Raw genomic sequence first — 288,358 nt, 5'->3', positions numbered from 1 at the left:
TGAAACTCCAGTACTTTGGCCACCTCATGCGAAGAGTTGACTCATTGGAAAAGACTCTGATGCTGGGAGGGATTGGGGGCAGGAGGAGAAGGGGACGACAGAGGATGAGATGGCTGGATGGTATCACTGACTCAATGGATGTGAGTCTGAGTGAACTCCGGGAGTTGGTGATGGACAGGGAGGCCTGGCGTGCTGCAATTCATGGGGTTGCAAAGAGTCAGACATGACTGAGCAACTGAACTGAACTAAGCCCTTTCTCCATCTGTACCCCAGATCTAATATCCTCATTCTTTTGCTAGAAAGGTAAGCCAAATAACTAGATCAATCCCCATCTCATGTCATTTCTATGAAGATCAGATAGTTTCTTTAGTAAATTCCATCTTTGATAACTCCCTATCTATCCAACACAAATGTCTGGGCACATTGACCACACATGCTGGCTTCCTCCCCATTTCCATTGCACCTGGCAGATCAGCTCCTTCTTGAGGAGGCAGGTGAATTTTGTTGGTGAGCAGGAGTTGCTCCTTCAGCAGGAACTCACCAGCAGCATGAACCCCACCTGCTGCCCAGATGTCCCTCGCACCCTGCTGGGCCACTCTGCCAAAGGGCTATGGCCTCCTAGCAAAAGTATAATTCCTGGAGACATCTGAAATCAATCCCAAGCCTTTTCCCAGAGTCTTCTCTCATGTAGGAGGAAAGACCCTGCTGGGGACGGTGCAAAAGTGGGCTAAACTCCAAGAACCAGACAACTGCCTGTGCCAGCATCCCCCCAGAGGGGAACAGCCTTCACTGGCCCTGGGTCTACTTCCTGTCATGCAGGAGGCACTGGAACAAGAGTTTCAGAGCCACATTTTGTTCTTATTCCCAACAAATGCTGATCCAGTATGCAGAGGTTAAGCCCATAGTAGCTGTGACCACTAAAACTGCAAATTTCATAAACTCATTCTCAGAAAAAAAAAAAAAAAATCAAGTGGGCCAGGACAGTATAAACTGCTGATTCGGAATGTATTTGAATCAGGTGTATTTTCTGGAAGGAAAACTGATTGTAGAGGGTGGATTTGGGCTGTGCAGAGGGTGTATATAGAAAGTATATATAGAAGGTGTGTGTGGAGGGTGTTACCGGCTATAGTTTAGGATGAAGGAGAATCTACTAAAGCAAATTTCAGGTCAGGGTTTGGTGTGAGAAAGGACACAGAATAAATGTTTTCAGTGATTCTACCGAAACTAACACAATCATTTAAGGTCTTCATAAACATGAAACAACTCATATGAAAACTTTTCCAAATTAATTACAAGGAGCCTTTAAAAGGCAGTGGGAAGATTTTTACTGGAGCACAATGAGAAATGCTTTTAGGGCATCTGATTTTCCTCACACCTATTAAAATTTTAAATGCACTGGGCTCCCAGCAGGTTACCTTCATTCCAAAATGCTTCAGATGCTATAAATCCTCAATTAGCTCTTAGGGAGGGGTTGTGCTGTGGCTCTTAAAAACTAGTCTCCCTTAATTTGAAGGGGTAAATGTAGAAAGAAAATGTAATGAGAACAGGAAAGAGGTGAGAGAGACTCCTTTATGAAGTTTCTGGCAGAAAATCTAGTTTAAACATACGTTGTTCAGCTCAGGAAAAGAATGGAACCTGTGAGAGAAGAGAAGAGAGCCCCTGATCCACATCCCCACACCCCATCCCTCACCTCCATTTGTCCCTTGTGAGCCCTGCCCCTTGCCAGGAGAACAAAGCAGAGGGGATCCGGATGTAGCTGCTGAGGTAGGTTACAATACTTCCTGTCTTTGTCTTGCTTCATATATAAGACAGAGACTCACTATCCTTGAAGAAGCAAACTGTCTTGTGAACTGCTTAAGGATAGGTCGGAAATTTAGAAGGTCTCTGAAAACTGAGCCAGGAACAGCTAAAGTGTGCCAACAATCACAGGAGCTCTGCAGGAGACCGCAGGCTTCAGAGGAAAAGGCAGCCTGAGTGCTCCCTGATAGCAGCCATGTGAGCCCTAAGCAGAAAACTCAGCCAAGCCATGCCCTGATTCCTGACTCATGGGTTCTGTGAGATAATAAGTTGGTTTTTGGTTTTCAAAACCACTTTATTGTAATCACTTCACATACATACAATTCATCTATAAGGGTGTATAGTTCATCCATAAAGGTGTATTGTAATATATTCACAGCGATAAGCAGTCATCAACACTAGCTAGTTCTAGCACATTTTGATCCCTCTCGAAAGAACTATCATTGGGACTTCCCTGGTGGCTCAGATGGTAAAGCATCTGCCTGCAGGGCAGGAGATTCAGGTTTGATCCCTGAGTTGGGAAGATTCCCTGAAGAAGGGAATGGCAACCCACTCCAGTATCCTTGCCTGGGAGAATTCCATGGACAGAGGAACCTAGAGAGCTACAGTCCATGGGGTTGCGCAGAGTCAGACACAACTGAGCGACTAAGACTCTCTCTCTCTCTCTCACATTAACTGTCACTCCATACACCCTGCCCAACTCCTGCTCAGCTCTATGTAACCACAAATCTAGTTTCTATCTCTATGAATATGTTGATTCTGGACAGTTTCATATAAATGGAATCATATAATATGAGGTCTTCAGTGACTGGATACATTCAGTAATATATTGTATACAGGATTCATCTATGTAATTAACATGTATTATTACTGTATTCATTTTTATATGGTTGAATAGTATTACATTGTATAGACATATCATATTTTATTTACTCATTCATTAGTTGGTGGACATTTGGGTTGTCTCTACTTTATGGTTATTATGAAGAATATGCTGTAAATAGTTGTGTACATGTTTTTGTGTGGATATATATTTTGATCCTTTTAGGCACATATTTCAGTTCAGTTCAGTCACTCAGTCGTGTCTGACTCTGCATATTTACGGGTGGAATTTATGAATCACATGGTCATTCTAGATTTACCATTTGAGGAGCTGCCAGGATGTTTTCCAGCTGCCCCATTTTACATTCCAAACAGTAGGGATGAATTTTCCAGTTTCTCCACGTTCTAGTCAGCAATTGTTGTATCTGTTAAAGCCATTCTAGTGCATAGGGGGTTTCCCAGGTGGTGCTAGTGGTAAAGAACCTGCCTGCCACTGCTGGAGACATAAGAGACTCAGGTTCGATTCCTGGGTAGGGAAGATCTCCTGGAGAAGGGCATGGCAACCCACTCCAGTATTCTTGCTTGGAGAGTCCCATGGACAGAGGAACCTGGCAGGTTACAGTCCATAGGGTCACAAAGAATTGGACACTGAAGTGACTTAGCATGCACAAGTGTATGTGAGCTATATTTTGGTTTGTGTTTCTCTGATGAGTAATGATGTCTTTTTATGTACGCATGGGCCATTTGTATGTTTCCTTTAGAGACGTATCTGCTTAAATCTTTTGTCTATTTTTAATTAGATTGTCTTTTTATTATTGAGTTGTAAGAGTTTTTTATATGTTCCAGAAACAAGCCTCTTGCCACATATATGATTTTTAAATCACTTCTCTCATTCTGAGGGTTGTCTTTCTCACCTTTTTGATGTAACTTTTGCAGCACAAAGTTTTTAAATTTGATGGAGTCTAATCCATATCCTTTTCTTTCCTTTTGTTATTTGTGTTTTAGGTGTCATTATGTAAGAAACTATTGCCTATGCCAAAATCATGAAGATTTACTCCTTTATTTTCTTTCAAGAGTTTTCTAGATTTAGCTCTTACATTTAGGTGGATGGGCTTCCCTGATAGCTCAGTTGGTAAAGAATCTGCCTGCAATGCAGGAGATCCCAGTTCAATTCCTAGATCCCGGTTCAATTCCTAGGTCAGGAAGATCCCCTGGAGAAGGGAAAGGCTACCCACAAATATTCTGGCCTAGAGAACTCTATGGACTATATAGTCCATGGAGTCTCAAAGAGTTGCATATGAATTTCACTTTCACTTTTAGGTTGATAATTCATTTTGTATTTACTTTTGTGTATAATGTGAGATATGGGGTCAACTTCCTTTTCTAGCATATGGATATCCAGTTGTCCCAACACCACTTGTTGAAAAGGCTATTCTTTCCCCCACTGAAATGTTGTCTTAGCACGCTTGTCAAAAATCAGTTGACCATAAATGTCAAGATTTATTTCTTAAGTCTCAATTCTATTCCATTGACCTATATGACTCATTTTATACTTATATTCCCTGGAGAAGGAAATGGCAACCCACTCCAGTACTCTTGCCTGGAAAATCCCATGGACAGAGCAGCATGGTAGGCTACAGTCCATGGGGTCACAAAGAGTCAGACACAACTGAGCAACTTCACCTTCTATACTTACATTACTGCAGCTTTGTATTAAGTTTTGAAGTTGAGATGTATGAGTCCTCCAACTTTATTCTTTATTTTCAAGATTCTTTTGGCTACTGTGGGTCTCTTGCATTTCAATATGAATTACAGAATCAGCATGTCAGTTTCTGCTAAAACACCAAATGGGATTTTAATTCACATTGAATGTGTAAATTATTTGGAGGGGTACTACAATCTTAATAGTATTAGCTCATAAACCATGAAAACAGTGTCTTTACATTTATTTAGCTCTACTTTAATTAATTTCAACAATGTTTTATACTTTTCCATGTAAAAGTTTTGCATTTTGCTAAATTTATTCCCAGGTATCTTCTTTTTGATACTGTTGAAAAATGAATTATTTCCTTTAAATCTGTTTTCAAAATGTTCATGACCAGTGTATAGAAATACAATTGCCTTTGCATATTGATCTTATCTTTGAAGGAAAACTTTCAACTTTTCATCATTAAGATGATGTTATCTATGAGTTTTTCATAAATGTCCTTTATGTGGTTGAAGTTCCTTTCTACTTTTGTTTGTTGGGTGGTTTTATTATGAAAGGGTTTTGGAATTTTGTCATGTGATTTTTCTGCCTTTATTAATATGATCATTTTTTGCTTGTATTTCATCAAATTTTGCATTCAGTTCAGTTCAGTCACTCAGTCATATCCGACTCTTTGCAACTCCATGGCCTGCAGCACGCCAGGCTCTCCTGTCCATCACCAACTCTGGGAGCTTGCTCAAACTCATGTCCATCAAGTCAGTGATGCCATCCAACTATCTCATCCCCTGTCGTCCCCTTCTCCTCCTGCCTTCAATCTTTCCCAGCATCAGGATCTTTTCAAATGAGTCCGTTCTTCACATCAGGTGGCCAAAGTATTGGAGTTTCAGCTTCAACATCAGTCCTTCCAATGAATATCCAGGACTGATTTCCTTTAGGATGGACTGGTTGGATCTCCTTGCAGTCCAAGGGACTCTCAAGTGTCTTCTCCAACACCACAGTTCAAAAGCATCAGTTCTTTGGTGCTCAATTTTCTTTGTAGTCCAACTCTCATATCCATACATGACTAATGGAAAAACCATAGCTTTTACTATACAGACCTCAGTTGGCAAAGTAATGTCTCTGCTTTTTAATATGCTGTCTAGGTTGGTCATAACTTTTCTTCCAAGGAGCAGGTGTCTTTTAATTTCATGGCTGCAGTCACCATCTGCACTGATTTTGGAGCCCAGGAAAATGAAGTCTGTCACTGTTTCTACTGTTTCCCCATCTATTTGCCATGAAGTGATGGGACTGGATGCCATGACCTTAGTTTTTCTAATGTTGAGTTTTAAGCCAGGTTTTTCACTCTCCTCTTTCATTTTCATCAAGAGGCTCTTCAGTTGTTCTTTGCTTTCTGCCATAAGGGTGGTGTCATCTGCATATCTGAGGTTTTTTATATTTCTCCCAGCAATCTTGATTCCAGCTTGTGCTTCATCCAGCCTGGCATTTCACATGATGTACTCTGCATATAAGTTAAATAATCAGGATGACATATATGTGTACTACATCTTCTTTATCCATTCATCACTGATGGACACTTAGGTTGCTTCTATATTATGGCTATTGTAAATAAAGCTGCATGAATGTAGGGGTGCAAATATCTTTTTGAATTAGTGTTTTCATGTTCCTCAGATAAATTCCAAGAAGTAGAAATGCTGGCTCATATGATAATTCTATTTTTTCCTCCATACTGTTTTCCATAGTGGCTGCACCTATTTACATTCCTACCAGCAGCACAAAAGGGTTCACTTTTGTGCACATTACACTTGTTAATTGTTGTCTTTTTGATAATAGTCATTCTGACAGGTGTGAGATGACATCTCTTTGTGGTTTTGATTTGTATTTCCATCATGATTAGTAATGTTATCTTTTCATCTTTCTATTGGCTATATTTATGTTTTCATTAGAAAAATGTCTGTTCAGTTCCTCTGCCCATTTTTAAATGGAATTTTTTGGTTTTTTAATATTGAGTTATGTGAGTTCTTTATATATTTTTGATATTAACATCTTATTGTATATGTCATTTGCCAAGATCTTCTCTCATTCAAGTAGGTTGTCTTCAGGGCTCTCTCTTTGCCTCCACCCAGAAACACCACAGTCTAACTCCTGAGCCTGAAGCACCTCTACTCAGAGCAAATGAGCCCTAACTTATGACCAAGAAAAACTATTCAGTATGTGTTCAATTTGAGAGATTAAATGCAGATGTGACTTTAACAGTTAAATTTAAAGAATGTTTAATAGCTAGGATTTGTTTTTCTTTTAATCATCCTGCTTAAGGTTATTGGTAAGTTATAACTGCCCATGCCACAGGATCACAAAGAGTCAGACATGACTGAGCAACTGAACTGAACTGAATTGAACTGCCCATGATTAGATTTACTAAATTTCTGTGTCTTATTTTAGGAAAACAGGTTCCATCTATATAAGTTAAATTCACTTCAACTTCTTTCAATTGTCCAACCATTAGGAAAGATTCATGCAGACGCATTTTCAGGAACCATCATATGCCAGTTGGGAGGTGCATGTGTTGTAGCCACTCATACTAGGGAAAAGTCATTAACCTACATCTGGAGAAGTGGTGTGAGTCTAGACCTTCAGGTGAAGCAGACATCACATAGGATGGAAACAAAGCGAACTTGAGGCCGGACAAGGCACAGAATCACATTAGTTGCTTCTGCCCTTCTTTGGAGGTCCATGGGCAGAAAGCCACCCTCAAGTGAGGCTGGGTGGGGCTTTGCATAGGAAGTTCATTACAGGAGTGTCAGTACCATGATGATTCAGAGCATGTTAGCCATCAGACAGTAGATGAGTGTAACTTAAACGATCATACCACCATATCACAGAGAACAGCCATTGAAAACCCTGTTTTTGATACTTTATGGCTTAAGGAAAACTGTCACCTGTTTTAACAAGTAGCATAGAGACTTTATGTCACACAACACTAATTTGTAGTGTACAACATATGGTAGCTCCCTAGAGATTTCATATACATGTGTTGTGTGTACATACAAATACACAGTACATAGTATCTTCCAGTACATAGCACACATACAACATGCACACATCATATATATGTGGTGTGTGTGTATGTATGTGTGTGCATATATATATATTTAGTGGTCCTACTGTGTGCCCTGTCATTCACAGTACTAAGTGCTTGAGGAACATTATCTCATTTATTCCTTGTGTTCACGCTTGTGGACTCCTAAGGAAACTCCTGGAGGAAATCCTCCAACCAAAGGATGCTGACATGAGAAGCATGGTGAGAGCGTGGAAGGGCCTACAGGCATGCAAGGATAGTGTGATGGATCTGAGTCATGTGGACAGTGAAGGTGGTGATGTGGCTGAGTGTGGGCAGGCAGGCATTGTGGACGATTTAAAACAGAGACATACGATATTTTAAAACTGAATGATGACCTAGAACTAAAAGTTCCAAATTCTTCTTTGGGGGGTGGGCATAAGGGTGAAGCGAAGAGGGATATGAAGTAAGGAGAAACTTATTTATTGTTTTTACAGTTATTAATAAGATTTAGTTATGAATGTTGAAAATGCTTACTGTTAATATAATCCCAATGTGAGTCAAATAAAACTGAATATGCTATTATTGCCTACTTTTGTACACATATTATTTCAGATCGAGGCATTCAGTGAGCTTCAAATACTTACTACTGTAGAGTTTTCCCTGGAAAATAATGACATCAGAAAGGCTGGCAACCTGCAGGACACCATCCTTAAAATTCTCCAAACAACAGAAAAATTGGAAAAGAATGTCAGCCCTAAATACATGGCTGGCTGAAGGGGAACACCTTTCTAAATCAGAGAGTTATATAACCAGAATCCTACCATAACAGTAAGTCTCCTTCAATGGTTCAAGGGTCAGACATCTCTTCTTAACTGGTCCTGCAAGCGATGGGTCATGAATCTTCTCCTGCTTTTAATGCCTGGGGGTATCCCTTTAGACTTCCCCAATGGCTCAGTGGTAAAGAATTCATCTGCAATGCAGGAGACGCAGGAGATATGGGTTCAATCCCTGGATCTGGAAGATCCCCTGGAGGAGGGCATGGCTACCCACTCCAGTATTCTTGCCTGAAGAATCCCATGGACAGAGGAGCCTGGCAGGCTACAGTTTGTGGGGTCACAAGGAGTTGTACATGACTGAAGCGACTGAGCACACACACACCCTTTTGGAGGAGGCTGCAGGCAGTAATAGACCCTTTTCACTTTTTTCTTCTTTATGTACCAGCAAAACCAAAATGGAAGGAGGAGGGCAGGAGGGAATGGGGACATCTTGGCAGAGGTGTGAGCACAGGGTCAGGGAGGACTTCTCATTCATCTAATTATTCATGAGATGACACATCCAGGAGCAAGGAGTCAGGAGAGAAGATGAGATGAAGGATGACTGATTTGAAACATCAAATGGAAACAGGCTTTGAGCCTGGAGGAAAAAGGGGGATGTAAAGTCAAAGGTGGGTGCAGCATTCCTTGAGGAAGGGATCCAGAGAAAGGGGACAAGGATGTGCCAATGCAGGTAGTGCAGAGGCAGTGCAGTGTCTCCCCCTCCTGAGAGGGGCACAGGTGGGACATCTGGTGTGAGGAGAGGTGATGCTCAAACAGCATGAGTGAGGACCGAGACAGGGGATGGAACATACAGCCATCAACTCTGAAAGACGGGCTGCAGTGAGAGGCTGTAAAGTTGTGATAATATCCATCTGTAGAATGAAGGCTTGGGGAGTGAGAAGGCAGGTGCCTGGCAGGATTCAAAGTGGGACACTGGCAGGACAGCTGCAGCAGATGGACAAGAAGGCAAAGAATTGGAGATAGAAAAGAGGTAAAATAATGTACAAGAAGAGCTGGGTTGTGAGGGAAGACAGTAAAACCATGGACAGGGAGTCAAAGGACTCAAAAACTCCAGAAAGTCAGAGCACCATTCACAGATGGAGAAAGGAGAGGGCTGTGGTTATGCTCAGAAAGCTGGAAGTGGAAGCCTTCAATCACAAGATGACTATATGGCATGGGTGCAAAGCGAGGTATGTAAAGGTTGTTGGAACACCGGCACGGTAGTGATCCAAGTTGCTGGCAGGAGTGTCCCTGACTGGTGGGAGAATTTTGTTTATCATGGAGTTTATTGTCTAAATGTTACTAAATCACACTGGGACCTGCTGGGCTGCACACAGAAAGGCCAATCTATTAACACCAGGGTGTGGTAAAACAGGACACGACTGAGCAACTTCACTTTCACTTTTCACTTTCATGCACTGGAGAAGGAAATGGCAACCCACTCCAGTGTTCTTGCCTGGAGAATCCCAGGGACGGAGGAGCCTGGTGGGCTGCCATCTATGGGGTTGCACAGAGTTGGACACAACTGAAGCGACTTAGCAGCAACAGCAGCAGCAGTGGTAAAGCAAAGTGCAATACTTATTGCAGGACACCAAGCAAGGAGTCCAGGTAGCTATTGCTTAAAAGACCCAGACTCCTTGAAGGCTTTCACGAGAAGGTTTTTAAGTATAGGGTTAGGGAGGAGAGCTGTGGGGTGTGTGGTCATTTTGTGAACATTCTTTTGATCAGTTTGTGGTGAGGTAATTAGGAATCAACATTATCAACCTTCTGGTTCCAACCAGTCTGGGGTATATGAGATTGTGGGAAACATATGGTTAACTTTTCTCCTCTGGTTGGGGTTTCAGTATCTGCAAAACAGTTCAAAGAATATGTCTCAGAATAATATCTTAGCCTTTGAGGATGAACTAAAGGTCTTTAACTTTTTTTAATGGCTAAGCTATTATTTTATTTTACTTGACTGTTTTCCTTTCTTTCTTCATTTTCTCACCTCTCTGATTAAATTTACTCCTTGGAACTAGGGGAAGGCCTAGGAGGCTAATGTTTTTCTACAGACAAGAGGCTGGCAGAATATTTGGTGGGTGGGTCTGTTCTAGGTAGGTCCCATAGAGTCCTTCTCAGCTACATAAAGAGCTACACAAAAACAAGATGAAGACCATCAATCTGGTTGTTTTGTTGTTGTTATTGTTGTTAATAACTTATCCCCATAGCTTTATAAAATATTATCAAGAATAAGATTTAAAAGAAATCCCACATCCTATGTTCAGATTTTTTGGTGTCATCACAGAGCTTCTAGATCAGTCCCTACCTGAACCCCACCCATACTGTTTCAGGCATGTGATTTGGGTCCTCTGTTATTTGCAGCTGAAAGCATTCCAACAGATGCAGTTTGTGTAAGAGTTATTTCTTTGTTTCTAATTATTTTTCCCTTCCCTTGTACTAACTCAGCTAGATTAATTCTTCTGGCAGAAATTAACATTGAATTTCTCCTCAAAAAAATGCATGCAGATCAGCTGCATTTTAAACTAGTGAAGCAACAGCAGTTTACTTATGAAGATGATATGCTAAGGTAATGCTAAATATCAACATAAGAACATAAACTTAAAAACATTTCCACAAAATTCAGATGTATAGGAGGCCAGAACATGAGTATTAAAACAATAATTATGAAAATGAAACTTTCTCTATTATCCATACCAAATCTACAGGTCACTTAAACATGTGGAAGGTCGGCCTTGCAGGGGAAAAAATGCAAACACGTGGATATTCACTGTCAGTGTTTGGTGATATAAGAGAAACTGCCAAAGGATGAATCCAGACAAATCTAGATACACTAGCAAAATCTGCAACAGAGATCTTACAGAAGTCCAGAGGTTCAACATCATTTGTCATTTTCTTCCCTACCTGTATTTCTCACTGTCCTAACCTGTGAAGGCAGCCAGGCTCTTTCCTGGGGGCAGTTTATGTAAGCCCAAAGCAGAGGTTTCCAGCAAGACTCTTCCTTCACTGGCCTTTGTTTTCCTAAGGCCTGGGTTTATGAAAAAGACTATTATAAGAGCCTCTGTGGTCAACCAGGTAGATATGATAGAGAGCTGGGAGTAGAAATAAGGGAGCCAGAGGAGGAGGGAGGCCAAAGAGGGACAGCCTCCAGGCACTCTCAGCTGAGCTAAAGTTCCTATTTCCTGCTTGACATATGGGCACAGAGAGCTCCCGAGTTGTCCAGCCCATGCCCAACCTAGTGAGGGTTGGGTGCTGGCAGCTGCCATGATGGAGTTCACCTTAGCAGCCCCTCCCATCACACAAACCTCCCAGGGCAGGTGCCATCTGGGAGCAAGGGAAATTCCAAGACTGCCTGGGGTTCAATTCTCTACCAGCCGGAAGCATAAAGACTCTGAGTCAGATTTCAAGGAAAATGAAGACGTAACTGTGTTTTGTTGACCTGAGATAGAGATCTGAACTCAGAATCCCTGCTTATCAACACATTCAACACATGCATAAGGTTTTGTGATGAGTTAGCCTTTTCTTCAGAAAACCAAGTCTGGAACAAAAGGGTTTATGAGAAACATCATTCATATGAACCAAAAAAGCTAAAAATAGAACTACCATATGATCCAGCAATTCCACTCAGGGGTATATATCTGAAAAAAAAAAGAAAAGAAAGACACCAATTCAAAAAGATACAAACACCCCAATGCTCATAGTTGCACTACTTACAGTAGCCAAGATGTGGAAGCAAACTAGGTGTCCATCAACTGATGAATAGATAAAGAAGATGTGATGTGTGTGCATGTGTGTGCATGCATGTGAACACGTGCGTACACGTGAACACGTGAACACGTGTGTGCATGCTTAGTCATGTCTGACACTTTGTGACCCCACAGACTGTAGCCTGCCAGGCTCCTATATATGTAGACATACACACACATTAGAATATTACTTAGTTGTAAAGAATGAAATTTTGCCATTTGCAGCAATATGGATGGACTTAGAGGACCTTAAACTAAATGAAATAATTCAAACAGAAAGACATACTGTATGATATCACCTACATGTGGAATCTAAAAAATACAACTAGTGAATAAAACAAAAAAGAAGCATACTTAAAGAATAGAGAACAAACTAGTAGTTACCAGTGGGGAGGGCGGAGCAGCAGTATAAAGGTAGGGAATTAAAAGGTACAAACTGTTAGGTATAAAACACGATACAAGGATATATTGTACAGTACAGGGAATACAGCTGATATTTTATAATAACTATAAATGGAGTATAATTCAAAATTGTGAAATCACTATACTATACACTTGTAACTTATACAGCAACTATGCTTCAATTTAAAAAATAAAATTTAAAAGAAAGTTTTAAAATTAAAAAAAAAATTTTTTTAAATGTCCTGTTCTAAAGCTAACTAAAAAATCAATAGGCTGATGATGGAATAAAGCTGAAGACATTGGTAAGAATTCATTTTTGTTTTCATATAGATAAGGACAGATAGATACCAAAATAAATGTCGATCAGTGTGCCAGTGTGCATTAAAGGTTAGCCTGCGCTAATCTCTAAGCAAAAAAGATTAGAGTCACTAACTAGCCTCAAGGGTCGGAGCACTAATATTCCAGGAGCAACAAGCAGATCCAGGTCACAGATCGTAGTGTCTAAATACCAATTCCAACAAATAGAACCACAACTCCCTGGAGAAATGGCTGATTCTAGGACAGGGGCAAAGAAAATACCAGTTGAGCTCAGAACATTTTGTTGTTCCAGAAATTAAGTACTCAAGAAAAGAACAAAAGGATAACATTTAGGACATTTCAACTGAGTACAGGAGCCAACCTGGAAAAATTCCCAGTGGCCAAGCTGGAACAAGTTGAGCAACAAAATAAATAAGGGGAATATTAGATTGTAACTCAGAGAATAAAATAAATATCTATGAGTACATGCTGATATAAACAAATGATTGAAAAATAAATAAATGGAGAAGTGGGACAAAACTGCCTTCACAGATTCCAAACAGTAAGTGTAGAAGGACTGAGGAAAAGAGAAAATCCCCATGAAAACACCTAGGTAATCATTGCTGCAGGCAAGGCCCACAGATGATGCTAAAATTAGTGGATATTGGCATCACTTCACAGTACCTACTGCAAAACATTTATTAATTACTGTGGTGGTTTTACCATAGTCCACAGATTCTTTGATCCACCTCCAGGAGAAGGATCTTACTTCCCCTCCCCTTGAGTGTGAGCTGGTCTCCAACTTACTGAAAGAGAGAAGCAGAGCCTTCAGAGACCCCACCTCAACCAATGCTTGTGCCTGTGTGCTTACTCACCCAATCATGTCTGACACTTTGCTATCTTTTGGACTGTAGCCTGCCAGACTCTTCTGTCCATGGGATTTTTGCAGGCAAGAATACTGAAGTGGGTTGCCATTTTCCTCCTCCAGGGCATCTTCCCAACCCAGGGATTGAACCCGCGTTTCCTGCATTGCAGGCAGATTCTTTATCTGATGAGTCATCAGCTAGCACCAGGGAGGTGCTTCGGGCATGTTCCTCCTGATATAAGTGTATGAATAAACACTCACCTCTGTGATATTCTTCCCAGAATAATCAAGAGAAAGCATCAGACTCACACTAAGGGACATTCTGACAAATACCTGAGCCATGCTCTTCAAAACCATCAAAGTCATGAAAACAAAGAAACATGGTACCTGTCCCTGGCCCCAGGAGGATTTGTACATCCAATCACAACATGGAATCCTGGATTGAATTCCAGGGCAGAAACAGGACATTAGTGGGGACATGGATGACATCTGAATGGTTTGGACTTCAGTAAACAGCATAATGAAAGTGCAAATGTTAGTCACTTAATCATGTCCAACTCTCTGTGACCCCATGGACTAGAGCCCCCAGGCTCCTCTGTCCATGGGATGTCCCAGGCAAGGATACTGGAGTGGGTAGCCATTCCCTTCTCCAGGGGAACCTTCGCTACTCAGGGGTCGAACTCAGGTCTCCAAGATTGCAAGCAGATTCTTTACTATCTGAACCACCAGGGAAGCCCAAACAGTGTATTCCCAATGCTAAATTCTTAGTTTTGACAAATGTACCATGGTTACATAAGACTTTGGCATCAGAGAAATGGTGAAGATGAGAGTTCTCTGTACTATTTTTTGACTCTTTGTAAATATAAATTATCTCAAATTAAAAAAATAAATTGTTTTAAAACAAGAAGTTGGGCCATCAAATGGAGGATGAGAGACTATTGAGGCAATAACAAGCAAAAAGCCTGATCCATCTGATATATTTTAAAAATGTTGGTCCCCTTCTTTTCCCATCCGAAGTCCTTCCTCTTGCAGAAGAAACAGAATAGGCCTCCTAAGTCAGCTCAAAGTGGTAACCATTAGCTTCATTTTCCTTAAGAAGGCCTATAACTATCACCAGAGAGCTGTTTGAATAGGATAAGCTTTTAGAGACAGAATTTCAGGCAACAGAGACCAGCCAGGGAGCCCCTTTCATTCACCAAAGTGAAAGGCTAGTACCTCGTGTAGCTACTTACAATGTGTCCTCCATCATTTTACTCAGCAATTGCATTTCCATTTAGGATTTTATCCTAAGGAAACAGTCAGGTATATGTGCAAATCTTTAGCTAGGAAGATATCCACTGTTGTGTTGCTTATAATAATTTTAAAAAGTGGAAATAAACATTTGAGAACAAAGAATTATTTAAATAAGCTATGATATATTTGCAAAAGAAATACTATGTAGTCATTTAAGAGTACAATGCAATATTATTCAGTCTTTAAAAGGAAGGAAATTTTGCACGTGCTACAACATGGATAAACCTGAGGACATTATGTTAAGTGAAAAAAATAGTCACAAAAGGACAAATACTATATGATTCCACCTATAGGACATCCCTAGAGGAGTCAAATTCATAGAGACAGAAAGCAGGATTCAGGTTGCCAGGGGCTGGGGTGGTAATGGGGGAGGAAACACAGGGAAGCAGTGTTTAACAGGGATGGAGTTTCAGTTTGCGAAGATGAAAAACTCGAGATGGATGGTGGTGATGGCTACACAACACTGTGAATGTACTTAAAGTCACAAAAGTGAAAGTCACTCAGTAGTGTCCAACTCTTCGGACCCCATGGACTATACAGTCCATGGAATTCTCCAGGCCAGAATACTGGAGTTGATAGCCTTTCCCTTCTCCAGGGGATCTTCCCAATCCAGGGATTGAACCCAGGTCTCCTACATTATGGGTGGATTCTTTACCAGCTGAGCCACAGGGAAGCCCAAGAATACTGGAGTGGTAGCCTATCCCTTCTCCAGAGTATCTTTCAGACCCAGGAATCAAACTGGGGTCTTTGCATTGCAGGCAGATTCTTTACCAATTGAGATATCTATCAGGAAAGTCCTAAAGTCACAGAAAGGTATTTTTTTTAATGACTAAAATGAACAAATAGGATCTAATTAAATTTAAATGATTTTGCACACAGTGAGGAAACTAAAAACAAGGTGAAAAGACAACCCTCAGCATGGGAGTAAATAATAGAAAATGAAACAACTGACAAAGTATTAATCTCCAAAATATACAAGCAGCTCATTCAGCTCAATACAGAAAAACAAACACTGGAATCAAAAAGTGGGCAGAGTACCTAAACAGATATTTCTCCAAAGAATACATACAGATGGCTAATAAACACATGAAAAATGCTCAACATTACTCATTATTAGAGAAATGCAAATCAAAACTACAATGAGGTGTCACCTCCCACCAGTTAGAATGGCCATCATCAAAAAATCTACAAACTATAAATGCTGGAGACGGTGTGGAGAAAAGGGAATTCTCTTGCACTGTTGGTGGGAATGCAAATTGATACAGCCACTACGGAGAACAGAATGGAGATTCCTTAAAAAAAACTAGGATCAAAACTACCATATGACCCAGCAATCCCACTACTGGTCATACACCCTGAGAAAACCATAACTGAAAAAGATACATGTACCCCCAAAGTTCATTGCAGCACTATTTACAATAGCCAGGATGTGGAAGCAATCTAAATTCTAAATGTCCACTGGCAGATGAATGGATAAAGAAGCTATGGTACATATATACAATGAAATATTGCTCATCCATAAAAAGGAATGCATTTGAGTCAGTTCTAAGGAGGTGGATGAACCTAGAGCCTATTATACAGAGTGAAGTAAGTCAGAAAAAGAAAGACAAATATCATATATTTACACATATATGTGGAATCTAGAAGGACAGTACTGATCAACCTATCTGCAGGGCAGCAATGGAGATGCAGACAGAGAGAACAGACTTGAGGACACAGTGCAGGAAGGAGAGAGTGGGACGAATTGAGTGACCAGCGTTGAAACATATACATTACCATATGTAAAACTAGATAGCCAGTGGAAATATGCTGTGTGGTGCAGGGAGCTCAAATCTGGTGCTCTGTGACAACTTGGAGGGTTAGGAGGTGGGAAGGAAGTTAAGAGGGAGGGGACATATGTACACCTAAGGCTGATGCATGTTGATATATGGCAGAAACCAACATAATATTGTAAAGCAATTATCCTCCAATTAAAAATTAATTTTAAAAAATAAATTAGTTTTAAAAATAAGCTATAAAAATGAGTAAAATATTGAATTTTATGTATATTTCATGACAATTTTTTTAAAGTACTGAAGAATAAGGAATCACATGGAAACATGTAGCCAAATATTATTCAATGGAGAAACAGTTTGCAAAAGAGTACTCAGTATACACCGTTTTTGCAAAAAAAATACACACATACATGCACACATAGGCACACACACAGAGCACTGAAAAAGTGTTTGGAGAGAAAATGCCACAGTGTCCACAGTTCTGGATAGAACGAAAGTGACTGTGATTTATTCATCTATCTTTTACCTTTTCTGAGGCTGAAGCATGAGCACTACAGAAACAGTCATGTCCCTGAGAGTAACTTGGGAGGTTCCATAAGCTATTTTGAACCCCAGAATAGACTTTCATGGGAGTGGATCTTGAGAGTGGGCAATGAAGCAGAGAGAACCCTCAAAGAAGCGCTGTCTCCAGGGAACCCCAGCAGGACTTGGGCAATGGACCAGCTGTCCTACTCCACGCTCGGTCAAATTTGTTACACCCTAGGGCCCGTCATGTGGAGTTTGGATGTGAGCAGTTGGTGAGATTTACTCATTTTTATTAGAAGTACATGTCAAACATTCATTTTTGCCATTTTGTGACTATACCATTATTTACTCCTGTTGAGGGACATCAAGCTGGTTTCTGACTCTTACATTTAAAAATTGCTGTGGGACTTCCCTGGCAGTCCAATGGTTAAGATTTCACCTTCCAATGCTTGGGAGTGTGGGTTTGATCCCTGGTCAGGCAGCTAAGATCCCACATGCCTCATGGTCAGAAAAACGAAAATATAAAATAGAAGCAACACTGAACCAAATTCAATAAAGACTTTCAGAAGCTGGTCCACATCAAAAAATCTTTAATAAATAAATAAAAATTGCTGCTATGAATATCCTTGTACCTGTCTCTTGCTTAATCACAAGACACATCCCTAAGATATTAGCTGTGTTGTAGGGCTTGCAGATGCTACAGTTTGTTTATAACAAAAAATTCCCTGAATTATCACAGATTGAGAAGAAGGCCCGGTACATTCCAAGCTCCTAAACTCTCCTGCTGTCTGAATTTTCCCTCTTACCTCTTTTCCATATGTTCTCAGGAGTGGATAGATGTTGTTACGGGTTCAGTGACTCACAATGACCCCATTAGGCTCAGAGACTTGGGGTTTTTTAATCAAAGCTAAAACTGTATTGCTTTCCTAATAAAATGGGCATCTGAGACATCGGTCAGCAGAGGTGAGTGAAGGGGCAGGTGTTACGGAGTGAGTGGTTTCTTTCCACCCTGAAATCATGCTAGGTATGCGGCCACCAACCCCATACTGGGGACCTGGCCATAAGGTGAAGGTCAGCCAAGAGGGAGGGTGGGGATGTTGCCATAAGGTAGGTGTGTGTGTGTGTGTGCTTGTGTTTACAGTAGGGGACAGCCAAGGTATTATCTGCTGCATTTCTTCTGGATCAAAATTTTTCCTTCTATTTGACTGAATAAATTTTTCTATCTACCACTTTGATATTTTCCAGTTCCCCTTTGTGATGGGAGTTCCCCTTTGTAATGGGAGAGGGGTGTTGGTTGATTTCTCACTTTTTTTTAATACATGCTGCTAAGTTGCTAAGTCACTTCAGTCGTGTTCGACTCTGTGCAACCCCATAGACGGCAGCCCACCAGGCTCCCCCGTCCCTGGGATTCTCCAGGCAAGAACACTGGAGTGGGTTGCCATTTCCTTCTCCAATGCATGAAAGTGAAAAGTGAAAGTGAAGTTGCTCAGTCCTGTCCGACTCTTTGAGACCCCATGGACGGCAGCCTATCAGGTTCCTCCGTCCATGGGATTTTCCAGGCAAGAGTTCTGGAGTGGGGTGCCATTGCCTTCTCCGTTTTTTAATGCATGTAAGTCTCAATTCATTCCAAGTAATTATTAGGAAGGTTTTAATGCTCTGGAGGTAATTGCTTCAGAGCCAGCCTGATCTCCACCTCTGTGTATCATCCCTGAGGTGGAGAGTCTGGGCAGGGAGGGGTCACCTCTTCCAGAAAAGTTCTGAGGCACAAGCACCCAAAAGTGTTCAAAGGGAAAAGAGAATTAAACAAAAAAAATGAGCATCCCTATAAATAAAGCTTGTCAGAGAAGCACCCTTGAGTTTACAGAAAGGAAAACAACTTTTTTAAAAAAAAAGAAAAGAAAAGATGCCTTCATGTTAATGTTCTGTGGGCGTGCACATACAGTAGGGAAACGTTCTGGAACTGATCAGAGACCTCTGAGTTTCTGCACAGCCAGGAGACTCCATTTCTGGGCTCGTGGCTCATTCACCACCAAGACAGAGCATCACTTCCCTGAGAGGGTCCCCCCCGCCACCCCCACCGCCACTCGCATCGTCCGGCATCTGGAATCTGACCTTGGAGACAGCACAGTTTATTTTAAGACCAAGCCACTCAACAATGCCCACACACTCCTTACTGATAGACAAAGTTCAAAGGTGGCTTAGATGGTTCCCAGAATAGAAGCGTCTCTGCTGCTTCCGGCAGCACTCCCTGTGTGACCGACAAGGGCGGTCTCAGCCCGGCTGTGGGCGCCTGGCTGTGGGCTCCCGGCTGCCGTCACCTGCCTGCGGCTCCTTGTCCCATCGACTGGTGTTTTTCATCCTTTGCCCAGGCAACCAGGGTCTCCAAAACCTGCACCGACAGCAGAAGAACTGGAGTCTTAGGACAGCCTATTTGTAGCTGCTGCTGCTGCTAAGTCGCTTCAGTCGTGTCCGACTCTGTGACCCAAAGACATAAAAATTCTTATGATTTTTAAAAATGTATATAGAAATTCCCCAAGAGCAATCAAGTTTGAACGTTCATATTCCAAAAACCCCTGGCCAACATACCAGCAGTGTCAAGCTTACAAGTGTGCACAGGCTCTAATGATTACTGTTGAAAGGTTCAGTTTGTCCCCTCCCAGCCAGCCAAAAGTTACTAAACCCTGTAACACTTCAAAACTTAAAACACCAGCCTAAAAAGCTGCTACTTCTTTTAGGACTTATCTAATCTGTTTTCATAATATTTCAAAGAGAAGATCCAGGCTTGATTTCACAGACATGCAGACTTGAGTGGAAAATGACTTGTCCAAATTAGTACCTGCTCCTTAAGCCGGTTTGCTGTGTAAAGCTATTTCTTTGGCTGGCCTGCCCATTCTGAAGACGCCCCTTGCAGTCAGTCACCAGCTGGAAGCCGAGAATCTGCACCTTGTCATCCAGCATCCACTGTGTGTCATCAGCACCCTGTGGCACCTTTTCCATGCTCCGCCCACCACCCTGTAGGCCCCCCAGTCTCACTTCCTGCACCACTGACCTACACCACTTTCCCTACAGAGTGAAGTTTATCCCCACCCTCAACCCAGGTCAGAGATCTGTTGAAACTTTGAAGACAGCTCGGTCAGACAAAGGCACTTGTTCATACAAGCATTCTGCATGCCTGTGCTAGAATTGCCAGTGACATCTTCCCAGCCAATCACAGCAACTGCTGCTTCTCCCTCCTTGTCAGTCAGTTACCTTTACTCGGGTTCTTCCAGAGGCTCCTGCTCCTGATAAAGTCCTCGGGCACCCTGCATGCTCCTGACCCTTCCCCCAAAGCTGGGCTGGCTCCCAATTGGAATCACCTGGGACTTGTTTGGAGCTTGTTTATCCTATTGCATTAATTGTCTTTCATAATAACACATTTATGAAATTTTCTTATACAAACACATCACAGACAGAGACTAACAAAACAAAAACTTTTAAAATTTCTTACTGAAATGCACTCACTGTCATTATCAGTTTAAAAGGATCAAAAGTTTCTTGAATGTAAAGCTTTGCGAAAATGTATGCTCCTCTATTATTTGCCTGCAGGAATGTATACATCAGTGAGATAAGTCCAGTTTAAGACTTAGAGAATTCAATGATGGAGCTCTTTGATCACTTTTATTTTTATTCCCATTGTTTTTAAGAATAAAGAGAAATATGGAGGATGGTTAAAAAAAAAAAAGAGAGAGAGAGAGCCAAAGCAAAAAGGAAATCATGGTTCACTAAACGTCAAAACCCTGAATTTGAACTCTTCAGAGAGCCATCAATCACAGAGAAGTGTTTTTTCATGAGATAAACACCACAGGGAAAAGAAATGAGTCATACTGGTTAAGGGTGGCAACATGACATGAAATAGCTGTAGATATTGAAAAATTAATTCCTCTTAAATGAAGGGTTATCTTCTTAGCTAGTCCTCAGCTGATTAGGAACATCAAAGCAGAAACCAGAAAAATTCTGTGGGTTTTCCATTGTTAGACTTGCCTACTGTTCTCAGTGGCGTTCTCTGGGCTTTTGGTAAACACAGAGTGGCTTTTGACCTGCTTTTATGTTACAAATAGAAATGTATATTTAGGAGACGGTGCAAAGGAAAACCCCAATGTGACGATTTTCTCTCACAGACACTCTTGGATAGTCACTGCCACACTCTGTCACCCATGCGTGTATGGGTGTGTTTGTGCATGAGTGTGTCCCTGAGCAGATGCATATGTGTCTAACTCAGCTTAACAGCGGTTGCCCCTGGCTCTTGTCTCTGTAGTTTCACAAAGTGCATTGCTTCCACAGTGGCACTAGTGGGGTTTTTTTGGTTTTTTTTTTTTGGCCACACTACACCACTCCAGTACTCCTGCCTGGAAAATCCCATGGATGGAGGAGCCTGGAAGGCTGCAGTCCATGGGGTCGCTCAGGGTCGGACACAACTGAGCGACTTCCCTTTCACTTTTCACTTTCATGCATTGGAGAAGGAAATGGCAACCCACTCCAGTGTTCTTGCCTGGAGAATCCCAGGGATGGGGGAGCCTGGTGGGCTGCCATCTATGGGGTCACACAGAGTCAGACAGGACTGAAGCGACTTAACACATGGCTTGTAGAACCTTAGTTCCCGGACCAGGGACTGAACCCAGGCCACAGCAGTGAAACCATTGAATCCTAACTACTGGACCACCAGGGAATTCCCTGTCTGATGTTTAATTTTAACTATCAACTTGGCTAGGCCATGGCATATCGATGTTTGGCCCAACATCTGCTGTAAAGGTAGTTTTAGATGTAATTAACATTTAGATCAGTAGACTTTGAGAAAAGCGGATAAGTCTCCATAAGGTGGGAGAAGGAGTTGGACACGACTGAGTGACTTCACTTTCACTTTTCACTTTCATGCATTGGAGAAGGAAATGGCAACCCACTCCAATGTTCTTGCCTGGAGAATCCCAGGGATGGGGGAGCCTGATGGGCTGCTGTCTATGGGGTCACACAGAGTCAGACACGACTGAAGCGACTTAGCAGTAGCAGCAACATTTAGATCAGTAGACTTTGAGAAAAGCGGATAAGTCTCCATAAGGTGGGTAGGCCTCATCCAATCCGTCAAAAACCTGAAGAGAAAAAACCTTGAAATCCCCAAGAAAAAGGGGATTCTGACCCTACATGGACTTTGGACTCAAGCTGAAATATCAGCTCTTCTCTGGGTTTTCAGCCTGCTAACTTGCACCATAGAGTGGGACTTGAAAGCCTCCACAAATCACATTAGTCAATTCTTAAAAATAAGTCCCTTATCTATTTGTCTGTCTCTCTTGGTTCTGTTTCTCAGGAGAACCCAGACTAAAACTCCAGATAATGAGCTCATGGTACCTTTCTTGTGGATGGAATCCAAGCAGTGCCACCATCAGTGATGTTCTTGTGAACATCATGGTGTATCTTCTCAACCCCAGACCCGTACACTGAGACACAGTCCTTGCTCTCCAGGTGCCCCCAGTCAGAAAAGGAACTATCAGAGATACTGGGAAGCTGAGAGGAGGCAGACAAAACCCATTGTTCAGTGAGGTGGTCAGAGAATGTTTCTGGTGGGAGAAAAAAAGCTTGGAAAGAGATCTCTAGAGAAATGAAATGCCGTCTGGTTCTTTTGGAAAAATGGGTGTCAGAATGATGGTGGAAAGGGCTGCTGGTCTTGGTGCTTGGGAACAAGGGCTGAATTCTGCCTCAGCTGATCTGCACTGGTAAGAGCTTATTATTTCTGCATTGCAGTGGTTCCTCGCATCAGAAGCCCCTGCAGGACTTTAAAATGCATAGTGAGTTTCTCGGTGGGTCTGAAAAAGGCATAATAATTGCATTTCTCAGGTGATGTTGATGCTAATGGCCCTTGGGCTACACTTTGAGAATTCATCTTATTGAGATAAGTAAGGATCCCTCACTTCTAGATTGAGGGTTGGGTGAACCATTGCATATGCTGATCTATAGGATCATTTAACCATCAACTTTGCCCAGATCAAAAGAAAATCACTCAAGGAAAGATGAGGTACTTTTTTAAAACTTCTTATTTTATATTGAAGTGTAGCCAATTAGGTGGCTCACTTGGTAAAGATTCTGCCTGCAATGCAGGGGACGCAGGCTCGGTCGCTGAGTCAAAAAGATCCCCTGGAGAAGGAAATGGCAACCCACTCCAGTATTCTTGCCTGGAAAATCCCATGGACAGAAGAGCCTGGCAGGCTCCTCTCCATGGGGTCACAAGAGTCAGACACAATTTAGTGACTAAACCACTATTGCAAATTGACAGTGTTGTGACAGTTTCAGTAAAGGGACTCAGCCACACATACACATGTATCCATTTTCCCTCAGTGAGGTGCTTTAGTGCCAGCCTTTCACTGGAGGAGCAGGAGGTCACAGGTGAGCCCCTCCTCCCCCAACTTCTTCACAACCTCACCCACCCAGCTTCCTGGGTTACTCAGGAAAGGAATCTGGGTTGGAAAGTGGACTCAAACTCAATTTCTGCCCTTCTCTCAGGATGATTTTCAATTTTTTCAATCCAGCAGTCCCTGGAAAATTCTGTCCCTATAGGTGTGGCCAGCAGGATGCTGAGGAATGAAGGATGAATGGTTCTCATCTCAGTCATGACCACTTTTCTGTTACCTTATAACTGGATCTGGCTTTTTCTGGAAGCTGGTGCAGTGGGGAGATGGCATGTTGAGAGACCTGCTCTGTTCAGTCTGTCTCAGTGTCAACATAAGGGTCCCTCTGCCTCTGGCTGCCTTGATCGGCCCTCTGTTAAGACCTCATGTTCTCCCAGACCAGAGTGGTCGTGGGCTATCCATCAACCAGCTTGCCTTCCCTCCAGCTTGTGAGTGAAATCCCGCAATTAAAACCCATTTCCCTGTTCCCACAGAAGAATGCAAGATGCCTTTGCTTCTCAGAGCAGAGCCTTGTCCATTGACTACTTAGTGACAATTATTTAAAATTAAAATGGATACATGTATATGATGGATTGGGCTTTCCCAGTGGCTCAGCGGTAAAGAATCTGCCTGCAATGCAGGAGATGCAGGAGATGAGGGTTCAATCACTGGGTCGGAAGATCCCCTGGAGGAGGGCAGGGAAATCCACTCCAGTATTCTTGCTTGGAAAATCCCATGGACAGAGAAGCCCGGAGGGTTATGGTCCATAGAGTTGCAAAGAGTCAGACACGATTGAAGCAACTAAGCACTCACAAACATACAATGGATTATTACTCAGCCATTTAAAAGAATGAAATAATGCCATTTGCAGTAACATGGACGGACCTAGAGATTGTCATACTGAGTGAAGTAAGTCAGGCAGAGGAGAAATATTGTGTGACATCCCTTTTATGCAAAAACTAAAAACAAATGATATAAATGAACTTATTTACAAAACAGAATTAGATTCACAGGCTTAGAGAACAAACTTACGATTGCCAGAGGGAAGGACAGGGGGAAGGGATAGTTAGGAGTTTGGGATGGACATGTACACACTGCTCTATTTAAAATGGATAACCAGCAAGGACCTACTGTACAGAATAAGAAACTTTGTTCAGTGTTAAGTGGCAGCCTGGAGGGGAGGGGAGTTTGGGGGAGAATGGATATATGTATATGGTTGGCTGAGTCCCTTTGCTGTCCACCTGAAACACACAACATTGTTAATTGGCTATACTCCAATCTAAAATAAAACATTTTAAAAATAAATAAAATGAACCTGAAAATCTGCTTCCCGAGACCATCAAATCCAAATTTGGGGGGCCAGAGCCTCCTCACCTGCATTTAAGAGAAACTCTGGTCCCTTAGGCAAGCTGAAGTTTACGAGATTGCCTTGTCTTTAGGGACCGGATAGGCTTCAGAGCAGGGAGGCGTCCTCTCTGCCTTGCCCACCACTCTGTACTAGGCTGTCTTCACCCTTCAGCCAACACATTCACTGCTACTCCAAGAGTGGGTTTCTTAGACCATTGCAGAGAAGGTGGGGAGTGGGGAGGCAGAAAAGCTCCCAGGCAATCTCAACCAGAGACCAAGTAGAGGGGCCACTAAGAAAAGCCAGCCCCCCAGGCAGTTGGGACAGTGGCGTGTTCGCCGATGTGATGCTCTCACGGGGGTCAGAAGTGTGGTCCTGCAGGGCACTGATAATCTTCTCCGCTGTGATGTGCCTGCCTCATCCTCCAGACTGAATTTGAAAACTCCCGGAGGGAACAGAGTTCTCTACAGATTTCTCACCTGTGTGCATGCATGAGCCCTCCGTGAACACCGACAGACCCCTGGGTAGTGGTGGTGGTTTAGTCCTAGGTCATGTCCGACTCCTACGACCCCATGGACTGGGGCTCGCCAGGTTCCTCTGTCCATGGAATTCTCCAGGCAAGAATACTGGAGCAGGTTGCCATTTCCTTCTCCAGGGGATCTTCCTGACCCAGGAATCTAACCCAAGTCTCCTGCATTACAGGCAGATTCTTTACAGACTGAGCTACAAGGGAGACTCTGGGGAGGCCTGCCAAACAAGGATTGCCACCCTGTATGTGAGAACGCTTAACCGCCCCTGGGGATTCCAGGTGGGCTGGATCCCAGGACTCTGAGCTGGTTTGGGAGCAGGAGCGGAGGCTCTGTAGCACATTTTGATTCAGAACCTTTTTGGGCCTGTCCAGTGGCTCTCCTGGGAGGCAGCCTAAACTCATCGGGTCCCACAAGTATCTCCCTCCACAGGTGCCTGGCACATCCCAGCCCAATCCTCAGTGGAAAGCTCACTAAAGTGACTTCAAGGCTGCCCAAGTTCTGCAGCCAAGGAAATGCCAAGCCTGGGACTCCCAAAACTGGTCACAGAGGTGGGAGAGGAGGTATTGGGGCTGCTTTAGGATTGGCATCAGGCAGGTCAGCTCCAGCTCTCCCCTACTCGACTCTTCCAAGGGACCCCCACAAATTCACAGCACTGTGCCCCCAGGGCAGCATGCAGCCAACGGGCAGGAGGCTTTCTTGCAGAGCACAGAGCTGCCCCATCAGTGATGTGGGCTTCTGGACCACCCCCATGATGGCCCTGGCAGCACCATCACAGGAGCACCTGTATATTGGGGGATGTTCTAGAATCAGGATGCCACTTTGAAACTCCAGAAACTCTGTGTCAGTGGTTCTCAGCTGAATGTGATTTCCCCCCCACCCCACACCCCAGGAAACATTTGGCTGTGCCTGGAAGATATTTTTGGTTGTCACATCTGGGAGGAAGACGTGCTATTGGCATCTAATGGGTAGAGGCCCGACTTCCTACAGTGCACAGAACAGTCTCCACAGGAAAGAATTTTCTGGCCCAAAATGCCAAAGGTGGTTATGTGGCAGCCTGGATAGGAGGGGAGTTTGGGAGAGAATGGATACATGTTTATGTATGGCTGAGTCTCTATGCTGTCCACCTGAAACTATCAGAGCATTGTTAACTGGCTACACCCCAATACATAATTTTAAAAATAGGTTTTAAAAATTAATACAGAAAGCAAGAAATCCTGCTCTATATGCTTTTTTAGAACCTTAATTTGTTTTTCAGTGATTTAGTTAAATAGGTCTCCTACTTATAGCCTTATGTCTCCAAGTGGTGTGTGTGTTCCCCACGCTCACCCACCTCCTCATCCCACCCTACCTTGGCTGATGGATGGAGCCCTAGACCTGCATTGATCCCACCTGGCTCCAGGTGGTTTGTGATTGTGTCCTAGTTTGAGTCTTTCCCAAAGCGACAAAGTTTCATTACATTAGTTCATTTGGAGACAGCTGCAGGAAGCACTTACTCAGGGAGAGGGGAGGAGGATTGATGAAGTGTGTGCCACAGTTCTGTGGGCACCTGGGGCTCAGTCCTGCTGGGAACACTCCAGAGATGTGCAATTGCCCCATGGAGCAAGAAAGACAGAAGTCCTCAGTCCAGGCTCCTCTTTGGTGAGGGGTGACCTTGGGCATTGGTTCCCCAGCCTTTCCTGACATTGGAGTCTGGGCCTGCTTGGAGGTGGTCTATGAGAGGGGCATGCAGCCTCTGGAGTAGGCAAGGGCCAAGGACAAGGCTCTCACTTTTGCTAATCCCCCTGACCTCCCCCAGCAAACATGAACATCACACTGTAACCATCTCCATTTCTCCATAAACTCCTGAACAGCAGTGATCGTGTCTTCCAGCTTTGTGTTCCCAGAACTGGAGGCCTGGTACCCTCAAGAGATAACTGATACAAGAAGGAAGGAACTGAATACCGACAACACCCAAGTGGCTGATGAAGGGATCGGTTACTTCGTTTCCACTGACCCTGTCTGGTTTGTCAACATAATAAGAAATACACTGTGGGAGCCAGCTTTCCAACCAACCTTGGTAAAATTGTCGTATTTGAAAATTCACTCTGTGCTCAGTATTGATCCATAGACACAAAGAGAAAATGGGTATAACTTGATCCCTGCCAAAGGAGATCAGCATCTAACTGAGAAGACTCACACCCACAACTACTGGACTGAATAGCAGCAGCTCTGGTGAATGTGTTCTGTAGGTGCACCTGCCTGAACTTGACCAGAGATAAGCTGCACATAACTAACTAGGGGAGAAAATCAAAGTCATAGGGATTTATAAGATTTTGAACCATCATCCCACCATCTCCAAGTTTTTCCTCCAAAATTTTGTTGTGAAATGTTTCAAATAAACTGAAAAACCAAAAGAATATTGCAGTAAAAGGCAATATGCATGCCATCTAGATCTTACGATGCCCATTTGACCCTACTTGCTTTATCACATATCCATCCATCTCGCCACCTGTCTACCCTCCAGCCAGCCACCCATCCCTACCTTCTACCTTTCATGACCAAGTTAACAGGTTGTAACTTCATGTTGCGTTTATTCAGGGAAGACAGAGTCTAGACAGAACAAGCAACACAAATACGCAAAAAGAGTTAAGACTGAAGAAAGCAAACCATTCATAAGAAGGCTTCCCTGTAGCCAGATGGTAAGAGATTTAAAGTTATAGATTGTTTATAACTGTGGCCAAGCCACAATTCTCATTTCAACATCCTGGGAGTTGGTAACACCAGTGAGTACATCTTAGGTAATTTAGTCATAGCAGAATGTTGTTTCAGGACTTAAGAGAAAGGGTTAGACTTATGCGGGTTGATGGGTCTCTTTGTGCAATGGTCTCCTCAGCAGAGCCTGCAGTCTGTGGTTCTGACCATTAGGAGATGGTGCCCAAGAAAATCATGCTAAAAATTATGAGTGTGGGCTTTAGTTGCTGGAAATTTACTGCTTAATATTTTGGAAATTCAACTTTCCATTTCCGTAGGTATTATTCAGCATATATCATGGAACTCAATAAGATGAATAAGATTAGGTCACAGTTACAGGCATTTCTGAGCCCTTACACTTAAGGAAGCTTATGGATAGTTAGAAATTGTTGACATAATCAAAGGTTTGAGAATGGAAAGAAATGACTGAGACACAACAAAAGAAATATTAAAAAGAAAAAGAAATAGGAAAGGACAAATAGGCCACAAGACTATTTGAAAATAGTCTTTTGAAAATAAAACTATTTTGAAAGTAATAAATGTAGACAGAGAAATAAATAAATAAAAATTGAGAGAAACTGATTAAAAACCATAAAAATGAAAGCAACAATATCAAAAATATGAAAGCAATAATATCAAAAATATGAAAGAGCAGAACACAGAAATAACATGCTAACTATAAGCACTGCATGCATATCAAGAACCAAGCACAAGGTTGAACATGTTTTGTTATTCATTATTACAGCAGCTAGGAGTTTAACAGAGTAATTTGTGTTTGTTTTGGTTGCAAGAACACAAAAGAGAGACTGAAGGATGGCTAATGATGATGATTGCTGCAGGAAGAGGTGAGAATCCAGAATCATAACCTGAAAAGTTCTCTCTCCTATCTTGAGCATGTGAGCATCTCCTTGACTTCCACCACTACTGGAATCAGAGGAAGCGAAGTCCAAGCCCGCACTTGCCCCATTGCTTCACATATGGTCAGCACAAATTTGTTCTTATCAGCCTCCCAGGAGACAAATATATTGCAACACTCAAGAAATATGCATCAGTTGATGCTTCCAGGTGCACTAAAACCCATCATGCATATATTCCACTCCCCAAAAAGTGAAGAGATATTAACTAAGGTCACATCTCCCTCCCCTGCACCTGGCCTCCTTGGAAAGAGCCTTCTCTAGGGACTGTCTCCCTCTCTTCCTACTAGATGGTTGTCAAATATTGTAACAACTTCCACAGAATAGGACAGAGTAAATGTAACCCAGGTGCAAGCTGTTAGAGTGAACTTCCAGGCTTCGGTGAAGATTATTCTTAAACCAAAATTTTTCTGTTTTACCAATGAGTTTCAAAAACTTGTGCAAATTTACGAAAACAACTTACTATGATAATCGTCATTACCTGGCACTTCATATAACTAGCTTATATAAACACTTAAATAGGACAAGCCTCATTCATTATACAAGAATATCGATCACAGTAAGTACATTACAATACTTAAAACCGAAGGAACTTTTTGGCCAACCCAATACTTAGCATGGACGATTTACTAATTTAGGGATTGCATTGAAGATGCCTCTTCAGTTGAATAGAAAAGTAGATGTGACATAGAGTTACCAAAAATAAAAATGGGACTCTCAAAACAATATAGTCCCCTCTTGCAATATGAAGAGGGCCAGACCCCTAATAGATTCAAAGGTATTTGGGGTTCTCGTCTTCTTTAAAAGACACTGACCAGTGGACATTTCACTGTTTCAATCTCTTGAACACATAGCTTGGAGAACTCTGGAATGCAGTGAGGGCTGAATCAAGGAAGAGGCTCTGGCCAGAAGAAGCCGGATGGTGGACAGGATTCCTCTCCAGCTCCCTTTCCCCTCTGCACTGGACGCACACAGTGGGCAGCTAGGCTTCCATGGGTCCCAGGGAGGGCCTGGCACCCAGCAGACTGTTTCTCTGAGAATGGGGCTATGACAGTTGCCAGAAATAGCCTACATGCATGCTAGGTCATTTTATTCATTTTATTCATGTCCAACCATAGCCTGCCAGGCTCCCCTGTCCATGGGATTGTCCTGGCAAGAAAACTGGAGTGGGTTGCCATGCCCTCCTCTAGAGGATCTTCCCAACTCAGAAATGGAACTCATATCTCTTATGTCTCCTGCACTGGCAGGCGTGTTCTTTACCACTAGCGCCACCTGGGAAGCCCAGAAACACCTCGTGTGTGTTAGTCGCTCAGTCGTGTCCAACTCTGGTGATTCCCATGAACAGGCTCCTCTGTCCATGGAGTTCTCCAGGCAAGAATACTGGAGAGGGTATCCATGCCCTTCTCCAGGGTATCTTCCCTCAATCCCAGGGATTGAACCTGGGTCTCCTGCATTGTAGGAAGATTCTTTACCATTTGAGCTACAAGGGAAGCCCTGTACACCCTGAAGGGTTCTATAACACTGTGACACCCTGTTGAGGGGGCGGCTCTTAATCAGAATAATTCCCTATGTGAATTCCTCCAAAAGCTCCTGCCACACACAGGATAAAAATGCAAATTCCTTTCCTGGTTGGTAATGACTGGCCCCTCAGAGGCAGCCTAATCATGTCTTAATCCCTGGAACCTATGAATATGTTACTGCATGTGGTTGCACGTGGAATTAAGGACCACATCTCTCAGCAGAAAAACAGATATCCTGCAAGGTGACTCGGGATGTTATTTTCTTCTGTCTAAATCCATCAGACGGGCCCCCTGTGAGTTCAGACTCAGGCCCTCCAGGGTATCTGGGCCCACTCTCCCTTGGAGTACTGAATGGAACAGGCAGTCTGCATCCAGGTGACCCCCTTGTTCTCAGAGGTCAAAAATCTCCTGAAGGCCTCCTGACATATCACAGTCTCTCCTTTCATTCTATTTCCAGGTCTCTGTTCTTGCGCTGCGAGCTCAGATCTATACAGCCCGTCACTAGGAACTGTCTCTTCAGGAAGAGACAAGTGTCCTTTGTAGTCCACCTTCTGCAAAGGAGTTAGGAAGAAAAGACTACTCAGAAATTCTCCTGATGCAGGACATGTTTGCATTTTTCAGAGACAGAGAAAGCTGCCTCAAGGAAGGAGAATAACCACATGAACAAACACACAGGTTAAATCGAACATTAGCTTTTTATTTAACAAACCCAAGCATTGAAAATGTCCTTGCTTTGAAGATCATCCTTGAAAAGTGTCCAGAATGGGAAATCCTGACCTCCTGATGTAATTTACATTCATGTTCTTCATTTCTGCTGATGGCCTTGTTCTTATCCATCATTTCAAAGTGCCTGAAAACTTAAAGAAAAAGTAAAGAAAAGTAGCTGTATTCATTGTGTCAGAAAACAGTCTTAAGCACTTCATAGTTATCATTTTTAACATTGTCAAAGCATTTCTCCCAACTACGTCTTTAACCATTCCTCCTGCACTGCAGTCACAGCCAGAGAGGCTTCAAGACGGCAAGTGTAGGAAGATCCTGATCTCACCTCCTACCGTGGTTACAAAAAACCTACAAATACATAGGAAATAATTCCCTCGGAAAGAGACCTAAAACCCAGAGCCTCCACAGCAAAGGGTAAAAGGATAGCATCTATATGGGTAAAAGAGGCAGAGATACAGGCTTGCCAAGGAAAAACCCAGATCCCAGCTACAGTGATCCACAATCGGGAGAGATCACAAAGGTATGGGTCATTTCCCCGAAGACTAAGGGATCTGAGCTTCACATCTGATACTCCAACCTCTAGATCCTGTATAGGAGAGATGAGCCCCTAAAACACCTGGCTTTGAAAACCAACAAGGAATATGCCCAGGAAAACTATAGAACTATAGGGAATGGAGAACCCACTCTTAAAAGGATCATGTGCAAAATTCACTCAATCTCAAAAATAGCTCAGAAACACCAGATTTAAAAGCATATGGGCCATAGGTGAAGGAGACCCACTTACTAATCTTGAAGCATCTGCTGGAAAGGAAGGAATAAGTTGCAAGACTTCGTAGGGGCTGAGTCACTCCTCCAAGACTGTGAGAGATAATATACCTAATATTGCTGTTGTTGATGTTGTTCAGTTGTCGGGTCATGTGTGACTCTTTGCCATCCCATGGACTGCAGCATGCCAGGCCTCCCTGTCTTTACCACCTCCTGGAGTTTGTCCAAGTTCATGCTCATTGCATCAGTGATGCCATCCAGCATTCTCATTCTCTGATGCCCTCTTCTCCTTCTGCCAACGATTTTTCCCAAGTAGCTAATACACAGAAATAAACAGAGAAGACAGAAATAAAATAAAATGAGAAGACAGAAGAATATGTTCCAATCAAAAAAACAAAACAAAGCTTCAGGAAAAGAACTAACTCAAACAGAGATAAGCAAGCTATCTGGTAAAATATTCAAAATAATGGTCATAAGAATGCTCACAGAACTTGGGAGAAGAATGGATGAACTTCAACAAAAAGATAGAAAATACAAGAAATTACCAAACAGAAGTTACAACTAAACTGAAAAACACACTAAAGGGGTGCAACAGCAGACTGGATATGGTAGAAAAATGAATCAGTGAGATGGAAGACAAAGCAATGGAACTCACCCAGTCAGAGCAGCAAGGGTTCAGGATGGGGAACACGTGTATACCTGTGGCAGATTGATGTTGATATATGGCAAAACCAATACAATATTGTAAAGTTAAAAAATAAAATAAAATAAAAAAGAACTTTAAAAAGTGAAAATATCTTAAAGGACCTTTGGAACAACATCAGGTAGATGTTGTGTTGTAAGGTTCCAGATGGAGAAGGAAATGGCAACACGGTCCATTATTCATTCTTGCCTGGAGAATCCAATGGACAAAGGAGCCTGGCAGGCTGCAGCCCATAGGGTCACACAGAGTCAGACATGCCTGAAGCAACTTAGCACAAGGTCCCAGAAGAAAAGAAAGGGAAAGGGCCAGAAAAATTATTTGGAGAAATAGTGGCTGAAAATTTCCCTAATTTGGTAAAGAAAATAGGCATCCAAGTCTAGAAAGCTCAGAAAATACCAAATAAGATGAGCATTGTAATTAAAAAAGATAAAAGTTAAAGAAAGACTTTTAAGAGTAGCAGGAGAAAAACAATTTGTTAAATATAAGGCAAACACCCAAAATCAGCAGAAATTTTTACAAACCAAAAGGGAATAGTATGCCATATTCAGTGCTGAAAAGAAGAAAAATTTGAAACCAAGAATTCTCTATTGAGCTAGGCTTTCATTCAGAATTGAAGAAGAGATCAAGAGTTTCCCAGATAAGTAAAAGTTAAAAAAAAAAAAGTTTATCAGCATTAAACTAACCCTGCAAAAAATATTGAAGGGATTTTTTTAAGCTGAAAGAAATGGCACTAATTAATAATAAGAAAACAATATTAAAGTAAAAATCTCAATGGAAAAGACAATATATAACATATATTATAGTACAGTTCAGTTCAGTTCAGTCACTCAGTTGTGTCCGACTCTTTGTGACCCCATGAATCACAGCACACCAGGCCTTCCTGTCCATCACCAACTCTGGAGTTCACTCAAACTCAAGTCCATCGAGTCGGTGATGCCATCCAGCCATCTCATCCTCTGTCGTCCTCTTCTCCTCCTGCCCCCAATCCCTCCCAGCATCAGTCTTTTCCAATGAGTCAACTCTTCGCATGAGGTGGCCAAAGTACTGGAGTTTCCGCTTTAGCATCATTCCTTCCAAAGAAATCCCAGGGCTGATCTCCTTCAGAATGGACTGGTTGGATCTCCTTGCAGTCCAAGGGACTCTCAAGAGTCTTCTCCAACACCACAGATCAAAAGCATCAATTCTTCAGTGCTCAGCTTTCTTCACAGTCCAACTCTCACATCCATACACGACCACTGGAAAAACCATAGCCTTGACTAGACGAACCTTTGTTGGCAAAGTAATGTCTTTGCTTTTCAATATGCTATCTAGGTTGGTCATAACTTTCCCTCCAAGGAGTAAGAGTCTTTGAATTTCATGGCTGCAGTTACCATCTGCAGTGATTTTGGATATACAGTAAGTCCCCTAAATACAAACCATCAAGTTGCAAACTTTCAAAGATGCAAACATGCATGCCATCAGAGTCAGGTGTGAGTGAAATTGCAATTTGCCCTCCATTTCATATTGCTGAAAATCCTTCAGCTCTATCATCTCCCAACTCCTCTCCCTCCTCCAGTCAGTAACAATTCTTGCCTGTTTACACAATGCCAACCCCTGAATGGCAGCTGCTAAGACCATTCCCATAGAAAAGAAATGCAAAAAAGCAAAATGGCTGTCTGGGGAGGCCTTACAAATAGCTGTGAAAAGAAGAGAAGTGAAAAGCAAAGGAGAAAAGGAAAGATATAAACATCTGAATACAGAGTTCCAAAGAATAGCAAGAAGAGATAAGAAAGCCTTCTTCAGTGATCAATGCAAAGAAATAGAGGAAAACAACAGAATGGGAAAGGGATCTCTTCAAGAAAATCAGAGATACCAAAGGAATATTTCATGCAAAGATGAGCTCAATAAAGGACAGAAATGGTATGGACCTAACAGAAGCAGAAGATATTAAGAAGAGATGGCAAGAATACACAGAAGAACTGTACAAAAGAGATCTTCATGACCCAGATAATCACAATGGCGTGATCACTGGCCTAGAGCCAGACATCCTGGAATGTGAAGTCAAGTGGGCCTTAGAAAGCATCACTACGAACAAAGCTAGTGGAGGTGATGGAATTCCGGTTGAGCTATTCCAAATCCTGAAAGATGATACTGTGAAAGTGCTGTACTCAATATGCCAACAAATTTAGAAAACTCAGCAGTGGCCACAGGACTGGAAAAGGTCCATTTTCATTCCAATCCCAAAGAAAGGCAATGCCAAAGAATGCTCAAACTACCGCACAATTGCACTCATCTCACATGCCAGTAAAGTAATGCTCAAAATTCTCCAAGTCAGGCTTCAGCAATATGTGAACCATGAACTTCCTGATGTTCAAGCTGGTTTTAGAAAAGGCAGAGGAACCAGAGATCAAATTGCCAACATCTGCTGGATCATGGAAAAAGCAAGAGAGTTCCAGAAAAACATCTATTTCTGCTTTATTGACTATGCCAAAGCCTTTGACTGCGTGGATCACAAAAACTGTGGAAAATTCTGAAAGAGATGGGAATACCAGACCACCTGATCTGCCTCTTGAGAAACCTGTATACAGGTCAGGAAGCAACAGTTAGAACTGGACATGGAACAACAGACTGGTTCCAAATAGGAAAAGGAGTTTGTCAAGGCTGTATATTGTCACCCTGTTTATTTAACTTATATGCAGACTACATCATGAGAAACGCTGGACTGGAAGAAACACAAGCTGGAATCAAGATTGCCGGGAGAAATATCAATAACCTCAGATATGCAGATGACACCACCCTTATGGCAGAAAGTAAAGAGGAACTAAAAAGCCTCTTGATGAAAGTGAAAGTGGAGAGTGAAAAACTTGGCTTAAAGCTCAACATTCAGAAAACGAAGATCATGGCATCCGGTTCCACCACTTCATGGGAAATAGATGGGGAAACAGTGGAAACAGTGTCAGACTTTATTTTTCTGGACTCCAAAATCATTGCAGATGGTGACTGCAGCCATGAAATTAAAAGACACTTACTCCTTGGAAGGAAAGTTATGACCAACCTAGATAGCATATTCAAAAGCAGAGACATTACTTTGCCAACAAAGGTTTGTCTAGTCAAGGCTATGGTTTTTCCTGTGGTCATGTATGGATGTGAGAGTTGGACTGTGAAGAAGGCTGAGCACCGAAGAATTGATGCTTTTGAACTGTGGTGTTGGAGAAGACTCTTGAGAGTCCCTTGGACTGCAAGGAGATCCAACCAGTCCATTCTGAAGGAGATCAGCCCTGGGATTTCTTTGGAAGGAATGATGTTAAAGCTGAAACTCTAGTACTTTGGCCACCTCCTGCGAAGAGTTGACTCATTGGAAAAAACTTTGATGCTGGGAGGGATTGGGGGCAAGAGGAGAAGGGGACGACAGAGGATGAGATGGCTGGATGGCATCACTGACTCGATGGACATGAGTCTGAGTGAACTCCAGGAGTTGGTGATGGATAGGGAGGCCTGGCGTGCTGCGACTCATGAGGTTGCAAAGAGTCGGACACGACTGAGCGACTGATCTGATCTGATCTGATCTGATACTGTACTATTGTACATTTAAAGATAATATACTTTAAGACTAAAAATGTTTTCTTTATTTTTTTGTGTTTGTTTTTTATGTATTATTTGTGTGAAAAGTATTTTAAACCCATTGTAGTAAAGTACTATATAGCCAATTGTGTTAGTTGGGTACCTAAGTTAACTTTGTTGGACTTAGGAATGAGCTTTTGGAATAGAATTCATTCATGTGTAGGGGACTTACTGTAAAATAAAGATAGTGGATCAAAAGTAGTAAATATTACTAAAATTATAATAATTAATCAAGGGATGCACAAAATAAAATGGGGTAAAATGTGTTACCAAAATTATAAACTGTGGAGCTGTGCTTAGTTGCTCAGTCATGTCCAACTCTTTGCAACCCCATGGACCATAGCCTGCCAGTTTCCTCTGTTTATGCAGATTCTCCAGGCAAGAATACTAGAGTGGGTTGCCATGCTGTCTTCCAGGGGATTTTCCCAACCCAGGGATGGAACCCAGGGCTCCTGCATTGCAAGGGAGTTCTTTGCAAAGCCACCAGGGAAGCCCAAGAATACTGGAGTGGGTTGCCATGCCCTCCTCCAGGAGATCTTCTCAACCCAGGGATGGAACCCAGGGCTCCTGCATTGCAAGGGAGTTCTTTGCAAAGCCACCGGGGAAGCCAAGAATACTGGAGTGGGTTGCCATGCCCTCCTCCAGGGGATCTTCCCAACCCAGGGATGGAACCCAGGGCTCCTGCATTGCAAGGGAGTTCTTTGCAAAGCCACCAGGGAAGCCCAAGAATACTGGAGTGGGTTGCCATGCCCTCCTCCAGGGGATCTTCCCAACCCAGGGATGGAACCCAGGGCTCCTGCATTGCAAGGGAGTTCTTTGCAAAGCCACCAGGGAAGCCCAAGAATACTGGAGTGGGTTGCCATGCCCTCCTCCAGGGGATCTTCCCAACCCAGGGATGGAACCCAGGGCTCCTGCATCTCAAGGGAGTTCTTTACCATCTGAGCCACCAGGGAAGCCCAAGAATACTGGAGTGGGTAGGCTATCCCTTCTCCAGGGGATCTTCCTGATCCAGGAATTGAACTGGGGTCTTCTGCATTTTAGGAGGATTCCTTACAAGCTGAGCTATGTGGGAAGCCCAAAATATGGTGGGGTAGAGTAAAAGGATAAAGTTTTGGAATGTTGCTACCAATTAAAACAGGCTACTATTTATATAGGATGTTATATGTGAACTTCATAGAAACCACAAAGAAAAAAGCTTATAGTAAATAAAAGAAAATGAGAAAAAAATGCAACACTAAAGAAAACCACCAATACATGAGGTAAGAGAGAAAGAGAAGAAGAAAGTTACAGAGATAAACTACATAAACAGCCACAAAACAACTAACAAATTGTCAATAAGTATGGACATACACTAATTAAATGTAAAATGCTAAATTCACCAATCAAAACATAGAGCAACTGAATGGATAACAAAACAAGACACATCTATATGCTGCCTACAAGCCACTTCAGAGAAAGTACATAAAGAATGAAAAGGATGGAAAAAGATATTCCATACAAATGGAAATGATATCTGGAGCAGCTATACTCATAGCAGACAAAATAAACTTTAAAACAGAGAGTGTAATAAAAAGACAAAGCAAAATATTGCACAATGATAAAGGGATCAATCCTGTACGAAGATACACTTTTATAATTTATAAATGTACATGCACCAACAGAGGAGCACCAAGATATATAAAGCAAATGTTAACATTTTAAAGGGAAAATTGTAAACAACAAAATAATAGCAGAAAGAATAAAATAATAAAGTAAACAAAATAATAGTAAAAGTACTAATAGTAATAAGCACCCCCACTTAAATCATTGAATGGGCTTCCCATGTGGCTCAGATGGTAAGGAATCTGCCTGTACTGCAGATGGGTTTGATTCCTCAGTCAAAAAGATCTCCTGGAGAAGGGAATGGCAACCCACTCCAGTATTCTTGCCTGGAGAATTCCATGAACAGGCTACATACAGTCCATGGGGTTGCAAAGAGTTGGACACAACTGAGTGATTAACAGTAAATCAATAGATAGATCATCCAAACAGGAAATCAATAAAGAAACATCAGACTTAGACAATATATTAGATCAATAAACTTCGCATTTATAGATAGAACATTTCATCCAAAAGCAGCAGAATACACATTCTTCTCAAATGCATGTGAAACATTCTCTAGGATATGTGACATATTGGGTCACAAGAAAAGAGCCAATAAATTCAAGATTGAAATTGTATCAAGCACCTTCTCCAACTGCAATGGTATTAATGTAGAAATCAATCACAAGTGGGAAGAAACTCAAAGCCACGTAAACATGAAGATTAAACAACATGGTACTGAAAACCAAGGAGTCATTGAAGAAATTAAAGGAAAAATCAAAACATACTAGCAACAAAAAACTCCCACATATGCCAAAAGATAAGTTCATAGCAATCTACCTCAAGAAAAATCACAAATGAAAAATCTAACCTTACTTCTAAAGAAATTTTTTTAAATGAAGCCCAAAATTAGTAAAAGGAAGAAAATAGCAAAGATCAGAGCAGAAATTAATGAAATAGAAGCTACAAGGAAATAGAAAAGATAAAACTAAGAGCCAATTGTTAGAAAAGACAAAATCAACACACCTTTAGCTGGACTCAACAGGAAAATAAAAGAGATTTAAATAAATAAAATTAAAGATGAAAGAAATTTCAACTAATACATAGAAATACAGCATTTCATAAAAGACTGCTACAATCACTTATACATCAACAATTTAGGCAATCTAGAAGAAATGGATAAATTCCTAGAAACATATAGTCTTCCAAGACTGAGTCTTGGAGGAATAGAAAATCTGAGTAGACAGATTACTAGTAAGGAAATTGCGATTGTAATCAAAATCTCCCAACAACTGAAAGCCCAGGACTAGTTGGTCTCACTCATGAATTCTACAAAATATTCATAGAAGATACTACTTACCCTTCTCAAATTCTTATAAAAATGTGAAGGGAAGGGAAACCTTCCAAACACATTTTATAAAGCCAGCATTACCCTGTACTGGGCTTCCCTTGTGACTCAGCTGGTAAAGAATCCACCCGCAATGTGGGAGACCTGGGTTCGATCCCTGGGTTAGGAAGATCCCCTGAAGAAGGGAAAGGCTACCCACTCCACTATTCTGGCCTGGAGAATTCCAGGGACTGTATAGTCCAGAGGTCACAAAGAGTTGAATATGACTGAGTGATTTCCACTTTCAGCCCTATACCAAAATCAGACAAGGACACCACACACAAAAAAATAAAATTACAGCTCAATATTCTTAATTTGGGGCAGCTCCAAAATCACTGCAGATGGTGATTGCAGCCATAAAATTAAAAGACTCTTACTTCTTGGAAGGAAAGTTATGACAAACCTAAACAGCATATTAAAAAGCAGAGATACTACTTTGTCAACAAAGGTCCGTCTAGTCAAGGCTATGGTTTTTCCAGTGGTCATGTATGAATGTGAGAGTTGGACTGTGAAGAAAGCTGAGTGCCAAACAATTGATGCTTTTGAACTGTGGTGTTGGAGAAGACTCTTGAGAGTCCCTTGGACTGCAAGGAGATACAACCAGTCCATCCTATAGGAGATCAGTCCTGGGTATTCACTGGAAGGACAGATATTGAAGCTGAAACTCCAATACTTTGGCCGCCTCATTCGAAGAGTTGACTCATTGGAAAAGACTCTGATGCTGGGAGGGATTGGGGGCAGGAGGAGAAGGGGATGACAGAGGATGAGATGGCTGGATGGCATCACCGACTCTATGTACATGAGTTTAGGTGAACTCCGGGAGTTGGTGATAGACAGGGAGGCCTGGCATGCTGCGATTCATGGGGTCGCCAAGAGTCGGACACGACTGAGTGACCAAACTGAACTGAACTGAACTGATCCTTAATAAACACAGATGCAAAAATCCTCAACAAAATGGTAGCAAGCCAAATCCAACAATATATTAAAAAGGTCATACACCATATTCAACTGGGATTTATTCCAGGATGCAAGGATGTTCAACATCAACAAATCCATCAACATGACACATTAATGATTAATACATTATTAACAAAGTGAACAAATGCTGGGTCATATGGCAGTTCTATTTCCAGTTTTTTAAGGAATCTCCACACTGTTCTCCATAGTGGTTGTACTAGTTTGCATTCCCACCAACAGTGTAAGAGGGTTCCCTTTTCTCCACATCCTCTCCAGCATTTATTGCTTGTAGACTGTTGGATCGTAGTGAATGGCATTGAAACATGTATAATATCATATAAGAAACCAATCGCCAGTCTAGGTTCGATGCAGGATATAGGAAGCTTGGGGCTGGTGCACTGGGATAACCCAGAGGGATGGTATGGGGAGGGAGGTGGGAGGGGGTTCAGGATTAGGAACACGTGTACACCCGTGGCAGATTCATGTTGATGTATGGCAAAACCAATACAATATTGTAAAGTAATTAGCCTCTAATTAAAATATATAAATTTAAATTTTAAAAAATCAATAAACAGAAATCTGTGGCATTTCTACAGACTAATTACAAATTATCAGAAAAAGAAATTTTTAAAATCCCATTTACAATAGCATGAAAAAGAATAAATTACTTGGGAATAAATTTAACCAAGAAGGTGAAAAGCCTATACAACTGAAAACTAAGACACTTTTGAAAGAAACTGAAGAAGACACAAATAAATGGAAAGACATTCCATGTTCATGGATTAGAAGTATTAATATTGTTTAAATGTCCATAATATCTACAACAATCTGAAGGTTCAATGCAATCCTTATCAAAATCCCAATGGCATATTTCACAAAACTAGAACAAATACTCTAAAAATTTTATGGAACCACAAAAGATCATAAATATCCAAGACAATTTTAAGGAAGAACAGAGTTGGAGGTATCATACATCCTGATTTCAGAATATGCTAACATATATCAAGTATATGTTAGTATATATATATATATATACTATATATAATATATAGAGTAGCTATGGTAATCTGAACAGTATGCTGTGCTCAGTTGCAGTCATGTTGACTCTTTTGTGACCTCATGGACTGTAGCCTGCCAGGCCCCTCTGTCCATGGAATTTTCCAGACAAGAATACTGGAGTGGGTTGCCATTTCCTCCTCCAGAACAGTATAATACTGGCAAAAAATATATATATATATATAGAATAGCAGAACAGATCGAGAGCCTAGAAATAAACTCACACATATATGGAAAAATTATGGCAAAGGAAAGAACATACAATGAAAAAAGTATTCTCAACACCATTCTTCAATTAATGGTGTTGAATAAACTGGACAGTCACATGCAAAAACAAAACAAAACAAAACTAGATCACTATCTTACAATGTTAGACCTGAAAACATAAAATTCCTAAAAGAAAATATAGGCAGTAACTTCACTGTCATTGGTCTTAGTGACTTTTTTGTGTGTGGTCTGATTTCAAAGGCAAGGGAAACAAAAGCAAAAATAAGCAAATTGGACTATATCAAACTACAAAGCTTCTGGTCAGTGAAGGAAATAATCATCAAACTGAAAAGGCAACCCCTCTAAGGGGAGAAGATGCTTGCAAATCATGTATCTGATAAGATACTTGCAAATAATATGTCTGATATCCAAAATATATTTATAAACCTCATACTACTCAACAACAAAAAGAAACAACCCACTTAAAAAGGAAGTGTTTGGATAGGCATTTTTCCAAAGAACACATACAGATGGCCAGCAGGCACATGAAAAGATTTTCAACATCACCAGTTATTGGAGAAATGCAAATCAAAACACAATGAGATACTACCTCATACCTGTTAAAATGACTATTATGGAAAAGACAAGAAACAACAAATGTTGAAGAGGATGTGGAGAAAAAGGGACTCGCGCACAGGTGGTGGGAATATAAATCGATACAGCCACTATGAAGAACAGAAAGGAGGTTCTTCAAAAAATTAAGACTGCAACTGCCATATTATCCAGCTATTCCACTATTGGGTGTTTATTCAAAAAACATGAAAACACTAATTTGAAAAGATATCTATGTTCAATTACATCATTATTTACAACTGCCAAGAGATGGAAACATGGAAGCAACCCAAGTACTCATCAATGGATGAACTGATAAAGAAGATGTGGCACATATAGGTGTGCCTGCTGAGTGTGCCCAGTCAGTCAGTCATGTCCAACTCTTTCTGACCCCATGGACTGGAACCTATCAGGCTCCTCTGTCTGTGGGATTTTCCAGGCAAGACTACTGGAGTGGGTTGCCTCTAGGAGCTTCCAGACCTAGGGATTGAACCCATATCTCCTGTATCTCCTGCATTGGTAGGTAGATTCTTTATCATTGAGTCACCTAGAAAGTGTGTGTGTGTGTGTGTGTGTGTGTGTGTGTGTGTGTGTGTGTGTGTGTGTGTAGTATTACTCAACCATAAAATATGAAATGAAATTTTGTCATTTCCAACAACATGGATTGACCTAGAGGGTATTATGCCAAGTGAAATAAATCAGATGGAGAAAGATATCATTCACATAAAAAAGCTATAAACAAACAAACAAAATTAAACAAAACAAACTCATAGGTACAGAGAAAAGGTTAGTGGTGATCAGAGGGGAAGGGGGTTGAGGGGAGGGTGAAACCTTGGAGGGGGTCCACCTTATGGTGATGGATGGCACCTAGACTTGTGGCTATGACAACCCTACAGTGTACACAGGTGGCATATTATAATTCTGTGTACCTGAAACTGATATAGTGGGAGAGGGGAAGAAAGGCAGGAAGGAGGGAAAGAAGGGAGACAAGAAAGAAAAAAGTCATGGTCAGTAAAGGAATGCATTTTCAAGTCATTATGTTTAATGGAAAACATCTGGGGAAAAAAGATACATATATAACTGAAGCACTTTGCTGAAACTAACACAACTACGACTATAGTTCAATTTTTTAAAAAGGGACAAACTACTGATGTGTGGAACAACATAAAATGAATCTCAAAACAGCATGTCAAATAAAAGAGGCCAAGCCGAAGTAACAAAAACAAAAGCAAAAATCATTATTATGAAGAATGGATTTCCCCAGATCACCAACCTAGGGGTTCACCCACCTCCCTCCCACGGTCCTGTTTCGGAAACTCCTGACGGGTCTGTGAACCACTGCAAGACTGATAGCTGCAGGAGGCAGTGGCCCTGGCTCCCACACACCCTGCCCACCACAGCTGGCCACATCCTGCCCTGACTCAGGCCATTCTGATCTCAGTTCCTGGAAGCCAACTGAACCTGAGTAGAGAGACAGTCTCCTTTTCTCTGCCCCAAAGGGGGCCATTGATGAGGATCTGGAGACCCCCCTGCCCCTTCCTGGGAGCCACCAGGGTCCTGTCACCAGATTCTGCACACCTGAGCCTGATCTGTGGTGGGCTTCTCCACCTGTCGCCTGGCTAAGCCCTTCCCCTTAATGTGGGACCTACAGTTCCCTGTGACGTACTTGCCTATAAGCCACCTCAGAGCCAAAGTTTTTACCCCAATGAGGCCACCTGAGTCCTGGCTCATCACATTGCTGCCAGGCTTATGGGGGCTCTTGAGGCCCTCATAGTCCTGCTCTAGGCACCCAGCCCACATCCCACAGCAAGCTGACCTCTGCCCAGCATCCCAGTCCTCGTTTCTGCCACACTCTGCAGTGCTCCATGTGCCCTTTGCCCTGTCTGGATCCCAAGGTCCTCAGTTGCTCAGAAACCTGTATCGGGGCTTTATCACTGTCCATAGGCTTCTTGCCACCAGCTATCATTTTGGAGCTATTATTAGAGTGAAAACTTCCTTGGATATTTAATTAAAGAAGTAGCTATACAAGTAACTTGCCTCCATGTCACAGGAGCACTGATTAGACCCTGGCCTTGGCCATATTCAGCTAAGACTCTCAGGATCCCAGGGTATGGCAGGCTACTGGGCACCCCATCTCCCTAATTGCACACCCAGTCTCCCCTAACTGAAATGCCAGGTATGCCCAAAGCCGCAGCTCCTCTCTTCCCACTGCATTGTTAACAACCACCCAGTCCTTGCCCTGTGGTCACTCTCAAAGCCTGTCTTTTCATCTACTGCTTACACTTTATTTCTTAGAGTAAAAGACAATTTTCAAACGCCCATTTATCATGTTTGCCTTCAGCTCTCCCTGTCATTTTGCTGTGATTCAGATTCAGGTTTGATTAAATAAAGTTTCGGCAGAGACTCAACTGGTGGTGGGAAGTGCGGAAGTTGTTGGGGACTTGACCGAGGAGCAATGATAGTAATGGACAATGAACTCCTACCTGGGGGAAGAAGGGTAAAGACATGTGGGAGATGAATGCAGAAATCCTGTAGGAAGGGAGCCGTGGAGGATGTGCAGGAGAGTGAGGGGAGCCCTTGGAGAGACAGTGAGAACACCAGGAATATAGGACTGTAGAGGCCTGACTGGAAGGTGCCAGACTCAGACCAACCCAAGCAAGGACCAAGGATCAGCTCTACATCGGAGAGATTGAGCTGTGGGCTCAGGTGAGCCAGATCCAGCAGGTGGAGCAGCTCCTCAGCCCTGGCTGTGCAGGGCACCAGCTGCACACCAGCAGCTGGCTCTGCTGGCCTGGCATGTGGCTGGATCTGGGGAGTGTGAAATCTCTGGTGATGCTAATGTGCAGTGTGTGTGTGTGTGTGTGTGTGTGTGTGTGTGTGTGCGTGCGTGTGTGTGTGTGTGTGTGACTCAGTCACATCCAACTCTTTGCAAGCCCATGGACTTTAGTCCACCAGGCTCCTCTGACGCAGGGAGACAGGGAACTGCTGCTGTTGCTCAGAGTTCCTCCCACCTCAGTGCCTCAGAAAACGCCTGCAGGTCTGTTAAAATGCATGTTCTGGTGCAGGAGGAACAGTGGGCCTCAGTACCTGCATTTCTGATGAGCTCCTGGGCAACACCAAACCCAACATCATGCTTCCACAAAGAAAGTGGGCTCTTTAACAAGATTTTCTTCTGTCCAATTGCTTACACCCGCAAGCAAGAACTCACCTCAAAGTGTCCTCGATGTTCAGGTGCTAAGTCACGTCTGACTCTTTCTGACCACATGGACTGCAGCACACCAGGCTTCCCTGTCCTTCACCATCTCCAGGAGCTTTCTCAAATTCATGTCCATTGAGTCAGTGATGTCATTCCACTACCTAATCCTCTGTTTGCCCCCTCTCCTCCTGCCTTCGATCTTTCCCAGGATCAGGGTTTTTTTTCAATGAGTTGGCTCTTTGCATCAGGTGACCAAAGTATTGGAGCTTCAGCTCCAGCATCAGTCCTTTCAATGAATATTCAAGGTTCATTTCCTCTAGGATTGACAGGTTTGCAGTGCCTGGATGTTAACAAATAACATATGTATTCACAGAGCAACCAACCAGGAGCACATGTCACCTAAGACATTCTCAGTAAGTGATGACAGTGTTGTCCATACCCACCAAGCTCTTGCCTGCCCTGGAACTCTAGTCTCTAGTGATTCAGAGCATGAAGGCTCTTGCATCCCCCAGAAGTCTGCCCAGCCAGGCCTCCCCAGGATTCTGCCTTCCCTCTCCTTCAAGGCTGCACAGGGAGGACTTCCTCACGGTGTGCACACCAAGGTGTGAGGGTAAAAAGTGAGGCTGATGTGTGTCTTCACAGGCCTATTGGATCAGGACACCATTGCTTCAAAGCCAGCAAAGGCCTTAGTCTGAAAAGATAGTTGGAAATTCTTGGTGTGATGACTGAGAGGTCAGACCCTTCCCATGGCCTTACTTGCCATGACTTCCCACTCCCACCCCAATACACACAGATCTTAAGTCACATCTAACATGATGCAAGGCCCAGGAGGCACACGCTCTCCAGGCTTGGCACCTGCCACCCAGCCCTTCACTGCTGGACCCTGCATGTTTTGTATCTGTAAGATGTAAGATGGAGGGCAAGCCCCTCCTGCAGGAAGCCTTAACCACCTCCGTAGACTGGGTTGTGACCCCCACCCTCCTTAAAAGCAGGAGGGTGCATCTGGGCACTTGTGGGGCAGAGATGTCAGGCCCAGACAGCACTTCTCCTCAGGCTGACTTTGGAGTAGCCACCCTGTTGTCTCACTAGCTCCTTGCTTAGCAGTTGTCCACTTTCTGGTCTTTCCCACTCTACTGGATTAGAGGGGATTTAAGAACAGGATCCAATGCCCACTCTGGGTCTGGCTTCACAAGTGTTAGTTGTTTGGGTAGCCATTCCCTTCTCCAGGGGATCTTCCCAACCCAGGGATCAAACCTGAGTCTCCTCCATTGCAGGCAGATTCTTTATCATCTGAGCCACCTGGCAAGCCCTGTTGGTTGATAAATTAAAAAAAAAAAAAAAAAGAACGAATGAGAGATGAGAAGGAAGGAGAGAAGGCAGGCGAGAGGAAAGTATTTAGCTCTCCAAACCCTGTTTCTTATTTCTTTTTAAGACTTCAGAACTTACACTCCATGTGGCAAGACCAAGAGTGCCCAGTGAATGTAGCTGGTGCCCTACCTTTAGAAGAGTCAATTCAAGGTGACATGAGTATAGTCACTGATTAAGTGGGTGGATCTAATCAACTGGGTGGAAACTCATGGCATGGTTACTATCCTACACATTCAGGTGAACGTGCTATACGGACCAGCAGGAATATTTAAAATTCAAGGTGAACACAGGTTCACGTTGCCTCATTGTAATCCAAGTCACATAAGGTTGAGTGTGGGGAAGAAAATAACAGAGAAATAAGAATAATTTCATGTTAAATTGTCTTTCAGTGTAGTCAACAGAAAACAGAGTAAGAATACTACACACCAAAGTGGTAATTGACATGAAATTCAGAAGTCACTGTCAGAGCCACCAGCCCTGCAGGACAACTGCTAAGCGAGGAGCTAGTGAGACAACAGGGTGGCTACTCCAAAGTCAGCCTGAGGAGAAGTGCTGTCTGGGCCTGAGATCTCTGCCCCACAAGTGCCCAGATGCACACGTACACACATGCAGACACTCACGTACACACATGCAGACACTCACGTACACACATGCAGACACTCACGTACATACATGCAGACACTCACGTATACACACGCACACTCCACACTTTTCCCAGAGTCACACTGGACTTTAGACCACAGAGTTGCTGAGCCAACATTTCTCTAGTCTCTGGGTTTGGAATACGTCCAAAGGGGAGGTCTGTTTTCCTGAGCCCTGGTCCCAAGTGTAGATTTCCCTCCTGCCCACTTATATTAAGCAATCAACTGTCAAACATTTTAATTTAGTGAATGAAAACCCCTTGACCCTGGAAGGCTGTAAATTAAATGAAATCTCCTCTGCACACCTGGCCACCTCGGGGGTTTTACCCCCAGGTAAGCAGCCACCTGGCTGGAGGGGATCAGGATCCCCAGGTGCTTCCTGGGGCTGCAGCAAGCCAGGCCCCAGCATGGGGCGGCTGTGGCATGTCAGTGTGAGAACAAAAATACTTCCCACATCCTGCAATGTCAACCTATGTTACATGTATATTTTAATTACATGAATTCAAAAAATAAAAATTTCACTTCATGTTAAAAAAGGGTGAGGAACTGTGCATACTTCTTAGCAAGCCAGCAGAGTAAATGTAAATTGTATTTCTGCTACATGGGAAAACAGAATTCCTGCCATTCTACATTGAGACTGGCTGAAATGATGCAAAACCCTCTAGAAAGTGTTGCTTTCCAAAGATAATAGAGACCCCGGCTCTCCTGATAATAGAGTTTAGGGTCTGGAGGCAGATGTGGAATACAGACGAAAGGTGAGGGGAGGAAGAAGTAGAGGAGCATTATCTCTTTAGTGGCCAAGAGGAAACAGAGAGACAATTAGGTGCATCAAGCAGGACTTCCTGCAAGAAGAGCCTCTTCATCTGAAAGCCAGAGTGTGACGAGGATCTACTGAGATGAGGAGGGTGTGAGAGCAACACGTGCAAAAGGTCCTGAGGTGGGAAGCAGTGCGGCAAGGAAGAAGCACAAGGCAGGAGGTGGGCTGGAGAAAGGACATGCAGGACATCAGGCCATGAAATGATGGGGACAGCACTAGAAGCTCCTAGCAGCTGGGAGGGGCTAGAGCTGAGGAGAGAGGTCATCACTGTGCATTTTGAAAAGATCCTTTCGGTGGCAGTGGGAAAGGAGAACTAGGGTGAGCTCAGCTGTGTTTGTGCATGACCACGGTGGAAATTAAAGTTGAGAGGGCCTAGATCCAGCCCTGAGGTAAGTCAAAGGTTAACCTCGAGTGAAGACAGAGTTACCCACAAAGGAGAGTAAGGGATCATCAGAGAGGAGGATAAATAGACGGCCAAGGAAAGAAGGACTGCCCAAGAGGTGTGTCAACATGACAGTCTGCTGAGGGACCACAGTGTAAGAAGAAGCATACTGGGCTTAGCAGCATTTGGATCCTTGTGACCTTAGCAAGAGATATTAAGGTCGGAGCGACAGATATAAGCTAAATGGGAGTGTACTGAAGAGAGAAGCAGAAAGGGAGAAAATAGCAACTTTCTAGGAAGGAGACGAAAGACGATAGCCGTGGGGAAGAGGAAATCATCAAAGGAGGAACTTGTTTTGTTGTTGTTAGCATTGTTTAGAATGAGAATGTTTAAAAACCTGTCTTTAGGCTGTCTGACTGAGTGTATTACATTGTGCATGCATGCTAAGTCACTTCAGTCGTGTCTGACTCTTTGCCACCCTATGAACTGTAACCCTCCAGGCTCCTCTGCCCGTGGGATTTTCCAGGCAAGAATACTGGCATGGGTCGCCTTGCCCTTCTCCAGGGGATCTTCCCCACCAGGGATTGAACCTATGTCTCTTAGATTTCCTGCACTGGCAGGCGAGTTCTTTACCACTAGTGTCACCTGGGAAACCCATGTTACATTAACCAAACACAACCTTATCTCCTTCCTGAAACCCCTTATCCCTTGTGCAATAGGGATAAAGAGAAATGCAATGGGACATCGGGGAAAGAGACACTCATGGAAATTTGGAAAGAGAACACCTGGATGAAGGGGAGGGAACTGCCTTAGGAAGGCTAGCAGGGAGGGATGCTGACAAGGAGAACCCCAGGAAGCCTTTGGTCTGGAGAAACAAGAGAATCCAACTGGGAGCCCATGTCCCCATCCCACCTGCTCTCAGGGCACAGCCAGGAGATGGTTATAAGAACCTACACAAGTGATTAAACGGCACAGAACCACATACACACTCTCCATGGCTGGGTAACTTGTAGAATCCTATGCATCTACAATTATTTTAGAATAAAAAGTTAACATTTTGACTTTCCTGGTGGCTCAGACAGTAAAGAATCTGCCTGCAAAGCAAGAGACCTGGGGTCGATCCCTGGGTCAGGAAGATACCCTGGAGAAGGAAATAGCTACCCACTCCAGTATTCTTGCCTGGAGAATTCCATAGACGGAGGAGCCTTGTGGGCTACGGTCCATGGGGTCGCAAAGGGTCAGACACTACTGATTGACTAATACTTTCACTTTCAAAAATTAAAATTTTAAATAAGTGAAAAATCAGGAAGTCCTTATATTTTCTTGTGAAAGTTTAACACATGATGTCCTTGTTCCAGTGGGAAAACTGAAGGGTATGTTCTCATGATATGTACAAGAACCTGGGTGAAGACCCCCAGCGGGAAAGAACCGAATACCTCTCCGTTAGGAAGAATGGGAAGGGGACAGAAAGACCCCATGTAGATATCCCATGGACCTGCTGCTCCAGTGCTGGTCATCTCAATGTGGAGTGGTTTTTTTTTTTTTTTCCTGAGGTGCCTCCTTTCTGGACAGTGCAATGGAGTGCTGCTGCTGCTGCTAAGTCACTTCAGTCGTGTCTGACTCTGTGCGACCCTATAGACGGCAGCCCACCAGGCTCCACCATCCCTGGGATTCTCCAGGCAAGAACACTGGAGTGGGTTACCATTTCCTTCTCCAATGCGTGAATGTGAATTTGCTCAGTTGTGTCCGACTGTTCACAACCCCATGGACTGCACCCTACCAGGCTCCACCGTCCATGGGATTTTCCAGGCAAGAGTACTGGAGTGGGTTGCCATTGCCTTCTCTGGCAATGGAGTGCATGGAACTGGAAACCCTTGAATCAGCAAGTCCCAGGATCCCACAGTGACTGGGGAAGCTGGAGGAAGGCCACGGCGCTGCGTGCTCTCTGGGTACCTGGAGAAGTGCTCAGAGCCAGGGCTTCTGGCCATTTCCGTGCTGCCTCCTTTGGGTTCTCAAGTGGCTCATTGCCTCTGACTCATTGCCTCTCTCAGTAACCACACAGTCCCCTGTTGGGGCCTTTGTTTCTCCTGGGTTTACCCCACTGCTCTCCACTGACTCTCCCCGAGACTCTGCATTTAAAAGCATAATGCTCCAAAGTTTGTTGTTTTGTTTTGTTTTGTTTTCCCTTTTTGTCCTCTTTATTTATCTTTAAATGCCTATGTGAGCATTATAGCCAATGTAGTCCTGGAACATTTCCTGTGACTTTTATTGAATGGAATTTACTCTTTATGAATCAAAGTCAGTTCCTTCCAGTGTAACGGAATCTGTTTTCAAATGATTGTTGAGGACTCTCAATTACTTGGATGCTTCAGGCAGCAGGTCAGCCTTGCAGGCAGGATTTATTTCTGGTTTATGATTTGTCTCTGCTTTTATCTGACTTTGCAAGATCCTACAGCCCACAGAACTATGAGTCTGGAGTCCTTTGGTTAACATTGCTAGTTAAGAGATTGCAGCCCTGAAGCAAGGGACTTCACAGGGGATTTCTGCACTGAGGGACTAGAGAGAGAGATTACTTTATTTCTTCCCTGTTGTTTGGAATAGAGAAGGGAGCAAGAGTCGTTGAAGGAGGACAGGGCGTGTTTGTATACTTGGTTTATAGAAGTCTGAGAGCATTTCTAGAGAACACCTCTGTGTTTCTTAGCATTATTCTTTTAGCGTGCACTGTATAAAATTACCATATTAGCGGTTACAAGTGGTCAAGTGTGGTAATTTCACGTGGTTCCTTCTAAAACATTTCTTTGGTAGCCAGCCTCCTCCTTCTACCAAAAATACAGCGATGTCTTTTCTCTCTTTCTTTATCTGGTCATGCTTTCCCAGTAAACCTCTGCTTATCCCAAATGCTCCCATCTTAACTAATTGCAAGATTTTCCCATTCCCCAGGGACAGCAATGTTTAATGTGGTTCCTAAACAGAGGCGTTATAGACAAAGTAGAAATAGCCACAAAGAAAACGGAAGGAAGATTACTCTCCAGGTCTGACCCTTTTAAACTGTCCATTGGTATGACAGTAGCGGGGAGAAGGGTAGAGATAATCACGGATGAATTTCCTGTAGAGCCATCATCCAGAAACTTTCCTTCTCAGGCATCATGAGAGCTGCTTTCTCTTTCTAGCTTAGGTTTCTTATGTTCAGGCCGCATGCTGTCCTCTTTCTTAGTTTACTCTCATTTTGCTGAAACTCATCCTAAAGTAACTTCCTAAGAAAGGGACATAGAAGGAGAATTGTTTCAATCCTTGCTTTGTCTGAAAATATCTTTATAATACCTTCAGACTTGGCTGATGATTTGGCTGAGTGTAGGATTCCAGGCTCCACTGTCTGTCAAAGCTACTGTTGAGAAATCCGGTACTTGTTATGATGTCCATTTTCTGGCATGTGGCCTGGTTTATCTTCCCTTTCTCTGGAAGTTTTTTGGGAATTGTGTTAAACCTTATATCAGTTTTGGAGAATTGACTTCTTTAAGTTCTCCAATTTATGAACATAGTATTTTCTCCACTTATTTATATCTTTGACTTCTTTCTTCAGCACTCTGTAGTTTTTAGCATACCTGTGCATATTTTGTTAGATTTACACCTCAGAATTTCTTTTTGCTTATAAGTCATATTATAAGTGATTATAAGTCATATTATATTTTAAGTTTCAGTTTTCATATATTTATCGCCAGTACGTAGAAATACAATTAATGTTTGCACATTGATCGCATAGCCTGAACTCTTGTCTATTAGTTCCAGGTGTTTTTGTGTTTGTTTTTTGCTTGTTTGTCTTCTGTAGATTCCTTAGGGTTTTTCTGAAGACCCTCATGCCATCTGCAAATGGGGGCAGTTTTATTTCTTTCTTTCTGACCTGTGTATCTTTTATTCCTTTCTTGTTTCTGTTTTGCTGTCTAGGACTTACAGTAGCATGCTGAAGAGAGGTGGTGTCAGTGTCCTTGTCTTGTGTCTGATCTTAGGGGAAAACATTCAACTCTTTCACCATCACATATAATGTTGGCAGTAGGGATTTTGCAGATGTTCTTTACCAAGTTGATGAAGGTTCACGCTATTCCTAGTTATCTGACAGTTTTATCATAAATAATGTTGAATTTTGTCAAATGATTTTTCTGCGTCAGCTGATAGGATCATATGATTTTTCTTCTTTAGCTTGTAAGTATTATGGATTATATTGCTTGATTTGTGAATATTAAGCCAGCATTCATCCTTAGAATAAACCCAACTTGCTCTTGATAATTATTTTATATATTACTGAATTCTATTTGTTAACATTTTGTTAAGAATCTATGTAACTATATTGATGAATATGGGCCTGTAGTCTTTTTTTTTTTTGACTTTTTTCGCTTTCAGGATACTTGCTTTACAAAATGAGTTGACATTCTCACTTTTATTTTCTGAAAGAATTGTGCAAAATTGGCATTTGTTAATTCTTCTTTTCACACTTTGGTAGAATTTTCAGCAAAACCATCTGGCCTGAAGATTTATTTTTTGAGGATTTAAAAATTATTAATTCCTTTTCTTTGATAGCTATAGGGCAATCCAAATTTGAAATGTTTTATTTCATATTGGGAGAGTTGTGGTAGATTGTGCTTTTCAAAGAATTGGTTCTTTTCATCTAAGTTGTCAAATGCATGTGTGTAGAACTGTTTCTAGTTTTCCTTTTGTATGTTTCTGATGTCTGCAGGGAGTGTAGTCATTACCTGTTTCATTCCTAATACTGCTAATGTCTGTCTTGCTATATTTTGTGTCAACCCTGTTAGAGCTTTGTCTGTTTATTGACCTTCAAAACAACCACCATTTATTTCATTGATTATTTTTCTGTTTTCATTTAATTAATTTCTGCTCTTATCTTTCTTGCTTCCTTCTTTCTGCTTGCTTTAGATTTGCTTGGCCTTCTTTTTCCTATTTCCTGAGGTGAGAGCTTAGACTATTGATTTGAGTCTATTTTATTTTCTAATCTCAGCTTTTAAAAACATGTTTTGGAAGTCTGAGGTCTTCTGCCAGCGTTCAGCAGGTGTTCCATAGGAGTTGTGATGGGGGGAGGGAGGCTCACGAGGAAGGGGATATATACATATATAGTTATAACTGATTCACTTTGGTGTACGGCAGAAACAGACACAACATTGTAAAGCAATTATCCTCCAATTAAGAAAATAAATTAAAAAATAAAATGAATTAAAATCAATATATCACCAAAATAAGGTAACTATTGATTTTGATGGAAAAGATGGTTGGAAAAAACAAGAACTGTGCACGAAAAAAAAAAATGTTTTAATCAAGAAGAAGAGCTTGTGCATGGTTTCAATTCAATGAATATAAAAGGAAAAGCTTTTTCTTTTTATGAAAAGTTGTAGAAATTCTATGATCCATTTAAATGCCCAGATAGTTAGCATTGTACCCATTAAACGGGGTACAATATGCCATTTTCTAGATGTGGACCCTGACACTCAGATGTGTGGCAGTTTCTTTATTAATTAACAATGATGGTAGGAGCAACACTCCCCACCCTTGTCCCCACTACAGCATTCCAGCCTGTGCTAGCCATTCTCACCAGTTGGAGCAGAGGCTGTCCATAAGGGATCTGGGCAGGTTCCACCCCAAAACCAGCCATGCACAGTCTACAACCCAGAGTAGATGTGGGGACTGGCAAGAGTGAGGGTCAGTGGATGGCATCTACCTTCCTCTTCTTGCCCTCAGGCTCCAGTCAAGTTAGGTCAAAGGAGCCAGGCCCTGGGCCTCTTTGCAGGCACCTGGATAGTGGACATCCATGCATAAAGGCCAGCCTAGGTCTTTCAGGAGGGCTGCAACGTCCAAAGTGCTAAAGTAAATCAACATACTCCAGATAGACAGGGCAACCCAACTCCACTGCTTGCCAACTGTGTGACTTTGGGTAAATGTATGATCAGCTCAGCATTTCACTTTCCTCTTCTGAGAAATGGAATGATATTGGTGTCCATCTCCTAGGGTTGCTCTGAGGGTTAAGGAGTTACTTTGTGTGAAGTTCTTTGAACAAGCTCTGGCAGGAGTAGGTACCAAATCAGTACTGATATTTGCTCTGACTTCCCCCATCCAAACTCCTTCAGCCCTTTCCACTTAAGATTCAGTCTCTGATGGTACAGGAGTGAGGAAATTGGCAATTACTTTTGCCCTCATCTCGTCACCCTCTCCCTCCACCTTCATCTCCAAACAACCCTTCCACAGCCAAGGAAAAGCCAAGTCATTCAATAATGTTGCAGACACTTGTTCAAATAGCCAGGGGCAGGCGAGGAATACGTGGAACCAGTCTAAGCAGAGTGCAGACAGGTTTGCGCAAAACCACCCCATTCACTGAGGGCTATGTGAATGATAGGATAAACACAACCCAGGCATTTTTGCTGAATTACAACCCAGACTATATATATCAACAGTCCTCCATAAATGGAAAGCTCTTCTCCAGCAAGTCAGCCCCCACCACAATTTCCCAGAAGCAATATCCAGCAAGAAAAGCACTTTTAGGGACAAACGACTCAAAGTTTCAGGCTGCCGAAGACTGAGCTACCCAGTTTGTGAGGTTCAGTGCAGGCATCGCCGCAAGCCTCAGACAGGTCTCCTCAACAAAACAATGGAGAGACTCAGGAGTGCCTCCACCCTTTGGAGTGCCTTCCAGCCCACCCTGTCTCCTCCTGCGGGCAGAGAACACACGCTTCTAACTGAAAACATGCCACAAGGGCAAATACACCAACATACTAGACCTTCACCACCAGCCCAGGCTGAGCTTACATTTCTCTGTTTATCTGCTCCCACTGAAACTTCTGCCCAGCAGACTACAAATTTACTTATGTTACAGGTTTATTATAAGTGATATAGCTCAGGAATAGCCAAATGGAAGAGATGCACAGAGCAAGGTATGGGGAAAGACCTTGGAAAGTCCATGCCCTCTCTGGGTCTATCATGTGCCCAGCATATAGATATGTTCACCAACCCAGAAGCTCAGTTGCGTAGGGGCTTCCACGGAGGTTTCACTATGTAGGCTTCATTGATTAAATCACTGGCCGTGATTATTTCCAGCCACCCTCCTCCCCAGAATGGGTCTGAAAGTTCCAACTCTGTGATCACATGGCTGGTTCCTCTCAACCAGCTCCCATCCTGAAGCTTTCCAGGGCCCCAACCACCAGCCATCTCATTAGCAGGCAAAAGACAATAGATTTGAGGATTTTAGGAGTTCTGTCACTGGTATCCAACTCTTTGCAACCTCCTGGACTCTAGCCTGCCAGGCTCTTCTGTCCATGGGATTTCCCAGGCAAGAATACTGGAGTGGGTTGCCATTTCCTTCTCTAGGGGATCTTCCTCACCCAGAGACTGAACCTGCATCTCTTGCATCTCCTGCATTGGCAGGCAGATTCTTTACTGTCTGAGCCACCAGGGAAGCCCCAAGAATCAGGAGCAAAGACCAAATATTTATTTTGTACTATACTACAGGGTCGGAGAAGGCAATGGCACCCCACTCCAGTACTCTTGCCTGGAGAATCCCAGGGACGGAGGAGCCTGGTGGGTTGCCGTCTATGGGGTCGCACAGAGTCGGACATGACTGAAGCGACTTAGTAGCAGCAGCAGCAGCAGCATACTACAGGGTCCATGGGCTTATCTTCCAGGGAGGGTCAAACCTATTACCTCCCTCACAGGAGTTACCGCTGCAGCGTATACATGCACACATACACACATGTGCACACACTTATGCATGCAGGCACATACATACATGTATACAAATACACACATACACTCATACACCCACACACAATGCACACACATATATACAGTTACACACTTATATGAACACACACACTAATTAGGTGTCTGAATATTAGAAACAGCCTTACAAAATATGAAATGTGAAAAGAACAATTCCTGGAATCTGTTGGTTCTCCATTGAGCAAGAGTGGAGAAAGGGGATGGATGAGGCATAAAGATGGGGACAGATGATGTATTAACTATGAAAGTCACAAAGTCATGAAGGCTAGCTTTGGTAGGAATCTCTGTCAAAGAAAGAAAACTCACTGGGAAAGAGCTCTGACAGAGAGGCAGAGGCTTCACTTGGCCCCAGCCAGGGTTATTAGGTACAAAAGGCCAATTTCCATGCTGCAGATCCAATCCAGATCGATGTTTTGGAGCTATTTCTCTCCCTGATGGTTCAGTTGGTAAAGAATCCACCTGCGATGTAGGAGACACTGGTTCAATTCCTGGGCCGGAAAGATCCACTGGAGAAGGGATCAGCTACCTACTCCAGTATCTTGGGCTTCCCTTGTGGCTCAGCTGGTAAAAATATCCACCTGGGTTCAATCCCTGGGTTGGAAAGATCCCCTGGAGAAGGGAAAGGCTACCCACTCCAGTATTCTGGCCTGGAGAATTCCATGGACTGTATAGTCCATAGGGTGACAAAGAGTCAGACATGAGTGAGTCATTTTCACTTCATTTCTCTCCAGCACTATGTAAATAACTTCCACTGTGGTGATCTGCTGGAAACCACAAGACCAAGGCCCCCCAGGGACTCTTTTCTACTGGGTACCCTTCCCTGTGGCCAACCTACTCTACCCCACCCCCTGCCCAGAGCTCCCACCACTTGTCCACACGTGTGGACTCACACCACATTGCATCTTTACAGATCAACCTCTGAAACCCCCCCAAAAGTAGCATGTACACTCACTCAGGATAAGAGCAAGACAGAGATCCAAGAGGCAGAGGCAAGCAGGGAGGAAAGAAAGTGCATTTATAGGCACAAGTGTCTGGCTTTCCCAGCTTATCTGTTCCTACAACTACTTCTGCAGCATCTCAGCTCTGCTGGGGAAGGCTTCCCTGTGGGTTAGAGTCTCAAAACTGGATGTCTTTTCACCATGTGGCACCTGCAGGCCATGTTTCAGGCACTAATGTGCTGTAAAAATAAAGTGTATTTCTTTAAAAAAAAAACTACACATAAGAATATAATGTGTGTATGTGTGCGGGTGTGTATGTTCAGTTGAGTCCTACTCTTTGCGACCCAATGGACCATAGCCCGCCAGGCTGCTCTGTCCATGGGATTTTCCAGGCAAGAATACTGGAGTGGGTTCTCATGCCCTCCTCCAGGGGACCTTCCCAACCCAGGGATCAAACCCAAGTCTCTTGTTTACCTGCACTGGCAGGTGGGTTCTTTACCACTAGCGCCACCTGGGAAGTCCACATGATAATACACATTTGCTCAAATTATATTTGTCTGCGATCACATGGTTTTCAAAAGTATACAGACATAAATGATCGTATCTTTTAATTTAATCCCCATAATCCTAGATTTCATTTGATAGTTTGAGCACAGAGATGGAGAATTTTTTTAATTACTTAGTCAAGGCTATGGTTTTTCCAGTGGTCATGTATGGATGTGAGAGTTGGACTGTGAAGAAAGCTGAGTGCCGAAGAATGATGCTTTTGAACTGTGGTGTTGGAGAAGACTCTTGAGAGTCCCTTGGACTGCAAGGAGATCCAACCAGTCCATTCTGAAGGAGATCAGCCCTGGGATTTCTTTGGAGGGAATAATGCTGAAGCTGAAACTCCAGTACTTTGGCCACCTCATGCGAAGAGTTGACTCATTGGAAAAGACTCTGATGCTGGGCGGGATTGGGGGCAGGAGGAGAAAGGGATGACAGAGGATGAGATGGCTGGATGGCATCACTGACTCGATGGACATGAGTTTGAGTAAACTCCAGGAGTTGGTGATGGACAGGGAGGCCTGGATTGCTGTGATTCATGGGGTCGCAAAGAGTCAGACATAACTGAGTGACTGAACTGACTGAACTGAACTGAACCTCACATTTTATTTTTCTCTAAATTTTTATCATGGAAAAATTTCAAGCTCTTAGAGAAGGGGAACACATAGCACAAGTCTCCCCATCCACCCTGGAGATCAAATTACTGCTAACATTTTGTTATATCAGCTTTACTTGTACATACTGTGGTAGCTCAGACGGTAAAGCGTCTGCCTGCAATGCAGAAGACCTAGGTTCGATCCCTGGGTTGGGAAGATCCCCTGGAGAAGGAAATGGCAACCCAGTCCAGTCTTCTTGCCTGGAAAATTTCAAGGAAGGAGGAGCCTTGTAGGCTACAGTCCATGGGGTCTCAAAGAGTTGGACACGACTGAGCAACTTCACTTCACTGTTTTTGCTGAATCATTTAAAATCAAGTTTCAGGTATCCAGACCCTTCAATAGTTAAGCAGGCATCTTCTAAAAATAAAGTCATTCTAGCAAGCAGTGTGCTTGCTAACACACCGAACAATGTGAACAATAATTCTACAATATCATTCAATACATCATCATGTTGAAACTTCCTCCAAACTGTTTCACACTGGTTAGTTGACTTAGGAGTTGATCAGTGTCCATGTTTGTTATGAATATTGCTCCTTTTTAGCTGATTTTGTACTAGAACATTCCCACTCTTTCTCTGACACTGACATTTTTGAAGAGACCAGAAAAATTGATACAGAATGTTCTGCTCTCTGCACCTATCTGATCTTTTCTCCCTGGAGTCATTTACTTTGCTGTTCAAACCCTTCTTTCTTGTAAACCAGAAAGGCTGCAGGCTTGAACTTTGATTCAAGTTAAGTATTTTTAGCAAGAACACAGCATTGGTGATGCTGTGTGCTGGATTCTGCATCCAGTATCAGGTTGATTCGATATGAGAGACGCTAAGTTTGATCCCTCCTGAAGGCCCTGACAGCCAGATGTGTCCACTGAAAGTGGAGAATGTTCTTACTTTTCCAGTTAGCTCTGTGCTTCACCAACTCTCCACATCTTCATAGGGCCCTGCATAAAACTGCCTTCTCTAACTCAGTTATTTCACTGACCACTGCACACTGGGAACTTCCCAATTATCCCACTGTTGTTTAGTCACTAAGTCATGTCCAGCTCCTTTGCCACCCCATGGACCATAGCCTGCCAGGCTCCTCTATCCGTGGGATTTCCCAGGCAACAATACCGAAGTGGGTTGCCTTTTCCTTCTCCAGGGGATCTTCCCAACCCTGTGACAAAACCCACATCTCCTGCACTACAAGTAGATTCTTTACCACTGAGCCACCAGGGAAGCCCAGTTCTCTCATTAGTTCTGCATTTGCGAAACATCATTCCTCTGGAGAGAGCTGTCCCTGCAGAGGGGAAGACTTTTATCCCACAGACTCTTAGGGAGAACTGGTTCTCTCCAGAAAAGTCATGAGAGAATATGGTCTCTAAGAGTTGTGTGGGGGCACAGAGGGCACCCCCCCCAAGTCAAGGTCCACTGTCTGAGCTTTAAGGGAAGGAGGAGCAAGCAGAGTTGGGCACTGGGCCAGTTAGAGGACCGTGTATGGATAGAGCTGCTCAGGATGGGAAACCTTTGCGGAAAAGGAGTTTCAGATATGCCTGTATGTCAAATCCTCTCATGTCCCTTGGATACCTGCAGTAGAGTCTCACAAGTTTTCAGGCTTCTGGAGTCCAGGTCCTGACACTGGTTTTGGAGGCATCACTAGGCCTCAAGGTTGCCCTGGTGATGTCAAGATTTCAGACATCATCCAGTGAATGAAGATATGGGCACCAATCAAAACAAACCTAGTAGTGCATTTTTCACAACGCGAAGCAACTAATTGAACAGACTTGTCAATGAACCAACTGATTGTTTTGGTCAGTTGTAAGCACCATGGCCAGTACTCTTTCTTTTTACCCTGGTCGTGGTGATTGGCTGAAAATGCGTGATCTCTCGTCTCCTTTTCCTGACTTGCTGTTGTAGAAGTGGAAAGATGAGAACACACTTGGTTCCCCTTGTAATCTGGAGCAGAAATGGCTTCTCAGAGCTGGCACAGGATACTCTGAGCCAGTTGGGAAGGCGACCAGAGGGAACTCAGAGTAGATTAAGTGGAAGCAAGGCGAGGGCAACACCAGCCCTCCACTGAGCGCCAAAGGTGTGCAAACCCACACCAATACCCCTTTTTCTCCAGGCCTGGGCTTTCTCAACAGGGACCAATTCAAAAGGCAGGCAGAAGTGCTGGCAACTTGCATTCCCTTGCCTACCCATCAGGGCTCAGTCCCACCCCTAATGGGCATTTGCTCCCAGCTTGAGGGGAAGGATGCTTGGGGTTCCTCCTCTAGAAGCAAGAGCGAATCACAGACAGGTAACTGAGCAACTCCCCAACTTGCTCCAGGGACCCCTGTGGTCCCAGTCCCCTCTTCCCAGGAATGCACAGCCTTGCTATGATATCAGGCCTTCTGGTTCCTTCTTCCTGCCTCTCTCCTTTTCCTCCTAACCCTTCCCCTGCCCTCCCCTCCTCCACCCCCTGCCCAACCGCCCATCTCTTTCTTTTTCCATCCGGCTAGAAGCTTGGAGGGTTGGTTCTGTGTTCACTTACTCAGGACCTTCACTTTCCCTGTCCAATAGAGTTGGTCGTCCCCTCCCTGGGGATTCTTCTTTAGGAAGCTTTCACATAGACTATCTCATTCATACACACAAGAGAGGCGAATCGCTGAGATCTGCCCCTGCAGGCCCACGAGCTCTTGTGCCAGGGGTAGATCCGGGGATTCAGAGCCTGTGTGCCCTCCGGGAAACAGCCTCTGCCCTGGAGGCTCAGAGCAGAACGGAGGTGGTAGGCGCAGGGTTCAAATCAAAATGCGGCCAGATGTCTCCCCTCAAGTCGGCGGTCAGTCAATTCCAACCAAAAATGATCGTGATCGCGACAAAGATGATGATGATGAAACTAACAGCAATAATTGGCAGACCCTCGCCCTCAATGCACCCGGTCCACGCCTAGTCCCGATCCGGTTTGGACCTTCCCCGCTGGGTGCTGGGCAGGGGTCAGCAGCCTTGAACTACTCGGCGGGGCGGAGGATCTGAAGGGCAGTTCTGGGACAGAGGCGGAGGGGCGAGCCAAGCTCAGGGGGACTGCCGAGGGAGGCGGGGGCGACAGGAGAATGTCAGGGGCCCGCCAGAGGCTCGACTGCGGGGGCGGACACGAAAGGCGGGGACACTCCAGGGGTGGCAGTCGGGGAGGAGGATAAAGGGGTTGAGGAGCGAGAGCGGCAGCCGGGAGCGAGAAAGTGGGATGCTGGGGCTGCGGGGAGGGGAGAAGGGATGGGGATATAGGGGCTCAACGCTGAGGGAAGAAGTACAAACGTGGTGGGGACCGAGAAGTGACGAGGTGAGGCCAGAGGGCGGGGAGATGGGGGAGGAGCCAAGGACGGTGCGGAGCGCGGGAAGCCGGAAGGTGGGGACTCAAGGTGCCGGGGGGAAAAGATGCTGTGGGAGAGCCGCAGGGAGCGGGGGAGATGCAGCGGGGCCGGGAGATGGGGCGGGGAGCCGGGAGGTGCGGAAGGAGGTCCGGGTAGGAGGGGTATTGCGGGGGCGGGAGTAAGGACGCGGGCAGATGAGGGCTGGACGGCAGGGCAGGGAGGCGGGGCCCAGCCCCCGAGGTTAGCTGGAAAAGTTTGCGCCGGGGCCGGCGGGGGCAGAGGCTGAGGAAGCCGGTCTGGGAGACACGCGACAGGAACCCGACGCTCAGCGCGGTGGCCGCAGGAACCCGAGCGAGACTCTGCGGCCCGGGCAGTGTCCCCAGCCCCGAGCGCCAAGTCTATCCCGGCGCCCCGGCACTGGGAGGGGAGGAAGGGGTGCCAAGATGCCGAGGGTCCGAGCGCCCTTCTCGGATGGAGGTGAGCCGGCGGGCCCCCGGGCTGGGTGGGAGCAGCCGGGTCCGCTTTTCTTACGGATTTCCAGCCCGTCTTCCAGGCCATCCAGCCCATCGCGACGTTCACCTGGGCGGGCGAGCACACCACATCAGCATCGCCCATTCCCACCAGGTCGTCCATTCTGGTGACTGAACCCGGGCAGGGGAAGTGGGGATGGTTCCTTTTTAAACTACAGTTAGAGCATTTAAACGCCGAATGAAAGAGAAGTGACTCTTCACAGAGACACGCCATGGGTCCTTTTCCTGGGATAATTAAGTTTATACGGCCTGGAATGCGGACCTGGGGGCTCTGGAAGTGTGTGTTCTTGTTCCCTTGGGGAAATCGTTCTATTTTATTTTCTTGGCCACAAAGTTCCAGTTTTCCTTCTATTTCTCAAACAAGGCAGTCAGTGCTGTGGGAACCGGGCGGGGGGCGGGGTTGGGGGGGCGGGAAGAGGAGTCTGGAAGACAAAAGTTCTATGATGAAGTAATGAGGTTCCCAGGGAAGATCAGTAAGTTATACTCATATCTGGGATAAATCCGGGGAAGCGACAGGACTGGTCCTTCTTCGAGCCAATTGCAGGAAAGTGCTAACTTTGCCACTTTTAACCCCCTGCCCCCACCATAGTCTCCAAATTGTTCTCTCCTCCTTCTCCTTACTTTCTCTCTTCCTGACGTTGGACACTGCCAAGGACATATTTCTTTGTGGTGTATTTATATTTAGATGTAAGAGAGGGACTTCTTGTTGGATTTTTAAAGGAAACATGCTTTACTTTGAAGATGAAGAGCATGAATGAGTCTGGCTCTTCTGGAGCTCTGGGTACTTCCAGAATTAGGCATCTTTTTAAAGTCTGGAGTTAGAAGTTGCAGACATTGTACAGAATCTTGAAAGTAAAGTGTTAGTCACTCAGTCCTGTCTGCTTCTTCACAACCCCGTGGGCTGTAGCCCACCAGGCTCCTCTGTCCATAGAATCCTCCAGGTAAAAATACTGGAGTGGATAGCCATCCCCTTCTCCGGGATCCAAACCCCCATTGCAGGCGGATTCTTTTCCATCTGAGCCATCAGGGAAGCCCCAAAGAATTATGTCTTCATGATTTATCTTTACAACATTCCTTTCTTCATTGATGAAAATCGTACAAGCATGGTTAAGAAAAACTTAATTCCTAGAAAGTACAAGGGCAGGATTAGGATCTGTGGGTATATGACTAATGAGGATGGTGGTGGTTCTGGGGCGGCGGGGGGGGTGGTGTGTGTATGTGGTGCTCAAAGAGTTGTGGACTCACTGATGCAGAGCTCAGTGCCAGTTTGAATACTGTTATTACCATAGGTGAACCACACATTGGGTTTTCTCAGTCAGAAAACTTTCACTTTGGGCCTGCTAGTCTAGGCGCTCTAGTCTCCTGACACCAAGGATCCAAAACGCAAAATCAGCCCTTAAGATACAGATGCAATGATTCCTCGACCAATATTCATCTCTGAAAATGCTGCTTTCCTCTTTATATTTGTGAATTCCATTAAAATGCATGACTCTCCTAATTTTCTACCATATGTGGATACTGAAGCTACCATTTCCTGTACAAGGCCTACCTTATGATTTGGCCTAATGACTTTATGTCTCAAAATTTAGGGACTGATTTTCCTTTACCAGGAAATGATGACACTAATTTGATTCCATGGTATCTCTTCAACTCCCTAAAAATGTTTCAAGACCTACTGTCTATGCATATATTTTTGTTACAAAGACATGGGAATTTGAGCATAAAATAATCTTGAAACATTTGTTGTTGCCCAACTGGAGAAACCCTTTTTCTCTGCCAGGACTTGGGACTATGACTCTGGGGCTGATACAGCTGGCATGGCAGCCTTGGGCAATCTACTGTGTTGGCCAGTTAGCCGAGACTGAGCTGCCCCCGGGCTATACAAGGCTTTCTGTTTCCTCACATTTGGTTTCGTGATTCCTTTCTTATCAGTTTTCGAGCCATTTTGTATTATTCCCTTGCCATATGTTTTCTGTAAAATTGGTTAATTACCTTAAGCGCATTGAAATATACACATTACCATATGTAAAATTAAATAACCAGTGAAGATTTGCTGTTTGAAGCAGGGAACTCAAATCAGGTGTTCTGTGACAACCTAGAGGGGTGGAATGGGGTGGGAGGTGGGAGGGAGCTTCAAGAGGGAGGGCACATATGTACACCTATGGCTGATTCTTGTTGATGTATGGCAGAAACCAGCACAATATTGTAAAGCAATTATCCTCCAGTTAAAAAATAAATAAATGAAAAAGAGATATTCCATGAGCTTTTGGAGAGGATATGCTAGACTTAGTGGAATCCTGTCTAGCTTTAGTTAATAATACTTTTTAACTTGTTGTTATAGTTACCAGGCATAAAGTTACCTTTTGTTTCATTTTTATTCTGTTTTTGAGGAATCACAGTGGCATCTGTGAGAGGGCAGGGGATAGCCAGTCAGGTAAATCAGTGACAAGGTTGTTCAGAGGACAGTGTGGAACTGATCAGGTGGTTCTAACATCTGGTTGGAACCATAAGCTGGAGTGGGAATCCTGAGTCATTTTTAGGCTCTTTGGCCTTGAAGATGCTGCTCCATTTCCTTGGGGTCAAAGTTTTCCATATGTTTCAGTCAAGCCCCCAGATTCAGCATTCCAGCATTTTGCTAGCATAGTAGCTAAAAGTAGTTCGGTCCCAAGTATGCTGGTGACACCCATGTCTCTAGATAGGTAAGGAACACATGGAAGTGCAACAGCTTCTGGAAGAGCTTATCCCTAATGTGGTGCACTAGAATCCTATGACATGGGCATCCAGCCCAGCGCAGCCTCTTCCAAACTGTGCCACAGGTTCAGTTTCCCGCTGTGTCCATTTGGAAGCAGATGCTGTGGTGGGCTCAGACATGGCGCCTGCAAGGCACAGTGCGCAGTGCGCATGCCAGGCCACCGAGCAAGAGTGCTGTTGTGGGAACAGATGAAGGGAGCCCCGCGGTTACCACTTCCTGCCCAGAACACCTCTCATTTTCGTATGCCTAGAGGAACTCATTTCCACACACTTTGATTCGTGCTGTGACAGCCTTGGTAGAAATTCAGTCCTGTACCCTTCCTTAGAAAAAACAGAGAAGAGAAAGTTTGAGAAACCTGGCAGAAAAGCAATGAAGATAAAGACCTCTTGCATCAAAAGCATTTGCCCTCAGACTGATGAGCCTGGATGCCCAGGAGAATATGCAGAGGGGCAGATGTTCAAGCTGGACTTGATTGTGGGCACAACCTGCATACATGGGACTCCTTGGACTGCTGTCAGATCTCTGTTAGCATCTGAGCCTTGTTTGCTGAGAGAATAACCTTTGGAGAAGCTGCATAAAAGTAGGAAATCCGACCAGGGACAAACTTGCTTCCGCAATCTGGAGAAGAAAGGGGAAGATGTAGAATCCTGATGTGGTTCATCTGTAACAGCCTTTCTCACCAGGCGCTCCACTAATAGGTCCAGAGCAACATGCAGGCATGCAAGGCTGAGTATGTAACACCTCTTGTCATGAACCATCTCTGAGAGCAGAGTGAGGTCACCTAAGAAACCCCTGAGTGACGGGAAATACTCATTAGCAAAGGAATTTTGTTGGGGCCATGAAACGGCCAACTCATTATTTCCTTTCTAAATTCTTCTAAGTGGGGGGAAAAATATCTTGCTTTCCAAGAAATTTTACTTGTGGACAAATGCTTTGTGTTTTAATTCAGTTTATGGGATGAAATGGGAGAATATAGCATTTTAAAAATATAATGCCTTGCATCTTACCAGGAGAAATCAATGTCTCACAATCTTATTGTGCCTTTTTTTTTTTTTTTTTGGCCATTACAAAGAGAAAGAGACAGACCCCAGACTGGTGAAATATTTTCCTCTGTTTTTTTTTCCCTTTTCCTTCTTTTTATAGTTTGTTTATTTTTCAAAGTGATGTGAGTAGAGAAAGTGACTCTCCAGCATGGAAAACACATCTGGAATCCATTGGGCCCTGCCTGGCTCCCTCCCCCTCCCCCAACAGATGCTCTTCCTTGGAATGGAGGGAGGGGGATGGGGTGACACCCCTATGAACCACCTTCTAGAAGGTGTCATATTCCTTCTCTGCAGAAAGAAAAGCCTTGGTGTTGGAATGCCTTGAGGTAGACTCGAAGACCCCACCTGAATGAGGATGGAGTGAAAACTCAGGTAGCAGATCTTTGCTGAATAGATGGAAGGCAAGCCCAGGAGTGGGCAGTGTACTATCTTTACCTTCACAGTGAGATGCAGGCAGTCAAATCCTCACTCAGAGTGGGTGAAGGGAGAAGTCTGCGGGGGTCTGGATGACCTGAGCACAGTTTGGGAGGAGAGCTCTGCTTACGGATATAAGTAAGGCCAGCTCTCAGGCACAGTTCTGTCGGAATCTGGGTTTGTTGGAAGGCCACTGCGCATGAGCAGGAGCACCCACATGTCTTCTATAACTGGCCAGGTTTTCTGAATATGTACATGACTAGCTGGCACCCAGCGACATTTTCAGCATTAGGCTGTATTTTTCAGTATTCAGGTGGAAATTAAGCAGTGATCCAGTTTTTACAATGGAAAGGCAGATACTGGTCAGGTCACTACCAGCCCCGGACACTTATCTTTTAAAATAAAGTGTGAGCATTTGTAACGTGTAACTCTCACCCTCGCTGGGGACTTCTCCAGCTACCCACAAAGACAGTTCTCAGGACCACTGGCTGAGACCCGTAAGCCTCTGTGGGGACCCTCCATCAAAATCCAGCCTAGGCATCAGCAGTAGGAAGTCCACGGTACCCCTTGGGACACAGGCCGTGGGGGACATCCTCAACTCATCCTAACAGCACTGCTGAGGACAACGGCACAGGGAAGCCACTCCACGTCCACAGCCCAGAATGTATCCGTCCACCCAGCGGGAGCAATGGGAAGGAGTTACCCGCATCTCTCTGCATGACTCACCTTGAGCAGGAAGCTCACAGGAACATCACATTGAGAAGAAGATGCCAGGCACAGCTTCATGACTCCATTTATGTGAGGGTCAGACACAGGCTAAATTACTCTAAGGGATAAGAAGTCCAGAGAGTGCTCCATTCTAGTGGTTAGTGACTAGAAGAGGCCATGAGGGATAGGAAAGGTTGGGTCTCCCAGGGGCCCTGGTGCCCGCAGTGCCCAGCACTCCTGCAGTGACTGGCAGCAGCAGGGTGGGTGAGCCACAGAGGGCCGATGCCCACCTCTCCATGAGCAGAGCCAGCTGACTCTCAAAGATTCGGGGACCAGGGAGGGGACAGAGCGTTCTCCCCGCAGACTTGGAGTCTGTGTTGCGTCCCTCCGGATGGAGGCAGGAATTCGCCCATGAGACGGTTTTGGCCATGCGTAGTGGCATTCAGATCTATCCAAAATCAATCTTATCTTTGGCCTGGCACAAAACTCTCAGATGGGATCAGCTTTTTAATATTGTTAATCTAAAGAAAATAAGCTTTTGGGTTCCAAAGAGAGATGGGTATCTTCCAGTTACGCAAAGTGTGGAGATTGGTATTTTATAACAAAAAATGTTCTGAGAAAATATGCTCCTTGAGTGATACATATTTAATTAAGGGAAATCATTAATCGAGCATTAATGGGAAGATGTGTTCACCCTCAGGATTCATGGTTTTGATGGGTTTCTGGCACATCTTAAAGTATTGTTATTTTGGTTATTTTCTTGCTGGGTATTCATTTTTGTTGTTTCCTTTCATACCTTCTACTCAAGTTTATCAAAACTCTACATATTGAAGGGGAAAAAAATGAATGTGAGTCTGTGGAGCCTGCCGTGTACTTCCTCCGCCCTTTATTCCCAAGAGAAGTCCACATCCAGCAATTTTAAAGGGACTCGCAGCCCTGCTGTCTGTACTGTAGAGCACAGTCAGAGGGGCACAGACTGTCTCGAGGAGGCCATGAGGTATTTAAGGCCATGGAGTTATCTCAGGCAAACTAGGGCACAGGAGAGAAACTTTGGACATACCTGTTTTCAAAAGGCTTTCAGATGCAGTTTCCTGGAGCTGTTTCGCCCCACTGTGAGGGGGAATTATGATACAATTCCCATTGTTCTCCTTTTCTGTAATGTTTGTATATTTTTATCATTCAGGGTCTTCTGGTGCTAAGTCACCATCCTAACTCCTCACGTTATGCTCACCAGTATCAGGTCCTGGGATGGAGGGGCGGCCACCTGGACATGGCAGCCGGTGGCCTGGAGTGGTGGGGGCAAGGGCGAGCGTGGGGACAAGGGAGTGTTGGAGGGCCCTCCGGCCAGCTATATGACCCCACTGCCACCAAAGGAAAAACAGCCCCTCTCAGGATGCTGCCGCTTTGTGACTCTCACTGGAGCAGCCCGTGTGTTCCTCTGCCCTACCTTTGGGTCATGCCTTTTCTGTGAACAAGGACACACGTGGTGCCGTGACAGGGTATCCATGCGGGAATGCCAAGCACTCTCTCAGGGTTGTGCTCTGGGGTGGGAGGTGTTGGAAAGATAACCAGGCGACTAGGTTCTCCTGTGCCTGGTTTCCTACAACAGCCAGGAAGGGTCAGCAAAGTGGGAGCACAGAGACTCCATTCAGCGCCCACAGACGAGAGCACTTAGATGAACAGCAACGAGGGGCACATGCATTTACTGGGCACCGTTAATGTACGTGGTGGTGTGAGAGGAGATGGAGAGGATGAAATAAGGGGCTCCAGGAAAGTGCTCCGAGAGTGTCAGCTGCTGCTCCTGTCTCTATCCTTAAAAAACACTTTGCAGTTTGTTTTAAAAAGTGGTGTGCTGGGGCAGGATGATTCCAGAAACGCTATAGAGCTGGTAGAAGTTGACCTGGAGCCTTAAGGATGGGCATGATTTAAATAAAAATGGAAAAGAGGTAAGCTGGTGGGGGGGAGTGGCCCACGAGCTGACTCCCACCATCCCTGCTTCTGTCTCTGGGAGACCAGGCCCCTTATCACAGACCAAGCAGGGGGGACCAGAGCTGGCTGGGGAGTCTGCCTCCTGCATGAGGCCTCACAGTGCCCCTGGGTGAGGGGAGACAGCCCCAGGGTTGGATGCTGCCTCCGAGGCTCATCAGCGATGTGGAGACCTTGGCAGGCCCCAACATTTGGTGGTAAAGCTGACTCCCAGCCCTCCGTGACCTCAAACTGCACTGAGACACCAGGGGCTCATGTGGTTTCCACAATAAGCCACAAACAAACCTCCAGGACACAGAAGAAATCTCTGCAAAGAAGCAGTGGGATCATTGTTGCCCCATGTCAGAAAACCAGTCTCACCCAGATTAAGGGAGTGGAGGCTTGACAACATCCTCAGGGCCCTGGAACCAGCACCCAAGTGGCAGGAGAGCATCCACCTGGAGGGCCCTTGGTCAGGAAGCTCTGTCTGGAGCCTCCTCTGCTTCCCACTCACAGAGCAGCTACCCAGGCTGAGCCCCAGGGTCCCCCTGCCACTGAGGCCTTCTCTGGAATGAGCTCAGCAGTTGTACCAGGCCTTCAGATTCCACTGCACCCCAAAATGCAGAGCCCCATTTCTCTGGAGAGTGGTCCATGTGCCACCAAGCCAAACTGAGGGCTGCGACTTATAAAAGTTGAAAAACTTCAGCGGATCCACACAGTAGGCTGATGTAAATTGACCTTGTTTGAGTTTAATTATGTATTTAAATATTCAAATAATTTTGATTTAGAATCAGTGCATTTAGCAAAAACCATTTCTACCTTGGTACTTGGGTCTGCTCTGCCTTGGACATCACAAGAAGCCTTTGGATAAAGCCACGTAGGGCTGGGGGGTGCATAGAGGTCTGGAGGGCGGAGGGCCGTTGGAAGCCTGGCTCTTGGGCTCTCTGCCCCACCGTCACCAGTGCTCCCAGGTTGGTTGTTTCTTTCCATCACACACACCGGTTGAGTTTTGGCGGTTTCGACAGTTGTATCTAAACTCTGAATTTTAAGCCAAACTCAAAAATCCACTTGTTTGTCCTTGCTCTTCTTCCTTTAGTCTCAGTAGCAGTTGATTCCACTTTTACAGGTTTATATTCTTTCTTCCCCTGGCTCCACGATTAGCTGCTCGCTCAGGGAGTGGCCCTGTGGGCCATGTGTGGGCTGTGCTGTTCTTCCTTTGGTGACCAGATGGTTTGTCTCTGAGCTCTCTGTGGGGCAGACCTGGGGGCCATCTAGATTTGATTTCTGGTCTTGGCCTTGGTCCCAGGGATTCCAGGGAAGTGTGACTACTTCCTACAACATTGCTCCAAAGCCCACCAAGGAGGTTTCAGAAATCAGTGGGCCTTATTCTGAATTCCATCCTATTTTTTGGGCCTGACATAATCTCTGTTTCTCTCTCAGTAACTGGGAATAAGGGTTTACCAGCTCCTGGGCAGGAGATGGGGCTGCTCAGGTGGTGCTAGTGGTAAAGAATCCACTTGCCCATGCAGGAGACACAGAGATGCAGGTTCGATTCCTGGACTGGAAAGATTCCCTGGAGGAGGGCATGGCAACCCACTCCAGTATTCTTGCCTGGAGAATCCCGTGGACAGAGGGGCCTGGCAGGCTAGAGTCCATAGGGTCACACAGAGTTGGACATGATTGAAGTGACTTAGCATGCATGCATGCACAGTAGATGAGTATGAACTGGTTAGCGTTTTAAGTGCCTTGAGATTTCCAGGTGGAAGTGTTCTTTGGGTTTAAATCCGTGTGTTTGGATTACATGATTGAATGGTGGCAGTGCCCAATGACAGAATTTCCCTCCTTGGCAACTGTAGACACAGAATTGCTTCTTCTGGGCTCCATAGTCACATAGGAAGTTGGCCTGGGTTAAAGGCCCTCTTTGGGCCCTTATGGACCAGCCACCCAAATGCTTCAGCATTTTTAGTGCCTTTCTCCAACTCTGTTGCTGCTGTTGTTTTTAGGTGCTGTTACTTTATCACTGGGCTCTCTCTCCTTTTGTCTTTTCATAGGAGCCTATCCTCAACACCCTAGCCGGTGTTTCGCCTGGATCCCTGTTGCAGCCTAAGCAGAAAGCAGTGTTTTCCCTGGAAATGGACGTTCTCAGGGCGCCCTCTGGTGGATTCAGGAGCTAACTGATTGTGAGTTCCAAGCGATGGCGATGATTCTCACGCCACGCCCCAGACCTTACACCTCCAACGAAACCCTGCACGAACATTACAGCTACGTGGGCAAGCTGGAAGGCAGGCTGAAGGACGCCCCCGAGGGCAGCACACTCACCACCGTGCTGTTCTTGATCATCTGCAGCTTCATTGTTTTGGAGAACCTGATGGTCTTGATTGCCATCTGGAAAAACAATAAATTCCACAACCGCATGTACTTTTTCATTGGTAACCTGGCCCTCTGCGACCTGCTGGCTGGCATTGCGTACAAGGTCAACATTCTGATGTCGGGCAAGAGGACACTGAGCCTCTCCCTGACGGTCTGGTTCCTACGGGAAGGCAGCATGTTTGTGGCCCTTGGGGCGTCCACCTGCAGCCTGCTGGCCATTGCTATCGAGAGACACTTGACCATGATCAAAATGAGGCCGTACGATGCCAACAAGAAGCACCGCGTGTTTCTTCTGATCGGGATGTGCTGGCTCATCGCATTCTCACTGGGCGCCTTACCCATCCTGGGCTGGAACTGCCTGCACAACCTCCCCGACTGCTCCACCATCCTGCCCCTCTACTCCAAGAAGTACATCGCATTCTGCATCAGCATCTTCATGGCCATCCTGGTGACCATCGTGATCCTGTACGCACGCATCTACTTCCTGGTGAAGTCCAGCAGCCGCAGGGTGGCCAGCCCGCACAACTCAGAGCGGTCCATGGCCCTGCTGCGGACCGTGGTGATCGTGGTGAGCGTGTTCATCGCCTGCTGGTCCCCCCTCTTCATCCTTTTCCTTGTGGACGTGGCCTGCAAGGTCAAGGAGTGTGCTGTCCTGTTCAAGGCCCAGTGGTTCATCGTGCTGGCTGTGCTCAACTCCGCCATGAACCCCATCATCTACACGCTGGCCAGCAAGGAGATGCGGCGGGCCTTCTTCCGACTTGTCTGCACCTGCCTGGTCAGGGGCCGGGGAGCCCACTCTTTACCCATCCAGCCCGCTCTCGACCCAAGCAGAAGCAAATCCAGCGGCAGCAACAACAGCAGCCCCTCCCCCAAAAGCAAGGAAGACCTCCCACAAACGGCCGCCTCACCCTGCATCACCGACAGAAACAAAACCCTGCAGAATGGAGTCATCTACAAGTGAGAGTGCAGGCCTCAAGGAACCTGGGGTCCTTGCATCGCCACAGGAAGAGCGGCAGCCAACCCTGCAGCCACGTTCTTCTGGATTGCATGCCTCACCCATGGGGGTATTTCCAGATCTGGGACTCGAGAAAGCTGTTCTGCCAACAGCCTGGACTGGTGTGGATGTCTCTTAAGGAGGGGACTCAAGGAATTGCTGATGCATTTCAATGCAGACACCATGCCTTGTCCATTTAGGCTCTAGGGTCTTCCAAATGTACCAAGCTGCTGATGTCAGCAGCCGACTTCTCCTGAATCCTCCCTCCCCTCTGGCCTCTGTCTGGAGAGGGAAGGTGTCGGACCACACACACTGTGCAATGTGTTTCCCAGGAACCTCTTCATCCCAGGATGATGTTCTGTGACTGTACACTACATCGACTGTGCACAGAAGGATGCTATAGTCATCATTTCTGTTACAGAGCACTTGCGTTTCACATGTCTGCCACTGGTACATGTCAGCTGCAGTACATGGTGTCGTTATGTAACAGGGAGTACAAGTAAGTTCTGGCTGAACCCCCAAGTATGAGGATGTGACTGAGAACTAGGTGAACAGGTCAGTCCCAGTCTCCTCTGACTGACACAAAGTGTCATGTTAAGCAGATTTTGAAAGCGCAACCCCTCTAAAAGGGCTTGTCCGAGGCTGGTCTCAGATGTATGCATCTGACCCCCAACTGTCCTGAGATGCCCTTGACAGCATCTGGAGGATCCAGGAGAGAACAAGTGAGTTCTGTGGATGTACGTCCCCCAAGGGGACCCCTGCTTGTCTTCCGTCATTTCTCCCTGAGGAGTCTTAAGCTCATCCAAAAGTCAAATTAGCCAAATTACCCGGTTGTTTGGGGTTTCTCCAAATCCTAGAAAAGCCAGCCAAGGTATTCCAGGAGCCTGTGCCCCACACCAATCAAGAAAAGAATCCAAGAGGGAGAAGCAGAGGACAGACCCCTGGCCCATTTCACCTTTCCAACGTAATGGGGAGTTTCCGTTGAATTTGAAGATGCTTACAGGACAGCACTGTGATCCTGTGTTGAGTTAGAATCCGGATCAGAAAAGCACCAAGTTAGTAACCCCCCTGTGCTGTTACGGCTGAGCAGCTGGGGCCGTCAACAGCCTTGTGGATTCCTGAAAGCTGACCCTGACCGCGACCATTAGAGCAGTTTAATTGTGATCTGGCAGTTTGTGCTTTCTTCAAAAAGATGTAGTAATACTGTAATCTTTCATTTTAACACAGGTTGACCCTGTACCACTCTTTACCTTTAGAAGGAATTATGTAGAAGGCATTTTTGTACACAGTCATCCCCAAGGATTCTTCATGAAGTACAAATGGATGAAAAATATACAAATTTGCAGAGTTGTCATAAGTATATAGTTGATGTACTGAGTCCTTCGTTTTTTAAAAAGATAAAAAGGAACCTTCAAAAGGATTCTTATCTGCGTAAGCCTCACTTCAGAACCCCTGAAGTTTTTAGGTTCAGTGGGAATTTTGCCTGAGTAAAGACTAAAAGAGTAGTCTTAATACATGAGTAACTTTTCAGAGAAAAAGTGATTCCTCTTTGTTATCTCGTGCCAGCTCCTCTTTATAAAGGAACATTTTCATGGGTCCTGGGTGACCATATACCACCCAACATCTTTCTTAATTTTTGTTGCTGATGGAGATAAATCCTATTTGCAAGGACATGCTCATCAGTGGCATTTTAGTTGTTTTCATTACATCACTGAAAAGGAGCTTATTCTCTTGTCAAACAGCCTGAGAAAACCAAGAACATTTATAGAAAAGTTAAGCATTAAGATACTGAGTTAAGAAAATAACAACAAAATTGCCTCCAAGAGCCAGAATATTGAGTATTGCATTTTGTCTTCAGTGGAGAAATGACTTAAGAACTTTACATATTAGTTCTGAGTTGCTTGGGGGCTCCAGCTCTCTGGCACTAAAAATATAACACTGCACCATAACCTCAACTTTTTTTGAGGTAGCACAACACTTTCAATCAATTTGAATGAAAAATACCCCAAAACAGACATTGTGTCTATTTGATATATGCAAAAAGTAATAATAATCAAATTTAGTACCAAGTGTTGGAGAAGGAAATGGCAACCCACTCCCATAATCTTGCCTGGGAAATCCCATGGACAGAGGAGCCTTGTGGGCTACAGTCCATGAGGCAGCAAAGAGCTGGACACGATTGAGTGACTGAACGACAACAAAAAGTATCAAGTGTACAATCCTAACTAGCTAGCTGATCATCTAGAAGTTGAGTGTGTCAAAGCCAGAGAGAACCTGTCTGTTAGAGCTCATTCAGTTAGTAGCCTTTATCGAGTCCCATGTATGTTTGTTAAAAATAAAATAAAATAAAATTGAAAGCCTTTGTATAAACTGGTTGTTGGGAGTCCATGTGGGGAGCTGTGTACTCTAAGGCCACCCCTGATGATATGCAGAGTGACATCATGAACTCTCTCCTGCTGCTAGCTGTTCCTCCAGGAATTAAACCACTCTGAGAACCCTAGTTGCATTTCCCCTATACTTCCCAATAGAAGAACTGGTATTTTAGGAAACTTCGGTGTATTGGGTGCTAAAATTGGTGGAATAGCACCCAATACACCAAAGGTTCCGAAAATACCAGCTCTGCTTGTGGGAAGTGGCTCAGATGGTAAAGAATCCACCTGCAATGCAGGAGACCCAGGTTCAATCCCTGGGTCAGGAAGATTCCCTGGAGAAGAGAATGGCAACCCACTCCAGTATTCTTGCTGGAGAATTCCATGGACAGGGGAGCCTGGCAGGTTATAGTCCATGGGGTTTCAAAGAGTCAGATATGACTGAGCAATTAACACTTTTACTTTCCACCAATTTTGGTAGGTCAATAGGGAAGGAGGTTAATAGACTACGCTTTCAATGGGGAGAAATTTTAAGAGTCACGGCAGCCAAAGTGCAGCCAAAAGAGATGGGACTATGGGTTCTGCTCCATTTGGTGCAATGGAGGCAACAGGAGAGACTTGATAAACCAGCCCTTTCTCTAGCTTTCTCCATCACAGATGGTAAGTTTTTACCTCTCCACCCTGCATTTTTACACAGAAAGGAGCCAGTGTTTGGCATCACCAGTTGGTAGTGACATTCCTGAAGCAATCTGCCCCCAAAAGGAACTGTGGGTGTACACAGAAATTCATCATTTCTGTGTTACAGAGCACTTGGATTTCAAATGTCTGCCACTGATACATGCGCAAGCTGCAGAGTGTGGTACCATTATGTAATAAAGACCACAACCAACTGCCCCCTTTGATACTGCCCAAGGCCAAGTGGGCAGAAGTTTACCTAAATCCCATCAGGAAGGCTTTTGTCAAACTGCCATTTCCATCCCACACCTTTGGTGTCCCCACCAGGACTCTGCTGTGATTGTATTTTAAGAGGTCTCTTGGGGAATAATTGAGAATATCTGCTTTCTATGGAAAGGCTTCCAACTCTCCTCCTCTCCTTCATGAGGCAATACAAGATCCACCATCCAAATGAGAGACTTTTCACAATATTCTTTATTGCCCACAGACTCACATTGACAGTCAGTTAACATCAGACTATTTAGAGAACAGTTGTTTCTCTCCACCCTTGACCCATGGTTCATCTACACTGGAAAAGAGCCTTTCACAGAAATGCATTATTAACGAGGTGTATGTTATAGAAAACTTGTAGTTAAATTACCAATTCCATGCTTTTAAATGTATCTACGAGTGCAAAACCTCCACACTCAAATGTTTTTAGTATCTAAGTCAAATATCAAAGGGTTTGCTACATAATCAGAAACGCACACACCACTATTCTGAAAATGAAGGCACATTTTCCGATAACCAGTGACAAGGAGTGCAGTCGCGCCTAAGTGGGAGTGACAACCTCTGCTCCTGGGCCATGGTGGTGACACACAGAAATGCCACGTGGCACCTCCAACTGGCTGCCCTAGAAGCTCAGGGACGTGCCTGGCATGGCAGCAGAGCTCACAACAGGAAACCACATCATTTACTGAAGGAGTAAAGTGGAATAACTGAGCATGAGGAGGGAATTTAAGCCAATTCTCTTAACCCATTGTGTTGTCAAATCTCCCAGATGTTGGCCAAATAATTTCAGTTTTATTACCTTTCAAAGAACAGAATTTAGAAAACTTGAAGTTGGTTTTGTGTTTCCACTCCTCAGAGATCTCCAACACCACTTCTTATCCAGTAGCAACATAGAAAGTGATAAATTGGCAATAAACCAGAGATCTTCACAGTAATTCTTTTTTGTTTCACAAAAGTTAATGGAAAATAAACACGAAATTTTCTAATATTTACCAATAGGTATAATTTCCCATCCAAATGCTTTTTTAAAAGTAATAAATATCTCATTGTTACACATTAGATGTACACTGGACGGAGTTCTCTCCTAATCCTTGGATTTAAGCATCAAATTTTAATTCTTATTTAGTTCTGGATACAAAGAAACATTCATGTCCTTAATTTTACAAGATTTACTCTGGAACAAGTTATATTCAAAAGTCAAAGGAACAGAGAACATTCCACTTGCAACCAACATATAATTGTTACAAAAAAGTTTATTCAGTGTTCAAAAATGGATTTGTCTATTGATTTCTGCTTTAATCATCCCTTGATTCCGTGGTTAGAAACTTTGGTTGTGGTAAAAATGTCCCAGATGAGTGTGAATTCATGACTTCAGTCACCCAGGGCCACAGCATGTGTCCCCACATGTGTGTGTTTCTGCCTACAGCATTTCAAGGTGAAACAACAAAATAGAAACTGGAAATTGGATGGAATTTCATTTCTCATGCTTTCTTCAATGAGAATGCCTCTTCCATACCTTAGCCCTCAGGAGGGAGCCCCGTGTGTTTGGGCCTAAGGGGGTCATTATTCTGGTCATCTGTGGTTGTGAGAAGGAGGCAAGAATGAGGCAGGAGCACCCCAGGGATGCCTCCAACATCCCTCCCAACCCTGACCACTGTTCATGCATGAGGGTGTCTCTGCCTCCTCCTGGGCCATCCACACTGTGTCTGCCTGTTCTAACCTTCTCCATCCTGTCTGCAACCTTCAGAATCCCCAGACCCACCCAGGAGCCCCACCCTCCAGGGTCCTATGAAGTGGGACACACATCAGGCTTGTCGCGGCCCCATACCCTCTGTGTGTGTATTTTCTACTGAATTGTAACTGCGGACAGGCAGAACCTTTGCATGATCATAGAAGCGCAACACAGTGCTTGCCTCACGTGAACGAACGTGAGACAAGGCCAAGAGGAGGCTGGTTAGTGGAGGCAACAAGCAGTGTAGCCGCACCCGGAAGACAACGCTCAGCCCCTAGGCACACCTGCCTGGGCAGCCTCCCCGACACCCGCCCCTGCTTATCTTTACACACTGCTGGATGAACACAGGATGTAGGTCTGGACTTGCTGCCCCCTACCTTTTTTCTTTTTCCTTCTCTGTTCTCCCAGCCTCTCCTTTCCTGTCTCCCCCCACTGGCTTCTCTTCCCGATGTCCCTTTGTCACTTCCCACAGTGGCCCCCTCATGGCACTCTTGTCTTGTTCCTGCAGCATCCAAGACCATCCTCCCAAGACCAGCATCCAGGACCATGTGCAGATGCCAGGACGTATCGGTCCCCAAACTCTCAACATGTGTGTAATTTTCTAATTGTCCATGTTAATTAAAATACCAAAATCCAGGGAGGAGTCCCAAGGTACCAACCTGCATGTGCACACATGTAGACAGAGATGTGTGTCCGTCATAATCAATGTAGGTATATGCATGTGTATATATGTATGTACAGACAGACGGAGACAAACATCTGTCATAATTAGTAGGTATACGTATGTGTGTGTATTTATATATATATATATACACATATGCAGTTGATATTCACAAGTCCTGGTATAAAGTTGCAATTTTTCTGGCTGCTATAAAATATGCCAGTTTTAAAACTGTGCATTTGTTGCTTGCAAACTTATAAATATGTATAAACCCCATTATAAATAAATTGTGTCTGGCAGATGGCATTTTATCTGCCAGTAGTGATTGCATGGAGTTATAAATGCTTATTAATCCTCCACTTTTGAACTCACAGCTTGGACTCTGGGATCTATAACATGAAGTGGCATGAAAACAACCATATGTTAGAGGGGAAAAACAGTCATTGAGACAGGTAAGGGCTAGCAATTCATACCTGATGATGGTTCTGAAAGTCAAGACCGCCTGCCAGCATCAACTGCAATTTACTAAAAATGCAAATTCTCTGGCCCCATCCAGAACTACCGAGTCAGGAACTCTGGGGAGGATCCCCGAAGGCTCTGATGCCTGCCTTTCACCCCAAGTCTGCTTATGAAGGGCTGTCTCTCCACCCAAGGACTCCTCGGTTTGGTGTGTGAAGGACCAGCCAGGACACTGTGGCCAGAAACAGCCTTCCACCAGCTCTGGGCTGTCTGGGTAAATGTCTGGCTCGATCCCTGCCCCGGTGGGTTAGCTCTTAGGTCTGCCCAGCCCTGCCTCTCAGTCCCCAGTGCAATTAGTTATCTACATCTTGGTGATTTGCTTGATCATGCCTTCCTCATCAGCTTCCTTCCCCAACCCTGAGTCTGTATATACTCAGAGCCTTTCTCAGGGTCTGCCTCTGTGGGACCCCAAACTAAACTGGGGCTTCCCAGGTGGCACTAGTGGTAAAGAACCTGCTTGCCAATGAAGGACGTATAAGAGAGGCGGGTTTGACACCTGGATCAGGAAGAGCCCCTGGAGAGGGGCGCGGAAACCCACTCTAATATTCATGCTATGGGCATAACTGAATCACTTTGCCAGACATCGATCACGGACACATCACTGTTAGTCACCTACCTTACTGTTTAGTCGCTAAGTCATGTCTGACTTTGTGTGACCCTATGAACTGTAGCCTACCAGGATCCTCTGTCCGTGGGATTTCCTAGGCAAAAATATTGGGAAATCAACTATGCTCCAATATAAAAAATGAAAATTTGGGGCTTCCCAGGTGGTGCTAGTGGTAAAGAACTTGCCTGCCAATGCAGGAGACATGGGTTCAATTCCTGGGTCAGGAAGATCCCTGGAGAAAGAAATGGCAACCCACTCCAGTATTCTTGCCTGGAGAATCCCATGGACAGAGGGGCCCAGCTACATAGGATCACAAAGGGTCGGACACACAAACTAAACAAAGGAAGAGAAACACTTCCTTGTCCGTAAATGGCTCATGCTTCTATGCATTTGGGGAGGGGGGTGGGGAAGAACATAAAGATACAGTCAAGGAGGGAAGTACTACTTGCCATTTTCCACCAGGGGCTGAACTTTACGTAGAAACCCTGAAGGACCCTAATAAGTCCTGCATTCTGTCCTAGATTCAGCCACTGACTGTCACCACCTTCTAGGAAATCAATCAGCTCTAATATCCCCACTGAAAAAGGGATCCTTCCAGCTGTGCTATCTGAAGACGCTCCCTCGTTTGCTGTCCTCTGAGAAGCAGGGACAGTTCCAGGTTTATGACATGTGCCAGTAAAGTCATTTTTCCACTTCTCTTTATTAAAACCAACTTGAAGTTTTACTACAGAACCCAAGAGTGTTTTTCTGAAACCCAAGGTCAAGATTTGTCTGTGTCCTGCAGTTCCCAGGTGGCACTAGTGGTAAAGAACCCGCCCACCTGCCAATGCAGGAGACATAAAAGACGTGGGTTCCACACCTGAGTTGGGAAGATTCCATGGAGGAGGGCGTGGCAACCCACTCCAGTATTCTTGCCTGGAGAATCCCACAGACAGAGGAGCCCGGCAGGCTATGTCCTTGGGGTCACAAAGAGTAGGACACGACTGAGCGCACACACAAGGTCAAGACTGTCTGTGTCCTATAGTTATCTATTGGTAATCTTTCCAGTCTCCTTCCCATTTTCCACTAGGCTTCCACCTAGTGGTGGAAGATTCTTTAGTGGTAAAGAATCTGCCTGCCAATGCAGAAGACATAAGAAATGCAGGTTCAATCCCTGGGTCAGGAAGATCCCCCAAAGGAGGACATGGCAACCCATTCCAGTATCTGATCCCATGGACAGAGGAACCTGGCAGGCTACAGTCCATGGGGTCCCGCAGAGTCAGACACGACTGAAGCGACTTAGCACGCACGCACACCACCATTCACAGAAAAGTATTTATGGCTGCTGTCCATATGTGCTTGGACAGCAATAGAGCACAGATGCACACTTTGAGAGTGAAACATCCCAGAAAACAACTGTCTTTGGTGCTCACACACAGTCATCAACCCCCACACCCTCTTAAGGTCAGGTACTGCCCTGTGGTGCAGGCGGCGGGGCGGGGCTCAGAGAAACCCAGCAGCCAGCGCAAGGCCACGTGGTTCTGCATGCAGGAGCTGAGGTGGGTTGCCATGGGAGCCTGGGATCCTGTGACTGGCCTCCACGGGGTGACCGCTTCAGGGAATTGAGGACCAGGACGTTCGTTCCGTTATGTAAGCATTACTTACATAATGCTTCAGTGCTACCTGAAAGGAGAGCTCCACTACAGGAAGGGGGCACTTGAGGACACAGGGCTGGACATGGAGCCAGGAGTCAACACTGTCCTGGAGCACAGGGCTCTTTGTGGGGAATGGGGCCTCACCAAGTGCTGCTCCATCCACCCTCCCTGCCTGAAACTAGGCCTCTCCCTTCACACACGGACCCCCCAGGGAATTCTCCCCCTGCTTCTACTGTGAGCCTTTCAGAGTATCCGTAAGAGTCAGGCCTCAAAGCTGGCTGAAACCAGTGACCAGCAGCCCCACAGGAAGCCCTGCAGACTCTCAGTAGCTGGGAATCGCTAGAAGGCACAGCTAATTCCCACAAGATGATGGGGGACGGAGGAGCCGTCTCCAGGGCCACTTAGCAAAAGGGTCCATTTTGGACTCGCCAGGTCCTCCCAGCAGACACAAGGGCCTGGGTAAAGTGGCAGGGGTCCCACGAGAGGGGCAGCAGGTCCTAGTACGCTCCGGGGGCCCAGGTGGCCCTCACAGTGCGTAGGGACCACGCCCTGGGAGTCGGAGGCCCTGGAGCGCATGGTCGCGCGGGCGGGAGTTTGCTTCGGAAACCGGAGCTTCCAGCGCAGCGGAGCTCAGGAAGCGCCTAGAGGAGCGGGAAACAGCTCGCTGCCGCCGACCGCGTGGACTTGAGCAAGTGGGCACCACCTGAGCCTCAGTTTCGCCATCCGTGTGTGAGGCTCCGTGATACCCGGCACATGGCGCTTGAAGGAAGAGATGAGATGGCCTGGTGAGCTCTTACATGCTTTACAAACGGGAGAAAACAAAGACTAGAAAATCACTGCCATTTGCTGTGTCTCAAATCCTCTCCAGTGGCTACAAGAGTGCCGGTTTGTCCCACTGCCCCATGGGAGGCAAGGTATAATCTGAACTTAAAAATACATATTTTAAGTAACACTGAAATGATATTTGATCCCCCCATACTTTCAATTTTCTAAATTGATTCTCATGCAAAAAAAAAAAAAAAAAAAACCATATATTGCTTATCACCACTGAGATAAAGACTAACTTCAGAGCAGAGAGCTACTAAAACTGATTAGCATTTCTTGCACACCGGAGAGAAAAGAAGACACAGATCAAGTGTTCAGGGGCTCTCAGGTCTTCGCTCTTGTTTCCTTCTCTATTCTGCCCTAAACATTAATGTTTTGGCCTTATGCAGCAGAGAGTGCAAGACTGTTGAAAGAAGTCATTTGATCCATGAATATGTGTGTACACTCACATACAGAGAAGGATCATGCCTCCACACAGAGGTCAGACCTTTATGGACATCTCCAGGATGCAGATATACATAAAGAATGCAGGGCAATTCTCACAGCCACCCCAAATCTACATTGTCACAGGGGAGAGGCCCAACCCAGCTACTCAGCCCATCCCCATTCAGCCCCTACTGCCTCTGGATGAGCTGGAACAGGTACACCTGAAATCAGAACCAGTCCAGGAGGAGGCAGGGGTGGGGAGGGGGGTGGTTCTAGATTAGTGTCAGACTCCCCACAGAGTTCCCATTCACGGCAGAACATTCTAGAAGATTAAAACAACTGTCAGCTTGGATTCACGGGGTAAAATTCCACAGAATGCTAATATGAAGCTTTGGACCTTCCCCAACCCATCCTCAACTGTCAGCTCTACCCCATTCTCCCATCCTGGCCAAGCACACCCCCTCAAAGTAGAAATAGGGTTCACACACTGAGCATTAGAACTTTGTGGAATTAGTGCTCGTCAGTGTTTTCAAAAATCTACTTTTTGCTCCTCATTCTGGAAGCATCAAATTTATTACTATTAAAGGCTAAGTGTGTGTGGAGGGTCTTTCTGTTGCACTGATGAAGGGGGGCTGCCCAAGAGGGGATTTCAACTGGGCAAGAGCCAATGTTGTGGCACTAGTGGGAAGGTGCCGGTGAATGAATGAATCTTTCTATCTTTCAAAAGTCAACACCTGTTAAATCCCATGGAAATCTCAAGCCAGACATTTAAAAACATTGTCAATTTCCTAAAACCAGAAGACCCAGTAGGAGATCAGAGCGTTTGATCCTGAAGGAAGGAGCTGGGACAAAGTGCTGCCTGGGGCAGGTACCCTCTTCATGGAGCAGTTGGGAAACCTATTGTGGAAACAAACCAGACACTAGATCCACCCATCTCTCCAGAAGCAGGACTTCAAACTGATTCCCAAAGCTCCTGAGCCTGGTCCCTAGGTTTGCTGCTGCTGCTGCTGCTAAGTCGCTTCAGTCGTGTCCGACTCTGTGCGACCCCATAGACGGCAGCCAACCAGGCTCCCCCGTCCCTGGGATTCTCCAGGCAAGAACACTGGAGTGGGTTGGTCCCTAGGTTTAGGCAAACCTTAATCATCCATGACCGAAGGAACGTCTCTGAGCACACGTGTTTGCACCCAAATTCTGCACAGGTTGAACGCATGCTTCCTCCTCTACTGAATATAAAGGGGACAGGATTTCACTAGCAGGTATGGCCGCAGCCCATTGGCTGAGGGGATGTACACATCCCCAGCTACCCAATATCCCTGCACACACCCTCGTTTTGCCATTATACTGATAAAAACAAAGGAAGCATTTACCTGTGAAGATCTTGATCCATGAGGCTTATTTTGTGCCCTGTTTGGCAGTGAAGTGAAACCCCAAGAACCCCTGGACAACCAGGGTCATGGGAGAAGCATGCCTGTGCTCAGTACTACCTGAAACAGCTGGAGTGACGTCTGCTTTTAGCACAGCACCCCAAACTCTGGTGCTGGAAACCCCATGGGTGTGGTGCAGGCAGCCCGGGAGGCGTCACCAATGAGAAGGGACGGCCCTAAGGACCAGCACTTCATGGTGCTTTGCATGCAGAGCACGGGCTGCATCTTGTCTTACTCTGTTACATCCCAAGTATTTAGTACTGACCCTCCTGCTGCTTCTATTCCCTGTATTGTGCTTAACAGGTAACACTTTCCCAGTGGAATTTCCCAGTGGAATGGGTCAGCTGAATTAACATTTTGCCTGGACAACTACAGTCAAACTTAGTTTTCATTAAAAACATACAGCACAGAACATTAGTCTTACATCTTTCTTAGTCTTAAAAAATATAAATATAGAGGGATAATTTGTACAGGATGTATAGGTATGTACACCTTTAATATGCTAATGAGAATTCTGAACAAGTTTATGAAACTTGCATCTTAGGGAAGCCTTCCTCCTGGGGCTTCTGAACAAAGCTCTGAGCCAATGGACAGTGGCTCACGTTCCCGGGCCCCGATACCCATCTACTGGGAAGAACCAAGCCCTCCTGACCACAGGTGCAGTGTCGGACAGGGCAGCTGACGGGTCACGGGTTCCTCTCCACTGGCTGCTGCAGGCAGAGCTCGCTCCCGGCGGAGACGATGGGCAGGCTGTTTTCCAGGTGGTGGTTGATGAGGTGGCTGATACTGTCAAAGATCCTGTCCTTTGTCCGGATCTGGGAGGGATGCACAAGGAAGGTTAGCACCACCCGCAGTCAGAGGACAGAGAACATCGCTCCCCACCGGCAGTCGAAACTGGAAGGGCAGGCTCCTTAGGCACCCAGGATCACCCTTCCAGAGATGGTGTCTGCCAAGCCCCTGGCCACTGTCACTGGCCAGTCAATTTAGTCAGCTCATTTGTCCACCCCTCTGGGACTGAACCATGCCCTCCCCTGCCTTTAGCAACCAGGGACTGGTGAGCTCGCTCACCTGGTGCCAGCCTCCTCTCTCCTGCTCCCCTCCTGCCCTCCTGGGACCCAGAAACCTCTGTCCCACACCACCCAGCAGTGTCTACAGGCTCCAGAGCCCCTGCGACCTTTGGGCCTTTGGACAGTGGTCCCTTGCCCAGACTGTGCTTCTTCCACCTGGAAACCCAACTCAGCCTCCAGCTCAGCACTCTCGGGTTCCTTCCTTCCATACCAACTCTCCCCAGGCCACCCACCAGCATCCTGCCTGCCTGCCAGGAAGGAGTCCACAGCTGTGAGGAGTGGCTCCAAGTTTCCACTGGAGGGTGACTCTAGCTGCAATAGAGGGGCAGTGCTGCAGTTCCTGGTCACTCAGTTCTGGAGCCAGGTATGGTGCCTGTCCATGAACTCCTCCTGAACAGATGAGGGCCTGAGATGGGGTGAGGGTCCCAGGAGGAACTCTGTCTCTTTGCTCTGCTCACTGGGCCTGTGCTCTGGTCCCTGGAGGCCACCAGTCCCACCCACCACCCTGAGTCAGTACACTCATAGGAGAGACCACACTTGAAAGAGGCAGTATGAAGTCTGGCCAGGAGCAGTCTCTCTTGTTTTGGATGCAGCCCTGGGGGCCTGCTCCTTTGAGAGGGAGGGGAGGTGGGGCAGGGAGTAGGCACCTCACTACATCCACAGATGCTCCAAGCCCGTAGTTGGCCCTCACAATGTATCTGGGATGCCTGGGTACTCCACTCTCTTTCCAGCCTCATTGCTCAGAACTTATCCCTCCCAGAGCAACCAGATATCTCCCATTCCTACCTTGGGGACCTGAAGATGCATCCATTCTCCTTAATTGTCTCAATATTCTTTCCCCAAGTTCCTTTTTATTTTATTATATTGGAGTAAAATATATTCCAATATAAATAGTTGTAGTATCAATACAAATAGTTGATTTAAAGTATTGTGTTAGTTTCTGCTGTACAGCAAAGTGTGTCAGTTATACACACACATGCATGCATTGTGTGCTAAGTCACTTCAGTTGTGTTGGATGCTTTGCAAACCTATAGACTGTAGTCCTGTCTAACTCAATGAAACTATGAGCCATGCTATGTAGGGCCACCCAAAACGGACAGGTCATGGTGGAGAGTTCTGACAAAATGTGTTCCACTGGAAAAAGGAATGGCAAACCACTTCAGTATTCTTGCCTTGAGGACCCCATGAACAGTATGAAAAGGCAAAAAGATAGGACACTGAAAGATGAACTTCCCAGGTCGGTAGGTGCCCTATTAATATGCTACTGGAGATCAGTGGAGAAATAACTCCAGAAAGAATGAAGAGACAGAGCCAAAGCAAAAACAATACCCAGTTGTGGATGTGACTGGTGATGGAAGTAAAGTCTGATACTATAAAGAGCAATATTGCACAGGAACCTGGAATGTTAGGTCCATGAATCAAGGCAAATTAGAAGTTGTCAAACAGGAGATGGCAAGAGTGAACATCAACATTTTAGGAATCAGCAAATTAAAATGGACTGGAATGGGTGAATTTAACTTAGATGACCATTATATCTACTATTGTGGGCAAGAATCCCTTAGAAGAAATGGAATAGCCATCATAGTCAACAAAAGAGTCCGAGATGCAGTTCAGTTCAGTCACTCTGTCATGTCTGACTCTTTGTGACCCCATGAACTGCAGCACACCAGGCCTCCCTGTCCATCATCAACTCCCAGAGTCCACTCAAACCCATGTCCATGGAGTCGGTGATGCCATCCAACCATCTCATCCTCTGTCATCCCCTTCTCCTCCTGCCCTCAATCTTGCCCAGCATCAGGGTCTTCTCAAATGAGTCAGCTCTTCGCATCCGGTGCCCAAAGTATTGGAGTTTCAGCCTCAGCATCAGTCCTTCCAATGAACACCCAGGACTGATCTCCTTTAGGATGGACTGGTTGGATCTCTTTGTAGTCCAAGGGACTCTCAAGAGTCTTCTCCAACATCACAGTTCAAAAGAATCAATTCTTCAGCGCTCAGCATTCTTTATAGTCCAACTCTCACATCCATACATAACCACTAGAAAAACCATAGCCTTGACTAGATGGACCTTTGTTGACAAAGTAATGTCTCTGCTTTTTAATATGCTGTCTAGGTTAGTCATGACTTTCCTTCCAAGGAGTAAGCGTCTTTTAATTTCATGGCTGCAATCACCATCTGCAGTGATTTTGGAGCCCAGAAAAATTAAGTCAGCCACTGTATCCACTGTTTCCCCATCTACTTGCCACGAAGTGATGGGATTGGATGCCATGGTCTTAGTTTTCTGAATGTTGAGCTTTAAGCCAACGTTTTCACTCTCCTCTTTCACTTTCATCAAGAGGCTCTTTAGTTCTTCTTCACTTGCTGCCATAAGGGTGGTGTCATCTGCATATCTGAGGTTATTGATATTTCTCCCAGCAATCTTGATTCCAGCTTGTGCTTCCTCCAGTGTAGCGTTTCTCATGATGTACTCTGCATGTAAGTTAAATAAGCAGGGTGACAATATACAGCCTTGACGTACTCCTTTTCCTATTTGGAACCAGTCTGTTGTTCCATGTCCTTGGCTGCAATATCAAAAATGACAGAATAATTTCTGTTCCTTTCCAGAAATACTGTGATATTGAAAGGCAAGCCATTCAATATCACCGTAATCCAAGTCTATGCCCCAACCAGTAACACTGAAGAAGCTGAAGTTGAACGGTTCTGTGAAGACCTACAAGACCTTCTAGAAATAACACCCCCAAAAAAAGATGTCCTTTTCATTATAGGGGACTGGAATGCAAAAGTAGGAAGTCAAGAAATACCTGGAGTAACAGGCAAATTTGGCCTTGGAATGAAGCAGGGCAAAGGCTAAGAGAGTTTTGCCAAGAGAACACACTGGTCATAGCAAACACCCTCTTCCAACAACACAAGAGAAGACTCCTCACATGTACACCACCAGATGGTCAATACCAAAATCAGACTGATTATATTCTTTGCAGCCAAAGATGGAGAAGCTTTATACAGTCAGCAAACACAAGACCAGGAGCTGGCTGTGGCTCAGATCATGAACACCTTATGGCAAAATTCAGACTTAAATTGAAGAAAGTAGGGAAAACCACTGCACCATTCAGGTTTGACCTACCTAAATCAAATCCCTTACAATTATACAGTGGAAGCGAGAAATAGATTCAAGGGACTAGATCTGACAGACAGAGTGCCTGAAGAACTATGGACAGAGGTTCATGACATTGTACAGGAGGCAGGGATCAAGACCATCTCCAAGAAAAAGAAATGCAAAAAGGCAAAATGGTTGTCTGGGGAGGCCTTGCAAATATCTGTGAAAAGAAGAGAAGTTAAAGGCAAAGGAGAAAAGGAAAGATATACCTATTTGAATGCAGAGTTCCAAAGAATAGCAAGGAGAGATAAAAAAGCCTTCCTCAGTGATCAGTGCAAAGAAATAGAGGAAAATAATAGAATGGGAAAGACTAGAGATCTCTTCAAGAAAATTAAAGATACCAAGGGAACATTTCATGCAAATATGGGCACAATTAAGGACAGAAATGGTATGCACCTAACAGAAGCAGAAGATATTAAGAAGAAGTTGCAAGAATACACAGAAGGACTGTACAAAACAGATCTTCCTGACCCAGCTAATCATGATGGTATGATAACTTACCTAGAGTCAGACATCCTGGAATGCGAAGTCAAGTGGGCCTTAGGAAGCATCACTACAAACAAAGCTAGTGGAGGTGATGGAATTCCAGTTGAGCTATTTCAAATCCTAAAAGATGATTCGGTGAAAGCACTGCACTCAATATGCCAGCAAATTTGGAAAACTCAGCAGTGGCCACAGGACTGGAAAAGGTCAGTTTTCATTCCAATCCCAAAGAAAGGCAATGCCAAAGAGTGTTCAAACTACTGCACAATTGCACTCATCTCATGCTAGCGAAGTTATGCTGAAAATTCTCCAAGCCAGGCTTCAACAGTACATGTTGAACTTCCAGATGTTCAAGCTGGATTTAGAAAAGGCAGAGGAAACAGAGATCAAATTGCCAACATCTATTGGATCATCGGAAAAGCAAGAGAGTTCCAGAAAGACATCTACTTCTGCTTTATTGACTATGCCAAAGCCTTTGACTGTGTGGATCACAACAAACTGTGGTAAATTCTTCAAGAGATGGAAATGCCAGACCACCTGACCTGCCTCCTGAGAAATCTGTATGCAGGTCAGGAAGCAACAGTTGGAACTGGACATGGAACAACAGAATGGTTCCAAATCGGGAAAGGAGTATGTCAAGGCAAGTATATTGTCACTCTGCTTATTTAACTTATGCAGGGTATATCATGAGAAATGCTGGACTAGATGAAGCTCAAGCTGGAATCAAGATTGCTGGGAGAAATATCAGTAACCTCAGATATGCAGATGATACCACCTTTATGGCAGAAAGTGAAGAACTAAAGAGCCTCTTGATGAAAGTGAAAGAGGAGAGTGAAAAAGTTGGCTTAAAACTCAACATTCAGAAAACTAAGATCATGGCATCTGGTCCCATCACTTCATGGCAAATAGATGGGGAACAGGGGAAACAGTGGAAACATTGACAGACTTTATTTTGGTGGGCTCCAAAATCACTGCAGATGGTGACTTCAGCCATAAAATTAAAGACGCTTGCTTATTGGAGGAAAAGTTATGGCCAATCTAGACAGCATATGAAAAAACAGAGACATTACTTTGCCAACAAAGGTCCATCTAGTCAAAGCTATGGTTGTTTTTAGTAGTCATGTATGGATGTGAGAGTTGGATTATAAAGAAAGCTGAGCATTAAAGAATTGATGTTTTTGAACTGAGGTCTTGGAGGAGACTCTTGAGAGTCCCTCAGGTGCAAGGAGATCAAACCAGTCCATCAGGAAATCAGTCCTGAATATTCATTGAAAGGACTGATGGTGAAGCTGAAACTTCAATACTTTGGCCACCTGATATGAAACACTGACTCATTTGAAAAGACCCTGATGCTGGGAAAGATTGAAGGCAGGAGGAGAAGAGGAAGACAGAGGATGAGATGGTTGGATGGCATCACCGACTCAATGGACATGAGTTTGAGTAAACTCTGGGAGTTGATGATGGACAGGGAGGCCTGGCGTGCTGCAGTCCAGGAGGTCACAAAGAGTCAGACACAACTGAGTGACTGAACTGAACTGGACTGTAGTCTTCCAGGCTCCTCTGTCCATGGAGGCAAGAATACTAGAGGCAAGTACCAGAATATTCCAGGCAAGAATTCCAGGGGTGGGTTGTCATGCCCTCTTCCAGGGAATCTCCCCTATCCAAAGATCAAACCTGTGTCTCTTATATCTCCTGCATTAGCAGGCGGTTCTTTACCACTAGTGCCATGTAGAATCCCATACATATACGTGTGTGTGTGTGTGTGTGTGTGTTGTTAGTCGCTCAGTCATATCCAACTCTTTGTGACCCCGTGGACTGTAGCCCGCCAGGCTACTCTGTCCATGGGATTGTCCAGACAAGGATACTGAAGTGGGTTGCCATTTCCTTGTCCAATATTACATATATCCACTCTTTTTTAGATTGTTTTCCTGTATAGGCCATTACAGCACAGAGTTCCCTGTGCTATACACTATGGTTTTTTTTTTAATTTTATTTTATTTATAAACTTTACAATATTGTATTGGTTTTGCCATATATCGAAATGAATCTGCCACAGGTATACATGTGTTCCCCATCCTGAACCGTCCTCCCTCCTCCCTCCCCATACCATCCCTCTGGGTCGTCCCATTGCACCGGCCCCAAGCATCCAGTATCGTGCATCGAACCTGGACTGGCGACTCACTTCATATATGATATACACTATGTTCTTATTCATTATCTATTTTATATATAGTAGTGTGTATATGTCAACCTCACCCTCCCAATTTATCCCTTCCCACTTTCTTCCCTGGTAACCATAAGTTGGTTTTCTACATCTGTGACTCTATTTCTGTTTTGTAAATAAGTTCATTTGAACCATTTTTTTATAAGCACATGTAAGTGATATCATATGATATTTTTCTTTCTTTGTCTGATACTTCACTCAGTGTGACAATCTCTAGGTCCATTCATCTTTCCCCAAGTTCTTAGTCTCACTCCCCTGCCATAATGTGGTCACTCTTATCCCTCCCCTTCCATCAACCCCAAAGACATGGGATGTCTTTCGGTCCTGTATCTCTGGGCCTTTAGTCCCATATCCCACTCTTCCACTAACTCTATGCTCCAGATGTGGATATCAGAAGCCATCTGCTTCGGGTTTTAAACTTTTTTAAATGAGGATGTTTTCCTCTCCTGGGATCCAAGTCTGCTATGAGGCCCCTCTCCACCCACCTCTGTAAGTATTGAAGGGGAAGAAACTTCCCAGTCAGGTCCCCTGACTCTTGGGCATTAAGCCTCAGTAAGGATGTAATCTGATGGGCACATTCAGGAAAAAAAACAAAAAACAAAAAAACACCTTATGCAAGACTTTCTGGCATCTTTGCATCAAGGTTGTTTAATCCTCCTGGAGCTCCGTGGAATTCCCCATCCAGAAAGACCCCTGAGTGCCATAGCAGACCCCTTTTAGGAGGATGAAGGCATCCAGGAAGTCAGCTTGAGCCTAGTACTGTCAGGGTGTTGCCTTTACATTGATTCCTTATTCCCACTTCTTAAGGATTAATATGGAGAAGACAATGGCACCCCACTCCAGTACTCTTGCTTGGAAAATCCCATGGGCTGAGGAGCCTGGTAGGCTGTAGTCCATGGGGTCGCTAAGAGTCGGATACGACTGAGCAACTTCCCTTTCACTTTTCACTTTCATGCATTGGAGAAGGAAATGGCAACCCACTCCAGCGTTCTTGCCTGGAGAATCCCAGGGATGGCAGAGCCTGGTGGGCTGCCATCTATGGGGTCACACAGAGTCGGACACGACTGAAGCGACTTAGCAGCAGTAGCAGCAGCAAGGATTAACATTCATTTCTGTTCTACGGCAATAGGGCAGATGCAGGATTTATGATGGGGAGGTGTCTGGGACAATGGTCTGAACCTAGACTCACGTTGGCATCACCTGAGTTGCTTTCCAGAATTCCATGCCCAGGCCAGCTCCACCAGGAGCTTGGGGTGAGGCCTGGCCACTGGCATGTTTCATATTCCCTCCATGACTGCAGCATTCTGCCCAAGCTGAGGACCACTTGTCAATGTTTTTGTAGTGCATAGGATGGCCAGTATAAACAGGCACACATGGAAACAAAGGCACACAGAAGGAGTAAGAAATATAAAGAAATAGTTCACTTCACTTCCATAAATACATGCTGCAAGCCCATCTGGATTCTGCCCAGAGAACTTGCAGCCCACAGAGCTATCTGTGGGGCTGACCTGCCGTGTGTTGGAAATGTCAAAGGCTGATTTTAAAAGCCCAGCAACCCAGATAAACTTAGGACAAACTCCTCCAGATGCATAAAGGACTTTGCTACAAAAATGACACAAGGAATGTTAACCCTAGAAAACTATGTGCGGCAGAGGATGAGACAGTTGGATGGCATCACCATGAGCATGAGTTTGAGCAAACTCCAGGAGATAATGAAGGACAGGGAAGCCTGGCATGCTGCAGTTCATGGGGTGGCAAAGAGTTGGACATGACTTAGTGACTGAACAAGGAGGATAGACTAAAATATGCATGTATTATAAAAGAAGAAAGATCTGAAGTCAATCATGTAAACTTCCACCATAGGAAACTAGAAAAGCAACAGAAATTTAAGTTCAAAGTAAGAGAGAGAAATAATAAAAATTAGAGCAGAAATCAATGAAATTGAAATAGGAAATCAGTATAGAAAATCAATGAGTCCAAAAGCTAGTTCTCTTAAAAGTTAAAATCAGTAAGCCTCTAACCAGGCTACCTAAGAGAAAAAGAAAGAAGACACAAATTACTCATATCAGAAGTGAAAGAAGGGTCATCACTACAGATCTCATGAACATTAAAAGGAAAATAAAGGAATATTATAAGTAATGATGCTTTCCCACTATAACTAGAAACAAAGCAAGGATGTCCCATTACATTACTCTTTCTCAACACCAAAATGGAAGTGCTAGCTAATACAATAAGTCAAGAAAGGAAATACTTGAGAAGGAAAAAATAAAACCGCGCTTGCTCACAGATAATATGATTATCTATGAATAAAACTCAAAAAAGTCAACAGCAACAACAACAACAAAAAAAAAACTTTCCTGGAATGAATAAGTGATTGCATCAAGGTTTCAGGATAAGAGGTTAATATACAAAAGTCAATTGCTTTTCTATATGTAAGCAATGAACAAGCTGAATTTGAAATTTAAAATACTATTTATATTCAGTTCAGTTCAGTTTAGTTGCTCAATCGTGTCTGACTCTTTGCAACCCCATGAATTGCAGCACGCCAGGCCTCCGTGTCCATCACCAACTCCCGGAGTCCATCCAAACCCAAGTCCATTGAGTCGGTGATGCCATCCAACCATCTCATCCTCTGTCGTCCCCTTCTCCTCCTGCCCTCAATCTTTCCCAGCATCAGGTTCTCTTCAAATGAGTCAGCTCTTCACATTAGGTGGCCAAAGTATTGGAGTTTCAGCCTCAACATCAGTCCTTCCAATGAATACCCAGGACTGATGTCCTTTAGGATGGACTGGTTGGATCTCCTTGCAGTCCAAGGGACTCTCAAGAGTCTTCTCCAACACCACAGTTCAAAAGCATCAATTCTTCGGTGCTCAGCCTTCTTCACAGTCCAACTCTCACATCCATACATGACCACTGGAAAAACCATAGCCTTGACTAGATGGACCTTTGTTGGCAAAGTAATATCTCTGCTTTCAAGGGACATGAATAACCAAAAAGTCTTGAAAAAAAAAAAAGAACTAAGTTAGAAGACTCACACTTCCTGATTTCAAAACTCACTACAAAGTTACAGTAATCAAAACAATAAGATATTGGTTTAAAGATAGGCATATAGACCAAGGGAATAGAATAGAGAGCCCAGAAAACAAAACGCCCACAACATGTGGGCAAATTTTTTTGACTGGGAAGCCAAGGCCTTTCACTAGAGAAAGGACAGTTTTTTCAACAAATGTCTCTGGGAAAACTGGATATCCACATGCAAAAAAATAAAGCCGCACCCTTAACTGACGCAACATACAAAAACTAACTGAAAATGGATCTAAGACCAAAGTATAATGAGGTACATCTCATAGCCATTGTGATGGCTATTATTTAAAAAAAAAAAAACAAAACAGAAAATAAGAAATGTTGGCAAAGATGTGTGGAAGCTGGAACTCATACATACAATGGAATATTAGTTAGCTTTAAAAAGGAAGGTAATTAGTACACATGCTACAGTATGAATAAAACTTGAGGGCATTATATTAAGTGAAAGAAACCAAACATAAAAAGACAAATACTATATGAATCCAAGTATATGAGGTACTTGTTGTTTAGTTGCTAAGTCATACCCAACTCTTTTGAGACCCCATGGACTGTCTGTGGGATTTTCCAGACAAGAATACTGGGTTGGGTTGCCATTTCCTTCTCCAGGGGATCTTCCTGACCCAGGAATTAAACCCGAAGTTCCTGCCATGTCTCCTGAATTGCAGATGGGTTCTTTACCACTGAGTCACTGGAGAAGCCCATGAGGTACCTGGAGTAGTCAAAATCATTGACAGAGGAAGTAAACTGGTGAAGGCCAGGGGCTGTGAGATGGGAATGAGTGAGTGAGTGAATGTCGCTCAGTCGTGTCTGACTCTTTGTGACCCCATGGACTATACAGTCCATGGAATTCTCCAGGCCAGAATACTGGAGTGAGTAGCCTTTCCCTTCACCAGGGGATCTTCCAAACCCAGGGATCAAACCCAGGTCTCCTGCATTGCAGGCAGGAGTTATTGCTTAACAAGTATAAAGTTTCAGTGTTGCAAGACAGATTTCTGGAGGTGGATGGTGGTGATGGTTGCATATCTATATGAACATACTTAATATCACTGTACACTCAAAAATGGTTAAGATGGTAAATTTTATACTATATATATTTTACTACAATAAAAAAAAATGAAGGGAAAAAATAAAAAGAAGGGAAAAAAATGAGCAAAAGATCTGAACAGATATTTCTCCAAAGAAGATACCCAAATGGCCAATAAGCACATGAAAGGGTGCTCAACATCAAGAGTCATCAAGGAAAATGCAAATCAAAACCACAATGGTATGCCACTTTATATCCACTAGTATTCTCAAATTTAAAAGTCAGATAATAACAAGTGTTGGTGATGACACAGAGAAATTAGAACCCTTATACACTGCTTAATGATGCAGCTGCTTTGGAAAATTGTCTGGCATTTCAAGTGACTATTTATAAAGTTACCATTTGACATACTAATTCAACTCCTAGGTATATATCCAAGGTAAATGAAACATATGTCCTTTCAGAAACTTTTATATAATGTTTACAGTGGCATTATTCACAATTGCCAACTGCCCATCAACAGATTAATCATAAATAAAATGTTGTATATCCATAAATTGAGTATTATTCATCCATAAAAAAGAAGTGCTAACACATGTTACAGCATAGATAAGCCTTTAAAACATTATGCTAAGTGAAAAAAATTAGTCATGAAAGTGTACATGTTATATGATTCTGTTCATATGAAAGTCTAGAATGGTATAATCTGCAGAGACAGAAAGCTGCTGAGTGGTTCCTAATGCTGGAGAATGGGAGACTAGGAGGGTGATAGCTAAATGGTACAGCATGAAATTACAAAACGGACTGTGATGATGGATGCACATATCTGTGAATATACTAAAAACCACTGGATCGTACACTTTAAATGGGTATTATGTAAATTATATCCCAATAAAGCTGTTTTTAAAGATCTCTATGTCTACCAGTTCATAGAAAATATAGGAGGCAAGAAAAAAGTTAAATAATGCCACAAGGAAACAAGGACCCAAATCATAATGTACCCAAATCATAATGCAGGATATTTTACAGACAAATGTCTAATTCCTCAAATAAATCAAGGGGGATTTAATTCCTCAAATAAGTCAAGAGAGAGGCAGAAAGAAAGTTGCAACAGAGTGAGAGCCATAGGAGACATAACGAAATGCATTATGCGGATCATCTATCAATTCTGATTCCAACAAACTTCCTATAAAAAGAACATCTTTAAGATAATCAGGAAAATTTCAATATGTTCCATAATTATTTTTGGTTTTGTTGGTATAACGATGGTATGTTATTGTTGCAATGTCCTTATTGGTAGAGATTCCTGCAGAAGTTACAGGAGAAATGACAGGAAGCCCAGAATCTGCTATGAATTACTTTGAAAATTTCCTCCTTCCCCTTCCTTTCTTCTCCTTTTCCTTCCTAAAAGAACAATCAGTCCAAAAGCCAAGAAGATAGGTCTCGGTGCTATGAGGGTCATGTAGTCACAATGGCCCCACATGGCATCCTGGAGTGTTAGCAGAGTGGAAATGCCCATGGGATGGCTGGATGGACTGGCACAGGGTTTCAGAGACATCCATGCCAGGGAGAAGGTTGGGCAGTGCAGTATGGTGGTCAGAGCCAAGGAGGGGGAGGGTGTGTATGTAGGAGGGTAGAGTGGCACAGACATCGGAGCATGAACAAGGTGAGGAGGGAATCGCATGGAGAAGGGTTGGGCCGGGCAGTCCAAGTCAAGGCTGGGTGAGGAAGGTTTCCACACACAGTAGGGGCAGCAGCCGTGATGGGTGATGTATCACATAAAAAGGAGTTCATCAAATAGGTTAAATTGTTAAGAATAATGGGAGTCAAGTTTCTTGTTGGAGAAGGGAGTTGTAGACAGAGAAAAGGAAAAAAGTAAAAATGAACCCTGTGATTATAGCTTGAAATTAGAAGAATTTTTGTGAACACCTGGTTTCCAGTTCTCTGGTGGCTCAGATGGCAAAGAATCTGCCTGCAATGCAGGAGACTCGGGTTCAGCCCTGGGGTGGAGAAGATCTCCTGGAGAAGGGATGGCTACCCACTCAAGCGTTCTTGCCTGGAGAATCCCATGGACAGAGGAGCCAGGTGGCTACAGTCCACATGGTCGCAAAGAGTCAGACACAACTGAGCAAGCAAAGCTTCACTTTCACAGATAGATATAGAAATAGACATGGAAATAAATGTGTGTGTGTGTGTGTGTGTGTACAGTGTCTGTCCATTTAGAGCGTCTGGTAGCAGCAGCACCCCACCAGCAATGAGCATGTGCAATGCCCAGATCTTGGTCTCTGAAGGAACCAGACCAGAGTTCATTTGGAGAAGTGGGTAACTGCAGGACTTGGCCAGGTGGCTGAGTTTTATCATTTTGCATCAGAAGAAAGAAGATGCTGAAAGATAAAGACATGTCAAAAGGACATAGAAGCCAGCTTGAAGGAGCATCAAAATGAATACAATAACTAAGTATAACCTGTTGGATGGCATCACCAACTCAATGGACATGAGTTTGAGCAAGCTCCAGGAGATGGTGAAGGACAGGGAAGCCTGGTGTGCTGCAGTCCATGGGGTCGCAGAGTCCGACACGACTAAGCAACTGAGCAACAACAACAAATAGCCCACTGAATAAAACAGGAAACTAGAAATCTACAACAGCAAAAATAAGTGATTAGATGGAAAGTTTGATCTATGAAGAGGGAAGTTATGTAGTTTTCAAAGCACCTCCCCCAAATGTTAATTCAAGGGAAAGGAGAGGGTCTGCTATGGGGAAGGATGCCAACACCTCCCCAGTGAAGCCGTCCAGGTGAACACTCACCAGCAGTCAGCATCTCCCCAGCAGGGAGATGTGTTCCTATACACATACAGCGAGCAGTGTTCCTATGATAGTTCAGCCAAGATGTGTAAGCTGACTCCAATAATGAGGAAACATCAGAGGAACCTGAACTGAGAACTGTTGTAGGTTGAAGGAGGCTAAATAGACATCACCACTGAATGCAGCACATGATTCTGAACTGGATCCTTTCAGGACAAAGGACACTCTTGGGATGAGCTGGTGGTGATGCAGCAGGATAAAGATCTGATTCATTCGGGTGTCTGTACCATGGTTAGGCAGGAGAATTGTTAGCAGGAATTCATACTCCAGTACTCAAGGGGGTGATGGAATATCTGAGCAGTTGACTCTCAAATGATTCCAGAGAAGAAAGTTTTTGTATACTGTGCTTCCAAAAGATACTCCAAAAAAATGAATGGAGTGAGATACAGGTGAAATGATATTAGAACAATATTGGTCATTTTTGCAGCCATTAATAAGTACTTGGGAATCCATTAGACCACTTTCTTTGCTCCAGTGCATTAAAGAAAAATGTAAAGCCAGTGCTGACATAAGACAGATGGAGGAAGAAGGGGGAGGAAAGAAAGGACCTGCCCGGTGCCCACTCTGCCTGGGGCAGGGGACGAAGTTGTGAGACACCGGTCCTTACACTGATGGAACTGGAGAGAGCCGCGGTAGATCGCAAGGCACAAAAACAAGCACTAGAAAAACTAAAATACTTGTCAAAAAATTAAAGAGGTAGCAAAAATGAGGTAGACTAAAGAGTGTTCGCAGGGAACATCAAGAAACAATGTCTGGAAATTTTAAATTAATGAATCAAGCACTCTTCAAAGAACTTTAAAGAGAATCCGTTGGCAGAGCCTGTCTCTCTTGGAATCAGAAATAGGGTAGGGAGGAAGGAGGGGGCCTATCAGTTTTCATTAAACCCTTCCTGTCTTTTTGTTCATATCTGGGGACACTATAGTGACAGAAAGTTAAAAGACAGATTGTTGAGATGACCTTGTCAGTCAAGCACTTTTCATGCTTCCTTACATTTCTCCACCCCTCTTGGAGTCAGGAGGGGACTAATGAACCATGAGGTACGTGACATGTGTCACTTCCCCAGTGAGGCCACTGATCTTCCTCCATCCCTCTCTTCTCCATGGTGACAAGGCAGACCCAGGAGATGGACGAGCCTGCATCCCTGAGCCACCCAAGCAAGGACTGGAGAGGCTAGGGAGCCACAAACACCAGCTTGGCGTGAGTGGGAACAGAAGCTCTGCTGGATTTAATCATTTTTAACCAGAATTCACCTTTTATTTATTAAGGCAGCACAGTCTAGACTGACTGGTAAAAAGGGAATTTAAAAATAATAACATGGCTTTATTAAGTGGAGGGATTGGGGGAAGGCTTTGTGTTTTCTTAATTACACTAAGAAGAAAGTAACAATCTAATAAATGTGAATGTTGGATGGCTGTTGTGGTTTGGTGATTTTATGAAAGCAAAAGCCCCTATGTGCTCTCAAACCTGTCACAACCTGAGACGACATTAACAAACAACCTGAGGTCACATTAATGAAGCCCACGGAACACCCAGCCATGTGTGACAGCAGCTTGTTCAAATGCAAGCACGCTCGCTGCCCACCACACTTTGCTGGCCCTTCAGGGCCAAAGTGATGAATCAGTGATAAATGACTCAGGGAATAATTTTAGACACAGAGCGCTGACTAAATGTTTCTGAAAGATGTTGAAAAGATTAAAAAAAAAAATGCACCAGATGCCATCTCTGAGGCTGTTCCTACAGACCAACTCATGGGCCTATTTCCAGCTGGTATTTTCAAGGGTTGATAGCTTCAGCAACTCCCCAGGAGCTCAGAAGCCCAGCCACAACCATCCCCGTTACCCGTTATCAGTGCCCTCAGGAGCCTTGAACAATCAGTGCACAGTGGGAAGGCACATAGGTTGATATACTCGGGGGTAAATTTAGACGCAGAACTGTTTTGCATCCTTATTTTTCTGAGTAATCTGTTCTGCCAAGTTTTCCCCTTTATAGTCTGGGACCAACCAATTACCATGAAAATCAGATGAATAAATATTGAAGAGAATGTGTTCATCGTCTATTTTCGTGTCCTCACAGCAAGCAAGCGACATTATATTTTTAATTAAGTCTTTGATTTCCATTTTCCCTTTCAACTAAAGCTGTCCTCCATAGGATCAATTAAGCTAGATAATCAGATCCAGTGAAAAGCCCCCCAAAAGAACAGTTATTAGTAGGTGTGATTCACACATTTTCCCAACCATACTGCAAATTTCTGCTCCAAAATTAAAGTTGTAGAGACAACACAGTGTGGGGTGCTCGGGGCTTGCTCAGACATCTGGTTTAACTTCATCGCCTTCTTACCTTCTACATTATTTCTATACTGGCTTGTGAATGTATAATATATTAGTAGTACATATCTTTTCATAAATCATCCTTTTGTCTATAAGGACTGAGTGACCAAAAAAAAAATACTAATCATCTTTGATCTATAAGAGGGTATAATTTAGCTAAATTTTAAATTTTTTAAAAATACCTAAAATTTTCAACCAAAATATTTATATTCTCATAGAATTGCTTAGATATTTTCTCTCCTATTTACTTAGAGATAACTACAACAAATTTCATAGGTAGTCAATGTGGACGGAAAGAACTCTGGACTGAGTCTATGTAGAAAACTTATTTGTGAACCCAGGCTGTCTTCTTGGGTCCTCAGTTCCCAACCTGCAAAAGTCTGAGGTTGCTTTATGTATTCAGTTAACCATTGCTTATTGAACACCACTTATGTGCCAGGACCTATTCTAGATGGTGGCAAATAACAACACTGAACAAGACTGCTACCCTCATGGGGATTATAGTCTAGTTGTTGTTGTTTAGTCTCTAAGTCGTGTCCAACTATTTCATGACCCTGTGAACTGTAGCCCGCCAGGCTCCTCTGCTCATGGGATTTCCAAGGCAAGAATACTGGAGTAGGTTGCCGTTTCCTTCTCCAGGAGATCTTCCCAACACAGGGACTGAACTGACTGAACTCACGTCTCCTGCATTGGCAGGCAGATTCTTTACTGCTGAGCCACTAGGGAAGCCCTGTTGTCTAGTTGGGGAAGCTAAATGATAAATTAGCAAATAAAAGAGTGCTTGTTTGTGATAAGTGCTTAAGGGTAAGAATAAATCAGGGTAAAGAAGTAGCAGTTATACAAAGTATTCTCTATGAGATAAAATGGTGGGGGGAGGAGGTTTCTCTGATTTGGAGTAAACCTAGATCATTGTAGGAGAAGGCAATGGCAACCCACTCCAGTGTTCTTGCCTGGAGAATCCCGGGGACCGGGGAGCCTGGTGGGTTGCCGTCTATGGGGTCGCACAGAGTCGGACACGACTGAAGCGACTTAGCAGCAGCAGCAGCGGTAGATCATTGTAAGAGGTGATTATAACCCCATAATCTTGACATCGCTTGATGAACACACAACCAAAGGAAGCAAAGACGATGAAGACAGATTTCTCTTATGAACAGCACCTGAAAAAATTCTAAAGAAAATATTCAGACTCCAAATCCAAATCCATGATTACTATGTCATAGACCAAGCAGAGTTTATGCCAGGATGAAACATCAGAAAAATCTACCTATGTAATTCCCCAGACAAATGGACTTTAGGGGAAACAAATCATGGTATTATCTCAAAAGCTGTTGAAGAAACATTTGATAAAGTTCAATACCTATACATGATAAAAGTAATTGGGTAATTAATATATATGTTAATGAGAGCAGAGATTATCCTTCCAACTGGTCATAGACATATACCAGGTGCCAAAATCAATATCTGGATTAGTAGTCCTTCAGTACACATTTGTTGAGTGAAGAATGAATGAATGAATGAAGTCCTTTCGGCTGATTAGAACATCTATAAAAGCTTTCATCATCCTTAAGGGAGAAAGTGAAAGACACTCAGTCTTGTCTGATTCTTTGCGACCCCATGGACTGTAGACCACCAGGCTCCCCTGTCCATGAAATTCTCCAGGCAAGAATACTGGAGTGGGAAGCTGTTTCCTTCTCCAGGGGATCTGCCCATCCCAGGGATTAAACCCAGGTCTTCTGCATTGCAGGCAGAGTCTTCACTGTCTGAGCCACCACAAAAGCCCGCATGAAAATTTAGAGGCCATTCCTTTTCAGGTTGGAAACTGCACAAGGGCGCCCCCTCCTGGCCAATGCTCAAAGATGCCCTGGTCAGCTCAGCAGTACCCTGTGAGGTCTGGGATTTGGAGGACAGGAGGGAAAAACTGTCAGTGTTTGCAATATCATGACCGCTGGTCCGGTAAAACTACAACAGTCAGAAAAATTTTCCAGAATCCAGATCACACTACTTTCCTCTCCCTGAAGCAATAACTACTGAAAAGAAGTAATCAAAAATAACATATCACTTAAAACAGGCACTAAAACTAGGCACCCAAGGAAGTAACCTGATAAAGGAAACAGGAGAACTTTCTGGAGAGAATTTTAAAATTCTAACAAAAGATATCTTAACACTAAATAAGTGGGGACATGCCATGTTCATGGAAGTGATGATTTACTATTAAAAAAAAATGTCAGCTGTCCTCAAGTTAATCTACAAATTCAGCACAAGTCCTCTCAAAATCCCAGCATATAGTTTTGGTGACTTGGTAAACTGAATCTAAACTCAGAACAAAGAATAAAGGTCTGAGAATATCTAAGACAACTTATGAAAAGGAGATTCAAGAGGAAGGACTCGCCACCAGATATTAGGATAGTTTAAAGCAGTAATGACTAAAGCGGTATGGAACACGGACAAAGAACAGAGCATCAAACCAACAGAACAGAACTGAGAGTCCAGAAACGGACCCACGACACAGAGAACTTAGTGTGTGTTAGAAGGAGCGTCACCACCACAGAGAAAAGATGAATTCTTCGGTAAATAGTGATGGGAAAATGGACTCAATACGTGGCGATTTTTTAGATGTTGGCTCCTTCTCTTATATCATCTTCTAAAGTATCTTCAGTTGGGCTTGAAAGGTAGATGTGAAAGATAAAACCATGAAGCTAATAGGAGAAAATACGGAAGAAAGATGCAGTATACCTGTGATTGGTAGGTGAGAAATCTTTTAAAACTAAAAACTATAAACCATAAAGGGGAAAATTAATGGATTTAGCTATATTCTCAGAAAAAAAGACTTTTATTTGATGAAGGTCACAGACAAAATTATCTGAGAGGTGAAGACATGGGAGAGTACAAATGGACATTCTATGACTGGAGAAAACGCAAGGAAGCCCAATAAGAAAATTAAAAGGGAAATATGGGGGAAAGATAGGAATACAAAATTTACGGAGAAACCTGTTAAAGTGCAACCAAAGAATTGCATGGCAAACAATAAGACATCTTTTCACTCCCCACCCCGGTCATATTAGCATAATTAGAGAGAGAAGAGGCAGATGAGGGACCTTCATCCTCTGCCACTGTGCATGTTGATAACCCTAGCCATTCTGGAAGTAAATGCAACCCCACAGTGACATTAAATGTATATACATTCTGCAATCAAAAATTCCTATCTTGGGATATGCCCAAGAGAGGCCGTACCAGGTGCAGGGGGAAACAAGCGCAAGGTTTGCAGCGCCTTCAGGGTTTTAATCCTTCACAAAAGAGCTCAGGAAGTGATGTGTAGACTGTGTATCCAGTGAGCCCCAGATGGCCCACCCAAGAAACAGTTCATCACGCAGAGGCACCACTGACAGATCTCAAAAACATGTACCGAAGGGGAAAAGAAAGAAATGATTTGCAGAACAATATCATGTTTGTGAATTTCTAAAACACAGAAATACAAAATATGTATTTTCCCTGGTATGTATATATGTGAGAAAAAAATCCATACAACTAAGGAAAGTGGATTGCTGCTGCTGCTGCTAAGTCGCTTCAGTCGTGTCCGACTCTGTGCGACCCCATAGACAGCAGCCCACCAGGCTCCCTCGTCCCTGGGATTCTCCAGTCAAGAATACTGGAGTGGGTTGCCATTTCCTTCTCCAATGCATGAAAGTGAAAAGTGAAAGTGAAGTCGCTCAGTCATGTCCGACTCTTAGTGACCTCATAGACTGCAGCCCACCAGGCTCCTCTGTCCATGGAATTTTCCAGGCAAGAGTACTGGAGTGGGGTGCCATTGCCTTCTCTGAGGAAAGTGGATTGGAAGGCTATAAATTACATTTATGGGGCATGGTTGCCCAGGTGGAAGGGAAAGAGGAGATGCAGAAGTCTAGGGAGCCAAGATAGGCAGGCAGCTAAGTCCAGACACCTGAGGCAAAGCATCATCTCTAACACACACAGTTCAGTTGTGTCCAAATTCAACTGAAGACTGTCTACATCCCTACCTGTCAATCAAAAAATGCAATATCTGTCATAGAGAACAGACTTGTGGTTGCCAAAGGAGGGAGGGGATGGGGGAGGGAAGGACTGGGAGTTTGGGATTAGCAGATGCAAACTATTATACAGAGGTAGGATAACAACAAGGTTCTACTATATACACAGGGAACTATATCCAATGTCCTGTGATAAGCCACAATGCAAAAGAATATATATATATACACGTACATATATATATATGTCTGTAAGTATAACTGAGTCACTTTTCTGTACAGCAAAAATTAACACATTATAAATCAACTATACTTCAACAAAATTTTTAAAAATACAATATCCTTTACTATTGAGATAACTCTACCTGCTGCATTGTTCTCACTGGATAAAAGATTTTAAACAACAATCCTGGAATTTACTCAATGGTTAGGTTAGTGTAACTACATTTATTAAACTTAGTAATTCTTGGACTATGCCAGGGTGAAGTCAAATTTTGTTTACTTACTGGAAGATGGGGTATTCAGTCAACCCTACAGAATTATTCAGACACAGTCATTCTGCTAGGAAGAGCCAAAAAGCCAAACTCACTGTCATGAGCTATTACTTCTCTGGGTGGGAAACCAAGAGACAATTAATAGGAGGCTTACCTACTGCTCCGTCACATTTTACAACCTGCAAATAAAATCTTGTGGTTCAACTTGTAGAGAAATTTGAGGTGCGTATCAAAAGCCCAGAAACCCTGCACTTGGGAACAAAGATTCACTATGAATGTGTTTGGAAGGGAAACTCTCGCAGTTATTGTATTCACTTTAAAGAACACGAGAATTAAGGCTTTCCACCTGGGTTCTGGTGAATTTCCAAGTCTTATAAGTTGCATGGGGCTCTAACCATAGGCTCCAGTAATCTGACTCTGGCCTGAAAGTAAGTCCTCTGGGCCTGGTCTCCAGGGTCCCAGAGGAGTGACTGTCAGGACTCAGCAGACATATGTGGGTAGAGAAGGGAAAGTGGTCCCAGTGCAGTGACCTAGGGGAGACTGTTGGAGGAAGGGTGGCCAGTGCAGGCCGTACTCCGCCCTGTGCTCACCGTGCCTTCTGGGTCCACGAGCAGCAAGTGTTTGGCCTGGCCATTGTGCATGCCAGTGAGGACGAAGGATCCCGGGTTGGTGGTACTCTTCCTGACCAAGAAGTCTCCATCTCTCTTTAGCAGCCCCTCTGCCTCCTTCCTGCTCATCTCCCCTTGGTACCAAGGCTCTGCTTTCAGTTCTTCCAGCATCTTGGCATCTGGTGCTCTGGGTGAGACGGGGCTGATGCATTCCATGGAGGCTGCCTTGCTCAACACAGGCCCCAAGGACTGAATCTTGAGAGCATCTTCAAAAGGCTCTGCCAACAACATGTGCCAGCAACACGTCAATTCCAAGGAGAGCAAAAGATAAACAACACAATGTGAGGGTTGGCAATGCAAAGGCAACTTCGACCAGAAAAAAAAAAGTAAAGTAGAGAAAACGGACTGGCTGGTAAGATAACAAGATTCATCGTAATGGCATCTGAAAACACAGCCCAAACCTTGGCATGACTCTCTCTGATGAGTCTGCTTTCCCAAGACAGCTGGGCATTGTGTCTTGTGCCAACGGTTCAAGCACACCCTTTGTCTCACTGGTATGACTTCGTTTTTGCATGCTGCAAGAGGCCAGGCATACTACATGCCATCTACTTTCTCTGGTACATTGGCTAGCCTCTTCAACAAATGTGCTCTCTTCTGAATAAAAATCTGTCAATACCAAAGAAAATACACAGAGGAAAAGACAAATTGCAAGGTTTTGTGCAAAACCAAAACCCAGCCCAACAAATGTTTCTTTCAAAATAGGTGCATTTTTAAAAGAGAAGAAAACCAACATTTATTAGCAGCCCTTTGTGTGACTTGCCCCAGGCTAGGAGCTCTACCTCCCCTTGACCTTCACTTGCTTCCCTGGGGAAAAAGGCTCTTGTATGAATGTTTGAGATTGAGCTTGACTCCATGCCCTTCAGAACACACTTCTCACTGCGGGGCATTGTTCTAAACAGCAACAAATATCAGCAGTGAGAGAAGTCGACAGGCACATCTAATTAAATCTCAATGTTGGATTTTCAAACAAAGCAATACGTACAACAGCACTCTGAAAAATGCACACAGTGCTACACAAAAGTAAGGTGTTGCGATGTTTATTGAGGGCCACACTGTCAACATGCTACAATGCAAACACCACAAGACCAGGAAGGCTTCTCTCCTGGGCATGGCTGCATCCCCAGAGACCAACACTGCTCCTGGGTCATAGTTTGTACCCTGTAAACATTCAGGGAGTGCTGTAAAATCAGACCCGTTTGTTAAATGTTAGCAGAGAATGGGCAGAAGTGAAGTGAATAAATGAAACCAAAACTAAGACATTTTGACAACTTACTAAATTATTTACAGATTTGGGTGCCCACCCTCCCCCAAAAAAGAAGAGGTTAAAACTATGGGCTAAAATTGTTTGTGTATTTTCTTTTTTCATTCTACTTTTTCCCCTGATTACTGGGAGTAGTTGAAAATTTGTATTCTATTTCTATACCATCACCATCACCACAACATCAGCATCATCATCACCATCATCTCAGACCCATGAGCACCAGCATCACTATCACTATTAACATCATCATCACCAACACCACTATCACCATTTCATCATTATCGTCACCTTCATGACCGTCAGTATCATCACCACCACCATCAGCACCATTACCAGAACAATCAGCACCATTAGCACTATTGTTATTTAGATATACTGGTTCAAGATACTGCTTCGCTGGTAGCTCAGACGGTAAGCAATCTGCCTGCAAACCAGGACACCTGGATTCAATCCCTGCATCAGGAAGATCCCCTGGAGAAGGGAATGGCAACCCATGCCAGTATTCTTGCCTGGGAAATTCCATGGACAGAGGAGCCTGGCAGGCTACAGTCCATGGGGTCACAAAGAGTTAGACACGACTGAATGACTAACACTTGGACTTGGGGTTCAAGATAAACAGAGCACTAGGTCTACTTCTCTAATAATTTTCAATAGATATTAGCTTCTCCAGGGCTCTATCTACTTTCTCTCTCCCCTTCTCTAGTTTTGGGAGTAGGAGTGGAAATTGAGGGATTTGAAAAGGGTAGCTTGGACTTTCATTTTTCCATCTCAAACCCCAGCCTAATCTAACTCTCCTCAGGCTCTGGGGCCAGAATTCACTGGCAACTTGACTAAGTTAAGCAGTGAAAATGGTCTGCCAAAAATTCAACTACTAAAGTGAAGTTGGGAGACATTGTTAAAACTGGAGCAGAGGGTCAAGGAGCTAACAGTTGGTTCTAAATTTTGCAAAGTTGCTTCATATCTCCTAGGCTATTTCCACATATTTTTAAAATGAAGAGATTGGATTGGATGATCTGCAGTTCTTCTGGCTCTGGTGAATTTTTGCCTGTCATCTTGGGAGAAATAGACTATTGTTGTCATGGTGCAGTCACTCAGTCACGTCCGACTTTTTGTGACCCCCATGAATTGCAGCACACCAGGCCTCCCTGTCCATCACCAACTCCCGGAGTTCACTCAGACTCACGTCCATCGAGTCAGTGATGCCATCCAGCCATCTCATCCTCTGTCATCCCCTTTTCCTCTTGCCCCTCAATCCCTCCTGTATCAGAGTCTTTTCCAATGAGTCAACTCTTCACATGAGGTGGTCAAAGTATGGGAGTTTCAGCTTTAGCATCATTCCTTCCAAAAAAATCCCAGAGCTGATCTCCTTCAGAATGGACTGGTTGGATCTCCTTGTAGTCCAAGGGACTCTCAAGAGCCTTCTACAATACCACAATTCAAAAGCATCAATTCTTCGGCGCTCAGCTTTCTTCACAGTCCAACTCTCACATCCATACATGACCACAGGAAAAACCATAGCCTTGACTAGATGGACCTTTGTTAGCAAAGTAATGTCTCTGCCTTTCAATATGCTATCTAGGTTGGTTGTAACTTTCCTTCCAAGGAGTAAGCATCTTTTAATTTCATGGCTACAGTCACCATCTGCAGTGATTTTGGAGCCCAGAAAAATAAAGTCTGACATTGTTTCCACTGTTTCCCCATCTATTTCCCATGAAGTGATGGGACCAGATGCCATGATCTTCGTTTTCTGAATGTTGAGCTTTAAGCCAACTTTTTCACTCTCCACTTTCACTTTCATCAAGAGGCTTTTGAGTTCCTCTTCACTTTCTGTCATAAGGGTGGTGTCATCTGCATATCTGAGGTTATTGATAGTTCTCCTGGCAATCTTGATTCCAGCTTGTGCTTCTTCCAACCCAGTGTTTCTCATAATGTACTCTGCATAGAAGTTAAATAAGCAGGGTGACAATATACAGCCTTGATGTACTCCTTTTCCTATTTGGAACCAGTCTGTTGTTCCATGTCCAGTTCTAACTGTTGCTTCCTGACCTGCATACAGGTTTCTCAAGAGGCAGGTCAGGTGGTCTGGTATTCCCATCTCTTTCAGAATTCTTTAACAACAATTTACACTTTCATTAACCAGTTCACAGATGATTTATTTTTCCCAATCTGTATGACAAACAGAGGTCCCTGACACACATTACACTAGAGTGCAAGCAACAGTAGTTTGGGGTCACTCTTCTCGTCCCATTTTATTTTTCATCAGAGCATTTGTCGCTACCTGTAACACATGGTGGTTATTTAAACTCCATGAGAGGAGGGACTTTGTCTGTTTTGTTTTCCTGTATATCCCCAGTAAATAGAATAGTATTTGATACCTGAGGTGTTCAGTGGAGAGGAAGAAGGGGAGAAGGAAAGTGGGTGCATATATGCAAACAGATGGGTATATTACAATTTCTTGCTTACATGCTAGCTTTGTAGTAGATTAAGAGCTCTGTGAAAATAGGGGCCAAGGCATTTCAGCATCCTTAAAACTGATACCGTATTTTAGGCACACAATATCCAATTAATACCTAAGTGAAGAAATAAATGAATGCATTCACTTATGTATATCATTTGTCTCAATGTGATTGTCAAGAACAAAATTAATTATAAAAAGAGGAGGGGAAGTTGCTTTGTCTTTTGCAGAGAACTGCAGAGAAGGTTGTAATATGAAAGCAGGGGTCAGCCAAGTTCAAAGCCTTGAAAAACTCAGTCATAACCCAGGAAAAAAACAGCTAATCAGCATCCTTAATCAAAACTACACTGGAAGAAAATTCAGTAATTGCACAGATTTCAAACAAAAGACAAAGTTTAAAAAAAAACACACAGCCTTAAAAGAGAAAAAAACAATAGCAAATGGAAACACACTCATGTCAAAGAGGTCTTTCCGCGGACTGCTCTCTGCACTGCTGCCCGTGGCCGGCCCTGTCTGCTGGGGGATACGCTGGGTATTGACATAGGTGGGGGCTTCTCCCGTAGGAGCCACATGTGATTTCCCTTCAGGCATGCTGTAGATGTCCAAGGATCCTGCAACAAGAAAATAGACCTCCTTTCTCTTCTGATCATAATGCTATTCATGTTAAGCCACCCAATGTTTCACAGAGAAGTTCCTTCAGTCCATTCATAAGAAAATCCTTCTTTCAGATGCCCGTCTATTAACTCTCTTCTCTGACTCTCTTACCCTGCTGTGCTTCGGCTAGGATACTCTCCACTCCTGCCTGTCAAAATGGGACCTGCCATCCCAGGATGATGGACACCATGAAGGTTAGGAGCCTTGTCAAGACCCTAGGCCCATCTGACTCAGGCTGGGTGGGCGGGAGGGGCAGGGGAACTACACCTGCTACAGAAGCTCCCCCAGCCTCCTCATTCCCTCTGCGAAGGACTGAGATCAAAATAACTGAGCAGAAGAACAATGAGCCTTATTTTCACTGCTCTTTTTTTAAGTATAGGTGAATGCTTCATATATTAACTCCAAAGAAATGCAATGAATTTCCAATGCTCTGGCCCCATTTTTAGAAATAAAGCAATATTTACCCCATTTGCTTCCTAGTGAATTGAGACACTTTCCTTATAAAACAGAATCAGGCTTGTGCCATCATCGGACTTCCCAACTGAACCAAGACTGCTGAGGCTCAACTGGGGCGGTCACTGCTATTGTCAACCAAGGTGAATGAAGGGTGTGGCCCTGCTCGGGTCACCATCTGGTTCTTTGTACAGGTCACTATTTCTAACAAACTTCCACAGACACTCTCAAGACCAACTTGGACCTGGAGAGAGATCACCTCTCCAGGTGGTGGGGCATGAGAGTTGGCTCAATTCAACCAGCAAGAGTGGGTTCAGGATTCTTTAAGAAGCTTTCTCAAGAGCCCACTGAAGGACTTTTGGCAGACCACTGTCTCTGCCTACAAGCCTGAGAATGCAAGTGTCCTGAGAAAGTCATCAACTTCAGATGATTGCGAGTGCTGAGTACAGGGCAGGGAGCTATACACTCCCTGGTGGTGGTACCCAGAGTTCAGTTTCATTTAGGGGAAATGGCTGCTAGCAGATTAATAGGGGTTTATTTGTTCTACGGACAAGGTATTTATTGGTTTCCAATACGAACTTGAAATTCATTAAGAGTTATGAGTCTCAAGTTCCAGGCCAAGAACTTATATAAGGCTCATTTTTTTTCTCTGGTGAATTTCTTACATTGTCTGTTCTTGATCTGGCTGGAATAACCTGGATATAAAAAAGACCTCATTTTCAAATAAATCTAACAAATTTTTCAGTAGAGTCAATATCTAATGTATGTAATGTGTCTTAGTCTTTAATAGTTATTCTATGTCTAAGTACATGATTGTTGTATAAAATGCTTTAAATGTATACAGAACAAAATTGAAAATGTAAAAAAGTGCCTCTGGCAAAGTTATAACTTTAATTTGCTATTTCCATCCTGTTCTGAGGTACAGTCAAGTAGTCTGTTGACTCTTTTATGGATTATTAACTGGGCAGCACAAACGGGTCATCTTTCAGCTGGGGCAGGTAAGACATAAAATTATTTCACGGGAGAAACATTTTAAAAATATATTGTCATTTACCCACTGGCACAAATGGCAATAATGTAGGTGAAAACCTTAATGTTAAACCAAAAAATGGTTAAAATATATACATAGAAGCATACATCGGATCTTCATTCATTTATCACTCCATCTCCTTCAGACCCTGTAGCCAGGACCCTGGAACCATCAAAAGTTCTCAAAATGTTTGAGGAGGTAAAATGTTTAAAATTAAAAGAAACCTTTAAAATGTATAGATACATACATGTGTATGCTTGTCTAAAAATAACTGTCTAGAGAATAGAGACTAATGTTAGCAATTAAACTAAATAGTGCTTAATTAGTCACACTATTTTTAATGTGGGATGTAGGTGCTTGCTTATAGGTTTGATAAGAAATGAAGTGTCCTCTGAAAGGACCCAGGCCCTGTGACAGACTTGTATTCCAGGTGCCATCTCTGCCAGGGCTGGTGTCACTCCATTCTTCCTAAAGGTGACCATAGAAGAGGGAGGTGGGGCAGAGGAAAGGAGGGGAAAACTACAAGCTGCCATTAGAAGCTACAAGGATTCAATATTGACTCCAGAGTCTCCCACCTTAGCCTCGTTCGAACTGGGTATGGAGTTGGCCCTGGGGAGGTGAATTCCTCAGTCTCTGGAGGGGCAAGCCCTCTCGCCAGAAAAGGGCCTTAGATGCACAGTCTCTGTGCAGGAGAACAGGAAGAACTGGGAGGCATGAAGAGTGAGCTGGTCCTGGTGCCCAGGGATGGGTTATCTGATGCGTGCCCTCCAACATCCCTGACAGCCATTCTTTCTATTTCTGTGATCCGGTTGGGAAACTGTAGCCCCACCCACAGCAGTTATTTCCAGTCAGCCATTCTGCCACTCCACAGGACAGGAACTTTTGAAAAGTATTTTTTATGTTTCTTGTCCACCTTACCTTGCCGCTCACCTTGCCTGACAGGTGTTTGCTGCCAGTCTTCACCAAACGGGTCTCCTAAGTGTCTTCCCTGGTAGTAAGTTTGCTCTTTTCCTGCAAACTATAGACATATGTAAATACAAAACAAGAAAAAGTCCTCCTCTTCTTGCGTCTCCACTTTTGAAAGCCATAATACAGAAGAAGGGACTTCAGTGGCCAGTGGATTGCATCCCTGTTGTACTCAGTTTTCCCTTCATGCCTCACAGTTGGCATGATTTGGGAAGTTAGTCTGCATGGGTGTGAAAAAGAGGCTACATCTCATTAAAACTACAGATGTTCCCTGCTTTCAGTACCCACCCCGCCACCTCCCTTCCCTAAGTGTGACCATAAATTGAATTCTCTACATACAGCCACATCACCAACATGCCTTAAAATAGATTTCAGTTAGAGACTATCTATGTGTCAGAACATAGTTCCCAGCATATACACCTATAACCATTCATTCCTGGGCAAATCCACCTTGTCGATTCCTTCTTATAGAGCTATTGACATTTGGCTTCAGTGTTATTTACCGCTTTTATTGTCATCCACATAAGGTAAATGACATCAAAAAATTCCCTTTAACAAAAAGATATCATAGAGATACCATAACTCTAGAAAGAGAATGCCTTACTAGAATTTTGAATTAGAGGGAAAATCAGGGAGATAAGTAAAACAGAAAACTTCAAAACAAAACAAACAAACAAAAAAAACCTTATGTTAAAGGCTTACATTCTTTCTATTTCCAGAGAACTCAAAGAACCCCAGGCTTTCAAAAGTCTTGAACTCTCTCTTTTCCTCATTAAGTTCACAATACAATGGGATTTGTCCTAGGATGAAGAGGGAACTTGCAGACTTGTATCTCAGGAATCACAATGGAGTTCCAAGGCATTTGACTAAACCTTGTGATGTTAAAGCAAAAGCTTCCCCTACTGTCTGCTTTATGAAATTCAAGGGGAGGAAGTTTGTGAGTTTTTCTGTCTGGATAGAACATCAGCCTGAAAATAGAGTTGAAGAAAGCAATAGGAAATGAAGTCCAGTTAGCTACCATTCAGGGAAAGATATAAGACTCACCTGGGCTGTGTCAGGACCGTGGGGTCTGGCTTTCAGGCGAGCATCGGCAAACCCCCCTGGAGGAGGTGTCTTGCTTGGAATGCTGTTGTAATATGGGTGGTCTGAGCCATCACTCTCCTCTTCAGTCCATGGTTCATCTAGACTCTGCATTCTGTTAAAAGAGGATTTTCGAGAACTTTAGCCAAAATTTGAGCTTACTGTCAAAACAAAAAAATCTAATGTTAGTAACTATAGACCCAGAAAGCAGAGTTTAGTCACTCCCCCTTCAACGATCTAGGTCTCAGGCACATATAAACAGCAGATGAATGGTTCAGCCAAATATCCCCGCCTTATTCACAGTGTGAATTTAGAAATTTTAGAAAATTCCAGTCTTATTTGAAACAGAAAACAACTCCTTTATTAAAAGTACATTTTAATAAGAAAATACATAGTTTATAGGTAATGATAATCAGCTTCTTGAGGTATAGACACACATTTTAGTATATCATGAAATTTACCCAAAACAAAATTAACTTTAATGGAGATTTAGTGACATCAAGGAAAATGACAGAGTAAGGACCTCTGAATTATTCTTTCCTCTGTAATGACAACAAGAAAGCTAGCAAAAAATGTTTTCATGATCAACATTTTTAGAACTCTGGAAATTAATCAGAAGTTTGTACCAATATAGAGAGTGTTTTGGAGAAGGCAATGGCACCCCACTCTAGTACTCTTGCCTGGAAAATCCCATGGATGGAGGAGCCTGGCAGGCTGCAGTCCATGGGGTCACACAGAGTCGGACATGACTGAAGTGACTTAGCAGCAGCAGCAGCAGCAGAGAGTGTTTATTAAACAAACAAACAAAAAAGACATAAATAGCTGTCAGGACAAGAGCTTTGTTGCATTTTAACTTGCTCTGTTGCCATCTCCAGGATAGACTTAAAAGCCAAAATCCAGTAGTGACAGTGAAAACCAGCAGCTTAAATAGCTAGACATGGGAGGAGGCAAAAAAGCATTTAGGTTCCTGTAAATTCCTATTCCCAGAAAACAGTCATTATGACCTTTCTGTTCATTCTCTATAAGACTCCACTCCCAAAACTGTCTTTATATGACCTGATTCAGAGCTTGTCTATGGAAAACAGCTTCTTCCATAAGGTCATTTGTCAAAAACAATTAGAGGCAATTATTTAACACTATGACTCCCTGAAACAATAGATAACATTTGGCTAAAGAGTAAGCTAGTCAAAAAGCTTAAAAGAAAAAGCTAGGAAATTATAAATTTTGACATATTTCTAGGAATCTAGGCATCTACATGTATAGAACTATTTTCACATCCGGGTTGTGTGCCTGCTCAGAAAAGATGTAAAAAGGCATTAGTTCTCATCTGCACTGACCTTGAAGTTTTGCACAAGCAGAAAGTCAAAGCTAAAGCAGAGTTGTCAACTGCCTAGCCAAGTGTTGAAGGAGTTCCCCAAGATTCACACAGAGCACCTCAGCAAAAACTGGGGGACTTAGTGGTTTCAGACGTTTAAATCTCTCTTTGATCATTAGCTGTCTAATAAGTGAACTGAGCAGAGTTGTCAGTGGTCATATGTAACAAAATATAGACTTGACCAAGTTGGTTTAGGAAAATCATTAAAACAAACAACCACAACAAACAGCAACAACAGCTACTCCAGTGAACACAGAAGTAATAAGAAAGTAAACAGTCATATTGTTTATATGGAGACCTTATGAGCGATCTAGATAGAGGATAAAACCAGCCTCAACATTACCTTAACGGAGAAGGCAATGGCACCCCACTCCAGTACTCTTGACTGGAAATCTCATGAACGGAGGAGCCTGGTGGGCTGCAGTCCATGGGGTCGCTCAGAGTCGGACACGACTGCTCGACTTCACTTTCACTTTTCACTTTCATGCATTGGAGGAGGAAATGGCAACCCACTCCAGTGTTCTTGCCTGGAGAACCCCAGGGACGGGGGAGCCTGGTGGGCTGCCGTCTCTGGGGTCGCACAGAGTCGGACACGACTGAAGCGACTTAGCAGCAGCAAGGCCTAATCCAGAGCAAGTGAATCCTATTTTCAATTTATGAGAGATGAGGACGCTGCAGAAGAAAAGCTTGAATCTAGCAGAGGTTTGTTCATGAGATTTAAGGAAAGAAGCTATTTCCATAACATCAAAGTGCAAGGCAAAGCAGCAAATGCTCCTGTATTGATAGAAACAATTGTAAGTTACTTGGAGTATCTCACTAAGATAATGGAGGTGGCTACACTAAACAACAGACTTTCAGTGTAAACAAAATAGCTTCATATTGGAAGACACCATCTAGGAATTTCAGAGCTAGAGAAAGTCAATGCCCAGCTTCAAAGCTTCAAAGAACAAACTGACTCTTGCTAGGGGCTAATGCAGTCGGTGACTTTAAGTTGAAGCCAGTACTCATTTACCATTCTGAAAATTTTAGGGCCCTTAGGAATTATGCTAAATCTACTCTGTCTATGCTCTATAAATGGATCAGCAAAGTCTGGACAACAGCATATCTATTTATAGCTTGGTTTACTGAATATTTTAAGCCCAATGTTGAGACCTATTGCTTGGAAAGAAACAATTCCTTTCAAAATATTACTACTCATTGACAATGCACCTGGTCACCCAAGAGTTCTAATTGAGATTGATGTGGTCTTCATGCTTGCTAACACAACATTCATCCTGCAACCCCTGAATCAAGGAGTAATTTCAACTTTCAAGTCTTATAAGAAATACATTTCATAAGCCTATAGCTGCCACAAATAGTGATTCCTCTGATTGACCTGAGCAAAGTCAATTGAAAGCCTTCTAGAAAGGACTGAGCATTCTGCTGCTGCTGCTGCTGCTGCTGCTGCTAAGTCGCTTCAGTCATGCAACCCCATAGACAGCAGCCCACTAGGCTGCTTCAGTCGTGCAACCCCATAGACAGCAGCCCACTAGGCTCCCCCGTCCCTGGGATTCTCCAGGCAAGAACACTGGAGTGGGTTGCCATTTCCTTCTCCAATGCATGAAAGTGAAAAGTGAAAGTGAAGTCACTCAGTCATGTCCGACCCTTAGTGACCCCATGGACTGCAGCCTACCAGGCTCCTCCATCCATGGGATTTTCCAGGCAAGAGTACTGGAGTGGGGTGCCATTGCCTTCTCTGCTAAGCATCCTAGATGCCATCAAAAACACTCATGATTCATGGAAAGAGGTAAAATCTTCATTCAACATTAATAGAAGTTTGGAAGAAGTTAGTTTCAACCCTCGTGGATGACTTTGAGGGGTTTAAGACTTACAGGGAAAGTCTGTGTTTACACAGAACTTTATGAGATATAAATGCCTATATAATAATAGACAATATCAAATCAACAACCTGAATTTCTGCCTTAATAAACCAGAAAATAAGAGTTAAACCCAAAGCAAGCAGAAGGAAAAACAATAAAGATTAAGGTAGAAATAAAAATAGAAAATCAGTAGAGAAAAGCAATGAAACCAAGAGTTGGTTCTTAGAAAGATCAACAGTATTGACAAATCTTTAGCTAGACTGACTAAGAAAGAAGAGAGCAGACTCAAATTACCAAAATTAGGAAGAAAAGAGGAAAAACTGCTACCAGCCATACATGAACTAAAAGGATTATAAGAGAAACTATTAAAAATTATATACCAACAAACTAGATAATCTAGATGAAATGGGAAAATTCCTATGAAGACTCCATCTATCAAAAAATAACTCAAGAAGAAATAGAAAATCTGAAGATAACTGTAACAACGAGACTAAATTAGTAATCAAAATCTTGTATCCCAAGAAAAGCCCAGAATCATACGGCTTCCTGGTGAATTCTATCTAATATCTGAAGGAGAATTAATAGCAATTTTTCATAACTCCTCCAAAAAATAGAAGAGGAGGGAAGTTTTCAAACTAGATTTATGATGACAGAATTATCCAGATGCCAAAACCAAAGACACTGCAGGAAAAAAAAAAACTGCAGACCAATATCTTTTATGAATATGAATGGAAAAATCCTCAACAAAATACTAGCAAGCCAAAAATCCTCCAGCAAAATACAAAAAAATCATGCACCATGACTAAGTGATATTTCTCTGGTAATGCAAGGTTGTTTAAACATTCAAAATCAACTAATGTAATATATCATACCAATAAAATAAAAAAAAAAGCCAAATACTCACATCTAGACACAGAAAAATCATTTGAGAAAATCTGACAGTTTTCCATGATAAAAAACCCTCAAAAATCTTGGAATTAAAAGGCATTTTTCTCAACATGAAAAAGAGAATCTATGAAAAGTCCACAGCTAAGAACATGATTAATGGGAAAATTCTGAATATTTTCCTCCTAAGATCAGGAACATAATAAGTTTGTCCCATCTTTACACCTCTATTCATTGTACTAGAGATTCTAGCCAGGACAATTATATAATAAAAAGAAAGAAAAGGCATTCAGATTAGTAAGTCAAAATAAAACTATATTTTCTTGCACAGGACATGATCTTGTATATAATAAATACTAAGGAATACACATACACACCCAAATTATTAGAGCTAAGTGAATAATAAAAAATAAATGAATTCAGCAAGTTTCCACAATACACAATCAGTGTATAAAGTCAATTGTATTTTTATATATTAACAATAAAAACAAAATTAACAAGAAATTTCACTTATTATAGTATCAAAAAGAATAAAAGATTTATTCTTTTGGTAGTAAAAATTATCAAAACAAGTGTAAGACTCATAACGGGAAATTACAAAACATTGTTGGAAGAAATTAAGGAATTCTAAATAAGTGGAAAGACATCCTGCACTTATGAATTGAAAGATGTAATACTGTTAAGATGGAAGGACTCCCCAAATAGGTCTATAGATTTAAGATAATTTCTATCAAAATCACAATTGTCTTCTTTGGTAAAAATAAACAAGCTATGCCATTCCTTTGAAATTGCAAGAGGCTCAGAATAGTGAACAGGGTCAAACGTTAATAAAGAAGAATGTCTTTGGAAGACACATACTACCTCACTTCAAACTAACTATAAAGCTATACTATTCAAGACTATATGGTATTGGCATAAGGATAGACACATAAATAAATCAATGGAACAGAATTAAGAGTCCATAAATAAACCCATACATTTAGAGTCAATCGATTTCAACAAGGATGCCCAAACAATTTACTATGTAAAAGAACAGTCTTTTCAGCAAATGGTGCTATGATGACTGGATAGTCGTTTGTGAAAGTTGGACCCTTAAGTCACACCATATACAAAAATTAATTCAAATGGATTAAAGATCAAAATGTAAGAGCTAAAACTTAGAAGAAAACATAGATGTAAATCCTCATGATCTTGTATTAGGCAATGGTTTCTTACACATGACACCAAACGCAAAAGCAACCAAAGAGAAAATAAGTAAATTACTTGGACTTCACCAAAGTTAAAAACTATGGTCCTTCAAAGGACATTATTAAGAAAATGCAAGACAACACAAAAAATAAGAGAAAATATTTGCTAATTGTATGTCTGGAAAGAGACTTGTATCCAGAATATATAAAGAATTTCTACAAGTCAACAATAAAAAGACAAATAATGCAATCTTAAAAATGGGCTAAGGACCCTGCCCATCAGAGGTTCAAGACCAGCTCCACCCACAAGAGGGTAGGCACCAGTCCCTTCCACCAGGAAGCCTACACAAGCCCTTAGACAAATCTCATCCAATAGTGGGAAGATGCCAGAAGCAAGAGGAAATACAATACTGAAGCCTGTGGAAAGGAGACCACAAACACAGGAAATTATACAAAATGAGATGACAGAGAAATATGTTGCAAACAAAGGAACAAGATAGAAACCCACAAGAACAACTAACTGAAGAGGAGATAGGCAATCTACCTGAAAAAGAATTCATAGTAATGATAGTAAAGATGATCCAAAAATCTCTGAAAAAGAGTGGAGGTACAGATGAAGAATATATATAAAATGTTCAATAAAGAGCTAGAAGACTTAAAGAACAAATGAACAGAGGTGAATAATACAACAACTGAAATGAATAATAGACTAGACAGAATCAGTAGCAGAATAACTGAGGCAGAAGAACAAGTAAGTGAGCTGGAAGACAGAGTGACGGAAACCACTGTCACAGAACAGAGTAAAGAAAAAAGAATGAAAAGAAATGAAGGTACTCTCAGAGACCTCTGGGACAGTATTAAATGCACCGACATTCACACTATAGGGGTCCCAGATGGAGAACAGAAAGAGAAAGGGCTGGAGAAAATAATTGAAGATATTATAGTCAAAAACTTCCTTAACATGAGAAAGGAAACACTCACTCAAGTCCAGGAAGTGCAGAGAATCCCATACAGGGTGAAACCATGGAGGAACAAACCAAGACACATATTCATCAAACTGACAAAAGTTAAAGACAAAGAAAAAATATGAAAAGTAACAAGGGAAAAGCAACAAGTAATATACAAAGAATTCCCATAACTCTACACCAGAAGGGAGTGGCATGATGTATTTCAAGTGATGAAAGGGAAAAACCAACGACCAAGAATACTCTATCCAGAAAGGATATCATTTAGATTTGGTGGAGGAATCTAAAGCTTTACAGACAAACAAAATCTAAGAAAATTCAGCACCACTAAACCAGCTTTACAACAAATGCTAACAAACTTCTCTAGGTAGAACGAGACCAGCAACCTAAAACATGAGACTTTGTACATACATAGACTGCTAGATCAGAACTGATGACAGCAAACAAAAACTACAATAGACACATATACAAAAAAGAAAAAGCAACTCAAACACAACACTAAAGATGGTCACCAAACCACAAGAGAAGAGAACAAAAGAAGATGTGAAGAGAAAAGAACTACAAAAACAAACCCAAAGCAGTTAAGAAAATGGCTATAGGAACATGCATATCAATAATTACATCAAATGTAAATGGATCAAATGCTTCAACCAAAAGACATAAACTGGCTGAATGGATAAAAAGCAAGACCAATATATGTGCTGTCTACAAGAGACTCACTTCAGACTTAGAAACACATACAGGCTGAAATTGAGGGAATGGAAAAAGACATTCCTTGAAATGGAAATCAAAAGAAAGCTGGAGTAGAAATACTTACATCAGTCAAAATAGACATTAAAATAAAGACTGTTACAAAAGACAAAGGTCATTACATAATGATCAATGGATCAATCCAAGAAGATATAACAATTATAAATGTATATGTACCCAACATAGGGAGCACCTCAATATATAAAGCAAATGCTAACAGACATGAAAGGGGAAATCAACAGTAATACAATAATACTGGGGAACTTTAACACCTGTGTACACCAATGGACAGATCATGCAGAGAGAAAAGTAATAAATAAATACAAGCCTCAAGTGACACGTTAGATCAGATAGACTTAATTGATATCTATAAGAAATTCCATCCAAAAGCAGCAGAATACACTTTCTTCTCAAGTGCACATGGAACATTCTCCAGGATAGATAACATTTTGGACCACAAATCAAGACTTGGTAAATTCAAGAAAATTTGAATCATATTAATCATCTTTTCTGACCACAATGCTATGAGATTAGAAATCAATTACAGTAAAAAAAAAATTTGTTAAAAAGAAACACATGGAAATTAAACAATATGTTACTAAACAATCAACAGATCTCTGAAGAAATCAAAGAGGAAATCAAGAAACATCTAGAGACAAATGGCACCAAAAACATGACAATCCAAAATCTGTGAGACACAGCAAAAGCAGTTCTAAGAGGGACCTTTATAGCAATACAATCTTACCTCAAGAAATGAGAAAAATCTCAAGTAAACAACCTAAATTTACACAACTAGAGAGAGAAGAAAGCAACCAGAGAGAGAAGAACAAACAAAATCTCCACAGTCCTCAAGAAGGAAAGAAGTCATAAAGATCAAAATAGGAATAAATGATACAGAGACAAAGAAAACAATAGCAAAGATCAATGAAACTAAAAGCTGGTTCTTTGAGAAGATAATGTTGATAAACCTTTAGCTAGACTCATCAAGAAAAACAGGGAGAGGACTCGAATCAATAAAATTAGAAATGAAAAAAGGAGAAGTTACAACAGACACCACAGACACACAAAGGCCCATAAGCGACTACTGCAAGCAACTATTTGCCAGTAAAATGGACAATCTGAGAGAAATGGACAAATTCTTAGAAAGGGACAACTTTCAAAGACTGAAACATGTAGAAATAGAGAATATGAACACGTGAATCACTGAAATTGAAACTGTGATTTTAAAACTTCAAACAAACAAAAGTCCAGAGCCAGATGGCTTCACAGATGAATTCTATCAAACATCTAGAAAAGAGTTAAAACCTATCCTTCTCAAACTATTCCAAAAAATTATAGAGGAAGGAATACTCTCAAGGCCACTCTACAAGTGGCCATTCTACAAGGCCACTATCTCCCTGATACCAAACCTCAACAAAGATCCCACACACAAAAAAAGAAATGTACAGGCCAATATCATTGATGAACAAAGACACAAAAATCCTCAACAAAATACTTAGAAACTGAATCCAACAATACATTAAAAGGATCATACACGTGATTAAGTGGTATTTATCCTGGGGATGCAAGGATTCTTCAACATATGTAAATCAATCAATATAATACACCATACTAATGAACTGAAGAATAACAACTATATGATCATCTTAACAGAGGCAGAGAAAGCTTTTGACAAAATTCAACACCATTTATGAGAAAAACTCTCCAGAAAGTAAGCATAAAGATAATATAACATAATAAAGGCCATATATGAAAACCCACAGCAAATATCATTCTCAAGAGTGAAAAATTTGAAAGGATTTCCTCTAAGATCAGGAATAAGACAAGGATGTGCAGTCTTGCCACTTTTATTCAACACAGTTTTGTGAGTCCTAGCCACAGCAATCAGAGGGGAAAAAAAGAGAAATTAAAGAATTCAAACTGGAAAACAAGAAGTAAATTTGTCACTGTTTGCAAATGACATGATACTATACATAGAAAGTCCTAAAGATGTTACCAGAACAGAATTTGGTAAAGTTGCAGGATACAAAATTAATATACAAAAATCTCTTGCATTCCAATACACTAACAACAAAAGATCAGAGAAACTAAGGAAACAACCCCATTTACCACTGCATCAGAAAGAATAAAATACCTAGGAATAAACCTTAAGGAGGCAAAAGACCTATACTCAGAGAACTATAAGGTACTGATGAAAGAAATTAAAGATAATGTAAACAGAAGGAGAAATATACCACATTCTTAGATTGGAAGAATCAACATTGTCAAAATGACTATACTACCCAAAGTAATCAGCAGATTCAATGAAACTTCTATCAAATTACCAATAACATTTTTCACAGAATTACAGCAAGAAAAATTTTACAATTTGTATGGAAACACAAAAGACACTGATGAGCCAAGACAATCTTGAGAAAGGAAAAATAGAGCTGGGGGAATGAGTCTCTCTGACTTCAGACTATACTACCAAGCTACAGCAATCAAAACAATGTGGTGCTGGCACAAAAACAGAAATATAAATCAGTGGAACAGGAAAGAAAGTCCAGAGATAGACTTAGACACCTATGGTCACCTATTCTATGACAAAGGAGGCAAGAATATACAATGAAGAAAAGACAGTGTCCTCAATAAGTGAGCTGGGAAAACTGGACAACTACACATAAAAGGATGAAATTAGAACATGCTCATATACAAATTCAAAATGGATTAAAGACGTACATGAAGGACCAGACACTATAAAATGCTTACAAGAAAACATCAGCAGAACACTTTCTGACATAAATCACAGCAAGATCTTTTTTTGGTTAATCTCCAAGATTAACAAAAATAAAAATAAACAAACAGAACCTAAATAAACTTAAAAGCTTTTGCACAGCAAAAGAAATCATCAACAAAATGAAAAGAAAACCCATAGAATTGGAGAAAAGATTTTCAAACACAGCAACCAACAAGAGATTAATCTAAAATATGTAAACAGCTCATGCAGCTCATTATAAAGAACAAACAACCCAATCAAAAATGGGCGGAAGATCTAAAAAGACATTTCGCCAAGGAAGACATCCAGATGGTCAAAAATCACACAAAAAGATGCTCAATATCACTAATTATTAGAGAAATACAAATCAAAACTACAATGAGGTATTACCTCACACTAGTCAAAATGGCCATCATCAAAAAATCTTCAAACAATAAATGCTGGAGAGGGTGTGCAGAAAAGGGAACTCTCCTCCACTACTGGTGGGAATGTAAATTGGTACAGCCACAATGGAGAACACTATGGATGTTCCTTACAAAACTAAAAATAGAGCTACCATGTGATCCAGCAATCTCACTGATAGGCATAGATCCAGAGAAAAATCATAATTTGAAATAATACATGCACCCCAATGTTCATTGCAGCACTATTTACAATAGCCAGGACATGGGATCAACCTAAATGTCCACTGACAGAAGAATGGATAAATAAGATGTGGCACATATATGCAATGGAATATTACTCAGCACTGAGTAAAGTAAGTCAGACACAGAAAGATAAATATCATATGATGGGATTTGTTAGATTCCCATACATGGGAATCTAACAAATAAATGGTACAAATTAACCTATTTATGAAACAAATTGTCACAGATGCAGAAAACGTTCTTATGGTTACTGGGGGGGAAAAGGAAGGGAGGGATAAACTGTAAGATTGAAACTAACATATGCACACTACTGTATATGAAATAGATAACTAACAAGAACCTACTGTATAGCTCAGGGAACTCTATTCAGTACTCTATAATGACCTATATGGAAAGAAAATCTAAAAAGAAGTGGAGATATATACATATATATATATATGTTTTATATATATGTATATATATAACTGACTCACATTGTTGTATAGCAGAAAGTAACATGGCACTGTAAATCAACTATAATTTTTAAAATAGTCTATGGATTTGAGCAGACATCTCTCCAAATAAGATATACAAATAGCCAATAAGCACATGGAAAGATGCTTGACATCAATAGTCATCAAGAAAATGCAAATCAAAATCACAGAAACCACTTTGTACTCACTAGGATAGCTAAAATCAAAATGATGGACAATAACAAATATCAGTGCAACTGAAACTCATACATTCTGGTGAAAATATAAAATGGTACAACCCCTTTGGAAATCAGTTTGGCAGTTTCTAAAACTTTAGCACAGAGTTACCATATGACTAGGCAATTCTATTCCTAGTTATATACCCAAGAGTATTGAAACATCTGTTCACAAGAATTTGTACACATGTTCACAGCAGCACAATTCATGAGAACTAAAAGGTAAAAACAACCCTAATATCCATAAACCAAGGAATGAATAAACAAAAGGTAACAAATGTATGCAAAAGAATATTATTCAAACCTAAAAATGCCATACTCATACATGCTACAACATAGCTTAACCTTGAAAACAATCCAATAAGTGAAAGAACTCAAGCATATATTGTATGATTCCATTCATATAAAATATCCAGAACTAGCAAATCAATGAAGACAGAAAGTAGAGCAATGATTGTCTGGGGAGAGAAGATTGCATGTTGGGGAATTAACTGCTAATAAATAAGTATGGAGTTTCTTGCTGGGGTGATGAAAATGTTCTGGAATTATTTAGGAACAATAATTATGCAGTCTCTGACAGTACTAAATACTACAGAACTATATATTCCAAAAGGAATGAATTTTCATCATAAATTATATATCAAAACTTTTTTTTAATAATAAAAAGAGATTTGACTACATTTGAATTCTTTTTCATTGTCTTCTCTGGTTTTCTGTTGAAAATGACCCTGGATTTTGGCAAGAAAAATCAGAGGAAAAATCTTCTAAGGAAAATCAGACCATACCAAAAATTCCATTCATTTAAAAGTACTATTTTTGATTTCCAGTTGGAGATGGGTGATGATTCCAGATACAGAGTCTGTCTCCCAATAATTAATACGATGAGCAAAAAATAATTCATGAATAATAAGTAAAGTCATCCAACCACCAGCAGCAAGAGAAGAGAGAGGAAGCCATGTGCACCAACCTGAAACTTTGAGATGCTGGGGCAGCGTACTGGGCCCTAACACCACCACACTCACTCCACACTCATCTGTCCCCAACTCTACTCTAAGGAATGTGGACAAAGAAGCTGATTATACCAAATTCTCACACTTGCAGCTCATTCCCAATTTGAAGAGAGATGGCCTGAGCAAGCAAGAAGTAAACCCAAGGAGAACTGCTCACAAACAGAACCTCCTGTCTTGCTGGCCTCTGGGAAATCTAGAAGGAAAATGGGCCAGTGACGTCTGCAGTCCAAGGTCTCTGGAAAAGGGTGGGGAGGGGGCAAAGAGTGTGGCAGCTGGAGGCAAGATGTGCTCTCTCATGGCCCCAGCAGGGCCAGAAGGTGGCACGTTCCCACCTGATGGGTCTCAGACCGGCTCAGTGGACACAAGCAGCTTGTCAGACCAGATGAGAATGATGCCAAGGAACACAGGACCCCTGGTTGATGCTCTGCTTTAGAAATTTTATACCATTACTTGCATATTGGATTCAAAGTTTTCTCAATAGATAAGATCTCTCTACTTCATTTTCTTTCCCCAAAACTTCTTCAAATTTTATTATATAGAAACATGTAAGGACTTCATACCTTAAGTATATGCCCAGAGAAGCATGTAGTTCAATTAACTCTCCCCACTCATTTTTGTACATACTCATTTAATAGTATTTATTTGACTTTTATGTAACATTTCGAAAGTACAGAAAAGCTAAATTAATATAAAAGACACCTACACATCCACCACTGAGATTAAACAAGTGTGAACATTTTGCTATATTTGATTCCTTTCTTTTCAAAGAAATAAAATTTGTCAGACTCACATTGGATGAATAAGTATGTGATATTAACAGTAAAATGTTAATAGTAGAATCTAGGTGGTTGGTTGTACAGGTGTTCACTGCAAAATTCTTCTTACATACTGGAATACTGTTCTTATAAAATGTTAGGGAAGAGATACACTTAACAAAGCCAGTTATAGCCCACCCTAAGCCCCTGTCAGTTTCCCAGGTGGCTTAGTAGTAAATAATCTGCCTGTCAATATAGGATACATAGGTGACGTGAGTTCAGTCCCTGAGTAGGGAAGACCCCCTGAAGAAGGAAATGGCAACCCACTTCAGTCTTCTGGCCTGGAGAATCCCATGGACAGAGGAGCCTGGTGGTTTACAGTCTATGGAGTCACAAAGAGTGGGACACGACTTAGCATGCATGCACCTAGCTCCTGTGTACAAAAATTTGGGCTTCCCAGGTGACACAGTGGTAAATAATCTGCTTGCCAATGCAGGAGATGCAAGAGACATGGGTTCAATCCGTGGGTCAGAAAGATCATCTAGAGTAGGAAATGGCAAATCACTCCAGTATTCTTCCCTGGGAAACTCCATGGACAGAGGAGCCTGGTGGGCTACAGCCCATGGGGTTGCAAAGAGTTGGACATGACTGAACATGCATGCATACATGTCCCTGTCATCCTCAAATGTCCTAGAGTTGGTATGTAATATTCTTGCATGTTTTTATACTCTTTATACACATGCATTTATCCATAAGCTACATATACAGTCATTTATGTGTTTTTAAAATTTTCATAAATGGTTCCTATCCTTTTTTACTTCATTTAAAATGTTGAGATTCATTTTTATAATACACATATACTGATGAATTCTGTTTAATGACTATATTCCATTATAATATAAAATTTAGAACTTTGTTCACCCACTGTCCTGCCAAGGGCTATAGGGTCCCCACTACTTTCTAACTCCTTTCCAAACGGCTTATATGAGTTTGCAGAAGTCCTTGTCAACCAGGAAAATTGGGCTTTCATAGGCACCCCCAGAATGAATACCTTAAAAGAAATTTTCCAGTGGATGAAAAAAAATTAAAAATCTCTTTCAAGAAAGATGAAGACTTCAGAGAGATAATGAAGACAGAGGAGTATAATGCCTTTACAACTAAGTCTGGAATATGGCCATAGAAGTTGGAGGAAAAGTAAATTCAGGAGAAATTAACCTTTATTGACAGTTAACACACCATTGTAATAAGCTTTCAGTAGAAGTGACTGAATGACCAATATGCCTCATTACTTTCTTTTTAGTGCTGCATGGAATATTCTTATCTCCTAAGGAAACTCAAGAGTAGACACTGAACATTTTTTATAAAAACTAAACATCTCACAATTCCTGTTTACATTTACTATTTCATTTAATGTTTAAATGAAACATTTAACCTCAGATCTAGACCTTCTAGAACACACCAAAAAAAGAGTTTATTTTCCTCATAGGGGACTGGAACGCAAAAGTAGGAAGTCAAGAGATACCTGGAGTAACAGGCAAGTTTGGTCTTGGAGTACAAAATGAAGCAGGGAAAAGGCTAAGAAAGTTTTGCCAAGACAGCATACTGGTCATAGCAAACACCTTCTTCCAACAACACAAGGGACAACGCTACACATGGACATCACCAGGTGTTCAAAACCGAAATCAGATTGCTTATAGTCTTTGCAGACAAAGATGGAGAAGCTCTATACAGTCAGCAAAAACAAAACCAGGAGCTGACTGTGGCTCAGATCATGAACTCCTTATTGCCAAATGCAGACTTAAATTGAAAAAAGTAGGGAAAAAACACTAGACCATTCAGGTATGACCTAAATTAAATAAATCCCTTACAATTATACAGTGAAAGTGACAAATAGATTCAAGGGATTAGATCTGATAGATAGAGTGCCTGAAGAACTATGGACAGAGGTTTGTAACATTGTACTGGAGGCAGTGATCAAAACCATCCCCAAGAAGAAGAAATGCAAAAAGGCAAAATGGTTATCTGAGGAGGCCTTACAAATAGCTGAGGAAAGAAGAGAAGTGAAAGGCAAAGGAGAAAAGGAAAGATATATCCATCTGAATGCAGAGTTCCAAAGAACAGCAAGGAGAACTAAGAAAGCCTTCCTCAGCGATCAATGCAAAGAAATAGAGGAAAACAACAGAATGGGAAAGACTAGAGATCTCTTCAAGAAAATCAGAGATACCAAGGGAACATTTCATGCAAAGATGGGCTCAATAAAGGACAGAAATGTATAGACCTAACAGAAGAAGAAGATATTAAGAAGAGGTGGCAAGAATACACAGAAGAACTATACAAAAAATATCTTCATGACTCAGATAACTATGATGGTGTGATCACTCACCTAGAACCAGACATCCTGGAGTGAGAAGTCAAGTGAGCCTTAGGAAGCATCAGTATGAACAAAACTAGTGGAGGTGATGGAATTCCAGCTGAGCTATTTCAAATCCTAAAAGATGATGCTGTAAAAGTGATGCACTCAATATGCCAACAAATTTGGAAAACTCAGCAGTGGCCACAGGACTGGAAAAGGTCAGTTTCCATTCCAGTCCCAAAGAAAGGCAATGCCAAAGAATGCTCAAACTACCACACAATTGCACTCATCTCACAGGCTAGCAAAGTAATACTCAAAATTCTCCAAGCTAGGCTTTAACAGCATGTGAACTGAGAACCTCCAGATGTTCAAGGTGGATTTAGAAAAGGCAGAGGAACCAGAGATCAAATTGCTAACATCCACTGGATCATCAAAAAAGCAAGAGAGTTCCAGAAAAACATCTACTTTTATTTCATTGACTATGCTAAAGCCTTTCACTGTGTGAATCATTACAAACTGTGGAAAGTTCTTAAAGAGATGGGAATACCAGATGACCTTACCTGCCTCCTGAGAAATCTGTATGCAGGTCAGGAAGCAACAGTTAGAACTGGACATGGAACAACAGACTGATTCCAAATTGGGTAAGGAGTACATCAAAGCTGTATATTGTCACCTGGCTAATTTATCTTATATGCAGAGTACATAATGCAAAATGCCAGGCTGGATGAAGCACAAGCTGGAATCAAGATTGCCGGGAGAAATATCAATAACCTCAGATATGCAGATGACACCACCCTTATGGCAGAAAATGAAGAGAAACTAAAGAGCCTCTTGATGAAGGTGAAAGAAGACAGTGAAAAAGCTGCCTTAAAACTCAACATTCAAAAAACTAAGATCATGGCATCCAGTCCCATCACTTCATGGCAAATATATAGGGAAACAGTGGAAACAATGACAGACTTCAATTTCTTGGGCTCCAAAATCACTGCAGATGGTGACTGCAGCCATGAAATTAAAAGACATTTGCTCCTTGGAAGAAAAGCTATGACCAACCCAGACAGCATATTAAAAAGCAGAGATATTACTTTGCCAACAAAGTTTCATACAGTCAAAGCTATGTTTTTTCCAGTAGTCATATATGGATGTGACAGTTGGACTATGAAGAAAGCTGAGCACCAAAGAATTGATGCTTTTAAACTGTGGTGTTGGAGAAGACTCTTGAGAGCGCCTTGGACTGCAAGGAGATCCAACCAGTCCATCCTAAAGGAAATCAGTCCTGAATATTCATTGGAAAGACTGATGCTGAAGCTGAAACTCCAATACTTTGACCACCTGATGGGAAGAACTGACTCATTGGAAAACACCATGATGCTGGGAAAGATTGAAGGTAGGAGAAGAACAGGATGACAGAGGATGAGATGGTTGGATGGCATCACCAACTCGATGGACCTGAGTTTGAGCAAGCTCCAGGAGTTGGTGATGGACGGGGAAGCTTAGCATGCTGCAGTCCATAGGGTCACAAAGGGTCAGACATGACTGAGCAACTGAGCTGAACTGAACTGAACTTAATGTTTAAAATATTGCAAGCTTCTATTATTCCTATTTTACAGAGAAAACTTATTGTTCAGTCAGTAAGTTGTGTCCAACTCTTTGTGATGCCCAGGCACTGCAGCCCACCATGCTTCCCTGCCCTTCACTGTCTCCTGGAGTTAGCTCAAACTCATTTCCATTGAGTTGGTGATGCCACCCACCATCTCATCCTCTGTCACCCACTTTTTCTCCCCTTGCTCTCAATCTTTCCCAGCTTCGGGGTCTTTTCCAATGAGTCAGCTCATAACATCAAATGACCAAAGGATTGGAGCTCCAGCTTCAGCGTCAATCCTTCCAATGAATTTTCATGGTTGATTTCCTTTAGTATTGACTGGTTTGATCTCCTTGCAGTCCTAGGGACTCTCAAGAGTCTTCTCCCTACAGAAAGAAAACTGCTGAGACAAAGATCAGGACCCTACAGCCATTGCGCCTGAAAGCTACAAAGTCCAATGAAGCAGAACCATGCTGGCCATCCCAAGCACAGTGCCTCATGACAGAAGCCTCCGAACCAGGACTCTGTCTAACCCTGATGACGAGGACAGCAGCACAGGTAGAACCCGGGGTGACACCGACCCAAGAAGACAACATATGGAGACATCACATGCTTGCAGAGAAAACAGAATAAAAACATATTACACTGTTTTTTTGGTAACCTTAGCTACTGTCACTATAGTTTCAAGAAAATGTTTTTCTAAACATTGGGAGCATCACCCATATGTCAGCTTCCATCTGTCGGTTTTTTGAGCCCCAGCCCAGCACCGGCCAGGTGTCTCCAGGCCCAGGAAGCCCTGTGATTAACTGTCTGTTCAGAGCACTCCTCAGGGAGCTGTTTTGTGGTTTTTCTCCTTTTAAGTCATTTTAAGAGGAAGGGTCAGAAAATGCAGAGAGGCCACTGCAAATGGTGTCACAGCACTACTCACCGGTCATGAAGAGCCGCGATCTTGGAAGGACACTGCAAATACTGCTTAAACCGGAGCTCAAAGGCTTGTCCGATGGAGCCGATGACATCCTGGGCCAGCCCATCACAACACTCCAGAATGTGACAAGCTGTGGGAGCAAGGGACACAGGCCCATTAGAGGCAGACACTGGAGCTACCCAGGCTCCTTCTTCCTGAGGGTAAAACCCCCCAGCCTAGGGAAGAAGAGGGGGCCAAGGAGGTGGCTTTCATAACATGTCCTGGCAGCTCTGTCTGCAGTTTAATCCCAGGAGCCCCCAGACACACAGCTTCACCACAGGGATCCATTTCTTAATAGCTTGCTGCTGCTGCTAAGTCACTTCAGTCGTGTCGAACTCTCTGCGACCCCATAGACGGCAGCCCATCAGGCTCCTCCGTCCCTGGGATTCTCCAGGCAAGAACACTGGAGCGGGTTGCCATTTCCTTCTCCAATGCATGAAAGTGAAAAGTGAAAGTGAAGTCGCTCAGTTGTGTCCGACTCTTAGCGACCCCATGGACTGCAGCCTACCAGGCTCCTCCGTCCATGGGATTTTCCAGGCAAGAGTACTGGAGTGGGGTGCCATTGCCTTCTCCATCTTAATAGCTTATTCTCCTGCAAAAGTAAAGGTTCTATTTGTAAGTCCATTTTAAGTTTTTAAAATTGATGGCTTTTCAATTGCTTGAGAGTCTATAAAATATCAACTTTGAACTCAATTGGGAAATAGAATTTGGAGGGAAATCTTAACATGACAAAGGGATCCCTCTAAGACCCCATGAGCCTTAAAAATGGACTTAAACTGACTCTTTTTAAAATGTATTTATTTTTAATTGGAGGATAACTGCTTCACAATGTTGTGTTGGTTTCTGCCATACATCAGCATGAATCGGCCTTAGGTACACATATGTCCCCTCCCTCCCGAACCTCCCTCCCCACATCTGTCTCCCTCCCACCCCCTCTAGGTTGTCACAGAGCTGTGAGTTGAGCTGCCTGCATCATACAGCAAGTTCCCACTGGCTATCTGTTTTACATGTGGTAATGTATAAGCTTCAGCGCTGCCCTCTCAATTCATCCCAGCCTGTCCCTTCCTTGCTGGGTCCACAAGTCTGTTCTCTGTCTGTGTCTCTATTGCTGCCCTGCAAATAGGTTCATCGGTACCATTTTTCTAGATTTCATGTATATGCGTTAATATGCGATATTTGTTTTTTCTTTCTGACTTACTTCACTCTGTATAATAGGTTCTAGTTTCATCCACCTCACTAGAACTGACTCAAACTCATTCCTTTTATGACAGAGTAATATTCCATTGTATATTTGTACAACAACTTCTTTATCCATTCATCTGTCGAAGGACATCTAGGCTGTTTCCATGTCCCGTCTATTGTAAATAGTGCTGCAATGAACATTGGGGTACATGTGTCTTTTAGAATCATGGTTTTTCTTAGGGTATATGCCTAATTGTGGGATTGCTGGCTCATATGGTAGTTTTATTCCTAGATTTTTCAAGAAATCTGTTCTCCATAGTGAACTGTATCAATTTACATTCCCACCAATCGTGCAAGAAGGTTCCCTTTTCTCCAGTATTTACTGATTGTAGACTTTTTTTGATGACGGCCATTCTAAACAGTGTGAGGAGATACATCATTGTAGTTAAACAGTCTTACTGAATGAATCCTGAGGTATCCTATGGCCTTGGAGCAAGTTGTTTGCTTATTTCCTAGGGCGAGTAAAGTGTCATCACCAAATGTGGCAATTCTAAGCACTAAGACTCAACTCAAAGCATCTTAACTTTTAAGATACATTTAAAGAGATACTAATTAGCCAGTATGACCGACCCACCACATGCCATCTGCATATACACCAGAAGATGCTGGACATTCATGCTGGTTCTCATCAAAGGGGTGTTGGCAGTCAGATGAGGGCCCCTCAGGGACCTGGAGCAACCCTTAACCCACTGGGGTGTCTGCCTTCCTGGTGGCCAGGCTGTGGCATAATCCATGCGGAACCTTCAGAGAATAAAGGGTCAAATGGAGGAAGGTGCCAGAGAAGGCCCCCTTTGCTCTACAAGTAGAACTGTCTCCTCCCCAGACACATGTCCATGGCATCCCACAGAAGCATCTCAGCCCCTCCACGTGGCATCCTGACCAGTGGAACATGTTCTGCTACTAATGAGATAAAGACATTCTCCCTGGAGAAAATGACAGATGTGTGTGTCACACTCCATCTTTTTCTTGCCACCAGTTAGGACACAACTGTGTTTCAAGGAGGTTCCTCCAGGAGCATGGTGGATGCCCAGCAGTGAGGAGAGGCATTGTTACAGCAGTGAGCTGTTCCCTGGGGCAGTGATTAGGGAGATGCAGAAGCACTGCCACTGCAGGGGAAGTCAGCAAAGAGAGGACTCATTAAGATGGGAAGCTGCGAGGGAAGGAGCAGAGACATCACCACCTCCACAGTTTGGCCGCTCTTCCATCACGATGCTGCCTTCTCTATGCACAATGCCAGCCAGGCACTGCACAGCCCACCCTGATGGTGGCTGCTGGGCTGGGGAGCCTGAGGTTTCTCCTCCTCACAGGCTCAAGGAAGGAGCATGCCTCTGAGGACACAGAAACAAGAATTTTCTGGGAAGACCAAGTGTAACTGGATCACTGCTTTGGGCTGCAGTGCAGTCCCCTTGGGTCTCACGCCCATGCTCAGTTGGTTAGTCATGTCCAACTCTTGTGACCCTATGGACTGCAGCCTGCCAGGCTCCTCTGTCCATAGGCTTTCCCAGGCAAGTATACTGGAGCGAGCTGTCATTTCCTTCTCCAGGGGATCTTCCCGATCCAGGAATCAAACCCATGTCTCCTCATCTCCTACACTGGCAGGTGGATACTTTACCACTGAACAACCAGGGAAGCCCTATCACTTGGTACACTAGCCCTAGCACAGATATGGCCAAGGGATTTGTCCCAGGAGACAGATGTCCCAGCTGTATTTCTGTGAGTCAATAATGATACTGTTTTATGTTATTATTGGTATTAGTATTTATTATTAACCCAGGTAAGCATAAAGCAAGCCCATATTAAGCAGCTGTTGTAGTCGTGTGGTTGTTCATTAACAGACAGGATTGGAGGTGTCTTTCCAGCCAATAAGGAAATAGGAGTCTAGGATGGATTGAGGGAAAGACACCTGGCTCCCCCTCCTACCCTGGGTTTCCAGCCACACCTGTCCCCTCCACTCAGCATCGGCACCAGCCGAGGGAACCAGCTGGCTAGTAATTTGGAGAACCAGAATAACAACTGGGGATGAGTCAAGAAAGTGAAGCTTGTCTTTCTTTTAAGGAGAAGAGCAGCTCCCTAGGCTTTAACACAGTGAATGAAGAATAAGGTTTCTGCTGAGGTCCACACAGCTCTCTCACCTTCTACACACCAAAGAAGTCCAGGCCTGAAATAGGTCTTCTTTAAGTCAGTTCCTGGGACATTTGGAAGATGCTGGGCTCTGGGTGGAAGCACCCTCGCTTGGTGACAGTGGAGCCCTAGTATTTGGATACAAGAGGGTGACAGAACCTGCAGATGCAGAATTAAATCATGACTCCAGGCTCTGGGGCCGGCTCCATCCTCAGTGGACTGAGTAAGGATCATCTGTTAGTTGGGTCTGAGGATCCTTCTGTAGAATGTCTTCTCTGTGCTCCAGAAACTCACTCCAAATCTAAAACCAACCTGGGCTGACAGTCTCTCTGGGTCTGGGATTTTCTCTTGGTGTTGCAATGGTTTTTAGCTTAAAAGCTACTATCATCTAGCCTTGCTTGTGGGAGGAGTATGAGGGCCTCCCCAAAGGTGACCACCAGAGCTGCTTGTTTTACATCCCACAACGCAAACAGGGGGATGGAGGTGTCTGTCATTCATGAGTGAGAAGGAGAAGCTCTGGATAAAAAGTACATACAGAGTGGTGGGGCCCAGAGTCAAGACTCAAAACGACGTTGTAAAACCTAAAATGTGGCCCCCAAACAAACACAGGAGCAGCAAAATGAGGTTCCTCATTTTGAGAAACCTCAAAATGAGCAAAAATTGAGGTTCCTCAATCCGTCCCTCTTGGAGGAAACTGGCTCTTTTGTAGCGGCACAGCAGTGTACCACTGGGGGTGAACAGTAGTGTACAGACGGGGTGAGGACCAGAGGCGCTTGTTTGCCCAGCTGGTCTCTCTTCTTGACCAAAAGCGAGGCTGGCATCACTCTCCAGGAGCTCACTCAGACCACACAGCAGCCACCTCAGCCCTAACACTTGCAAGGGGCCTCATCGGGCTTGGCCACAAAGGCCTCTCCCAACCTGGGATGAGCCAGTTGAGAGCAGCATGTGCTGAGGCCCTTGTAATCACATCAGATAGAACTGAGATGTGACGTCTTTACTCACGTGGCAACCACACATCTTCCACGCACAGTAGACACTGGCAGGGCAGAAGTTACTATGTAAGATGCTGGTTCAGTCTCCCCATGGCTCCAAACAAGTCCAGAGGCCAGTGGCCACACCTGTCCACTGGTGTTCAAGGCTGCCCCGGCCATCCAACTGATGAGCGGACTGCAGGCCACCGGGATCTCCATTTATCTGAGCTTGCTCTCTGAGCCCTGCCTGGGACAGCTGCTCTGTTAGTTGGCACAAACAAGTGATGCTGAAATAAGAAAGAGCCCCAGCATCTCGGTGACAAGACAACTCCATTCTTGTCTGCTCATTCCTGGGCAACTCTACTCAATCACCTCAACTCTCCTCAACCAGGTGGCGACACCATGAGCCAGGCTGCTTTGATCTTTCAATCCTGAGTTTCAGTACAAGGCCTCCTCCACAAGCCAGAGAAGAAAGAGACAGCATGGCCTTGTACCAGCACCTATGCATTCTGCTCTCACACAGAACTGTCACCTGGCTCCTCCTCTACCCAGGAAAGGCTGGCAGTACTGTCCCCTGGGAGCTCGGGAGGAAGGAGGTCAAGACATAAGTGAGCACTAGCAATGCTTATCACGTGCACCAAACACCCAAATGGCTTTACTTCTGTAAATAAGAAGTTGTCAAAGTTTGTTCATGCTTACCAGGAAAGAACTCTTCACTATACTGAGCATATGTCCCAAATAGATGTTAACTTATTTATAAATTATGAACATAATATACTAGTTCCTTCTTTCCTGTGCTCAGTCATGTCCAACTCTTTGTGACCCCATGAACTGTAACCTGCCAGGCTCCTCTGTCAATGGAATTTTCCAGGCAAGAATACTGGAGCGAGTTGCCATTTCCTACTCCAGGGTTTTTCTGGATCCAGGAATCAAATCTGCATCTTCTGTGTCTGCTGCATTGACAGGTGAATTCTTTATCACTAGCCTCTTGAGAAGCTCAATATAATGGTATGTATATTATAAAAATATATTTTAAAACACGTAGGGCTTCTCTGGTGGCTCAGACAGTAAAGAATCTGTCTGCAATGCAGGAGACACTGGTTTGATCCCTGGGTAGGGAAGATCCCCTGGAGAAGGGAATGACAACCCACTCCAGTATTTCTGCCTGGAGAATCCCATGGGCAGAGGAGCCTTGCAGGCTACAGTCCATGGGGTCACAAAGAGTCGGACACGACTGACACTCTTTTTACCTTTCAAAAATGATGCAACAAAGATAAACAAAAGTTCAAGATCTCTTGTTGACTCTGAAAGCATCACACTGTCAGTTATTATCTCAAAGCAAGATAAATATTTTGAGTGAGATATTTATACTTAGATGGATAAAAATTCATCTTTCCATCTCTGGAAAACTTTTCTTAATCATTTAGAGTTTGGAGGGGTTGATTCCTTATCTGATTATTGTGTGTGTGTGTTTGTGAAAGTAAGACCCCACTTCCCATACCCCCTCTTTGGTCCTGGAGCCACTGACACACAGAAAGGATGTCACTGGTTCACTGCACCTTTTATGTATGATTACAAGGTAATACCCCCTCTATCTCAGATCAGCGGCGACTATAGACAGAGGCTCCAGCATGTGTCTCCCACCACAGTGGCCACGTCAATACCCTGTGGGATGGGCCACCCCGCCTTGGTGGGCATTAGTTCCATGTTGGGGGTGTGGGTGGACTCTGCACATGTGGGCAGAAAACCTCTCAGGATCTGTGCTGCTCTTTCAGGAAGTCATGACCCCTTCCACCCACACCCACACCCACACCCACACCGACACCACTCCCAACTCACACTTCACAGCCATCCAGCCTCCCCAAGGCAGCCCAGCCCTTGCAGTGGTCCCATCTTGGACTCTCCTCCTGTCCTCATATCTAGACTCACAGACTCTCCAAGAGTTCAAGTTCACAGCCACATTCTCTACCAATTGGTGACTAACACAGGGAATCTCAGAGACACCTGGAATCACTGGCCAATCAGAAAAAGACCCTACCAAACAATGACTGCTCTCTCTTTCTCCTAGTGGGCTGATAACTCTCACCCCTTAAGGGGAACACTGACCACCAATGAATTCTTAGCAGAGAGCTAGAGGCTACAAACTCAAGCATAGTTTTCAGCCAACTCTAGCGTGTTCACTTATTCACATGCTCCTCATTGTTTCAGATTTTTTAATCCAAGACAGGTAAGAATGTCAAGATTCAGCTGCTATGCTCTTAATTAAGAGTTGTTTTCAACATTACTAATTATTAGAGAAATGCAAACTAAAACCACAGTGAGGCATCACCTCACACCAGTCAGACTGGCCATCATCAAAAAATCTACAAACAGTAAGTGCTGAAGAGGGTGTGGAGAAAGGGGAATTCTTTTACATTATTGGTGGAAATGTCAATTGATACTACCACTGTGAAGAACAGTATGGAGGTTCCTTAAAAACACTAAAAGTAGAGCTACCATATGACCCAGAAATCCCACTCCTGGGCATATACTCTGAGAAGACCATAATTCATATTAACACATATATATGTGGAATCTAGAAAAGTGGTACAGATGAACCTATTTCCAGGGCAGGAATAGAGATTCAAACATAGAGAACAGACATGTGGGCACAGGGTGGGAAAGGAGCGTGAAATGAATTGGAAAGTGAGGACTGACACAGCTGCACCACCGTGTGTCGAATAGACAGCTGGTGGGAAGCCGCTGTATGGCACAGTGAGCTCAGCTCAGTGCTCGGCAGTCATGTGGGGGGTGGGAGAGAGACGCAAGAGGGCGGGCTAGATGTGTTCATGTAGCTGATTCACTTCATTGTACAACAGACGCTAGCACGATATCATAAAGTAACTGTACCCCAATAAGAAATAAACAAAAAGATAAATGCACCCCAATGCTCACTGCAGCACTATTTACAATAGTCAGGACATGGAAGCAACCTAAATGTCCATCAACAGAAGTAGCGTATGTATGCTACTGTGTATAAAATAAATAACCAATGAGAACCTAACATGTAGCACAGGGAACTCTACTCAATGCTCCGTGATGACCTAAATGGGATGGAAATCCAAGAAAGAGGGGATGTATGTATATGCTCAGCTCATTCACTGCTGTACAACAGAAACAAACATAACATTGTAAAGCAACTATATTCCAACAAAAAATAATGAAAATTTAAAAATTGAGTTTAATATGTGTTCTAGCCCTAGAGCAGCAAATTAAAATTATAAGGAGATAATTTTGCACCCCTCAGACTGGCAGGAATCTAAAAACCTGAAAATGCCAAGTGTTGAAGAAGCCAAGGAGTCCTCCTGTGCCACTTATGGAATTGCAAAGTGAAATAACCATTTTTTTTTTAAGTTGAAGATGTCCCAAAACAGTGATTTGTCACAGAGGTATAATCCCTAAGAACATTCTTGCACGTGAGCATGGGCAAATGTACAAAATCTCTACTGGAGACTTCTCTCAGTAGACACTTGTTGAACATAAAGTGTGTACCATGCCCTAGCCTATACTCTACAGATACAGCAAGAAACAAAATGGAGTCCTGCTCTCCTGAAGCTGACAGTCGAGAGGGTGGACACTGAAAACAAGAAAGGAAAAATACACCATTTGCATGGATTGAACGGTGCCCCTGCACAAAGCCCTGTCTGCATCCTGACCTCTTGAACCTGTGTAAAAGGGTCTTTGCAGATGTCCTTAAGTTAAGGACCTCAAGATGAGATCATTCTGGATTAGGATGGGCCCTAAATCCAATAACAAGTTTCTTATTATAAGGGACAGAAGAGGAGACGACACAGACACAGAGGAGGGGGAGATGATGTGAAGATGGATGCCAAGACTAGAGTGATGCAACCACAAGCCAAGGGCTCCTGGAGCCACCAGACGCTGGAAAAGGCAGGAAGGCTCCTCCCCGGAACCTATGGAGGAAGCATAGCCCTGCCCACATCTTGATTTTAGACCCTGAGCCTCCAGAACTATGAGAGAGCAACTTTTGTTGTCTTTAAGTCACAAAGTTAGTGGTAATTTGTTCCAGTGGTCACAGGGCTCCCCTGGTAACTCAGCTGGTAAAGAATCCACCTGTAATTCAGGAGACCCCAGTTCAATTCCTGGGTCAGAAAGATTCCCTGGAGAAGGGACAAGCTACCCACTCCAGTATTTCTGGGCTTCCCTGGTGGCACAGATGGTAAAGAATCTGTCTACAATGCAGGAGACCTGGGTTTCATCCCTGGGTTGGGAAGATCGTCTGGAGGAGGAAATGGCAATCCACTCCAGTATTCTTGCCTGGAGAATCCCATGGACAGAGGAGCCTAGCAGGCTACAGTCCATGTGACGGGCTACAATCCATGGGGCCACAAAGAGTTGGACACAACTGAGCGACTAAGCACAGCACAGTCACAGAAAACCAATACAACCATAAAGACAATAATGTAAATGTAAATTAAGGATGACAGTATAGGATAATGGAGAAGGCAATGGCACCCCACTCCAGTACTCTTGCCTGGAAAATCTCATGGATGGAGGTGCCTGGTAGGCTGCAGTCCATGGGGTCGCTATGAGTCAGACAAGACTGAGCGACTTCACTTTACTTTTTACTTTCATGCATTGGAGAACAAAATGGTAACCCACTCCAGTGTTCTTGCCTGGAGAATCCCAGGGACGGGGGAGCCTGGTGGGCTGCCATCTATGGGGTCATACAGAGTTGGACACGACTAAAGTGACTTAGCAGCAGCAGAAGTATAGGATAAAATACAGGATGATGAGGGAAGGTGACCTAGGAGGTGATGTCACAGAAGAAGCCCAGAGGAAGTCAGGGAGTGAACCATGGGAAGGTCTAGTGTAAGAATGTCACAGGCATAGGGTTAACAGGTGCAAAGGCCCTGAGGCAGGTTCAAGGATGAGCCATAAAGGAGTGGAGCTGGAGTGGAGGTGGGAGAAAATCATAGGAAACAAGACAGCAGATAGACCAGGATCAGCTCACATCGTGACGAGTGAGAAAAGCTCTATGGAGGGAGGAAAGACTTAGCTCATGGCTTATCACAGCGGGGGGCCTAGGAGACTTGTGAGCAGAGATGCGCAACAGGCTGGTACAAGTCTGACTTTCAGCCAGAGTCTGAAAGTCTGACTTTCTGGGCTAGGCAGAAATATTCAGGGTCTTCTGCACAGCATATTTAAAGCCCAGAGGTTGGCTTGTTTGTAAAAAAAAACACTGTTGACAATAGCCAGATAAGGGAAACAACAACCTAATCATTCTCCCACAGGAAAATTAACCTCCCACCACAGAGTTATTTGATGAAATTTAACCTCCTGGCTTAAACAAATCAAATCATTGCTTTCACCTAAAATGAGGTGATGAGGTTTTGCTTCTAGGGAAGGAAAAGTCGAAGGAAGTGCTCTATTATTTAAGGAGTACATACTCTGTGAGGTTCTACCAGAAAGTTACTTTCTGGGACCTACAAAGTTAAGGTAACCTACAAAGTTACCTTCTGGGGCCTCTGGTCCAAAGCCAGAGGAACCCTAAATTCAGGGTTGAAATGACCGTGAGCTAATAGAGCAGCCTGAAGAAGGAAGTGTGGTTGTGTGAGCAGCAGTCCACGGGGGACTTCCCTCTAGAGCCCATTCACCGCATTTCCCCTTATTCAGGAAACCCTGGGGGAAAAGCAACCTCTAACCCTGGGATTAGAAGCTATACAAGCTGAACAGAGGGCTCTCTGCCATCAGGTCAACACCACAGGACATTCTACAGCAAGTTCAGGAGCTCTAGCAGGTGCCTGAACAGGGATGCTTCTGTGCTTATAGGTTATAGGAATACAAGCCACCTGCAGGCAGCCATATGTCTAAGCAGAACATTATCTTTTAGCTACTTTTGTGACCCAGACAGTCCATCCTGAACCAAAAGACATTAGGTTGCAGGGGATGGGAGTCATTGTGTCATAATCCAAATTCCATTGTGAAAATGGTATGTTAGGATCCTGCAAAGCCTGCTTTGTTGAGAGTTTTATCCTACATATATCAGGAGTTACCTTCCAGGCCTCCTTCCTGGTTGGCTTTGCCTTTCAAAGGTAAGTTTCCAACTTCGTGAAACTTGCTCATTTGCAATGCTTATCTCCTCGAGATGGTAGTGGTGGTTACCATAGAACTTAATGACTTGGGTCAGAGATCCTTTGCTCTTCCACCAGATTAATTAGATAAGCCATGGACTCTTGATACTCAAGAGAAAAATATAGATGCTGGTCCATAAATACTTCTAGATTAACGAAAACACACACAGGAATGTATAAGCAGGAATCAATGTGGAAAAGATGAATGATAATGGTGAGGGATTCTGATTCATCTCTGTAGGATTTTGACAGAAGACTTTCTGAGTTCCAGATGTGGAACCAGATGTCTGTTCATTCTAAGGAGCTCTGCCGGCAGCCAGGGAACCACAAAGCTACAAGGCTTCCCCTAGCATATCGACTGGGGCCACTGTGTGAGGAGTTGGCTATCTAAGAGTCCAAATAAGAACACTTACTCCCAGAATACCTTGCTAATACAACTCCTGCATGTCAGAGGCCATTCTTACTAAATTAAACTCTCTTACTGGAAGTTAAATTCCAGGAGGAGGAAGAAGAACAGGGCAACAAGAGGAGCCCTCCACCAGCATCTTATGCAAGGAGGTAGTGGTGGGGTGGACATACATGGGATGAAGGCAAAGCCGACTCTGAGATACTGTTCATAGCTGGGCTCATGCCGCCCTCCTGCCTTCACTTACTGCCTCGCAGAAGGCTGTAGCTCCCTGTATGTGTGTGTTCGCAGGGGTGGCAGGGGTGGGGACAGAGATGTGACGGATAAAGAAAGCCACAAATTCCTGTCAGAGGGCAGGTCTGGTTCCCTTGTCCCCTGAATCTGAGCTGGCTAGGACTGCTTTGATTGGTAAACTATGACAGAGGTGGAGCCATGCCTGGCCTTCCACTGGATGTGTCCACATTGGCATCATGGAGCCCAGAGTTGCTACATGGGACGTCCTACTTCTCTGATGGAGGAACCATCTGGAGGGACCCTGAGACTCCATGCAGAGAGAGGAGGACCCTGCTGGCTTAGACTTCTAGTCCTTCCTGCCAACGTATGAGGCATAGACGTGAAATCAATCTGGCCCTTCTAGACCAGGCCAACTACCAGCCAAAGACCACCCAAGACCCCACTGATGCCACATAGAGCAGAAAAATTGGCCAACTGAGCCCTGCCTGGACTCGTGACACAGTATATCAAAAAATACTTTTAAAATGATGGTCTTTAACCCACAAAGCTGTATTACAGACAACAAATAACTGGAAAGAAAGAGTGAACATCTCCCACAAAGCATCAAAGGACCACTTGGCTGATGGTACCATCAAAGCACCAGCAGCATAGCACAGAGGTCTGGCATTTGTCTTCACACTAGCACTGCACATGGGTCCCATGGGGGAGCTGGTCTAGAAACCAACACGCATGTGAAATATATCCTGATTTCCATGACTTTGAAAAGGCACTGTGGGCAGAAGGCACTGCTGGTTTCTGCCTGTGAAACAAGACAATAGCTTGTATGTGTCTATGGCCCTAAGTCAAATTGCATGGGGTTATATTCCTTCAGGGTCTGTCCCTAGAGCCTGATTTCACAGCCTTGACTGAGCATGGGCACCACTGCTTTGAGGTCTGAGCACTGGGATTTTTAAAACTCCCTAGGTGATGGTCAGCACTGAAATCAGATTGATTATATTCTTTGCAGCCAAAGATGGAGAAGCTCTATACAGTCAACAAAAACAAGACCAGAAGCTGACTGTGGCTCAGATCATGAACTCCTTATTGCCAAATTCAGACTTAAATTGAAGAAAGTAGGGAAAACCACTAGACCCTTCAGGTATGACTTAAATCAAATACCTTATGATTATACAGTGGAAGTGAGAAATAGATTTAAGGGACTAGATCTGATAGATAGAGTGCCTGATGAACTATGGAATGAGGTTCGTGACATTGTACAGGAGACAGGGATCAAGACCATCCCCGTGGAAAAGAAATGCAAAAAAGCTAAATGGCTGTCTGAGGAGGCCTTACAAATAGCTGAGGAAAGAAGAGAAGCGAAAAGCAAAGGAGAAAAGGAAAGATATAAACACCTGAATGCAGAGTTCCAAAGAATAGCAAGAAGAGATAAGAAAGCCTTCTTCAGCGATCAGTGCAAAGAAATAGAGGAAAACAACTAGAATGGGAAAGACGAGAGATCTCTTCAAGAAAATCAGAGATACCAAGGGAAAATTTCATGCAAAGATGGGCTCGATAAAGGACAGAAATAGTATGGACTTAACAGAAGCAGAAGATATTAAGAAGAGGTGGCAAGAATACACAGAAGAACTGTACAAAAAAGATCTTCACGACCCAGATAATCACAATGGTGTGATCACTCACCTAGAACCAGACATCCTGGAATGTGAAGTCCAGTGGGCCTTAGAAAGCATCACTACGAACAAAGCTAGTGGAGGTGATGGAATTCCAGTTGAGCTATTTCAAATCCTGAAAGATGATGCTGTGAAAGTGCTGCACTCAATATGCCAGCAAATTTGGAAAACTCAGCAGTGGCCACAGGACTGGAAAAGGTCAGTTTTCATTCCAATCCCAAAGAAAGGCAATGCCAAAGAATTCTCAAACAACCGCACAATTGCACTCATCTCACACTCTAGTAAAATAATGCTCAAAATTCTTCAAGCCAGGCTTCAGCAATATGTGAACCGTGAGCTTCCAGATGTTCAAGCTAGTTTTAGAAAAGGCAGAGGAACCAGAGATCAAATTGCCAACATCTGCTGGATCGTTGAAAAAGCAAGAGAGTTCCAGAAAAACATCTATTTCTGCTTTATTGACTATGCCAAAGCCTTTGACTGTGGATCACAATAAACTGTGGAAAATTCTGAAAGAGATGGGAATACCAGACCACCTGACCTGCCTCTTGAGAAACCTATATGCAGGTCAGGAAGCAACAGTTAGAACTGGACATGGAACAACAGACTGGTTCCAAATAGGAAAAGGAGTACATCAAGGCTGTATATTGTCACCCTGCTTATTCAACTTCTTTGCAGAGTACATCATGAGAAATGCTGGGCTGGAAGAAGCACAAGCTGGAATCAAGATTGCTGGGAGAAATATCAATAACCTCAGATATGCAGATGACACCACCCTTATGGCAGAAAGTGAAGAGGAACTCAAAAGCCTCTTGATGAAAGTGAAAGTGGACAGTGAAAGAGTTGGCTTAAAGCTCAACATTCAGAAAACGAAGATCATGGCATCTGGTCCCATCACTTCATGGGAAATAGATGGGGAAACAGTGGAAACAGTGTCAGACTTTATTTTTGGGGGCTTCAAAATCACTGCAGATGGTGATTGCAGCCATGAAATTAAAAGACGCTTACTCCTTGGAAGAAAATAGAATGCATATTCAAAAGCAGCAACATTACTTTGCCAAGAAAGGTCCATCTAGTCAAGGCTATGGTTTTTCCAGTGGTCATGTATGGATGTGAGAATTGGACTGTGAAGAAAGCTGAGTGCCAAAGAATTGATGATTTTGAACTGTGGTGTTGGAGAAGACTCTTGAGAGTCCCTTGGACTGCAAGGAGATCCAACCAGTCCATTCTGAAGGAGATCAGCCCTGGGATTTTTTTGGAAGGAATGATGCTAAAGCTGAAACTCCAGTACTTTGGCCACCTCATTCGAAGAGTTGACTCATTGGAAAAGACTCTAATGCTGGGAGGGATTGGGGGCAGGAGGAGAAGGGGCCGACAGAGGATGAGATGGCTGGATGGCATCACTGACTCGATGGACGTGAGTCTGGGTGAACTCCAGGAGTTGGTGATGGACAGGGAGGCCTGGCATGCTGCGATTCATGGGGTCACAAAGAGTCGGACACGACTGAGCAACTGAACTGAATTGAACTGAGGTGATTTAAAATATAGCTCATTTTAAGAACCATTGACTTAGGAACCATTTAACATATCAAAAGAAAGTCTAGGATTACTTGAGGTTAACTTGGAACAAACAAAAATAAAAGAAGAACTTCAACCAGTATAACTCTGGAATGTGGTGCAGCCTGCCACATCCTCCTCCCCCAAGGTTAGTGGGAAAACAGCATTCCAAAATCACATCTGTGTTGAAATTTTAAAAGAAGTGTGTTTGTGTGTGTGTGTGTGTGTGTGTGTACAGACAAAAATTTTGCAAAGCCAACTAGGAAATTTTATTTGGTTTCTGGGGTAGAGGGTGGGAGGAGGAGGGGAACCAATGGGTGGTGAAGGGAAGGGCCATTTTGCGTTGTTACAAGCCCCACTGGTGTCATGGATGATTCTCAATTGGAGTCGTGCGCCACCTGGCGGCTGCCTGGAATTCAAGCGTAGCACCCTCCTCACTCAGCCCACCGGCCCAAGCCTAACACAGGAGGGATGGGGCCACTGTTTGTAACAGATGGGATGGTGGGTACGAAGGGAAGGTCTAGGAATAAAGGGTCCATGAGGATGGGACGTACTTGATCCTTCGAATCCCCTACCTAGCCTGTGTCTGAGGCCCGTGTCTAGCATTTTTTGTAGGGTTTAAGAGGAGAGCCCTGAGCTTGGACACTGGCCTCCGGAGCCATGCAGAGCAGTGTGAAACAGTTGTCGGTGGACAAATGAGGAGATGGTGTCGGGCGGGAGGCCAGCGGCTTGTAAAGCCTTCAGGTGTAACTGAGTCCACCTTCAGAGTCTAAGTGGGAGCTGCCTTGCACAGGTCAGGTGTACCAAGTGCTAGCCGTCTGGATACAGGTGTGTGTTTCAGGCTCTCAGATATCCAGCGTCTCCTATACAGAGTATGATTCAGACTCTCAGATATCCAGTGTCTCCTAACCCAGCCAGGTGTGCCGCCACACTTCACTGCCTGTAAAACTAAATTATCACTGACAGTACGAGAGAACACTTGTTCGTGCAGGTGAAGAGGGCTGAGATCATGAAGACCAACTTGTATCCAGTGTTAAGCCCAACTGCACGTGAATGAGAAATGACAAAGGTCACACACAGCTTACCTCTGCGATTAACAGGGTCCTTAGCAACATACGCAACGTAGTCTGTTGTGTCCTGTGAAAGAGAAAGGAGATGTCACATCACTGATTACGGGGGAAGCAGATGCATCGTGTACACAGCAGCTCAGATACCAAGAGCAGCCCAAACGACAGACCAGCTAAAGGACACATCTCGAACTGTACGCAGGGCAGGGATCACCAGAGATCGGCAGACAGCTCTCACACTGCGAGCAGCAAGGATCTGGAAGGCCCAGGTACTCAACATGTTGGATCACCCAAGGAGTTGTAAAAACACTGATCGCTGAGTCCCAGCTCCCAGATAATCTGATATAACCAGAGTGGATGTGGGCCCCGGGCATCAGAATTTTTAAAAGCAAAACAGATAATTCTATTATGGACCAGGGCTGAGAAACACTGCCATCAGCTCTCCAACAATGGAGCTCAAATCTGAGCTGATGTCAAGAGTTCCCCGCAAGGCTTGTTACAGCGCAGATTGCTGGGCCCCACCCCAGGGTCTCCAACTGTGCAGGTCCGAGCTGAGGGCCCAAAATGTACATTTCTGACAAGCGTCCAGGCAGCTGCTGCTGCTGCTGATCTGGGGGCCACATTGAGAAAATCAGAAGTGGATGTTCAAAGATCGGTTACAAATACCCCTAATGGGTGGGTGAGATATGATGACTTAATGACTGATTTTAATGCTTTTGAGATGTTTCCAAAGTTTGAATTCTATTGAGAAGTCTCCCCCTTACACATGAAATATAAAGTCCCCTTCCTGATTCACCTACTTGGCACACAAAGTAATTGATGATCTCAGAAGTGGCCTAGGCAATCATGTGGATTTTAGTTTCTAAACAGAGGAACCAACAATTCTCTGAATTCTTTTTTTTTTTTGGTTGTACTGGGTCTTCATTGCTGCACGTGGGCTTTCTATAGTTGCTGCAAGCAAGGGCTACTCGCTAGTTGTCCCCAGGCTTCTCATTAAGGGAGCTTCTCTTGTTGTGGAGCACAGGCTCTAGAGCACATGGGCTTAGTTGCCCTGAAGCCTATGAGCTCAATTGCCAGACCAGGGATCAAACCTGAATTGGCAGGCCAATTCTCAACCACTGGACCACCAGCAGTGCCCACAGGACTGGAAAAGGTCAGTTTTCATCCTAATCCCTAAGAAAAGCAATGCCAAAGAATGCTCAAACTACCACACAATTGCACTCATCTCACACACTAGTAAAGTAATGCTCACATTTCTCCAAGCCAGGCTTCAACAATATGTGAACTGTGAACTTCCAGATGTTCAAGCTGGATTTAGAAAAGGCAGAGGAACCAGAGATCAAATTGCCAACATCTGCTGGATCATCGAAAAAGCAAGAGAGTTCCAGAAAAACATCCATTTCTGCTTTATTGACTATGCCAAAGCCTTTGACTGTGTGGATCACAATAAGCTGTGGGAAATTCTGAAAGAGATGGGAATACTAGACCACTTGACCTGCCTCTTGAGAAATCTGTATGCAGGTCAGGAAGCAACAATTAGAACTGGGCATGGAACAACAGACTGGTTCCAAATAGGCAAAGGAGTACGTCAAGGCTGTGTATTGTCACTCTACTTATTTAACTTATATGCAGGGAACATCATGAGAAAAATCAAGATTGCCGGGAGAAATATCAATAACCTCAGATATGCAGATGATACCACCCTTATGGCAGAAAGTGAAGAAGAACTAAAGAGCCTCTTGATGAAAGTGAAAGAGGAGAGTGAAAAATTTGGCTTAAAGCTCAACATTCAGAAAACAAAGATCATGGCATCTGGTCTCATCACTTCATGGCAAGATGGAGAAACAATGGAAACAGTGGCAGACTTTATTTCTGGGCTCCAAAATCACTGCAGATGGTGACTACAGCCATGAAATTAAAAGACGCTTACTCCTTGGGAGAAAAGTTATGACCAACCTAGACAGCATATTAAAAAGCAGAGACGTTACTTTGTCAACAAAGGTTCATCTAGTCAAGGCTATGGTTCTTCCAGTAGTCATGTATGGATGTGAGAGTTGGACTATAAAGAAAGCTGAGCACAGAAGAATTGATGCTTTTGAACTGTGATGTTGAAGAAGACTCTTGCGAGTCCCTTGGACTGCAAGGAGATCCAACCAGTCCATCCTAAAGGAGATCAGTCCTGAATATTCATTGGAAGGACTGATGCTGAAGCTGAAACTTCAATACTTCGGCCACCTGATGCGAAGAGCTACTTATTTGAAAAGACCCTGATTCTGGAAAAGATTGAAGACTGGAGGAGAAGGGGACGACAGAGGATGAGATGGTTGGATGGCATCACTGACTCAATGGACATGAGTTTGAGTAAACTCTGGGGTTGGTGATGGACAGGGATGCCTGGCACGCTGCAGTCAATGGTGTCGCAAAGAGTTGGACATACCTGAGTGACTGAACTGAACTGAAATAGACCACCAAGGAAATCCCATCTCTGAATTCTTCAAAGCAAAAGAAAGACTTTGCTGCACAGTTGATATTTTCAACATTCAAAAAATTCTCAAGGCAGGGGGGCAACTGGTAAAGTTCTCCCCATGGTTGCCAGTATTTCCCCAATGTGATGGTTTCAGAGGACTCCAAGGTTATTTGTTTTTTTGTTTTTTTTTTTCAGCATTTGTAAGACTGTCATGAGTTCCTTCATTGTGATTCTCTGTGGGCAGAGACGACAACCCCTTCTCTCCCTACAGCACTCCAGAAAACCCTCCAATGTGAGGGGGAAAGGGGGAGAGTGGGGGTGGGGGTGGAGGATGCCATGGTATGATCATCCATGGCAGGGAGTTCATGGTTCAAGGTATTTTTCCAAAAATCACTCTCCAGAACTCACAACCATTCACTAAAAAAGGAGAGAGCTTCCAGCAGCTCTTGATATATTGGACTGCTAGCCTGGGGTCATTATCCAGCATGCAGCCTGGCTAAGCTGTTTGCTCTTCCTGCCCAGACCACTCTCCTTTGGTATATTCACAGACTGACCAGGGAATTGGAGTGGGAGACCAATAGTCAACACAGCTTCCTATTGTTTCATCAGGGAAGATCTGCTCAGAATCTGAAGCTATTTGGCAAAAATAAGGATTGTAGCTTGTAATCATAGACACTCTTTCTGGGTGCAAGAGATGTGAATGTCAGAAGTGACCCTAGAAAGCACTAGTGTTTCTCAATCTGAGATCCATGGAACGCTGGGTTTGGGCAGGTATATTCTCCAGCTTTTGAGATATCACCAGAATCTCTTGTATGGTTTCCTTTCCATAAGAATCTTAAAAGTTAATACAAGAAAATGCAGGATCATTCGAACAACAACTGTGTCATCAAGCTCTGCATGCAATTTCAGTGCCAAGATTTTCAGTGGGGTTTCCAACCTTCTGGGTGCCACATTTTTTAAAGAATTAGAGAGAAAAGAACAAGCAGACTAGATGGCTTTGCCCCACCTGAAGCAATTTAATGTCACTTTTGTACGCAATGATGTATGACTGAAGTGTTTACTTGAATAGAAGAAATTAGTGGAAAGAGTGAGTCATCCGATGCCTGTGATAGTACAGTTGCTGCCCTCAAAAGCACCATGGTGGCCGGTTTTAGAGTCACATTGGGAGCAGAGATTTAGTTTCAGCAAAACTTTATGCATCACAGTAAATTAATTTTACTTTGAATGTTGTCGAGTCTTACTGTGTTTATTTGCACTTCCAAGTTTGATTGGGATTTACAGTTCAATAAAAGATGTAAACAAAAGGAGTCTACCCATAATTTATTTTTGCACATATTTTGATAACAAAATTAGAGTCCACACTTCTGGCATATACAAGGAAATTCTTCTATTTCAATCCTTACTCCAGTCTGAGAAATGCTGTGCTGGCTCCAAGCTAGGGAAGGAAGACTAGGCAAGAGACCTGATGTGCCCCTGCCACTCAGCTGGTCAGCAGTTAAGCCAAGGACACAGCCTTTCTGATGCCAAAAACGATGCACTTCTGGCACAGCAGGGAAATGTATTGCTATTCCGAACAATGCCATTGACATCACCCAGTCATACCGTGAGCACTCTAAGTTCCAAAGATGGAGCTGCCAAGTGCTTATTCTGTATTTATACATGTGTCTTCTCACTCCCAAGCTTTTCTGAGCCCAACCATTATTCTGACATTCTTTTAGTGATCTTTTAAAACTGCTAATAATAGTAGATAATAATTGTAGTATGCCTATTTATTGTAAGGATTAACAGTATGTCTTATTCATCTTATTCTTATAATGAATAAGAATAAGACAATTATAATGAATAATAATAAGACAAATACTGTCCTATTCCAGTCTGTCTTATTTGACATTTCAAAACACCATATTCTTACCCAGTAAACTGAGGCACAAAGCAAAAATTTGACACATACTTAGCATTAGAACAAGGAAGAGAAATAAGAATTGTGAGTCTGAGTGAACTCTGGGAGTTAGTGTTGGACAGGGAGGCCTGGTGTGCTGCGATTCATTGGGTTGCAAAGAGTCGGACACGACTGAGCGACTGATCTGATCTGATCTGATCTGACCAACTGTAATGGTTACAAGTAAATTTGGAATGGGAACTCAGGCACAAGGTGATATGCATTTGAATTGCTTAAAATTAAAAAGTAACTAGGTTTCCTATCCCCTAGAATCATAACATTTTTTTGTATCAGAAAAAACATTAAAAGTTATGAATTACTTTAGGGGTCACTAAGATGTTTCCCTTTTTAAGAAGAGGTGATGATGGATTGGGGGCAAGAGGAGAAGGGGACGACAGAGAATGAGATGGCTGGATGGCATCACTGACTCGATGGACATGAGTCTCAGTGAACTCCGGGAGTTGGTGATGGACAAGGAGGCCTGGCGTGCTGCGATTCATGGGGTCGCAGAGTCGGACACGACTGAGCGACTTATCTGATCTGATCTGATCTGATGATGAAAATTGAAAATAGTTCACAGATCTTAGTGCATCCTGGATAAGGACAACGCATTTGACTTTCCATTTCCCATATCTTTGCACCTCCTCTCATAATATCATCATGAAGATGAGGTTTGACACCAATACAGTATACTAACGCATATATATGGAATTTAGAACGATGGTAGCAATAACCCTGTATACGAGACAGCAAAAGAGACACTGATGTATAGAACAGTCTTTTGGACTCTGTGGGAGAGGAAGAGGGTGGGATGATTTGGGAGAATGGCATTGAAACATGTATAATATCATATATGAAATGAGTCGCCAGTCCAGGTTTGATGCACGATACTGGATGCTTGGGGCTGGTGTACTGGGACGACCCAGAGGGATGGTATGGGGAGGGAGGTGAGAGGAGGGTTCAGGATGGGAAACACATGTATACCTGTGGCAGATTCATTTTGATATATGGCAAAACAAACATAATATTGTAAAGTTAAATAAAATAAAATTAAAAAAAAAAAAAGAAGATGAGGTTTGAGACAAGTTCTTGAAAGGAGATGTTGATGCAGGTATTCAGTGTTTCTGCTTCTTGTTTTTCAAACTGGGTCAACTTCCAAATTTAAGAAACTGGTTCCAAGCATTACATTAGGCAAGTAGACAGCCAGTGCAGAATAATTAGACCTGGTTACAGATGTAAGTGTGGGTCACAATAAACTTTGGAAAATTCTGAAAGAGATGGGAATACCAGACCACCTGACCTGCCTCTTGAGAAATTTGTATGCAGGTCAGGAAGCAACAGTTAGAACTGGACATGGAACAACAGACTGGTTCCAAATAGGAAAAGGACTACATCAAGGCTGTATATTGTCACCCTGCTTATTTAACTTCTATGCAGAGTACATCATGAGAAATGCTGGGCTGGAAGAAGCACAAGCTGGAATCAAGATTGCTGGGAGAAATATCAATAACCTCAGATATGCAGATGACACCACCCTTATGGCAGAAAGTGAAGAGGAACTCAAAAGCCTCTTGATGAAAGTGAAAGTAGAGAGTGAAAAAGTTAGCTTCAAGCTCAACATTCAGAAAACGAAGATCATGGATGGCATCTTGTCCCATCACTTTATGGGAAATAGATGGGGAAACAGTAGAAACAATGTCAGACTTTATTCTTGGGGCTCCACAATCACTGCAGATGGTGATTGCAGCCATGAAATTAAAAGACGCTTCCTCCTTGGAAGGAAAGTTATGACCAACCTAGAATGCATATTCAAAAGCAGAGACATTACTTTGCTGACAAATATCCATCTAGTCAAGGCTATGGTTTTTCCAGTAGTCATGTGTGGATGTGAGGGTTGGACTGTGAAGAAAGCTGAGTGCCAAATAATTGATGCTTTTGAACTGTGGTGTTGGAGAAGACTCTTGAGAGTCCCTTGGACTGCAAGGAGATCCAACCAGTCCATTCTAAAGGAGATCAGTCCTGGGTGTTCTTTGGAAGGACTGATGCTAAAGCTGAAACTCCAGTACCTTGGCCACCTCATGCGAAGAGTTGACTCATTGGAAAAGACTCTGATGCTGGGAGGAATTGGGGGCAGGAGGAGAAGGGGACGACAGAGGATGAGATGGCTGGATGGCATCACTGAGTCGATGGACAGTGAGTTTGAGTGAACTCCAGGAGTTGGTGATGGACAGGGAGGCCTGGCGTGCTGCGATTCATGGGGTTGCAAAGAGTCGGACACGACTGAGCAACTGAACTGAACTGAACCGAACATATGTAAGTATAGATATGTGTGCAAAATAATTAAACCTGGCTACAGATGTAAGTATAGACATGTGTATATGTCTAGTATATGTGTAGCACAGGTAGAGGATAAGTGTGTAATCATGTCTTGATATAATCTTCAGAAGTGCTCCTTGGATGGGCTTGATTATGGAAGACTTCCACTTTCTAAACGTACATCTCAATGAGGTATTTCATTTTGCAGTGGATGGTAAAAAATCAAAGGATTGAAAAGAAAATAAAGGAAGGAAAGGAAAGGAAAAAAGAAGAGGAAAGCATCCTGGAAGACTTCTGAAAATTAGACCCTAAGAATGAAATAGGGCTAAAGCCAGTGAAACGCACTGAATAAGATGTTGAAATAATGCTTTGGTCATTCTGTGACAATTTCAGTTCAGTTCATTCACTCAGTTGTGTCCGACACTTTGCGACCTCATGGATCACAGCACGCCAAGCCTCCCTGTCCATCACCAACTCCTGGAATTTACTCAAACTCATGTCCATTGAGTCGATGATGACATCCAACCATCTCATCCTCTGTCATCCCCTTCTCCTCCCGCCTTCAATGTTTCCCAGCATCAGGGTCTTTTCAAATGAGTCTATTCTTCGCATCAGGTGGCTAAAGTATTGCAGTTTCAGCTTCAGCATCAGTCCTTCCAATGAATATTCAGGACTTATCTCCTTTAGGATGGACTGGTTGGATCTCCTTGCTGTTCAAAGGACTCACAAGAGTCTTCTCCAACACCACATTTCAAAAGCATCAATTCTTCGGCGCTCAGCTTTCTTTATAGTCCAACTCTCATATCCATACATGACTATGGGAAAAACCATAGCTTTGACTAGACGTAACTTTGTTGGGAAAGTAATGTCTCTGCTTTTTAATACGCTGTCTAGGTAACTTTGGTTGTAACTTTTCTCCCAAGGAGTAAGCGTCTTTTAATATCATGGATGCAGTCACCATCTGCAGTGATTTTGGAGCCCCCAAAAATAGTCTCTCACTGTTTCCCTGTCTATTTGCCATGAAGTGATGGGACCAGATGCCATGATCTTAGTTTTCTGAATGTTGAGTTTTAAGCCAACTTTTTCATTCTCCTCTTTCATTTCCATCAAGAGGCTCTTTAGTTCTTCTTCACTATCTGCCATAAGGGTGACACTTTAGCAGAGGTTTAAGGGCAAAGAGCCATCTGCAGGGTGGCCAAGTCCCTCTCCTGCCAGTGGCCTTGGTTCAGGCATCTCTCTGTCTCAGACCCTTGAGACACAGCCTGTATCTCCCCAGCAGGAGCATCTGAGTGATGCTGGGGAGATGGGAGTGATACCTCCATGGAGGCTGCAGCAGGTGGGCGAGAGAACAGCAAGCACAGGCTTTCCTATAGCGAATATATTCAATGTCATGATTACACTGTCCTTTGGAAATGTGAGACTGGAACCAGCAGAAGAAATCACTCCCTTGATTTAGCTTTCAATGTGCCAACAGCAGTTTTACAATCAGGCTACCCAGGTAGGAGTGTGGAAGAAAGGTATATGAGTTAAACATGGAGTCTGGGAAAAATCCCCTTTCCCAGCTAGAAATAGACAAGGTCCCTGGCCTTGGGATAAGAAGTAATTAATATAATGCATTGATTACTCAGGCTATCTTGGACCAGTAAGCCTTACATAAAATCTGAACACTGGCTACCAACAATTTGATAAAATAATACAAACAACAATAAGGATAACAAAAATACTGTCCTGCCTGAGGAAGGAATGGTTTTCCTGACCCTGAAACTGAATGCTAGCCTTGTATTGTAGATTTCCTGACCATATGTGGACAGCAAATTCCCTGGTCATGCCACCTTCTTAATAAAAGAAGCAACAAAAACTGGAACATTCTCCTATTCTCTATCCTCTCTCTCCACAACTCCTTCCCTGTTGGCAAAACAAATCATTAAAAGACGACAGTGTTAAATTTGGAGAGAAAAATACCAGTTTCAAATATTCATGAATAAGTCAGAGTAAGTAAATTCACAGCCTTTGAATAAACTTAAAATCCCCAAATGGAGAACTCCGGGGGAGAGCCAAGAGAAAAACGTACATGAAGCAGGACCGGCAGAGTCAGGCACACAGCGGCCACTTTGAAAACTAGGGAGCTATGTCACTGTCCCTTAAAGCTGCTGCTTCGGAGACTTCTGACAGCTTTTGACTAATGAAATGAAATCTAATAGTAGGTCGCTGCCATGGGTCACCCCTAAAAAAAACTATAGGAAGAGCTTATGGAATGGGAGCAGAAATAGCTGGTATCACAGTTAAATTTCCTTACAGGGCTCGAAGAGGCATGCTTTTGAAGCAGGGTCCCTTCTCAGCAACTCTGACGAAAACAAGCGAAAACAACACCAGGGGTACTTACCGGGTCTCCCCCGGAGGCGAAGGAGATGGACTGCATATGATGATTCGCTATAATCTGCCAGGCCGAAAACAAGAAACCAAGATGCACCGTTATTACCCTTCCCACGTCTTGGAGAACAAACTGTTGACAGACGATACAAATCAATAAGGTGTCCTGGAAACTGGTAAAATTGGTACCCAATGAAAAGAACAATTATAAAAGTAATAATAATAGATACCCTCGAGTGAACTTTCACAGCATATCAGCTGTTCATTTAACTACTTTGCCAGAATTATCTCATTTATGTCTCACAGCAGCCCTGGGAGGTATGTAACTATTGCAATCCCATTTTGCAGATGAAGAGCCTGAGGCCCCCAGGGGCTAAGCAAGCAGTTGGCTCAAAGCTCTATAGCTAATAAAAGGCAGAGCTGAGACCTGAACACAGAGGGTCTTAATAACCATGCCTCTTTGAGAAGGAAAACGTCTCATCTACACACCAAAACTGTGCAGTTTGTTTCCAAAGACAATGGGTCTAAAGACCCCATAGCTGGAGGGGAGGGAAATGTGGTTGTCCCCAGCTTCATCTGGTTTGTATCATGAGCACACGAATTAGCTTACATCCAAGATCACAATCAATGCCCTCTCCAGCACTCTTGTCATCGATCAATTTAAAAACCAGCAAGAATGTTCCAAGTTAATTTTAAAATGGGAAATTTCCATTAGCATTATCAACTGCAGCATACAGAGGAATCCAGTAGACACTGAGCAAATTAGAAGCTGCCCTAAATTTAAAAAGCTACATAAGTCTTCCCTGCTATTTTTATCTTTCCAAAGACAATGCAGTGACACTGAGGTAAATTTTCGGGGGTGGGAACAGTACTCTTGCCTCCAGCCCAGCATAACCAAGTTTGTTTCTGCACAGCCCCCTCAGGCCCTCGCCAGCAGGCAGGCAGGCAGAATTCACAGAGCCGTAATCCTACCATCCAAGGGATTTTTCTGATCGTGCGCCAGTAAAACTCAAAGCAAAGCTATAACTGAATTACAAGATAAAATGAGATATTTTTAAATGCCTACTTCAGTTGTTGGCACTCACAAAACTACTCATAATCTAGAAAAATCCTGAGCATATACATGAATAAAAACAGTGAGTCCAGCTCTGTAGCCTGTACTCAAACCCAGCTGGATCAAACTAATGGTTGCCTTTTGCAGCTGTTTCCTGCCTCTAGTCTAGGGGTAGGGGGCTCTCAGGAGAGCGATGAGGACGTAGCAGTCCCCCAATGATGACAAACGGTGACTTCTATAGTTGTTCATTTCTGCTTGTTAAGTGTTTTAATTTTTTATTCCAAAGCAGCCCTAAAGCTGAGATTTGGAAATCAAAGATGTCAGAATAAAATGGACATCACATTTGGTCAACATGACCATTACTGTGTGATTTTATGTTGTCCCTTTGGGTAGAGTAGAAATTGAAAAGGAGAGTAAGAAAATGAGAGCTAATTAACTAAAGGATGTGCTTTGCTCTGAGGGTGTTTCATCTGGTTTCTCCTCCTTGCAAGCTCTGCAGAGGAGAGCTAGCACTGCACTTCTGTTGTCTCTCTGGATTGGGAAGGGCAGGGCCACTCAAGCTCCTTCTCAATTTGCTACAGCCAGGCCTAAACTCGGGAAAGGCTGAGGAATGTGGGCTCTGGCTCCTGCCAAATCTCCCTCAGACTGTGCTCATGTTATCTGTACTGGCATCTCCCAGGACTCTTGAGCCTAGCACACCCTCCCAAGGGCAGGACGATGAGACCAGGACATACCCAACCAGCCCCCTACCCCAGGATGGGGAAGGCCAACCACTGTGACCTCATCCTTTCTGCTCTGAGAGTCTGCCTCTCTCTCTCTTTTTATTTTTTGAGGTGGGACATGAAGTATAATGTGGAATTACAATGATCTCACAGAATTGAGGACCATGGCCTGAGGATTCCTAGAAACAAAAGATGCAACAGTCACGTGCAATAAAAATGGAAGAGAACAGATTGCAGTTGCCAAGGGGAGAGAGGGCAGGAGGGAAACATTGAGAGTCGGGGATTAGCAAATGTAAACCATTATATAGAGAATGAATAAACAACAAGGTCCTACACTACGGCACAGGGAAATATATTCAATATCATGTGATAAATCACAATGGAAAAGAATTTTTTAAAGAATATACATATATAAATACATATATAACTGAATCACTTTGCTGTACAATAGAAATTTACAAAACATTGTAAATCAACTATACTTCAATTTGAAAAAAAAGAATGAAAGTGGGCATGTGAGGGAAACCCTGAGGAAACCTATCTCATTAGTTTTCATGCTCAAGCGTGCTACACCCCAAGTCACCACAGTGCTCAGCTAGAGGCAGCTCCAGAGAAAGGCTGAGCCCATTGCATGTTTCTAATCTACCACCAGAGGACTGGTTACCCATCCCTCAGAAGGGCCGGTGAGAAGGAATTATCCATCAGTTGAGTGAGAACAAAGGAATGGAGGGAGAAGTGGCATGCAGTATGCCAAAGCACAGCCTAGGCATTGCCTCTCGTTTCTATGCCAGATCTAGAATTTACTTCAGCATCTGGGGTTGGAGGTGGTGTCCTATTCATCCTAAATGAAGCTGGGCATGCTGCTTGCTTACTTGAGGGTGTGGAAATCAATAAATATGACTATGTTTAGTAAGATGAAGGTAACCCTGGGCATCCCTGGTAACACACTGCAGAGTGGGGAAGTATGTCACTCAGAGGTCTGTGGATTGCCCAGCCTCCTCCATGGAGACACACCTGAATCCCAGCTTACACTGCTGCCAACAGAACCCCAGACTGAACTGAGCGTGTTCACCTCCTTTACTTCCTTTGGCCTTCAGAACCAAAGTTCTCTTGGTTCCAGGATAGCTACTCATACACCCATTTTCCCAGCTGAAGGAACTAACAGTCAAAGAAACTTAAATGACAGACAATGTGGAAAAACCCAACTATCTTAACAGAGTTTGCCTCAGTAAGCTTCATCACCCCCACCTCAGTCAGCCAGGACCCCTCCACACTGGGCATGCCACAGATGCACCATGTCACGTCAACTCCATGACAGTCTCAACCGCGAGAGCCTCCAAAATAATGACCCACTAAGAAATTAAAAATGCTATCAATTAAACCACAGCATGTGACCATTTCAAAGACGATAGATGTGAAAATTAAATGTGGGCTGTAGAACCAACAAAATACAGCATAAGAGAAAACAAAATGGGGCAAAGGGACATTGATAGGAAACTTCTGCATATACAAATACACCTCTTTTTAACTCTAAGTATATCACTGATTTCATGCATTTTCCTTCCCTCCCCCAACAAAAAAAGGTTTATATCAGAATTCAAAAGACCCAATTCCAGCTATCACTCACTTGATGAACTTTAAAAGTGGCCAGAGTTTGTATACTGGTGAAAGTTTATACAAATATGTTTCACAGGGACCCGATAAAGCTGGAAATGGGAAGCCCTTTCAAGCAGCCATGGTTTGGGGGTTCTGGGCACGGCAGGGCCTGGGCACCTACAGACCTGTTTGGAGTCCGGCGTCCGCAGGTTCAGGCTGGCGGTGGAAATGGTCAGGGAAATGCTCATGCCTGCAAACTGGAGGTTGCTCTTGCCCAAGATGCTAGACAACATTTTGCTCGGAGGCTGTGAAATGAAGAAGCATTATTTTAGCTTTCCATTCTAGGGAGGCCACACTGTCAGGGCCCCCACGCTGTTCTATCCGCCACACCTCCAACCTCCACCATCCCCTCTCATCAGGCCCATGAAGGCAATGTCACAGAAATGAGCTGGGAGGGTGAGATCTGACCCTAACACATCAATTCTAGAGTATGCAGTATGCAAACTAAAACACCTAACATGCACACACTGAGATGAGAACCCTGCAGGAAGGTCAGAGGTGTCAGTACACCAGGCAGCTCGTCTGGGATGCAGTCTCATGGGGGTCACTCATAAGCCTCAGAAAAGCATCACGGGCCACAAGTTTTGCAGCCTCAGAAACTGGTTTCATCCCACCAGGAAACTACTCAGGACTAGACTAAATGGGCCAGCTCATGGGGCTGATGAACAATCAAATGGTCCAGTTAAAACTGTTGGGTCTGGGGCCAGCACAAGGACGGACAGACCCAGTTCTGCTCCAACTGGTGCATTAAACAGTCCTCCAGAATTGTCCTTGGCACAGGGACCAACTGCCCCACCATCCTTCCCTTTCAGATTAGAACATGCCCTCTTCTAAGATGCCAATGCATACTAGTTCTTAACCAGGCAGGCACTATTTTTGAATCCCCTGCCAGAGCTATTTAAAAACAGAGATGCCTGAGGCCCACCCAGGAGATTCTGATTAAGTATACCAGAGTGGAGCCTCAAAATAGAAATTGCTTCCCCCACTTTTGTCAAGAGGATCGTGAGGGAACCCTGAGAACTGCTGGTCAAGTACCATGTGACTATAAAAGCATTCCTGTTTGCAAAATTTTGGAGCCTGCCTGGTCCTCTATGTCTGCCCTGGGCTGATTGAAACACAGGCTAGCGCATCAAGTTGAGCCTTCATCCAAAATTATCTGCCTGAAATCCAGTTACTCTGTGGGTTCACAAATGTCTGCAAGCTATGAAAACAGAGCTGACCCACAGCCTTGGAAGCAGCGGAGGCAATGACACAACCTGCCCCAGAACCTCAGCCTTGGGACAGACTCGAAGACAGGGATGCACGAACTCCCCACCATTCAGTCCAGGCTTAGAAAAGTCCAGATGGTGGGTATTTAATTACATATATACTAGACACTTAAGGAAGGAGTTTTTCTATGTTTTCTCTTAATCAAGTTTTTTTTTTTTTTTTTCCTTTCTGGTCCAACCACCTTCAGGATGAAAAGGTCAAGGAATTAAAAGTGCAACCCCTGAAGCCAGGCGGCCTGAGCTTGAGAAGCTCCACCACCTTCTCACACTGTAAGTTCCCATCCCTGTACCTCAGTTTCTATCATCTGTAAAATGGGGATAGCCAGTGGTATTCTAGAGCTGGTTTGTTCTAGCTAAAGAAAGCCAATTATTAATTTTTTAGGAGTTTTATGAGCTGGTGACAAAGAGTTGGACATGACTGAGTGACTGAACAACAACATGAGCTGGTCATTAAAAGGAGCTGCTACTTAAAATTAATTTATGTAGACTTACAATTAAATCAATTACATTTGTAAAACAAGCAATAAATACTCAAAACTCATCACTTCCTAATTGTTGCTACATTATGTATTAGCTATGCTGTTCAGGTTGGTGACTCAGTGGTAAAGCATCCACCTACCAGTACAGGAGATGCAGAAGACTCGGGTTCGATCCCTGAGTCAGAAAGATCCCCTAGAGAAGGAAATGGCACCCCACTGCAGTATCCTTGCCTGGAAAATTCCACGGACAGAGGAGCCTGGCAGGTTACAGGGCATGGGGTCACAAAGAGTCGGACGTGACCAAGAGACTTGAGTATGCATGCCCGTGCTCTTCAGGTTACTTATGTCCATGACATGTGGCAGGGATGTTGTGTAACAGTGACTTAAAACATACTTCTTCCCAACTCCCCTTTAGGGATATCAGGTTAGAGCTTGAAATTGGCCACAGTGGAGCATTTACACCATGGAAACTGGCAAACAAGACCAATTTAGTGCTTCTCAGTCTCCATCTCCAGCCTCAAGAGCCTGTTGCTCAACTTTTACCAGTACATCCCTGAGGGCATCAACCACAAAGAGTTGCTCTAATGAAATTAATTAATGTACAGAAAAGCTGAGAAGAGCATCTGGCCCTGGTTTACAGGGCTTTAAGTGTAGACCTTGGGTGTTGACTTTGGCAACCCTATCAGTTAGCCTTGAGAGCTAACTGTCCTCATCGACCATATGGCAAAGAGGGAAACTAAGCTCTTTTTGTTTTTAAAAGTGACAAAAGTCATTGTCACTGTAAGTTACCCTCTTTAAACCAACAGATGACTCTTGGTTCCCCACTGCTCAGCCAAAAAAAAAAGTGACAACAGCCAAGCCATGGGAAAGAGAAACTGAACAAGGCGTGTGATTAAAGATGCTGTGTGGTGACAGAAGTGGGGAAAAGCGAAGGAGACACAGGCAGACATAGAGCTGGGAGGACGGTACCTTTCTCTTCCTGAAGGCTCCCTTGGATCCAGGGACAGCTTCACAAACCCGGCTGATGGCTTCCCTAAGAGGACAGGAAGAGAGATCCATTTTATCACATCCATCAGGATTACATAACCCAGATTGTCTACATGTACAAAAAACAAAATAAAAAATCTACAAGCAGTGTATCTTAGAACGTCTGACTGCCAGTATCATAGTTCTATCTGTTGCAATGACCATTTCCTAAGGCTGTAAGATGTATCAATGCCACACTTGCTTTTTTCTTTTTCAACATTTGGTTAAGATTCCATTTTAGAAAATCAGTGCCATGAAGCGCTGAAGTGTACTTTTCTGGATGTTCTCTCCATTGCTGTGGTCATGGCACAAGGCCCAATCCTAATCAAGCACTGCTATTGATCAAGATCCTTCTGAAGTGAGTCAGAATGTAATTAAAAGAAATTCAGTCCTCTGAGTGTTATTCCCAGCTTCTGCAGTTACTAAATATCATAAAATCAAGAGAGTTTTGAAAGAGGAGAGGAACTCCGGGGGTATACAAATGAGCCAGAAATGAGGCTCTGTGCAGGCATTTCTAGAGTAGCTACAATGTGCTGGGCACAGTCTTGAGGAAGGAGACAAGGAATGTAGGTACCAAGGGGGACTGACAGGAGGACCAGCTGCAGAGCGTCTGACCCACAGGCCTGTCCGGGGCAGGAGGCATGAAGCAGTGCATGCATGCTCAGTCATGTCCAATTCTTTGCATCCCTGTGGACTGTAGCCTGCCACATTCCTCTGTCCATAGGATTTTCCAGGCAGGAATACTAGAGTGGATTGCCATGCCCTCCTCCAGGGGATCTTCCTGACCCGGGGATCGAACGTGCGTCTCCTGTATTGCAGACAGATTCTTTACCACTGAGCCGCCCCGGGCACCCACAGGAGCAGTGGGTGGGCACAAAAGTAAGACCAGGTGGAGGCTGCTATAGTCCAGATGCTGGAAGCTGGGCAGAACGTGGCTCTGGTGGGTGCTTGAATGCATGTGTAGCACAGTTTTGTGACTCAGCCTCAGTGAGACATGATAAGTGATATGCCAAGTGAGGCCTCAAAGTCAGGAGCCCCGAAAAGAGCTGGGTTAACTTCTAACTCCCACATGGAAAAGGACAAAATAGTAAAAGAACATTAAAAAAAATAATAAATAGGAATTGGAGACACATTGAATAATAAAGAAGATAATGGGTCCTCAGTAACATTTCAAAACTTTTTCAGCTGAATACTTCTTGCAATTATTTCTATCATCTAAACATTATTACTGTCACAATAGAATGCTTTTAAGAGAAATATGACCTTGTCAAATTAAGCAAGAGACTATTAAGATAAGCTTTACATTTGCCATTCAACTCATTGTAGAGAAAAGAGAAAGAAATACTATTCTAAAAGTTCAGATGCCATAAAAACTGTAGACAATGAATCATCATGACGCAGAAAAAGTTTATTTGAAAGAAACAAATTTTTTAATGTTTATCCTTAGTCATTTATTTTAAAATACTATTATTCTAAAAGTGGTTCTCTCAAAATGATCATCCGAAGTATTTTCTAAAGGTAAACGCCTTATTGAATAGAGTCGAGTCATTTCTCTAGAGAAGCATGCATTTTTAAAAAAGTTACTATATTGTATCTGTTTAATTTTTTTAAAGTTTGATGCCTGTCTGCACTGTGTGTGTTATATTAAATGATATATTTAGCTGAGCAAAGCAGTTCAGTCTCTGATAGTCCCAGCAGGCTAGAAAGACATTATTTGGTGAAAAATTTCCAGTTAGTCATTTTTTAAATACCCCTAGTAAGCATCAGATTTCTTTTCCCTTCCACCAATATGCAAGAGGAAAAAAACTGGTCTTGGATGACAGGCTTCAAGAAAGAAATGTCAAATGTCTACTTTAGTATGTAGCTTTTACACATCATCAAATGTCCCACGGAGTCAAGCCACTAAGCTTGGGCAACAGGCCTTGCTACTATGTACCACTTAGGGAGTTGGGAAAGACCAGTGAGCATTAAGAATGGGATTGTGGTGAAAATGTTGCAAATAATAAACATGGTCTATCAAACAAATCCCATTATCTCTATCCCTCCCATAGACAGATAAGCAGCCATCTCAGGGCATGTTCAGAGACTCAATCTTTTGGCCTTAAACTTTGCAAATGTAAGACCTTCTAGAAATGTCTCAGAGCTCAGGGACTCAGGGAAGTCCTAGGGATCCCCCTTGTGAGCCAGTCTTTAGAATCCCCAAGGAGGTTTGCAAACCAAGCTACTTTTCAGAAAAAATGCTCTCCTTTCATCATTGGCAGAAACTTGTTTCTAATGACCGTATTCCTCATGAGTGTGAATTCTCATTTCAATCAGGTTGATGGTATTCATTTCTGTTTGAAATAGAAATGTGACATAACTATTAATAAGCGCAATAGTTAGATGACTGAAATTAGCTTGAACTTCAAAGTCTAATTTAACTGTAACAATTTTTATTGTCCCTCCTTACTCCCTAGCAGAGTGCCTCTTGGTGATGAGTATTATTTCAACTGGTTCATTTAGCAATCATTATTTAGCCTTTGTATAAGTCCATTTAATCCTAGTTCGAGCCTCCAGTTGTGCTTTTGCCCTGTTTTTAATCATGGAAATTGCATCCTAACATTCTGTCCAGTGAGATCCCATTTTGGTAAGTCAACCATGACCTTGGAGTTCAGTTAATATGAAAATGGAATGTTTGGCACCTCCAGAGTCATCTGAGAGTACAATTACTGGCTTCAATAGCCAGCCCTATATGCTAATCTTTACTTTCTTATGATTTCACCATCATCCCTTTTTCAGTCTAAAATTCTTATTGTTAGAGCCAGTACCCTTGAGATTTAATAGCTTTTTCATTGGAATACAGTACTAGACCCTTTGAAATCATGCAGCATCACCTTATTCCCTACTCACAATCTCATTGCTGCCTACCTTATCTCCCCAAACACACACACACACACACACACACACACATATTTTATAGACTAAAACAATAAAAAGAAGAAAAACAGGACATCTGGGTTATTTCTACACTTATCACTCATATTCTAGTGGGTTGGGTGTGCAACAAACACACACATATAATCACAAATTGCAATCAACTTCATGAAGAAACAAAAAGTAGAGGTATGTAGAATGTGTAGATAAGTAGAACCTGCCACCCTCAAATATGCCTCTCTGGTCTAAGGATCATTTTGACCTGAAGGCAATTGAGAAGAAGCAGATATAAGAAAAGCACCCTGCACTTCCCCTATTTGCCTAAAATTAGGACATGAATTTTCAAAGGTATTTCTTTCTCCTCTCTACCTGGAAGGACAACTGGAGACAATGCTGTGTGTGTGTGTTAGTTGCTCAGTCATGTCTTACTCTTTGTGACCCAATGGACTGTAGCTGATGGCCTGACCATGGAATTCTCCAGGCAAGAATATTGGAGTGGGTTGCGATTTCCTCTTCCCAGGATCTTCCTGACTCAGGGATCGAACCTGGGTCTCCTGCATTGCAGGCAGATTCTACACCCTCTGAGCCACCAGGGAAGCCGGAGACAATGCTAGACCTTGATCAACTAAGAAATGCACCAGCGGAATCTGCATAGCAAACCTTGTTCCTAACTATTATTATCCATTAGTTCCCTCATGCATTTTATCTTCCCACAATTTGTCACCCCTAGAAACTCAGTCTTTTTCCTTGTGCCTTGTCAATTCTGTACAGATGTATCCTTCAATTAAGATATAAGCCCAAGTTCTAACCACTTCTTTGTGTTACTCATTGCTGAGTTTCACTGTGTGTATATGCACTGCATGCTTTAATCAACAGTTCATCTTTCTCTCATTACTCTGTCTTCTGTTAGTCTTTATTTTAGGGTCCCAGGCAAAGAACATAGGAGGGTAGAGCACAAAAGTTTTTTCCTCCCCTACAGAATAAATGTCGTAATGTATATCAGTTGAGGGGAAAAGTTACCCAGTGAGGTCATTTAAGTGCCTGGGTAACCATCTAGGAAAAAGTAAGTTGAGTTCCTATCTTATATTTATACAAGTATGCAAATAGATCCTAGATGGATCACAAATTTAATTTGTTTGTGATGAAACCATAAGAGTACTAAAAGAAAACTTGGAAGACTTTTTAAAAATCTCTTAAAATGATACAGAAGCCAGAAAAGAAAATATTGACACAATATCATAAAACTTCATGCACAAGAAAAAATGGCAACATTTCACAATCAAAGAGATAACTGTCCTAATATAAGTCAATAAAGAAAACATCAAAAACCCAATGGAAAATGGGTAAAAGATATGAACAAAGAGTTCACACAGGAAATAAATGGCTCTTGAAAATATGACAAGATTCTCAGCTTTACCATAGTAAGAATACAAATTAAAGCTTATACTAAAAATCAACTTTCACAGCCAAAGATTTAAGCTTGATAAGACTTTGTAGGTAAAGTACCTACATCAGTGAGAATGTGTAAGTTGGTATAGCCTCTATGGGAGCAGACTGGTCATATCCCTGACAGAATGAAAGACGCATAGACCCTTTCATCCAGCAGTTCTACCTTCAGAAATGCATCCTCTAAATACACTCAGAAACAAGATAAAAGACTTACATACAGCACCACTGATTGCAGCAAAGTCTTTAACATGCAGATGGGAAACAATGTCTATCATGGGACCAGTTCAACAACTTATGGTACCTCCATTAAATGAACTATCAATAGCATTGTTGATGGTGCCCTCTCCACTCTCACCTCCCTTTTCCTCCTCAGCTTTCTCCAAGTCACTCTTGTTCACACTAACTGTTCCTGCAAAGTTGCCAACACCCTCCCTGGCACCAAATTGACCCATGATCTCCTGTCCTCACTTCCTTGACATACTTACTTTTCTTGACTTCTTGCTTCCACACTCTTCTGACAAGCTCCACCCTCCTGAGTGTTTCCGGTCAGTTTCTCACCTTCTCCATGACTCTAAGTCGTAGAGAGCCCCAGGGATCTATTCAGCCCAACTCCTCTCTGTCCTCTGTATAACCTGGACAAGTAGATGGTGCAATCTGAGAACAAATTTACTGCCCAAACATCTTCTGTCTAAATCCACTCAGGGAGCCAGCTCCTCCCAGGCTCTGGATGAAGCCCTTGGGCACACCCTACATCTGGTCAACTCACTTCTGGACAAGAAAATGTCCTCAATCACTTACAAATGACTCTATTTTCCTATTTTCAGTGATTTAAAATGTTTAGTACCAATGTAATAGTTAAAGCCTGGAACATCATTTAAAGTTAGAGCTCTTCTCCTCTGTTAGCAGTGTCTGGAGCCCAAAACCTCCTGGTGGCCAAGGAAGGAGGTGTCTTCCATCCTCTGGACACAGCTGGGATAGAGGTCTGGGGATGCATACAAAGAAGTCAGGGAGCACTGAGGGACACTGCCAGCCCTGGGTCTGGGCCCTCAGGCCAGGATTGAGGTTTGCAGCAGACTCCTCTAATAGGCACTCTCATTGCTTCTTATGCAGAATACATCACGAGAAATGCTGGACTGGATGAAGCACAAGCTGGGATCAAGATTGCCAGGAGAAATATCAATAATTTCAGATATGCAGATGACACCACCCCTATGGCAGAAAGTGAAGAAGAACTAAAGAGCCTCTTGATGAAAGTGAAAGGGGAGAGTGAAAAAGTTGGCTTAAAACTCAACATTCAGAAAACTAAGATCATGGCATCTGGTCCATCACTTCATGGTAAATAGAAGGGGAAACAGTGCAAACAGTGACAGAATTTATTTTTGGGGGCTCCAAAATCACTGCAGATGGTGACTGCAGCCATGAAATTAAAAGACCCTTTCCCCTTGGAAAAAAAGCTATGACCAACTTAGACAGCATATTAAAAAGCAGAGACATTACCTTGCCAACAAAGGTCCGTCTAGTCAAAGCTATGGTTTTTCCAGTAGTCATGTATGGATGTGAAAGTTGAACCATAAAGCAGGCTGAGCACCAAAGAATTAGTGCTTTTGAACGGTGGTGTTGGAGAAGACTCTTGAGAGTCCCTTGGACTGCAAGGAGATCCAACCAGTCCATTCTGAAGGAAATCAGTCCTGAATATTCATTGGAAGGACTGATGGTGAAGCTAAAACTCCAATACTTTGGTCACCTGATGCGAAGAACTGACTCATTGGAAAAGACCCTGATGCTGGGAAAGATTGAAGGAGGGAGGAGAAGGGGATGGCAAAGGATGAGATGGTTGGATGGCATCACCGACTCAATGGACATGAGTTTGAGTAAACTCTCAGAGAGGGTGATGGACAGGGAGGCCTGACATGCTGCAGTCCATGGGGTAACAAAGTTGGACATGACTGAGGGTCTGAACTTGCTTCTTTGACAGCTCCTTCCCCCTCTCCCAAGAATAGTTGGGTGCCTGTGCTATCAAATAGATAATGTCCATCCTTCATCTACCCACACACCTGCCCCTCCTAGCATCACACCCATGGAGTAGCTCCAGCCTGTTGCTGCTGACACAACCTCATTCTTTAGCTGAATGCTTTCTAGCATGGATTCAGTGGGCTCATGACCCATTAGGGTGCCTCCTGTGCACAGCACCTTCTATCAGCTACAGGTAGTTTCTCTCCAAACACATTTCCTCCTGCTTAAGGTCTCAATGTTGCAATTCTGTTGATCCACTAGGCTGCCCGAGCTCCCGGTGACACATGCCAAAGTCTGTGTCATTTTCTCAAAGCCCATCACTGTGTCTGAAGCAAGAGGAAACCATCTGGCCCCTCCCACATTAGCAGGGTAGAGACCACAAGACACAAGACTCTAGCCAGAGAAATCCTCTCCATAATTCCCAACATCATTCATTATGCCTTCCGGGTGAGTATTGGGAAAACAACAGCAAAGTAGGTTCCACACCCATCTGTGGTGATCCCACACCTCAGCCCTCCAGGAGTGCTGGAGCCATGCCCTGCCTGGACCTCTGCTAAACAAAGGCAGAGTCCAATTTTACTCTGTGGTTACCTCTGCCTATTTCTGTCCTAAGGTGCCTTATTATCTCTAGCTCCAAATGCCTCATTTGTCTTCATCCCCAGCTTCAGTCTTTCCCAGGATGTTGGTACCAGGATTTTATAGACAATTACCACATCCAGTTGCTATCTCCAGCTCATTGTCTAAAGTTTTCTCAGACTTGTTTTCAAACAAAGCCCTGATTGTCCCTACCAAAAGCATTCCTTCCCTGGTCTTCCCATGGTAGAAAACAGGACCATGGTCCAGAGAGCTACCCCCACCCCACACCCAGGAGCTGTCCTTGACCCTCCCAAGTCACTCCCACACCAAATCCATCAGAGCTCTGACCACCGTGGAGAAGCAAGACAGTCTACGCTCTCCAGAAACCTACAGAGCAGAGGAGGAGACCAGCGACTCACGGAATACTCTAGAGAAAGCAGTAGCCAGAGCGTGTGCACTGTCAACTACCAGAAGGCAATTCTGTCTTTGAGAGAAGCAAAAAGGCAGGTACATTTTGTCCACAGAGAGGCCTCCGTGCTAAAGGAGCTGGAGGCCAGGGGTGGTAGAAGATCTCAGGAGAAAATACAGACTGGAAATGGGATCAGAGAAGCATGACATGATGGAAGTATAAGGAGCAGCCTCAGGGAGCAATGGATGGTCTGGGAAACAGCAGACTGGGTCAGATTTGCAGAGGGCTGGGAGAAAGAAACAGATGGGTTTAAAATTCAGACCCAGATCCAAGAAGTATTCAGAGGTGCTCTGAGGAGTGACAAACAGAGGCCTTTTAAATAGGGCTGATATTGGCCATTATCAAAAAACCTACAAACAATAAATGCTGGAGAGGGTGTGGGGAAATGGGAACCCTCTTGCACTTTTGGTGGGAATGTAAATTGACACAGCCACTATGGAGAACAGTATGGAGAGCTACCATATGACCCAGAAATCCCACTACGGGGCATATAACCAGAGAAACCATAATTTAGAAAGATACATGCACCCCAATGTTCATTGCAGCACTATTTACAATAGCAGGTACATGGGAGCAACCTAAGAGTCCATCAGCAGAGAAATGGAATAAGAAAATGTAGTACATATACAATGGAGTATTACTCCGCCTAAAATAGGAATGAAATTGGGTCATTTGTAGAAACATGGATGGACCTTGAGACTGTTGTACAGAGTGGGATAAGTCAGAAAGAGAAAAACAAATATTGTGTATTAACAAGTATATGTGGAATCTAGAAAAATGGCATGATGATCTTATTTGAAAAACAGAAATAAAGACACAGACGTAAAGAACAAACATATGGACACTAAAGCAGGAAGGAAAGGGTGGGATAAATTGGGAGACTGGAACTTCCATACATATACTATTGATACTATGTATAAAATAGATAGGAGAAGGCAATGGCACCCCACTCCAGTACTCTTGCCTGGAAAATCCCATGGATGGAGGAGCCTGGAAGGCTGCAGTCCATGGGGTCGCTGAGGGTAGTACACGACTGAGCGACTTCACTTTCACTTTTCACTTTCATGCACTGGAGAAGGAAATGGCAACCCACTCCAGTGTTCTTGCCTGGAGAATCTCAGGGACAGGGAAGCCTGGTGGGCTGCCGTCTATGGGGTCGCACAGAGTCGGACACGACTGAACTGACTTAGCATAGCATAGCATAAAATAGATAACTAATGAGAACCTATTGTACAGCTTAGGTAACTCTACTCAATGCTCTGTGGTGACCTAAATGGGAAGAAAATCCAAAAAAGAGGGGATATATGTATATGTAGAGCTGATTCGTGGCGAAGGCAATGGCACCCCACTCCAGTGTTCTTGCCTGGAGAATCCCAGAGCCTAGTGGGCTGCTGTCTATGGGGTCACACAGAGTCGGACACGACTGAAGTGACTTAGCAGCAGCAGCAGCAGATTCATTTTCCTGTACAATAGAAACTAACTCAACATTAAAGAAATAGGGTTGATATGATAGAAATAAAATTGAATGGACATTACCTAGCAGCAGTATGCCAGACAGAGAGGACTGAGAAACAGCAGGCAGGGAGACCAGCCCAGACTTCTGTGGTGAAAATGACAAGAAAAAGAGGTGCATTTGGAGAAGAAAACTCAACAGGCCTGCCTGATAGTGGTGAGTAGAGCTAAGAGTGGGGCCATAGACAGCTCACTCTCACTATTAGGATGGCCTCTATCTTCCCCCAAAGATGCTTGAAAGTGGCCCATTATCTCCATCATGAAGCCATGAGACAGGCAGGCAAGGTATGAGAGCCAACACCCAGCAAGGATGGGGCCAGGAGGCTGCCAGTCAGGGTCAGAGGGGACATGGATGCTCAACATGCCAGGAGGAGGACTTAGAGCAGATGGCTTCTTCCCAGCTTCATCCATGCAGATGGATGGAAATTTCCCAACACCTACAATCTAAAGCATCACACAGGATTAAATACAATTTTAGGCATCAAAAATACCTCAAATTTAATTTGTCAAAAGGAATTTCACCATAACAAGTCAAAACCACTTAAGTTTTCCAACAATAGGTATGTTGCAAGCAGAAACAGAGCCATGGATTTTGAAATCTCTGTACCACTTGAAGAATCAGTAAGATACCAAAGCAAGTTCCCAACTGTCACAATTTTACTGTCAACTCTGCCATTGTTATCCCAACATTCCCAATGTTTGTGATTTGCCCCAGACATATGTACACAGTAGGTGTCAATAAATACTGGTTGCTGATTACTAAACAGATACAAAAACTAGTATCCTATAATTTCTCATTTAAAATAAAAGCCCAACAGAAAAGTAGAAAAGACATTCCTTAAGCACCTTGATATCCCCAAGTGAAACATAAACCCTTGAGATTGCTAAAAATGTCTGAACCAAAGAGAAAGCTCCCTGAGACAATATTAAACCTAATATTCCTAATGGTTTAAATAACTAATGTCTGCTCAAGATGTGTGGTGGTCTGTGGTGGTCACAGACATCTCTGGCTGAGAGTTCAAACCCTTGCCTTATTTATTCTTATGAGTACTTCCACTGCATTTTCTTTTCCCCTTTAACATTCTCATTGGTGGGTTAGAAAAAGTGCTCCCAGTTCAACTGTTTCAAGCTGCTGATAAGCCAATCAAAGAGAAAGGTATACCTCATAATTGCTCTTTTTGGACAGGCACAAGTTTATAAAAAGCCAAATTCTCAGGTAATCAGGATGAGTCCACGACCCACACTGTGCTACAGGCAAGGCAGTCCCACTTCCCTCTGAATGCCAGCCACCAAGAGATTAAATGGGGCTGCCCAAAGAAGCGTGGAATCCACAGACCTTGGAAACCCCGCCTATATCTATCTTTAATGCCAGCTTTTAAGAGAGATTCATCTTCTGAGATCAAATACCACAGGCTCTAAAGAACCCAATGCCACTGAAACCTGCTTCCTTATAGCACAGCAGAAATATAGAAGAAGCAAGCAAACCTGACCTCAAAATCTCTGACCCTTTGGATACACATACCAAAAGCAAACCAGTCAATTCTAAAGGAAATCAACCCTGCATATTCAATTGGAAGTACTATTGCCAAGGTTGAAACTCTAGTACTTTGGCCACCTGACATGAACAGCTAACTCATCAGAGAACACCCTGATGCTGGGAAAGATTGAAGGCAAAAGGAGAAGAGGGTGACAGAGGATGAGATGGTTGGAAGGCATCACTGATTCAGTGGACATGAACTTGGGCAAACTCGGGGAGAGAGTGAAGGACAAGGAGGCCTGGTGTGCTGCAATCCACAGGGTCACAAAGAATCCGACACGACTGAGCAACTGAACAGCCACCAAAAGCAAAAGGGGGCCTGACATTTTCCAGGCTCTGTTCTACATGCTTTCAAGGTATGTGTGCGTGCTCAGTCACTTCAGTCGTGTCTGACTCTTTGCAACCCTATGGACCATAGCCTGCCAGGCTCCTCTGTCCATGGGGATTCTCCAGGCAGGAATACTGGAGTGGGATGCCATTTCCTTCTCCAGGGGATCTTCCTGACCCAAGGACCGAATCCGCATCTCTTTCAAGGTATGGCATCATTTAATCCTCACACATCCTTGGCAGATAGGACCACTGATTCTGGTTTTACAGTTGAGGAGATGAAGACACAGAGTAGTTAAGCAAAGTGTCTGAGATCACACAGCCAGCAAGCTTTTGAGCCTGCTTGGAGTCCTGGGACTGAACCCTCAGCTCCAAGACCAGATCACATCCACAGAGATGGTGCATATTTTGAATCTGTCTCTCTCTGGACCTCGGGAGAGCCCACCCACATGTTCCTCAGCAAGGTCACCAGCAACTGACTCAGAATCTTAGCATCCTCACCACCTCAGAACTACATAAGGCCTTGGAAGTCCTCAACACCATTTCTAACCCACTGGGGACCTTGAGTGGTGGGAAAGATGAGGGCTGTGAGTAAAAAAAACAGGTGCCATAATATCCAAAACCTATGGAATGGATAAATAAACCATATTTGAGTAAAATTGTGCCGGAAGTGAAAAAGAGCAGACTACAGATCCACACAGAACATGAATGAGTGTGAACAAAGTTATATGCATGAGGGAGGTCAGACAAAAGAGAGTAAGTGCTACCTGATTCCACATATATAAAAATTCCAGGAAATGCACACCAATCTATATGTGATGGTGCTCTGTGTGTGACTGGGAGACCACAGGAGGAACGAGCCTGTTCCCATACTCCCTGGGAGAAGCCTGAGTCCAAGATTCCCAACCACGTCTGGTCAAGTCAGGACAGGTTTCCATCATCAAGCCTCTCTGTGGCTGTAGTCTTGGCTGCACTGCCTAAATCTGGAACAGACACCTGCTCTTCCTTCACTCCGTCCTCTGCGTTCACTTTCCTTTGTAAAATGGCAGCTACAGCATTGTGGGTGTCCCTTTGGCCAGACAGCTCAGACACTAGGCTGGGCTGGCTCCCGTGCTGTGCTCTGTACTGCACTGCAGACCCAGAAGCCATTGCCCAATGAGATCTTCCCCTTTAGGATCCTGTGGGTGGATGGATGCAGTTCTCAGAGGCAGCAGCTAAAAATAGGTTTAGCCAACAGGAGGATCTCCAATGCAGCCCTATTTAACAGTCCTGAGCCTCGCACAGACATGTCCTCTGTCATTATTTTCTGTATATCATGACATTTTGACATCTTAAAGAAACTTTCTAGCTGGGGACAGACCACTCCTCTGGGATTAGCTGATTCTTTAGAGACAGAAAAGGGCCCAGTGGAGCACCAGTGACATGCCAATGAACAAATTCAGAGCCAGGCCTCCTCTCTCAGGCCCCTGCACCCCAGAGGCAGCATTCCTCTGCCTCTCTCATCACCGGACTGGGTGCCAGGCGACTGCTATAGCTCAGAACCCACAGGAGTTATTCAAGCTAGCTAGGCTGGACTGCACACACCGCCCTGTCTTGCCTTTCCCATGGAAACCCCAGCAGATACTCTGGCCTAAACCTCTTCCCTCCTGGCCTCTGCTTCCTGCTCCCTCCTGTGCCTCCTGACATCAGGGCGGGGGGAGCTCATGCCAGCCTCACAGAAACTCAGGCGCTGTCTCAGTCTGAACACCTCCTCTTCTCTTCTCTTGTGGGGGCCACCACAGTGAGCTTCCCCTTTCAGAGCAGCCACTGGAGGTTGAAGGAGGAGTGAGGAGGAGCCCTGGGGAGCCCAGGGGTCAGAGAAGGGGAGGGGAGGGAGAGGCAGGCAACTCCCCACGCTCCCGTCTCTTTCGAGGACCTACTTCATTGGTCCCCAAACATCCTTTCTGTCACCATTTTATTAATAATAGAACAGCAACAGATTCTTATATAAACAAACTCCAGAAGATGAGCAGCATGGAATATAGGAAGCCAAAGTACAAATTCCTAGAAATAAAGACCACATAGACACAATGGGTTGTTTTTCTCAAAAAGATGTTTAATATCAGGCAAGAACTACAAGGCGGTCAATCAAAAGGGTGATTACAGCGCCCTGTGGGTAAGGAGGCGGAGACCCCAGAGAGGTGGGGAAGTGCAGGATTAGGGGAGTGGGCAGGGCAGGAGCCTCACTGTGGAGAACAGAGAATTCAGGGCTCAGGATACAGCACCTGGCTAGACCCAAGGTGGCCAGGGCGCTCCAAGGGTGTGAAGGTCCCCCTCCGCAAGTCCTCAGAAAGTGCCTTTCAGACAGACAGTACATCTGGAAAGCAAGAGAGAAAATCTGGTTTGATTCTTCCTCATGTACAAATGGTGTTAATCTCACCCCTTCCTATGGGAGGTACCCATCATGTGGGTGTTTATTTAAACAAGCGACATTTCCCTTCTCTGATCATTCAACAAACTCTGTGCATCACAGGCTGTTCCATTTGGAGAGAGTTCCCTTCTTAGCCCTCTTGTCTGACTTTCTGTCTGTATTTGGCTGTTTCTATGTAGTGTGAAAACAAGTCCCTCTGATTGATTTTGCAGAAAAGAAAGGAAGAGGGAAGGAGATGGGGCTTGAGGGAAACATTAGAAAACAATAAATAAACTTTCAAAAAAATATGCTTGAGCAGCTGCCTGTGTGTGGAGGTAATTCTCAATTTAAGGGGCAGAGCAAGAGCGGACTGGGGGCCTGGGACCCAGAGGGTAGATCTTCAGGCTCCCTGCAAACAAGGACTCTAAGCTGTAGGAGGGGGCCTCACACGAACACACACACACACACACACATACACATATATGCTCATTCCATGGGAGCCAGCACCCCAAGAGTAAGGAAATTGGCCTCTGCTGTGTGCCTTCACACCCCTCATCTCCCTGAGTTACCACCCCTGAGATGTATCCAGCATCTTTCCCCTTTGGGAAAAATGAACTAAGATAAAATGAATTCCCTGGGAGCTCAGCTGGTAAAGAATCCACCTGCAAAGCAGGAGACCCCAGTTCAATTCCTGGGTCTGGAAGACCCACTGGGGAAGGGATAGGCTACCCACTCCAGTTTTCTTGGGCTTCCCTGTGGCTCAGATGGTAAAGAATCCGAATGCTATTTGGGAGACCTGGGTTCGATCCCGAGGTTGGGAAGGTCCCCTGGAGAAGGGAATAGCTACCCACTCCAGTATTCCTGCCTGGAGAATTCCATGGGCAGAGGAGCCTGGCAGGCCACAGTCCATGGGGTCTCAAAGAGTCAGACACGACTGAATGACTTTCATTTTCACTTTCAAAATGAATTCAGTTCAGAGAAGGTACTTAATTCTTCCCAGAATCACATTATATTAGAAGAGTCAAAATCTGAATTAGATCCTTGGGGCTCCACAGCCCTGAGCCTCCTTAGAGGTGATGGTGGGGAAGCCCTGGCCACCTTAACTCACCTGATGCACTCAGTGACCCAGGGACTGCCTGCCATCAGCCACTGTGAGCAAGGAAACAGGCACCTCCATGGTCACACAGGAAGACGGGACCCCCGGCTCAGGTGTGAGATCCTGCCCCGTCGCCACAGCCCACAATGACCAGAGGCAACACCACTGGGTATGTAGCACTGCTAGGTGAGGCTGAGCACGGCCCCAGAGTTCCAAGCTTTCATCTCTTGCAAGGATGCTCAGCATTCCAGAGTTGAGCTCTGCACTTCAAAAGCTACTCAAGCACACCACTGGGTCCACACACAATCCCAGGAACCCACACAATGGGTGGGCACTCAGCATTGATGAGCCAGGTCAGGTCAGAAGAGAACCTTTAGACCCAGCATCTCACTTAGATCACAAGAGGCAGGGGGGCAGACATTCGAACTCCTGTTCATTTCACTCTCCTCTTGGGGTGTGGGGAGACCAAGCAGATCATGTGAGACCACAAGGCCAGCACTGGCACTAGGGTAGGCCTGGACCAGCCCTTCCCACTTGAGGGTCGAGCGTGTGAAGAGTAGCCAGACCCAGTGGGCAGTGGGGACAGAAACAAAGCGTGGGATCTATTCAGAGCTGATACAAGAAGTGAGACCAAACGTGTGGAGTGTGGAGGAGGAAGGGCCACATCCAACCTCACACTGTGTGACATGACAAAGGCCTCAGAGAAAGGAAAGACCACGGGCCTTCAAGTGCAGGGTCAGAGCAGGGAAGTCCTTTGCTACTGGGCACAGGCTGACCCTCTAGGGGTTTTGGTGGGCTCTCTGTTGAGAAGGGTGCCAAATGCCATGCAGGAAAGGGGAGGACAAGCAAAGATGTAGAAATAGAGAGAAGGGAGGGTGGGCCCCAGTGGACCAGGAGGAGCCTGGAAGGCAGCTACAGAGCCCAGAGGGCTGGTCTGGAGTGGGACCTTGGACAGGAAACAAAGAAACAGGCAAATTACCCACAAGGGTGGTGTTGTGAACATCATGGGAGAAATTATGTTGTTGAAGAGATGTAAAGGAAAAATTACTGGGAAGAAAGATGGAAGTCTGGTAACGTAGAGACAAACAAGAAAGACTCTTCGTTCTGATAGCAGTGAGCATATAGAAAGGGGAATGGTGGGGTGAAGGGTGGGGAGCCCTACACATATGGATGACAAGACACAGAGTGGAGTGTAACACGTGGGGCAGCACCTGTATGAAGACAAACATAAAATGTCATCACAGGACATAACGAGGTCTGAATGAATGTCCCCAGATACAAAGACATCATAGACATGCAACTTCTCCCCAATACAATAAATTAATTTGATTATAATTGTAATCCTAATGAGATCTTTTTGTACTCAACAGTATGATATTAGAATGCACAAGAAAGTTCAAAACTTGAGAAGAAAAGGCTTTAAACAACAAGAAAGACTAATGAGGAGCAATGCCTCCTACAAGATCAGGAACATGGCTATACCACCACCAAGATCAAGAACTGTAGGTTATTGGTACACAGAAGACAAATCTGTAGGTAGACTAATATAGGACACAGAAACAGAGCCAAGGGTATAGGGAATTTAGTAGATGAAAAAGTGGAATTTGGGCTTTCCTGGTGGCTCAAGGCTTTCAGGTGGTAAAGAATCCGCCTGCCAGTGCAGGAGATGTGGGTTTAATCCCTGGGTCAGGAAGATCCCCTGAAGAAGGGAATGGCAACCCACTCCAGTAATTTTGCCTGGAGAATCCCATGGACAGAGGAACTTGGCGGGCTACTGTCCATGGTGTCGCAAAGAGTTGGACACAGTTCAGTTCAATTCAGTTCATCAGTCATGTCCGACTCTTCACGACCCCATGGACCACAGCATGCCAGGCCTCCCTGTCCATCACCAGCTCCCAGAGTTTACTCAAACTCATCTCATCAAGTCGGTGATGCCATCCAACCATCTCATCATCTGTCATCCCCTTCTCTTCCCGCCCTCAATCTTTCCCAGCATCAGGGTCTTTTCAAATGAGTCAGCCCTTCGCATCAGGTGGCCAAAGTATTGGAGTTTCAGCTTCAACATCAGTCCTTCCAAAGAACACTCAGGACTGATCTCCTTTAGGATGGACTGGTTGGATTTCCTTGCAGTCCAAGGGACTCTCAAGAGTCTTCTCCAACATCACAGTTCAAAAGAGTTGGACACAACTAAGCGACTAAGCACACACACACAAGGTGGAATTCAACTCAGCTTGAGATGCCGTTTGGGCACTTGTACCTTATGAGAGGTGAACTAAAAAATCCAGAGGCAAAAAATAAAGTAAAATATTAATAATCATTAGTGTGATCTTACAGTGAGGGAAACATTGTATTGCAAACTACAATTGTGTGTGCAAAAAGCTCCCCCAAATTGACAAGAAAATGAAAAAGAACCCAACAGAAAAATAGTCAGGTGATGTAAAAGTGATTCATTAAAAAGGAAAGGAAACCAGCTGGCAAATATGTGTGAGAAGGTGCCACCTTTCTGGTGCACAAAAACCTTAAAGGAAAACAAAAGCAACATTGTTTTGACCATAAAACTGGTAAAATTAACATTAAGACTCAGTGCTCAAATGTATAAAAAAAAAATGAGTGGGGGCTGTATTTATAAATTGCTCAAAATGGTGTGAACTTGAGAAGCGACCCTGCAGCAGCCCCATGTCAAGGAATCCTATGAAAACCTGAGCTTCAGCACCAAGGACAGAGTTGCCTGTGACCTTACAGGGTGGCTTTGTCCAGAAAACAACAGATATGGGAGGAGCTGACTAAATTGGCCCATAGCCATAATGACTTGGCAGCCATTACAAAATGAAGGAGTCAGACCCAAATCTACTGATTTGTTCATGAAGAAGGCAAATTGTGGAAATCAGTGTAGTATCAATTTATTTTTAACAAAAAGAGTGGGGAGTTACTATGCGTGTGTGTATGTGTGCTATATATGTGTGGTGTGTGATGTGTGGTGCATGCGTGTGTGTGTGTGTGTGTGTGTGCTATATATATGTGGTGTGTGATGTGTGGTGCGTGCATGTGTGTGCAGTGTGTGAGTGCAAAAAAGAAAATGTGATTACCTGTTACCTCACCTCAAGTAGCTATGACTGGAGCAGAGAAACTTTACCTTTTCTTTCTGTACTTCTATCCTTTTTAACTCATTATAATAAGCACCTACTGTATTAATGAAATTTTTAAAGAAAAACAAGTTTAATAGAACAAGAAATCAGTCTATGTGGTCACATACATCAGTAATTCCTCTTTTTTATTGCTAAATGGTATTTATAGCAGGTACATACCAGAATTTGTTTATTTATTTACTGGCTGATCAATGGGGTTGGGCTGTTTATAGCTTGGGTCTATTATGAATTATAATCCTGTGAACATCCACCTGCTGTGCATATATGTTTTGCTGGCTTATCTGGTAAGTTTATATCAATTTCATTTAAAAAACTGTCCAAGAACTTCCTTAGTAGTTCATGGCCAGGATTTCACACTCCCAATGCAGGGGGCCTCTGGTCAGGTTTGATCCCTGGTCAGGAAATTAGATCCCACATGCTGCAACTACAGATCTTGAGTGCTGCAACTAAGACCTGGTACAGCCAAATAAATAAAATAAATACATTTAAATAACTTTTTAGAAAAAAAACTGTTCAGCTACTTTCCAAAGTGTTGTGCCATTTTGCATCCTTAACAGCAATGACACAATCACGTTGCTGGGGCCCTCAAAGCATTGTGGGGAATGGAGGAAGGCAGACACAGAAAACCTCTTTCGGCATGATTTTGTTCACGTGAAATTCTAGAAAAGGCAACATTAAAGGACCAGAAAGTACTATAGTTGCGTGGGGCAGACTTGGGGATGGCTATCAACTACAAAAAGCATAGGGAATTTGGAAGAGGGGACAAAAATCTTCTGCAATGAAATGACTGTATACAACTGCCATCACTCCTCAAACTGTACACTTACAATAGGTGGATTCTATCTGTGTAAGTCAGACCTCAATGAACCAAGGGGAACATTTATAACAACAAAAATTTCTAATGAAATAAGAAACATGGCCTACACTTGGTGCACACTAAGGTGCATATCCAAGAGAAATGCATGCGTGCATTCCCTGGAAGAGATGCACAAAGCCATGCATAGCAGCCTGTGGCATCACAGTCCCTGGGTACCATTCATCAGTAGAAACAACAGACAGCAAGAATGAACGTCGAAGAGGAAACAGGAAACGATGAGAGAAAGGAAAAAGACTGGCACAAGGACAGGGTATATGCTTCCATTTATAAGAAGTTCAAGAACAGGGTCGGGGTTTACTGGCTTGGGAAGCCACAGAGGGAGTTCTGGGGTCTGGGAACGTTCTAAGTCTTGATCTGGGTGTCAGCTGTTCAGTGTATGCGTGTGTAAAATTCCAGTGAATTATACGCTGAATATTTGGACACTCTACAGGAGGTATGTTATATTAATATCTCAATGAATTCATTGTTAAACACCAACAAAAATGAAAATTCAAACAACAAAACCAGTCAGCAGGACTGGAATGTATTCTGCTACATTAGGACCCACTGTCATTAGGACCCACTGTAGCTTTTGAAGCCAGAGAAAAAAGTGATGAAAATTTTGGAACAGGGATGTGATCTTTTTAAAGGAGAAATTGGAGGAGGAAGTGTTACTGGGCAAATATTTAGGGGTCAAATGTGAAAGTGAGTCTCTGCGGCTAAAGAATCCTGGGGAGAGCTGAGGTGGGATGAAAGGAAAGTGAGAATATAAGAGGTGTTTTCAAGCAGAGCACACACAGGCTGAAGACACTGACTCTGAGTCTGGTGACAGGGTAATGTTATTATCAAGGTAGGAAGATTGAAAAAGTAATAATATCCACAACTAATACTTATGGAGTGTTTGTTCAGTGACTGGCCCTGTTCTATTTATTTTGAGCATATGAATATTTTAATATTATGATTCCCATTCTACAGGTGAGAACCTAAGACCAGAGAGGTTAAATGGCCCATCTGAGGTCACACAACTAGGAGGTGGTGGTGGGGAATGGATCTAGTTTGCATCATAAGCCCTGGATGTGGGAAGAAATTTGACAAGTTCAGACTGGGGCACCTGGCATTCAGAGTCACAGTGAACATCCATTACCTATGAAGGGATCAAAGGTGAACTCACATGCGAAAGGACTTTGAGATAAAAAAGCAAAACACTGTAAATAATAATTTCTGTTAAAGCCACAGTGATGTTATTGTATGGCGGAGGCCAACACAATATTGTAAAGCAATTGTCCTCCAATAAAAAAAGAAATAGAGAAGCCACAATGAGATGCCAAGTCATACCTATCAAGATGACTATGATTAAAATAAAATTTTAAGTAAACTGAAAATAGTAAGTGTTGGCAAAGATGTGGAGAAACTGGAACACTTGTTTATTGCTGGTAGGAAAGTAAAATGGTGCTGCTGTGGGAAGTGGCATGAAAGTTCCTCAAAAAATTAAGCACAGACTGACCATGAGAGCTGTGAAAATGTTAGTCGCTCAATCATGTCTGATTCTTTGCGACCCCATGGACTCTAGCCCATCAGGGTCCTCTGTCCATGGGATTTTCCAAGCAAGAATGCTGGAGCGGGCTGCCATTTCCTTCTCCAGGGGATGCTCTGGGTCTCCTGCATTGCAGGAAGATTCTTTACCATCTGAGCCACCGAGAACACCTAAAACTGACCATATGATACAGCAATTCCATTTTTGGGTGTATATCCAAAAAATTATATATATATATATATACATATATACACACACACACATATATATATATATATACACACACACACACACACATATATATCAGATCAGTTCAGTTCAGTCGCTCAGTCGTGTCCGACTCTTTACGACCCCATGAATCGCAGCACACCAGGCCTCCCTGTCCATCACCAACTCCCGGAGTTCACTCAGACTCACGTCCATCGAGTCAGTGATGCCATCCAGCCATCTCATCCTCTGTCGTCCCCTTCTCCTCCTGCCCCCAATCTTTCCCAGCATCAGGGTCTTTTCCAATGAATCAACTCTTCGCATGAGGTAGCCAAAGTACTGGAATTTCAGCTTTAGCATCATTCCTTCCAAAGAAATCCCAGGGCTGATCTCCTTCAGAATGGACTGGTTGGATCTCCTTGCAGTCCAAGGGACTCTCAAGAGTCTTCTCCAACACCACAGTTCAAAAGCATCAATTCTTTGGCTCTCAGCCTTCTTCACAGTCCAAATCTCACATCCATACATGACCACAGGAAAAACCATAGCCTTGACTAGACGGACCTTTGTTGGCAAAGTAATGTCTCTGCTTTTGAATATGCTATCTAGGTTGGTCATAACTTTCCTTCCAAGGAGTAAGTGTCTTTTAATTTCATGGCTGCAGTCACCATCTGTAGCGAATTTGGAGCCCAGAAAAATAAAGTCTGACACTGTTTCCACTGTTTCCCCATCTATTTCCCATGAAGTGGTGGGACCGGATGCCATGATCTTCGTTTTCTGAATGTTGAGCTTTAAGCCCACTTTTTCACTCTCCACTTTCACTTTCATCAAGAGGCTTTTGAGTTCTTCTTCACTTTCTGCCATAAGGGTGGTATCATCTGCATATCTGAGGTTATTGATATTTCTCCCAGCAATCTTGATTCCAGCTTGTGTTTCTTCCAGTCCAGCGTTTCTCATGATGTACTCTGCATATAAGTTAAATAAACAGGATGACAATATACAGCCTTGACGAACTCCTGTTCCTATTTGGAACCAGTCTGTTGTTCCATGTCCAGTTCTAACTGTTGCTTCCTGACCTGCATACAAATTTCTCAAGAGGCAGATCAGGTGGTCTGGTATTCCCATCTCTTGAAGAATTTTCCACAGCTTATTGTGATCCACACAGTCAAAGGCTTTGGCATAGTCAATAAAGCAGAAATGGATGTTTTTCTGGAACTCTCTTGCTTTTTCCATGATCCAGCGGATGTTGGCAATTTGATCTCTGGTTCTTCTGCCTTTTCTAAAACCAGCTTGAACATCAGGAAGTTCACAGTTCACATATTGCTGAAGCCTGGCTTGGAGAATTTTGAGCATTACTTTACTAGTGTGTGAGATGAGTGCAATTGTGTGGTAGTTTGAGCATTCTTTGGCATTGCCTTTCTTTGGGATCAGAATGAAAATTGACCTTTTCCAGTCCTGTGGCCACTGCTGAGTTTTCCAAATTTGCAGGCATATTGAGTGCAGTACTTTCACAGCATCATCTTTCAGGATTTGGAATAGCTCAACTGGAATTCCATCACCTCCACTAGCTTTGTTCATAGTGATGCTTTCTAAGGCCCACTGGACTTCACATTCCAGGATGTCTATATATATATATATATATATATAGGTGTACAAATCCATATATATATATCATATGTAGGGATCCACATATTTGTACACCCATATTCATAGCAGCATTATTCACAATATCCAAAAGGTGGTAACAACTCAAGTATCCATTGATCAGGCAAATGGATACACCAATGTGAAACATACCTAAGTGGAATACTGCTGCTGCTGCTACTGCTAAGTCACTTCAGTCGTGTCCGACTCTGTGCGACCCCATAGACTACAGCCCACCAGGCTCCTCTGTCCCTGGGATTCTCCAGGCAAGAGTACTGGAGTGGGTTGCCATTTCCTTCTCCAAGTGGAATACTACTTGGCCCTTAAAAAGCAGGAATTTGACACATGCTACAACATGGATGAACTTGGAGGCCATTCTGCTAAGTGAAATCAGCCAGTCTATAAAAAGACAAACACTGCATGATGCCTCCTATATGGAGGAGAAGTGAAACTCATAGAGACAGAAAGTAGGATGGAAGTTGCCAGGGGCTACGGGGAGAAAGGAATAGAAAGTGATGATTTAATGGGGACAGAATTGCATTTGGGAAGACAGAATCCACCTACAGATGGACGGTGGTGATGGCTACACTACAAGGTAAAAGTACTTGATGTCACTTAACCAGTTAAAAATGGCTAATGGTTAGAATGGTGAATTTTCTGTTTAACCAAAATAAAAATAAAAAACAATCACTGCTGTCAGAGCCAGACACCAAGGGCCATGTGTACCCCCACGAGGGCCATGACAGAAGCCTGGCGTAAAAGCGTAGTGTGTCTCACACCTACAGGCTAACCCACTGGTCTACAGGCCACTGACCGATACTCATCGATTTTAACCGTGTCCTTCATCTTGGGTATAATTAAACCTTCAGCATTTCCTGTCAAATGCATCATCATTCTTCAATATATTTTTATGCCCATAAAGATAGAATTCCTGCCTGAGACTATAAATAATTGAACTAAGTAAGGCCTTTTCAAACTTAAATGATAATATGCTTCTCGTGGGACATCCTTCGGCACAGCCTGTGCTCTGCAGCTATTAAAAGGCTTTGTGGGCGTCTGGCCACATGTCAGAAAGCACTGCCTCAGATACAAACAAACCACAGCTAAAAAATAATAAATAACATATATTTAGGCACATACATTTCAGAGGATCAGGGTCTACTCTACTACACACACTAATGTTGAATATGGATGGATAAGAGAATCACAGTCAGATAAAAACAAGAATTCTGTCAAACACATAAAATGTTACTGGCTAATAAATGGGCATGAAATGATTCTTGATCCCCCGAGAACCAGGGCATCAGTATTTGCTTGTGTCCTGGATTCAGGAAGCTGGATGGAGACTGTGGGGCAGACTTGATCCCATCCACCCCCAAGTGAGGTTTGCACTCAGACTCACCTCCCACCAGGCATGAAGGGCTGAGTTAATTTCCATCTAGACTAAGTGAGTAGACTGGAGGGAGTGAGCTGGAGATAATATATGTACATAACATAAGATTAAATTAATAATCTGAACCTGATGTTACTTAATGTTATTTTGGACAAAAAAATGAAGGGCACAGAACTTTGCATAGTGTGATTGAACAAATGTGAAAGATTACAGGAAAACATCCCCCTTCTTTTGGGGGGTATGTTTCTTTGTTTTCTAAAATTTTTCTGGTGGGCATGTATATGTAATTTTATGACGAAATCAAATTTAGTTTTAAGGTAGGCAGGTGGCGCTAGTGGTAAAGAATCCACCTGCCAGTGCAGGAGACTTAAGAGATGTGAGTTCAATCCCTGGGTCAGGAAGATTCCCTGGAGGAGGACACAGCAACCCACTGCAGTATTCTCGCCTGGAGATTCCCGTGGACAGAGGAGCCTAAGGGGTACAGTCCATAGGGTCGCACAGAGTCGGACACGACTGAAGCTACTTAGCATGCATGCAGGTTAGTATAAAGCAGCAGTTTTAATCCAAGGGACATTGGGCAGAGTCTGAAGACAGGTTGGACGTTGTGGGAGTGGTTGTCTAGTAGGTAGAGCTCAGAGGGGCTTTTAAATGTCCTAAAATACACACAACAGTCCCCCCAACAAAGCGTGATCTGACTCCAAAATTAAAGGATGCCGAGGCTGAGAAACCCTGGGATGGAGCCTAGTTTTTGTTTTCCGTAAGGGATCACAGTGCCCTGGATCCCGCTCCCCAGGCCAGCAGCAGTACCAGCTGTGCTTGTGTGTGTGTGTGTATGTGTGTGTTCTCCCAGGAGGAGTTCATGGATGCCCCTTTTACAGGAGAGGAAGATGTCCAAGGAAGGTAGACTCAGTATGAAAGCCACTGGAGGGGCTGCCCCCACCCTCCCGGTCACCCACCCTCAGGGGTGACCCAGTGTGCAGGCTGCAGCACCTTCATCTTCACCATCACCTGGCTGTCCTGCAGGTACCTGCAGGGCAAGAGGGAACAAGGGTGAGGACAGCCGGGGCCTTTGATGTTCACAGGCAGCAGGCAGAGTTTGATAGTGCTTCAGATGCTCCTTGAAGGGTCTGAAAACCAGACCCCCAGGATCTGCCTGCCAGCTGCCTTCCCCAGGGTGAGGGGTCTTGGGCTCTGGACAGAGTGGAGTGGACAAATTCAGCAGCCACCTATTCGAGGCTGGTCCTGTGAAACTCAGGGTCTGAGGAAGTGAAGATTGCTTTGCTGAAACAAAAGACAGCACAAGGAGCGACCAGGGCCCAGTAAGAGAGTGGAGGAAACTGCATTAGGCAGCAGGAACCAGTCACCCCAGCCCTTCTGGGGGAGCCCTCTAGGACAGGTGCCCCCAGACCAGGGGACAAGCGGAGTTAGAAGTTCCACCAGAGGGGGCGCTGTAGAGACCCTGGATGCTGGATGGAATGCACCAGAGTAGGTGCTTCCCAGGCCAGGTTCCAGCAAGCAGTATGAGGAGCTCATTCGCTTAAAAGAACAACCAACCACAGACCCTGTCGTGTCCCCCAGAGAAGTCAGGATCAGACTCACCGCTCAACAATATGTCTACCTCCAATAGATATTTTAGGTATTAAAGTGCATTAAACTAAATTACAGGAAATAACAGATTAGCTAATTGAATTCACTTCCCAGTGCTTAAAGGCTTTACTACAAAAGGAGCTATAAGCTGCTAATCTGGAAATTATCCAACAAGTCTTCATTTTTCCAGGTCATAAGTAGAAAATGAAAATGTGAAGAGAAAGGACACTATCCCACAATATTATATTCAAACAAAGGAAGCCTGGTCTTCTAAAAATAAGTGACTTCCATTCTGCTCAGCAGATGTAGCTGTACTCATTTTCACAGAAAAGGTCCTGGGGGCAAAAGGAAGGAAAAAATTTAAATCGCTCTTTCTACTCAGAGTTTGTCTTATTAATCACATCTTCAGATGGGCTGCCACTATCTGCAATTTGCTTTTATCCGATGCTTCATTTGTAGTTATTTCCCAGGATTCGTGAAAACTTAAGATTTCAACTGACATTGATTGAGCACCTACTATGTAAGGCAATGGCAACCCACTCCAGTGCTCTTGCCTGGAAAATCCCATGGAAGGAGGAGCCTGGTAGGCTGCAGTCCATGGGGTCGCGAAGAGTCAGACAGGACTGGGCGACTTCACTTTCACTTTTCACTTTCATGCATTGGAGAAGGACATGGCAACCCACTCCAGTGTTCTTGCCTGGAGAATCCCAGGAATGGGAGAGCCTGGTGGGCTGACATCTATGGGGTCGCACAGAGTCGGACACGACTGAATCGACTTAGCAGCAGCAGCAGCATGTACTGGCTCAGGGCCTAAGTCTCTACTAGGGACAGTCTGTTGGCTTTGTGGGCCATGAAAATGCCTCCCTGTGAACTCATCAAGGAAACTCAAACCCAACTTCCAAGATAACTTGGCTCAACCCTGACTGCATTCAGACATTTTAGACTTTGTTCTTTTTGCATAATAACATACACTGAGAGTTTTTAATAATGACATATGTTTATGATTCTAAGGGAGGAAAGATGAACAAACCTTTCATATACAGTCTGAACACTACTCTATCAACAATGTATAAGAAAAGTAAACCATCATAGTTGTATCAAACTAACTCATCAAAGTTGATGTCACCAATATGGAAAAAGTTACATCATGTATCTCCTAAGGTCATGCACTGAGAAGGAAACAATAATTCCTATTGTTTGCTGCCAAATATAACCCAAAATGAATCATGGGAAAGCAACAGGAAAATTAAAAGTGTGGTAAATTCTACAAAGTAACTGGCATGTACTCTTAATAAATGTCAGCGTCAATAAAGACAAAGAAAGGCTAGGTAACTGTTCCAAATTAAAAGAGTCCAAAGAAACATGATGACTAAATATAATGTGAGATCCTGGATGGAATTCTAGACTGGGCAAAAACAGCTGTGGAAGACATTACTGGGACAATTGATGAAATGTGGAGATGGGCTGTAGATTAGATGGGCTGTTCTATCAGTGTTACAGTTCGATTTGATCACTGTACTCCAGATATGTAAGGAAATGTTATCGTCCTGAGGAAAGACACTCTTATGTAGCTTTGAATGGTTCAGAAAAAAAAATTAAAGATTGGCAGGGATCTTTTGTCCTATTCTTACACATTTTCTGCTTAAAATCACAAACAAAAATGTTTTAAAATGCACAGAAAAGATGAAGGAAATGTTATCCTTAGTCAAATTGAAGATGAACCCAATTGCAAAAGAGATCACATGGTATGTCTCAGAAATAAAAAATGCTCATTGTATGTCCCACAACTAAAGAGAAAACTGTGACACAATACTTCATCCCTTAGAATTTGTCTTTTATACTTTTAGAGAACTTTTTTAGACTTATTGATGCATGCTACTGCTAAGTCACTTCAGTCGTGTCCGACTCTCTGTGACCCCATAGACAGCAGCCCACCAGGCTCCCCCATCCCTGGGATTCTCCAGGCAAGAACACTGGAGTGGGTTGCCATTGTGGTTTCAACACTTCTGAATCATGTTATGATTCAGTTGTTGGTATCTGTGCATTTCTATGCAACATCATCCTCTGAGCCATCCAGAATGCAGGTGAGACAGCAGTTTTTAAATGAATGCTCTGTTACTATTTTGGTATTTTCTTCCAAGCCACTGAGGCCTATTATGCAAGAGTTAATGCTTGGCCTTTCCAAAAGGTCTTGGGGGAAGGATTTTGACCCATTTTGAAGACTTACATTCCCTTGAACGGTTGGTGAACTGACCATCGAGGGTCAAAGTTGTCTACTTGAGCTGACATGAGCAATCAGCAGATATTCACATGCTCAGCAATGACAGCAAGGGCAAAGGAGAAGCCCCTGCAAGACGCTAGGAGGGGCGAATTTGCATTTAGAATCAAACCCCATTCCCACCAGAGATGCTCAGAGGGCTCACACAAACCTTATGAGCACCAGGACCAGAAGAAAGGAGCGGTGACCCATAAGACACTGACCAAGACTTGCCCAGGAGTGTCTAGGAGTCTCCAGTGGAGGCATGGGTCGGTGGTGGCCTGCTGCAGGGTTGGGGGCACTGAGTGTAGCAGTGCATGCATGGGACCTTTTGAAGGAGATCACCATTATCTTCATTGCCTCCACTTAGTTTGGCCCCAGGTAAATAATGGGGACGGAACACAGCTCCAACCATCAACGGAAAACTGGATTAAAGATTTACTGAGCATGGCCCCGCCCATCAGAATAAGACCCAGTTTCCCCCTCAGTCAGTCTCTGTCATCAAGAAGATTCCATAAGCCCTTTTATCATTCTCCAGCAGAGAGCACAGACTGAAAACCACAATCACAGAAAACTAACCAATCTGATCACATGGACCACAGCCTTGTCTAGCTCAATGAAACTATGAGCCACGCTGTGTAGGGCCACTCAAGACAGACGGGTCATGGTGGAGAGTTCTGAGAAAACGTGACGCATGGGAGAAGGGAATGGCAAACCACTTCAGTATTCTTGCCTTGAGAACCTCATGAACACTATGAAAAGGCAAAAAGTAAGATACTGAAAGATGAACTCCACAGGTTGGTAGCTGCCCAATATGCTACTGGAGATCAGTGGAGAAATAACTCCAGAAAGAATGAAAAGACAGAGCCAAGGCAAAAACAACACCCAGTTGTGGATGTGACTGGTGATGGGAGCTAAGTCCGACGCTGTAAGAGCAATATTGCATAGGAACCTGGAATGTTAGGGCCATGAATCAAGGCAAACTGGAAGTGGTCAAACAGGATGGCAAGAGTGAACATCATTTTAGGAATCAGTGAATTAAAATGAACTGGAATGGGTGAATTTAACTCAGATGACCATTATATCTACTACTGTGGGCAAGAATCCCTTAGAAGAAATGGAGTAGCCATCATAGTCAACAAAAGAGTCTGAGATGTAGTACTTGGAATCAGTCTCAAAAATGACAGAATGATCTCTGTTGGTTTCCAAGGCAAACCATTCAATATCACAGTAATCCAAGTCTATGCCCCAACCAGTAATGCTGAAGAAGCTTAAGTTGAATGGTTCTATGAAGACCTTTAAGACCTTCTAGAACTAACACCCAAAAAGATGTTCTTTTCATTATAGGGGACTGGAATGCAAAAGTAAGAAGTCGAGAGATACCTGGAGTACCAGGCAAATTTGACCTTGGAGTACAGAATGAAGCAGGACAAAGGCTAACTGAGTTGTGCCAAGAGAATGCACTGGTCATAAGAAACACCCTCTTCCAACAACACAAGAGAAGACTCTACACATGGACATCACCAGATGGTCAATACCAAAATCAGATTGATTATATTCTTTGCAGCCAAAGATGAAGAAACTCTATACAGTCAGTAAAAACAAGATGGGGAGCTGACTATGGCTCAGATCATGAACTTCTTATTGCGAAATTCAGATTTAAATTGAAGAAAGTAGGGAAAACCACTGGACCATTCAGGTAGGACCTAAATCAAATCACTTACGATTATACAGTGGAATGGACAAATAGAATCAAGGGATTAGATCTGATAGAGTGCCTGAAGAACTATGGACAGAGATTTGTAACATTGTTCAGGAGACAGGGATCAAGACCATCCCCAAGAAAAAGAAATGCAAAAAAGCAAAATGGCTGCCTGAGGAGGCCTTACAAATAGCTGTGAAAAGAAGAGAAGTGAAAAGCAAAGCAGAAAGGAAAGGTACACCCATTTGAATGCAGAGTTCCAAAGAATAGCAAGGAGAGATAAGAAAGCCTTCCTCAGTGATCAATGCAAAGAAATAGAGGAAAGCAATAGAATGGGAAAGACTAAAGATCTCTTCAAGAAAATTAGAGATTCAAAGGAAACATTTCATGTATAGACGGGCACAATAAAGGACAGAAATGGTATGGACCTAACAGAAGAAGATATTAAGAAGAGGTGGCAAGAATACACAGAAGAACTATACAAAAAGATGTTCATGACCCAGATAATCACAATGGTGTGATCACTCACCTAGAGCCAGACATCCTGGAATGTGAAATCAAATGGGTCTTCGGAAACATCACTACGAACAAAGCTAGTGGACATGACGGAATTCCAGTTGAGCTATTTCAAATCCTAAAAGATGATACTGTGAAAGTGCTGCACTCAATATGCCAGCAAATTTGGAAAACTCGGCAGTGGCCACAGGACTGGAAAAGCTCAGTTTTCATTCCAATCCCAAAGAAAGGCAATGCCAAAGAATGTTCAATCTACCACACAACTGCACTCGTCTCACACGCTAGTAAAATAATACTCAAAATTCTCCAAGCCAGCTTCAACAATATGTGAACGGTGAGCTTCCAGATGTTTAAGCTAGATTTAGAAAAGGCAGAGGAACCAGAGATCAAACTGCCAACATTTGCTGGATCATAAAACAAGAGGGTTCCAGAGAAACATCTATTTCTGCTTCATTGACTATGCCAAAGCCTTTGACTGTGTGAAGCCTTTGACTGTGTGGATCGCAACAAACTTTGGAAAATTCTGAAAGCGATGGGAATACCAGACCACATGATCTGCCTCTTGAGAAATCTGTATGCAGGTCAGGAAGCAACAATTAGAACTGGACATGGAACAACAGACTGGTTCCAAATAGGGAAAGGAGTACATCAAGGCTGTATATTGTCACTCTGCTTATTTAACTTATATGCAGGGTGCATCATGAGAAATGCTGGACTGGATGAAGCACAAGCTTAAATCAAGATTCACAGGAGAAATATCAATAACCTCAGATATGCAGATGACACTACCCTTATGGCAGAAAGTGAAGAACTAAAGAGCCTCTTGATGAAAGTGAAAGAGGAGAGTGAAAATGTTGGTTTAAAACTCAACATTCAGAAAACTAAGATCATGGCATCTGGTCCCATCACTTCGTGGCAAATAGATGGAGAGACAATGGAAACAGTGACAGATTTTATTTTGGAGGGCTCCAAAATCACTGCAGATGGTGATTACAGCCATGAAATTAAAAAACACTCCTTGGAAGAAAAGTTATTACCAACCTAGACAGCATATTAAAAAGCAGAGGCATTAATCTGCCAACAAAGGTCCGTCTAGTCAAGGCTATGGTTTTTCCAGTAGTCGTGTATGGATGTGAGATTTAGACTATAAAGAAAGCTGAGTGTCAAAGAATTGATGCTTTTGAACTGTGGTATTGGAGAAGACTCTTGAGAGTCCCTTGGACAGCAAAGAGATCCAACCAGTCCATCCTAAAGGAAATCAGTCCTGAATATTCATTGGAAGGACTGATGCTGAAGCTGAAACTCCACTATTTTGGCCACCTGATGCGAAGAACAGACTCATTGGAAAAGACCATGATGCTGGGAAAGATTGAAGGTGGGAGGAGAAAGGGACGACAGAGGATGAGATGGTTGGATGGCATCACTGATTCAATGGACATGAATTTGAATAAACTCCGGGAGTTGCTGATGGACAGGGAGGCCTCACATGCTGCTGTCCATGGGATTGCAAAGAGTCAGACACGATTGAGCAACTGAACTGAACTGATACAACTTCAGTCCACTGAACTGAAAGAGGTTAAGATATGACTCAGTATAAATGTATCCAGATTTCAGAGATGTTAATATGTGAAAAGAGTGCATCTGAGAGTTGAAATGTGGTATTTTAAAATATTTAACGGTGTTGGGTGTATGGGTAGGAGGTTATACTGCTTCTATGCACTCCAATGTTGTACCAATAGACATACATTAATTTGGGGTGTTATTTTTATACTCAGAAAAAAGAATACATTTTGATCCACAGAATAGAGCTATTTCATGAAAATCTTATGCCTGATTATTATTTGTGCATTCCCTTTGTCTCCAAAGGCACAAAATTCCCTACCTATTAGTTCAGGTTTAAGAAGCCTCTCTAATGTAAAAAGCATTAAATGACTCAATAATTATTAACCGAAGATTGTGAAGTGTAAGGAAAAGCCAGTCTCCAAAGATGCCATGAAGGGTCTTAGAAGCTTCAAGTGTTCCCTTCCCTAGGGAAGAGAAGGAATCCCAATGCATTGATTCTAAAAGGCATATTTTTTTCGTATTTTAATGTTTCCAAAACTTCTGTGGGCCAGGCAGCATTTATGATGTAGTTACCATTTCCTGCATATACGCATCATAATTTGCAGAATAAGTATCATTAGTTTGAAAAAAAAAAACAATTTCAAGACAAAAAAAATTTTAAGACAATAGTGGAAAGACAGATCTCTTGAAATAAAATTTACATAAGGTAAAATTCACTCTTTTAGATGTTCAGTTTTATGGATTTTGAAAAGTATGTACACTTATGTAACCATAATAAAATCAAGAGAGAGACTATTTTCATTATCCCTGAAAGGGGTCCATATGTCCCTTCTGTGGTCATTCCTTTTCTCCCTCCTCCAGACCTTGGCAACTAGGGAGCTGAACTCTGCTTTTAACTTCACCTTTTCCAGATTATCATATAAATCAATCATACAGCATGTAGCCTTTTGTGTCTGACTTCTTTCACTCAGCACAGTGCTTTTGAGATTTATCTCTATTATTGCATGTAAGAAGATTTTCTTGATCAGACCATTAGTAATATAGAATCAGTAATTTAAAACTTCCCAACACACCAAAGGGGGAAGAAAGATGAAATGAATTGGGAGATTGGGATTGACATAGATACACTACTGTGTATGAAATAGGTAACTAATGAGAATCTACTGTCTAGCACAGGGGACCGTACTCAGTGCTCTGTGGTGACCTAAATGGGAAGAAAATCTGAAAAAGAGGGGATATATGGATACATATAGCTGATTCACTTTGCTGAAAAGCAGAAACTAACACAACAAAGCAACTACACTCCAATAAAAATTAAAAAAACAAAAACTTCTAATATAGAAAATCCCAGGATCAAATGGCTTCATTGGAGTGTATAGAAGCAGTGTAAACTCCTACCCATAAACTCAACACTGTTAAATATTTTAAAATACCACATTTCAACTCTTAGATGTAATGAATCAGCTTTAAAATATTTAAAGAAGAATTAAAACTAATTCTTTTCAAAGTTTTCCAAAAAATCAGGAGAGGAGGGGAAAGTTTCAAACTCATCTTATGAGGCTAGCATTATCCAGACACCAAAACCAGACCAGGACAACATAAGAAAAGCAAGCCTAGGCCAGTACCCCTGATGAACATAGATGCAAAAATCCTCAACATGATATTAGCAAACTAAATTCAACAACCATTAAAAGAAGGATATACACCATGATCAAGTTGGAGTTACTCTAGAGATATAAGGATGGTTCAACGGCAATGGCACCCCACTCCAGTACTCTTGCCTGGAAAATCCCATGGACGGAAGAGCCTGGTGGGCTGCAGTCCATGGGGTCGCTCAGAGTCGGACACGACTGAGTGGCTTCACTTTCACTTTTCACTTTCATGCATTGGAGAAGGAAATGGCAACCCACTCCAGTGTTCTTGCCTGGAGAATCCCAGGGACGGGGGAGCCTGTGGGCTGCCGTCTATGGGGTCACACAGAGTCGGACACGACTGAGGCGACTTAGCAGCAGCAACATCTGCAAATCAATCAATGTGATAAACATTAAGAAAAAGAATGATAAAAATTGTAATGTTCATATCAGTAGACATAGAAAAAACCTTGACAATATTCAGTATCCAATTATGACAAAAACCCTCAACAAATTCTCACCAAAAAAATTAAAATACCTCAACATAATAAAAGACATATGTAACAAGCCCACAGCTAACATCATACTTAATTGCAAAAGCCTGAAGCTCCAAGATCAGGAACAAGACAAGGATGCCCATTCTCACTACTTTTATACCACGGAGTACTGGAAGCTGTAACCAGAGCAATTAGGCAAGAAAAGGATATAAAAAGCATCCGAATTGGATTGGAAAGGAAGAACTAAAACTGTCTCTATTTGCAAGTGACATATTATGTATATGTCAGAAATATACATACATATTATGTATAGAAAACTCTAAATACATACATATTATGTATAGAAAACTCTAAAGACTCCACCAAAAAAAAGAAAAAACAACTGTTAGAACTGATAAACAGATTCAGTAAAGCTGCAGGAAACAAAATCAATACACAAAAAGCACAACGAACTATCAGAAAGAAATTAAGAAAACAATCCCATTTACAATTGCATCAAAAAGAATAAAATAGGTATGAATAAATTTAACCAAGAAGGTGCAAGATCTGTACACTTAAAACTGTAAGACACTGATGAAAGTAATCAAAGACACAAATAAAAGAAGATATTCCATGCTCATGGACTGAAGGAATTAATACTATTAAAATATCTGTACTATCGAAAGCATTATACAGATTCAATGCAATTTCTATCAAAATTCCAGGAGCATTTCTCACAGAAAAAGAACAGACAATCTTAAACTTTGTATGGAACCATGACACACCCAGAGTTTCCAGAGCAATCTTAAGAAAGAACAAAGCTGGAAACAACGTTTCCTGATTTCTAAGCCATAGTCATAAAAATGGAACGGATAGCATAGAAATGAACCCATTCATATACAGTCAACTGATTTACAACAAAGGAGCCAAGAATATACAATAAGGAAAACATATTCAATAAACGGTGTTGGGAAAACTGGACAGTCACATGTAAAAGAATGAAATTGGACCATCTCACACAATACACAAAGATAAACTCAAATGGATTGAAGATTTGAGCGTAAGACCTGAATTTTCTAAAAGAAATAAAACAGAGGATAAGCTCCTTGACATAGGTCTTGTCAATGATTTTTTGGGTTTGACACCAAAATAAAAGGTAACAAAAGCAAAAGTAAACAAGTGGGACTTCCTCAAACTAAAAAGCTTCTGCACAGCAAAAGAAACCATCAACGAAATGAAAAAGCAGAATACAGAATCGGAGAAAGTATTTGCAAATCATCTATCTGATAAAAGGTTAGTATCTAAAATATATAAAGCACTCACACAACTCAATAGCCAAAAAAAACCCAATACGATTAAAAAATGGACAGAGGAATTGAATGGACATTTTTCAAAGAAGACATACAAGTGGCCAATAGGGACATCAAAAGGTGATCAACAGTACTAATCATTACAGCAGCGCAAATCAAAACCATAATAAAATATCAGGTGCCAACCTATTAGAGTGGCTCTTATCAGAAACAGAAAAGGTAAGAGTTTTTGAGAATGTGGAGAAAGGGAATCCTCGTGCACTGTTGCTGGAAATGTAAATTAGTTCAGTCACTATGGAAACCAGTGTGGAGATTCCTCAAAAAATTAAAAATAGACTAGCATGTTGTTATTGTTCAGTTGCTCAGTCGTGTCTGACTCTTTGAGACCACGTTGACTGAAGCACATCAGGCTTACCTGTTCTCCACTATCTCCCGGAGTGTGATGAGATGATTGGATGGCATCATTGACTCAATGGACATGACTGTGAGAACTACTATGTGATTCAATAATTCCACTTTTGAGTATATATCCAAAGACAATAAAATAACTATCTCAAAGAGCCATCTGTACCCCCTTATTCACTGTAGCATTATTTACAACAGCCAAGACTTGGAAACAACCTAAATGTCCATCAATAAATGAATGGATTAAAAAACAGGGGACATATATCCAATCAAACATTATTCAGCCATAAAAAAAAGGAAATCCTGCCATTTATGACAACATGGATGGATCTTGAGGGCATCATGCTAACTGAGTAAGTCAGACAGAGAAAGACAAATATTCTATAATATTACTTATTTGTAATATCTAAAAAATTAAACTCATAAAAACAGGGAACAGATTGGTGGTGGCCAGAAGTGAGGGGAGAGGTTGAGGGAAATAGGTGAAAGCAGTCAAAAGATACAAACTTGTAGCTGTAACTAAGTTCTGGGGATACAATGTACAGCATGCTGACTATAAAATTTTTTAAGATTTTGTTCCTCTTTATCACTCAGTAGTATTCCATTATGTGAGATACCTCGGTTCTAACCCTGGGTTGGGAAGATCCCCTGGAGAAGCGAAAAGCCACCCACTCCAGTATTCTGGCCTAGAGAATTCCATGGACTGTATCATGGGACATGACTGAGCGACTTTCACTTTCATTCCATTATGTTGACATACAATTTGGTCTGCCCATTATCCAGTAGATAGATATTTGAGCTTTTCCCAATTTGAGACAATTGCAAATAAAGTTGTTATAAACCTTCATACAGGGTTTTGTGTGTTATATGTATATGCTTTCACTTCTCTTTAAAATAAAAAGAAGTGGGATTGCTGGGTCATATGGTAAGTGACTAACTGTATAAGAAGTTGCCATACTTTTTCCCAAAGTAACAATACTTTGCATGCCCAGCAGCCCTGTTGAAAGTTACAGCTGCTCCTCCGTATCGTAGCCAGCCCTTGGTATTGTCAGGGTGCTTTGTTTTGTTTTGAGTTGTTTGGTATTTCAGTAGGTGTGTAGTGGTAACTCAACACATTTTTAACTTGCATTTGTGTGCATGTTAAGTCAATTCAGTTGTGTCCAACTCTTTGTGACCCTATGGACTACAGCCTGCTAGGCTCCTCTGTCCACAGGATTCTCCAGGCAAGAATTCTGGAGTGGGTTGCCATGCCCTCCTCCAGGGGATCTTCCTGACCTAGGCATCGAACGTGCATCTCTGGCAGATCCTGCGTTGCTGGTGGATTCTTTAGTGTTGAGCCACTGGGGAAGCCCCAATTTGCATTTCCCTAATTCCCTCATTGCTCAGTGGGTAAACAATCAGCCTGCAATGCAGGAGACCTGGGTTCAACTCCTGGATGGAGAAGATCCCCTGGAGCAGAAAATAGCTATCCACCCCAGGTATTCTTGCCTGGAGAATCCCATGGATAAAGAAGTCTGGCAGGCCACAGTCCATCAGGTCTGGTCTCAGAAGTTGGACACAACTTAGCGACTACACCACCACCACCAATGACTAACAATGTTGACCATCTTTCCATGTGTTTATTTGTCTTCCATATTTCTTCTTTGGTGAAGTGCTAGTCACATCACCTGCTCATTTTTAAAAACTGGTTTGTTGCAAAACTTCTTCCTGTGTTGCAGATACACATCTTTACCAGATACATGTTTTGTAAATATTTTTGCCCAGTCAGTGGTTTGTCTTTCATTCTTTTAACTATGTTTTTCAAAGAGAAAATTTTTAATTTGATGAAGCAAATTTATCCTTTTTCTTTTGTGATTTGTGTTTTTCATGTTCTAAGAAGTCTTTCCCTAATCCAAGATTACAAAGACTATTTCAACTGTTTCATTCCAGAAGTTATGTGGTTTTAGCATTTGGATTTAAGACTACAAGGCATTTCAACTTTTGTGTTTCCAAGTTAATTTTTGTATATGTGTGAGGGAGTTTGTTGTAAGTGGTGATAGAAGGCCATTGTTGTTTGTGTTGTTCTTGGTTTTTGCATGTAGATATGCAGTTGTCTCAGCAGCATTATTGAAAAGACCATCCTTTCTCCATTGAGTTACCTTGACACCTTTGTCAAAAACAAATTGACCATATGTGTGCATATGTTTCTGAACTCTACATGTCTGTCCTTGTGTCCTTATGCTAACATTGTGCTATATTGGTTACTGCAAATTTGTGCAAGTTCTCTTTGTATGGCTTTTTCAAAATTGTTTTGACTATTCTAGGTCTTTGATTATCCTATATATACTGAAGAATCAGCTTGTTGCTCTCTACAAAAAGCTTAATGAGACTTTGATTAGAATTGTATTAAAATATATCAAGCGACTACATATAAAGATGTGGTATTTTAAGCATTCTGTCTTCCAAACCATGAACCCAGTACATTTCTCCTCTTATTTAGATCTTTTAAAATTTCTCTCATCAATGTTTAGAAGTTTTTGCATATAAATCTAACATATTTTCCTAATTTAACACTATTTCATGTCTTGTGCTATTGTAAATGGTTCTTTTTAAATTTCGGTTTTCAACTAATTCTTGTTAGTATGTAAAAATACAGGATACAACTGATATTTATATCAATTGTATTCTGCAAATTTGCTAAACTCATTTATTAGTTCTAGTAGCTTCTATGTATAGAGTCTTCAGGAATTTTTATGAATGATTATATAATCTGCAAATAAAGGCAGCTTTATTTCTTCCTAATTTGTATGATTTTTCCTTTTCCTTTTTTATTATCTTACTAAAATCTCTAGTACAATGTTATATGAGTTGTGAAAGTAGATATTCCTGTCTTGTTCCTGATATTAGAGGGAAAATATTTAATTTTTCATCACTAATTGTGGTATGGGCTATTGGGTTTTTGTGGATGTCTTATCAGATTAAGGAAGTTTCCTTCTATTGGTAGTGTGCTGAGAGTTTTTATCACAAATGTGTCTTAAATTTCATCAAAGGCTTTTCTTCCTCTATTGAGATTTTCATATTTCTTTTTCTTTTTCAGTCTGCTGATATGTGTAATTACATGGATTTTTTTAAATGTTGAACCAACCTTACAAGCCTTAGATAACCCCTCCAATGTATCATATATGTATCATATATGTACAATGTATCAAAAAGATAACAATAAACTATATTTATTGTTTAAACATTAATGTTTGGTAGAATTTACCAATAGAATCATGTGTCCCTGGAGTTTTCTCTATGGAAAGATTTGCTTATTGCTTTTACCATGTATTTAATTTCTTTAATAGATACAGACCTATTATGTTTATCTATTTTTCCCTTAAGCCACTTTGGCAGTTGTACCATTTTATCTAAGTTATTCAATTTGTCGACATAAATTGTCCATAATATTCCCTTCCTATCGTGGCAGTGTCTGTAGTATCTATAGTAATGTTCCCTTCTTCCTTCCTGTTATTGGTAAACTGAATTTTCTCTCTCTTTCCTTGACCAATCTAGGTAGTAGTTTATCAGTTTTAGTGCCTTTTAAAAAACTACCTTTCAGTTTCAAACTTGTTTTCTATTCTTTTCCTGATTCTAATTTTATTGCCTTCTAATGCTCTTGAAATAACCTAAAGGACAATAAAATTTAGAAAAACATAGACAACAAGACTTGGAGTCAAAAAAAAATGATTCACCTTATTCAGACTCTGAATTAGAAGAAATTTCTAGGAACATCTTTTTTCATATTACTTATATTTTCCTTCTAACAAATGTACAAGTATTACAATGATATAAATCTGTGTCTGCAAAATATCCAAATAGCTTTTTCAATATATGTAAATTGAATCTAAGTGATGTGAAAGCATTGCGTCATATATTAATTGACAGTGACTTTTTTAGTGGTTATAAAAAAAAGAAGTGTTTTATATATAGATGATATTTGAATAGATGAAATATGGCCTGTGTCTTTAAAAGTCTAATACAATGTGCATAAGGTAAAAGCCTACAAAGCAATTCAGACAAAGTGGTCTTATAGCTCAGGCTAAAAATGAATACTTCTTATGGCTGAATATTCCACTTCAAGGTGTCACAGTGGACCAGGAGAATGGAGCAGTGTGTAGGTTGGTGTGGTTGTGCAAAGGAAGCATAATGGGGAGTATAAGAAATATATTTGGAAAGGTATGCTGGGGCAGCTAAAATAGAACATTGAATATTAAGTTAAATTTTTTTTCATTGTATTCTGCAGGTAGTGGGTAAGACAATGAAACTTAATAGGAAGTAATATGTTTTAGGCACATTAATGGATTAGCAAATACAAATAAAACTGAAGGCAAGAGAGACTAGAAAAAAGGAGAGAAATTACTAGGGAGGCTTCCAAAGGATAAGCCTTGGTACCACAGCATTGGTAACTGTACAGGGAAGAGAGATGATATTAGACTGACTCCCTGGTTCCTACTTTGAGAGAATGCGTGGGTTGTAGTTGTGACAAACATTCAGGGAGTTGTGAGCTGGACCCAACTATGGTAATAGAGATGAGAATGGAGAGACATAAACAGAACAGAGAGTCAGAGATAGGTTGCTTAGGACTTGGCAACTTACTGAGCAAGAAGACACAGGTCCATCAGTTGCTAAAAATACAGGGCTGTACCTAAGAGAAGATCCAGAGGTACAGATACAGATTTGTGGCTTATACACCTAGAAGTGTTATTTAAGGCAGTGAGATTACCAACAAAGAGGGGATATAATAAAAATGAAAATATCAGTATGATATTCACATGCCTTAAGCCCTTCCGTGTACAAGACAACACGTTAAGTGCTTTCCAGATATCAACGCAATTTCTTCTCAATCCTATGAAAGAGGCACCATGATGATTCCCATTTTAAAGACAGAGAAACTGAGACACAGAGAACATAAGCTATTTGCACAAGATCACAAGCTGGAAAGTTACTCAGCCTAATAGAAGCCAAATCTGACTCCAGAACCTCCAACACTAGTGTCTCTCTGCAAGAGCAAAAAGTTCCTTATGGAATGATATACTTGGGGGTAAATGAACTCAGAGAAAGAGACAGAGAAGGAGCAATCAGGGGGGTACATTCTTACACAAACGTGCTTCTGGCATGAGGATTATAAATATACACTATGCCAGATGGTCCTTAAGGAGAGTATGGAATGAATGCCACACATTCATCTTATGGATTCTATTTAAACCATTCTAAACCATGAACTCGAGAATGCTCTCCATTTTTATAATTGTTGGATGAGTGGAAACACTGGAAAAAAAATAAATAGACCTATTTTCAAAGCTGTGGTTTCATATATGGTAGTTGCAAATAGTTCAGAAGTGAAAAATAGAACTCTGGAATGTTGCTTCTCAAAATGTGGTACCTGAGTTGGCAGCCTCAGCATCCACCTCTGAAAACTTGGTAGAAATACACATTTTCAGCCCCCACCCCAGACCTATTGCATCAGAAACTCTGAGGGTGAGGTCCCACCATCTGTTGTAACAAACTTTCCAGGTAATTTTGATGTATGTTTGAGTTTGAGAACCACTCTAGAAAATGAGATGATATGTGTATGTGTCATTAAATCTCTGGGGACCCTGTCCCAGGTCAGAACATATCTGTGGGGCCCCTGTATTCCAGCTTGCTAGATTCTTCAAGAAGTCCAGAGTACAGTGGAGCCCAGGTTAGGTGAAGAGTCCTTTCCAGGTGGTGTAATATGGTAAAGAAGAGAAAAAGATCTTCCGTTCCTATTGCTGTCATCCAGAGATATTATCAGGCCACCCTGGGAATCACCCAGGCCTCGCCCCAGCCAACTGCAGCAGAATTCTCTCCATGGGAGGAGATTATGGTAATTGACAATTTTCCTGTTTTCTCTGTCTTCCCTTCAAAGAGTGATATGTCTTTACTAAACAAACGTTTCGCTAGGAGACAGAGCTAGTTGCTAAAGAAGTAAATAAGTAACCAAAAAAAAAAAAAACTCGAGGCTTGGAAAGTGAGGCTCTGCCAAGTCCTCAACTAGTTCAGCATTAAACTCTTAGACATTGTGTCTAACCCCTTTCTCTGTGTTTCAGTGACATCTGAACTTATTCTAGCCACTCACCCTTCCTAGCCCCACATCCCATGAGATCCTGGCTCATGTGTGCAGCCAACTGGCTGTCCAAGCCCATGCCATGCAAGTCCAGCGGACACTGACACTCCCACCCAGCAGACTGTCAGTAGAAAGATCTCTCCACCCAGGTTCCCAGGAACAGGTCCCATGGTTGGAGGTTTACATGCTCTTGGGCACTATGCCCTCACTGGGAGACACAGCTACTTATCTTGAAGCTGATCTCCTAAGCATCTTGTCAGAAAATTACGGTGATAAGGTCATCCTGACAACGTGTTGACCACTGTCTGAAATGAAAGTAGAAATGAGGAAGTAGAATAATGTCATATTTTCCAGTTGGGGGGGAAAAAAAAACACCAAGAATCAGACTCAGTTCAGTTCAGTTCAGTAGCTCAGTCGTGTCTGAGTCTTTGCGACCCCATGGGCTGCAACATGCCAGGCCTCCCTCTCCATCACAAACTTACGAAGTTTACTCAAACTCATGTCCATCGAGTCAGTGATACCATCCAACCATCTCATTCTCTGTTGTCCCCTTCTCTCACCTTCAATCTTGCCCAGCATCAGGGTTTTTTCAAATGAGTCAGTTCTTCGCATCAGGTGGCCAAAGTATTAGAGTTTCAGCTTCAAAATCAGTCCTTCCAACGAACATTCAGGACTGATTTCCTTTAGGATGGACTGGTTGGGTCTCCTTGCAGTCCAAGGGACTCTCAAGAGTCTTCTCCAACACCACAGTTCAAAAGCATCAATTCTTCGACACTCAGCTTTCCTTATAGTCCAACTCTCACATCCATACATGACTACTGGAAAAACCACAGCCTTGACTAGACGGACCTTTGTTGGCAAAGTAATGTCTCTGCTTTTTAATATGCTGTCTAGGTTGGTTGTAACTTTTCTTCCAAGGAGTAAGCGTCTTTTAATTTCATGGCTGCAGTCACCATCTGCAGTGATTTTGGAGCCAAAAAAAAGAGTCTGCTACTGTTTCCACTGTTTCTCCATCTATTTGCCATGAAGTGATGGGACCGGATGCCATGATCTTTGTTTTCTGAATGTTGAGCTTTAAGCCAACTTTTTCACTCTCCTCTTTCACTTTCATCAAAAGGCTCTTTAGTTCTTCTTCACTTTCTGCCATAAGGGTGGTGTCATCTGCATATCTGAGGTGATTGATATTTCTCCCAGCAATTTTGATTCTAGTTTATCCCAATGGTCAAGGTGAGAAAAGACGACTCACTTAAAACCCTTTGGAGAGAAAGATGGCATCTCATCCTTTCCTCCCAGCCCCCTCCACCTTACCCAGCCCGCCCTATCCCTCCCCACCCCTACTCAGCGTTTCCCATTCCAAAACCCCCACCTAGCCACCCTTCCTCAACTCATCTATCCTATCACCTCTCAATCACCCCCTTTCCACCCCACCTCTCCCCATTCTAACCTACCCTACTCACTTTGAGCTAGTTAAGGTGGCAAGAGTCTCATCCTTTCTACAAACTATTTACATGAAAAGTTTAAAAAAAAAAAAAAAAACACTTGTATTATATTTACTTCTATAATTTATTGACATTCAATGAAGAGTTGCTGAAGCACAGGACAAGCACTCCCAGGATGAATAAAGCAAGTAGAAGGCAAGCAGCACAGTCTTTGAAGAGCCCACTCTGCCCCACAGCTGACCCTTTTCCTTATGTGTATTTGCCCCATTCATCCCAACCAGACTGCAAGTGCCTCATTTTCTCCATGGCCTGCTCAAGGCCATCATGTCACTGTGTTTGGGAAAGGAATTGTTAATTAACAAGGAATTTCCATCTGCCAATGGTGCCCCCCTGCCCAGTGTGTGTCTGGAGTTTGCCAGCATTTGTGGCTTCCCTAAGGATGCAACCCTCTTGTTCAAGTAGCAGTGGGTGACTCCTGACTCTAGATTCAGACTTGCTCTGGTTCCAGTCTCAACTTCACCACTTCCTGGCACTGTGATCTTTGACAGTTTTTGTAAACATTCTGATCCTTGGTTTCCTCATCTCCAAAATGTACACAGTCCACCTCCCAGGGATTCTGAGACAAGAAACCACATGCTCTCATCGCTATCTGAAATTATTATGCCAAATAACATGAAACTGCTGAAATTTGACTATTGTCAACTAAGAAAACTATAAGTTCATCCTTCTTTTGATATGTCTATGTGCTTATTCTCTCTCCCTGCAATAGAAGTTTAGTTTTTATTTAGTGTCCTGTTCCTAATATCTAAATAGTGACTGAACACGACATGTGATCAATAAAAATTTGTTGAATGAATGAATGACATGTTTAGAGCAATATAGCAAGTATTCAATAATAGTGTTGGTATTATTATTATCATCATTATTATTATCAGCAACAGCTGCAATTAGCAAAGCAAGAAGATAGAATGAAATACCAGGTAATATTGGCGTAAGTGAAAATCAATGCTACATTACCAAAAATTTCAATTTTCAGTAACTTTAGTTTGTTGCATCAAACCAGTGTTTCTTTTCAGCTAGAAAACCTGTCCTGAATGGAACTGGTTGATATTGATAATTAGAATAATGTCAATCAACAGTCGATATTATCATATACAGAAATTTGGAAAGAGTGAGTGAACTGCAAAATTAAATCCATGATAAAGACCCTATCCAGATTTGCTGAACACATACTATGTGTAACCTGGCAAACCAGGTGCAGCCCCAGCACTTTGTAGGTTTAAGACTCTAAACAAGCCATTTGTAGGGATTCCATCCCTATTCCACAGGTGAGGAGCCAACCCTGAGAAGTAATGAGAACCTAGGATGCTCCTCTCTGGTGAGAGGTAATTATGAGCTGGTACCTACGGATCCCTTTACTCACCTGCTAGGTTAGGAACCCCACCTGTAAATAAGGCTCTGCTGCTTGGGTCAGGAGATTGCTGTCCAAAGATCAGGCTAGGACGGCTGCTCAGAGAGCCCCAAGAGAAAAATTTGATTTGGAGAGGATTCAGAGAGACAAGCCTGGAGACCAAGTCATGCTGTGAGCCTTCAGCTAGAGCTGTCATTTTGCAGCCCCTAGTCCACCCTGGGCTCCATGGACATCCCCATAAAAATGGCTATGCTCCCTCCAGGGCCAGAGTCTGGCCTCCATTGCTCAGATAGGGGCTTCACCAGCACCAGTGGCCCCATTCCCACCCTCTGCTCCCTGCAACACGCTCCCCAGTAGGCTCCTCACACTAAGTCTCAGGGTCCTCTAGGGGACAGATGAATGCACATGTGTGGGTCTGGTCAATGGAATGGCCTTGAGACTTTACCTGTACACAGCTTGTGCCAGATGATGTAACCTCTCATTTATTCCTCACAAAGTGGGTGAATGCATCAACATATATTAGCAAGATGAGATGGAACACCAAACTGCGGCCAATCAGAAACCAGATGCCTATATCCCTCAGCCCCAGAACTCTTTTTCTGTCCTAAAGGCAGCCGGGCTTGGGCCCAGGACTCAGACAGGTGCAGGGTGTGCCTGTGTTCCTTCATCCGAATCAGGCCCCAGCCTCTGGCGGGTATTAGCATTACTGCCCAAAGGCAGACAGGTAGAAACCTTGAGAGGCCCAAGTGGGAGCAGCTGCCTCAGTTTCTTGCTTTCTTCCGGTCTGCCACGTGGTCAGGGAAATTCACCCCAGGGTTAAACGCTTCCTTCCCCAGGAAGTCCTCCCAGATTCGTCCAAGCCTCTTCCGTTTCCCTGTGGTACTTTTTATGCGCTTGCTGTCACCTGACCCACTGCCTCGTGACTCTGGCCCTCTTTCCCTAGTCGTGGCTTTTTGGGCACCTGTGATGCACACACCCCCATCTATCACATTCTCGCACGCAAATAATGACGAATGAGGCGCAAAGCACAAAACTACTTCGGTTGGTGGTAAGCCCTGAGTAACAACGTAGAACGAAAGCGGAAGGACTCAGCCCGCTACATCCAAAGCCCGGATGCGTTTGCACGCAGGCAAGCTGGTGTTTTCAAAAAGAATTCTAAACTGAGAAAACACTAACTCCCTCCCTGCCAGGCCTCGCCCCTCTGGGGGTGGAAGTCTTCGAAAGGCTCAGCCTGAGAAACGTGTTCCGAACAAATAAATTTAGAGCGAGCCGTAAGGCTGAAATCATGTTAGCCATCCTGTGCCGGCAGGATGTACACAGGGATGGGCAGGCAGGCTGTTCACACCCACTGCTCCCCTTTCTAATTCTGAGAGTCAACCAGCCTCGGGAAAGATTTTTACAGATTTCTTCCTTTTCCTGGCGTGTTGAACTTAAATCGACATTAGCCGTGTTTCTTTTGTAGCGAAAAAGGAATTCTCCAATATGATTGGGGAGGAGTCTAATTGGCGAGATAAGATCCTGGAGCCTGAAGGCACCTGACCAAAAGTCCGTCTCGTTTTTCATGTCACCTGCCAAGTATCAAGCACACATCTTAACACCTTTGATACAATGGGTTTGCAGATAAATAAGAGTGAAAGTCACTCAGTCGTGTCCCACTCTTTAGGACCTCATGGACTGTAGCCTGCCAGGCTCCTCTGTCCACGGAATTCTCCAGGCCAGAATACTGGAGTGGGTAGCCCATTCCCTCTTCCAGGGACTTCCCAAACCCAGTGATTGAACCCAGATTTCCCACACTGCAGGCAGATTCTTTACCGTCTGAGCCACCAGGGAAGCCCCAAAAAACTGGAGTGGGTAGCCTATCCCTTCTCCAGGGGATCTTCCCTACCCAGGAATTGAACCGGGGTCTCCTGCATTGCAGGTAGATTCTTGACCAGCTGAGCTACCAGGGAAGCCAGGGCCCTTCCAAATTCATCCTCTGGATCTGCTAGGTGAGAAAGCTACAGAATCAAAGTCCTGCCCATTTCGTGCAGCATGTGGGATCCATGCCATGGTCCAAGAGGAAGCGATCACCTCAAAGCTGAACAGAAGATGTTCAGAGCCCCTCCCTGCCTGGGTGTTTCCAGCTTCCTCCTGGTCAGGATATGTGATCAGACCCCAGGTCATCCCCAGACCGTGTACAGTTCTCCCAGAGGCAGAGCTGCGCAGCGCCTTACCTGCCCTTCTTCCTCTGCGTCCATCTCCTCTCCCCACAGCTCCTCACAGGCTGAACGCCACCCTGAGGATGGGAAATCTTCTACAAACAACACAAATAGCTCATTAGTAAATGTGGCCTTACCCCAAACCTCAGCCCGGGCACTGATCCACTCCCCCATGAGCTGGTGATGAAATGGCCACGTGTCACAGAAGTTTGATGTGAGACGGCAAAGGGCTGTGGTGGACGTCGCGGGGGTGGAGGAGGCCAGGGTGCCTAGCCCCGCAGCCTGGTCGGTCCCTCTCTCGCGGGAAGTCCAACGAGGGCACGCGGTGGCGGGAGGCCTTCATGCACATGAGGAGAGACACCACAGCTGGGATGGATGCACACAGATGAGGATGCTGGGGGAGTCGATGGAACTGAAGGACTATGTGGTGAAAGGTTTTACCTTGGCCTTTTTCTTTTTTTGAGAGCACTGAGAGAATGTTGGAAGCCAGAAGTGACTGGACAAGTGAGCGTTACCAAGGCTGCCAGGTCGACTCGGGGAAGAGAGGGTGGATGGAGAGAAGAAACTGGACTTAGGCCATCCAGCTAGCCGTCTTTCAGGCTGAGGACTGACCCCTCCATGCTCCTAACTGGCAAGAGACCCCCGCAAGCCAGGCCGCCATTCTCGCTGTATCAGGCTGTATCAGGAGCATCCGTGACAGATCTTTAACACCTCGTCTGCGGGTTCCCTTCTCCTTCTGGCTGCCAGGGCGTGCTGGTTATTTTGTTCAAAATCATGGCCCTGTAGCCATCACAGTGCCCAGCACTGTCAGACCCATTCCACACAGTCACACATCTACCATCTAACCAAACTCCCTGAGGGAAACGTTGGACATAAAAGATCCCAGCATCACAACATTCAGTCTGACTCACCAGCTCATGGCGGATTCTGTGTCCATTACACTCTGCCCCCTCAGGCTGTAGTAATGTGAGAAAGTTGTGGCCAGGTGACTCTGAACTTCAACTCATGCTAGCATCCATGATACAAGTCTTCAGAGACCCCCATTGATAGGTTGAATCAGAACACAAGGAGGGACTTCCTTAGTGGTCCAGCTAAGACTCGGTGTTCCCAATGCAGGGGGACGGGGTTCGATCCCTAGTCAGGGAACTAGATCCCACATGCCACGACTAAGAGCTGGTGGTTGGTGTACTGCAACTATAACTTGGTGCAGCCAAATAAATGAAATATATTTTTTAAAAGAACAAAAGGAAATGCCTTCCTCAAAGAAGGATGTTGTCCTTACACAAACTTTGAGTTTGGTTTCAAACCAAAAATATTTCATACATGTTCCTGGGGAATTTTCAAAACACCTGGACTCTGAAGCAGAACCCTCCAGCAAGTGGATGCTAAGTGGAGTGCTAGGGAGCAATCTCGTCCATGGGCCGTGCTGGTCAAGGTCTGGGCTAAACCTGCATCTTCAGGGCCCATTGAAACTATGACAGCTTTAAAATAAGGGAAAGGGGCCAGTTAGCTCAGTTGGTTAGAGCATGGTTAATAAAATAAGGGAGATGAAAAACCTAAACTAGATTCAACTGTTTTCTCTCTACAGTTTGAAAAAAGCAAGTTTGTGTTGGTCTCTGCTCAACATTTTGTACATTTACAGGAATTCACCCTCACCTTCATTTACAGAAAGTGTAGCAAAGCCATGCACATTGAGCTCATGTGTCTATGCGAGGCTGAGTGGAAAGCAAACTTGATGGTTATTGGATGAATCCAAGCACTGCAGGAGGTCAGCTGGGGTCGCTTAGAACCAAAAATACACGTCAGACCATCTCAGTTACTGTTGGAGAAGGACCAGCTTGCTGAGTGCTCTGGGTCTAACCGCATATATATTTATAGCCTTCCATGCCATAAAAACAGCTTAAGGTGATTTCCAATAATAAATCAAATTGAACACGGCAAATCAAATTAGCAGATGGGAAGGGGAAAGAAAGTAAGGCCTTGCTTTTCCCGTGACCATGGCACATGGGCGCTTCCTGTCACCCTGCAGGGTGGCCTGACAGGCTGCTCGCCGAGTCAGACCAAAAGCACACTCGCTACCCTATCCCAGTCCACCCCATCTAATGAGGCACGTCACACTCTGACAGGAAGTACAGTAACTCAGTCCAAACCATCCCCCGAGGCACAGGGTGTGGTCCCCATGGGCAGAGTGGCCGGAAGCCACAGCAGTGGCCATCAGCATTCTGCCACAGTCTCCTCATGTGAAGACCCAGTAGCTTAACGCAGATGAAAGCGTAGGTCTCTGATTTGACTTCCAGCTGGGGAGCTGGGTCCTCCCTGCTTCAAGCCCCCACCTTCCTCAGGGCGACACCAAGCTGAGACCCTCCCCACAGTCCTCCGGGGCTGCACAGCACAGGGAAATCCATGCAGGGAGAAAGTTGGTTCCCCACGTGGGTTTCAGGTTTCACAGACCATGAGGTGGCGCTGGTGATGGGGGAGACAACAGAAGGCAGTTTCCTCAAGCTCTTGAGTGGCCCAGCTTCTGCTGTGGGGTTCCTGTGTGGCCTTAATAGTGCTGAGTTATAAGGGTGTGGGGAGGCGTGCTGACAGGGGTCACGTTGTGGGGTCGGAACTAAAGGGAGTCACCCTCTTCAAGGCCATGCAGGTGCAGGGACCAGGGGAACATTGGGAAGCTAGTTCTTCTCAGTTCAGTTCTGTTCAGTCGCTCAGTTGTGTCCGACTCTTTACGACCCCATGGACTGCAGCACAACAGGCTTCCCTGCCCACCACCAACTAGTTCTTCTGCAAAAGTTTTTTCTTCATCTGTCAAGCGTCTCTGTCCCCTGAGCAGACTTTCATAAATACAGTAAGTCCCCACATATGATCCTTCAAGTTTGTGTGTGTGTGCGCGAGCGCGCGTGCACGCTCAGTCGCTTCAGTCATGTCCGACTCTGTGACCCCGTGGACTGTAGCCTGCTAGGCTCCTCTGTCCATGGGATTCTGCAAGCAAGAATACTGGAGTGGGTTGCCATGCCCTTCTCCAGGGGATCTTCCCAACCCAGGAATCAAACTCAGGTCTCATGCATCTCCTGCACTGCAGGCAGATTCTCTACTGCTGAGCCATCAGGGAAGCCCAAGCCTTCAAGTTGCAAACTTGCTAAGATGTGAACATGGTTCACATGTCCAAATCACATAAATGAGTTCACACGTGTGGCACACACTGTCACATGGGTGCACCCTCTTCCAGGGGTTGTGCTTTTGGGTACTTTACTACAGTATTGTCTAGAGTATAGAGGTACGGTATCTTTATTTCAAGTTCAGGATGCCTGGAAGCAAGCATTACAGCAGCAGTGATGTAGCAGGTACTACTGTACTTTTCAAGGTACTATCCTGTAAGATTAAAAATGTTTTATTTATTTTTTGTTTGCTTTTTTATATATTATTTGTATGAAAAGTATTTTAAATTTTTTACAGTATAGTACTATATAGCTGGGCTTCCTAGGTGGCTCAATGGTAAAGAATCTCCCTGCCAATACAGGAGACACAGGTTCAATCCCTGGGTCAGGAAGACCCCCTGAAGAAGGAAATGCCAATGCACTTACACCCTTCTTGCCTGGAGATCCCCATGGACAGAGGAGCCTGGCGGGCTACAATCCATAAGGTTGCAAGAGTTGGACATGACTTAGAGACAACATCAACAATAGAACTTAACTACAGCATTAGGTTTCCCTACAACCTTTCAAGAATGCCTTTAGCATATAAAGCACATCAAGATGGGAGAATTTAATCACAGGTATGTTTAACACTCAGCTGCCACACAGACTTGAAATCGTGCCACATCCACAGGACACCATTGAGCATTCTTGTCCTGGGTGTGAAGGCTGCTTTCTGATGTTGATTTGTCAAACCGTTTCCTACAAGTGCTGTCTGGCTCGTAACAAAATAAGAAACAGGTCACATGATAAAAATGAGGCAAAAGACAAAAAGCATCACAGAGAAAAGCAAACAGTTTTCAAAAAGTCTAATAAATCGAGAACAATGTATACATATATTTATATGTATGTATAACTGAATCACTTTGCAGTACAACAGAAGTTAACATGATATCATAAATCAACTATATTTCAATTAAAATAAATATATTGATATTTTTTAAGTCTAATAAACCCAAGGCAATTCTGATATAATCAAAGTACAACACCGAGTTTCCTGAGTCAAGTAATGGCACTTCACTTGGCCCATTACAGTGCTGCACCGCTGCTAGAATCTAAATAGAGTGGAATTGGATGTCTGCTCCACAGCTTTTTTCTACCACTACCATGATTTTATCTGGCCATTTGGCACCCAAAGAATGCCCAGACCTTGATCCAAAGGCACACCGGGATTGCTACTGGCCGTCCTGCCCACCTCCATTCCTGAAAAGCAGGACTTGGCCATTTGCATGTGTGTCTTTCTCCCCCAAAACAGGGGGTCTGGCAAAGCAGGACAGCAGCCATGGTAAAGACTCAAAAAATATATCAGAAGAATTAAAATGACATAAATTATCTCGGAAGTTCTAGGACCTATAAAGAAAATTCAATAGAAATGGCTGACAATTCTCTTTAAAAAACAACGGCACCATACACAACATTGTAAATCAAATATACTTCAGGGTTTTGAAGTTAAAAAAACACAACAACTACCACCCCCCCATGAGCAGGTGACCAGAGTCAGGGGTTCCAGTGTCCCTAGGTCCATGGTTAAGCATTCTGCCCACACCCCCTACACAGCACTGCCTTCTCACAGCTGGGATGAATGAGTGATTGACTAAACACTCAGACTTTTATTCTAACTGCTCTCACTTCAAAATACCATTCTTTTGCCTTGGCAATATCCATAAACCATTTTCTACAAATATGTGGAGATGGATTCTCCCCTTGGGGTAGATTACTACTGTGTTCACAATAAGTGTGTCTTGAGTTGCTTGAGAGAGAAGGAAGACATCAACTCTTTTGAACATGAATTTCTTCAATGAGCAAGAAGAGGTTTCATTGTGATGCTTAAAACGTAGAACTGAGGTATGTAAATTACTGAGCAGCTAATTACCATAAATAATTGCTTTCTAAAGCTCAATCTTTAGTTTTTGGCTTGCTAATGCAAAGATATCCAATAGACAAATTTGAACGAAATAAAATTGAGGCATTTTCTGAGGTCACTGTTTAAATTAAACAATGCCACTACTGCCAAAGCAATATAAGCTCATCGCCTTCTGAAATGTAGCTATTTCACAGACCTAGTCCTAGTTTTCTGGTTCTCTTCTTCAAGATGACTTGAAATTGGCATTTTTCTAAAGATACAAGTTCTACTAGGCTATGAATTTTATAAAAACATGCTTAAAAACAGAATTGGCCCTCAAGTTTAAAATCTGGTTTAAAACATATAAACCTGCTCAAAATCACTGAAGCCTTAAAAGAATCAGTCTGCTTTCTAAATTATTACTCCCATTAAGATTTCTACTTCCAACTCTGTGCATTTTAATTTCTGTGTATACCATTGGAAATTCTCTCTTGACATCTTGATTTAAAAAAAAAAAAGAAATAACAGAGATTTAAAATATCAGTCTGGTCTAAGAGTTTCTTTTATTAAAGAAACAAACATAAACACTCCATTTGTCTGCAACTTAATTATAAAAAGAGTTTGGAAGTGAGGAGTGTTCTTCAGGAGGCTTGTGTCAAGACATACATGTCACAAACATAGAACACTCAGGAGACTTGAGACAGTGAGTCCTGACTCCCTGTCCCTGGTCACCAGCACTCAAGGGGCAGACTTTCCCTCTGGAAATTTCTAGTGGTTTACTTCAGAAATCATTCCTTTCTCAAGTAAAATCACAGGAGTCCATTTTCAAGAGGGCTTACCTGGTAATTTGCGTCCTTGTACTTAAGTCAAGAGACCTCATGGAGCGAAGAACTTCAATGCACCCCAGATACTGCAAGGAGAGAAAATGTAAGTCATGAGTCAGAGAACTAAGATGAAGAGATGATTCCTAACCAAAGCAAAGTCATTTGGGGGAGCCATACACAATTTTTCAACCACATTGTAACTTTTTATTCATGGTGACACTTCGTTCTGTTTCTATAGAAGTAATAACTCACACCCATCAGAAAATATCCTGAGTGCTTACATTTGGCACTATACTTAACTTTCAGGAAACCCATTAGGATGTTCACTTTCTTTAGCAATACACCTTCAAAAGCTTTTGTTGAGGTATAACTTGTATGTCATAAAATGCAGAAATCATAAATGTACAACTCAATGATCATTTAAACATGCACCTGTCATGTAACCACCACCCAACATCCCAGCATCCCATTTCCAGTCCTTTACTAAATTTCCAGAAGTTTATAATATTTAAAGAAAGAACGAAAACACTATAGTACCAACATTTTGGCCAACTTTACACTTCACTATTTAGTAAATACATTTTGGGCTTTGAACAAACTACAGAGTATCCCCAACGGTGTTTTATTTTGGTTTACCAGAAAGACCTCTTCTGAATTATTTAACATAAATTTCCAGAATTTCAACTTAACATCTAAATTTGTAGCTACATTTGTTTATCAGTTTTATACATGAGAATGTATGTGTACATGTGAATATATGGCCACAGTTAAAGCTACAGACAAACAACTAGAATGGAAGAGATAGAATATTCGTGTTCCAAAGCCCTTGGGGGAGTTTGAAGGTACAGATGTTTTATACTAATGACTTTAAATTTAGACATAGCAGGAAGGGACCTCATGGTGTAGTACAGAAAAGACTGCATTTAAATTATACAGAAAAACTGAATTTGAGCCTGGCTCTGTCATATCATCTTACATAACCTCAAGCAAAACTTCAAACTTCTCTGAAATGTGACTATTACTCCAACCACTGCACAGTCACAGAGTTATTTAAATACCACCACCTCCATCAGTTAAGTGGGTACCATGAACGGTCACAGAGACATATGAATAAGATGACCACCAACCCTGCAGAGTCATATGATTAAAGGGACAATATCACAGAATCACGTGAATGCTGAGACTAGCATCACAGGATTATATAACTACCACCTCCACCACCAAAGTCGAAGACTTACGCGAATACCACATCCATTATCACAAACGTACATGAGTACCATGACCAACATTGCAGAGTTATGTATACTACAACGAGGTCGCAAGTCACAGGAAAACAGTAAACAACAGTGCATGATCACGTGACTACCACTATCGCTATTATAGACTTGTGTGGATGCCATCATCGCCACAGCAGGGTTAGATGATGACCACTGTCACTAAGATATGTGCAGACCACGACCCCCTTTGCTGAGTTACAGGATTGTCAAGACCAGCACTGTCACAGTTATGTGAACATCACAACCACATCCCAGAGGTATGTGAACACCATCACCAGCAACATTACAAAGTGAAGTAATTACTTCAACCAAAGTGGCAAAGTTGGTCAATAACTCTAAAATGTGTGACGACCATTCCTACCACCACTGCAGTTATGGAAACCTCCATGCCCACCACTGCAGATGTGTGAATATGACATAATCACTGCAGGTCAGATAGTTACTATGCCCATCATCACAGAGCTATTGAAGACCATTTTATAACACTGCAGAATTATATGATACCACCCACACAACCATAGCAAAATGTGAATTCTGTGAATGCTCTCTCAGTTATGGGAATATCACTACCCCACAGTGCCATGCTAATGCCAACACGACCATCATTGTAGAGCTGTGTGAATTCCACGCCCAAGTCCTGATGTTATCTGAATTACACCATCACCAACCTCACAAGATCTGTGAATAACAATATCAATGCTATACAATTATGCCATGACAAAATAACATCTTAGGATTATGAATACTGTGATGAATTGCAGTGTCTACGAACACAACCTTCCCCAGTGATGCGGGGTCATGTGAATACAAGACCTCTGCCACACAGTTATTTGAATATCACCTGTTGGGCTGAACCCTACAGGCCTGCAAGCCCGGCATTTGCCCCGCTTCAAGACCCAAGAAAGAGCTGGTGTCAGCAACAGAGACATCAATGGCTTAATGGATGGGGGGAATCTCACATGTCTGAAGCAAGGTCCCGGAGCAACAACCCACCATGTGCAGCAGACAGCGGGCAGAACAGGGCAGTAGTCTTCGCTCCTAGGGGGAGAGGGAGGTTACCAGTTATAGGGGGAACTGACATCAGGTTGGCTATCAGTTACCAGGGAAAACCAGCAAGTGAGCATGTCCATAATGGCCCATTTGATAAGGTATCATGGTGGAGATGCTCTAAACCAAAGCTTAGAATGATCACTGGCTGGGGCCGGGGGCAAGGATGTGGGAAGGTTAGTCATGTGAGTAGGGTGTAGGTATAGCTGGCACTGGTCAAGCAGGGGATGTACAGAGAGCAAGAAAACAGCCATCCTGGGTGGCTGGATCATCCACCACCTCTGCCCTGACAATGATGATATGTGAAATGCAAACACCTGGCCAACCTCAAAAGGCCATGGAAATAACATCAGCAACATCATAAAGTCATATGAATGCACTTATCATGGTGGCACATTATGTGTATGCAAATACCACCACCATGATAGGGCTGTGTGGATACCATGACCAACATCACAGCTATGGGAGCCGTGGGAGCTATGGGAACAGACAGCCAATGGTGAGGTTATGAGAAGACTATCACCAACACAACCACTGAGTTATGTGATTACCACAACCAACACCACAGGTTGTGTAAACACCATAAACAACATCCAACATCATTTCAATGCTATCAGCAACCCTGCAGATATATGAATATCATGTCCCCCACAGCAGAATTATATGAGGACCGTCTACACCCATTCCACAGAAAAACCCGTAACATGCTCACCACTACAGAGGTAGATGAACACTACCACTTAGATCCTTGCACAGTCACATGAATACCACAGCCACCAACTCTGCAGTTATATGAATATGACCACAACCAACATCACAGATTCTTGTGAATACCACCACCAACACTAATGCAAAGCTATGTGAATTCCTTGACGAATGTGCAGAATAACATGTAGACTACCTTCTCAGAGTTGTTATTACCACCACCACAACCTTCACAGGTATGCCAGTACCTCCACTGCTGTCACAGTTATATAAAGACCATGTCCAACTTCAGGGAATCATATAAGATGACAAACACTGCCACACTCGCGGCACTACATAAACATCACGACCAACACTGCCAAGTGGAATTACCCTCCCGAGGGTCTGTAGCAATTTGTCCTGTCCCCACCAATGTCTAAGCAAGTTTACTTCTCTACCCTTTGTAACAGTTCAGTTCAGTTCAGTCACTCAGTCGTGTTCGACTCTTTGCGACCCCATGAATCGCAGCACGCCAGGCCTCCCTGTCCATCACCAACTCCCGGAGTTCACTCAGACTCACGTCCATCGAGTCAGTGATGCCATCCAGCCATCTCACCCTCTGTCGTCCCCTTCTCCTCCTGCCCCCAATCCCTCCCAGCATCAGAGTCTTTTCCAATGAGTCAACTCTTCGCATGAGGTGGCCAAAGTACTAGAGTTTCAGCTTTAGCATCATTCCTTCCAAAGAAATCCCAGGGCTGATCTCCTTCAGAATGGACTGGTTGGGTCTCCTTGCAGTCCAAGGGACTCTCAAGAGTCTTCTCCAACACCACAGTTCAAAAGCATCAATTCTTCGGCGCTCAGCTTTCTTCACAGTCCAACTCTCACATCCATACATAACAGTGGACAACATCAATCTTTTGAAACTTTGCCTCTTGTGGGCAAAAGTATTTCTTTTCTGTTGTTGTTTTCATTTGAATCTCCCTGTCATCTAATTAGATTGTGTAGTTTTCTATTGTTTATTGGCTATTTGCACTTCTTTTTCTGTTAACTGACTGTTCATATCTTTGGTCCAGTTTTCTATTAGGTTCTTCATCTTTTTCTTCTAGATTAATGTGATGTTAATCTTTTGATGGTCAGTTTCTACATTTTACCTAAAAGAACTTGTTACCATAGTAATATAGTAATAATTCCTGTGATTACATGCCTATCCTTTCTGGTGTGGCTTTGGAATGCCTTATCTTGCATGAGAAGATCTTGTGTCCACAGGTCTTCATAATAATCTTCCAAATTTTATTTTAAGAATATTTATTTATTATTTACCTATCTATGCTTTCACTTTATTTAATGGTTTTCGTTTAGCTTTTAAATCTATTTGGGATTTATTTGTCTATATAGGCTATGGCATGAATTATAATGCTAGCCTCCAAATGGACTACTACTTATATGAGTTGTTGTTGTTCAGTTGCTAAGTCATGTCCAAATCTTTGCAACCCCATGGAATACAGCATGCCAGGCTACCCTGTCTTTCACTATCTCTGAGAGTTTCCTCAAACGCATGTCCACTGAGTCAGTGATGGCATCCAATCATCTCATCCTCTGTGTTCCCCTTCTCCTCCTGCCCTCAATCTTTCCCAGCATCAGGTCTTTTCCAATGAGTCAGCTCTTTGCATCAGGTAGCCAAAGTTTTGGAGCTTCAACTTCAGCAGCAGTCCTCCCAATGAATATCCATGGTTGATTTCCTTTGGGATTGACTGATTTGATCTCCTTGCTGTCCAAGAGGCTCTCAAGAGTCTTCTCCAGCACCACAGTTTGAAAGCATCAATTCTTCAGCATCAGCCTGCTTTATGGTTCAACTCTCACATCCATAATAAATGATTACCAGAAAAACAATAGCTTTGACTATACAGACCTTGATCGGAAAAGTGATTTCTCTGCTTTTGAATATGCTGTCTGGGTTTTTCATAGCTTTTCTTCCAAGGAGAAAGCATCTTTTAATTTCATCTCTGCAGTCACCATCCACATTGATTTTGGAGCCAAAGAGAATAAAATCTTCCACTGTTTCCACTTTTTCCCTATCTGTTTGCCATGAAGTGATGGGACTAGATACCATGATCTTAGTTTTTAGAAAGCTGAGTTTCAAGCCAGCTTTTTCACTCTCCTCTTTCACCTATCAAGAGGCTCTTTATTTCTTCTTTGCTTTTTGCCATTAGAGTGGAATCATCTGCATATCTGAGGTTGTTGATATTTCTCCCGGCAATCGATTTCAGCTTGTGAGCCATCCAGCCCAGCATTTCACATAATGACTCTGGGGCTTCCCTGGTGACTCAGATGGTAAAGAATCCACCTGCAATGCAAGAGACCCAGGTTCAATCCTTGGGTGGGAAAGATCCCCCGGAGAACAGAATGGCTACACACTCTGCTATTCTTGCCTGGAGAATTTCATGGACAGAGGAGCCTGACAGGCTATAGTCCATAGGGTTGCAAAGACTGGGACACAACTGAGGGACTAACTTTCACTTTTCTCCCTACATATAAGTTAAATAAGCAGGGTGACAATATACAGCCTTGATGTACACCTTTCCCAATTTTGAACCAGCCAGTTGATTCATGTCCAGTTCTAGCTCTGCTTCTTGACCTACATACAGGTTTCTCAGGAGACAGGTAAAGTGCTCTAATATTCCCATCTCTTTAAGAATTTTCCACAGTTTGTTGTGATCCACACAGGATAGCTCAATTGGTAAAGAATCTGCCTGCAAAGCAGGAGACCCCAGTTCAATTCCTGGGTTGGAAAGATCCACAGGAGAAGGGACAGGCTACCCACTCCAGTATTCTTGGGCTTCCCTGGTGGCTCAGCCGGTAAAGAATCCACCTGCAATGCGGGAGACCTGGGTTCAATCCCTGGGTTGGGAAGATCCCCTGGAGAAGTGAAAGGCTAACTACTCCAGTAGTCTGGCCTGGAGAATTCCATGGACTACAGTCCATGGGGTCGCAAACAGTTGGACATGACTGAGCGACTTTCACTCACTTCACACAGTCAAAGGTTTTAGCATAGTCAGTGAAGCAGAAGTAGAGGTTTTCAGAATTCCTTTGCTTTCTCTATGACCCAACAGATGTTGACAATTTGATCTCTAGCTCCTCTACCTCTTCTAAATCCAGCTTGTACATCTGGAAGTTCTTGGTTCATGTACTGTAAAAGCCTAGCTCGAAGGATTTTGAGCACGACCTTGCTAGAATGTGAAATGAGTGAAATTGTGCAGTAGTTTGAATATTCTTCAACACTGCCTTTCTTTGGAATTAGAACAAAAGCTAGCCTTTTCCAGTCCTGTGGCCATTGCTGAGTTTTCCAAATTTGCTGGGATATTGAGTGTAGCACTTGATCCTAACAGCATCATCTTTCAGGATTTGAAATAGCTCAGCAGGAATTCCATCACCTCCACTAGCTTTTTTGTAGTAAAGTTTCCTAAGGTCCACTCGGCTTCACACTCCAGGATGTCTGGCTCTAGGTTAGTGACCACACCATTATGATTACTCAGGTCATTAAGAGCTTTTGTGTATAGTTCTTCTGTGTATTCTTGCCACTTCTTATTATCTTCTGTTTCTGGTAGGTCCATGCCATTTCTGTCCTTTATTGTGCCCAACTTTGTATGAAATGTTCCCTTGGTATCTCAAATTTCTTGAAGAGTTCTCTCATCTTTCCCATTCTATTTTTTTCCTCTATTTCTTTGCATTGTTCACCTAAGAAAGTGTTCTTATCTCTCCTTACTATTCTCTGGAACTCTGCATTCAGTTGGGTATATCTTTCCCTTTCTTCTTAGCCTTTCTCTTCTCTTCTCAGCTATTTGTAAGGCTTATACAAATACTTAAGTAAGAATTTATATGAATATCACTGATTTAATCATTCATTCATGTCTTGCTGGATTAATGTGCCAACTTTGTGGTATGTTAAATTCCTATTTCTGTATGGACCTTTATCTGAACTCTCTTATATGTCATTGGTCAATTTATGAGTCTCTTGTGCATATTTTTCCTTAAGAACTTTAAGATTATTTAATGAGATTCTCCCACACCTAAAAAACCATTTGAATTCCATTGAAATTTCATATGCTACCTTGAAAAGAATTTACATTTATTATTAAGTTTTTTATCCACAAACATGAGAGTTGTCTCAAATTCAGATATTATTTATTGTCTTTAATAAGACTGCAGTTTTTATTATATAAATCTCATACTTTTCTTGGTGTATTCCAAGGCATTTTTGGGCTCCAAAATCACTGCCGATGGTGATTGCAGCCATGAAATTAAAAGTCGCTTACTCCTTGAAAGGAAAGTTATGACCAACCTAGACAGCATATTAAAAAGCAGAGACATTACATTGTCAGCAAAGGTCCATCTAGTCAGGGCTATGGTTTTTCCAGTAGTCATGTATGGATGTGAGAGTTGGACTATAAAGAAAGCTGAGCACAGAAGAATTGATGCTTTTCAACTGTGGTTTTGGAGAAGACTCTTGAGAGTCCCTTGGACTACAAGGAGATCCCACCAGTCCATCCTAAAGGAGATCAGTCCTGGGTGTTCACTGGAAAGACTGATGTTGAAGCTGAAGTTCCAAAACTTTGGCCACCTGATGCAAAGACCTGATTCATTGGAAAAGACCCTGATGCTGGGAAAGATTGAGGGTGGGAGGAGGGGCAACAGAGAATTAGATGGTTAGATGGCATCATGGACTCAATGGACATGAGTTTGAATAAACTCCAGGAGTTGGTAATGGACAGGGAGGCCTGGCATGCTGTGGTTCATGGGCTCGCAAAGATTCAGACATGACTGAGTGACTGAACTGAAGGCATTTTTGTATAAATTTTGGTAACCACAAGGAATGAGAGTTTGATTTTTCCATCATGTGTCTACCTGGTTTTTACTACATAGAAAATTCAATCACTGGGCTCCAGAGATGTACAAAATTGAAGAACTGTGCAAACCTGGACAATGGAGCCCAGAAAACCTCCCAAAACTGAAGACAACCTCCTACCACCAAACAGACTGAAACATAAAACACAGTGTAAAGTCATGAAATTTAGATGCAGAAGTTTCCACATTAGCTTCATGGGAATTCCAGGAAAATAAAAGAAAAAAGTAGAGGGAAAGTTCTCTTTCAGCACCAGATATATGAAAACAAATACCATAGAAAGGATGAAGAAGAGTATTAAGCCAAGAATCTTATATCCACCCAAACTAGCATTCAAATAGGAGGGCAAAGCAAAGACTCAGAAAGTTAACCACCCACAGACGTTCTATGAAAGAAGCATTTCAGGAAAACAAGGACTACAAAGAAGAGAAGGATGTGGGCTGCAAGAAACAATGATAAGAAAAGAATCAACAAAATTTTCAGGTACACTTTATACCTAAGCAATTATTGATGCATAACTCTAAGTTTTTTTTTATACTGACGGGAAACTGAAATCTCAGATGATCTCAGTATGGCTGGTAGGGGACAAAGAAAAAAGTGGTTGAGGAGGATAAGGGAAACTTGCTAAAGAAGACTGGACCACATAAGCGTATGAACATGAGGATGCTTAGTTCACTGGGTCGACCTTCAGAGACCTGGGGCACAGAGAGGAGCCAAAGACAGCGTGGGTATTGCTGGGAAGAAGAGTGGGAGGAGGAATGATTCGGAAGGAGTATTAGCTCTGAATCCTTCTGTGTTGTTTATAGACATTTTACATAGCAAGAACATGTTCGTTTATTACTCATACAATTACAAAATGAGGAAAAATAAAAATATTTTCCACCAAAAGAAACAGACCATGCTTAATAAAATTGGACCTCCAAGCCAAGATGCAGATGGACCAAAAAGTTATTAAGGTCATCTTGGTGTCTCAAATGACAAAGGATCTTAAGCAGCCCTCCCAGAACTTCTAGAGAGCTACCTTGTTCTGATGATGCAATAGTGAGGGAAGTGATCCATGAAACCAGCCACACCTCTCAGGAAAGCTACTTCTATGATGGGTGTCTTTGAACTCCAGCCTCAGAGTTGGTCAAGGATGTGTGTGTGATCCCATCCAGGCCAACAAGTCAGAGTCCTGGGGGTTTTGGTGGAACTGTCTGGACCAGAGCAGCTTCTGAGAGCTGTGGTGGTGGTGGTTTAGTCACTAAGTCATGTCCAACTCTTGTGATCCCATGGACTATAGCCCGCCAGGCTCTTCCGTCCAATTAATAACTGTTCCTCAGTCCCCATACCTTTACTTTCAGAGGTTAGAAGAGTTTATGAATAACTAACCCTGGTGACTTCTAGCTTCATTGCCTATAAGAGGCCCCATTCCAATTTCATTTGGAATGATGGTAAGCCTAGGCTTATAATTTTCAAGCATGGCCCCTAAATGGGAATGTCATCCATGTTGCATGAACTCCTTATTGCAAAATTCAGATTTAAATCAAATAAAGTAGGGAAAATCACTAGACCATTCAGGTATGACCTAAATCAAAACCCTTATGATTATACAGTGGAAGTGACAAATAGATTCAAGGGATTAGATCTGATAGAGTGCCTGAAGAACTATGAACAAAGATTCGTGACATTGTACAGGAGACAGTGATCAAGACCATTCCCAAGAAAAACAAATGCAAAAAGACAAAATGGTTGTCTGAGGAGGCCTTACAAATAGCTGAGAAAAGAAGAAAAGTGAAAGGCAAAGGAGAAAAGGAAATGTATACCCATTTGAATGCAGAGTTCTAAAGAATAGCAAGGAGAGATTTAAAAAAAAAAAAACCTTTCTCAGTAATCAATGCAAAGAAATAGAGGAAAACAATAGAATGGGAAAAACTAGAGATCTCTTCAAGAAAATTAGAGATACCAAGGGAACATTTCATGTAAAAATGGGCACAATAAAGGACAGAAATGGTATGGACCTAACAGCAGCAGAAGATATTAAGAAGAGGTGGCAAGAATACACAGAAGAACTATACAAAAAAGACCATAATGATCCAAATAATCATCATGGTGTGATCACTCACCTAGAGCCAGACATCTTGGAATGTCAAGTCAAGTGGGCCTTAGGAAGCATCACTACAAACAAAGCTAGCGGAAGTGATGGAATTTCAGTTGAGCTATTTCAAATCCTAAAAGATGATGCTGTGAAAGTGCTGCACTCAATATGCCAGCAAACTTGGAAAACTCAGCAATGGCCATAGGATTGGAAAGGGTCAGTTTTCATTCCAATCCCAAAGAAAGGCAATGCCAAAGAATGCTCAATGCTATGCTATGCTAAGTCACTTCAGTCGTGTCCAAGTCTGTGCGACCCCATAGACAGCAGCCCACCAGGCTCCCCTGTCCCTGGGATTCTCCAGGCAAGACACTGGAGTGGGTTGCCATTTCCATCTCCAACGCATGAAAGTGAAAAGTGAAAGTGAAGTCGTTCAGTCGTGTCTGACTCTTAGCAACCCCATGGATTGCAGCCTAACAGGCTCCTCCATCCATGGGATTTTCCAAGCAAGAGTACTGGAGTGGGGTGCCATTGCCTTCTCCAAGAATGCTCAAACTACCGCCCAATTGCACTCATCTCACACGCTAGTAAAGTAATGCTCAAAATTCTCCAAGCCAGGCTTCAACAATATGCAAATCTTAAACTTCCAGATGTTCAAGCTGGATTTAGAAAAGGCAAGGAATCAGAGATCAAACTGCCAACATCTGTTGGATCATCAAAAAAGCAAGAGAGTTCCAGAAAAACATCTACTTCTGTTTCATTGACTATGCCAAAGTGTTTGACTGTGTGGATCACAACAAACTTTGGAAAATTCTTCAAGAGATGGGAATACCAGACAACCTGACCTGCCTCTAGAGAAACCTGTATGCAGGTCAGGAAGCAACAATTAGAACTTGACATGGAACAACAGACTGGTTCCAAATAGGAAGAGGAGTACCTCAAGACTGTATATTGTCACCCTGCTTATTTAACTTATATGCAGAGTAAGTACATCATGAAAAACGCTGAGCTGGATGAAGCACAAGCTGGAATCAAGATTGCCAGGAGAAATGTCAATAACCTCAGATATGCGGATGACACCACCCTTATGGCAGAAAGTGAAGAAGAACTAAAGAGCCTCTTGATGAAAGTGAAAGAGGAGAGTGAAAAAGTTGGCTTAAAGCTCAGCATTCAGAAAACAAAGATCATGGCATCTGGTCCCATCACTTCATGGCAAATAGATGGGGAAACAGTGGAAACAGTGTGAGAATTTATTTTTCTGGGCTCCAAAATCACTGCAGATGATGATTGCAGCCATGAAATTAAAAGACGCTTACTCCTTGGAAGGAAAGTTATGACCAACCTAGACAGCATATTAAAAAGCAGAGACATTACTTTGCCAACAAAGTCCATCTAGTCAAGGCTATGGTTTTTCCAGTAGTCACGTATGGATGTGAGAGTTGGACCGTGAAGAGGCCTGAGCGCTGAAGAATTGATGCTTTTGAACTGTGGTGTTGGAGAAGACTCTTGAGAGTCCCTTGGACGGCAAGGAGATCCAACCAGTCCATCCTAAAGGAGATCAGTCCTGGGTGTTCATTGGAAGGTCTGAAGTTGAAGCTGAAATGCCAATACTTTGGCCACCTGATGCAAAGAGCTGACTCATTTGAAAAGACCCTGATGCTGGGAAAGATTGGGGGCAGGAGGAGAAGGGGATGACAAAGGATAAGATGGTTGGATGGCACCACCAACTCAATGGACATGAGTTTGGACAGGCTCCAGGAGTTGCTGTTGGACAGGGAGCCCTGGCGTGCTGCAGCTCATGGGGTCACAAAGAGTTGGACAAGACTGAGCAACTGAACTGAACTGAATATAAGCATTTGCTTACTGCATATGTGCTAAGTCACTTCAATCATGTCTGACTCTGTGCAACCCTATGCACTGTAGCTTGCTAGGCTCCTCTGCCCATGGGATTCTCCAGGCAAGAATACTGAAGTGAATTGCTATTGTGAATTGCTATTTACTTAAATTCTAAGTGAATTGCTTCTCCAGGGGATCTTCCTGACCCAGGGGTCGAACCTGCATCTCTTACATCTCCTGCATTGGCAGGCAGGTTCTTTACCACTAACACGTCTGGGAAGCCCATTGTTTACTAACTACATGTAAGAAGACCCTACACCATTCTCATCATAAGTGTTAATGAACACTTATCTGCACCTGTTAGGAGGCTCACATAGAAAGAACTTGAACAGGCATAATGCCTTTGAAGAACTCACAGTTTACTGGTCATTCTTTGACAGCTACATCATGGGGCAGCAAAAGAAATGTGTCAGAACCAGGATGAAAGACAAATTGTTGGGAAATCAAAGGAGAGACCATGAAGCAATGTCCAAATGTACTATGTATATGAGGCAGTGAATGTCAAAGTGTGGTCCCCTGGCCAGCAGCAGCATCTCAGAACCTGTTAGAAAGTCCTGCAAGCTCTCCAGGGATTCTGATGTCCACTCAAGTCTGAGATTTGTCTATATAGTACTGATTTAACATTCCAACCTTTCTTTATCTGATCAATGTTGTACGAAGGCTGTTGCTGCTGCTGCTGCTAAGTCGCATCAGTCGTGTCCGACTCTGTGCAACCCCATAGACGGCAGCCCAACAGGCTCCTCTGTCCCTGGGATTCTCCAAGCAAGAATACTGGAGTGGGTTGCCATTTCCTTCTCCAGTGCATGAAAGTGAAAAGTGAAAGTGAAGTTGCTCAGTCATGTCTGACTCTTTGAGACCCCATGGACTGCAGACTACCAGGCTCCTCTGTCCATGGGATTTTCCAGGCAAGAGTACTAGAGTGGGGTGCCATTGCCTTCTCCGTGTCTAAGGCTATGCAAGTTCAAATCTTGGTTTTTCCATTCAATACTTGAAACCTAGGTTTGCTTGCTTTTTAGTTAATTCTCCCAGAGCCTTGGGCTTCCCACGTGGCACAGTAGTAAAGAATCTGCCTGCCAATGCAGAAGTGTAAGAGTCGCAGGTTTGATCCCTGGATCAGGAAGATCCCCTGGAGGAGGGCATGGCAACCCACTCCAGTATCCTTGCCTGGGAAATTCCATGGACAGAGGATTCTGGAGTGCTACAGTCCATGGGGTCACAAAGACTCAGATAGGACTGAGCGACTGAGCGAGCATACAAGTGCACAGCTACAGCCTTACTTTCCTTAAATGGATTTGCTGTGAGTATAAAACTCACCTGTAAAATATTTCACATAACTCCTGCCATATACATGGCTTAAGATACCAGTAATATTATTATTTTGTACACTTCAGGCCAAGTTCCTAAGGGTATCTTCATAAGAATGTGGCTGAGGTTAAATATAAACAGTTTATATTTAGTTAAAAATGGCATATGTTTTCGTGCGTTTTATTTTTTTTTTTCATTCTCCAGCTAACCTTGGGTGTTTCAGAGTTTTGTAGCTTTTGGCTTCTCCTGCTTTCTGAAGTAAACCTGGTAATAGCCCCCAGGTAGGGCGTCCAAACACGCCAAATCTTGGGAAACTGATGGCATAACATTGGTAAACGGACTCTGTGAAAACCCAAGTTCATGATATTAAAATAAAGAATTTCCAATTGTGTCCGAAGACTTTCTTCAGGAAACAGAGGAATACAGGCAAACAACACTATTATTAAAAATAATAACTCAAGGGCACAGAATAAAATCAGCTTTCTGGATGAGAAGCGTTCAAAGCAAAAACATCTGGGGTTGGAGACAGAGTTCCTGTAACAGAAGTGAGTGTCAGTGAGAATAAACTGAGCCAGCTTGTTCAAGAATTCAAAGAAAAATTTTTAAAGGATTCAAAGAAATAATAGGGTGTGTAGGCAAGAATCCAGAGCCCTTAGAAAAACAACTGCAACTTACAATGATTCTGAAAGAAAACTCAATTCATCCAGAGCAGGAGGAAAATAAGGGGAAATGTTCCTTCAATACAGAAGAAAAGAGCGATAACCGCAATAGCACTAAGACAGAAGTCATCATTTTGTAAAAGAGGGTCTTGATAAAGACGTTTCTCAGCAGCTGTGTGCCTGAGCCAGTTTCAAATGAATGGAAAGGGCAGGGAGCCAAAAAAAAAAAAAAGGTTGGGAAAAGATTAGCCACAGATCTGTCACCCTCCACCGACTCTCGCTTCACCCCAAGGACTGGGACTGCCATCTCAGAAGTCTACCTGGAGACACAGCCCTGGCCCTGAGTGCCTGAGGATGAAGGTGACGTCAGAATTATCTTAGTAGCTGCGTTTTCCCCCTGCCCCACCAAGTGTTTTAGGAAGTGAAGGAGACTGGGGGTCAGGGACATATTGCTGGAGCCAGAATTGTAAAAGTTCCCCAACGTGTGTGTGTTAGTTGCTCAGTAGTGGCCAACTCTTTGCAACCCCATGGACTGTAGCCCGCCAGGCTCCTCTGTCCATGGAATTCGCCAGGCAAGAATACTGGAGTGGATAGCCATTCCATTCTCCAGGGGATCTTCCCAACCCAGGGATTGAACCCAGGTCTCCTGCATTGCAGGTGGATTCTTTACCATCTGAGCCATCAGGGAAGCCCTTAGAAGTTCCCCATGGGATGCAGGAATTCACGGACAGAGAGACTCAGGTCCTAGAACAACCAAAAACTGCCAGGAGCTCAGGACTCACAGGAGGGCCGGGATGCCAAGAAAGGTTTACAGTGCTCACTGAAACCTGCCACCTTGAACCAATAACTCCCAGGCCCCCAAATTCATTTCACTCTTGCCAGCTGCTTGGACCCTCCAGAACCTGAGGGGTAGGGCCTCTTATATGGTTAGTTAGTGTCGGTGGGCTTCACAAACTGGCAAGCAAAACTTGAGCTACATACACGCCCCTCATTCTGCAGTTCAGTTTAGTTCAGTGGCACAGTCATGTCCGACTCTTTGCAACTCCATGGACTGCAGTACGCCAGGCTTCCCTGTCCATCACCAATTCCCAGAGCTTACTCAAACTCATGTCCATTGAGTTGGTGATGCCATCCAATCATCTCATCTTCCCTTCTCCTCCCACCTTCAATTATTCCCAGCATCAGGGTCTCTTCAAATGAGTCAGTTCTTCGAATCAGATGGCCAAAGTATTGGAGTTTCAGCTTCAGCATCAGTCCTTCCAATGAATATTCAGGACTGATTTCCTTTAGGATGGACTGGTTAGATCTCTTTGCTGTCCAAGGGACTCTCAAGAGTCTTCTCCAACACCACAATTCAAAAGCATCAATTCTTAGGTGCTCAGCTTTCTTTATAGTCCAGCTCTCACATCCATACATGACCACTGGAAAAACCATAGCCTTGACTAGATGGACTTTTGTTGGCAAAGTAATGTCTCTGCTTTTTAATATGCTGTCTAGGTTGGTCATAAGTTTTCTTCCAACCTCTCTCTTCATGGAGAGGAAAATAATTATGTGCCCACTCTCAGGGCATGGAGAAACATCCAGACTTTCAAAGGCCCCTTCTTGGGCCTTCAGCAGGCTCTAGGGTTGTGTCCTGAGCCCTTAGTGCTTGCTCTTCAGACCAGATCTGAGTTTTCACCTTGAGGATCCATCTGCAATGGATCATATTTAAAGAAAGATAAAGTTTAGCTTGAAATTCCACGAACCTAAGAAATGGAAGCATGAAAGTGAAATGCGAAAGTCGCTCAGCCGTGTCCAACTCTTTACAACCCCATAGACTATACAGTGTATGGAATTCTCCAGGCCAGAATACTGGAGTGGGTAACCTTTCCCTTCTCCAGGGGATCTTCCCAACATAAATCACAATAAAAGACATCTGCAAATGCTAAAAAAAAAAAAAAGCAGGGCAATATTGTCTTTTATTTAAAATAATCATTATAATCTGAACAAATGCATTCTTTTTTCTCAAGTCTTCTCTGCCTAATCAAACATATATCCACATTTCTGTGTGTGTGTTTATATAGATAAAGGATATCTGACAAGATATATACTTGGTATGCCACCAGGAGTATGCTGAGGGAGAGAAGTACCCTCGCATTTTGATTTCACACATTAGGACTGTTGGATTTTCACGTGTGTGTGTAATAAGTGCAATAAGAGTAAATGCATTACTCGTAATAAAAATATTTTTAATTTATATAACCACACAGAAAATATTTTTTCTACACATATAAGAGGCTCAACACTGTTCTTTTGTTCCAGAAATTCCATTTCTGAAATTTTAACATAAGGAATGGATCTTAATGATCCCTACTCTTAAAAAAACCATTATGCATAAAGATCCTCTTGCTGTTTAGTTGTGTTGTTTTGTTGTTCAGTCGTGTCCAACACTTTTCAACCCCATGGACTGTAGCCCACCAAGCTCCTCTGTCCATGGGATTCTCCAGGCAAGAATACTGGAGTGGTTTGCTATTTCCTCCTCCAGGAGATCTTTGCAGGGATTGAAACTGTGTCTCCCGCATTGGCAGGTGGATTCTTTCCCACTGAGCCCCCTGGGAAGCCCTATCAACTATTATTTGTTACAAAAACAACAAAGACACAAACTAAGTGCTCCTCAGGAGATGAGGGTCAGTGTGGCGAAGCTATCAGAGGAGTTATGTCATCATTACATATTTATAAAGACTACATAAATACTGAGGAAAGAATGCAATAGGGACTTCCCTGGTGGTCTAGTGGTTAAGAACCTGCCTTATTAGAATCTGCAAGGGACATGGTTTCAATCACTGGTCAGAGAACTAAGCTCCCACAAGCTGTGGGGCAACTAACCCTGTGCTATACAAGCCACAGCTGGAGAGAAGCCCATGTGCTGCAAATAAGACCCGACATAGCCAAATAAATAAATATTTAAATATTTTTAAAATAAATAAGTTAGTAAAAAGGAATGCAGTGCAGTCAGTTTTTTCAAACTATCTATAGTATGATAATAACTAGGTCTTTCAAAAGCTATATATAAAAAATCAGAAGGACTATACCAAAATGTTAATCGTTAAAAGCTAACTTTTATTAAACAATCACTATGTGACAGACATGGTGCTGACCATTATGAGCAGTGATCAAACCTATGTAATTTCATTAGCACGCAAACCTATGTAGTTAGAGCAAAATGAGAAATTGAAAATTGGGGAAAAAATTTTGAAAAATTCAGCCACATCAGTGTTGCTGGAGATGAGATGAAAGTCTGTATTTACTACTGGTGGAACCACAACTGATACAAGCATTTCAGAGAATGGCTCAAAAATTTAAATACGCACTTCTCCCTTTTGACCCAAAACCTCTCCCATGAGAAAGTACTTGTGGAGATTCTCATACATTTTAAGAGGGGGCACATCAAAGATTTTTACTGTGTGCTTATATCAGAAAGAAATTTAATCATGGTTGATCAAGCAGTAATTAAAAAAAAATATGGCTCTGTTTTTGAAACTTTTTTCAAGGCAAGCAAATAAATAACAATAATAAAGCTAACTTTGGGAAAGTATGCATGCTATGATACCATTTAAGTTAAAAGCAAAAAAAAAAAAAACCCACAAAACTACTTATTCCTAGTGACATATATGTCTGCAAAGATACAAATATATCCACAGGAAAAAAAAAATCTACAAGAACAGGCAGCAAACTGGTAGCTGCAGTGACCGGTGGAAAGGAATTCAATACCTGACGGTAATGAAGAGAGACTTCTGCTTTTTCATTCTGTGTGACATGATGTTTTTCAACAAGAATGTACCCACATATTACTTATGCAATTACAAATAATTAATAGCTAAGGGCACATGAGGACTTCCCTGCTGGCTCAGATGGTAAAGTGTCTACCTACAATGCGGGAGACTCAGGTTCAATCCCTGGGTTAGGAGGATCCTCTGGGGAAGGAAATGGCAACCCATTCCAGTACTCTTGCCTGGAAAATCCCATGGACAGAGGAGCGTGGTAGGCTACAGTCCATGGGGTTGCAAAGAGTCGGACACGACTGAGTGACTTCACTTTCACTTTAAAAGGCACATGAAGGAAACCATGCTTAGAATAATGGCTCTTAAAATTGAGCACACATCAGAAGCACCCGAAGGCCTTGTTGAGCCCAGAGTGCTAAGCCCTCTCCACCCCAGAGTTTGACTCAGTGGTCTGTAAGGGGCCTGATGCGAATATCTGGTCAGAAGTCACACTTGTAAGAAGCCACACTCAGTCCTTAGAAAGGTGAAATGCTGAGCTTACAGGATCACGGGAGGAGTCCAAATTTGAACCCCGGCCACCTCATATCAGACCCTAAATCTTGACCTCAACCACCTGCTGCCCAGAGTTATCTTCTTTGTGTGGTGGGATTAAAGAGGATTTGTTTTATTACTATTTTTTAAAATATACTTATTGGACGTTTAAGTATAATATCAACTCATCTTGAAAATCCTTAAACTGTATTTTCTGCATTTTCCAAAGTTCATAAGTATGCAATGCTTTGGTAAATTTTAAAAAATTACATAACTTTGTTATGTAATAACATAACATACCCTTTGCTCAGTAAAGCATCTGCCTGAGGCAGGGACTTCCTGGTGTGAACCTGAGCTGAGCTCCAAGCAGGACTCAGCTCTCCAGGGTGGGAGACAAGTACAGAGCTGGCAACACATATCCTTTCCCTAACAGTGGGCATCACCCCAAAATACAACTAGGCTTAATGAAACTAGGGAAGTTAAAAAGGAAATGCATTCATACTATGAATGAGGGAAAAACTTTTCTGTTTAAAAATTGATAAAGTCTTTGGATGATGTTGGCTGTTTGCATGCACACTGCAGCCTCTCACTTCCACTTAAATCCCCAGTACTGGCAGAAGAGTTAGAAAGAATAGGTGAATCCCTAATTACAATGGGAAGCAGAAGAAGGGGTGTATCAGTGGACCGGCCACATTAAGGCATCCCTGAAAGAGGAAAGCCAATCAGAGTAGGGCTGAAGAAGGAAGTCACAGTCATGCATGAAGCATGGGACTGACACTGGAGCACTGATGCGCAGACACCATCAAGAGGATGTTGCCAAGAGAATGCCTTGCTGAGGTTTCATCCTGGTTCCTGAACTAAGTGCTTACAGGAGGATGCGATTACAATGATTGACAGCGTATTCAAGACCACACCTAGAGATGGACACAATTCCTAAAACCCACTGCGGCTACACACATGAAAAGAGCAAAAGGAGACTGTGGGATCAACCATACTAAACACCAACAGCATAAAAGAACAAAGAATTGGGATGAGTAAAAGAAAATTTAAAAGACATTGAATATAGACATTGAAGATAGATTCAGATATTTCAGGACCCATCAAATATAAGATGCAGGCATAAGAATATAGAGAAAAGATAATAGAGAAGATCCAATTTCTCCTTTGAAATGTTCCACCAAGAACAGGGAATTCTCTGGTGGTCCAGTTGGTTAGGATTCCTCATTTCCACTGCAGGGGGCACAGGTTCAATCCTGGGTCGGCAAATTAAGATCTTACAAGTTGCACAGTGCAATCAAAAAAAGATTAAAAGAACAAATGAACAAAAGCTCCCATGTCTTGATAAAATGTCAGAACAATGATAGAGGAAATCCTCAAAAGTTTGGGTGTTGGATAAGAGTATTCAGTTACTTTAAAAAAAAAAAAAAAAGAGTTAAACACGAAAAATGTGAATGTACTTGATGCCTCTGAACTGTATACTTAAAATGGTTAAAATGGGGAATTTTATGTTTGTATATATTTTAGCACAATTTAATATACATACATACATAAATACATAGATAAAAGAACAAGCATATGGATAGCAACCTCTCACCAGCAACTTCAGATACAAAAAAAGATAATAGAGCAACATCTTCAAAATTCTGAAGGAAGATAATTTTTGAACATAGACTTCAACACCCAGCTAAACTATATTGTGCAGGGGAACAGGTCGAAAACATTTGCAGATACACATAGATTCAGAAAGTTTACTGTATGGAAACTCTCTGAAAGAATTACCTGATGTTGCATTCAGTGAGAATTAAATCCTAGAAAAAGAAATGGTAAATAAAACACAATATTTAATAATCAATGAAATTAACTGTTAAGTCTAAATGTCTTGTGGTTGTGTCTTAATATAATAACAATAATCTGGAACTAAGGTTCTAAGATGGGCTCGATAAAGGACAGAAATGGTATGGACCTAACAGAAGCAGAAGATATTAAGAAGAGATGGCAAGAATACACAGAAGAACTGTACAAAAAAGAGCTTCATGACCAAGATAATCAACAATGGTGTGATCACTGACCTAGAGACAGACATCCTGGAATGTGAAGTCAAGTAGGCCTTAGAAAGCATCACTACGAACAAAGCTAGTGGAGGTGATGGAATTCCGGTTAAGCTATTTCAAATCCTGAAAGATGATGCTGTGAAAGTGCTGCACTCAATATGCCAGCAAATTTGGAAAACTCAGCAGTGGCCACAGGACTGGAAAAGGTCAGTTTTCATTCCAATCCCAAAGAAAGGCAAAGCCAAAGAATGCTCAAATTACCACACAATTGCACTCATCTCACACTAGTAAAGTAATGCTCAAAATTCTCCAAACCAGGCTTCAGCAATACGAGAATCGTGAACTTCCTGATGTTCAAGCTGGTTTTAGAAAAGGCAGAGGAGCCAGAGATCAAATTGCCAACATCCACTGGCTCATAGAAAAAGCAAGAGAATTGCAGAAAAACATATATTTCTGCATTATTGACTATGCGAAAGCCTTTGACTGTGTGGATCACAATAAACTGTGGAAAATTCTGAAAGAGATGGGAATACCAGACCACCTGACTTTCCTCTTGAGAAACCTATATGCAGGTCAGGAAGCAACAGTTAGAACTGGACATGGAACAACAGAGTGGTTCCAAATAGGAAAAGGAGTACATCAAGGCTGTATATTGTCACCCTGCTTATTTAAGTTATATGCAGAGTACATCATGAGAAATGCTGGGCTGTAGGAAGCACAAGCTGGAATCAAGATTGCCGGGAGAAATATCAATAACCTCAGATATGCAAATAAAGTTAAGAGGAACTGAAAAGCCTCTTGATGAAAGTGAAAGAGGAGAGTGAAAAAGTTGGCTTAAAGCTCAACATTCAGAAAACTAAGATCATAGCATCTGGTCCCATCACTTCATGGCAGATAGATGGGGAAACAGTGGAAACAGTGTCAGACTTTATTTTTCTGGGCTCCAAAATCACTGCAGATGGTGACTGCAGCCATGAAATTAAAAGACGCTTACTCCTTGGAAGGAAAGTTATGACCAATCTAGACAGCATATTAAAAAGCAGAGACATTACTTTGCCAACAAAGGTCCGTCTAGTCAAGGCTATGGTTTTTCCAGTGGTCATGTATGGATGTGAGAGTTGGACTGTGAAGAAGGGTGAGCACCGAAGAATTGATGCTTTTGAACTGTGGTGTTGGAGAAGACTCTTGAGAGTCCCTTGGACAGCAAGAAGATCCAACCAGTCCATTCTAAAGGAGATCAGTCCTGGGTGTTCTTTGGAAGGACTGATGCTAAAGCTGAAACTCCAATACTTTGGCCACCTCATGCAAAGAGTTGATTCATTGGAAAAGACCCTGATGCTGGGAGGGATTGGGGGCAGGAGGAGAAGGGGACAACAGAGGATGATACGGCTGGAAGGCATCACTGACTCGATGGACATGAGTTTGGCTGAACTCTGGGAGTTGGTGATGGACAGGGAGGCCTGGTGTGCTGCAATTCATGGGGTGGCAAAGAGTGGGACACGACTGAGCAACTGAACTGAACTGAACTGAAGGTTCTACAATGACATGGAAGATAGAAGGAGCATAGCAGAGGGAAGATGGGGAATGAAGAGAAATGAAAGATAAGATAGTGAGGCTCTTGTCTCCTTTGGACTAGAATATTAACATCAGATACTAAAGCTGGTATTAGAAATATACCAGTTTAAATTGTGCATTACATTTTAAGGTAACTTCAAGTGGCAAATACATGAACAAAAGGTGATCAGTTTCATTAGTCATCAGGTAACTGCTCATTGAACCACAGTGCACACACTACACACCCACCTGGTTGGTAAAGTGGAAAATACAATATCAAGAGTAGGGGGTGGAGCAACAGGAACTCTTGCACTGCTGGTAGGTATATAAATCGTGGAAAACACTTGGGAAAACTGGCATTTTCTTCTGAAACCGAGTATGTTCATACCCTGTGATACAGCAATTCCACTCCAAGAGAAATAAATCCATCTGCCCACCAAAATAAATGTCTGAAAATATTCACAGTAACACTATGCATAGTAGTCCCTAACTGAAGGAAAACCAAATACCCATCAATGGTGTAATTAATAATACATAGCAGTATATTCACAAAACAAGGTGATGATGCAGCAGTGAAAATTGGAAGGACCTCAACGATATGCAATAGCTTCTCTCTGTAATTGAAAAAGCAGATCCTTCCAATACATCATTCATTCTGTAAATGTTGATGGAGCCCCTACTCTGTGCCAGAACTGGTCTAGACAGATGAAAGGACACCAGCGAACAGTATAGACGAGAGCATGCTCTGACTGAAGGTCCATGCTAGTCAGGAAAGTAGGTAATACATATAAATAAAGCATGATTTTATCCTTCGCCTGCCTTTTGGGTTTCACACACCACCTCCACACCCATACTCCTACCAAACCAAATCTTTCATCTCTACCTCGTGCATCCCATCTCGTCACACCTCTTGTGTCCATAGAGGCAATATCCTCCTCCCTGCAACTCCTTCTTTCCTTTCCTCCCTCCCCACTTCCCCTTCTCAGATGACTTCCAATCCTTCATGATTTGTGTCAAATATCAGACACCCAGAAAGTGCCCTCCCTCCTCAAGTGGTAATATCCCTTATCTTGCAAGAGCACTTCTTGTGTTCTGCAGCCATGACCTCTGCCTGTTTGCATGATCCTTTTTCACCATTTTAGTGTGGCATGATGCTTTACACAGAGAATGTAACAAAGTGATGCTGCCAAAATTCAAAATGAAGAAAATTTAAACCTTTAAGTTTCTCTGACATTTCCATGCCCTCCCTCCCTCTCAATTCCCCAATATTTCAGCTTGTCTCCAAAATATCCCGTTTTTGCCCTGCACCCTCATCCCCAAACCCAGTGCAGGCTCCAGCACCCACTCACACACTTTGTCAGCTGGAAGAATCCACAGACCTGTGTCTTTATTCCTCTTTGCATTCCTAATGCCTCAATGAAATGGGTACAAAGTAAACATTTGGTGAATATATTCACCAAAGGCTAATGAAGTTAAAGATGCTTTCAGCATCTCTCCAGCAATAGAACCAGAAAGCTTATAACACTTCATTTGATAATGTGGGAATCTCATGAATCATAATTTTTTCATTAACTTTTTATTTCACTTATTAGCAGCAATTTACCCTGGTTTGTGATATGTAACATACTCGAACATTCACTGATTGTGTTTCCCTGAAATTATTCTGGAATTTAGATATTTAACTGTTAAATAGGCCTTTTCACTTAGCTATATTAATCCAAGTGAGTGTCTGAGAGTGTGTATTTTAAGTTAAAGAACAATAAGGAAAACACAGTAGGAGATGGGAATGCCGATCCTAGCAAAGGAGGAGAAGAGTAAAAAGCACAAAAAATATTTGCAACAATATTCTGTAATTATTTCAAAATAAAAAGATGCTTAAAAATTCAGGAATAGAAAAAAGCAGACTATAACACTATTGCTATAAACTTCAACATTTTCTCTCAGTTTACCTCCGTGCCAGTTTTTCCCCATATGGAGCAGTATCCTGGAAATTGATACAGGTAACATTCAATTGGTATAACAGGTGCATTTTCTAAAAGGTCAGTAGTTGGTAGTTTTCCAAATGAATTACATGCTTAGAGTTTCCCAGTGACTAATTATAGTTTTTAAATAAATACATTTTCTATGAGTCAACTACCTTCTCTCTAAGTCTATATGTTAACTGGCATGTGTGTTTTTCTGTTGAGTATGCCATAATTACACAATTCAACAAGTATTTAATGTTTCTATATGCCAACCACTACAATACAAAAATGAACAAGAAAAATCATTGATCTCAAATTTCACTCCTCTGTCTTCTGTTCTTTTAAAAGCATAAGAAGACTGTTCTACAAAAGGCAAATCACTTTTATGCATTGTTCTAAGTCGCTTCAGTCGTATCTGACTCTTTGCGACCCTATGGACTATAGCCCACCAGGCTCCTCTGTCCATGGGATTCTCCAGGCAAGAATACCAGAGTGGTTGTGATTTCCTTCTCCAGGGCATCTTCCCGACCCAGGGATCAACCCACATCTCTGTGGCTCCTGCACTGCAGATGGGTTCTTTACCACTAGCGCCACCTGTTAGTTCAGTTCAGTCATTCAGTCTTATCTGATTCTGAGACCCCATGGACTGCAGCATGCCAGGCTTCCCTGTCCATCACCAACTCCCAGAGCTAGCTCAAAATTTATGTCCATCGAGTCAGGGATGCCATCCAACCATCTTATCCTCTGTTGTCCCCATCTCCTCCTGCCTTCAATCTTTCCCAGCACCAGGGTCTTTTCTGATGAGTCAGGTCTTCGTATCAGGCGGCCAGAGCTGGAGCTTCAGCTTCAGCATCAGTCCTTCCAATGAATATCCAGGATTGATTTCCTTTAGGATGGACTGGTTTGATCTCCTTGCAGTCCAAGGGACTCTCAAGAGTCTTCTCCAACACCACAGTTCAAAAGCATCCATTCTTTAGCGCTCAGCTTTCCTTATGGTCCAATTCTCACATCCACGCACAACTACTGGAAAAACCATAGCTTTGACTAGAGGGACCTTTGTCGACGTATCACTTCTGCTGAATGGCAAATGACAAAGCCCTGCAAAACCTGCATATATTCCTGCATTCATCTTGATAGTCAGACAAGAGCAGACTTTGGACTCACACAGCCCTACGTCACAGACCCACCTCATGGCTGTGTGAACTGCAGCAAACTTTTTTACTGCAGGCCTTTCTGAGTTTATTTTTTCTCATCTATAAAATGGAATTACTGTGAAAGATACACCAGACAGCACAGGTTGTAGAAGAGTGGCATTAATTAAGCTGTGAAAGCTACGTGTACTATACTCAGAATACTGACGATTCATCCACATCAGGCTCCTGTGATAAGGATTTCAATTGGCTTTTCATAAACTTGTACCGATTTATACATCCATTCATGGTATGTGAGAGCACCCTTCCCCTTCCTCTTTGCCACGTCTGCAGGCTGTGATTTATCTTCATTTTGTTATTTACCTGAAAAATAACTTTTACAATGAATTTTATTGTTTCAGAAGTGAGATGTGGGCTTCCTTGGTGGTCCAGTGGTTAAGAATCTGCCTGCCAGTTCAGGATATGCGGGTTCAATCCCTGCTCCGGGAATATCCCACATGCTGCGAGGCAACTGCGATGTCCATGTGTCAGTCTGCACTCTGGAGCCAGAAAGCTGCAACTACTGAGCCCAAGGGCCAGAACTACAGAAGCCCATGGGCTTAGAGCTTGTGCTCCGCAACAGGGGTGCCACCACAGTGAGAAGCCTGAGCACTGCAAGGAAGAGCAGCCCCCCACTCACTGCAACTAGAGAAAGCCCTCGTGCAACAAAGACCCAGCACAACCAAATAAATACATACATAGCTTTTAAAAGAAAGAAGTTGAAGCCTTGTCTAAAAAAAAAAATTCACCTGCTATGAAAAGTCATCCATCCTGTCAATATTTACAGTTCAGTCATTTTTAGTATATGCACTATATTGTATAACCATCCCCACTATTTAATTCCAGAACACTTTCATCATTCCCAAAATAAATCTGGGTAAGGGACTCATTAGCAGTCTCTACCTTCTCCCCACCACACCTCTTGGCAACCACTAATCTAATTTTTATTTCTAAAAATGACCAATTCTGGACATTCCATATAAATGGAATTATACAATATGTGCCCTTTTGTGCCTGGGTTCTTTCACTTAGCATGTTTTCAAGGCTCTTCCAAGTTATAGCATGCATCAGTATTTTATTCATTTTTACAGTTGAATCCATCCACTCAGCAGTTGATGGGTATTTGGGTTATTTCCACTTTGGGGCTATTATGAAGAAAACTGCCATGAACATTCATGTACAAGTTTTCACATGAACATATGATTTCAGTTCTCCTGGGCGTATACCTAGGAGTGGAATTGCTGGGCCACATGGTAACTCTATATTTAACATTTTGAAGAACCACCAAAACTTTTTCCAAAGCAGGTATAGCATTTTACATTCCCATCAGCAACATGAGTTTCAATTCCTCCACATCCTGACCAACAACACTTCTTATTGTCTGTCTTTTTTATTTCAGCTATTCTAGTGGGCATAAAGCGATATCTTATTGTGATTTTTGATTTGTATTTCCCTTATTTAAGTTGTATGCAGAGTACATCATGAGAAACGCTGGGCTGGAGGAAGCACAAGCTGGAATCAAGATTGCTGGGAGAAATATCAATAACCTCAGATATGCAGATGACACCACCCTTACGGCAGAAAGTGAAGAAGAACTAAAGAGCCTCTTGATGAAAGTGAAAGAGGAGAATGAAAACGTTGGCTTAAAGCTCAACATTCAGAAAACGAAGATCATGGCATCCAGTGCCATCACTTCATGGCAGATAGATGGGGAAACAATGGAAACAGTGGCTGACTTTATTTTTTTGGGCTCCAAAATCACTGCAGATGGTGACTGCAGCCATGAAATTAAAAGACGCTTACTCCTTGGAAGGAAAGTTATGGCCAACCTAGACAGCATATTAAAAAGCAGAGACATTACTTTGCCAACATAGGTCTGTGTAGTCAAGGCTATGGTTTTTCCAGTGGTCATGTATGGATGTGAGAGTTGGACTATAAAGAAAGCTGAGCACCAAAGAATTAATGCTTTTGAACTGTAGTGTTGTTGAGAGTTCCTTGGACTGCAAGGAGATCCAACCAGTCCATCCTAAAGGAGATCAGTCCTGAGTGTTCATTGGAAGGACTGATGTTGAGGCTGAAACTCCAATACTTTGGCCACCTGATGTGAGGAGCTGACTCAATGGAAAAGACCCTGATGCTGGGAAAAATTGAGGGCAGGAGGAGAAGGGGATGACAGAGGACAAGATGGTTGGATGGCATCATCGACTCAATGGATATGTGTTTGGGTAGACTCCAGGAGTTGGTGATGGACAGGGAGGCCTGGTGTGCTGCAATTCATGGGGTCGCAAAGAGTCGGCCACAACTGAGCGACTGAACTGAACTGAATGACTAAAGATGTTGAGCATCTCTTCATGTGATTACTGACCATCTGTATGTCTTTTTTGGAGAAATGCCTGTTCAAATCCTTTGCTCATTTTTTTAAATTGAGTTATTTTCATCTCTATTATTGAATTATAATAATTCCTTATGTATTCTAGATGTCAGTCCCTTATCAGACATGATTCACAAATATTTTCTCCCATTCTGTGGTTGTCTTTTCACTTTTTTGACAGTGTCCTTTGAAGCACAAAGTTCTTTCATTTTAATGAAGCTAAATTTACCCACTTTTCTTTTGTTGTTTGTGCTTTTGGTAATACAGCTAAGAGACCATTGCCTGATCCAGGGTCACAAAAATGTACCGCAATGTGTTCTCTATGCATTGCATGGTTTTAGCCCTTATATTTAAGTTTTTGATTCACTGTGAATTTATTTTGATATATGATGTGGGAAGGGGTCCAACTTCATTCTTTGCCTGTGGATATCCAGTTGTCTGAGCACCATCTGCTAAAAAGACACAGTGTTGGAATCCTTATCAAAAATAAATTGGCCATAAATGTATGGATTCTCAATTCTGTATGATCTATATTCACTGATCTATATGTCTACACTTAAGCCAGTATCATACTGTCTTGAAATCAAAAACTTTGAGTCTTCTAACTTTTTCCTATCAAGATCATTTTGGCTCTTCTGAGCATGATTGCATTTTTAAATTATTTAATTAATTTTTAAATTCTCTATTTTGTTAGCTTGTTTATTGTATTAGTTTCTGATTCCTCACTGAAATGTAAGCTCTATGAAGTAAAAGACCACATCTACTTTTCTTTAATTCCCAGTTTCTACCCTTGGCACCTGTACAGGGCCTGAGTGTAAACTCAGTGTGATTTATCGAGTAAATGAATGAATGATTGAATATCCAAGTTTTTATAGCAAAAAAATATTGGAAATAGCATAAATATTAAAAAATAAGAAAGTGTTTAAGTTATAATGAATTAATGAGATAGAATATTATGCAATCATTAAAAATCATATCTTCAGGAATTCCCTGGTGATCCAGGGGTTGGGACTTGGTGCTTTCACTGGCAGGGCCCCAGATTCTATCCCTGAGCAGGAAACTAAGATCCCACAAGCCCCACAGCACAGCCAAAAGCAAAACATATTTTCTAGGGAATTCCTTGACAGTTCAGTGGTTAAGGCTCCCTTCCAATGCCAAACTCCTGGGTTCAATCCCTGATCAGGGAAATAAGATCCTGCAAACTGCATGGCATGGCATGGCCAAAAACAAAAAAACAAAAAAAAATGCCTTCTAAGAATATTTAATAATTCAGAGAATCATTGAACTCGATCTCAATTCTGCATAAGTGAAAATAAGGGCTAAAACAATCATGGAAATCTTAATAGCAATTATTATGGAAAATTGTGATTACAGGTAATTTTAATTTTCTTCTTTATACCTTAGTTTCTACTTTTCCTGCAATTTTCTTGCATTGCCTTCATAAGAGAAAGATAACGTTATTAACTAAAAGTATCCATATTTGGTAAGGTTGTCTACAGACTTTCAGATTTGCAATAATAGTCAATGGTTCTGTTTTTAAGATTTTAGTTGTTAGTGGTACAGATCGCTAGTGACTTAAAGGGTTTCAGGTTCTACAGGGAAACTGGCACTTTTGATGTGTTCTCTGGGAAATTCGAGTTAAAGATGTGAGGCATATAAGATATACTATAAACAAGCTCCTGCCTGAGTCTCATCTGTGACCTGGTCAACCATCACTCGATAACCTGTGGGAACCCAAAGGCCCAGGGCAGGCTGTGAACTTCATCTCTTTCATCCAAATCCCCAGTGGTGACCATTGCACCTGAGCACAGACAAGGGCTAATCAACTGGCTTCCCTGGTGGCTCACATGGTAAAGAAGCTGCCTGCAATGCAGGAGACCCAGGTTCAATCCCTGGGTGAAGAAGATCCCCTGGAGAAGGGCATGGCAACCCATTCCAGTATTCTTGCCTGGAGAACTCTGTGGATGGAGGAGCCTGGTGGGCTATAGTCCATGGGACTGCAAAGAGTCGAACGTGACTGAGTGCCTAATATTCCAGGTCACTTCACTACACACCTACAATCAATTAGAATTCAAATGTCACAGACTTACAGAACGTGTGACAACTTTAAATTTAAGCAAAATTCTGTTCCAGAAATTTTAGGTTTGAAAAATTCTTTAGAATTGCTGAAGTTAGCTGTGGCCCAACCATCTTAGCAAATCAACCACAAACATTTGTGTTCAAGAGTAACTTCTCTACAAAGAACAAATCTGCAGACAGTGTGAAGAAAAGGGGACCCTCTTACTGTTGATGGGAATGTAAATTGGTACAGCCACTGTGTAAAACAGTATGGAGGTTCCTTCAAAAGCTAAAACTAGAGCTACATATGAGCCAACAATCTTACTGCTGGGCATGTAACCAGAGAAAAACATGACCGGAAAGGATACATGCACCCTAATGTTCATTGCAGCACTGCTTACAATAGTCAAGACATGGAAGCAACCTAAATGTACATCAACAGAGGAATGGATAAAGGTGTGGTGCATATACAACGGAATATTACTCAGCCATTAAAAAGAATGAAATAGTGCCATTTGCAGCAACATGGATGGACCTAGAGAGGGTCATACTGAGTGAACTCAGACAGAGAAGGAGAAATAGCATATGACATCCCTCATATGCCGAATCTAAAAAGAAATGATAGAAATGAACTTACAAAACAGAAAGAGACACATAGACTTAGAAAATGAACTTATTGCTGCTGGGAAAGAAGGGATAGCTAGGAACTTTGGGAAGGTCATGTACACACTGCTATATTTTAAATGGATAACAAAGACCTGTTTATAACACATGGAACTCTGTTCAATATTATGCGCCAGCCTGGATGGAAGGGGGCTTTGCGGGGGGGGGGGGGGGGGGGGGAGAAAGGATACATGTATTTTTATGGCTAAGGCCCTTTGCAGTTCATCTGAAACTACCACAACATTGTTAATCAGCTATGCTATGCTATGCTAAGTCACTTCAGTCGTGTCCGACTCTGTGCGACCCCATAGACGGCAGCCCACCAGGCTCCCCCGTCCCTGGGATTCTCCAGGCAAGAACACTGGAGGGGGTTGCCATTTCCTTCTCCAATGTATGAAAGTGAAAAGTGAAAGTGAAGTCGCTCAGTCGTGTCCAACTCTTCGTGACCCCATGGACTGCAGCCTACCAGACTTCTCCGTCCATGGGATTTTCCAGGCAAGAGTACTGGAGTGGGGTGCCATTGCCTTCTCCATTAATCAGCTATACCCCAATACAAAATAAGAAGTTTCAAGGTTGGGAAAAAAAGTTTATGGACATAAACTAATCAATGGTGGCAGAAGTCAGAAGAATGGGTACATTTGGGAGGTTCCTGACTGGCTGGGACACAAAAAGCCTGGGAATGTCCTTTAGATCTTTGTCAGGTGCTCTGTAGGTGTAATGTGTTTCTATATATATATGATGTTCGTTGAGCTAAACACTCAAGGTCACATAGTCTACTATGTGGTCAATAAAAAGAACAAAAGATCATTGCTTTTTTAAAAAAATCCTCAAATCACTTTATTTTTAATGCTCATTTTCTTCTGACAATGTATGTTCCTTGTAGCAAAATTTGGAAAATACAGACAAGCATCAAAAAATGAAAATCATTTCTAATCCACCCACCAAAATAACTTGGCATTATGATACATGTTGTCTGAAGCCCTATGACAACTCAGCTTCTGTGTACTGGCTTATAGGGCAGCTAGCAAGTTCTGTACCAACACTTATCAACTTCAACACTGGTGCTGGGCACTGCAGCCACATAGACATCACTCACCCACAATGAAACCTGTTTCCAATATCCACACTGCTTCTTTCCAGGAGCAAAAACCAGTTGCTGGTAATTACCTTGCTACTCACCCTCCATGACAAACCCATGCTGTTCATATTGTAGCCCCAAAGAAAATCTGCAGAAGTTGGGAAGCTGACAACCCAAAATGGGGACGAGGAAGAGCAAGTGATCACTCCCCAGCTTTCATCCCATCAAACCTCAACCTCAGCTCCCCTCAGGGGCATGTAGAACAGCACTGTACCATCACATCTGCCTCCTGGAACAGATCCACATGAGTTAGGAGGCTGAGCTGACACAGAGCTGGAGTCACAATCTTGTGATATGACAGTACTCTTTCTTGAATAAAGTAAATGAATAATCAATCTCTTTGACTGAAGACAGAGGTCGTCCCTGACTCATAAAACTTTGGAGAGGTGAGCTCCGGATTCAATGATAGGGACACGGATGGCTCAAAAAGCAAGCTTTCAGGAAGCCTCTATCACCTGCTAGGCGCTGAGCCAATTGCCCTACTAATGTTCATTGACTGCACTCTTTCTGACCAGCCCTATGAGATGGTGCTGTAGTCATCCCCACTTCAGACTTGAGGCTCTGATGCACCTCCTCCTGGTGGGCATCACCCTGGGGAATGGACAACTAAGAGTTAAGTAAAGTTGTCACCTGTTCAGAGAACTTGGAGTAATAAAGTGCAAGTGAAAATGTTAGTTTAGTTACTCAGTCGTGTCTGACTCTTTGCGACCCCATGGATTGTAGCCCACCAGGCTTCTCTGTCTATGGAATTCTCTAGGCAAGAATACTGGAATGGGTTGCCATTTCCTTCTTTAGGGGATCTTCCTGACCCAGGGATTGAACCCAGGTCTCCTGTATTGCAGGCAGTTTCTTCACCATCCGAGCCACCGGGGGTACCTGTTGTTAAGTCCAGAGAACTCAGGGTATCTGTTGTTAAGAATAAAGCCAGAAAATATGTTTCCGGTGCAGTTAAAAAAAAAAAGTGCACATGAAGAGGAGCACGCTGCAGGACGGTCTGGTGGGAATGAAAGGGTTGAGTGTTGAGAGAGGTGATGACCCACTTTCAGTCTCCCTGTTTTCTTTATTAGATTTTTTTCAGCTCCTACACAAGGAAGAAATTAGCCATTTGGTTCCATAGGCATCCTACGTCTACGTTTCCTTAGCTAGTGTGACAATTCTCGTTTAATCTTTCATCTAACAGAGAAAATTATATTAATACAAATGCCATATAGGCTTTCATTAAAAAAAAAAAAGCCAGGATGTCTTTGTAAATGTTAGCTGGTGGCGTGTGTCATCCATCTCATTTACGACGAGGAAGCTGAGTCAGAGAGAGGAAGTATGACTGGGGTTTGGTTAAAAGTAAACCACTGTGCTTCATTTCATCTGAAAATCACAGGCAACGCAATAGGCCACATCTGCTATTCAAAGCCAAAGGAAAAGAGGGAAGAAATATTCCCAAAATACCTATGGGTATGACAGCTAAAGCCACGTTATAGCTAATGTATGAAGGAGGCGAAGCTGACCGGCCCTCTTTAGCCTACAAAGACTCCATTCACTCTTGACACTGAACTAGCTGTTTGGTCTCAGAAGATACATTCTCTTGCCTGTAGAATTGGTTTTCTTTACTTCCCAACCCCACCTGAAAAAAATAAATAAAAAGATTATTGGACAAGATGGCCCCTGAAGTCTCCTTAGCTCCTCTCTGTGTAGTTGAACCTTTATAGGTGTAGTGTCAACAGCCACATTCTCAGCCCAGCCAGGCTTCTTCTGTGGACCCACTGGGCCTTGAGCTCCAATCTCAGCACTGGGCCTCCGTATTATTGAATCAGACTGTATCTGGATGCCTGGCTTTGTCTTCCATTCCTTGCCACACTCCCTTTTGCCTAGAGCCTGCCTCACTGTCCTGGCTCTTAGTGAGCGGCTGCCAGCCCAGCATCTGGACGCTGACAACTGAGAACCTGGCCAAGCTATCTTAGAATAGCTTGTCATGGCAACCGGATCTCTTGAATCAGCCCCTTCACATTCCTAGGGATGGTGACTTGTATCTTCTTTCTTTTGATACTTGTCAGTTTTATTAGGCTTATCCATCTTATTGATTATTTTTTCCACAGAATCAGATTTTTGTTTCATGATTTTTTTTTCCTATTGATTTTGTTTTTCATTACATTGATTTCTGCTTTTATCTTTGTTATTTCCTTCCTGCTACTTGATTTGGCTTTATTTTGTTCTTTTTTAGTGTCTTGAGCTAGATACTTGGGTCACTGCTTGGAGAAATTTTCTCTTTTCCAAAGTAAGCATTTGCTGCTATAAATTTCCCTCTTGGTACTATTCTAGCTGTGTCCCACATATTTTGATATGATGTAGTTTCATTTTCATTCCCTTCTATGTATTTTTGAACTTCCTTTGCAATTTGTCCTTTGTCCAGGGATTATTTATAGGCATATTGCTTAATTTTCAAGTGTTTGTATATTTTTCTGTTGTCTTTCCTTATCAATTTCTAACTTGAATTCATTGTGGTCATAGAGAACATACTTTGTATGATTTCAATTATTTTAAACTTGGTTAGGTTTGCTTGCTTTATGGCTTGAACTGTGGTCTATCTTAGTAGATATTCCATGAGTACTTGATAAGAATGTTTAGTCTGTTGTGGTTTCATAGAGGACTCTACAGATGTCTATCCGCCCCTATAGTTGATTATGTTGCTCAGTTGTGTATATCTTTGCTGATTTTCTGCAGAAGGCATTGGCACCCCACTCTAGTACTCTTGCCTGATAAATCTCATGGATGGAGGAGCCTGGTAGGCTGCAGTCCATGGGGTCGAGAAGAGTTGGACATGACTGAGAGACTTCACTTTCACTTTTCACTTTCATGCACTGGAGAAGGAAATGGCAACCCACTCCAGTGTTCTTGCCTGGAGAATCCCAGGGACGGGGAGCCTGGTGGACTGCCGTCTCTGGGGTCGCACAGAGTCAGACATGACTGAAGTGACTTAGCAGCAGCAGCAGCAGCAGCATGCTGTTAGGAAGAGTTCTAATTTCATTCTTTTACATGTAGCTGTCCAGTTTTCCCAGCACCATTTATTGAAGTGACTTAGCAGCAGCTGCAGCAGCTGATTTTCAGCACAGTAACCTATCCATTGCTTGGGGTGAGCTGTAGAAACCTCCATCTATAACTGTAGGTATATACAAGCATTCCTGTACTTGCTTCTGTTACAAGAATTAATTCATAATACACATGTAGCTAAACTATGCTCTTCTCATCCAACAATGCCTTGTGAAATCCAATCAACTATAAAACTCTAACTCACTGTTTTAAATGTCTGCATGTTACTGTGTGGTGTTAATACACGACAACTTATTCCACCATTCTGCTGGGGGACATTCGCTTTATTTTATGGGTAGCGTTATTTTCAGTGACAATTCCGCTGTCCTTCTTAATTGTGATTCTGAGTTTTGATGACCGAGGTTGATGGTTGGAAGTTCACAGTAGTTGTATGGCCTATAGGAGGAGGATAAGAGGGCAGAGATGAATCTGCACTGAGTCTTTTGATAAAAGGAACTGTGACTCTGAAAATCATCTGTTTGTAGATTATAACGAATAATCCACAAAGAAAGCCCTATCATCCTTTCTTGGAAAACAGAGCAGCTGTATCTTAGACAAATGTGAATTTACCTCTGTCATGGCAGCATATGAACTAAGGCCCAAATTATCCTTCAGTTCAGTTCAGTCGCTCAGTCATGTCTGACTCTTTGCAACCCCATGGACTGCAGCGCTCCAGACCTCCCTGTCCATCACCAACTCCCGGAGTCTACTCAAATTCATGTCCATTGAGTCAATGATGCCATAAACCATCTCATCCTCTGTTGTCCCCTTCTCCTCCCGCCTTCAATCTTTCCCAGCATCAGGATCTTTTCCAATGAGAAAATTCTTTGCATCAGGTGGCCAAAGTATTGGACTTTCAGCTTCAGCATCAGTCCTTCCAATGAATAATCAGGACTGATTTCCTTTAGAATGGACTGGTTGGGTGTCTTTGCTGTCCAAGGGACTCTCAAGAGTCTTCTCCAACACCAGTTCAGAAGTATCCATTCTTTGGTGCTCAGCTTTCTTTATAGTCCAACTCTCACATCCATACATGACCACTGGAAAAACCATAGCTTTGACTAGATGGACCTTTGTTGGCAAAGTAATGTCTTTGCTTTTTAATGAGCTATCTAGGTTGGTCATAACTTTTCTTCTAAGAACCAAGCGTCTTTTAATTTCATGGCTGCAATCACCATCTGCAGTGATTTTGGAGCCCCAAAAATAAAGTCTGTCACCATTTCCATGGTTTCCCCATCTATTTGCCATGAAGTGATGGGACTGGATGCCATGATTTTAGTTTTCTGAATACTGAATTTTAAGCCAACTTTTTCACTCTCTTCTTTCACTTTCATCCAGAGGCTCTTTAGTTCTTCACTTTCTGCCATAAGGGTGGTGTCATCTGCATATCTGAGGTTATTGGTATTTCTCCCATCAATCTTGATTCCAGCTTGTGCTTCATCCAGTCCAGCATTTCTCATGATGTACTCTGCATGTAAGTTAAATAAGCAGAGTGACAATATACAGCCTTAACGTACTCCTTTCCTGATTTGGAACCAGTCTGTTGTTCCATTTCTAGTTCTAACTTATCCAGTTCTAAATGTCCACTTCTTTATTTTTTTAATATTTTATTTTACTTTTTTAACTTTACAATATTGTATTGGTTTTGCCATATATTAACATGAATCCGCCACAGGTATCCACTTCTAAATTATCCTTCAGATCAGATCAGATCAGATCAGTTGCTCAGTCGTGTCCGACTCTTTGCAACCCCATGAATCGCAGCACACCAGACCTCCCTGTCCATCACCAACTCCCAGAGTTCACTGAGACTCACGTCCATCGAGTCAGTGATGCCATCCAGCCATCTCATCCTCTGTCGTCCCCTTCTCCTCTTGCCCCCAATCCCTCCCAGCATTAGCGTCTTTTCCAAGGAGTCAACTCTTCGCATGAGGTGGCCAAAGTACTGGAATTCCAGCTTTAGCATCATTCCTTCCAAAGAAATCCCAGGGCTGATCTCCTTCAGAATGGACTGGTTGGATCTCCTTGCAGTCCAAGGGACTCTCAAGAGTCTTCTCCAACACCACAGTTCAAAAGCATCAATTCCTCGGTGCTCAGGCTTCTTCACAGTCCAACTCTCACATCCATACATGACCACTGGAAAAACCATAGCCTTGACTAGATGAACCTTTGTTGGCAAAGTAATGTCTCTGCTTTTGAATGTCCTATCTAGGTTGGTCATAACTTTCCTTCCAATGAGTAAGCGTCTTTTAATTTCATGGCTGCAGTCACCATCTGTAGTGATTTTGGAGCCCAGAAAAATAAAGTCTGACACTGTTTCCACTGTTTCCCCATCTATTTCCCATGAAGTGGTGGGACTGGATGCCATGATCTTCATTTTCTGAATGTTGAGCTTTAAGCCAACTTTTTCACTCTCCTCTTTCACTTTCATCAAGAGGCTTTTGAGTTCCTCTTCACTTTCTGCCATAAGGGTGGTGTCATCTGCATATCTGAGGTTATTGATATTTCTCCCGGCAATCTTGATTCCAGCTTGTGTTTCTTCCAGTCCAGCATTTCTCATGATGTACTCTGCACATAAGTTAAATAAACAGGGTGACAATATACTGCCTTGCGGTACTCCTTTTCCTATTTGGAACCAGTCTGTTGTTCCATGTCCAGTTCTAACTGTTGCTTCCTGACCTGCATACAGATTTCTCAGGAGGCAGATCAGGTGGTCTGGTATTCCCATCTCTTGAAGAATTTTCCATAGTTTCTTGTGATCCACACAGTCAAAGGCTTTGGCATAGTCAATAAAGCAGAAATAGATGCTTTTCTGGAACTCTCTTGCTTTTTCCATGATCCAGCGGATGTTGGCAATTTGATCTCTGGTTCCTCTTCCTTTTCTAAAACCAGCTTGAACATCAGGAAGTTCACGATTCACATATTGCTGAAGCCTGACTTGGAGAATTTTGAGCATTACTTTACTAGCATGTGAGATGAGAACAGGACAAAACTCTAAAAATATAATATACACTAATCCAAACAATTCCACCAAATTTTTCACACGAGCAACGTCTCTCAAAAGTAATTAACAAACTAATACATAAACAAATAGAATCCAGGATATCACGAGATTCGGACTGTTGATTGAGTGAGAAATGTTTAACTTGGAGAGAAGAAAGTAAGGGAAACATTCCTCCAGCTCTCTCAGGCTCTGTAACCTAATAATGAAGATCAGACCTGCAAACGTCAACCACATGGGGGGAAGCCATCCAGTGTAATCCAACAAGGACCAGCGTTAGAATGGTCCCTCCATCAAATAGGGAGCATCCTGACTCTAAGAGGCTAGAGATGGCAGCTGACCTCTCACCGTCCCTCTGACTCTGGCCAACCCCTAGTCAAACACCATGCCTCCTCCCACCTTCAAAGTGTTTCTCACCCTGGCTCTCTTGCTTGAACACCCTCCACTCTTCCACCTACCCAGATCTGGACAGTCTTTCAGGACTCAGAAAAAAAAAATCCCACACCTTCTGTGAAGCCTTTCTTGATAACTCCAGCCACCACTAATCTCTCACCATGCCATTAGAACCTTATTGAGCATGATTTTTTTTTTCTTTCTTTTTAAAATGAAGCTGCTTTTCCTTCTCAACTGGATCACAAGTTCCTTTTGTAAAATCACCCTGTACCTCTTTCACAATCCACAATACCTTCCACAGGACAAGGCAAGTAATTGAGTCCTCAGAAAATACTTGTTGATACATTCATTTTCCCTCATTCTTTTTCATAAATCCACGTGCTTTAATTAGAGGTGGGAGCATGTGGAAGTGTTCAGTTTAGCTTTCTGTTTGGAAATGTCCTGGTGACATTTGGTTATACAATATTTTAACTTAATAATAATTATTCATGGCTCTCATTAAAGTTGATTCTCTTATTGAAATCTTTCTGCAATTAGTGTTAGAGAAAAAGCAATATAAAACAGAATTCATGGGTCCCTCTGATCTAGGGAACACCCTGTAAAGACTTTGGATGGGCTATTTCATACATGCCAGTTCACAGAAAGAACAATCATCAAGGGACTTTTAAACAGAACAGAGTTCAAAATGTGCCTCTCTGAAGTCACATTCTTAATCACCAACCATATATGACAGGACCACATGTCACCCTCCTAACCAGTCTCTGTTGCTCTGTCATACATCCCAGTGGCCTCCAGCCACCTTGATTCCTCCATTTTCACATAATAAATGTTTGTCACAGGCTCTTTACCCAGGGACATTTTGGGGAGAGCCAGCTGACCTCCTTTTCCACAGTGCATGGCCATGTAAACCTTCTCTGGAGAATGATTTCTTGAAAGCAGGGACCATTGAATTCATGTTAGGTTTGCAGGAGCTCCAGCAACATGAATCTGGCAGGTTCTCACTCAGCATGGATTGAACTGATGAACACAAAGACAGGCCTACAGGGCTGTGGAGATCCTGAGGAGTGACACTAACTCTGCCTCACCAGAGAGACAGGAGGGAACAGCTGCCCGAAGCTCTTGAAAGCTAACAGAGTTAATGGACTCTCCATCTCAAGGGATATGATTTTGAGAAAACTCTAGGAGACAGTGGAGGACAGAGTAGCCTGGCATGTTGCAGTCCATGGAGTCACAGAGTCAGGCACAACTGAGCGACTGAACAACAACCGAGTTATTCCAGGCCAAGATGGAGTGGACAGAGGAGGCCCAGAGTGGGAAAATGGCCTTGGAACTAAGGCCAGAGTTGCAACTTGTTTGAGGAAAACAAGTTGTTTTATGAGGCTGGAAACTGGAGGGGCAAGAGTTGAAGCTCAAGAACTAAACTGAAGCCAAATTGTAAAAGTCTGGGTGTCATATGGAATTCATTTGGATTGAATTCCATAAGCCAAATCAAGCGACAGAGAGATTTTAATTAAGAAGATGAGATATGCATTTTACAAAGATAAATGACTCACCACATTAAGAGAAGAATGCAAAAAATATATATTTACTCACTAGATGCTGGAAACTAATTTGAAAGTTTTTGAAACTAAGATTATAAGAAATGTTTCTTAACTTGTAAAAGGGTATATGACAGTAAATGTCCTCCTATATAGTTAAGTAAGAGGACTCACTTTGTAGCCAGGAGTGAAAAAGTCACCTTCATCAATAGAATTGATCACTGTTCTCTAGGTCCCACATGTATCATAGGAAAAGATTAATATTAGCTAAAACTTACTGTACTCACAGGCAAAAATATTTGCCCAAATGGAAACATGTGTGTAGAAGAATGTTCATTATTTTACTGGGATAAATTGGAAAATATCTACATGTCTAACAATAGCTGCTGCTGCTGCTAAGTCTCTTCAGTCATGTCCGAATCTGTGCAAGCCCAGAGACGGCAGCCCACAAGGCTCCCCAGTCCCTGGGATTCTCCAGGCAAGAACACTGGAGGGAGTTGCCATTTCCTTCTCCAATGCATGAAAGTGAAAAGTGAAAGTGAAGTCACTCAGTTGTATCCGACTCTTCGAGACCCCATGGACTGCAGCCTACCAGGCTCCTCCGTCCATGGGATTTTCCAGGCAAGAGTACTGGAGTGGGGTGCCATTGCCTTCTCCAGTCTAACAATAGAGAACTGACTAAATAAGTATTAGCACCTCCATATACATGAATATTTGGCCTCTCAGGTGGATATTTGGCTTCCCAGGTGGCTTAGTAGTAAAGAACTGCCTGCCAATGCATGAGACATAAGAAACATGGATTCAGTCCCTGAGTAGAGAAAATCCCCTGGAGAATATGGCAACCTATTCCAGTGCTCTTGCCTGGATTATCCCATGGACAGAGAAGCCTGGTGGGCTACAGCCCACAGGGTCGCAAAGAGTCAGACACGACTGAAGCGACTTAGCACACACGAATGCACACATACATGCATGCATGTATACTGTGCATGTAACATGTGCATGAATGTTAAGCAAATGCCAAAAAGAAGGAAGCAGAATTATAAATACTAATGCTGAACGATTTCCAAGGCATATTAAATTTTTTAAAAAAGCAAGTCACAGAAAAGTGTATGTAGGATATTTTGCTTTGTGAAACAGAAAGGGAAAAGAAAAGATACAAGAAAGAAAGGTAAAAAAGTGTGCATATGTGTGTCTGGAAACACAAATAGCAAACAGGTGATGGTGATTATCTATGAAAGGAAGAAAATTTGAAGGGAAGGCTGTTGAGAGGACACTCTGAAACATCTAAGTAAGACTATATCATCTTTTTTATTTAATTTAAAAAAGAAGAGTCCTTCCCAAAGCAATCATCGAAGACTGGTTAGTACATTGTAATAGTCACAGCAAGAAATGATGAAGGTATGAATCAGGGCAAAAGGAAAAGAAAAAAAGATTTGAAACCCTGTGGAATAGAAATGATAGCTCAGTGATTGAATGGATACAATGAGTTTAGGAAAAGGAGGCATTCAAGGATGGCTTTGAGGTCTTGAATTTGAGAAGTACGTGAGCAATGAAACCCTTAACTGAGGTGGGAAAGGTTATGAATTCAGTTTGAGATTTGTTTCATTTAAGGGGCCCTGAAAGAGAGGATGTGCATGTTACATGGACAGTGAACAATACGGACCTGCGCCCAACATATGCCACTGGCCTTTGACCTATGACACGGGTCCAAGCCACCATCACTCCTCCTTATTACCTCTCAACTGTCTCTACTTTTATTCCTGACTTTCCAATCTGTTCTCCACACAGAAGATAGAATAGTCTTTCAGAAAATCTCCAGTGGTTTCCCACTGTACTTGCCTAGTGCTGGCCAGCCCCTAGGGACCCTCCCCTGACTCAATACACTAATTACATTGGCTACTGTCAGTTTCCATCTCCTCCTAGAATGGAACATGCATGCACACACACACTCACTCATGCTTGAACACATCTGCATACCAATTCCATCCATCTTCCTGGATATCTAGGGCTCAACTTCCATATCACCTCCTCTGAGAAGCCACCCTTGATCTCCACATCCTCACCACCAATGTGATCTCCTGGTACTTTCTCTCCTCTGTCTCCACCACTGGCACCAAAAGAGCAGGAATTATGCTTATTTAATCCCCTCTTTTGGAGAAGGCAATGGCACCCCACTCCAGTACTCATGCCTGGAAAATCCCACGGACAGAGGAGCCTGGTAGGCTGCAGTCCATGGGATCGCTAAGAGTCGGACATGACTGAGAGACTTCACTTTCGCTTTTTACTTTCATGCATTGGAGAAGGAAATGGCAACCCAGTCCAGTGTTCTTGCTTGGAGAATACCAGGGACAGGGGAGCCTGGTGGGCTGCCATCTATAGGGTCGCACAGAGTCGAACACGACTGAAGCAACTTAGCAGCAGCAGCAGCAATCACCTCTTTATCCCCAACACATTACCCCAGGATGGGAACTTAGTTGGAGAAGACTCTTGAGAGTCCCTTGGACTGCAAGGAGATCCAACCAGTCCATTCTAAAGGGGATCAGTCCTGGGTGTTCTTTGGAAGGAATGATGCTAAAGCTGAAACTCCAGTACTTTGGCCACCTCATGCGAAGAGTTGACTCATTGGAAAAGACTCTGATGCTGGGAGGGATTCGGGGCAGGAGGAGAAGGGGACGACAGAGGATGAGATGGCTGGATGGCATCACCGACTCGATGGACGTGAGTCTCAGTGAACTCTGGGAGTTGGTGATGGAGAGGGAGGCCTGGCGTCCTGAGATTCGTGGGGTTGCAAAGAGTCAGACACGACTGGATGACTGAACTGAACTGAACTGAATAAAATAATTGGTTAGTAGATTGATGGAGGAGTTAATGAATGAGAAGAGGAACAGAGAGGGTAAGACTGTTTATAAATAATCCAGGAATAAAAATGAGGAGAAAAAGCAAAGAAGAAGAACCTTCACACCAGATGCCAGGAGTCTGGGAGAGAGGCTGTGAGGTGTCAGCACCAGATGAAGTGGGTTTTTGATTTTATAATTAGGGGGTCACCCAGGAACCTTTTCCAGACACTGTCCACAGGTCAGAAGAAGTCAATTGTCTCATGTTGGCATGAATTAGGTGAAAGAAAGTGAAATGAGGAAGGTGGAGTAGCAAGGGAAGAAGGGATACTTGGAGGGGAATTTGTTTTAGGTACAAGCAGCCTAAGGAGGGAGGAGGACATGGTAACCCACTCCAGTATTCTTGCCTGGAGAATCCCATGGACAGAGGAGCCCAGAGAGCTATAGTCCCTGGAGTCGCAAAGAGTCAGATATGACTGAGTGACTAAGCATGGCACAGCCTAAGGAGGAGGTCCAAACAATCAGTTATATTTTATAAAAAGTAATACTCAAAACTCAGCACTTCTAAGTATTGTGTGACATGTCAATATCATCCACACCCTTGAAGTTAAGAGTCTGCAAAGCTGTGTTACTACACATCTTTTCCCACATCCCATAACTATTTACACCCCAAGAATTGGCAAACTCTGGGAAGATCCCCTGGAGCAGGAAATGGCAAGCCACTCCAGTATTCTTAACTGAAAAATCCATGGACAGAGAAGCTTAATGGGCTACAGTTCATGGGATCTCAAAAAGTTGGACACAACTGAACATGCACGAACATACACAGCACATAAATCATGCTTTTGTCCAGAAAGCCAGGTGTTAACTTTTCTCAGCAAATCCCTGCCCTGGGAGTCTTAACCAACAGATAGTGCAGGAGTGAGAGAGGGTGGGGTGGGCGGCAGGGTGCAACAGAAATGGGGAATGCAATTAAAGGACAGGAGTTTGTGGATCACACTGGAACATTGGAACCCCCCTCCTCTTAGCCATCATTTGATGATTTTTATTTTCTTCTCCCATGTTAGTGAATAAGTAACTAAGTCACTCTGCAAACAAGATTATTATCTATTACAGGAGTTGCTACTTCCAGTGAACAAATTCACAGCTCAGTCCTTTAGAGAGTGCAGCCACCACCACCTCACAAATAACCATTCTTAAAAAAAAAGCAGTGTTTGGGGACTTCTCTGTGGTTTAGTGCCTAAGACTCCATGTTCCCAATGCAGGGGGTCCTGGTTCGATCCCTGGTCAGGGAACTAGATCCCACATGTTGCAAATAAGAGTTTTTGTGCTGTATGAAGATTCAAGATGCTGAGTGCTGCAACTACGACTGGGTGCAGCCAAATAAATAAATAAGACAACTTTTTAAAAAGCAGTGTTTGGACTCCCCTGGTGGTCCAGTGGTTAAGACTCCGGACTTCAGTGCCGGGGACACAGGTTCTATCCCTGGTCAGGGAAGATCCTGCATGCCACACTGTGAGGCCCCAAAATAATAATAATAATTTAAAAATTTTAAAACAATGTCTCTAGCCCAGAGACCAGGAGGAAAGTCTAAAGGCGGGGCTCCTGAAGGACTGAAGCCAGCAGAACCAGACAAGGACAAACAAGGCTGACACGTGCGAGAATCAGGACTTCTAGACTGTGCCCCAGCTTCCATCAGTTACAAGAACATGGACAAAAGATAGGAGCTTCTCAGAACGTGAGCTCAGGAAAGTCCCAAGTGTTTAACAGTGCTTCCTCTGGCCCAGGACTCAGGCCAGCTTGCTCAAGTGATAATCAGCTTTTCACACAAAGCCCAGTTTCTGAAAGGGACCAGCCCTAGCTACTTCCACTGTCTGGTAATATATACTCTTCATTCTCTAATTTGCTCAAGGCTACAAACAGAAGCTCACATGAAACCACTTTTTAAAAATCTATGAGAGCAACTCTTAAATTGAGAAAACTAGGCCTATAAATTACTATTATTATTTGCAAATCATAAAGAAAATGCACAGTTTTTCCATTTTAGTAATGACTCCCAGTGGGGCTTCCCAAGTGGCTCACCGGTAAAGAATCCACTTGCCAAGGCGGGAGACGCAGGAGACATGAGTTTGATCCCTGAGTCAGAAAGATCCCCTGGAGAAGGAAATGGCAACCCACTCCAGTACTCTTGCCTGGAGAATCCAATGGACAGAGGAGCCTAGCAGACTTCAGACCATGGGGTCACAAAAGGAACTGGACATGACTTAGTGACTATACAACAACAATAACACACGGATCTAGAAACACCTGTTTCCCTCCTAGAGCGTCTGTCCCTGGTTGAGAGCCTGTACACAGACACACAAGCGGGCTGTATTTCCACCAGTGAACTTGTCCTGGCCTCTGGTGATAATGTTAGGTGTGACACCGCACGTATCCGGCCTCCACTCTGAGCAAGTGTCAAACCACAGACACACTCTTGCCACTGGTCTCAAAAGTTCCACAGCTCTCCTGGTGTGCAGGGGTCAGAGTTCATCTGTCTTATACTCCAGGGTTTTGGTTTGAGGTCCTGCTTGAGGAATTTTTAAAGGTGTCTCCATTTGGTGCCCAGAGAAATGGTAAGAAAACCTGAGATTCTTCCAGGAGATTTACTTAGGCGTTTCTTATCTTTCATCTCCATTCTTCCAGGGCACATGAATCTCTCTAACTGTTTGGGTGAACTAATGGCCATCCTAGATGAGACTCCAAAAGTTTGTGGCTATGCCTGTGATGGTGAATTTGTGTGTTAACTTGGCTAGGCCACCGGGTGCCCAGAGACGGACCAACAGTGATTCTGGGTGTTTCTGTGAAGGTGTTTACGGATGACTTTAACATTTAAATGGATAGACTGAGTAAAGCAGACTGCCTTTCCCAATGTGGGTGCGTCTCATCCAATCAACTGAAGGCCTGAATAGAACAAAAGACAGACACTCCCCTAGGATAAGAGGTAATTCCTCCCACCTGAGGGCCTTCAAACTGGGATAATGGCTTTCTCCTGCCTTTGGACTCACACTGAAATGTTGTCTCTTCCTGGGTCATAAGCCTGCTGACTCACCCTGAGGACTTCTCAGTAATCACATACGCCAATGTCTTGTCACAAATCTCCTCCTATACGTACATCCTATTGGTTCTCTATCTCTGGAGACCCTGGACTAATACACTGCTATAAAAACAGTTTGGGAGAAAACCCGTTCCTCAAAGGGTCATCTGGTTACTAGAGAGTCAGAAGAGGGGTGGTCCAGGGGAGCCCGAGCAGGGTCGGTAGCGAGGTACAGCTCCCACCCCATCCCCTGGGGGTGCCCATCAGCAGTGCCTCTTGGAGCCCAAAGTCAGCACCTTTAAAGAAGAAACCACAAGGGCTGCCCTACTGTCTCTGTGCTGGGGACCGCAGAGTCGAATGCAAGGGTGTCCCAGGGCCTGTGACCCTGAACATGCTCTGCCAGATGTGGAAGCACTATGAAACCCAATCCTGCAACTTATTCATCAGAACCTCGAGTTCTGTCTGAGCGCCCCAGCCCTGCACCATTCAGGAAGTGGGGGAGGCCATGAGCTGGCAGCTGGAGAAGCTGACTCGGGTAACTGAGGGCTCATCAGACCATCCTCTCTTTTTTTTATGTTGATGTTTTGTATGCTCAGTGTGTGTTTGAAAATCTCCACAGCACATGTTTACATTTTATAAAGAAAGGTTGATGGGACTTCTAAGACTCTACCCTCCCAGTGCAGGGGGACTGGGTTCAGTCCCTGGTCAGGAAATCAGGTTCCACTTATGACAACTGAAAGTCCGAATGCTACAGCTAAAGATCCCACATGCTGCAAATAAGACCTGGGAGCAGCCAAACAGTAATAACATACATTTAGAAAAAAAAAAAAAGAAAGGTGTACAAAAGAAGCAGGTGAGAGACATCACAAGGCTGCAGGACTGCCAGCAACAGAAAGTGGCCCATCAGTGTCTGGGCTTAGAGTCCATGACCGTGTTTCTCTGCGGGCCCTGGGACCCATCAGATAATGGGTTCCAGGCCCCAGAGGCTGCCTTTCTCATTATTGCTGCCTTACAGATTCAGCATTAGGGGACAACCATCTCTCCCCCCATACGCCCTCCTCCCCGGGGTTGGGGGAGGGCAAAGGTCCTCTCCTGCTGAGCAGGCTGTGGGGACTTCTGCTTGAACAGGTCTCTGCTCGGTAATATCAGTGTCCAAACCGAGGCCCGGAGGGAAAGGAAGTAAGGAGTATGTGCCAAGTCCTAGGAGGGAAAGGGGTCTTCAGGATCTGACCTGGTGCAGCACAGTGATCGCAGCAGAACCCGAACTGTGCACACACACTGAGTCCACCTCCAGGAGGGCCAATGAAAGGGCTGGTTCTTCACCATGAAGAACACTCAAAAAACAGTCACCTTTTCATGGTTTCATCACCAGAGATAAAAACGTTGTTTCTCCCTCTTTGGGGGAAAGCATAAGAGACCCTGATTTTATAGTGTTTCTGCTGAAAACAGGTTAGGGGCTAGTTTTCCCTCAACAGAGCTAGAGCTGTGCTGTGGTTTTTCAAAAAAATTTTAAACAGAAGATTTTTATATGGGCAAGCGGTATTAGAAATGCTGAATATTTGCAAATGCAATAGGATTGAACCTGGTCTGTGAGGCTGTTTAGACTGCCAAACAATTATGCTTAATGGAATTTGATAAAATAAAGTTTGTCAGAAGGGTCCCAGCAGAGAGGCTGGGTGAAGGCTAAGTTCCACTGAGTCTGTGGAGTTGGTACAAATTTAAATTTCTTAAAATTTGAAATCAAATCTTTGCAGATTTTTTGCCCATTCAATAGACAGAAGTGAGGAAAGGTTCTTCTGAGGGGCTTTTACTTTAGCAAAACAACACGTTTCAGAAAAACTAGGATGGCTTCAAGTCAGCTTGAAAGTAAGCAGCTGGGACCTCCCTGATTAAGATTCTACACTTCCACTGCAGGGGACGATGGTTCAATCCCTGGTCAGGGAAGTAAGATCCTTCATGCCAGGTGGTGTGGCCAATAAATAAATATAGAAAGCAAGGAGCATGATAACAACAAGCTCTTTGAACATTCTTCCTCAGAAAGTCTTGGCTTGGAGGGTTTCAGGTACTTTAAAGCTGCTGAGCGTCAGAAACACCAGTAATGAGGTAAGTCTCCTGCCCTTCAACTCTCCCATTTCTGCAGCTTCTCCTCCGGCACCCAGGTTTCCCGACAGCTCCTGCAGGAGATGAGACCGTGGCTAGAAATGGAGATCTCAGCTGGAAGGTGGTGGAACTTGCCAGACCTCTCTTATCGAGAGGCAAGGCAAGTGTGAGCCCAGAGTCTGAGGGCCAAAGACCAAGGATGCCCTGAGTTGCTATCACCTACCAGAGCAAGGGCAGAGGCTGATCCCAGCCTGAGGCACTGCAGAGTCAAGGAGATGCTCGAGGAAACCAGTTCCCCAAGGACAGCAGCAACTGGTCCTCTCCTCCCAAGTGCATCACAGGTGTGCATGGCACCTTCTCCCCACCAAGGTGAAGAGAACAGCCCTGCGTGAACCATGGAAACTCAGCCTTTGACCCAGCATCTTGGAATTCAGTGGTTCTCGTGGGGATTCCTGGCCCTGGCCCTCCAAGTTTAACTAGTGTCTTTCTGTTTATTTTAGGAAAGCAGCACCAATCCTAGTGCTGGGAGGCACAGACTGATGCCTGTGTGTGTGTGTCTGTATATGTGTGTGATTAGTTGCTCAGTCATGTCTGACTCTTTGCAACTCCATGGTCGAGAGCCCACCAGACTGCTCTGTCCATGGGATTTTCCAGGCAAGAATACTGGATTGGGTTGCCATTTTCTCCTTCAGGGGATCTTCCCAATCCAGGGATTGAACCCGTGTCTCCTGTGTCTCCTGTATTGGCAGGCAGATTCTTTATTGCTGAGCCTTTACCGCTGAGCCACATGGGAAGCCCAGACTGACACATATCAACGGGTTATTGTCTCCACGCTGGTGGTGGTTAGGGAAGTGGCTAAACCACATGGGGACAGAATGATTTGTTGTTTTTTGGTGGTTTTTTTTTTAACCTCAACTGAAAATCAATGCTTACGAATTTGCAGGACCAAAAGCAACTTGCGCAGCTGCATGTGCACACACACACACACACACACACACACACACACAAAGCCAACATCCACCCACTCAGCAGGACATTCTTACACTTAATTCCTCCCACCATAAAGACATTCTTCATCCACTACACATTGTAAATTTTTTATGTTAAATTCAATTTTTTTCTTGTGCTTTACCCAGGAAATATGCCCAATTGATCATTTTTTTGCATTTCATTTGAAACTATCTTTTTCTGAATTAATTCCATGTAACTTTATTTGTTTTTGGGTATTTTCGTTTGAAGTGTTGAATCCTCACTGTGCTTCCCCCTGAACCCTATGCAACTTTCTGGGCAGTAGCACCATGGGGTCTGGTCTTGGCCGCAGCCACCCAGAAGGCACGTGACCTGGGGAAGCACAGCCCGACACCATGGTGCAAGCCGGAGGCCCCTTTCTTCCAAATGCACGAGGTTCAGGAGCAAAGACCTGCCCCAGCCATGACAGGCTGACCTCTTGAGCCCCACACTCTGAGGTGGCCAAATGGATCTGGGGTCCTGGTGTCCAGGCACCCTGCAGATTCTCCACATCCAGGCCATGTTCCTGCTCGGAGACACCACAACCAAGTGAGGGGCGGCAGGCTTCACACACCCTTCAGAACAAGCCAGTTGGCTGGAAAATCAGCCTCTTACATGTCTTACATGTCTGTTGCCCAAGTGTCCCATTATCACAACTTTCCTTAAATGATATTTCTCATATATGACAAATATGACATATATTCAAAAATAAAACCGAGTGGGAACGTAAAGGAGCAAGAAGTCCACTCTTTGTAAGATTTAAGTTTCACCAAAAGCTTATCTTTCAGAATTATTTTCTCTTAAATGTGAATGTAAAAGTAATGAATGAAATAATCAGGCATTTCTGGAAATATAACATTTACTATTTTCTAATGACCCTGTCTGAAGTCATTACAAGTTGTCTACTCAGTGTGTGTGTATGTGTGTGTATGTGTGTGTGTGGTGTGGGATATGTGTATATGTGTTTATGTGTGATGTGGTGTGTGTATACATACACACATTTCACACATCTGCTATACTTGTGTCACATAAAAAAAAAAGAGGTGTCATGCTTTCCAGATCAAATAAATAATTTTGTCTAATCTCACAAAAATTTCTTAAACTGTTTTTCAAATCATTTTGACAGTTTACATATAAGCCATGCATTCATGAGATTTTTCAACAATTTTAAGAAAAAAATCAACTTTTAAAATTGTGTTCTATATCAAGGAACAACTTACTAATCTAGAATTAAAACAAAATTCGATCAATCCCACCACAATACTATATCATGGCTATACATGAAATAACTTTGTTGGTGACTGTTTAATATGACCTTACTTAGCTCATAGTTATCAAAAGAATACAGTGCTAATAAAAGAAAAAAGATTGTAGATACTTTTTCTAAGAATAAATTTAAAATACTTTTAAAGACAGTGAGGCAAGTGAGAAAAAAATACCAATTAAGAATAAATTTTAGAGTAAGAACAGTTAATAAAGACCACCTATAAAAAGCAATAGAACATTTATAAATAAAATGAATAATTCATACACCCTAAATATCATCAGAGTCACAAATGGGAGAAACAAAATAATTTTTAAAGAGCTTCTGTAAAAACAAGGCTTCATCCCAAAAGAAAAACAATCCAGCACTTCAGGAAATAATTCAGCAGTTCTCTGATTATTAAAATCTCCTATAAACAGCTCATAATGTGAAGCTATTGTCAGTAAAGACCCAGCACCACTCTTTGCAGACCAAAACCTTGGCTGTCTGAGGGGGCTGTCACAGGATTTAAGGGTGAATAACCTACTTTCTCTGGTGGCTTTCCTATTGGCTCAGTCGGTAAAGAATCTGCTTGCAATACAGGAGACCTGGGTTCGATTCCTGGGTTGGGAAGTTCCCTTGTCGGAGGGCATGGCAATCCACTCCAGTATTCTTGCCTGGAGAATCCCATGGACAAAGGAGTCTGGCGGGCTACAGTCCGTGGGGTTGCAAACAGTTGGACATGACTGAGTGACGAAGTACAACCTACATTCTCACTGGGTTGCTGGTGATCAGCAAGCATCTTGACCTCCTGATTCTTGCTGTGGGCACTCGGGTCAGCCCTGAATGTGGCCACTTCTTATCCTGATCCTGTTTTGAGCCTGTGGTGTCATGTGCTGTAAAGCGAACTCTTCTTCTACAGAACCCTCCCACTGAGGGACAACAGCTAACTCAGGTGTAGCCCACACAGTATTGCCTTCCATCAGGGGTGGTCGAGGCTGAACCTCAAGACAAGCTTGCTTCAAATGACTCTTTCACAACAGCCAGTGGCTATTTTAAAGAACTGACCCCCAACTGTTCTTGGCTATCTTTCCTTCCTAAACTGTTCGCCCTGCGGATCTGTGTGTAGAGCATCCCAATATTGCCTTTGGGACCTGCTAAACATCAGTAGCAGCCCCCACGGGCACTCAGGCTCCTCGCCAGCTTGGATTTCTAGGCAATAGAATTTGAAAGTGGGCAGCAGTGTCCTCCATACTTGTCTCTAGGCCTTTTAAGCCCAAATGTAAAATAGTTTTAAAATAGAATTATAATGAAAATATCCATTGCTCTTTGCTGTTATGATTTTCCTTTATCTCAAGGACATACTTTCTTGTTCTTTTCCTTTTGTGTCACCAAAAAAGAAACACACACACACACACACACAAAACAAAACCCAGTGTCAGGCATACTTAGGCAGGTACAAAGGTACCACCAATGGGTGTCCTGAAGTAAACAAACACAAACCTGAACCCTTGCTCATTTGCATAATCTCATGCTGTTATTAACATCAGATTCAAGTGAAGGCACGAAGGACAAATTAAACGTGCTCTGAGCCTGGAATTCTACTGCTGCTCAGGTATTACTATTTTTAAATTTCAAATCCTTCATTAATTAATATTACAACCTGCTCTTCAAACAATTTGGTGTTTCCTAATTGATACACCAGACATCTATATTTTACAATGTCCATTTTTATGTAAGTAGATTACATTGAAATGTTTTTAAAGAATAAATCTGTGTGCAATATCCTAATATTGTCTTTAGGTAGATATGTCTGTGAGGCAGGAAATCTATAATTATACAGCAGATGAGTCTTCCAGGAAACTAGAAAACATTTGGGGTTTTCCTTAATTTAGACATACATTTAAATCAAAGAGAATAATAACAAGTTCTCTCCCAAACTCCAAGCCTTTCGATTCTGCTGTTGATGTACAAGCAAGTTATAAAGACTACCTCTTTTCTATCTACCAGAGATCTTTCAAAGTAAGGACACCAATAAAACTATTTGCAAATCAGCCAATAATACCAGGTTTCTTTCTTTCTTTTCTTTTTTTAGTTTTGTGATCTTTCAAGAAAATAAACTCACGGTTCTAAACTCAACAAGGGCAATTCAGAAATGTGCACTGACAGAAGGCCATGTGATGCTGTGAATCAAACGTGCGCAGAAGAAATTGTCCTTTAGTGTCTGGACTCCTTTGCTGTGTGATTTCAAACTTCTCCAGGGAAACCTGAGCTTATATTCCTGTGACGCCACCATTCACCACTGAAGATGGACCAGGCGACAGCAAGGAGCACTAACCAGGCATGCTATGTGCCCCCAGGTCACTACAATCCTTTGGCACAGCAAAATGACCCCAAATCCAGAAGGCTCTAGGCAGACCCAGCCTTTCACTTATTTGAGTGCTGCTCTTGCTTTGGGGTTGAGGGAACCGGATGTCACAACCTAATAGCCCAGCACAGTAGACTAGTTTTCTTTGGCCACAACTGACATTTAGAACTGGATGTCAGCCTTCATCCTTCAAAAAGCAAGAGTAAAGCCCTAAGCAAAGCAAGTTATTTTTTTAAAGGAAACTTTAGAGACTTAAGTTTCTAAAATTCTCCCTCCATTTGGAAACTACCCTCTATGTTCAACATGACAGGTATAAAAACCTTTGCCAACATCTGTCTAACATGGTTCTTTTTTTTCTTCAGATAGCAATTATACTATATTACACATGCCACAAGTAATATACTCTGGCATCACTTCTTAACCTCAGCGTTGTCAGGGGTTTTGTTGTTTGGTTTTGTTTCTTCTTTTTTCCTTTTGTTTTCGGCTCCTGGTTATATAACTTAAAGAAGGCATACAAGAGGAATATTCCTTTTCTTTTACAATAAACTCAACCAGCTGTGCATACTATATGTTGATCTTCATCCCTTTTGTAATATACATGATTAATTCACTCTCAGAAGCTAAGAATGAAGATTAAATTAAAAAGGAGACTCAAAAGGAGAACAGGTCCATTTTTAATGCTGATGATCTCATTCCTTTTGTTAGTACTTTTGAGATAGTTAAAGATAATCCACAAAGTCAACTGTTTCCTTTAATATTTGGTTCAAAATTATCAAGATATATTTTGCCAGGGGATGTGGTCTGTAGAATTTTGAAACTGGATCTGTAGCCAGTAAGTATTAATATCCACTAAGAGCCTGCAGGTTTCTCAGTGTGATTGACAGCACCGTGGGGACAGTGTGCATTTCATTTCTCTTAAAACAAAAAGTCATGTCTTGGAGTGACCAGTCTGAAATAATGTCATTTTGGCCCCTTTCCACTGTCTGGAGGCTGTCTGCCCAGCTGGAAGAGCACTGTGGTGATCCTCTGCTGCCCAACGACCAGAAGGATGTGATAAGCATGTGGCAGGCCAGTGGAATACTGCCAAGTATTTGTTCTTTAAATATCATAGAATACTTGCATAAGAGAAGAATTTTGTGGACTACATCAGGCATGGTTGTATAATTCTCTGTGTTGGAGGAAAAAAAAAATCTACTTTCCAGCCTGTGGCTCAGCTTCCTTTAGCCTATTTAAAGGGAAGGCCAGTCCCCAGGGAAAAACAGTCCCAAATTTCCTTCTGCTGCTGTAAACCAAAGGAGGTATGGAAGGAAAGGCAGAAACCAAAGAAAACCTTGCTGGCTAAGAAATTGCTACCTATCTGGTATAAAAGACAGTACTTGGGCTGCACTGCAAGAAGCTGGAAATTCTTGCTAAGGGAAGAAATGAAACCATCTACCCTGCCGCCTGGGGCAAACACAGAAGTAGTGACTCCACCTGCCTTTCTCATCGCAGGGACTGCCCAGTTCTTCCAAGTGTGTACCCTAGGCAGACCTGATGCACAGTTCCCAGGGAGAGTGGTCCATGCCGAGAGGGGTACTGGCCGGACACATGGCAAAGCTCGGTGGCAAAGGCATGCCAAAGGAGCGGAGCCAGGGGAAACCAGGACAGTGAGGTCACCAATTTCAAAGCTTCTCCCACTGGATGCGCAATGGGTGCGTTTTCTGAGCTGGGTCCCCTCTGCCAAACGAGCTGGCTGCGAAAAAGTGCGCACCCCCGGGCCTCCAAGGCGACCCACTGTGCCGGACGCCTCTGCGCCCGGGCTTTCCCACCCGGCGGCCGGCGCCCGCACCCACCTTGACGACGTAGGTGACTCCTGCCCCCAGCACCTGGTCGTTGGCGTGCGGGGCGCGGGGCGGCGGCTCGTCGCCGGGTCGGCCCTTCCTGGCGGCGCGCATGGCCGGGGCGCGGGGGCCGGGGGGCGCGCTGCCGTCCGGGGCGGCCAGGCTGGGCGCGCTGCAGCTGCCCGAGAGCCGCGCGCCCGCCCGCTCCCTGGCCGCCGACAGGCCGCGGAGGCCCGAGCTGGAGAGTTTCAGGTGGGACACCTTGTGGAGCAGGTGGCCCAGGCTGCCCGGCCCATCGTCGGGCGCCCTGCGCAGCGCTTCTCCGGACACCAGGTAGGGGGCCGCCGCCGGGGCCGCGCGCGCCGCCGAGACCTTGCCACCGCCGCTCACCGACAGGTTGTGCAGAAGGTCATCGACCGATGTCACCGAGTCATTCCTGAAGCGGTTGTACTTGGTGCGTGGAAGCATGCCCCTCCGTGGGCTCGCCGCATCCGCCCGGGCGCTGCAGGTGCCGGCCCCGGCGCAGGCTGCCGCGCATAGCAGGCGAGCCGCGGTCCCCGGGGCGGGACGGAGCGGCCGGGACAGCAGGCTGGGGGGCGCGAGCAGCGGCGCCGGCCTCCCACCGCTAACACCCCGCACGGCCGCGGCCGCGCAGCCCCGGCCCCGGACTCGGCTGCTGAGGGCGGTACGTTCGCTTTGCAAAAGTCATAGTTTCCTCTGCTGCGCGCCCAGCTGCTTGGGGCTGCTCACAGCAAAAGCATGACTCACTCCGAGAGGAGACCCTTCTCAACAAAGGCTCGGTGAGCACTGCAAATCACTTCCTGTAGCAAAAAAAAAAAAAAAAAAGAAGAAGAAAAAAAACCACATACACCCACTGACAGCACACTAGAGCCAATCAATTCTCAAATTTCCTTTCTCTACCTTCCCAGACATTTCCTTCCAACCTTTGGTTTTTCACCTCCCCTTTCCCTGCCCCCTCTCAGCATCTATGCCAGAGGTAAATACTGTTCTTTCAAATGAACTTTCTGAAACCCCATTATTCTAAGCTAGGGTTTTTTCTTCCCTGTTCAGCCCATCTGTGAGCCTAGAAAAGTGTCTGACGGTGCAGCGTTAAAATGTGACGAAGGATTTTTAAGAATAAGATCTTCAGCGGATCCTCATGAATTTTGATTTGGAAAGCAGCAGGAATTCTTAAATAGCCAAAAAGAAAATATTCATTCCCAGGTGAACATAAAATATCAATCTCCAAGGTTTTTTTCAAGTCAACAGAGCAGCCATGACAAGAGTCTTTGTGGCGATGCAGTTCCTCCCCCTCCCAGGAAAAAAAAAAATCTGCGTATGAACTTCTGCCCAGAGCCACTGAGGGTCTCTTCCCTGATAATTTACAGCAGTCTTTCTCAGCCAGGGTTAAGCTGAAAACCTACTTCTGAAAAAGAAGAGTGTTTCTTTTGATGAATGGCAACAAGCTCCAGAAATCCATTCCAAAAGGGGGGCTGTGCTTGAAGCTTTATTCCAACTGAATGTGTTCAAGCTCTGGAGAAATGCCTAAGAAACGCTACAGATACATTTCAATATCCCTTTGGTTGCTGCTTGCAACCCTGCAGAAAGAAAGAGAAAAAATGCAGCTGCTGTCAGTACACTGATCAAGCCCGCCGAAAGATGCCTTGTTTTCAGGAGTCAGACACCGGCTGCAAGTGAAACGCACAGGCCTCCTTGCTGTCCGCGGAACAGAGCACTGACCCCCTCCACCCCACCCCAGAAGGTCTGCGGAGACGCAAACCCACTGAGCCCTGTCACCACGGGCTCTGCCGGTCTTCATCGGTCTTCATCGGTCTATTGAGAGAAGCTGCCCTTCACAGTGGAACGCTTTCGCTCCCTGTCCAAGTTTCCCGTCTACTTCTATGCAAAAAATGAATTTACCTCTAGCACGTTATCAGATTAGCCTTAGTCTTCTCACACCCACGGCTAGACATGTGACACTTGAGGCACCCAGCCTTGAAAAGCTTTATGGAACAGGGTGTGACGAGTGCCACTCAAGGTGGGCCAGGTGAGGCCCGCTGCGGGGACGCAGGAGCGTGGAGAAGCGGCAGCTCCCCTCCCAGGGCCGCAGGCCTAGCCGAGCAGCCGCATGGCACTCATTTTTTTTCTTCCCCTTGCTGGCATAGCAACAGCAAATGCACACTCCAGAGATGGTGGTGATGGTTATCCAAGTCCCCCCAGATCTAAAGCAAAACTTCCCTATCATTCCCAAACCGTGATCTTCATTAGAAGCAGACAAAAACAGCAAAATGTGAATGAAATGCTGTTTGTGTGAATGAAAGGGCTAGCGAGCGAGCCAGCGTTTCTGTGAATGAAGCCGGGCCTTGCAGCCGGCGCCAGGCAATCCCCTGGTTCCAGCGGCCTCAGCCAATGAGCAGCCGCCCCGATGACTCATTCAACAAAAGCTTGCTCAATAGTGGAAGATTCCATTTCAATCAAAGGCGGGATCTTTCATCCAACAGCAGTGTGGGAAAAAAAAAAAAAAGCCTGATTACAAAGATGTAGGGAGGAAGGAGACGGCTGTTATGATGAGAGGAAAAACTAGTTTTTCCAAGGAAATTCAAGATCCACTGGACAGGTATGAGTGCGAATAGGACTGCCCTCTTGGAGGTGAGCTATGCCCTAAAACTTTCATTCAGCCATTCATTTACATCAAGAGCAATCATGAATGTGCCATTCTGTTCAGCATTTATTATGAATGTACAGTGAATGCACATTCAATACCCAGGCTCCTCGCCCTTGATCCTTTTTGTGAAAGGAATATAGAACAGGCATGCACGTTCTGAGTCCCCAAGGAGAGGGAAAAAACCCGAAGCTACAACGTTAACCCTTTAGCCAACAGGAGACATTCGTTTCTTTTGTTATAATGAGGCAAGTAAAGGGAAATTGACCACTTTAAAAAAGTAAATAGCAATATAAATGTACCACATGTGAAGAAGATATAATCTAAGAGGGCGATTAATATTTTAAGAATACAATAGGACAGTAAAACCTCACTTATCAGGGAGATGGTATCAGCATTTGGGGACTTAGGAGAAAAGCAAAAAGAGGATCCCAAAGGTTTCTCAGCACCAAAATAGAAGCTGCAACCCAGCCAAGAAGCACTCCCCGCCTCCACCTTCCTTCCCAGGACAGCCCTGTGGGCCCTCACTGGGGGCTGTTATTGCTTATTTTAAACATTATCCCAGAAGCCCAAGTATCAGATTTATCAGCCTGTGGCAATATAAAGATGGATAATGGATGAAATTTTCATAGTCTGGTGACACAGACAACAACAACAACAACAACAAAACAGAAAAAATGAAACCATTATTAAGTCAGCCTCAAGAAAGCCAGGCAGCCTAGGGCCTTTCCAGAATATCTGCTTTTCTTTTTAAATCTGTTCATTTAAAAGTGTATTGATTTTCTATTGCTGCCATAACCACAAAATCAGTGGTTTAAAGCAATGCAAATTTATCTCCCAGTGCTGTAGATCAGAAGTCCAAAATGGCTCACAAGCAGATTAAGTGAAGGTGTGAGCAAGGCTCATTCCTCTGGGATTTCTAGAGAAGAATTGCCTTCTCTGTGCCTTCTCCTGCTTCCAGAGGCTGTCTGAACCTGTGCTCCTGAGAATGGGCCATAAGTTGGACCCTGGGGAGCGTGGCTTTGCCCATAGAGAGGCAGAAAATTGAAAATTAATATTACTATGCAGTATGCTATGTGAATGCTGTAGTATGTGTGATATACAAAACGTATCCATAGGGTACCATACGGAAGTAGCGTGAACTTTCATAAGGATGTCAGGGTTGACTTCAGCAGGCAGATGACCCCCCAAGAAAATATTTGAGGCACTACTGGGATCTTCCAGATAGGCTGAGGGAAAAAGGTACCTCGAGAGGAGATGCTGGGTAGGGAACAGCTCAAGTCTTGAGCGAGTTCAAGATTTCCAGAATCTTGGTTGGGCTGATGCATAGTATTGGGAAGCCAAGCCACTAAGATGGCCTGACCCAGAGCATCTAGGAATAACCAATGACTTCCTTGAGATGCTTGAGCAGGTTTGCAGTGGCTTGAGAGAGGTGACACAGTCAGGTCTATATTTTATGTGGGCACCTTGACAGTGAGGTGGGGTGGCCTTGAGGAGTTGTTTACAAAACAAATGAAAAGTGATGGAGTCTTGAAGGAAGACCAAAGCAGTGGGCTGAACAAGAGACAATAAAATGACCTGGATGACAAAGATGGGTGAGAAAAAGTGGGCCAGGTTGGCTTATCTGGAGGCAAAGCTGAGATGGAGTTTGGGGTGCAAGATGCTTGTTAAGGACCAAACTCCATGGGAGGCAGGAGAAGGCTAGAGGTATGGGCAGAGGGAGAAGTGGGCCTTTGTGAAGCCACACATAACCCAGCCTGGTGGGCTCTGTGATGAGGGTCCCCCTGGGGCCTGGTGGGCTTTCCTTTCTCCTTCACTACTCACTCCCTCAGCTGCCCCAGAAGTAATGGCCTCCAGCCAAACAGCAGAGGCTCCATTCTGCACAGAAAGAAACAGGATCAGAGGGGTTATGAGATCTGCCCAGGACACACAGGGTTAGGAACTGGCCATTCTGTCTGACTCCAAATCCATGTTCATGACCACGGCCTCAGCAAGCTTGAGTAAGGACCTACTGAGAATCAACTATGGAGGTGGTGGTTCCCCAAGACAACACCTTTGCAGTGTAACAGAGGGACTGTCATTTAGGTCACGGGGTGGTGCCAACTGAATGAGAGATGATGAAATGGATGAAAGCAGTCATACTTTCCAGAAGACTAATTGCCATGAAAGGGAGAATATAGGGCAATGGCTGGAGGTACAGCAGGGAGTTTAGAACAGATAATAGAAGAGTTGGGGGTATGTTTAGAAGAAAGATGAGGGCAGGACTTCCCTGACGGCCCAGTGGCTAAGACTCTGCCTTCCAATGCATGGGGCTGGGGTTTCTATCCCTGGTCAAGGAACTAAGATCCTACATCCCACCTTGTGCAAAAACAAAAAAAAAAGAATACAGGTGAGGGCTTTAGATTAGATCAGAATGGAAGAAATGGAGATCCAGGAAAGAGGTGGGGGTCAAGAGGATAGGTGGAGCTATCACCCTAGAAAGGACAGTGGGAGAGATGGAGGAACTGGGGAGCAGGTCATTTGGGGTTGAGCAGGAAATAGGTGGTTCCAAGGAGGAGACCCGTTTTCAGAGAAGAGGTTAAGAAATTCCAAAGGATAGTGACTGTAAACAAGGAATATACCAGTTCTATTAGCATCAAGTCATTAGCCACTGTAACTGCCCAACAGTGCACCCTGAAGGGAATTCAGGATGGAGGAAAACAGAAAATATTCTGTGCTTTGGATATTGGCCCTAAATAGGTAAGACATATATATGCTTAGTCGCTCAGTCATGTCCCACTCTTTATGACTCCGTGGACGGTAGCCCACCAGGCTCCTCTGTCCCTGCGAATTCTCCAGGCAAGAACTGGAGTGGATTGCCACACCCTCCTCTAGGGGATCTTTTCCACCCAGGGATTGAACAAGGTCTCTTGTATTGCAGGTGGATTCTTTACCATCTGAGCCACCCATGAAGCTCAAGAATACTGGAGTGGGTAGCCTATCCCTTCTCCAGGGGCACTTACCAACCCAGGAATCAAACCAGAGTCTCCTGCATTGCAGGCAGATTCTTTACTAGCTGAGCTACCAGGGAAGCCCGTAAGACACATATATCAAGGAATAATTTCAATGGACTCAGATTCTTGCATCTTCTTATACATACAGAAAAGCACTGAAATCATTAAGTTGAGATGTCTGGATTTTTGTGATTAGCAGTAATCTTATGATGTTCAACTACATGTTTCCCCACCCCCCCCCCCCAGCAAAAGAAACTTGTATATATCCTGTCTCTTCCCTTACTTCTTCAGAACAGTTCATTCAGAGCAACCTGAGAGGCTGTCTCCTGAGTACAGTCCTCAGTGCATACATTCTAAGTTGCTTCAGTAGTGTCCAACTCTGTGTGCCCTATGAGCTGTAGCCCGCCAGGCTCCTCTGTCCATGGGGATTCTCCAGGCAAGAATACTGGAGTGAGTTGCCATACCCTTCTCCAGGGGATCTTCCCAACTCAGAGATCAAACTCGTTTTTCTTACGTCTCCTGCATTGGCAGGTGGGTTCTTTATCACTAGCACCTCCTGCTAAGTCCAGTATAGTCCTCAGAAAGATTCCCAAATAAATCTTAACTTGCAAATTTAGGTTGTACACTTTTCTTTGGTCAATGTGACACACCAGGGATTCCTAAGAGCCAAAAGTCATTCCCACCTTTAGGGCTGAAGTAATGGGAAAACAACTGAATTTCTAGAACCAGTGGAGTTTCAGAGGGAATTTTAGAGGTAGGGCCACTGGGAGGAGCTGTAGTTTTAAAGGAATACAGTTACTGATGGAGAAGTAGAACCAATGATGGGAGGAAACAGAGAATAAATACCCCAGCTTCTCTCTTCCCAGTCTCTGACTCCTGTTAGCACCTTCCATTAGCCAAATTCACAAGAAGCCAGAGGTTCAGGGAACTTGGTGGTGGGGAGTGAGGGACCAGCCTCCCAGGAACGTAGCAGGCAAGGAAGAGTAAAGGGAGGTGGACCGCGGCTGTCACCGTGACTGTGTCTGCAGATAAATCTATCTGCGCTCATGGTAGGAAGCCAAAAGACTTTGATGCCTAATGTGGAGTTATACCTGATCTCTGTAACACAAAGACCAAGATTGTACTTAAAAAGTTAAGGTAGTCCATTTAAGTAAGAAAACTGAAGTGAGGATGAACGCGTACAGAGCCCGCTGAGGAAAAGAGATGATGCTGCTGACAAATGAGGAAAAGCAAAGATGTTCCTGTTCTGCATTATGAATCCACCATAACTATATGAGGGCAGAGGTGTGATTTTCTAAAGGTTCATCTGCTGACATATGAGCTGGAAGATAGCATATCATTAGGTAGAAGGTTCATTCGAGGATGCAGGTAGAGGCGGGAAGGAGAGAAGGCAGACTAGCAGGAGTGGGAGATGGGCAGTGGGGAGAAGAAGCACAGAGATGGAAGTGGCTGTGGAAGCAGCAGCAAGTGCAGCACAGTGGTATCGAGGAGAAGCACTGGGGAGGTGGCTGCTTGGATCCTTTGGGATGCATATCCAAGGGAGGTGGGAGGGAGCAGAAAGCCCCTAACTATGCCCCTGAAACATAGGAGCTGCCTCACAGGAGGGCAAAGCAGGGGTCAGGGGTGACAGGTTCACTAAAACCAGAGGTTCGAGTCATCCTGGGGGCAGGCTGGGGAACAAAAGAAAACTCATTTCCCACAACAAGGTGGGAAGGGATGGGCGCTAGGGAAGACAGAACGAGAATACAGGATGTTTAGACAGGAAGAAATGTGAGTCAAACCCAGACCTGACCGTGGAGAAAGGTTCCCAGACTGAGGTGGGCAGATGTCTTCTCTGTAGGGCTCCTAAGGTGCCTGAAGGTAGGACTGTCTGTGGTACAGGAATCCTCTGTAACAAGTCACCCGGGGGCGACAAACCTGGCTGCTGAAAACTGGGTGTGCCGAACAGTTCCGCATCAAGGACATCCTTTTTATTTTTTCTATTTTTTTTTAAAGATTAACTTATTTTTAGCTACTCTGGGTCTTCATTGCCACACAAGTACTTTCCCTAGTCATAGTGAGCCAGCACCACTCTCCGTTGAGGTGTGGGGATTTCTCATTGTGGTGGCTTCTCTTGCAAAGCACAGGCTCTAGAGCGCAAGCTCAGTAGTCGCAGTGCATGGGCTTAGTTGCCCTGTGGTATGTGTCATCTTCCCAGACCGGGGATTGAACCTGTGTCCCCTGCACTGGCAGGCAGATTCTTAAGCACTAGAGCACCAGGAAAGCCCCAACAGTTTTTTTTTTTTTTTAATTTAATTTTTAAATTGAGGTATAGCTGATTAACAATATTACAAAAGTTTCAGGTGTACAACTGAGTGATTCACAATTTTTAGAATCATATTCCATTTCTACTTATTATAAAATCTTGGCTTATGTTCCCTGTGCTGTACAATATATCTTTGTATCTTATTTATTTTATACATAGTAGTTTGATTCTCTTAATCCCCTATTCTTATCTTACTCCACCACTCCCTTTCCTCTCCCAGCTTGTAACCACAAATTTGTTCTGCATATCTGTGACTCTGTTTCATTTTTGTTATATTTGCTGGTTTGTTTTACTTTTTAGATTCCACATATAAGTGATAACATACAGTATTTGTCTTTCTCTCTGTCTTATTTCACTTAACATAATACCCTCCAGATCTATCCATGTTGTTGCAAATGGCAAAATATTATTTGTTTTCATGGCTGAGTAATATTCCTATACACACACACACACATACATACAAACACACACAGATATATATGTGTTGATTGTTCATCTATATGTGGGTTAATTTCTGGGCCTTCTATTCCGTGTCATTAATCAATGTGTCCGTTTTTGTGCCATACCATATTATTTTGATCACTATAGCTTTGCAATATAGTTTGAAATCAGGTAGTGTCATACCTCCAGCCTTCTTCTTCTTTCTCAAAATTGTTTGGCCATCTGGGGACTTTTGTATTGATATTTCTATACAAATTTTAGAATTATTTGTTCCAGTTCTGTAAAAATGCCATTGGTATTTTGATAGGGATTGCACTGAGTCTCTTGGGTAGTATGGTCATTTTAACAATATAAATTCTGCCTATCTGTGAAGACTGTGTATCTTTCCATCTGTTGTGTCATCTTCAATTTCTTTCATCAGTGTCATAATTTTCCTTATATTCCTTTGTAAAATAAATTATAGCTTTTACTGAAGAATTAATTTATTCAGAAAACAATTTAGTGAATTCTATATTCCCATCAATTCCTTGATCATATGCGTGTTTAGTTTTATGTAGAAACAATTTCGTGTTCCTCATTCTCCTCTAAAGAATCTATTTTCAGGGATGTTCTAGTTAATAATATAATCTCCACAAATACATTTCATGTTTCATGGAATTGAGAAAACACAATTCCTTTAGGCTTTCCCCATCACTGGCCACTGGTTGTTTCTAATTTATCAACGCCATAAACAGTGACATAAGGAGAGACTTCACACACCCAGCTTCCTCTGTATCATTGGGTAATCTCTCAGTATAAATCACAGGGAAAAACAAACTTCCATACCTCTTGATTGCCATTGCCAAGTGCCTTTCCTGAAATTCTTTATGTTTTCACTTCTGACAGCAATCGGTAGACCTGTGTTTCTGCAACCTCACCAGTTTTGGGTTTTTGTTGTTTTTCCGGTTTTCATAGTAACAAATTCTTTTTCTTATTTAGTAGTTTTCAAGATGGTTATTCGAGTCTGGGCTCTTGATTGGTGGAAGGGATGCCATAACTCTGCCTTCATAGGGACTGGTTGGCTCCAAACCAAAATTAACAAGATTTGCCCAGATTTGGATAAGGAAGTAGGGTGGTGGGAACCGGTCTACCTGTGGACTTGAACTTATACAGACCCTTACCTACATCTTTCCATCAAACAGAGGGCCTGTTTTGAATCTCACACTTATCTTTCTGGACTCACAGCATTGTTTTGGCTATTTCTAATTTAGATTATTTCTTCTAGACTCTGTGTGGGTTCTCCCTATAGTCAAATGTTTATCACTTTTAGCTTTTTCAAAAAATATTTTATTATATATATAATTATGTATAATATAGTTACATTGTTATATAATTGTTTACAGATTATATATTATGCATTATTATTTATACATAATTTTGTATATTAATATACCTATATAAGCTATATTGGTATAATATTGATATATATTAATATTAAAGTATTATTTCTCTTTCATATGAATATGTGTTATGATTTCTATAATACACAGCCATATATATTAATATACTTATATAACCTACATTTATACATCTTTATGTGTATTAATTATATGTATTATTGCTCTTTGATATGCATGTATTATGTCTTATGATTTACACATAATTATACATACTTTCCGGAGAAGGTGATGGCACCCTACTCCAGTACTCTTGCCTGGAAAATCCCATGGACAGAGGAGCCTGGTAGGCTGCAGTCCATGGGGTCTCAAAGAGTCACACACGACTGAGTGACTTCACTTCCACTTTTCACTTTCATGCACTGGAGAAGGAAACGGCAACCCACTCCAGTGTTCTTGCCTGGAGAATCCCAGGGACGGGGGAGGCTGGTGGGCTGCCGTCTATGGGGTCACACAGAGTCGGACATGACTGAAGTGACTTAGAAAGAAAAAATACATACCAACATAGGAGCTTCCCAGGTAGCTCAATGACAAAGAATCCACCTGCCAATATAGAAGACACAGGTTCAATTCCTGGATCAGGAAGATCCCCTGGAGAAGGAAATGAAAACCCATTTCAATATTCTTGCCTGGAAAATTCCATGGGCAGAATTTTAGCCAGCTGCAGTCCATGGGGTTCACAAAGAGTTGGACACAACTGAGTGACTAAGCATGCATGCATATATACTGACCTACTTATACAATCTTTGTCAACATAATATTTATGTATATTAATTATACATATTATTTATTCTTCATGTGTGGAGTCAGAAGCAACAATGCTGGGGCATCAATATGCTGACACTGGTACACTAGAAAGGACTTCACTGTCTTTGATGCACTTAGTAAGACTGAGAATAAAAATTCTGTATGTTTTCCCACTGCAGCCACCAGCAGCCCCTCTGTGTTGTCATGGTTCTCAGACAAGGATTCCCTGGTGGATGTGTCACCATGAAGAAGGCTGGCATCACCTGGCATTCCTGGATTTAGTAGATGTTGATGGTTCCCAGTTATGCTACCCAATTACTTCCCACATGAACAATGTCCATTGACCACACAGTAAATGTGCAAATCAGGTCAGTGATCCCAAACTGAAAGCACACCCCCTGGATATGTTCCAGCCACACAGTACCCAACAGACTGAAATGGTTCCACCTGCCAACATCTCAGGACATCAAGGTGGTCAACCTTGAGAAGCCCGATAAGACAAAATCCTGGCAAATTCCTTACACAGCATCTTCAAGGAGTTCAGTAGAACTCTTGGTGAACTTCACAATGTGAAATTCCTCTGCAACAGAGTTCCCAATGTTGGCTGCACATTGGAAATCTCGAGAACTTCCTTGTCAAAGAAACCAGAAATTTAAACCAAGAACCTCCAAAATAATAATAGTGAAAAAGATGTGCCAAATACTTTTCTAAGTACTCTAAATGGTCTTTCATTTTTGCAAATTCCCAAATTACATATACACCGCACTGTCTTTGTTTTATAGATGGAGAAACTGAGGCACAGAGAGCTTAAATAATGGTTCACAGTCACAAGCTAGAGCCAGGCCTTGGCTTTGGCAGCTCTGGTCAACCAGGCTGTTGACTGACCTACAGTCTTAGGAGTTAGCAACACCAGGTACCTGGGGACTAGCATGTAAAGAGTAAGAGCTGAAGTAAGCAGGCTTACTTGAAAGTCTGTTTAGAGGTAGTTTCCAAAGTCTTTCCCCAACCATCCACATCCAGGCTGTAGCTTCCTGCCCACCCTGCTGAAGATAAGTTGTTTTTGCTTTGGAGAAAGTGGGATGGGGGCATCTGTCCTGACACACCCCGTGCAGACAAGAGTAAGCACCGCCAGGGAGAGGCTGGGCTGGCAAATGTTGCCACAGGGGCCCCTGCTCTTCCTTTCTGATAATTAAAACCCAACAGAAATTTTTGAGGATATCTAGAAAGCTGAACAAAATTACAAAAAGATGGAAAGAAGAAAAGATGAAATTAGAACACCATATCAGAAAATTCATCAAGCAAATTGTAGGAATTGCAGGAAGAAAAAATAAAGATAGAGGTGGGAGGGGAGGGAGAAAGGAAAGGAGATAAGGAAGGGATGGAAAATGAGAAGAGGAAATAATAAAATAATAGCAAAATTTCCTTGAACTGAAGCACATGAATACTGAGATTGACCAAGATTGGGGCACAATGAGATCTTTCTATGTTGAAAAGCCTCAGTGGGAGACACACAGAGAGAGACAGAAAAAGAAAAGCAGGTCACATATAAAGAATCAGGATCAGAAACACTGGAAAGCAGACGTCCCTAGAGCCATGCCCTCAAAATAATGAGGGGGTAATTATTTCTGATTAGAGTTTTATACCCAGCCAAATAATCAACAAAGGTGAAGGTAGAACAAAGACAGTTTTAGATATTCCAAGTCTCAAAAAAGCCTTTTCATGAAGATGGCACTGAAGGCAAAGAAGGAAGCCCCTGCCCCTCCTAAAGCCAAAGCCAAAGCAAAGGCTTTGAAGGCCAAGAAAGTAGTGTTGAAAGGCGCCCACACCCACATACACACAAAAAATCTGGACGTCACCCACTTCCCGGCGGCCCTAAACACTGTGGCTCAGGAGGCAGCCCAAATATCCTCGGAAGAGCACCCCTAGGAGAAACAGACTTGACCACTATGCCATCATCAAACTCCCCCTCACCACTGAGTCAGCCATGAAGAAAACAGAAGATAATAACACACTGGTATTCATTGTGGATGTCAAGGCCAACAAGCACCAAATTAAACAGGCTGTGAAGAACCTCTATCCCATTGACATGTCAGGTCAATACTCTGATCAGGCCTGATGGAGAGAAGAAGGTATATGTACGACTGGCTCCTGACTATGATGCTTCGGACATTACCAACAAAACTGGGATCATCTAAACTGAGTCTAGCTGGCTAATTCCAAATATAAAAGTTTTCACTATGCATAAAAAAAAAAAAAAAAATCTCAAAAAAAAGTCTGCATTTTTCCTCAGGCAGCTACTATGAGATGTACTTCCCCTTACCCATCAGGGCAAATATTTAAAAGAGGAAGCCATAGGATGCAAGAAATGGGACCCAATCCCAGACAGAGGGGAAGGGAAATTCAGGGGTGATAATGAGGGGACTTCCAAGATGGCCTTGCAAGAGCAGGCAGAGGGTGACAGGAAAGCATGTTTCAGGAATGCAAAACTGGACACAGAGAGAGGCAGTTCAGACTCCTGATGGAACTTGGGATACTACTCATGATAAGTACAAAGAATCTGAAACAAATTAAAAAGGCAACCTTTCAACTCCAAGGAATGTAAGAAATTGGTGCAGAAAAGGAAAAATAATTGCCATGTAATACATGGCTCAGTTCTCAGTAATATTCTCATGTTCAAAATAATGTAAATACTGAATGTTAATCTAGTCAAAATACACTGTATTTGTACAGGGAGAATTGTGGTCTGGGAAGTGAATTTATGGTGTGAATGTTTTATAAATTTTGAATAACCAATTGATTCCAAGAAATAATGGAAACTCATTACTGCTGGGAAAACAATGGATGAGGGCTGCCATTTCTCCCAACATGTCTTATACAGCAGATGGACCATGCAGATGACGTGCATACATAACTTTAGGCCGGAGGTTTGTAGATCAAGTACTATGATCCGATACCCAACCAGGAAAAAAAAGTGTTCTCCCTTAAGCCTCTGATTTTGGCAGTTTTGTGTCTTAGTGGTCTTGCCAGGAGGAACTGGCTGTAAAGTATATTTCTACAAGTCTAAGTGAATTGATGCATTGGGTGAAGGTTCTTATGGTTGTCAGGATGCATGGTGAGAGACTGCCAAGACGGATGGCTTATTTTATAGAAATTCATACTAAGTGGTTCTGCCAGTCATGTGACCTACAGTTTGGCTAATCTTTGGGCCACTCCTGCTGGCGGCCTCAAAGATTCATCTATCCTCAGGGCAGGGTGTCACCATTTGCTATGAGGGCATGAAGCGCACTTTTTATAAAAATCTAATCTAGTGGGAATGCAAAACAGTGCCACCACTTTGGAAAGCAGTTTGGCAGATTCTTAAAAGTTTAGACATAGACTTATTCATCCACCCAGCAAATCTACTCCTTAGAATCTACCCAAGAGAAAGGAAAATATACGTCCACAAAAGACTTGTACACAAATGTCCATAACATCATTACTCATCATAGCCAGGGAGCGGAAACAACGGAGATGTCCATCACCTGGTGAATGCAAGACTACTCTGAAGGAACAAACTATTGATACACACTACAACATAGATGAACCCAAAATTGTCGTGCTGTGAGAAAGAAGCCAGACACAGTAGACCACCAGTATGATTCTATTTTGGGTCTTCTCTGGTGGCATGGTCCTATTTATATGAAATGTTCAGACAAAGCAAATCTATTGAGAAAGAAAGCAGATCAGTTGATGCCTGTGGGGAAAGCAGCAAGGACCGGGGATTAACTCCAATGGGCACAAGGAATATTTTTATTTATTTTTTAATGATTTTTTAAAACATTTATCTATTTGTTGGACTGTGATGGTTCTTAGTTGTGGCACGTGGGATCTCCAACCTTCATTCTGGCATGCAAGATCTTTAGTCGCAGCATGCAAAATGTTAGTTGTAACATGTGGGATCCAGTTCCCTGACCAGGGATCGAATCTGGACCCCCTACTTTGGGAGCTCAGAGTCTTAGCCACTGGATCACCAGGGAAATCTCACAAAGAAGTTTGAAGTTTTTTAAGGTGCTAGAAACATTTTAGAACTACATTGTAGTGATGCTTATAAAATCCTGTAAATTTACTAAAAATTACTAAATCATAAAGACAATTTACTAAAAATTAATTAATTTTTGAATGGGTGGATTTTATGGTATACAAAAAAAATTTGTTTTAAGAAAAATATTTGGAAATACGTCTTTATTTAAAAAAACGAAAACTAAGACAGTATTTTGTGTAAAACCATTTCCATTCTGATTCACCTAGTGATATTACAGCTTAAGCCTTCCTTCAGATCCTGTACTTCTCATACAAGATGTTACATGAAGTCAACTGCTCTGCACCTCACCAACAGCAAAGATACTTAGGGCAGGATGGGATGAGATGAAGAGAGACATATCTAGCAAAATAAAGGATCTTCAATTATAGTCAAAGTGAGATAATATTTCTCAGCTTTTAAAATGTGGGTGCACTATATTTGAATTTTCTCTGAGGAGTTGTATGCCTATGACATTACATTTTGAAGTAGAAGATCTTCTCTTAGGGCACTTTTCAACATGAACTGCTAATCAAAGATGCTTCCTTGGTGGCTCAGTTGGTAAAGAATCTGCCTGCAATGCAGAAGATCCAGCCTTAACCCCTGGGTCAGGAAGATCCTCTGGAGAAGGAAATGGCAACCCACTCCAGTATTCTTGCCTGGGAAATCCCATGGACAGAGGAGCCTGGTGGGCTACAGTACATGGGATCACAAGAGTTACAGGACTGATCCCGGGCTGGCGGCTGGCCGAGGGTTGAGGACGCCGGGCGGGCGTGGGCTTGTAGAGCCATGAACGGGGCAGGGTCGGGCCCTCGCCGAAAAAAAAAAAAAAAAAAAGAGTTACAGGACTGAGTAACTAAACCACGACCACCACAGGGTGATGGTACTGGGTCCCATCCAGAGAGAGTGCTGATGTAAATCTGAAATGATACTCACAAATGTATACAGTAAAATAATCCTATCAGCAGCTAGTGAAAGCTGGTGCCCAATATTAATCTACTATGATCTACTACTGAGTCACTTTTTAAAATTTTGTTTTAAAAGTTGGATTATTATTGTGTGAACCTTTCGAAACTGCAAGTTTTATTGCTTCCATTTGGCTTCCTTTGCAGTTTTTATCAAACCATCAAAGCATACTAGGTTTAAAGAGTTAGCATGGACTTAGAAGGAATATGACTACCTCTAGCTTGGCCTAATACCTCCCTTTCAAGGATAGAGAATATTGGAGGACTGACTGATAATAATCTTTAATGTTATATAATCTATACTACTATAAATGAATAATAACACGTGAATAATGTATAATAATTTACAATACTATATGTGACTATTTCCTTACCCTGAGTCTACCAGCCACCATTCTGTATTATTTACTTGTGATTATAGGTTAGCTTTTCCCTGTATTTCCCTATTGAATTACTTACTTAGAGGTGTGGTCAAGAGGAAATAGCTTTTCAAATTTAGATTTTCCAAATGAGAGTTAAGAGTAACCATTATTTGATGCTAAGCATTCACACCTCCTATAACAGTAATGTTAACTGACTGGAGCATAGAACATATAAAATTCAAAACACTATAATGTCTTGAATTAGACATCTGAGTGATAGTTACACCTTAATAAAAGGAGTTTGTGTATTTAGGCATATCAGGCCAGTTCCATCAGAAAGTCAGGTCAAGACCAAGAAAAATAAATGAAATTGTTAGTTCCAGAAGACTCGGAGATTTTGCCTCTGTTACTATGTAGATCTGCATGATTGGTACAGTACTGACTGGATAGATTGGACTATACTGTGGTAACAGAAGACCCAGCATCTTGTGGCACATTTATTACTTTATCTCCACATCAACCCTGAGTCAGCTGTCCTTTGCTCCCTGTTGTCTTTTCTTGGGGACGTAGCTAGCAGAGCAGCCTCTTGTGTCCACGGTCCTGTGCAGACAGAACACTGCTGGCAATGATCACATTTCAAATTTCTCTCAGGAAGTGACACCGTAACTCTGCTTACGTTTCACTGGCCAGGGCAAGTCACGGGGCCCTGCCTGGGTTGTACATGATGATGCTATTCAGTCTTCCTGGAGAGAGTGGAGAAATGAGTAGTGAACAACTTTCCCATCCAGGCTGCCACACAACAGCGAGCAGAGTTCCATGTGCTATATAGTAGGTCCTTGTTAGTTATCCAATTAAAATATAGCAGTGTGTACATATCCATCGCAAACTCCCTAATTCTCCCTTCCCCCATGTACTAAAACAGCATGAATCTTGAGGACATTCTGCTAAGTGAAATAACCAGTCACAAGAGGATAAGCACTGTGTGATTTTGCTCATGTGAAGTCGCTAGAGTAGTTAGATTCATAGAGACAGAAAAGAGATTGGAGGTTGCCAGGGGCCAGGGGAGGGAGAAATGGGACACTTTGTTTAATGGGTACTAAGTTTTGGCCTTATAAGATGAAAGAAACTCTGGAGGGTGAGTGTCCAAAAATTTGAATGTAATTAACAGTACCGAGGGAGAAGGCGATGGCACCCCACTCCAGTACTCTTGCCTGGAAAATCCCATGGATGGAGAAGCCTGGAAGGCTGCAGTCCATGGGGTCGCTGAGGGTCCATGGGGTCGCTGAGGGTCGGACACGACTGAGCGACTTCACTTTCACTTTTCACTTGCATGCATTGGAGAAGGAAATGGCAACCCACTCCAGTGTTCTTGCCTGGAGAATCCCAGGGATGGGGGAGCCTGGTGGGCTGCCATCTCTGGGGTCGCACAGAGTAAGACACGACTGAAGCGACTTAGCAGCAGCAGCAGCATTACCGAAAAATACACTAAAAAATGATTAAAAGGGTAAATTTTATGTTATGTGTATTTTATCACAGTGTTTAACAAATAAATATTAAAAAAAAAAAAACTATATGACCTCAGTTGTTACAAATGCACAACTGTGAGGGGCCATATTGATAATAGGAGAGGTTATGTGTATGTGAGGGCAAGGGGCATATGGGAAATCTCTGTACTTTTCTTTCAGTTTTTTGCTGTAAACCTAAACCTGCTCCAAAAATAAACTTAAAAAAATTTTTTTTTCACTATATGCCCACTAAAACAAGGAGCCTTTATAGAAGAACAGAAAAAGGAGTTAGGTGTGAAGTGGCCCAGGTGGCTCAGTGGTAAAGAATCCTCCTGCCAATGCAGGAGATGCCAGTTTGATCTCTGGGTGGGGAAGATCTCCTGGAGAAGGAAATGGCTACCCATTTCCAGTATTCTTGCCTGGGAAATACCATGGATAGAGGAGCCTGGTGGGCTACAGTTCATGGGGTCCCAAAGAGCCAGACATGACTTAGCAACTAAACAACAGCAAAGTAGCGGGACCATATTCAGGAGAAAAAGAAAAATATTTAGGACACTCACTTAAATCTGAACCTTGTATAAGTCATTTTTTCTTTTTCAGCATAAGTATATCCCATGTAATATTTGAGTCATAATTACACCCCCAAATCATTTGTTGTTTATCTGAGATTCAAGTTTACCTTGGTGTCCTGTATTTTATCTGGAAACCCTAGACCCAGGACCCTGAGCTATCTTCCTGGATATGTCTGTTTCCAGAGCCTCTGCCATGGGCCACGTGGCTTCCCTCACTGCCCAGGTCACCCATCATGTTCTTCTCACCATGTGGATAGCTGTGCTGTTTTCCTACAGGAAGAGGAGTTGTTGAGCCAGGGAACTCCACACTGGAGGGCATGCAAGTTGCAGTTCTCTCTGTCAGCTACACAGTCCTCTCTTACCCCCCGTTTTAAGCAGTTTTTCCAGTCCTAGGCGTGGCAGCAGCTGATGGTGTTCCTTTTCATGCCACTCATGTTTCCTGGAGCAAGGTCCCTTCCCTCCTGCCTTTGTCTGTTTCAGACTGAACAGAGGCTTTTCAATGTTACTGCTAGCAACCCAGCCTCCCCTCCTCCTTATTGCTTCATCTGTGCTTCTGTGACATCCCCAAAGTGCCATCACTAGAATGGCACTCAATATTCCAGGTGCAGGGGCAGAGAGCAGTGGTCTTTCAGATATTTCTGAGATTTACTTTAAAATGCTCCAGGAAAAAAAAAAAAACCTGAGGGATACAGGAAACAAGACTGGCAAAATGCTGATAAGCAGGAATGTGCCATGAGAAGGCAAGGGGGTCATTATATGGTTCTTTCTGCGTTTTCATGGTTTGAAATTTTCCATAATGAAAAGTTAATAAGTAAAGATTTAAGCGATGTACAGAACATCAAAAACACCACCACAGAATCCAACTTCTTGGACTTTCTGTTACCATTTCGACATAAATGCACTTTGCCCAAGCTCTTGATGTTTCCTAATAATTTAAAGTGTTTAGTGATATATCAGTGGTTTCCCAAAGATAAAGATACAATATTCTTATTCACTAATACCATAGAGAAGTTCATCACCCCAAGCAGAAAAGAAAACCTTTTGATAATTTGTTTCCATGGGTTATGAGTCAATCAGAGGGTCATGGACCCCACATTCCTGGAATGTCAAGGACAGTGAGCCATTTCTTCAGATTCACTTTCCTATATCTACTTCCAGACCATTCCAGCCATAGAGGCAGAGGATTTCCCTGATAGTCCAGTGGTTAAGACTCCGCCTTCCAATGCAGGGGACATGGGTTCGATCCCTGGTTCAGGAAGTAAGATCCCACATGCCACAGGGCAATTAAGCTGCATAACTACTGCATAACTACATAACTGCATAACTACTGCATAACTACAATTAATGCCCATAACTACTAAGTCCATAACAAGCAACTGAGACCCATTGCAGTCAAATAAATACTTTTTTAAAAAATAAAAAAGAAATGCAGACATAAAGGGCATATTTCGTCCTCTGATAGCTCCTTCATTCATTCACTCATTTATTCATTCAGCAAGTATCTATTGGGTGTTCATGTGTGCCTGTGACTTACTGGCACACAGTGATCAGGAAGCCAGAAACAGACCCTGTACACCACTCAGGAAACGAGCAATTACATCATCCATGTCTCAGGGATCTAGGGGTCTGAGGAGCCCCTGCTTTAGCCTGGGTGGGGCAGGGAGAGACTCCCGCACAAAGTGACATTTTAGCAAGAACCAGAAGGTGGCAAAAGGGCTGCAGGAGGTTTCCCCCAAGTAGAGGGTAGGCATGTATGACAGCTGGGAGCTGAGGTGAGGCCTGTCCACAGAAGGAGCAACAAGGAGGTGGGGAGACTTCCTTTGTGGTGCAGCAGCTAAGACTCCATGATTTCAATGCAGGAGGTCCGGGTTCAATCCCTGGTCAGAGAACTGGATCCCATATGTTGCAATTAAAAGATTTTGCTGTAATGAAGAGTGAATATCCTTTGCGCAGCAGCTAAGACAGCACAGCCAAATAAAAAAATTAATTTTTTAAAGATATAAGCTATATGTTCTTAATATTTCGATAAAAATTTTTTTTAAGGAGGGAGGCGGGGCCCACCTTCTAATAGAGACCAAATCTGTGGTCCACCATCACCATCTCAAAATTCTTAATACTGTGATTTTATCTTTGATTTGCATTTTGTAAGCAGAGATGGTGGAATGGTGGAGCATGTCCCAGGAGGCTGGCTCATGTGGTCCCACTTCATTCTCTCATCCTTCTCCCAGGATGAGTTATCAGCTGCTTGCTTCTGACTTCCCTTTGCCCGGGTCTGGCTCATGTTTCCCTGTCCCCATGCTGTGACCTCTGCTGTCCTCCTCCCTCATCAGAGGCCCAGGCTCAGGTAGGCATGCCTGAAGCATCTAAGGTGGGATGACCTGGACCCATCCAGCTTCCCCAGCTCCACACTGCACACCTGGAGATAGCCAGTGGAAGATCACCTATTAGCTGGGGGCAAGGCTCTGGCCCATTCCTGACCCAGGCAATGGGGTGTCAGCCCACACAGAATGGTCCCATGAGAATATGGGAGGCTCTGCTTCCCTAACCTGGAGCACAGCACATCTGTTCTGACACTGGCAAGGGGGAGCCCAGCAGCACTATGGTCGAGCCAATGCCAGGATACCCCAGGTCACAGTCAGGGTCCCCAGGTATTTGTGAACAGCCCTCAGCTAGGAGCACTCCCTGAGCCAGTTTTGTGCCTGGGGTCCTGTCCCCCTCCTTCCCTTCTTGAGCAAGTCTCCGAGCCTGATTCTGCCAGCCACCTTGAAGAAGCCTCTCAGGACCAGCCAGGAAACATGAACTGTGTCATTTCAGTGGCTGCATGCAAGTCAAATGCTCTACTGTTTGCACTTAAAATTGGCATTGCACAGTATAAAGATGAACAATAGACTTCATGATAACTTAATTCTTTTTCTTTAGATCATTAAATATAAAAAAAAAACACCACTAGAAGTGAAGAAGGAACATGCATGAGGAAAATAAAGGCTTTCAAAATATCTTTAAGGCATATTTTCCCCTGCTTCTTTAACAAGGGATCCCATATTTTCACTGTGATCTGGGCTCACACATTTTGCGGCCAACTCTGGAGGGAGAATGTGTGTGATGAAGCCAGTGAGTGGGGAGTGAACAGGTCTAGAAAGACCTTGCAAAGCAGGTGAAGGAGCATGACCTCATTTCAAGGGCAACCAGAACAGCTGAGGTTTTGCAGTGAGCAGTTCTGGGAGGACAGAGCGATACCAGCAAGATGTTCGTTCCTCATTCCCCACACTACCACTCCACCCGGCAACAGATGACTAGACCAGAGGGAACCAATCCACAGGCGACCCAATGCCCTATGGCCAATCAGATGCTCTCTCAAAAAATCTGAACCAAGGAGAGTATGGCTGAGTCAGGAAACCAGCCAGCTAAATGAAGAGCTCAGAATGAAGGCTCACAAAAACCTGCTGTGACACCCTCGAACCTGTGCTGAGTTCTGTGCTTTCCCATATGGATGCTCAGCTTGTCTTTGAGCCCCTTTCTAGGGCCTGATCTCGGGTGGCTTCAGCCTGCAGTGGTTTGAAGCAGGCCTTCAGTTCCCTGGCCAGATTGAGGCCAGGTCAGGGCAGTGAGAGCACGGAATCCTAGTCACTAGACCAGTGGTCAGTGACAAGGCCTTGGCCTTTTGGTTTTGCAGAAAAAGAACTGCCACAAAGATGGAAAGTAGTGAAACAAGAATTTATTAGGAGGACAAACAAGTACAGTACATGTGGATAGATACAC

General features: G+C 43.2%; 2 protein-coding genes, 1 long non-coding RNA gene and 1 pseudogene across 10 annotated transcripts; 2 read left to right on the top strand and 2 right to left on the bottom strand.

The window, feature by feature from the left end:
• Positions 1–32,324: 32,324 nt before the first annotated feature.
• Positions 32,325–45,433, bottom strand: LOC113897581. The gene is made up of 2 exons (XR_003512362.1): positions 45,349–45,433; positions 32,325–32,353 (listed from the first exon to the last, which is right to left on the bottom strand). It is a non-coding gene; the product is annotated as an uncharacterized LOC113897581 (long non-coding RNA).
• Positions 45,434–61,619: 16,186 nt separating this feature from the next.
• On the top strand, positions 61,620–74,927 carry S1PR3 (sphingosine-1-phosphate receptor 3). Of its 3 annotated transcripts, none has more exons than XM_027550380.1 (2): positions 61,620–61,750; positions 71,245–74,927. In XM_027550380.1, exon 2 carries the CDS (start codon positions 71,388–71,390, stop codon positions 72,522–72,524), a length of 1,137 nt encoding a protein of 378 aa, XP_027406181.1. In that variant the 5' UTR covers positions 61,620–61,750; positions 71,245–71,387; the 3' UTR covers positions 72,525–74,927. The 3 variants fall into 3 exon arrangements, with proteins under 3 accessions (XP_027406181.1, XP_027406180.1, XP_027406182.1); XM_027550379.1 differs by lacking the exon at positions 61,620–61,750 and adding an exon at positions 61,823–62,258; XM_027550381.1 differs by lacking the exon at positions 61,620–61,750 and adding an exon at positions 66,269–66,478.
• Positions 74,928–82,039: 7,112 nt separating this feature from the next.
• On the bottom strand, positions 82,040–268,907 carry SHC3 (SHC adaptor protein 3). Of its 6 annotated transcripts, XM_027550375.1 has the most exons (15): positions 266,567–266,676; positions 215,243–215,287; positions 212,988–213,058; positions 207,556–207,646; positions 207,130–207,209; positions 161,396–161,459; positions 158,805–158,924; positions 155,261–155,314; positions 146,174–146,225; positions 130,721–130,847; positions 112,946–113,096; positions 111,854–111,953; positions 109,251–109,409; positions 105,005–105,300; positions 82,040–84,514 (listed from the first exon to the last, which is right to left on the bottom strand). In XM_027550375.1, the coding sequence occupies exons 1-15, from the start codon at positions 266,666–266,668 to the stop codon at positions 84,386–84,388; spliced, it is 1,641 nt and encodes a 546-aa protein (XP_027406176.1). In that variant the 5' UTR covers positions 266,669–266,676; the 3' UTR covers positions 82,040–84,385. The 6 variants fall into 6 exon arrangements, with proteins under 6 accessions (XP_027406176.1, XP_027406175.1, XP_027406173.1 ...); XM_027550374.1 differs by lacking the exons at positions 207,130–207,209; positions 207,556–207,646; positions 215,243–215,287 and adding exons at positions 267,979–268,152; positions 268,475–268,907 and having other exon boundaries at positions 111,866–111,953; positions 266,567–267,375; XM_027550372.1 differs by lacking the exons at positions 207,130–207,209; positions 207,556–207,646; positions 215,243–215,287 and adding exons at positions 267,979–268,152; positions 268,475–268,906 and having other exon boundaries at positions 266,567–267,375.
• A 9,932-nt stretch (positions 268,908–278,839) lies between these two features.
• LOC113897873 lies at positions 278,840–279,333 on the top strand (annotated as a pseudogene).
• The last annotated feature ends 9,025 nt before the right edge of the window (positions 279,334–288,358 follow it).

The sequence above is a fragment of the Bos indicus x Bos taurus genome, chromosome 8 (assembly GCF_003369695.1).
Source record: "Bos indicus x Bos taurus breed Angus x Brahman F1 hybrid chromosome 8, Bos_hybrid_MaternalHap_v2.0, whole genome shotgun sequence".
In the NCBI taxonomy this organism is placed as follows: Eukaryota; Metazoa; Chordata; class Mammalia; order Artiodactyla; family Bovidae; genus Bos; species Bos indicus x Bos taurus.
This window is presented reverse-complemented; position numbering and strand designations above follow the sequence as displayed.

Excerpts from the sequence above, each read along its gene's own strand:
- S1PR3 (XM_027550380.1), top strand. The coding sequence starts at position 71,388 with ATGGCGATGATTCTCACGCCACGCCCCAGACCTTACACCTCCAACGAA.
- SHC3 (XM_027550372.1), bottom strand. The coding sequence starts at position 267,022 with ATGCTTCCACGCACCAAGTACAACCGCTTCAGGAATGACTCGGTGACA. Across the intron at positions 109,410-111,853 it reads CAGGCAAGGTGAGCGGCAAG|GATCCTTGGACATCTACAGC; the intron begins GTAAGGTGGACA and ends TTCTTGTTGCAG. Across the intron at positions 84,515-105,004 it reads TCGTGGACCCAGAAGGCACG|ATCCGGACAAAGGACAGGAT; the intron begins GTGAGCACAGGG and ends CATCCCTCCCAG.